The sequence below is a fragment of the Pongo pygmaeus genome, chromosome 5 (genome assembly GCF_028885625.2).
Source record: "Pongo pygmaeus isolate AG05252 chromosome 5, NHGRI_mPonPyg2-v2.0_pri, whole genome shotgun sequence".
Lineage (NCBI taxonomy): Eukaryota > Metazoa > Chordata > Mammalia > Primates > Hominidae > Pongo > Pongo pygmaeus.
The window spans coordinates 151,882,901-152,171,258 of NC_072378.2; the positions used below are offsets into that span (position 1 = coordinate 151,882,901).

Consider the following 288,358-nt stretch of genomic DNA (forward strand, 5'->3'; position numbering starts at 1 on the left):
CTCCTGAGTAGCTGGGACTGCAGGTGCCTGCCACCACACCCGGCTAATTTTTTGTATTTTTAGTAGAGACGGAATTTCACTGTGTAATGTTAGCCAGGATGGTCTCGATCTCCTGACCTTGTGATCCACCCACCTCGGCCTCCCAAAATGGGATTACAGGCGTGAGCCACCGTGCCCGGCCTGTATATATTGATTTAAACAGTTCAGTTCCTGTATGATTCTCTCAGCCAGGGCCATGATGGGATTCCCTGGGGATAGGTTAAGTTGTGGTGTCTAAAACCTAAGTCCTTTGACTTTAAGAAGTATCTGCCAAGATGTGCCAAGATTTCCTAGGTGCTAAGGTTTCCCAAAGTTCTTAACTGAAATATTTTCCTTGTGAATTGTCAGTGATGTAGATATAAACACTAGATTCTTCATAATTTTATTCACACGATATACTGGGAGCTGAAAAAGATAATTTCTTGATTAAAAAAACCTATTAAATGATCACCCAGTAGTGAACATTTATTTACTTTATTGTTTATTTTTGAGACTGAGTCTCACTGTCGCCCTGGCTGGAGTGCAGTGGTGTGATCTTAGCTCACTGCAACCTCCGCCTCCCAAGTTCAAGAGATTCTCCTGCCTCAGCCTCCTGAGTAGCTGAGATGACGGGCGTGTGCCAACACACCTGGCTAATTTTTGTATTTTTAGTAGAGACGGGGTTTCACCATGTTGGCCAGGCTTGTCTTGAGCTCCTGACTTCAAATGAGCCACCCTTCTTGGCCTCCGAAAGTGGTGGGATTACAGGCATGAGGCACCGCGCCTGGCCGAACATTTAATTTTTGATTGTAGAACTTGAATATCTCTTGCAGTGACACTTTGGTTATCACTTGATCAGAAAAATACTCGTCCCAGCTCAAACATTACCTTAGAATAAAAAGTGAGAATTATTTCATGACGGGCAAATTATGGGTACAAACTAAAATGACTTCCAAGATTGTGATTAATGAGAAATGCTCCTGAAGTAAGGTAAATGTTTGCCCTTTCTCACGTGTTTGCAACCTATGAATTGGAGGTACGGGTGCTTGATTTGATGTTGAGCTGTACATTATAAATTTACAGCTAGGACTTTTCCCAAATGCTGTCTTTAAAAGCAGGACCTTGAGGTCTACTCTCAAATTTTAAAAAGTGGAACCTTTTCAAAAATTACTTTTAATGCATTTGCAAATAGTAATTTGAAACTTCCAAATAGAGTTAGTAATGATAACAAAGTCAGCCTCTTTCCTGCTAATAATTTTCTATCTCAAACTATCTTATTAGCATAGCCCCTGTATTTGTGAAAAGATGGTAACTGATTACAGTACACAGCATTTCCATCTTACCTCTATGGTAATGAGGATGACAATCATCCATTCCAAGCGGAGTGCCCTCTTCTCGTTCAGGTGATTCCGCATTAGATCTGTTAGTTCCATGCAGTGCTGAAGTTTTTCATTCATGACCTGTGTAAGAAAAATTGTAGTAACATGTATTTAAACAATTTAATATGGTCATACGCATAAAAATTCTATAGCTATACAGTGAAAAATCCTGCTCCTCAGGCCTCCCCACAGGCAGCCAGCAACATTATCAGTTTCTTGTGAATCCATCCAGAGACATTTTGTACAAATTTAACTGCAAGAAATACTTTGCATACTGAAGCTCTTCTATTTGTAAGATTTTGATGGAAGAACTAAAAATAGGTTTTTGAGTCCTAGTTTTTAGTAGCTGCCCTTTTTAGCAGTTAAAAGAGGCAAACTTGAAACATAGTTTTTTAGCAAGACCTAAAGATAATTTACTTTCTACTAGAAAATCTACGCTTAACATTTGACCTGCTGTACACACACCACTAGATGGCATTGCTTTCAACTGAACTGCAACAGTTCTGCATTCCGATGCCTCCAAACAAGCTGGCTGTGGGGGTTCAAAGAAAATAAAGTCCCTGAATTCAAAATTTGGATGTGACAACTGTTTTTTGTTTTTTTTTTTTTTGAGACAGAGTCTCGCTCTGTCGCCCAGGCTGGAGTGCAATGGTGGATCTCGGCTCACTGCAAGCTCTGCCTCCTGGGTTCACGCCATTCTCCTGCCTCAGCCTCCCGAATAGCTGGGACTACAGGTGCTCGCCACCACGCCCGGCTAATTTTTGTATTTTTAGTAGAGATGGGGTTTCACTGTGTTAGCCAGGATGGTCTTGATCTCCTGACCTTGTGATCCGCCCGCCTTGGCCTCCCAAAGTGCTGGGATTACAGGCGTGAGCCACCGCGCCAGGCCTGGATGTGAAAACTGTTAAATACCTACCTAATATCTTTATATCAATCACTTGCTACTGGAAATCCTGGAAGCAAAATTTTAAAACAGCTTGTCTCATGGGGTATGTTGAAGTTACAGGTTTGGTCAGTGAACATTAAGAGATGAATCACAGGTACGTGTTCAGGGGTTGATTGGAATGTGTTACTGCACCATGTTACGATTTTTTGCACATAGCATTAAACTGCCTTATTACTAGGCTGGGCTCGGTGGCTTATGCCTGTAATCCTAGCATTTTGGGAGGCTGAGGCAGGAGGAGCACTTGAGCTCAAGAGTTGGAGACCAGCCTGGGCAACATAGTGAAACCCTGTCTCTACAAAAAAATTAGCCAGGCATGGTGGTGTGTGCCTGTAGTCCCAGCTACTTGGCGGGGACGAGGTGGGAGGATTGCTTGAGCTCAGGTGGTCAAGGCTGCAGTGAGCCAAGATCATGCCACTGCACTCCAGCCTGGGTGCCAAAGTGAGATCCTGTCTCCAAAAAAAAAGAAACTGTCTTACTCATGGAACCACAGGACTAACTCACCAAACCACACTCATCACCATTTGCCCCTATTTCCAGGCGTTATGGTCACCCTGTAGTTTCTAATCTGTATAGATGGGTAGAGCATGCCTCTTCCCTCTTCCTTTCCCCTCCCTCTTTTCCTTTCCTCTTGCCCATTCTTAATGTCTGTTTCTATTGGCTGCTTGATCTTGGTCTTTAATGTTCATCCTTAAGCTTGCTTCTCTCTTCGGACTACTGATTCAGCCTCTTGCATTTTCTTTCAACTTGGGCCAAAAAACAGGCAACATTTTCTTCCTCCACTACCTCGTCATCATCCAATTTATTCCTTAAGTTTGGTTTGTATTACCACAACTCTCCTAAACGTCCCAAAGTCTCCTATTACTAAGTCTAACAACTTAGCTTCGAACCTCAATTAACCCAAGCATCTGACAACACACTGAAATGTGCAAGCAAGAGTCCCTATGGCCGGGTGCGGTGGCTCTTGCCTGTAATCACAACACTTTGGGAGGCTGAGGTGGGAGTTTCATGAGGTCAGGAGATCAAGACCATCCTGGCTAACAGGGTAAAACCCCATCTCTACTAAAAATACAAAAAAATTATCTGGGCATTGTGGCGGCCCCTGTTGTCCCAGCCAGTTGGGAGGCTGAGGCAGGAGAATAGTGTGAACCCAGCCGGGAGGCGGAGCTTGCAGTGAGCCAAGATCGCACCACTGCACTCCAGCCTGGGTGACAGAGCGAGACTCCGTCACCAAAAAAAAAAAAAAAAAAAGACTCCCTACTACCACAGCATGCTATTTATTTAGGTATAGAGGCATGTATGCGTTGAGCATGCAGATTAAGGGAGCAAAGAAAACCAGGAGAGGCTTCACAGAGGTAGGCAATGTGAATTAGGCTTTAAAAGGCAGTGGACACGAAGAAAAGGGGATGCTGGTGGGGTTATGGGGGAATGAAGGGAGCATGTCAAGCATAGGAAACAGCATACAGACAAGCATAGCTAGATTGTGGACAACCTAGAAGAAAGTGCTTGGAAGTGAGGTTAAGGAGGTAAGTTAGCTGGGGGCAGTGGCTCCCATCTGTAATCTCAGCATTTTGGGAGGCTGAGGCAGGTGGATCACTTGAGGTCAGTTTAAGACCAGCCTGGCCAACATAGCAAAACCCCATCTCTACTAAAAATACAAAAATTAGCTGGTGTGGTGGCAGGCACCTGTAATCCCAGCTATTTGGGAGGCTGAGGCAGGAGAATCACTTGAACCCGGGAGTCGGCGGTTGCAGTGAGCCAAGACCACAGCATTGAACTCCATCTCAGAAAAAAAAAAAGTTAGTACCAGATTGTGAGAGGTACTGTGTACTACATATGGCATAGGCAGAACCATGTCCCCCACCCTAAAGATATTTATGTCCTAATTCTTGGAACCTGTGAATATAATATGGCAAAGGAGAATTAAGATTGTATAAGAAATTAAAGTTATTAATTAGCTGACCTTAAGATGAGATAATCCTAGATTATCTGGGTAAGCCCAATGTAATCACAAGGGTCCTTAAAAGTGGAAATGCGGGGCAGAAGAGTTCAGAATGATACAATATGAGGATTCCACTGGCCTTTGCTAGATGGAGGAAGGGGCCATGAGCAAGGAATATGGGTGGCCTCCAGTCACTGGAAAAGGTGAGGAAATGGATTCCACTCGCAGTCTCCAAAGAGGAATCAACATCTTAACTTTAGGCCATGCCAGACTTCTGACCTACAGAACAGTAAGATGATAAATTTGTTAAGCCACTAGGTTAAGCAGCAATAGGAAAGTAGCATGTCATGCTAGAATATCTGAACTTCATTCTGCAGGTGATGGGGAGGCCTTTGTTCAATCTGGAAGTACTTGTTTTAACATTTACTGTACTATGCTGGGCAGAGGAGACAGAATGGTGAAATAGACACATGTCTCTGTCTTGCAGCCAAAGGGTGCAGAGAGACTGGAAAAAGGTCCAGTCTGGAGACGGAGAGAGTCAAAAAGGAATCAGACAAGTCCAGGTGGTAAAGGAAGATGAGGGGCTGTGTGGATGAACATTAATAGTTGGGGGCTTGAAGACGGGTCAGTATGGTATTCCCCTGTTTCACCAGCCCAGGGCCTATCACATAGGCTTTCAATAAATGTTTGCTAATGAATCCATGATACTTAGAGGGAAATAAAAAGATTGTTTGACTGGATATGGAGGGTGAAGGAGAAAAAGGACACCCAGATGACTTTTAAGTTTCTGGTTGAATGACTAGATAGGTGAGGCTAGGAGGTCCTCCTGTGAGGTGAAATAGAGAACTGAAAAGGTTTACCATTTTCTGGGGTGGGGGGGGAATTTCAAAAGTTTCATTTTGAAATCTTAATCATTGACTAATTCTACAAATATTTTTTGAGGACATACCATATGTGAGGCCTTTGCCAAGAACAGGCAAGAAAATAATCATGGTCTCCGATCTCATGGGGCTTACATTCTAGTGGAAAATGGTACACACAATTTTTAAAAGGATGCGATGAGATATGTAAATGAGGAAGATCTGTGAGATTGAGGGGCAACTGGAAAAGTCTTGAAGGCAAGAGACTGGGATGAGAGAGACATTTGAAAATCACCAGGAGAAGGTGGGATTAGAAGTCATGACAACAAACCAGTGTTCACGGAGTAGGTGGCATGGGGACAGAAGCCTCAATGACAGGACTTCAGGGGATACCGACGTGAGAAAATGGAGCAAGGGATCCACTGCCAACTAGTTTCTGTCCCATGACACCATGTAACTGCTCTCTGCATCTGGACCTCTGTACTCAACTTTTTAGCATGTCTTATGCCTACTCACCCCTATTTTCTCAAGACCCTTTGTTCTACTTTTTGAGGAGGAAAAAAAAACCCCGCCACTCTTTGTTCCATCTGTTTTTTTTTTGAGGCGGAGTCTTGCTCTGTCACCCAGGCTGGACTGCAGTGGCTCGATCTTGGCTCACTGCAAGCTCTGCCTCCCGGGTTCATGCCATTCTTCTGCCTCAGCCTCCCAAGTAGCTGGGACTACAGACGCCCGCCACCACGCCCGGCTAAATTTTGTATTTTTAGTAGAGACGGGGTCTCACCATGTTAGCCAGGATGGTCTGGATCTCCTGACCTCGTGATCCGCCCTCCTTGGCCTCCCAAAGTGCTGGGATTACAGGCATGAGCCACCGTGCCCAGCCTGTTCCATCTGTTTTCTTAGAAGACTGTAAAGCTAGCTGAAGGGCAGGACCAATTCTTATTTTTCTTTTGTATTATGTATAATGCTAGCACTATGCTGAGCCTAAGGCAAGGTGAACTCTCAACCCCTTCTAAATAACCTTTGACATAATCCAATGAGTCTGAACTGCCTTCGGGATGCTGAGAAAAAACTCTGAGAAATGTAGTTTGAGACCTTTTAGGTATGCTTCATAACTCATGCAGAAGACTTAACACCAAAAAAGATGTCCCACAGTGAGACTGGGGAATGAAATAAAGAACAATTACTTGCTCAGATTACTCCAATTGATTAATTAATATTATTCTGGAATAGCTGAATCACTCAATTCAAACCTGAGTAATTCAAGTTTTGGGTGCTACTATAAACAGTATTTTTAAAATTTCATTTTCCAATTGTGTATTTGCAGTATAATGAAAGATAACCGTTTTTATACATTGATCTTGAACCCCTGATAAACTCACTTATTCTGGTAGCTTCTTTGTAGATTCTTTCAGGTCTTCTACATACAAGATCATGCTGCCTGTAAATAAATTCAATTCTAGTTCTTCCTGTAGGAGACTTTATCTTATTTATTAATTATTTTTTTGGAGATGAGTCTCACTCTGTCACCCAGGCTGAAGCGCAGTGGTGCAATCTCAGCTCATTGGAAACTTTGCCTCCTGAGTTCAAGTGATTCTTGTGCCTCAGCCCCTCAAGTACCTGGGATCACAGGCATGCACCACCATGCCCGGCTAATTTTTGTATTTTTAGTAGAGACAGGTTTCACCATGTTGGCCAGGCTGGTCTTGAACTCCTGGCCTCAAGCGATCCTCCCACCTTGGCCTCCCAAAGTGCTGGGATTACAGGTGTGAGCCACCACGCCCGGCCCTATAGGAGATTTTAAATCTTGGGGATATAGATAGAGCCACCCGTGAATGACTGGTGATATGTCTGGGTGACACTGCTTATGGCTTTCAACACAGGTGTAGGGTGCCAGGGACTGGGGTGGCTTTTGATTCTTCCAGCTGCTCATGTGCACAGAGGTATAGATGTGAACCCCTTGAACCCCTTCATGGAGGGACTCAATCTCAAATTGGCCTCGATACCAGAATGAAGAGTACATTCACAGTAGAGGCAGAAGGGGCTTGGGCAGCCTGCTTGTTCTCAACGGGTGTCCTTTCTATACCTGCAGTTGATCTCAGCCATGAAACAGCTGACCACTTAGTTGTCAAGGTACTCTTCACTCAGGTGGGTATCTTCAGTAATTCCATCTTGAATACTGAGGATGGACAGATAAAACATGCCACCCAGGTCAAAGATCAGATCATTAATTTTGGCATTAACGTTCTCGTCCAAGCCGAGAGCAGCGGCATTTGGCTTGCTGACAATTCAGAACACAATGAGATCAGTAATGGTTCCACCATCTTTGATGGCCTGAAGCTGGCAACCATTAAAGTAACTGGTAGTATGAGGATCATGTGGGTCAGGGGTCATAAAGTAGGTTTCTAGAATTTTCTCCATCTTTTTCAAAACCACTGTGGTAGGCAGATTTCTAAGATGCCACCCAAAGACTCCCCACCTCCTGGTGTTCACCTTTGTGTCATCCCCTACCCTCGAGCGTAGGCTCAGTCTAATAACTTGCCTTTTTTTTTTGAGACGAAGTTTTGCTGTTTCATCCAGGCTGATCTTGGCTCACTGCAACCTCTGCCCCCCTAGGTTCAAGCGATTTTCCTGTCTCAGCCTCCCAAGTGGCTGGGATTACAGGCATCCACCACCATGCCCAGCTAATTTTTGTATTTTTAGTAGAGACAGGGTTTCACCATGTTAGCCACGCTGGCCTTCAACTCCTGACCTCAGGTGATCCACCCACCTCAGCCTCCCGAAGTGCTGGGATTACAGGTGTGAGCCACCATGCCTGGCCATAACTTGCTTTTTAATTTTTTTATTTTTTTTAAAGAGATGGGGGGGGGGGTATCACTATGTTGACCAGGCTGGTCTTGAACTCCTGGCCTCAAGTGACCCTCCCATCTCAGCCTCCCAAAGGGCTAGGATTATAAGCATGAGCCACTGCACCTGGCCCTAACTTGTTTTTAACAAAGACAGCACAGCAAAGATCACTTCTGTGATTAGGTTGCAAAAGACTTTGACTTCTGTTTTACTAGCATTCTCTTCCTGACAGTCTCTCTTGCTCTCTGTATTAGTCCAGTCTCTCATTGCTATAAAGAAATACCTGAGACTGCGTAATTTATAAAGAAAAGAGGCCTAATTGGCTCATGGTTCTGCACTGTTCTACAGGAAGCGTGATGCTTGGCATGTGCTTGGTTTCTGGGGAAGCCTCCAGAAACTTACAATCATGGTGGAAGGTGAAGGGAGAGCAGGTACCTTACATGGCAGAAGCGAAGGAGAGCGAGCGAGGGGAGATGCAGGTGCTACACACTTTTAAACAACCTCACGAAAACTCTATCACAAGAACAGCACCAAGGGGATGGTGCTAAACCACTCATGAGAAATCTACCCTGATGATCCAATCACCCCCTACCAGGACCCACCTCCAACACGGGGCATTACAATTCGACACAAGATTTGGGCAGGGATACAGATCTAAACCCCTACTTGTTCATTCTGATGAAGCATGCTACCATGTTGTGAGATGCTCTATGGAGAAGCCTCTGGACAACACCTTATGAGGAACTGAGGCCTCAATCTAATAGCCTGAGAGGAACCAAATCCAGCCAATAACCACGAGTGAACTAGGAAGTGAATCTCTGAGATGACTGCACCCTTGTGAGAAACAGAATCAGAGGACCCAGCTAAGCTGCACTGATTCCTGACGCACAAAAACTGAAATAGTAAGTGGTGTTTTTTATTTTTTTTTGAGACCGAGTCTCACTCTGTCACCCAGGCTGGAGTGCAGTGGTGCAATCTCAGCTCACTGCAACCTCTGCCTCCCTGGTTCAAGTGATTCTCATGCCTCAGCCTCCAGAGTCAGCTACTTGGGACTACAGGCGCACACCACCATGCCCGGCTAATTTACAGAGTTTCATCATGTTGGCTAGGCTGGTCTTGAACTCCTGGCCTCATGTGATCTGCCTGCCTTGGCCTACCAAAGTGTTGGGGTAACAGGCGTGAGCCACCGTGCCCAGCCAGTAAGTGGTGTTTCAGTCCACCAAGTTTTGGGGTAATTTGTTACACAGCAGTAGCTAACACAACCACAGGAAATACCTCACCTGTATAAAGCTTTTAGTATTTCTCCCTTACCTCCTCTGGATCTTCAGCCTGTGTGCATAGTCGACAACCAGGAAAGCCCAGTGCTTTTCATGTTTGACCAGACAGTTGGATTGTCAAATCGGTGTCTAATTACACCTTTGGTATCTAAAACTGTGTTGATGGAGTCCACTGAATTTGGTTCCTAAACCATCACTAATCAATCTGTGTCAGCTAAAAGCAACATAGCTTGGTTTTCTTGCCCTGACCAGTGGTGATGATCTCTACTGTCCTGTGCTGGAAGACACCTACAGAGGAATAGGTGGCACCAAGATCAGTGACAACTGCAGATACCTTTGATGTGGGTACCTTTTGCAAGGGGCGGTGTCTAGCTTAGAGAAAAAAAATGTAGACACTAAAGTGGAACACAGCATTCAATAAGCCATGGTAGGTTTTTGAAATTATAAATCATATATTTTTTATTTTTATTTTTTTGAGACAGGGTCTCACCCTGTCACCTAGACTGGGATGTAATGGCTCACTGCAGCCTCAAACTCCTGGGCTAAAGCAATCCTCCTGCCTCAGCCTCCCAGGGTAGCTGAGACTACAGGCACATGCCATTATACCTGGCTAATTTTTTTAAAAAAAAGGTTAGTAGAAATGAGGTCTCATTGGGTTTCCCAGGCTAATCATTTATTTTTGATGTGATACAAGGTGAATGTGGGGATTGGTAGGAAATATGATTGAAAAAGGGATACAATAGGATGGACCTTGTATATCAAGCCAGAACACTTGAGGCAATGAGGGAAACTGGAGATATTAAAATTAGTTGGAGGGAATCAGAAAAGACAATCAGTAGACACTAACATCAAGAGGTATCTGAGGTTAGGTATTATTAGATGACGTTAGAGCAACCATCACAAAAATGATTCAACAAGCAATTCTGAACACATTTAAAACAAACGAAAAAGCAGGAAGTCTCTGCAAAGAAACAGAAGATACAAATAAAAAAACATGGAAATTTTAGAACTGAAAAATACAATAAATGAAATAAAAAACTCAATGATGGGCAGCAGAACAAATTTAACAGAGGAAGGAATCAGTCAACTAGAAGATGAAACAAACGACATTACCCAATCTTAACAGAGACAAAATATGCTGGAAAAGAAGTGAACAGAGCCTCAAAGACCTTGTGAAATGATAATAAAAGATAAAATGTAGATGTCATAGAATTATGGCAGATTTCCTATCAGAAACCATGGAGGTCAGAAGGAAGTGGCACGGCATTTTTCAGGTGCTGAAAGAAAGAAAACTGTCTACCTAGAATCCTATTTCTAGGAAAATATCCTTCAAGAATGAAAAGAAAATTAATACACTCTCAGATGAAGACAAACTAAGAGAATTTGTCTCACTAGACTTACCTTAAAAGAACGGCTAAATAAAGTTCTTGGAAAAAAAAAAACAGTAAAAGAAATCTTACAAGATCAGAAGGAAAAAAGAACAGAAAGAATAAAAACATGGGCACATACAACAGACTTTACTTAGTTTTCTAAATTATGTTTGATGGTTGAAGCAAAAATTATAACATTATCTGATGAAGTTTTCTATGTCTACAGAAGAATAGTTAAGAAAATTATAAATAGGGAAGGGTAAAGGAATATAAAAGAAATAAGGAGTCTTTTTTTTTTTTCTGTATCCAATCATCCATTAGGGAAATAAAGATTCTATACTTCATTTAATCTGCAAGATGTTGAAATCAGTAGATTGTAATAAGTTATATATATATGATGTAATAACCAGAGCAACTACTAAATATCTATGCAACAAGATATACTAAAAAGTAACATTAAAATGAAATCCCCCCCTCCCCTCTCCCCTCTCCCCTCTCCCCTCTGCCCTCTCCCCTTTCTTCGGTCTCCCTCTCCTTCTTTTTTCAGTCTCCCTCTGTTGCCGAAGCTGGTGTGATCTCAGCTCGCTGCAACCTCCCTGCCTCAGGCTCCTGTGACTCTCCTGCCTCGGCCTGCCGAGTGCCTGGGATTGCAGGCGCGTGCCGCCACGCCTGAATGGTTTTTGTATTTTTGGTGGAGACGGGGTTTCGCCGTGTTGACCGGGCTGGTCTCCAGCTCCTGGCCTCGAGTCATCTGCCTGCCTCGGCCTCCCGAGGTGCTGGGATTGCAGACGGAGTCTTGCTCACTCAATGCTCAATGGTGCTCAGGCTGGAGTGCAGTGGCGTGGTCTCGGCTCGCTACAACCTCCACCTATCAGCCTCCTGCCTTGGCCTCTTAAAGTGCTAAGATTACAGCCTCTGCCCCGCCGCCACCCCGTCTAGGAAGTGAGGAGCGTCTCTGCCTGGCCGCCCATCGTCTGGGATGTGAGGAGCCCCTCTGCCCGGCCGCCCCATCTGGGAAGTGAGGAGCGCCTCTGCCCGGCCGCCATCCCGTATAGGAAGTGAGGAGCGCCTCTGCCCGGCCGCCCCGTCTGGGAAGTGAGGAGCGCCTCTGCCCAGCGGCCATCCCGTATAGGAAGTGAGGAGCGCCTCTGCCCGGCCGCCCCGTCTGGGAAGTGAGGAGCGCCTCTGCCCGGCCACCCCGTCTGGGAAGTGAGGAGCGCCTCTGCCCGGCCGCCCCGTCTGGGAAGTGAGGAGCGCCTCTGCCTGGCCGCCACCCCGTCTGGGAGGAAGTGAGGAGCGCCTCTGCCCGGCCGCCCCATCTGGGAAGTGAGGAGCGCCTCTGCCCGGCCGCCCCGTCTGGGAGGTGAGGAGCGCCTCTGCCCGGCCGCCCCGTCTGGGAGGTGAGGAGCGCCTCTGCCCGGCCGCCCCGTCTGGGAGGTGAGGAGCGCCTCTGCCCGGCCGCCCCGTCTGGGAGGTGAGGAGCGCCTCTGCCCGGCCGCCCCGTCTGGGAGGTGAGGAGCGCCTCTGCCTGGCCGCCACCCCGTCTGGGAAGTGAGGAGCGCCTCTGCCTGGCCGCCACCCCGTCTGGGAGGAAGTGAGGAGCGCCTCTGCCCGGCCACCCCATCTGGGAAGTGAGGAGCGCCTCTGCCCAGCCGCCACACCGTCTGGGAAGTGAGGAGCGCCTCTGCTCGGCCACCCCGTCTGGGAGGTGAGGAGCGCCTCTGCCCGGCCACCCCGTCTGGGAGGTGAGGAGCGCCTCTGCCCGGCCACCCCGTCTGGGAGGTGAGGAGCGCCTCTGCCCGGCCGCCCAGTCTGGGAGGTGAGGAGCGCCTCTGCCTGGCTGCCACCCTGTATGGGAGGAAGTGAGGAGCGCCTCTGCCCGGCCGCCCCGTCTGGGAGGTGAGGAGCGTCTCTGCCCGGCCGCCCCGTCTGGGAAGTGAGGAGCGCCTCTGCCCGGCGGCCCCGTCTGGGAAGTGAGGAGCGCCTCTGCCCGGCCACCCTGTCTGGGAGGTGTACCCAACAGCTCCGAAGAGACAGCGACCATCGGGAGCGGGCCATGAGGACGATGGCAGTTTTGTTGAAAAGAAGGGGGGGAAGTGTGGGGAAAGGAAGGAGAGATCAGATTGTTGCTGTGTCTGTGTAGAAAGAGGTGGGCATAGGAGACTCCATTTTGTTCTGACTAGGAGAAATTCTTCTGCCTTGGGATGCTGTTCATCTATGGCCTTTCCCCCAGCCCCGCGCTCTCTGAAACATGTGCTCTGTCAACTCAGGGTTAAATGGATTAAGGGCGGTGCAAGATGTGCTTTGTTAAACAGATGCTTGAAGGCAGCATGCTCTTTAAGAGTCATCACCACTCCCTAATCTCAAGTACCCAGGGGCACAAACACTGCAGAAGGCCGCAGGGTCCTCTGCCTAGGAAAACCAGAGACCTTTGTTCATGTGTTTATCTCCTGACCTTCTCTCCACTATTATCCTATGACCCTCCCATATCCCCCTCTCCGAGAAACACCCAAGAATGATCAATAAATACTTCATAAAAAAAAAAAAGAAAAAAAAAAAGAAATACCAAAAAAATATTTCAGTAACCACAGGAAGACAGGAACTTTGATACAAGCAACAATTTGGATGGATCCAAGTTGAGGGCATTATGCTCTGTGAAAAAAGCCAGTTAAAAAGTCACATACAGATCGAGACCATCCTGGCTAACACAGTGAAACCCCGTCTCTACTAAAAATACAAAAAAAAATTAGCTAGGCATGGTGGCGGGTGCCTGTAGTCCCAGCTACTCGGGAGGCTGAGGCAGGAGAATGGCGTGAACCCAGGAGGCAGAGATTGCAGTGAGCCAAGATCGAGCCACCGCACTCCAGCCTGGGTGACAGAGCGAGACTCCGTCTCAAAAAAAAAAAAAAAAAAAAAAAGTCACATACTGTGTGACTATCTATAACATCCTCAAAATGACAAAATTATGGAGATGGAGAAGAGATTACTCACTGCCAGGGGTTAGGGACAGTCCGGGTAGGGGGAGGGCGGTGTGACTATACAGGGTAGCATGAGGAAGAACTGTGTGGTGATAAAACAGTTTTGTGTCTTTTTGTTTTGTTTTTTTGAGATGGAGTCTCGCTGCAACGCCCAGGCTGGAGTGCAATGGCACAATCTCAGCTCACTGCAACCTCCACTTCCTGGGTTCAAGTGATTCTGCTGCCTCAGCCTCCCGAGTAGCTGGGACTACAGGCACGCACCACCACACCCAGCTAATTTTTGTATTTTTAGTAGACCATATTGGCCAGGCTGGTCTTGAACTCTTGACCTCAAGTGATCTGCCCACCTCTGGCCTCACAAAGTGCTGGGGTTACAGGCATGAGCCACTGCACCTGGCACAGTTTTGTGTCTTGATCATGTGGTTGCATGGATCTATAGATGTGGCGAAATGTCACAGAACTATGTGCACACATTGTACTAACGTCAATTTTCTGTTTTTTTATGCTCTTTCCCCATGTGGTCTACCTCCATCAAAGCAGCTTTTTTTTTTTTTTGAGACGGAGACTCACTCTGTCATCCAGGCTGGAGTGTAGTGGCTCGACCTCGGCTCACTGCAACCTCCGTCTCCTGGGTTCAAGTGATTCTCCTGCCTCAGCCTCTTGAGTAGCTGGGACTACAGGTGCGTGCCACCATGCCTGGCTAATTTTTGTATTTGTAGTAGAGACAGGGTTTCGCCATGTTGGCCAGGCTGGTCTCAAACTCCCGACCTCAGGTGATCCATCTGCCTCGGCCTCCCAAAGTGCTGGGATTTCTTAATACACGTCTCTGTTCTCGACTTTGCTTCTGCCCTTCTAAATGCCTGCATGACGGAGCTAATTGGATATCTTGTTGTTACTCTCATCTCGGCATATCTTAGATTTAGTCTGTCACCTCCCCTCTCTGACCTCTCATTATTGTTTTTCCACCTTTCTACTTGTCACCTCCAGGCAAACATCAGTCATCCTTTATTCTTCCTTCTCCATGGCCTGCCATTACCCATCACTTGATTTGTCTTATATGATTCTTTCTTAAATTTATTTATATTCTCACTGTCTCCATGACAGATCAGGAGCAGTCATGAACTCTTGCTTGAAACTTGACAAGAACTTCCTGATGGACCGTTAGGCTTCCAAACTCTCATCTTATTCACCAACCTTATCTAGTCTGTAGAGCTAATATCAGAAGATCCTTTGACACAAAAAATTGAAGTGACTGTACAAAGGACAAGAAGGGGAAATATAAAGAGATTTGAATGGAAGTCAAACAAGATATTTCTCTGCAAGCAGTTAAACATATTCAACTTATAGGTGACAACGTGTCTTTTTCTCTCATTAAAAGTGCAAAATACGTACCTTAACTCTTCGGCCAATGCTAAGGAATTGACATGTTTTATCATAAAGTCCTTCCAGGTTTTCTCTGTCCCAGTAGAAATCAGGAGTAATCAAGAAGTCTGAACTCAAGTTTATACGGTGCCTTTAAAAAAGGGAAAATTATAACTTTTTATTTATCTTGAATTAAAAATCATTGTTTCTATTATATTTAATATTTACATAGTGCTTTATGAAAACTCTTTTTTTGGTAAGAGAGAGGGTCTTGCTATGTTACCCGGGATGGAGTGCAGTGGTATGATCACAACTCACTGCAGACTGAACTCCTGGGCTCAAGCTGTCCTCCTGCCTCAGCCTCCCATGTAGCTGGAACTACAGGCATGTGGCATTGCATCTGGCTGAAAACATTTGTTAACGCTGACCTTTGCAAAATACTTCCAACAAACATGTAAATAAAATTTACAAATGAGTTTCAAACTTCTGAACCAAATTAATTCAATCTTTAATACCAACATTATTTATGAAGTAGATAGAAAAAAACTCATTTTGTTTTCAATTTTTATTTTTATTTTTTTTTGAGACAGAGTCACTCTTGTCACCCAGGCTGGAGTACAATGGCATGATCTCAGCTCACTGCAACCTCTGCCTCCCAGATTTAAGCGATTCTCCTGCCTCAGCCTCCCAAGTAGCTGGGATTACAGGCGCCTACCATCACACCTGGCTAATTTTTTGTATTTTTAGTAGATAAAGGGTTTTACCAAGTTGGCCAGGCTGGTCTCGAACTCCTGACCTTACGTAATCTGCCCACCTCAGCCTCCCAAAGTGCTGGGATTACAGGCATGAGCCACCATGCCCAGCCTAAGCTTTTTTTATTAAAAATTTTAGGACCAGGCATAGTGGTTCATGCCTGTAATCCCAGCACTTTGGAAGGCCAAGGCGGGCAGATCGCTCGAGTCTGTGAGTTCGAGACCAACCTGGACAGCATGGCGAAACCCTATCTCTACAAAAAATGCAAGAACTAGCTAGGTGTGGTGGTGTATGCCTGTAGTCCCAGCTACTTGGGAGGCTGAGGTGGGAGGATCATGTGAACCTGGGAGGCAGAGGCTGCAGTGAGCCAAGACTGTGACACTGTACTCCAGCCTAGGCAACACAGTGAGACCCCATCTCAAATAAAAAAAAAATTTAATATGTACATACTTTTTTGTTGTTTTTTATTAAAAAATTTTTTTTAGAGATAATGTCTTCATATGTCACCCAGTTTGGAGTGCAGTGACACAATCATAGCTTACTGCAGCCTCAAACTCCTGGGCTCAAGTGATCTTCCTGCCTCAGCCTCCTGAGCAGATCAAGATATAAACAGGTAAAAATTGATAAATCTTACTCTTATTCTTATCTGTATCTTTCCCTATCAGTAATCCCTTCTAGTTTCCTCTGTATCCTTCCAGTGTTTATGCAAACACTAGACAAGCAAGCATACACATACACACTCTCTCTCTTAATTTCTACATTTTAATATAAGAAGTCTGCGCTTACTTTTTTTTCTGAGACAGAGTTTTGTTCTTGTTGCCCAGGCTGGAGTGCATTGGCGTGATCTTGGCTCACCACAACCTCCACCTCTTGGGTTCAAGCAATTCTCCTGCCTCAGCCTCCCGAGTAGCTGGGATTACAGGCATGTGCCACCATGCCCGGCTAATTTTGTATTTTTAGTAAAGATGGGGTTTCTCCATGTTGGTCAGGCTGGTCTTGAACTCCTGACCTCAGATGATCCAGTGGCCTCGGCCTCCCAAAGTGTTGGGATTGCAGGCGTGAGCCACCCAGCTTTTTTCTTTTTTGAGACAGAATCTTGCTCTGTCGCCCAGGCTGGAGTGCAGTGGCATGATCCTGGCTCACTGCAACCTTCGCCTCCTGGGTTCAAGCAATTCTCGTGCCTCAGCCTCCCAAGAAGCTGGGATTACAGGCGCACACCACCATTCCTGGCTAATTTTTGTATTTTTGGTAGAGATGGGCTTTCATCATGTTAGCCAGGCTGGTCTCGAGCTCCAGGCCTCAAGCAATCCACCTGTCTCAGCCTCCCAAAGTGCTGGCATTACAGGTGTGAGCCACCATGCCTGGCCTTACACTTAGATGTTTAACTAAATAAAAATCTAAGTTATAAAAGTACACATAAACTGATGTGGTGGCTCACACCTGTAATCCCAGCACTTTGGGAGGCCAAGGGAGGAGGATCGCTTGAGCAAGGGTTTGAGACCGTCTCTACAAATTATTTTTAAAATTAGCTGGGTGTGGTGAAGCACTCCTGTGGTCCCAGCTACCCAGGAGGGTGAGGCAGGAGGAATCCCTGAGCCCAGGAGATCAAGGCTTCGGTGAGCTATGATCATGCCACTGCACTCTAGTCTGGGTGACAAGGCAAGACCCTGTCTTTAAAAAAAAAAAAAAAAAGTAACACATACATACTTGTTCGTGATAAAAAAAAAAAAGGAAAATATCCTAGAGGAGGATTCAGAAAAACAGTGGTAGGCCCTCTTATGCTACCACACGACTTAAATCCTTTATTCTCCCCAAGGACAGGCCTGTAGAGACACTTTGCTGTGTACTTCCAGATCTTTCTGTATTCATACATGCATGTGTGTGCAAGCAAACGCATGTACATATGTATGCATATAAAGATAAACATGAATATTTTTATTTGCTTACACAAATGGGATCATACACTATATAAATTTAGATTTAGTTTTTTTAATCTAATATTATTTGCCATGTTTATTTTCACAGATGTATCACATTCCTTGTATTAACAAATAAGCGTTTTTATTGTACAGGTAAGGAAACAGGATAATAAAAGTAAGCCTTTATAGAAACTATTCACAAACCTACGTATATTTAGTCCTAACTATTCAGTTTGGATATTATAATTCACTACATCAATTTCTGCTTGCATGACCAAGAGAAGAGGAGAGAAGAATCTCTCTACCCTACTTCTCAGAGAATTTGAGGCTTCAGATCTGCTGCAGGATGCTCCTGATGGATGGGTTTTTAAGTTTTGTTGGTACCCTGAACTAGAGGTCCTGAGCTATGAGAGATACACAGACAATGAAACACTGTATCACTTCTCTCCAGGCAGAGCATCTAAGGAGAATATGGAAAAACAAGTCTTAGGTGAACATTTGCAATGAGCTCTGGTAACTCATTCCACATGCTAGAAGGGATAAACTGGACAATGCTGCCTGTGAGAAAAACACCAACATCCGGGATGTTTCATTCCATAAATCCTGGGACAACTACAAGAATAAAATAAGCTGAAAACCTTTCCAGACACTTATTTAAAATGATTCATCAGTTTTTAGACATAGTTATTCCCATTTTAACATCTCGAGGCATCTTAAATTAATGGTGTCTGACAGGTGGCAGTTGAGACTTACTTGTCTTTGCCTTAAATAATTTATTTTCTTAAGCTTTCCTTTTCATATATGCCCAAGAGGGAATGTGATATAATTGATATCCAGCTAAGACTAAAAGCTATTTCAGTAAGTGTAAAATTTTAATCCTCTGATAAAAAAAAGTATTGTCATAGTTTAACTGGCAGCAGTTTCTCTCCAGTGGCATCTTGGTGTCTCAGATTCAAAGAAACTTTTCTGTAGCAATTAGGTCTATTTAGCATTATGATGCAGTGATATATTTTTACAGAGAATTCCCGTTAACCAAATTCAGGAATATGTCTTTCTACCTTCAAAGAACACCTACTGTGCTCCTTAATGTGGGTTTAATGTAGATGAATCGTGATCTCTTTCACACATGCGTAATTTCTTTCAGTACAGTCTTAACATAGCCCAACTACTTCTAATGGGTAAGAGTTCTCCCTGCTTATAATCGATGAAATGAAAACAGCTACAGTTCCCATAAAGGTGTAAATGTTTGCTCTTCACCACAGAACTATGGGAATGTTTTCTTGAGATTGTTAAATATATGAAATATTTTATTTAGAGAGAAAACTTTTACCTTAGGGCAAAGAGTTCACCGATTTTCTGCATAACTTCTTCATGAGATAGTTTCACTTTCTTCCCAGCTTTTAAAGCCTAGTTGAGAGGGAATCGGAAAACCAAAAAACCATGTATCTGTCTTTCTAATAAGCATTAGGTCAACAGGGCAAAATCTGAAGCGGCATAATTTGGATCCTATGTAAATATTTTTTAGGATGGCTGTCTCCCAGATTAATGTTTTAACTCACCTTGAAATTTCATAATTTTATTATGTAGAAATTGTATATTCTCTTTTTTCATTTCCCTTCTCATCAGTATTTCGTATGATATATACATTCCTAATCTCTTAGTAGAAAAGCAGGGCCTCCTTTCCGAAGTATAATTAGATTACTCTTTCACAATAAAGACACAGTTAATTACACTAAGATGATTTTTAATGTATACTGAAATTTTAATATAACTTTATATGTATTTTTCATACCACTATTTTTCTCATAATTTAGCAAAACACTTTCTTAAATCAGGAAAAGTGGTCATAATTTCCATTCTTAGAGAGGAAACATTTCACTTTTTTCTTTAATTCAGTTACATTAAAAATACTGCAACTGACGGGCACGGTGGCTCATGGCCTTTAATGCTATTTGGGAGGCTGAGGCGGGGAGGATTGCTTGAGCCTAGGAGTTCGTGACCAGCCTGGGCAACATGGCCAGACCCCATTTCAATTATATTAATATTAAAAAAAAAAAATACTGCACCAACAGAGGAAACAATTTGAAGTTTTAAAAAGTAAAAAGTAATCAATATGAAGTTTCTTAATTTGTCATTTTATATGTAACTGGGAGTTGTAAGTTTAGTGTAGCTTTCTTATTGTTTATAATAATGTTGTCGTACTCCTAAACAATCGGCCCTTATTATAAGTTCTGCCACTGCAGATTCAGCCAACTGTAAATTGACAATATTTAGAGAAAAAAGAATGGTTGCATCTGTACCAAACATGTACAAACTGTTTTTTCTTGTTATTATTTCCTAAACAATACAGTATAACAACTATTTACACAGTATTTACATTATATTAGGTATTTTAAGTAATCTAGAGATGGTTGAAAGTATACATGAGGATATGCATAGGTTATATGCAAATATATACCATTTTATATCAGGGACTTGGACACTGGTAGATTCTGGTATCCAGTGGGGTCTTAGAACAAATCTCCCATGGATACTGATGGACAGCTATATATTGTTATATTGGGAAATTCATATTTTTTCCATATAAAAATCAATCCTTGAATAAGCATAAAATTGATATAATTACCTCAGGAATTGACTGAATAGATTCAATAAATTTATCCAGTGATGCTTCCCAAATTGCCAGTTTTACTGGGAAAAAAATAAATGGAACATTTCTTTATCATCATATTCACATGTATATAAAATACATAATTGCACAGCATCTTCACTACTATTTCAATAATAGTTTTAAGAAAAAGTACTAAAACCTTGAAAATATAATTTAAGAATAGTTAATTATCATAAAGGACAGAATTAAAGTGGATAGAGGAAACTGAATCGCTTTCCATGCCCTATTGGAAGACCAAAGCTACATTTAGTAGAACTCTCGATTTTCTAGTATTACATCTTGGAAACTGAGGAGGGTAGGGTACACCTTGACACCATGGGTAGCTCTGCAGATACCCTGGCCTCCCCTTCACTCCTCAGGACTAGAGTAAACCTCAGAAATCTCCGAAGCCCCTCACAGTGGGATGGACAGGACGCTGCAGCAGCCACCTAAGGTAGACTGCTGGCAAAAGAAATTCTTAAAGAACTTGTATAGTTTTATTTGGGACGTGGATCTTTCAGAACAAACTTACAGCCACTGTGACTCTGGGTCCCATTCCTATGAAACACTAGAGTATGTTTTTCTACACCGGGACCTGTGCCCAGTCACACAAGGCTGGGCTTCTCTGTCTGGATTAGAGACTATCTAAGAATAACAATCGCATAGAGAGAAGAGAAAAAAACAAAGGCTAATATAATCATCATCTAAAAAATACTTTTGGAGAGGTTAAGCTTTATTAATACAATTAATAAGGAATGAGTAACTTCAGCACAGTACTATCTTTTATACTAGATATTTTTTCTGACGGAGGGAAAAAAAGGAAAAGGAATGCTAAGCCTTTGTTGAGTATTCTGAAAATATACCCAAATCGTGACTATTTAAACTTCCCTCAATGAAATGACAACGGTAGTACCCTATCCCATAAGCAGTAGTAACTTACCAGAAAGGCATAGAGCATTGGAGAAAGCAAACTTCTCTAGAATGGCATCATCTAAATCCAGCTCTGAATTTAACTTTATTTCCCCCCTGTGAAGTTTTGACTGTCCCCTGTGAAAAGCAAAAAGATAATACCTTCTAAATCTTAAAAAGCACTTTAACTTTTCCTTTGAAAAAGACACCATATCATCTTTCTGGAGGTCATTTTGACAATTTGTATCAAGAGTGTTACAAATGTTCTCATATCCTTTGGTCCAAGTAATTCCCTTTCTAGGAGTTTATCCTAAGGAAATAATCTAAGACGCAAAGAAAAATTTGTATACAAGAAAACTTTTTTTTTTTTTTTTTTTTTTTGAGACAGTGTCTCACTCTGCTGCCCAGGCTAGAGTGCAGTGGTGCCATCTCAGCTCACTGCAACCTCAGTCTCCTGGGTTCAAGAGATTCTCCTGCCTCAGCCTCCCCAGTAGCTGGGATTACAGGCATGTGCAACCACGCCCAGCTAATTTTTTTGTATTTTTAATAGAGATGGAGTTTCACCATGTTGGCCAGGCTGGTCTTGAATTCCTGACCTCAAATGATCCACCCACCTCGGCCTCCCAAAGTGGTGCCATTACAGGCGTGAGCCACCTTGCCCAGCTAAAAACTTTTAAAAAAATGGTCAGTGTTGGCTGGGCACAGTGGCTCACACCTGTAACCCCAGCACTCTGGGAGGCCGAGGCAGGTGGACCACGAGGTCAGGAGATCGAGACCATCCTGGCTAACATGGTGAAACCCCGTCTCTACTCAAAACACACAAAAAATTAGCTGGGTGTGGTGGCAGGCGCCTGTAGTCCCAGCTACTCGGGAGGCTGAGGCAGGAGAACGGTGTGAACCTGGGAGGCGGAGCTTGCAGTGAGCTGAAATCACGCCACTGCACTCCAGCCTGGGAGACTAAGCAAGACTCTGTCTCAAAAAAAAAAAAAAAAAAAAAAAAAAGTCAGTGTTTAAGAGTAAAAAATTAGGAAAGAAACCAAATGTTCAGTAGGGGTTGGCTCAGTAATAGTCACTCCACACAAGAAAAACTTAAAAGTGTGTTTTGGAAGGATAGTTAATAAAAAGGAGAACGTTCACAGTAAATTTCTATGTGAAAAAATGCTGCATATAAAACTATATATGGAGTGTAATCTAAAATCACACTGACATGATGGGGTTGGGGAGGGAGGCAAGGAAGTTGTGAAAAATGAATATGTGACTGTGGAGAATCCTAGACGGGATGGGGGAAGAGGGGAACGTGTGAATATAAACATCACAAGCAAATGGAAAAAAGACAGGGGTAAACCTTCACAAAAGATGTCAGACAAGAAGTGACGGCCAAAGGGAGGGGGACAAGGAGCCTGATGGAGGGCTGAGAGGCGGCATCTGCTATGACAGCCTCAGATGGAGGAAGGAAAGCAAAGACAGCAGTCACAAGAGGTTTTTTTTTGAGATGGAGTCTTGCTCTGTCACCCAGACTGGAGTGTAGTGGCGTGATCTTGGCTCACTGCAACCTCTGCCTCCTGGGTTCAAGCGATTCTCCTGCCTCAGCCTCCTGAGTAGCTGGGATTACAGGAGTGCACCACCACACCCAGCTAATTTTTATATTTGTAGTACAGACAGGGCTTCACCATGTTGGCCAGGCTGGTCTTGAACTCCTGACCTCAAGTGATCTGTCCACCTTGGCCTCTCAAAGTGTTGGGATTACAGGCATGAGCCACTGGGCTCGGCCACAAGAGGCTTTATGAGTAAACTGGGCCCATGCCACAGAGCTGAGCAGATCCCTGGAATCATGGCAGGACTCACATAATAACCATGTAGGCGGCAGCCAGGACAGTCTTTCTGACGAAACAAAATAACTGACTGTGGGATCCTAAGCACTGAGGATTTTACTCCTCACAGACTGTACAATAACATGTGTGTGTATGGATAAGCGTATACACACACACACACAAGGGTCTAGTAGTAGTTTGATATGGAAGTATTTGGTTGGTGCAAAAGTAATCGCGGTTTTTGCCATTTTAATGTAAACCTAATAGAACACAGAAAGGGGATTCACAGGAGCCGTATCTGCAGGCCAAGGGCTGAATAACTATTAAAGATAATAAAACTACGGGCTGCTCATTTGCTGTCTCTCTCAGGTTTATATCCTTACCTCTGACTGCAGCCACCGCTGGGCTCAGGCTGACTCATAGTCAGGTGCCCTTTGGCAAGACAGGATTCAATAAATCTCATCTGAAAGCCAGTTAGCTGCAATTATAGGGTTTTCCCCAGGATTAAATGAAATAATACATGGAAGGCACTTACTTAGAAAACCGTGACTGGCCCTATTGGTGGTGAGCGCTGATTACTTAGCTCTTATCCCCATCTGGTCTTTCTATAGCTAGTCTCTGTCTCTCTTCCAAGTCTTCCCAAAGCTCTGCTTTTAACGCTTTTTTTTTTTTTTTTTTGAGACAGAGTCTCACTCTGTTGCACAGGCTGGAGTGCAGTGGTGCGATCTCGGGTAATGGCAACTTCCGCCTCCCAGGTTCAAGCAATTCTCCGCCTCCGCCTCCCAAGTAGCTGTGATCACAGACGCTCGCCACCATGCCCGGGTAATTTTTGTATTTTTTAATAGAGATGGGGTTTTGCCATGTTGGCCAGGCTGTCTTGAACTCCTGACTCAGGTGATCCTCCCACCCTGGCCTCCCAAAGTGCTGAGATTACAGGTGTGAGCCACCAAATCTGGCCAACACTACCTTTCTTAAGAACCTGCAAAGACTCATATTCCACTAGACAGGTAACTCCATGAGGAAAAAGACACTACCATCTTGTTCACACTGCCTCTGTCTCGGCCCTAACATCTCTTCATTTTTTCCCTCTGGCTGAGTCAGGAAAATCAGCTAGTCTGTTGCCTACCCATTTATCTTAGTGAAACTGGTGCATCAGGTCCCACTTCTTCACACTTCTACAAGTGGGTCTCTTAGATTGCCCCCTCACTATACTTCCTTTTCATACCCCCCACCCCCCAAAATCAATAGGAAAAAACTGGATTAAGAGAAAAATTTACTGGAATAATTTGATAGGTTCATTTGATAAATGCATACTATTTTATTGGATTAGGCTTAACATTTCCATTTTGGGGCTATACTACTGACTTGTTTTAACTTGTGGATAGCCTGAGAAGTTCAAAAAATTATGTTTATTTTCTAATATTTATTATATGGTTTAGACTTTGTATTTGTACCAGTAATCTTTTTCTTCTTTTTTTTTGAGACGGAGTTTCACTCTTGTCACCCTGGCTGGAGTGCAATGGCGTGATCTCGGCTCACTCCAACCTCCGCTTCCCAGGTTCAAGCAATTCTCCTGTCTCAGCCTCCTGAGTAGCTGGGATTACAAGCACCTGCCACCATAACCAGCTAATTTTTGTATTTTTTAGTAGAGACAGGGTTTCACCACTTTGGCCAGGCTGGTCCTGAACTGCTGACCTCAGGTAATCCACCTGCCTCAGCCTCCCCAAGTGCTGGGATTACAGGTGTGAGCTACCGCACCTGGCCACTTTTTTCTTAAAATGAAGTTTCCAGGCCAGGTCCAGTGGCTCACGCCTGTAATCCCAGCACTTTGAGAGGCTGAGGTGGGCAGATCATGAGGTCAAGATCGAGACCATCCTGGCCAACATGGTGAAACCCTGTCTCTACTAAAAATACAAAAAATTAGCTGGGTGTGGTGGTGCACACCTGTAGTCCCACTTACTCAGGAGGCTGAGGCAGGAGAATTGCTTGAACCCGGGAGGCAGAGGTTGCAGTGAGCCAAGATTGCGCCACTGCACTCCATCCTGGGCGACAGAGCGAGACTCCGTCTCAAAAAAAAAAAAAAAAAGTTTCCATATGCATAATAATTTGTCTCCTCTATTGCTTTACCTAATTTATTCCAAGTGTCCCTTTCATAAATTTGATGAAAAGTTGCTTACTCTATTTTTATGTAGTTAAGTTCTTCATTTTCCCAGTGTACCAGTGCGATTTCATAGGGCTGAATTTCATGTTTTTCTAGAACTTTCATCACATGCTTCATCTAGAAGAAAAGGAAGATTAATCTGAAATCATAACTGACTCCCTCAGTTCAAGTATGTTATGATTTTAATGCTTATAACAGTCTTCATTACACTTACAGGCATTATTTCTGTTGCATGTTTTTAAGGAAAAGGCAAATCAAATCCATTGTGATATTAAAGTAATCAGGATGACATGTTCATTTGTTTTTACATTTGGAAAACACAGATGAGAATGGAGAAGAAAATCAAGGTTATCATTATCCCACAACCCAAGGAAAATCACTAGTAATATTATAATTTGTATTCTTTAAATCTCTTTAATAATCCCAGCACTTTGGGAGGCAGAGGCGGGTGGATCCTTGAGCTCAATAGTTCAAGACCAGCCTGGGCAACATGGCAAAATCCTGTCTCTACAAAAAAATACAAAAATTATCTGGGTGTGGTGGTGTACACCTGTAGTCCCAGCTACCTGAGAGGCTGGCTTGAGCCTGGGAGGTGGAGGTTGCAGTAAGCCAATGTCAGCCTGTGTGACAGAGCAAGACCCTATCTCCAAAAAAAATAAAATAAAATAAAAAGCCCAACATACTAATAAAAAATTAAGCCACACAGGTGTGGGAGGTGATCATCTCTTTCTCTCTTCTGTACTGAAATCCTAATCCCCAGAGGCAACCATGATTAAACTTGGTGCATATCCTTCCAGACTTTTTATGTGTATATAAGTACCTATTTATGCTGCTTTTTATGTAAAATAGGATCATATTATGCACATGACATTTTCAACACTATTTTCCTTTACAGAGGAACTGCAATTTATTTAACCAACCTAGGTGTGTCCTCCATGGGGAATTTTTTCTACTCTCCACTATTACAATGTTGCAATGTGCCACACTTGTGCATAGGTCTTCATGGCCTTGTGGGAATACTTCTTTAGGAATTGCTAGATCAAAAGATATGCGGACTTACACAATATGTATATATGTAAGAGACAGGGTCTCACCTTGTCACCAAGGCTGGAGTGTAGTGATGCAATCATAGCTCATTGCAGCCTCAAACTCCTGGGTTCGAGCGATCCTCCTGCCTCAGCCTCCCAAGTAGCTGGGACTACAGGCACACACTACCACACCTGGCTAATTTCTAAAAACTTTTTGTAGAGATGGGATCTCACTGTGTTGTTCAGGCTGGTCTGGAACTCCTGAGCTTAAGTGATCCTCCTACCCCAGACTCCCAAAGTGATACGATTACAGGTGTGAGTTACCACACCTGGCCCACACTTATAATATTGCCAGCCTGCTCTCCAAAGTAGTTTTTCCAAATGTAGAATCTAAACATTTATGAAACTACTCTTAAGAAATGGGGTTTATCCACCTTTTACATCTTTGCAACTTCAAATAGCCAACTTGTATTTTCTTATATTTATTGGTCATTTATATTTTCTTTTCTCCAAGTTCCCTTCCCAACCACCTACTGTGTGTGTTTCCTTTTCGTAAAATTGGGATTGTATAAAGCATGTTTTTTAACCAGTTCTGAGATTATATTGGTTATATTTTGTAACCCGCTTTTTTTTTTTTTTTTTGAGACAGAGTATCCCTCTGTCTCCCAGGCTGGAGTGCAATGGCCTGATCTTGGCTCACTGCAACCTCTGCCACCAAGGTTCAAGCGATTCTTGTGCCTCAGCTACCCGAGTAGCTGGGGTTACAGGTGTGTACCACCACGCCCAGCTAATTTTTGTATTTTTAGTAGACATGGGGTTCACCATGTTGGCCAGGCTGGTCTCGAACTCCTGGCCTCAAGATATCTGCCGGCCTTGGCCTCCCAAAGTGCTGGGATTACAGGCATGAGCCACCATGCCTGGATGTATAATCTGCTCTCTTAATGTAACTGTATTATATATATAGGTAATCTCCCAGAAATAGATTTTTTTACATGATTTCTAAGGGGATCTATAGTATATCTGTAGTATATGGATGTATTTAACAAACTATTATTGTGTATTTTGGTAATTTCTAATTTTTGCCATTATAAATATTGCTCTGATGAACATTTTTGTACAAAAATCATCATGAATAGTTACGATTATTTCGTTTGGATAAATTTCTAGGTGTAAAATTACTGGGTTAAATATAAAGCTTTAATGTAGATTACCAATTTGCCTCTAAAATGGTTGTATTAAACAAATCTCGATTTGGATCTTGAAAAAATTATTTCCCATGAGTAGTAAGTTCTAGACAACTTGACCTAAAAGAACACTCAATGCAACCAGCTTCCAATTAACTGTGCATACATTTTGTATAGTACAACATGCAAAGTCTACAGTACTTCTTTCTGTCTGCAGTATAGTTAGGATGGTTCTGATTCTCCACAAATTAGTGTGTGTCTAGAGAAAGGAAAAAGCAGGAAATCTTAACCCAAAATACAATATATTTTGGAAGATGAAACTGATAAGTATCATGTAATGCAGAGCAAATAAGTTGTGCATTATCTATTAATTTCCCTTCTAATGTTTCAGTTTGTGCTAATTAACAATTCATTCTCACAAAACTAAATTTTTATACTTTCACATTTTTATTTACACTTACAGTTTTGTCTTTCACATTCCAAAACACAGCAGCTCCTTCCCTGATTTAAAAAAATAAAAGAACCAACTAAGATACAGATAGAATACATTCTTTAAGGTCGTATATAAAACCATGTAACTGCTAGAATGTATACAGGATGTGATTTTTCAAAATATGATGTACTTACTAATTTGATATTATGGCCCTTAGGTGAACTTGCTACAAGAAGAGCTAAAATAAAATTCTTGATAAAACCTGACCTCCTCAAAATGTATGATTTCTCACATGGTTTGCCAAACATAATAGCCATTATTGTAATACTATATAACTTCACATATGTAGACTCTTTCATACCTGGTTCAATTCTGATCCACAGAAATCAGAATAAGGAAATTTTTTGAGACCTTGTCTTAGCTCTCATTAGGCTTAGACCTTGTCTAAGCTCTCATTACTATGTGCAAGGAATAAAGGGCTATGCCTGTAATAGTTGCGGAATAAAGAGTTGGGGGTTAATTTAAGCATCAGATGGTTAAAGGCCTCTACGGAATAATGCTCCTCATGCTCACAGTCCTTGGAACAGAACTACAATGACGCCACAGGAGGCCCTCTGAATCCGATTATGGCTTTTACATTATTTAGGGTCTAAAACTACAAATGCATTTGTTTTGATTTCTGAAGTTTGATGTGTTGAAGCTGTTTCAAGTAGTAAATAAAAACAGGAGCTATGGCTCAGGGTCACTGCACCGGAGGAAGGAAAGGAGGAAATAAAAGAAAGGTAAAAATATTAATGGCCCCACGTTATTCTTGAAACATTTCTTAAGTAAAGTACTTAGTATATGTGTGGGTCCATGCTTAGTATTTGTGATAGAAAGATAAGTATGATTTCATTCCTATCCTCAATCTAGAAAAGACTGGGACTGACACTTAGACCACCAATTACAATAGTGGGTGATCAGTGCTACAAGAGTATGCAGAATATACCATGAGATGTACACCAGAGGGACCCCTTTGCTAAAGGACTAGCAGAGGCAGCCAAATGAGAAAACAAGAGGAGACAACATAGCAGAGGGGACACACAGGCTCAGAGAGGAGGTGGGAGGGAGCAGAGCAGCATCTCAGAATAAACAGCCAGTAGCTGCATGGCTGCAGATGTGGTCAAGCAGTGGGCAAGCAGGTTAAAGAGGCAAGCAGGGGACAGACAATCCAGAAGGGAACTTTATGCAGTGATAGAGAATTTGTTCATAGTCCATGGAAATTTAGGCAGGAGAGTGTAGTGGTCAGAAACGGCCACTGAAGAATGACCCTGCTTACAATAGACAAACAGACTGGTGGTGGGTGAGCAAGCAGGCAGGGAGACAACAAGCTGTTACAATAGGCAGGGATAAGGTTTCAGGATACGGATTTGAGAGGTATTTCAAGCCACGGCCACAGTATCAGTTCAGAGAATCCCTTCCAGGCAGAAGAGAGGTCTGGTGAATTGTGTATTCCTCCATCCAGAGGAATGCACTGCACTGTGGAATGTGGTACTCAGAGGCCACATGTAGCTACTGAGCGCTTGAAACATGCCTGGTGCAAACTGAGATGTGCTGTAAGTGTAAGTGTGCTGTAAGTGTAAGTGTAAAATACACAGCAAAATTCAAAGACTTAGTATGAAGAGTGAAAAAAATCATTATTAATTACGTTGAAATGATAATATTTTAGATATGCTGGGTTGAATAAAATACATTGTTAAATTAATTTCATGTTAATATCATGTTAAGAAACATGATATTGGCCGGGCGCAGTGGCTCATGCCTGTAATCCCGGCACTTTGGGAGGCCGAGGCAGGCAGATCATGAGGTCAGGAGTTTGAGACCAGCCTGGCCAATATGGTGAAACCCCACCTCGACTAAAAATATAAAAAGTTAGCCAGGCATGGTGGTGCAGGCCCGTAGTCCCAGCTACAAGGGAGGTTGAGGCAGGAGAGTCGGTTGAACCCAGGAGGTAGAGGTTGCAGTGAGCTGAGATCGCGCCACTGCACTCCAGCCTGGGCAACAGAGTGAGACTCTGTCTCAAAAAAAAAAAAGAAAGAAACATGATATTTGTGTTGTTCAAAATTAATTTTATCTTTTAAAAAATATTTAAAATGTGGTTATTGGAAAATGTATCATTACATATGAGGCTTGCATTATATTTCTTTCTTTCTTTTTTTTTTTTTTTGAGGCAGAGTCTCACTCTGTCACTAGGTTGGAGTGCAATGGCACGATCTCAGCTAACCACAACCATCACCTCCCGCATTCAAGTGAATCTCCTGCCTCAGCCTCCTGAGTAGCTGGGATTACAGCACCCTCCACCATGTGCCTGGCTAATTTTTTGTATTTTTAGTAGAGACAGGGTTTCACCATGTTGGCCAGGCTGGTCTCAAACTCCTGACCTTGTGATCTGCCTGCCTCAGCCTCCCAAAGTGCTGGGATTACAGGCGTAAGCCACCGTGCCCAGCCGAGGCTTGCATTGTATTTCTGCTGGACAGTGCTGATCTACAGTCCCTCAGAAATCTAAATTCCTCACTCGGAACAACAGGGATGCTATTATTCTACTTGAATTAAATGTTGGAATCTTGATTCTCTCTAAAGATGGGGTCAAAAGGAAGGTAGGCATTGAAAGGAAAAAAGAACTTCCACTTATCATCAACTATAAGGATTATGACCACAAGAACTTTACTCAACTTTGGATTCCTACAGATGGTCCATGTGTTTCTGCTCTGTCATGTATTAGTCTCATGATTATGGGTAATGCACTTAATCCCTATGACCCTCAGTTTCCTCAGCTGCAAAACAGGAGTAACAGACCTTCATCAAGCGTGCTGAGGATAAATGAGATGATTTCACACGGTTCTATCATTATTATCATTCCCAGGCAGCTACTGTGGAGTATTCAGTACTGAGTTGGTCTTTAGATAAAAGGAATAAGTGTGTATGTGAGTCTCCTAGTCTAAAACCTCTGGAGAGGTAAGCTAAAACTTTAAAGAGCTACCAAAGGGGAAGAGAGAAAAAAAAGAAAATGGCAAGAAGAGACAGCAGGGAGGTAGCAGGAGTTTCCCTGGGGCAGGAGTCTGACAAGGGGCACTAAAGATGAATGGGAAATTGGCTGCTTTCCAGAAATTTAGTCCATGAAAATCCGTGTTTACAAAGAAAGACACCCCAGGGAAGATCATTCACTTGTTTGAAAAATTCTTTACTTTACAAGAGGGTTTACCAGAGAATTCCTAAAAGTGACAAACTCTCCTAGATTAAATAAGAATTAAATGATAAATTTAAATCACAAATATATTTTGAACACATTTACTGTTAAGAAAGGTATGCCTGCACCTTTAAAGACCACAATTACTTGACCCAAACTCATCATCACCTAATGGGTTTCTTTCCTGTCTTACCTGAAGAAGAATATTGTTCCAGGATCACCTTCTTTTGCAGAATTCTCCACACCCATCACCAAAATATTTGCTGCATCTGTGATTTAAAATAAACGAACAAAAAAGCTATGGCAAGGTAACACAAGGTGTAAGAGTCACCTATAAACACTCTAATAAAGTACTTAACATCATTTCTTTATATACCATGGAGTGCTCTGCAACACAATCACCATCTTTCTACTAAGGCCTCTGAAAGGATTTAATATATAAAAATGCAAATATGACCACAGAAAAAATGATCAGCAATTACTTTTATAAAACATTCAACAAGCTGTGATATTATTATTAGAGCTCATTCATGCCCATTTTGATTCAATAATCACTAGTCCAGATAATTATTAAAGTCTTAGGTTCGATACAACGAAGTGTCAAGAATTAAACTTCTACAAAATTAAAAATAAAATTTGAAGAAGTATTAATATATTATCTTCCTTTAAATACTATTTCATTAATAATGCAATTTTAACATTCCCAAACTACTCCTTCTGCTGAATTTTAAAGTATAAAGAGTAGGGCAATAGAAAATACACAGAAATAAAGACACTGACCACTTCAAAACATATGTGATTTCAAGGTTAATCACTGCAGGGACTACCACTGCAGCCACCTGCAACTATTTAAAAAAAAAGTTGTTTTTTTTTTTTTTTTTTTTGAGACAGGGTCTTGCTCTGTCTCCCAGGCTGAAGCGCAGTGCCATGATCTCAGCTCAATGCAGCCTCAACCTCCTGGACTCAAGGGACCCCCCCCCCACCTCAGCCTCCCAAGTAGCTTGGACTACAGGCATGCGCCACCGCACCTGGCTAAGTTTTTGTTTATGTTTTGTAGAGATGAAGTCTCACTATGTTGCCCAGGCTGGTCTTGAACTCTTGAGCTCAAGCCATCTGCCTGCCTTGGCCTCCCAAAGTGCATTACAGGCATGAGCCACGGGGCCTGGCCTAAGTATTGTTAAACATATACTAATACACCAATATTCATCATAAGAAGTTGCTTTACATATTAGTATAGTGATATTTATCATAAGCATATATTCCATAATATAAATTACAACCAATATGTTAATATATCAATTAATAAATATAGTACTAATTTGCAAAAGGTTGTATGTCTTAACGGAATTAACATAAAATTAGGATCCTCAAAGCTTCAGAAATTTCTAGTGAAGGTTGGGTGATGGGCAATTCAGACGGAGACCAAAACTATGATTTTTTTTTTTTTTTGGTAAATTGTTAATTACTACATCCTACATAGGACAGAGTTTGCCTGTGCAGCCAAAAGCAAAATAAAATCGACTGAAACAACCCAGGGCAGTGAAGCCCCCAATTCTGTGAAGCACAGACCACACAGCTGGCAGCCTTCAGCGTCAGCCAACAATACCTCCAGGCAAATTTTCATCCCAAGGGACTATAGACATAGCTCTGTCTTTCTAAGTCAACTATGCTTGTTTTTGTCACCTAATCACACAAACAGTCTGTCTGGATTATCACAATGATATTTCAACTATCTTCTATGGGATTGACTCTTAAGAATTTCCTCTGTTATAGGAAGGCTTTCAACCTATTTTTGCTACTCTTAGGTAAATTAATAAATGTTCTGGGTATTGGGCTATCCTGAGTTTCACTGCAAAAGTTTCTTTATCAAAATGTTCTAAGTAACTTATTTATTTTTGAGATGGAGTCTCGCTCTGTCGCCCAGGCTGAAGTGCAGTGGCATGATCTTGGCTCACTGCAACCTCCGCCTCCCAGGTTCAAGTGATTCTCCTGCCTCAGCCTCCTGAGTAGCTGGGATTACAGGCACGTACCATCACACCCAGCTAATTTTTGTATTTTTAGTAAAGGCAGGGTTTCACCATGTTGGCCAGACTGGTCTCAAACTCCTGACCTCAGGTGATCTGCCTGTCTCAGCCTCCCAGAGTGCGGGATTACAGGTATGAGCCATCACACCTGGCCTATTTATTTATTTTTTGAGACGGAGTCTCACTCTGTCGCCCAGGTTGGAGTGCAGTGGCATGATCTCAGCTCACTGCAACCTCCACCTTCCAGTTTCAAGCAATTCTTGTGTCTCAGTCTCCCAAGTAGCTGGGACTACGGGCTCGTGCCACCATACCTGGCTAATTTTTGTATTTTTAGTAGAGATGGGGTTTCGCCATGTTGACCAGGCTGGTCTCGAACTCCTGACCTCAAGTGATCCACCAGCCTCAGCCTCCCAAAGTGCTGGGATTACAGGCCTGAGCCACCATGCCTGGCCTAAATTATTTTTAATTAATGTAAAGCAAGCCATTTCTCAAGAATCCTTCCTGATATCACCACAAAAATCCTCAATTAAGTTCATTTTAATTTCCTTCTTTTTCATTTTTATCTTTTAACTAATCATTTTATTATTATTATTATTTGTATTTTTAGTAGAGACGGGTTTCTCTATGTTGGTCAGGCTGGTCTCGAACTCCTGACCTCAGGTGATCTGCCCACCTCGGCCTCCCAAAGTGCTGCGATTACAGGAGTGAGCCACTGCACCCGGCTAATTGTTTTAAAGTATTAGATTGAGCTGGTAAATTTTTTTTTAAAGGATCTCCCCATGTCTATCAACTTCATGGTTCTTCTGTAAGACTAAAATAACGGGATGGGTGTGGTGGCTCAAACCTATAATCCCAGCACTTTGGGAGGCCGAGGTGGGAGGATCAGATGAGGTCGGGAGCTCGAGGCCAGCCTGACCAACATGGAGAAACCCCATCTCTACTAAAGATACAAAAATTAGTCAGGTGTGGTGGTGCATGCCTGTAATCCTAGCTACTCCGGAGGCTGAGGCAGGAGAATCGCTTGAACCCAGGAGGCGGAAGTTGTAGTGAGCCGAGATCGCGCCATTGCACTCCAGCCTGGGCAACAAGAGCAAAACTCCATCTCAAAAAACAAACAAACAAAAAAACAAAACACACACAGACACACACAAACTAAAATAACTTCTTAATGTGCTAGAAATGAAGTAGTATGACCTCTGACCACCTCAAGTAATAATGATCCTATAAATAATGCTTAATAAATCATACTGATTTTAATGAGTTCTCTGTAAATACATTTTAATTCTTAACTTTGTCATCCGTATGAAGAGATTCAACATCCACTTCTATGATACAATCCTTTCAAAAGAAAATGAATTGCAAACAAATACATACTTAAGATAGTATCACAGGAAAATTATCCAATACATTTTAACATACTTGGCCCCAGGTTCAAGAAGAAGTACCTCTAGGCAAGCTTGTTACTTCAACATATCCGTGGGAGGCCAGATCTTGAGACAGATTTCCCAGATGATACTCATCTGCCGTTGCAAATGCTGTGCAGTGCATTAGGTCCTGTTCCAGGGAGATGAGCACAACATGGGTTACCAAGAGGCTGAAGCATCTGTGACGACTGTTGAGCACCCTATTGGACTCCATTCTGCAAAGCTAGAACTCCAGAATTTTCTTCAAACATCTCCAAGGGTGATACAAGGGATGGGATGAAGATGAAGAGAACGAAGTTACTGGGAGGCAAATTTCAGCTCAATCTTGAAAAGAACTTGCTCCCTCCCACCAGGCAAAAAGATGGAATGGATTATTCTGAAAGGGAAGCCACTCTCAACTGGTAGTGTCTCAAGCACAGATTGAATGCAAAATAGAGATGATTAAGGCATCACATGGGTGACTGGATGGAATGATAGTTAAGTCTCTCCAACCCTGAGTTTCCATGACTCTTTTTCAAAGCAACGTTGGTATTTGAGGTCATTTCCTAATTTGTAACTACTCTTGTACAGGCAGATTCCTTTAAATCCCCAAAGGAATTACAGTATTTTTACACTGGTTAACATTTAACAAAAAGGTCTTTAAATCTGAGCATGTGTCTTGGTTTGGTTAGTACTTTGGTTCATGCCCCATCTTGCCTTTGCACACACGAGGAAAGTCATCTTGTGTCTATATAAAATACAGATGGTAAGCACTATGGCTCAATGCTGTGTTTTTTCAAACTGTAGGTCACAACACATTAGTGAGTTCTGATATCAATTTAGTTGGCCCAAAACAGCTTTTTAAATAAAACTAAATAGAAAATATTACAGTGCATTATTCATAGGAAATGCTATTTTATGAAGTTTTCTGTCACATGTATCTATGTATCTACTCTAGGTTGCTATGTATGTAAAATGTTAAATATATTTCTCACTATGAGATGTGGTCAATAAAGTTTGAAAGCTATTGGCATAAGAGTTAAGATTTTAGGCAAGATTTTAGGCAAAGAAGTTGGTTACAATTTTAAAAGAGTATCAGAATAACAATAATGCCTACTTATGGGGTTGTTGTAAAGTTTAAATAAGCTAATAAACAAACTGCTCAGGACTGTGGCTAACACAACTGTTCAATAGTTGTTAGAGTCTAGTTGGCCAAAAGAAGTTTATGAGTCACTAAATCAACATTTATTCTTAGGATTTACTCCTCTCAGCTCCCCAATTCTTTCCCATTCTGTATATTCCTAGTATGAAATTCTAGAGAAGTATATATTAATTCATTCCTTCCTCCCACCTCCATTCTGTATCTCCTGGCTCTTTCTCATGAAACGGCCTGACCCCATTTGCCCTTCTTCAATCTGTTCCACAGCTCTGATGCGTGGTTTAAAGGTAGAGGACTAACAGAGAACCTGAGGATCCATGCAAACTGAAAAATCCAAAATCAATAAAGTGTCTACTCATAAACAAAATGAGACTAATCCAATTAGAAAAAAGCAGACAAGCTGAAATTACTGGGGAATGTGGGGATAAATGAATGTAGTACCCTAATTATGAGCAGATAACTGCTAATTCCTTCCCAATTAGCTAATTCCCATAGTCACATATGAAAGTAGAAACACGGGGATACACAAATAAGAATGTATCAGGAAGTTACCAGAGTATAGGGAACAGGCACGTGCTTAAGGTTTAGACCTGTGAGCACTAGTTCTTTTTAAGGCTCCATGGAGTTAAAACTAGCTGACGTGCTATGTGTGTAAAGATTTGGCCAGCTGAAAGAAAGGAATCCTAGCAAGGGGCATCAGGTGAGACATCGGGCAGCCTCCACTCTGCAAGACCTGACAAATTCACTCAAGCTTGCTGGGTGAAATCACAGTACATTAGGTTGGATGTCAGAATTACTTCTGTGATGGCCGCAGCTCATGTGCTTAGTTTGGGCTGAAGTGGGAAGAGCAAGAGGCACAAAAAGGAGATAAGGTCACAAGCTAGTCCACTGAAAGATCTTCCTGTAGCTGTACTGAAAATGGCAGAGGCTGTCTCTTTCGCTAGAATCGGAGTTGTAAACTGGCAGCTCGGAGAACCATCCAACTCAAGAGTTGACCTACATCACGTTTCTAAAATTCCAATTGACTTGTCAACAATAAACTGAGAGATTTCACACAAAATCCAGATTTCCATCATCTTCTGACCGAGTGGAAGATCTGGCTATAATAATGGACTAGGATAGACTAAGGGGGCCCAGGGTCTCCAGCCCACACCGTCCCTGCCTCTCCCTGTTGTCTCACGTCTGCTTCACCATCACGTGCTACTGGCCAAGCCCATCTGCACTAAGAATGTGTACTACTTTTTTTTTTTTTCCAAAAATAAAAAAAACCTTGGCAAGTCCCAATGACTCATGTCTGTAATCCCAGAACTTTGGGAGGCTGAAGCGGGTGGATCACTTGAGGTCAGGAGTTCCAGACCAGCCTGGTCAACGTGGTGAAATCCTGGCTCTATTAAAAATACAAAAATTAGCCAGGCGTGGTGGCACACACCTGTAATCCCAGCTACTCGGGAGGCCAAGGCAGGAGAATCCCTTGAATCCAGGAGGCCGAGGTTGCAGTGAGCCAAAAACGACACAGCAAGACTCCGTCTCAAACAAAAACAAAAACAAAACTTTATGTTCCTTTATTGGAGCAAGATTCTAGATTGAAATACAGTGATGTATTAACTAAACAGAGACCTGTGCAGAAATTACATACTATCTATGTAGACAGGTTGTTATACTTTGCCTATTGATGGAATAGTTCCATTTATCAAGTTTTATACATCAAAAAGCTTTGAATTTCACCAGGCTCTCCATTAACTCACCTCTGAAAAAGTGGCATTTAATTTCAGCTACTATATTTTACAGCATAAAAAGCTCACGCATTAGAGTGCTTCTCCACACAATGGCATGTTGCAGACAGAGCCGAGTCCATTATCCCACCTGGATTTACACAGTCACATTTGAGAGCTTTATACCAGAGAGCCGGCACAAAGTTACTCCTAACCAACACAGACTTCTTACTCTCAGAGCCTATCTTCTTGGCTATATTTTATAGTGCCGGTGAAGACATGCTGGCAAGTGTCCCATATACAGCTTGGCATTAGAGTACAAGGTCTGTTTGATGGTGGTGGCAGGCATTATTATTTTATTGTATTTTTTAATTTATTATTATTACATTTTTGAGACAGTTTCACTCTTGTTGCCCAGGCTGGAGTGCAACGGTGCAATCTTGGCTCATCACAACCTCCGCCTCCCGGGTTCAAGCGATTCTCCTGCTTCAGCCTCTCGAGTTGCTGGGATCACAGGCATGCGCCACCATGCCCAGCTAATTTTTGTATTTTTAGTAGAGACGGGGTTTCTCCATGTTGGTCAGGCTGGCCTCGAAGTCCCGACCTCATCTGATCCTCCCGCCTTGGCCTCCCACAGTGCTGGGATTACAGGCATCAGCGACCGCGCCTGGCCTATTTATTATTTTTGAGACGGAGTCTTCCTCTGTCGCCCAGGTGTGAGGGCAGTGGCGCGATCTCAGCTCACTGCAACCTCCACCTCCTGGATTCAAGTGATTATCCTGCCTCAGCCTCCCGAGTAGCTAGGATTACAGGCATGCACCACCACACCTGGCTAATTTTTGGATTTTTATTTTTATTTTTTTTCAAAATCAACTGCATTTTTATATTATAGCAATGAAATTAAGAAAACAACACTTTATAATAGCACCAATAAAATACTTAGAAATAAATTTAAGCAAAGAAATGCAAGATGGGTACACTGAAACCTAGAAAACATTGCCAAGAGAAATTAAAGATCTAAATAAACTGTGAGATGTTCTATGTTCATGGGTTGGAAGAGTCAATATTAAGATGGCAATTCTTCCCAAATTGATCTATAGATTCAATGCAATTTTTTTTTTTGCTCTTTTTTTTTTTTTAATGAAGTATTTATTGATGATTCTTGGGTGTTTCTCGGAGAGGGGGATATGGCAGGGTCATAGGATAATAGTGGAGAGAAGGTCAGCAGATAAACACATGAACAAAGGTCTCTGGTTTTCCTAGGCAGAGGTCCCTGCGGCCTTCTGCAGTGTTTGTGCCCCTGGGTACTTGAGATTAGGGAGTGGTGATGACTCTTAAAGAGCATGCTGCCTTCAAGCATCTGTTTAACAAAGCACATCTTGCACCGCCCTTAATCCATTTAACCCTGAGTTGACAGAGCACATGTTTCAGAGAACACGGGACTGGGGGAAAGGCCATAGACCAACAGCATCCCAAGGCAGAAGAATTTCTCTTAGTCAGAACAAAATGGAGTCTCCTATGCCCACTTCTTTCTACACAGACACAGCAACAATCTGATCTCTCCTTCCTTTCCCCACACTTCCCCCCCTTCTTTTCAACAAAACTGCCATCGTCCTCATGGCCCGCTCCCGATGGTGGCTGTCTCTTTGGAGCTGTTGGGTAGGAAGTGAGGAGCGCCTCTGCCCGGCCGCCCTGTCTGGGAGGTGTACCTAATTTCTGTTTTTAGTAGAGACGGTGTTTCTTCATGTTGGCCAGGCTGGTCTCAAGCTCCTGACCTCTGGTAATCTGCCCACCTCAGCCTCAAAATGCTGGGATTACAGGCGTGAGCCACCGTGCCCAGCCAGGTGCTATTATTTTAAATCAAGGTAAAAGGCCAGTTTTAAAAACTGCCACTTGGAGATAAAAATAAAGGGGTCAATATATTCAGAACTGAGTTTTGGGCAATCTGGTATCCCAAATTATGTGAATATTCAGACACTAACGGCAAATTGAGAATGTGTACTATTTTCAGCTCTCAAGGGCAGGACAAGTGAATCACTATTTTTATGAGAAAATATATTCTAAGCTCCAAATAGATTATGAATAAATCTTTAAACACAATCTGTTTTCACTTAGCCATCCTAAGCATCTTTGTTGTAGGTTTTCCAGACTGTCAACTGTCCCCTTTCCTTCTCTTGGGATCTCTCATTTAGTTTGGCTCAAAGTTCTATCCAATGTCACTCAGCTTATATGGTTTGCCACACTACTTTCTGTATTCTCCTTAAACTTCTTAGCTCTGAGTCTTAGTTGTGGGTTTCTTCTATTAATAGATGAACTTGACGTTTTAGACATTTTGTTTTGGTTTTGTTTTCTTTGCTTTTTTTTATTTTAGCCTATTTGGTAAAAGGAAAGAGAACCATGGAATGTCTTGTCTGCTTTTTCTTCTTTATTAAAGATGCTGTTGTTTTCTGAGCAGCTTTCATTTTTATACATCTTTTTCTGGATGTTTACAGTGAATCCTTATTAAGCATTAGCTACATATATATGTAAAGCATATTTTGGGTTTCAGGATGGGGATCTACAACTTGCTCTTAAATAGATGTGTCAAACCAACCTATAATAGTTATGAGATTTAGGGCTTTTCTACTTCAAAATGTTTTAAAAAACCCCAAAAGCAAAAACCCCAAACCACTGTATTTTAGTATGTTTTGTTTTTCTGGCCACAGAAGACATGTTCCAGCAGATGGGGCTAGAAATCTACATATGATTCTTGTTTTAGGAGCATCGTATGCTCTGATCAGAACATTTTTTTAAAAATTGTACTTTCATTTACACTATATTACTGAAGAAAATTAGTGTATTACAGCAATGATGCTTCTATAGTGATATAATACATTTACATTTGGTCTTTGTCCTTGGTTCCCAATACAGACTCCTAAAACCCCTGTAATTTTCTAAGTGACAGGGGCATTTTTGGTTGTAGTATTTCCTCTTTGCCTTCAGTTACTAACACAGAGCTTCTAAAATCCCTTGGAATTTCACGAGTGATGGGAACATCTTTTGTTTTAATGAGGTGACTCTCAGTGGCTCCTGGACAGCTGCAGGATGGGGGGTGGTTACCAGAAAGACCAAACTTTGATTAGAAGCTTAGAATTTTCAGCCTCACCCTTAACTTCTGGTGGACGGAGAGGTGCTGGAGATTGAGTTAATCATTAATCATGGCTTACACAATGAAACCTCCATAAAAACACCCAAATGATGGCGTCTGGAGAACTCCTGGGTTGATCAATGCATCCATGTGCCGGGAGGGTGGCAAGGCCCAACTCTACAAGGAACAGAAGCTCCTGAGTTCCAGGCCCTTCTTGACTTCACTCTATGCCCCTCTACATCTGGTTGTTCATTTGTATACTTTATATAAAAAACCCACTAAACATAAAGTGATTCCCTGAGTTCTGTGGGCCATTCTAGCAAATCATCAAACCTGAAGAAGGGGTGGTGGTCATAGAGCTGGTTGGTCAGAAGCACAGGTGTCAACTGGGAGGGCAGTCTTGTGGGGCTGAGCTTAACTAACTGGGCACTAATTCTGGCCAGTGCTGGAATTGAACTGAATTGCAGGACACCTTGTTAGTGTATGGAGAATTGGAGAACTGGCTGGTAGGAGGAGGAAGAGGTCCCCATATATGTGTTGTCAGAAGTACTGTGAGTAGATAGGTCATACTAAGGAAAAATGTCTTTTCTCCTGTAATGTACTGATTGGAGATTAAAGCTATAAAAACACAGATACATTTTACGTTACCAATATTATGCTTTATCTTGCAAGTTTTTTTGACTACAACCTATAAATCATTATACATAGTACATATACACATATATGTTCACACACCAGTAATTGCCACAAAAGCTTCACAAACTAGTATCTACGTTTATCATGAGTAATGTATTCTGTTATTTTCTATTCTATTTCATTTTTCAAAAAAATGGTTAACAATCCACCAGTGATTCTGTAACACACTGTGCTATTAGCCTGAAAACATTCTCCCTGGTGTCAGGCTCCACGCCACTCAGACCTGCCGTTCCCATCCTCTGCTGTTCTCTTCAAAGACTGGACATTAACAAGAAGCACTGCTATTATTGTTTTCTCGTTTGTTTAGTGACAGGGTCTCACTCTGTCGCCCAGGCTGGAAGGAGTGAGGTGCAGTCATGACTCACTGCAGCCTGGAACCCTGGGGCTCAAGCGATCCTCCCACCTCAGCCTCTTGAGTACCTAGGACTACAGCTGCACACCAGCAAGCCCGGCTTTTTTTTTTTTTTTTAAGTCTTTTAGACATGGGAGTCTTGCTATGTTGTCAGGCTGGTCTTCAACTCCTGGCCTCAAGTGGTCTTTCTGTGTCAGCCTCCCAAAGCACTGAAGTTATAGGCATAAGCCACTGGATCCACATTGCTTTTAGGAATTGTAAGCCAAAGTGATGTGGGTTGAGTATCTCAGATTATGATCTCTGAAAATGAGACCAGGTAAAGATTTAATTCCAACAGACAGGGTGACTGAAACCTCATTCAGCCAACTCCAGATGCATGCTGTTCTGCAGAGCTGAAAAGATGAGCTGGGTGCAACTATGGGAAAAAAATAAAGTCCACATGCTTTCTGACACAAAGCAGAGTCTTTTCCTTGTCTCAGTCAAGAATGGTATAAAGAGTTTACCACTTTGATGGCCGTATGAAAATGGAGTGGCCCTCAATTTTGGGCAGAGGAAAGTCAGTCTTTGGTCCTGGGGACATATTACCTAGTCATGCCAAGACTGCTTTCTCTATGAAAAGTAAAATCTTCAAAAAATGATGTTCCAAAATTATCTCAGATCACTTTAGAAACATGATTTGCTTCTCTTTTTTTTGACACAGAGTCTCACTCTGTCACCCAGGCTGGAGTGCAGTGGCACAGTCTCAGCTCACTGCAACCTCCGCCTCCCGGGTTCAAGAGATTCTCCTGCCTCAGCCTCCCGAGCAGCTGGGATTACAGGTGTGCACCACCACCACGCCTGGCTAATTTTTGTATTTTTGTAGAGACAGGGTTTCACCATGTTGGCTAGGCTGGTCTCGAACTCCTGATCTCAAGTAATCTGCCTGCCTGGGCCTCCCAAAGTGTTGGGATTCCAGGTGTGAGCCACCGCCTGGCCAGAAACATCTGATTTTCTATTATTTCCCTGTGCTTTCAGAAAGACAGCATACGACTTGTTTTTGCCAAACTCCAACTGAAGTCATTGTCTATCATGTTACATAATGTCTCCTATAACAGAATCCATGAAATAACTAACTCCTTAATTTCAGTGCTGGAAAAAGTTATTTCTCTGAAGATATTTTTATGTTTTTACTCTGCCCTTTCCCACAACAATAAACAACAAACAATAAATCCCAGGAGGAGTTCCTCTTTTAATTACTGGGCTCTTCAAAACAAAATGTTCAACTAGATTATTCATTTCAGGTACTTCATAACATTTCTCTGTTCATGTCAACTATTTGCTCTAATATGTGAAAGTATTTATTATCTCATTTGAAACTATGTTGAATGTTGAAAATCTACTTCAAATTCTTTCCTGGAAGGAAGTAGAAAAAAAAAAACCTAAAGAAAAATAAGATATGGTATTTAGGAAAATTGCTTCCAAGTCTAAGGATGGCCCAAAGAAATAGCTTAGGGACATCTCTGACCGTATCAGCTTCTTCCTAAGAAACCTGACGCACTGTGCTGCTAGATGTTACAAATGAACAAAGTGAGTTGAGCTTTCTCTTTTTTGGATCTGCCATGAATTCAGGTTTTTACACTTAATGTCATCTTGGACACTTAAATACTGAATTTCCCAGGTTACCCCAAAGCTCTAGCGAAAGGAAAGGGGGAACAGTAGCTGCATAACACTTCATCCTTCACATCCTGAGTTCAGAGAAACCACACAAGAATTGAAAGCATTCCAGAATCCAACACAAAAACCATTCATTCATTCCTAGATTCAGAATCAGAGGATGAGTAAAGGTATGTATGTATACCTTTCCAAGGGGTGTCAGCTGCACAGTAATAAAAACACAGCCAAAATTAAACAGGCTCAGGGGCTACTTTTCAGAATCAAGACTTGAAGACAGACATTCTAACCTGTTTTCTGATAGATTCAGAAGTCTTCATCAAGTTTAAAATATCTTTAAAGTTGATGACTATCGGCATTAAAGATCCTCTTGCCTCTTTTCAATCCTTTCCAATTTAATAAACATTTAAGTACAAGGTACAGTTCTAGGTATTACGCAAGATACAAAGGTTACCAAGGGCTTGATCTTGACCCTTAAGTTGTTATTGAAGGAGAAATGCAAATTGTAGCAGAAAAATTCCCAGAAACCCCTTAAGGATGAATAAAAAATACCCCCTTAAACCTTAAGAGGATAAAAAAGCAGGGCTCTCCTCCCCTGCTGCTTTTGGAGTCCACCCTACCGTTGTCATTTCACCGCCCCATGCAACTGCCACAGCCTAATAAAGGCTTATCTGTCTGCAGAGTTACAATTTTTTTTAATTTGATGAAGAATTTCTAGTTTAATTTTTTTTTTTTTTTTACAGCCCCATTCTTAGACTGGACTGAATACTGGTCCTCTTTTTCAGTTTCCTTAGACCAATAACCAAATCTTTTATAAACTCTATTTTCATGTGTTATTGCCTGTATTTTGTTTTTATATGTATCATTAATTGTTAAAAATTAAGATTTTGAATCCCTTTGGATATTTATTAGGCTTCAAAGACCTTGATGAAGAAGTCTGAGTGACTGCTAGTTCTCTTACGTTGGCAGTAAGGCTGGGGTGCAACGCACACTGGTTTAGCGTGAGCAATGATCACTAAGCACAAGAGCCACGGCCACCCCTACTTTACCTCGTTCACAGATACAACTGGAAGGTTGGTCCTGGATGGCTGTCTGGTCCTGGATGCTTTTAGTGGTCTCTTCATCTGTGGGAAGTCTTGTTTTGGAACAAGTGTTTCCGTTGATACAGATGAGAAATGCCTCTTTAATATTTTTATAAACCATTTAGAATCCAATAGATTTGGTTTGTGGGTCACTCTCCTGTGAGTACCAAAGGATTTCATGGTTGGAAGGTGTGCCTTTTCATCTTGATAATGAGCAGCATTTAATGGAGACAGCATGCTTGTATCTGACTTTTTTTGGTTCATTTCCAGGATCTGAGACTTATTCAAACCACCAGCTGTTTTATCAGGAAGGAACAAATCCAAGTTTTGACGTATTGCCAGTGTGCTGCATGTTGTATTTTCAAATTCCTTAAGTGGTTTTAACATTAGATGACCGATTCTTCGGCACTGATGTGCTTTTGATAATACACGATGAGATCCAGCCACGGCTCTGAGGAGTGTGGCTGGCATTACCACATCCCAAGCTAAAAGAAAAGGAATTCAAAGTTCAAGTTTTTAAATTAATGTTTAAAACATATATAATATTTCCCTAGGTAGCAGGCATATTTCTGTAAGAAAAATTTGTAAAACAGATACATTCTAAGTTAATTCTAGTAAAAGAACAAGGTTAAAAAAAATAAGTACAGTGTTTCTGCCACTTTGCCTTTACCAACATTTGGCCTTCATCCTGGAAGATTACAAGATTATAAAGCTACTGACATAACAAGAACCTTAAAAAAATAGTGATGGGACCACTTCATTTACTTCATTAGCATATCAAGTATATAAAAATCTGTGCTGGCCAGGCACTGTAGCTCACACTTGTAATCCCAGCACACTGGTAGGCTGAGGCAGGTGGATCGCTTGAGCCCAAGAGTTCCAGACCAGCTGAGGCAACATGGTGAAACCTCATCTCTACAAAAATGACAAAAATTTAAAAATTAGCTGGGTGTGATAGCAGCTCACGCCTGTAGTCCCAGCTACTCACAGGCTGAGGTGGGAGGATCACTTGAGCCCAGAAGACTGAGGCTGTAATGAGTCATGATTGTACTACTGCATTCCAGCCCTTTTTCTGTCTCAGGAAAAAAAAAAAAAAAAATCAGGAAAGGCTCCCAGAAAGATCTAAGCTGATTCTAGAAGGCGAAGGTGCTTTTCAGCTTGGGGCTGGGCATGGGAGTGCGAGGCATGTCAGATACACACATGAACATTCCAGACAAGGGAAACAGAATTTCCCCCTTATTCACAGTATGAAATGTGTTATTCTAAAGTTAGCCTATAGTAGGCCACACATGGTGGCTCACGCCTATAATCCCAGCACTCTGGGAGGCTAAAGGCGGGGGGGATCACTTGAGGCCAGGAGTTCAAAACCAGCCTGGCCAACATGGCGAAACCCCATCTCTACTAAAAATACAAAAAAAAAAAAATTAGCCAGGCATGGTGGTGCATGCCTTTAATCCCAGCTACTCAGGTGGCTGAGATATAGAATCGCTCAAACCAGGGAGGCAGAGGTTGCAGTGAGCCAGGATCACCCCATTGCACTCCAGCCTGGGCGACAGAATGAGACTGTCTCAAAAAAAAAAAAGTTAGACCGTAGTAATCAATAATTCTTTTTTAAAAATAACATGTTAGGTGCTAGAGATATATGAATCAATGATCTCAGAATTCAAAGTCTAGCAGAGGAAAATGAATGAGATGCACAAATTGCTCTAGTCCAGAGAAAGGAGCATGTGAAGAGTGTGGCATTGTCACAGAGGTGACATTTGAACTGAGTCTTGAAAGCACAGAAGGATCAGCAAGTCAGACACCCCAGGCATGGAGTCCTATTCATCTCCCCATCTCAGGGGAGGCAGGAGTAAGCTGCAAGAGGTAAGGACCAAAAAAGAGCTGATGGCCAGATCACCAAAGGATATATAAAGTCATCCTAAAAAGTTTCTACAGGTGGGGAGAAAGCTGAGCTTTTAACTCAGAGTCCCACGGTCAAATGCATGTTTATGAAACAAATTTTTGGTGATCATGTGCAGGAGGAAACGAGAGAGACTCTGACATCACTCTGAGCGCTTTCTACACGCTAAGTGCTCGGCTTCACCTCATAATGATCCCATTTCACTGATTAGGAAACTGAGGTTTAAAGAGGCTAAGTGCTCACCGTTAAGAAGCTGCAGAGATGTAATTAAAATAAAACCCAGGCTTTCCCAATTCCAAAGTCAACACTCTTACCCACTACCTTGTATTTATTTATTACCTCTCTCCAGGATAAGGACAAAGATGATTCACAGTGATATTTACGAGGTAGGACCTGCTGCTTCCAAAATCCCTTCAAAAGCTGGCATTCTGTGCTTCATTCTAGTCCAATTGGCTACTGTAGCTCAGCTTTAATAAGTACTATTCCATGCCAGTTGAACCACGTAATTTTGAAGAAACTAACTACAAAATATTTTAGAAATTTGTCTACAGTCCTGGATGCCTTTTATTCTCTTTGGGTAAATTCTTTTTTTTTTTTTTTTTGAGATGGGAGTCTTGCTCTGTCACTCAGGCTAGAGTGCAGTGGTGCCACCTCAGCTTACTGCAACCTCCGCCTCCCTGGTTCAAGCGATTCTCCTGCCTCAGCCTCCCGAGTAGCTGGGATTACACGTGTCTGCCACCATGCCTAGTTAATTTTTTGTATTTTTAGTAGAGACGGGGTTTCATCATGTTGGCCAGCCTGGTCTTGAAATGCTGACCTCAGGTGATCCACCTGCCTTGGCCTCCTAAAGTGTTGGGATTACAGGCGTGAGCCACCGGACCCAGCCCATTTTATCACTGCACCTTCTAGAAAGCCTAAGATTACATTTGTGCCTTACATTGTTTTTCTATCAGACAGGGCTCTATTGTCATTATCAATAGATCGGACCTCCTCATCTCAATTTCATCCGTTCTACTCTGTAAGCACCACCTCCTATCTTTGCATCTCACTCCTTCTATTACCCAATTCCAACAATTCTTCAACTCCAACAGGACCCACAAGTCAATGATCCAACCACCTTTTCCCTGTCTCTCACTCCCCATGACTTCACTTCCTCCATATCCAGTTTACACTCCAGGGTCTGCCACTCTAATCTCTCCCTTATACCCCTAGAATCCCTTGCATCCCTTTCTTCCCAGTCTTTCCCATTCATGAGCAGTAATAAATATCTTTATAACTGCTAAGCCAAAAACGTGGAGTCCAGCTTGACTCTTTATTCTCCACATCCAACTTGTCAGTAAATCCCAAGGGCCTTCTAGGGACCACTGCTCATCATCAGTAATAATACTACCTGATCCAAACTGCCATCCTTCCCATGGATTATTATAATAGCTTCTTAACCAGTTTTCCTGATTCTGTTTTGGGCCTCCTGCAGTTTCTTCTCAACACAGCAACCAAAGTGATCCTCTGAAGTCGAATCTCAACGTGAAATCTGGCTGTGGCTTCACGGTTCACTTAATGAAAACCAAAGCCCTCCAACCAGGCATGGCAGCTCACGCCTGTAATCTCAGCACTTTGGGAGGGATCACTTGAGGTCAGGAGTTCCAGACCAGCCTGGCCAACACGGCGAAACCCCGTGTCTACTAAAAATACAAAAATTAGCCGGGCATGGTGGCATGGGCCTATAATTCCAGCTACTTGGGAGGCTGAGGCATGAGAATGGCTTGAACCTGGGAGGCGGAGATTGCGCCACTGCACTCCAGAATGAGCAACAAAGGGAGACTCTGTCTCAAAAGAAAAAAAAAAAAAAGGGCCTGGCGCGGTGGCTCACGCCTGTAACCCCAGTACTTCGGGAGGCCAAGGCGGGTGATTCACAAGGTCAGGCGTTCGAGACCAGCCTGGCCAACATGGTGAAACCTCGTCTCTATTAAAAATATAAAAAAATTAGCTGGGCGTGGTGGTGGGCGCCTGTAATCCCAGTTACTTGGGAGGCTGAGGCAGAAGAATCGCCTGAACCCGGGAGGCAGAGGTTGCAGTGAGCCGAGATCGCGCGCCACTGCACTAAAGTCTGGGCGACAGTGCGAGATTCCGTCACACACACACACACACACACACACACACACACACACACACACACAAAGCCAAAGCCCTCAAAATGGCCTGCATGGCACTACATTCTCTGTCCTTTATCACCACTCTGACAGCACTCTCCTTTGCTTATTTTGCTCCTCATTGTGGTCTCTGGATCTTTGCACTTGCTGTTCCTTACTCGCTTCTCCCAGGGATCTGAAAGGCTCACACCCTCACCTCCTTCAGATGTTTGCTAAAATGTCTTCTACCCAGTGAAGCCTTCCCCAACCACTACATTAAAAACACACAACCAGCATCCATTCTCTATCTTCCTCCACTTTGCATTTCTCCATTGTTTAACATCACTTGCACACCTTTAATTTTTAGTTTATTAATTCGTACTGCAAACGAACTCAGTTCTTACCATGTGCCAGGTATTGTCCTCGTTGCTGACAATACAGCTGAAAATAAAAGACAAAAATCCTATCTTTTGAACCTTGCATTGGGAGTGACAAACAAAAACGAGGTAAATCAGTACAATACGTGAGACACAACGCTAAAGGATAAAAATAAGAGAAAAAGGAAGATTTTTGTGTCTTCCCTCCAGAATGGAAGCTCCCTGAGGATACAGATTTGTGTGTTTTTTCCTACTATATCTCCTGACAATAGCGCCCAGCACATAGTAGGCATTCGATCGAATTTTTAAAATGAAATACAAGGCAGTTACTCAGTTTCCGGGCACATTTCAACTTTTAGAGAACAATAACACTAATTAAGAAAATCGATTACAGCTAGGCTACGATTCAAGAGATAAGTGGCGCTCATCTTTGGGAGTATGCCGTTCAATTCCTCAAACTCAAAACTATTTTATCGATTTCTACAGTTACCGCGGTGCACTGGCTCAAAAAAAGGGTTCATTAATTGACTGGGTGCTTTTTACTCCCAGCTAAGCCGACCAAAGATCACGGTAAGAGGCAAAGGGTCACAGCCGCACTGCCGTAACCCGTGACTGTACACGTTCCGGGCGGCCAGGAGCCAGGGCGCAGACCTCCGAACCGGACCACCCGAGCTGCTAGGGAAAGGCAGTACACTAACCTCGCCGCCGGAAGAGAAGAAGGAAGCGCCAGGGACGCACGCTTCCTCGACAGGACTGCAGGGAAAGGGCCGTACCACTAGCCTCTCACTACTGCAACCAACCCATCTCCTGGAAGCGCGCTCCCTCCACCCCTGCTACTGCGCAGCCGCACTGAACTCTGGTCCCGCTTAGCGGAAGAAACTCGGGCCACGTGACTGTCTGACCACGTGACTCGCGTCGCCGCGACCTCTTCCGCTCCCTAGGCCCTGGGACCTCCCGGTCCTTGCCTGCTTCCGGCTTTCGCTCGCTTCCATATCCGCTCCTCTAGTCGCCCTCCGCTGTCCCCGCCTTCGTCCCCGGAAGATTGGGTCCTCTAGCGAGCCACTGTTTGCCGTTTGATCGGGCACCAAATAAAGTTTCTTTATTCAAAAGCACTTTTTTTTTAAAGCCACACCACCCCCATTCTCAGCTCCTCCTTCGCGGCGGTACTGTTTCTGTTTCTGAAGCGGTTGAACAGCCAAGCTTTGCGGCCGGGATCGCGGAACGTGATGGCTGTCGTCCCGGCGTCTCTCTCAGGACAGGACGTGGGGTTAGTCTACCTTTTCTCCTTCCCACTTTTGCAGAAAGCCGGGCCTCGCCGGGAGCCTGTGGGGACTATGCGGAGGGCTCCCGCTCCCCGGTGGGCTGCGTTCGAGTCCCGCCGCCGGGCGCGGCTTCCCGGGACGCCTTTGCGGGTTTCGCGGACTGGCTCGGAGGCGAGGGGAGGCGGCCCCGGGGAGGAAGCCTGCCAGCGGCGGCTGCTCGTAAGGATCAGGACAGGGGTCAGCTTCGCGGTCTGTTCCTGGCGGTCACTTTTTATTTATTCACTTTAATAAACGCGCTTTGGGGGCGTTAAAATTCTCCGGAAGAGTTGGGGATCTCAGCGCTATTAAGAAACGGGTTTCTTCTTGTTGTTGATCAAATCGTAATCTCACAGTAGGAACTGTCTGTAGTTTTTTGCTTTATAGTCGTCACGTTACTGATTCTTGGGTAAAGTTGTGGGTGACCGTGCAAATAACATCTATTTGCATAAATTGAATGGCCAAATTTATATTTGAAATTTGTCCTTACTTCAAAATATTGCAAAAGACGAGAACACTTTGAAGAAAATAAACCTGGGCAGAAAGTAGGTTGAGGCCAACAAAGTGGCGCCAATGGCCCCAAATTGAAGCAGGCACTGTTTCAGATCATGCAAGTATAGAGAGTGTCTCCTTCAATTTTGCGCCCTAGGGCTTCTGGCCTCACTCCAGTCCTGGCCAGAGACTTTGCTTCAGAGGTTCAGGAAATGTAGTAGTTAGGAAAACAGTAATACTTTCCAATTAAAGTAAAATCTCAAAAAAGGACTTACTGTACCTACTGGCTGGGAAAATTCAAGGGACAGTTGATTTAATGTTCCTGCTCACCCTCTGAGGTATTAGTGATTTCTTTTATTAATGATTTTTAAAAATTAAATTCCGATCAACGCAGTTATTATGCGCATTAAAACGTAATCACTGTTTTGGGTGGTACTGAAAGCACCACAGAGTCAGAAAGTGTTTGCAGTTTTTTTCTTAAAATTCTATAGCTATCATTTGAGGAAACCTTTTGAAGAAATACCCGAGTTACAATCTAGTAATTTAACAATTGTCTCCTGTGATCCGGAGATAAAAACACTAGTCAGCTAAGCTCTGTGCTTTGTATTTAAAACTGCACAGAATTTCTCCACCAAATAAAGCTTTTTTTCTACCTGAATCATGTATTTCCTTGAAATGATATAAAATGATAATCTGTAAATCTTGATTTTCGTATGAATAAAATCAAGAATATCTTTAATTTTTAAATTTCTTCATCTCCAGCTTACTTCATTCTTGAACACTTCTATAAAATCTCTAATTTTTTGACTGGGAAGAGACACTAGCATGCCTTCATTTGCTTAGGGGCAGAATAGGATGGAAGGAGTCCATTGTGCAGATAGAGAAGGCAGAGGAGGGGAAAACTTTTGAAAATAATTAAAATTGACTTAGAATATAGACAGAATCGAGAGAAACAGGCTTATAAGTACCTTTAATTTTTTATGTTGTTCAAGCACATTAGACACTTTAGGTGGTTTTAGATGCATTGCTTCATTCACCTTTCTAAGCAGGTGACTTAGCAGATAGTAGACCTGGGACAAGAGCCTGTTTGATTTCTAAGCTAATCCATTCCCTATCCTATCACGTTGCTAAGCGAGTTTCTGATTTAGGAAAATAAAAGCAATAGAATAGGAAAGATAAGAATGATTAAACAGACTCCATGGGAGAATCTGGGATTAGAGGCACCAAGACGGTTTGGCTTCCATGACATGCCAGAGAATTTTTCAGGTTTTTTTTTTTTTTAAGTATTTATTGATCATTCTTGGGTGTTTCTCGGAGAGGGGGATATATGGCAGGGTCATAGGATAATAGTGGAGAGAAGGTCAGCAGATAAACACATGAACAAAGGTCTCTGGTTTTCCTAGGCAGAGGTCCCTGTGGCCTTCCGCAGTGTTTGTGTCCCTGGGTACTTGAGATTAGGGAGTGGTGATAACTCTTAAGGAGCATGCTGCCTTCAAGCATCTGTTTAACAAAGCACATCTTGCACCGCCCTTAATCCATTTAACCCTGAGTTGACACAGCACGTTTCAGAGAGTGCGGGGCTGGGGGAAAGGCCATAGATGAACAGCATCCCAAGGCAGAAGAATTTCTCCTCCCAGACGGGGCGGCCAGGCAGAGGCGCTCATCACTTCCCAGACGGGGCAGCCGGGCAGAGGCACTCTTTATTTCCCAGACAGGGCGGCCAGGAAGAGGCGCTCCTCACTTCCCAGATGGGGCGGCCGGGCAGAGACGCTCCTCACCTCCCAGACAGGGCCGCCAGGCAGAGGTGCTCCTCACCTCCCAGACGGGGCGGTCGGGCAGAGGCGCTCCTCACTTCCCAGACGGGGCGGCCAGGTAGAGGCGCTCCTCACTTCCCAGATGGGGCGGCCGGGCAGAGGCGCTCCTCACCTCCCAGACAGGGTGGCCGGGCAGAGGCGCTCCTCACTTCCTCCCAGACGGGGTGGCGGCCGGGCAGAGGCGCTCCTCACCTCCCAGACAGGGTGGCCGGGCAGAGGCGCTCCTCACTTCCTCCCAGACGGGGTGGCGGCCGGGCAGAGGCGCTCCTCACCTCCCAGACAGGGTGGCCGGGCAGAGGCGCTCCTCACTTCCTCCCAGACGGGGTGGCGGCCGGGCAGAGGTGCTCCTCACTTCCCAGACGGGGCGGCCGGGCAGAGGCGCTCCTCACTTCCTCCCAGACGGGGTGGCGGCCGGGCAGAGTTGCTCCTCACCTCCCAGACGGGGTGGCGGCCGGGCAGAGGCGCTCCTCACTTCCCGGACAGGGCAGCCGGGCAGAGGCGCTCCTCACCTCCCAGACGGGGCGGCCGGGTAGAGGCGCTCCTCACTTCCCAGATGGGGCGGCCGGGCAGAGGCGCTCCTCACTTCCTCCCAGACGGGGCGGCCAGGCAGAGGCGCTCCTCGCTTCCCAGACAGGGCGGCCAGGTAGAGGCGCTCCTCACTTCTCAGAAGGGGTGGCGGGGCAGAGGCACTCCTCACTTCCTCCCAGACGGGGTGGCGGCCGGGCAGAGGCGCTCCTCACCTCCCAGACGGGGCAGCCAGGCAGAGGCGCTCCTCACCTCCCAGACGGGGTGGCGGCCGGGCAGAGGCGCCCCTCCCTTCCCAGACGGGGCGGCCAGGCAGAGGCGCTCCTCACTTCCTCCCAGACGGGGCGGCCGGGCAGAGGCGCTCCTCACTTCCCAGACGTTGGGCGGCGGGGCAGAGGCGCTCCTCACTTCCCAGACGGGGTGGCTGGGCAGAGGCGCTCCTCACCTCCCAGACGGGGTGGCCGGGCAGAGGCGCTCCTCACCTCCCAGACGGGGCGGCCGGGCAGAGGCGCTCCTCACTTCCTATACGGGATGGCGGCCGGGCAGAGACTCTCCTCACTTACCAGACAGGGCGGCCGGGCAGAGGGGCTCCTCACATCCCAGACGATGGGCGGCCAGGCAGAGACGCTCCTCACTTCCTAGACGAGGTGGAGGCGGGGCAGAGGCTGTAATCTTAGCACTTTGGGAGGCCAAGGCAGGCGGCTGGGAGGTGGAGGTTGTAGCGAGCCGAGACCACGCCACTGCACTCCAGCCTGGGCAACGTTGAGCATTTGAGTGAGCGAGACTCCGTCCGCAATCCCAGCACCCCGGGAGGCCGAGGCGGGCAGATCACTCGAGGCCAGGAGCTGGAGACCAGCCCGGTCAACACGGCGAAACCCCTTCTCCACCAAAAACACAAAAACCAGTCAGGCGTGGCGGCGCGCGCCTGCAGTCCCAGGCACTCGGCAGGCTGAGGCAGGAGAACCACAGGAGCCCGAGGCAGGGAGGTTGCAGCGAGCTGAGATCATGGCAGTACAGTCCAGCCTCGGCAACAGAGGGAGACCAAAGAAAGAAGGAGAGGGAGACCGAAGGGAGGGGGAGGGCTCAGGTTTTCTTATGTCTTAATATAGTAATCATACAATACTTGTCTACCTTTTAATAGTTGTATGAGGAGTTTAATATACATGAAGTGCTCCAGAAACTAAAAGATAGCCAGTCTTCTAGTATTGATGCTGCTAAGTAATATATTGCATGTGACTCTTTTTTCTAGATCATTTGCATATCTTACAATTAAAGACAGAATACCACAGATCTTAACTAAGGTTATTGATACATTGCATCGACATAAAAGTGAATTTTTTGAGAAACATGGGGAGGTAAGAATTGTTTTAACTTTTAATTTTTTGTTAATTTCTCAACAGAAAATAAATAGTTCTTCAAGGTATCAATTTTCCTTTAAATGTAAAAATCCATAGATGGGCCAAGTATTTATTTGTTTTTAAGGTAATACATTGAAATGAAGATAGAACAGCCAATCTTCAATTTAGAAAATAATTGTGTTCCAATAATTAATTCTGTCAGTTATTTAGACCTCAGAATGTATTTTCTAATATATGCAATGTAATTGGTGACTGGGCAACAGACTTGCAATTGACTTAGTCAAGTGACTAAGCAATTGAGTTGCTTAGAAGAGCTTTTTAAATTTCAAGTTTAATTTGAGTTGCAGTATTTATATTACTAATTTGAGATCTTGAGTCCTGGAAGTTCAAGCTGCTATGCAAAGCTCAGTGATATGAATTATAATTGATTGACACATTGTACTGATTCAAGTTGGGACTCATTAGCATTCAGTGCAGAATAGGGCTTTAGAAATCACTTTGTCCATTCAATTAATGGATGAGGAAAAATCCAAATAACTATGTTATGTTACACATGGGTCTTTAAACTTGTAGGTTCAGTAATCTTTCTATTACACAATAGACTGTAAAAGAGCATACATACACCAGTACATTTTTTTTAAGAGTTGGAAACAGATTTAGAGAAATGGTTGGTGATCTTTTCGCCTCGGCCAAATTGAAATGGAGCAAGATAACAAATACGCAGTTTGAGTGTAATGTTCTACTTCTTTCAACTTCTTTTATATTGTCTTGTTTGAAACTAATCCTGGCATAACACAGGGATTACCTGTTGTTCCTTATTGCTAAAATCCAGCTTAATTTAGACACTGACAATTCTATTGATGAATGGTTTTAATGTTTATCACATAAACATAATTTTGGTAGCTAACATATCTTTATCACACAAGTATAATTTAGCCAAATTTGGATAGTTCACTTTAGTATTTGGTCATATACGTAAGCAAATTACCATAATACTTTTGTTTTTCTTGTTGTTGTTTTGTTTTTTGAGACAGGGTCTTGTTTTGTCTACTAGGCTAGAGTGCAGTGGTGCAGTCATAGCTCACTGCAGCCTCAAACTCCTAGATTCCAGCAATTCTCCCAGTTCAGCATCCTAAAGTGCTGGTATTACAGGCATGAGCCACTGTTCCTGGCCCCATAATGCTTTTGTAATTTCAGTTTTTTCGACCAGAGTGATCTAAAATGTAGTAATTAATGAAGTCCTAGTATATTGCTGCTTCGCCTATATGCCCGTAATCACCAGGTGACTGAAGGCAGAGTTTATTGTCTCCCCAGCCCTACCCCATTTCACACTCTACTGGGCACAGAACAAGATGTAAATTGACACAGATAAAGTCTGCTTTTGGTAGCCTTTCTGTCCCTTTTTCATGCCTCTGTTATACCTATGGCCACTGTCCTTGGGCCTCATGTGTTCTCCTAGTTCCCTAAGCCCCCACCTATAGCAGGGCCAGGCTTATCTCCAAAGGAGCCATGCCACACAGTTTTCTGTGTCCCCCACCTCAGTGGTCAAACGTCCGTCCCCATAGACTACCTGGTTTGGCAGATATGTGTCTCTTGGAGACAGGGCCAGGCTTTATTCATCTTTCTCTGGCCCTGAGGTTAGTGTCAGGCACATACAGGGTTCAGTAAATGTTTGAATTCAATTCAAGTAAGTGAACAAACTGGCAGTGACATCACTATTAATCCATTAGCCTTTTTAGGTATATGCTTCTGTAAAAGGGTGCCTGACACCCTGTAAAACCTCAGTTGTTGGAATTTATAGTTAAAGAGTTGAAGTTTAAGACTTTAGGGAAGAGATTTGGAGGAGGGTGAGTTCCTGTCAGAACAGTCAGCCACGACTTCTTTTCTTCTATTTCTGAACCTGAAGAGTCTCTAAAGCTTCAATCTTTTGTTCTAGCAGCAAAATAAATTCTACTTGGAACAAAAGAAAGATTGGAGAGATGTTTATATTGAGAAAATTACAGATCTGAAAGTAGGGACTAAATATCAACATGATAAAAATGATCTTATAAAAATATTCAGGCTTGATGTTTATTCTCTACATTTTATTATATACGTGTCTTATTAGGCTTACATTCTTTTTTTAAATGGGGCAGGAATCTTGCTGATGTAAAACCAGAGGTGCCAAGTCATTTTCACTTCATTCTGATCCCATTACATTTGTCCCCACTCCAATTGGCCTGTTATGTGAGATAATATTGTAGCGCCTTGTTTGTCAGCATATCTCATCTCTCACCTAGCTAGAACTTGGTGGAAAACAAGTTAAAAAAAATTTGAGCTACCAAAAGAAACCTCAGAAAGGCCACAGTTTCTTTTCTAGTGGTGTCAATGGTGAAAGAAGAGTATGTATGGAAGCATGAAAGACATGGAAAATCTGGCAGGGGTTCCTTTCCCTCTGTAGTAATGGTCATCCCACCGAAGATACAGAAAGGCCAGAACTTAGGTAGATAAGGCATGATTATGTTCATATGAGATCTGTGTGTGTTTTTTGATTTTCAGTTTAAAAGTTCTAAATGTAATGTTTAAAGAAATAAAATGTAATTTTGAACATTTTTCTTTTCTTCTTAAGTCTGTAAAAATATGTTACCCTAGAGGAATTGCACAGACACAGACACACACACACACACAATTTATTTTTCTTGTATTTTTGCAGGAAGGCGTGGAAGCTGAAAAGAAAGCTATCTCTCTCCTTTCTAAATTACGGAATGAATTGCAAACAGATAAACCATTTATCCCCTTGGTCGAGAAATTTGTTGATACGGATATATGGAATCAGTACCTAGAATATCAACAGAGTCTTTTAAATGAAAGTGATGGAAAATCAAGATGGTTCTACTCACCGTGGTTGTTGGTAGAATGTTACATGTATCGAAGAATTCATGAAGCAATTATCCAGAGGTACGTGTGTAATCATCAACTAGCAAATGTTTAGATAATTTATACTTCTTCTGAAATTGTAAAAATATAAGTTTAAAAATAAGCACCAGTGGAAGCTTGAATTTGGTTGAGTTTAGCAAATCTTAATAGCATTGTTGGACATTTCTACAAATGTTACTGATGGACATTTCTATAGCTGTTACCAATTTAGCAGATTCTTGGCAATTATAATCTACTTGCCTAGAATAGACATAAGAGTAAATATCTAAAGTACGAATTGGCCAGGCCCTGAGGTTCATGCTTGTAATCCCAGCACTTTGGGAGGCTGAGGTGGGCAGATTGCTTGAGGTCAGGAGTTTGAGACCAGCTTGGCCAGCATAACGAAACTCATCTCTACTAAAAATAAAAAAATTAGCGAGGCATGGTGGCATGGGCCTGTAATCCCAGCTACCTGGGAGGCTGAGGAATGGGAATTGCTTGAACCTGGGAGGCAGAGGTTGCAGTGTGCCAAAATTGCGCCACTGCACTGCAGCCTGAGCAACGGAGTGAAACTCTGTCTCAATAAAATTGATAAATAAAGCGTGAATTAATTAAAGATTCTAATAAAGACTTCTAGAATAAAAGAAGTTTTGTTTATTGAGTAAAAAATGTTAATTTGAAACAGTTACATACAGGATGGGACAACGTAAGCATATGTTTTGTTTATTAAAATAGATAATAAACATGTTACAACTTATTTGGTTTAAGGAGTCATGAGAACAGTGAATCATACTATTGTATTACAGTCTTAATCTTTAATCATTTTTTAAAAAAGGCTAGTTTAGAAAAAGATTTTAGAAGTACACATGTTTCAAAGTAACTTTTTATAGGCTTGTTTATATTATTTAATTTTTACTAGGAAAACATCTGATAGAGAACTAGTTTTTAGACCAGGCGTGGTGGCTCATGCCTGGAATCCCAACACTTTGGGAGGCTAAGGCAGGTGGATCACTCGAGGTCAGGAATTTGAGACCAGCCTGGTGAATGTGGCGAAACCCCGTCTCTACAAAAAATATAAAATTACCCAGGTGTGGTGGCACATGCCTGTAGTCCCAGCTACTTGGGAGGCTGAGGCAGGAGAATCACTTGAACCTGGGAGGCGGAGGTTGCAGTAGCCGAGATTACACCACCGCACTCTAGCCTGGGCGACAGAGCGAGACTGTTTAAAAAAACCAAAAAACAAAAAACTGTTATTTATAGTGCCAAAGAAAAGTTAATGGGGATTATTGGATTATCCTTAATAAGCACAGGTTCCAAAAATACAGGTTTGTTAAGAGGAATCCTTTGGTATCTGTTCCTAAACATAGCATAGGACAATGTAAAGTGATCTATCAAGTCAGCACTAATTGTAAAATAAAATTATTTTGGGAAACATATGAAACTTTAAAATCTGTTCATTAGCTTTTTTGTCTTAATCTTACACACACACATATATATATATTTTTGTTGTTGTTGTTCTTGTTGTTTGTTTGTTTAAGATGGAGTCTCGCTCTGTCGCCCAGGCTGGAGTACAGTGGCGCAATCTTGGCTTACTACAACCTCTGCCTTCCGGGTTCAAGCAGTTCTCCTGCCTCAGCCTCCTGAGTAGCTGGGATTACAGGCACCCCCCACCATGCCTGGCTAACTTTTTTTTGTTTTTGTATTTTTAGTAGAGATGGGGTTTCATTATGTTGGCCAGGCTGGCCTTGAACTCCTGACCTCGAACTCCTGACCTCAGGTGATCTGCCCGCCTTGTCCTCCCAAAGTGCTGGGATTACAGGCATGAGCCACCACGCCCAGCCTATATATTTTTTTTCATATCACAATTTGTTGTTTTTTCTGATAGGTTTTAGAACTTCTGATCTAAAAGCAAAATACACTATTAAAACTCTGGTGCAGGCCGGATGCGGTGGCTCACACCTGTAATCCCAGCACTTTGGGAGGCCGAGGCGGGTGGATCAGGAGGTCAAGAGCCCAAGACCATCCTGGCCAACATGCTGAAACCCCGTCTCTACTAAAAATACAAAAATTAGCTGGGCGTGGTGGTGCGCGCCTGTAGTCCCAGCTACTTAGGAGGCTGAGGCAGGAGAATCACTTGAACCCAGGAGGCAGAGGTTGCAGTGAGCCAAGATCACACCACTGCACTCCAGCCTGGGCAAAAAGAGCAAGACTGTCTCAAAAAACAAAAAACTCTGGTGCACTGCTTGGCACGGAGAAGGCAACCCAGCAGAAGATGTAAGGAGCTGTCAGTAACTAGCAATGTTCTAGTGACTGCGCAACCCAGTGAAATGTAGGCGTTGTTACGGTGTCCATTTTACAGTTGAGGTGACTGAGGTTCAGAGAGATTTCTAACATGCCCAAGGTGACGTGGCTAGTAGGTGGTGGAACCAGGATTTCAGCCTGGTCTCTGTGAATCAGATTAGTGTCCTTATTCAACCATTCTTCCCAAATAGTAGATTTAGATGCCTGTCAAGGACTGAGAGTAGTCTGAAATTCAGGGTGATGGTTTCATAGTTTTGAAAAATATCTGTGGTATGAGCCAAAGCTGCCAAAGTGTTGAAAGACTGGGTGGCATCTTGTGCGGGGTTGGTGGAGTTTGTGTGTTTAAGGCAAGAGGAATGCTGTTTCTGAGTTTGATTTTAGAGGTTGATGAGGTTCAGAGACTAAAAATACCTAGAGCAGATTTTCACAAACCTGGCTGCACATTTATGACCCAGTTGGGGAAAAGGAAGATGGCTTCAAAAATGCATATTTTTAGGCCAGGCACAGTGGCTCACACCTGTGATCTCAGCACTTTGGGAGGCCAAGGCAGGTGGATCTCCTGAGGTCAGGAGTTTGAGACCAGCCTGGCCAACATGGTGAAACCCTGTCTCTGCTAAAAATACAAAAATTAGTCGGGCATGGTGATGGGCACCTGTAATCCTAGCTACTCGGGAGGCTGAGGCAGGAGAATCACTTGAACCCAGGAGGTGGAGGTTGCAGTGAGCTGAGATCGTGCCATTGTACTCCAGCCTGGGCGACGAGCGAAACTCCGTCTCAAAAAAACCCCACATAGTTTTAGATTATTATGTTGGAATAAATACAAATTGCTTAATTTATCTGGGGTGGGGCCTGGGTATCAGTTTTTCTTTCGGAAGCTCAGGGAGTGATGATATCCACTGGTTCAGCGAACAGATTGTTAAATGGGATAGAGGGAACATGAAACTTTAAGTTCAAGAAACTAGAATGTTGCACAGTCACGGATGTAGAATTCTTCCCAAAGCGGTTTCTGTGGCAGATAAAGAGCCATCTTACAATGGAGCTAGCACTGAAGTAATTCTTAAATGTCAATTTTTAGGTTCTTCTATGGGGGATCCCTATCCTAGGTCAATGGCAACTCCAAACTGACCAGCTTTTATAAAAGACATGTTTATATTGATTTTACTATTTTACACTGAAACATGCTTCGATAGTCTGCCAGTCTAAATTAAGATTCAAAGTTTTAGCCATATGTGAAATTTAAACATATTAGGTAAATACACTTCAGATATTGAAAGATGAAAGTACAGAGAAAATATTAGATTTTTAAAAAACTTTTTAATAAAGTGTAATATACATATAGAAAAATGCGCATGCCTTATGTGTTCGAGAACATGCTTGTGTACCCAGTGCCCAGATCAAGAGACAGAACCTTACAGACGCCAGAAGTCCACTTTGAGTCCCCTTCCAGTCACTGCCATCATTACCCCTCAAGGATAACCATCGTTGTGACCTGTGTTAGTTTTGCCTGTTTTTTGACTTTACTGAAATGAAATGATACAGTGTATAGTTTTGTGTCTGGCTTCTTTCACTCATTTTTATGTTTGTGAGACTCATCCATATGTTACAATATAATTATAGATCATTCATTCTCATTGTTTTATAATATTGCGTTATATGAGCATATTACAATCTGTTTACTTCGTTGTGATGGATATTTGAGTACTTTTCAGTTTGGAGTTGTTAGGAACGAATGCTGCTATAAACATTCTGACACTTTTTTGCTGAACATATGTATGAATACATCTGTTGGGTATATCCCTAGAAGTGAATCACTGGGTCATAGTGTGTGTACATACACAGCTTTAGTAGATTCTAAAATAGAAAACATTCTAAAATGAGAATTTATATATAGTTATGTGAGTTTACTCTCTTAAATACAAGAAATAAGGCTCATTCTTAATATGAGATGTGACTTTAATGAATGGTTTGTTAATAAAACATTAGAACATGTTTTATTAGAACTTTTTGTAAAGGGCCAGGTAGTAAATCTTTTAGGCATAGGGGCCATGTGGTCTCTGTTGCAGCTGCTGAACCTGCCATTGTAGTGTGAAAGCAGCCTTAAATAATATGTAAGAATGAGCATGGCTGTGTTCTAAAGAAACTTTATTCAGTGGACACTGAAATTTGAATTTCATGTGTTACAAAATACTACTTTTCTTTCACTTTGTTTTCAGCCATTCAAAAATATAAAAACCACTCTTAGCATGTGAGTCAGACAAAACAGGTGGTGGGCCGGATTGAGTCTGTGCATCCGAATGATTTTTATCCTTTTAAGTCACTTTGAGAGACTGATTGATTTCAGTGGTGCTGCCATTGCTAAAACCATCTTTGAATTATTTGGAACTTCTTTCAGAGCCAGTTTACATGCCTCAAAATGAAAATTAGTCTTCCTGTATTTTCAGTTACTCATTTTTGATTAAAAAAAAAGTTTTTATCCAATTTGATCACACACCTCATTCTACTGAAATCACTCCGAGTGACTTTTGGCTGTTTCCAAAAATAAATTGACTCCAAAGGATGAAGATATGTGATCACCGACAGGAGGTTTAATGATGTGCCGTAGGTTCTGAAGAAAATTCCAAAAGAGGAATTCGAAAAGTGCTCTGAGCAGTGGCAGCGCCCTTGGAATAAGGGTGTAGCTTCCTGAGGTGACTGACTGGCTGGAAGGAGGCAGCCATCATTCGGATGTTTAAATACTGGTATGTTATTTAAAAAAACAAAACAAATCAAGCCGATTACATCAGTGTTAGATTGTTTTTACCCTAACATGAATGACCCATGGAAAAAGTAGCTAATTTGGAAGACCCAATAATCTGAATGTCTTTTATATTCAATTCAGTAAAGATTATTATATTAGTATTTATATCTTCTTAGTTATGATTTTCTTAGGCCAATATAATATGATTTAACCTCTAATTGGAAAACATGAAGGTGTAGCCATGCCACATACATCACCTTTGGTTAAAGTTGCCCAAAAATACCTAAATATTAGTGATAAAAAATTATCATTCTTCTAAAACTTACAATAGTATTGTCTGATTTATCTTAAGTACTCCTTGTGTTTCCATCATACTCTGTGTTTCATTCTGTTAATGATTGCTGCATTGTATTCAAATATTCTGTTTATATTCTATACATTTGTTACTAGAACTCTGCCACATCGGGTGCTTAAAAACTGTTTGTTGAACTAAAGCAGTTGTCTTGAAATTGATCTTTCTCCTTCTTGTGCCCTGGAATCCCTGCTAGGTAGATAATTATGAGCATAGTCACTATCACTATTTAATATTTCCAGAAAAATACTTGATTTGGGAACTTTTGACAATTAAAATGAGTTTGAGAGATTTTTGTGTAATTTGATTATTTAGTGTTAAGTTTTTCTAGTTAGTCAATTAGATAAATGTTATATCTAGTTTCTGTTAGCACTAATTATTGAGACTGTATGGTGCTATTTTCTTTCAAGAACTGCAGTTATCCAAATGTACAGACTTAAATGTTTCACTTTGTTTTTCTCCTGCTTTAGTCCACCAATCGATTACTTTGATGTATTTAAAGAATCAAAAGAGCAAAATTTCTATGAGTCACAGGAATCTATCATTGCTTTATGTACTCACCTGCAACAATTGATAAGAACTATTGAAGATCTAGATGAAAATCAGCTGAAAGATGAGTTTTTTGAACTTCTGCAGGTAAATGTGATCATTAATCTTCTGAGTATGTTTTATTTAAACAGCAAATAAACTGCTATACAGTTAACAAAGCATGTAAATATTTTTCTTTGCTATAATTGATGATTTTTTATCTAATGGTGTTAAGAGATGAAAATCCATTTAATTTCTAGAAATGGGTTTGAAATCTTTTTCTGCTCTCACTGGCTATGATTTTAGTAGCAAAGAAGTTATCTGACTTCCTAGATTCTGTCATACTTGAGAGAATACTTCATAGTAATTTGCTTAGCTTTTGTCATGCTTGAAAGAATACTTAATAGTAATTTCGTCTCCCAGCTGACTTGGGTGTATGTTGGCTCTGTGGCTAATTTGTGTTTGGACCTGAGGCCTGTCACTTAATTTCTCTGGGCCTCAGTTTCCTCCTCTGTTCAATGAGGATAATGTATACTGTGTAATTTGATGTGAGAATTCAACTAGATTCTTGCATGTGAAGTGCTGAGCACAGAGCCTGGGATACAGCCTGCTGTTAGCATCAGTAGGTGATAATACTCGGGTATTCAGTTGGCCCATTAATACAGTTTCATTACATTTCTTTGTTTATCTTGTATTCAGTTTAGTTTTTAATTCATGCAAACATCCTGAAATTTACAACACATTATTAGAATCAGAACTATTAGGAAACGTGTGGTACATAGCAGTAACCCCAGTCCTCACATTTTCCAGAAAACGTGAGGAAGACTTTCAAAAACAAATGTTAGAAAGTGCTATGAAGAGAAATAAAGCAGGAAAAGGGCATTGGGAATGTTGGGGAAGGGATCAGGGCTGCCAGGGAAGGGTCCGTGGAGGCTGAGGCCACACACCTGAAGGCAGGGAAGGAGTTAAGTCAGGTGCATGTGTGCGGAGTACATGGAGAGGTGAGAAAAACTGCAAGGAAACCCTGTAGTTAACGAGAGGTAGCGGGGTGGAAGGGACACAGAACGGCTTGTATTAAATAAATTTTTACTAAAAGTGAAACAGAAGCCATCAGAGGGTTTTGAACAGGGAGGTAATGCTATTTGACTATTTCAAGGAATGTTTCTGAGAATAGACTTCAGGAGCCGAAGGTGGAAATGGGGAGAGCTGGTCTGAAAATAACTTGGGGAGGGAGGTTGGGGCCAAGTTGGTAGTATAAGAGTTAGTGACATCACCAGAGCCTGGGTGTTCTTTGAACATAGAAGCTACAGAACTTGCTGACAGATTATACGTGGCGACAAAGCCCTGGTGAGACTTCGAGGGCAAGCAAAATCACAAATAAAGGCGTATTTTGAGTTCAAAACAAAAATTGTCAGGACATTGTTTTGTTTTGTTTTTTGAAACAGAGTCTCGCTCTGTCGCCCAGGTTGGAGTGCAGTGGCGTGATCTCAGCTCACTGCAACCTCCGTCTCCCGGATTTAAGCGATTCTCCTGCCTCAGCCTCCTGAGTAGCTGGGATTACAGGCGTATGCCACCACACCTGGCTAATTTTTGTATTTTTAGTAGAGACCAGGTTTCGCCATGTTGGCCAGGCTAGTCTTGAACTCCTGACCTCAGCTGATCCGCCTGCCTTGGCCTCCCAAAGTGCTGGGATTATAGGCATGAGCCACCTTGCCTGGCCCAGGACGTTGTTAACTAATAAACCTTGTTTTTTGTTTTTTCCTCTTAACTCTGCCTTATGTTTAGCCTTGAAATTAAAAAAAAAAAAAAAAAAAGAGTGGCATGCTAGTTCTTGACTCCTAGCTAGCCCATTCTTTCAGGGAATCATCTTTGAGTGTGTTCTTTGTCCCATAAGTATAATAAACTGTGAAGAAGAATGAGCATGCATCTATTTTCTGTCATCTGATTTGGCTAACAACTTCTTCACACTGTCACTGTGCTCCCAAGTGAAGGGGGCCAGAGTTGCCTCCACTTGGTGTCTGCAGTGAGCAACAGGTTAACGTCTCAAGCGAAGCTTGAAAACATTCTAGTTTTCAGAGAATGTTGATCTCTTTCAAAAGTCATAGCACTGTCCCACTGTCCACACACACATTTCTGGGGCTACTATGTCAAGTGCCATTCTAGGTGCTGGGCATGTAGTGGTAAAACAAAAACAGGCTGATCTTCCCTATCAAAACTTGTAATCTTGAGGGAATATAGACAATCAAGTAAGCGCACAAAGAGCTATGTCATTACAAACTGGAAGACGGTGTGAAGGGAAAGTGCAGGAGGCTAGCACAGAACCTGCTCTCAGTCGCTGAAGGCCATTGTGGACGCCATTGTATGGATTTCTTCAGGAAACTCTAGAAAAAAGTGACCTTGGACCTTATTTTTTAAAAAAATTTATTCATTTATCTCTTTTTAAAATAATACTGTTCGGCCTGGCATGGTGGCTCACACCTGTAATCCCAGCACTTTGGGAGGCCGACGTAGGCAGATCACCTGAGGCCAGGAGTTTGAGACCAGCCTGGCTAACATGGTGAAACCCCGTCTCTACTAAAAATACAAAAAATTAGCTGGGCGTGGTGGTGGGCGCCTGTAATCCCAGCTACTTGGGAGGCTGAGGCAGGAGAACAGCTTGAATCCGGGAGGCGGAGGTTGCAGTGAGCCGAGATCATGCCACTGCACTCCAGCCTGAGTGACAGAGCGAGACTCCATCTCAAAAAATAAATAAAAATAAAAATAAATAATACTATTCGCCTGTAATCCCAGCACTTTGGGAGGGTAAGGCGATCACATCACTTGAGGTCAGGAGTTTGAGATCAGCCTGTCCACCATGGCAAAACACCATATCTACTAAAAATATAAAAATTAGCTGAGTGTGGTGGTATACGCTTGTAATCCCAGCTACTTGGGAGGCTGAGGCAGGAGAACTGCTTGAACCTGGATGGCAGAGGTTGCAGCAAGCCAAGATCGCACTACCGCACTCCAGCCTGGGTGACAGAGGGAGACTCTATCTCAAAAAAAAACGAAAACCCTATTGGTTGGAACATGCATTCTCCTTATTTTAAATCACAAATGAGGGCCTGACAAGGTGGCTCATGCTTATAATCTCAGCATTTTGGGAGGCCACGGCAGGAGGATTGCTTGAGGTCAGGAGATGGAAATTAGCCTGGTCAACATAGTGAGACCCCATCTTTATTAAAAAAAAAATCACAAATGAGAGTAGAGTCTGTTTTGGCTGGTGTTTATTGAGTACTTCTATATGCCAGGTATTGGGTACATTATTTACATACATTATATCAATTCTCACAATAATTCTGTGAGGTAAGTAGTGGTATCTCATTTTTCAGTTGCAGGACTCGAGCCTTAGAGAGCTTAAGTAATTTGTTGATGATCATAAACTGAAGATGCTGAGTTTGAACCGAGGTCGAGCTGGAAGTCCTAAACATGTAATTTTATGGCTTAAAAAAAAATAGGCCTACATACTGTTTTCTACAAAATGTAATTGAGTATTGATTCAATTTAAAGCTTAATAAGATAATTGATTACAGTGGGTCTTTAGTTAACATGACCTTGTTTAAAAATTAGCGTCTTTAGATATCACCTTGTTCAATTTTTTAAATTTTACAAATGAGAGAACCAAATCCCAGAGAGGTGTCATGTCCTAAGGTTATGCAATTAGTCAAAGAAACTGGACAGTTCTGCAGGGGCAAGGAGGAAAAAATAAACTTTTATTTTTTCTCTTGACTCTGGATTATATGGGCAACTTTGAGCCTCTCTTCACGCATCCGATGATGTTCTAATATCTGCAAGCTGCAAAAGCTTTTATTCTGAATAAACAATGTGAGTGCTAAAATAATTGAAACCAGTTTTTTTAGTCCATTACATGCTGATGAATTAAAAATTTCAGTTTTATCTTGTTAATACAGCATCATGTGAAATAATGTTTGTGCGTTGTTAGAGAAAGTATAGATTCGATGGGCATGTAAAGAGTTTTGTAGATATTTAATAGTTTTTTAGCAATGTCTCCCCACCCCGCTACATAATGGAGTTTTGTTGGCTATTCAGAAGAAGGGTGAATATTTTGTACTTTTTCTTTTTCAGATTTCACTGTGGGGAAATAAGTGTGATCTGTCTCTCTCAGGTGGAGAAAGTAGTTCTCAGAATACCGATGTACTAAATTCATTGGAAGACCTAAAACCTTTTATTTTATTGAATGATATGGAACATCTTTGGTCATTGCTTAGCAATTGCAAGAAAACAAGAGAAAAAGCTTCTGTTACTAGAGTGTATATTGTTCTCGATAATTCTGGATTTGAGCTTGTTACAGATTTAGTATTAGCCAACTTCTTGTTGTCCTCTGAACTGGCTACTGAAGTTCATTTTTATGGAAAAACAATTCCATGGTTTGTTTCTGATACTACTATACATGATTTTAATTGGTTAATTGAACAAGTAAAAAGTAGTAATCATAAGTGGATGTCCAAGTGTGGGGCCGACTGGGAAGAGTATATTAAAATGGGTAAATGGGTTTACCACAATCATATATTTTGGACTCTGCCTCATGAGTACTGTGCAATGCCTCAGGTTGCACCCGACTTATATGCTGAACTACAGAAGGCACATTTAATTTTATTCAAGGGTGATTTGAATTACAGGAAGTTGACAGGTGACAGAAAATGGGAGTTTTCTGTTCCATTTCATCAGGCTCTGAATGGCTTCCATCCTGCACCCCTCTGTACCATAAGAACAATAAAAGCTGAAATTCAGGTTGGTCTGCAGCCTGGGCAAGGGGAACAGCTCCTGGCCTCTGAGCCCAGCTGGTGGACCACTGGAAAATATGGAATATTTCAGTACGATGGTCCCCTTTGACTTGATTTAGGAGCTCTCAGTTGCATAGAAAGATCTAATGAGCACCTTTTCATCCCCAGAAAAAGCGTGTGAATTGAGTCGCCTGGTGGCTCTGTATGCGCTCTGGGAAGCTTAGCTTCTTGGTGCCCATCTACGTGCACTGGATGATTTTTCTTTTGAACATTTTGCCCCACTATACTGTTTTGGGGATAGCTGGGTTAAACAAGTTAGAGATATTTACATTTATATTGGAATTTTAGCAACTTTTTTTCAGGTTAAATACATAATTTCAAGTGCTTTTAATGAACTTATTTTTAATTGGCTAGGAAGCAAAAAATAAGTGAGTTCTGCTTTTAGTTAGTTAACCCTGTTCTTTTCTTAAATCGTACACTGCATGGTATTTAATATTCCAGGAAGCATGGGATTTTATTTTGCTTGATTTTGGGCTCTTGAAATAATAGCTCTATGAAAATGCACATCTTAATGACTCTTTGTAAAGAGAGGCATTTCTTAAAACTGTGATGTTTGCTTACATAAAAGTTACCTCATAAGTTAATTCTAACTTTTATTCTCCTTGAATTTTATTTCATTTCAATAGCTTGTTTCATTTGCACGCCTTTGTATTTTGATTGTTAGGAAACTCAAAATTGAACACAGTGAAACAAATGGTATTTGAAGAAATGTAATATCTTTTATATTCTATTTATGATATCCATAGTCAAATGAGATTATTTTACCACATAAATGTTTTAAATAAACAGATTTTTAGTTTGCAGTTTTAGGAAAATGCTTTAGATAGAAAAGGTTCTTACACATTGAATTTGGAGTACTACCAACAATGAATGAATTTATTTTTTATATTCTTACACATTTTATTGGTCATTGTCACAGATACTAAATACTAAAAATTTCAGGTCAGTTTGTTTTGAAACTGAAATTGGAAATAAATCTGGAAATGTTTTGTTGCACTAAAATAATAAAATGAATTGTACTGAAAATCTCATTGGTTTTATTTTCCAGTGGGGAAAAGTCAAGAAAGGAAGAATAAAAATGAGATTTATATAAAAAGAAACATAATATGTATTCTAGATGTTGCCAAAAGCAGTTATTAAATATCATTTATAAAGGTTATTAGTCTATGCTCTTGCTAAGTATTAAAAAAGATTTTTGCAAAATGTTTATATAAATGGCTGTACATTTTGAATCTACTGTGTTTCTTTATCCACATGTGTGCCTGTTTTAAAGAGTGTTTGTAAAATGCTTCCATATTAGAATTATTTGTAGGCATTTGACATCATTTAGAAACACAGTTGTATATTTAGGTTGACTTCATGAAGCCACCGTGTGGGCTCCAGCACTGGAAGTAGTTCAGCACCCCCACTCCCCCATGAAAAAGAGCAAGGAAGCAAACTAGTGCGAGAAGGGTGGCACTGAGGAAGAGGAAGTCAGGTCAAGGTGGAATTTTTTTTTAATGCTTAGCAGGAGGAAGGGCCTACCTATGTTTTCACCAGTTGATTTTTAAGTTTTAATGTTAATTTAGTGTTGTTTTGTTTTTAAGACAGGGTCTCGCCCTGTTTCCCTGGCTGGAGTGCAGTGGCATGATCACAGCTCACTGCAGTCTTGACCTCCCAGACTTAGGCGATCCTCTCACCCCAGCCTCTTCAGTAGCTGGAAATATGGGTGTGTGCCACCATGCCCAGCTAATTTTTTTTATTTTGTAGCGATGAGGTCTCACTGTGTTGCCCAGAGCTGGTCTCAAACTATTGGCTTCAGCCTCCCAAAGTGCTAAGATTATATGCAACGCCGCCGTGCCCAGCCTCACCAATTGATTTTTTTTTTTTTTTTGGAGACGGAGTCTCACTCTGTTGCCAGGCTGGAGTCCAGTGGCACAATCTCAGCTCACTGCAATCTCCGCCTCCCAGGTTCAAGTGGTTCTCCTGCCTCAGCCTCCCGAGTAGCTGGGATTACAGGTGCAGGCCACCACCCCAGCTAATTTTTGTAGTTTTGGTAGAGATGGGGTTTCACCATGTTGGCCAGGATGGTCTCGATCTCCTGACCTCGTGATCTGCCCGCCTTGACCTCCCAAAGTGCTGGGATTACAGGCGTGAGCCACCGCACCTGGCTCAGTTGATTTTTTAAAACAGCTTTACTGAAATATAAATACAATTCATCCATTTAAAGGGTACAGTATTTTAGTATATTCGCAGGGTTGTTTTTGTCACAGCTAAAACAAACTAGTACCCGTTGATAGTCATTCCCCTTTGCCCCCTCCTTAGCACTTGGCAGCCACAAATCTTTCTGTCTATATGAATTTAAATGTTCTGGACATTACATATAAATAGAATCAAAATAGGCGGTCTTTTGTGACTAGCTTATTTTGAAGGTTCATCAGTGGTATGTGTCGGTCAGTCCCAACTCTTCTCTAATTAGGACTCTACAAGTACTTCATCTTTTTTGATGGCTGAATGCTTTTTTTTTTTTTTTTTTTTTTAAGAGATGGGGTTTCGCCATGTTGCCCTGCCTCGCCTCCAACTCCTGGGCTCAAGCAGTCCACCGGTCTTGGCCTCCCAAAGTGCTGGGATTACAGTTGTGAGCCACTGCGCCCGGCTCAAATACTATTCCATTGTATGGACATACCACGTTTTATTCATTTGTCAGGTGATGGGCATTTGGGTTGTTTCCACTTTTTGACTATTATGAATAATGCTGCTGTGACATTCACGTACAAGACTTGTGTATGTTTCCACTTCTTTTGGGTATATACGTAGGGGTGAAAGTGTTCCATCATATGGTAACTGTAATGTTTTGTGTGTCTGTCAAATACTTTCCCCAAAGTGTTTGCACCATTTCACATTCCTTCGAACAATGCAGGACGGCTCCAACTTCACATTTTTGTCAGCACTTGTTACTCTTTTTTTTTTTTTTTTTGAGACAGAGTCTTGCTCTGTCACCCAGGCTGGAATTCAGTGGCATGATCTCGGCTCACTGCAACCTTGCCTCCTGGGTTCAAGTGATCCTCTTGCCTCAGTTTCCCAAGTAACTGGGATTACAGGCACGCACCACCATGCCCAGTTAATTTTTGTATTTTTTTTAATAGAGACTGGGTTTCACCATGTTGGCCAGGCTGGTCTTGAACTCCTGACCTCAAGTAATCCACCTGCCTCAGTCTCCCAAAGTGCTGGGATTACAGGCGTGAGCCACTGTACCTGGCCTGTTATTAATAATATCCGTGTTTTTGATTATAGCTGAACTGTTGGGTGCAAAGTGGGAATCTCATGCTTTTGAATGGCATTTCCCTAATGAATAATGTTGTTGAGCATATTTTCATGTGCTTATCGGCCATTTGTGTATCTTTGGGAAGATGTCTTCCTTTCCCCATTTAAACATTGTCTTCTTATTGAGTTATAAGATTTAAAAAATATATTCTGGGCTGGGCGCAGTGGCTCATGCCTGTAATCCTAGCACTTTGGGAGGCCGAGGCGGGCAGATCACGAGGTCAAGAGATTGAGACCATCCTGGCCAACATGCTGAAACCCTGTCTCTACTAAAAATACAAAAATTAGCTGGGCATGGTGGTGTAATAGCTATTACACCACATGGTGTGTAATATTACACTACATGGTGGTGTAATCCCAGCTATTTGGGAGGCAGAGGCAGGAGAATCACTTGAACCAGGGCAGTGGAGGTCGCAGTGAGCCGAAGTCATGCCACTGCATGCCAGCCTGGTGACAGAGTGAGACTCTGTCTCAAAAAAAAAGAAAAAAAAAAAAAATAATATATTCTGGCCGGGCGTGGTGGCTCACGCCTGTAATCCCTGCACTTTAGGAGTCCGAGGTGGGCAGATCATGAGGTCAGGAGTTCGAGACCAGCCTGGCCTATATGGAGAAACCCCTTCTCTACTAAAAAATACAAAAATTAGCTTGGTGCGGTGGCACATGCCTATAGTCCTAGCTACTCAGGAGGCTGAGGCAAGAGAATCGCTGGAACCTGAGAGGCCGAAGCTGCAGTGAGCCAAGATCACGCCACTGCACTCCAGCCTGGGCGATAAGAGCGAGGCTCCATCTCAACAACAACAACAACAACAACAACTATATATATATCTTTTCTGGATACAGGTCTCTTATTGGACATATGACTTATAAATATTTTCTCTAATTCTGTGTGTGGTCATCAATTTCTTGATGGTGTCAGTTTGCAGCACAAATGTTTTAAATTTGGATAAATACTTTTATTGCAAAACATTGGTGTTGGAGCTGCCTAAAATCCTCTTAAGGGTCCTAAAGTGAGGGACTGCCAACCTTCTCTCAACCCCCCTCAACACTCCCCTCATCCTGCTTCCAACACTCTTTGTTTCCACCTGAGCAAATGTGGCCTACACATGTTTAGTATGGGTGCAGAAGAGCACAGTGGGAAAGCTGAGGCTCTGCAATGGGGTGTGAATGGGTTTTCCACTGAAGAGCTGAGTAGCCTTCCCAAAATAGCATCTTTAATTGTTTCTCAACTGCTACCACACCTACATATGAAGTAAGTGTAGCTTATAAATTTCATGCAATACATTTTTATCAAGACGTAGATCCAGTATTGTAGGTATATTAGGTTGAAAATGTAGATGAAGGGCAGGTAAATAATTATGCAGAAAATGGTGTTTTTATTTAACAGCAAGTGGACAAGATTTGTTGGCATGATCCAGCTTTTCTTTTCTTTTTTTTTTTTTTTTTTGAGAAGGAGTCTTGCTCTGTCACCCAGGCTGGAGTGCAGTGGTGTAATCTCGGCTCACTGCAACCTCTGCCTCCGGGTTCAAGAGATTCTCCTGCTTCAGCCTCCCCAAATAGCTGGGACTACAGGTGCACGCCACCATGCTCAGCTAATTTTTTTTTGTATTTTTAATAGAAACAGGGTTTCACCATGTTGGCCAGGCTGGTCTAGAACTCCTGATCTCAGGTGATCTGCCCACCTTGGCCTCCCAAAGTGCTGGGATTACAGCCGTGAGCCACCGCACCTAGCCATGGTCCAACTTTTCTTACTAATTTGAGGCAGTGTTTGTGTTTGATAAAATGCAGTAATGTTTTTGAACCTTTATAAAGCCAAAATCCGAGTTGCTTATTTTCAAGGTCATGTTTCTATAAAAGAAAACGCACCAGCCACAAAAAGCAACACAGTTTAAACCTTTATTTGCATTTTAAGAAAACCCCAGAGTGGATTGAAAACATAGTTCAAAGTTGTTATTAAAATTTCCTCTCCCAATCATTTTTCTAACAGCCCTCTGCCCAAACTCCCACTAAGCCTTATTCCAGAACATCTGCCACAAAAATCTTTTTTCCTCTTTTTTTCTCTACCCTCCTTTTTTTTGCTAGATTGAGAGTGGAGAAGACTTTGAACACTTCTATGCATTCATGTCATTACCTAGATAAAGTGCTCATGCCATGTCTGACACTCCTGGTAAGCATTAAGTGATACCTTGAAATTGCAGCAAATGAATACAGCAGACGAAAAGAAAACTCAGAAAAACAACAACAGTGGTAACACCATCTCCAAATACCCCTGTTAAGATTTGATGTATATATTGCTAAGTTCTTCTTTATGTATAGACATACTTTTTTTTTTTTTTACATTTCTAAGATAAAAAAGCAGAATCATTAAAACTTTTTTTTTTTTTTTTTTTTTTTTTTTGAGACAAGGTCTCGCTCTGTCGCTCAGGCACTCACAGCAGCCTCGAACTCCTAGGGTCAAGTGATCTTCCCACCTCGGCCTTCCAAGTAGCTGAGACTACAGGCATGCACCACCATGCCTGGCTAATTTAAAAATTTTTTTGTAGAGATGAAGTCTCACTATGTTGCCCAGGCTGGTCTCAAACTACTAGGCTCAAACAAGACTACTGCCTCAACCTCCCAAGTGCTGGGATTACAGGCATGTGCCTGTACCCAGCCTTTTTTTTTTTTTTTTTAATTCTTAAGTATTTTTCCAACTTCTAACTTTGTTTGTTTGTTTGGTTTTGTTTTTGTTGTCATTTTACTTTTTGTGGGGTTTTTGTTTGTTTAGTTTACTAATTAGTTCCTGTTAGACGGATAGAAGGTTTTTTTGTTTTGTTTTGAGATGGAGTTTCGCTCTTGTCCCCCAGGCTAGAGTGCAATGGCACAATCTCGGTTCATTGCAACCTCTGCCTCCCAGGTTCAAGCGATTCTCCTGCCTCAGCCTCCCGAGTAGCTGGGATTACAGGCGCCTGCCACCATGCCCGGCTAATTTTTGTATTTTAGTAGAGACAGGGTTTCGCCATGTTGGCCAGGCTGGTCTCGAACTCCTGACCTCAGGTAATCTACCCGCCTCGGCTTCCCAAAGTGCTGGGATTACGGGCGTGAGCCACTGTGCCCCGCCAGGAGATTTTTTTTTTTTTTTTTTTTTTTCTGGATAGCAATATGACCCTGGTACTAAATAATGGCCTGAGACTCATAAATACTTGATTTCTAATTCTTGATTGTCTTAGTCCATTGGTGCCACTATAACAAAATACCTGAGACTGGGTAGTTTAAAAACGACAGAAATTTATTTCTCATAGTTCTGAAGTTTGGGAGTCCAAGATCAAGGTGCCAGCAGGTTTGTTGACTGGTGAGGTCCTGGTCTCAACTTCCAAGATGGTGCCTTGTTGCTGCGTCTTCTGGAGGAGGGGAGGAATACTGTGTCCTCACGTGGAGAAGGCGGAGGGGCAAGGGAGCTGAATGCCGCGTGACGCCTCTGAAACCCATCTGTGAAGGAGGATCCCTCCTGACCTAATCACCTCTTAAAGGCTCGCCTATTAACATCACCCTATTGGCCACCAGTTTCAGCACATGAATTTTGGAGGGGATAGATTCAAATCATAGCACCAGTCTACTATGAACTATGTGACCTGACTCACATTCTTACCATTTTGCTGGAAAAAGAAACGTTAATTCCGGTCAATTTAAACTACATTGAATCCCGAACTCAAATTACCCGAGGGAAACTGGAAACTTGCTGAAAGGTATTAACATTCTGGCACCCCCTAGTGGCCACCTGAATATTCTGTAAAACCTGATTTTTTTCCATTTTGCTTTTCTTTGGTGTGGCACATTTTTCGTTTTCAGTTTATTTACTATTACTTCACCCCATTTTTAAACCTTTTAGAAAATAAAAGAGAACATCAGTTCATACAGAAGACACTTCTAACTTGTCGATTCCCACTAATCTTACATTTCTTGGGGCAGCCACCACCTGTATCTTCTGTGTATTTGTCCTACACACAATTGAACACAGTAGTTGCTCAATGAATGACTGATTGATAGGTAATGCATTCCAGTGTTTGAAATATTTCTTGTTTTGTTTTGCTTTGTTTTTTGAGATGGAGTCTAGCTTTGTCACCCAGGCTGGAGTGCAATGGTGTGATTTCTGCTCATTGCAACCTCCGCCTCCCGGATTCAAGCGATTCTCCTGCCTCAGCCCCCTGAGTAGCTGGGATTACAGGCGTGCGCCACCACACTTGGCTAATTTTTTTTTTTTTTTTTTTGTATTTTTAGTAGAGAAGGGGTTTCACCATGTTGGTGAGGCTGCTCTCGAACCCCTGAACTCAAGTGATCTGCCCACCTCGGCCTCCCAAAGTGCTGGGATTACAGGTGTGAGCCATCATGCTCAGCCTTGAAATATTTCTTTAAAACTCTGTGCTGATGCTATTTAAATTGAACTCTGAAGGATAAAGTGGATCTGTTGGAAAGTCTAACATATATAAGGAGATCAATAGTACTTGTTGAATGAACAAAGGAATATATATTTTATATAATTGAGGGTTTTCTTTTTTCTTTTTCTTTTTTTTTTTTTTGAGATGGAGTTTCACTCTTGTTGCCCAGGCTGGAGTGCAGCAGTGGTGCAATCTTGGCACACTGCAACCTCCACCTCCTGGGTTCAAGCGATTCTCCTGCCTCAGCCTCCTGAGTAGCTGGGATTACAGGCGTGCACCGCTGTGCCCAGCTAATTTTGTATTTTTAGTAGAGACGGGGTTTCACCATGTTGGTCAGGCTGTTCTTGAACGCCTAACCTCAGGTGATCCACCCATCTCGGCCTCCCAAAGTGCTGGAATTACAGGCGTGAGCCACCGCACCTGGCCTGAGAGTTTTTGATAAGTGTAGGCTTCTTTAAATACTGCTTTGTTCCTTCAATATTATAATCAATTTTCCATTTGTTAAAAATTCTTCCATTTGTTAAAAATTTTTTTTTTGAGACAGGTCCTGGCTCTGTTGCCCAGGCTGGAGTGCAGTGGCACGATCATGGCTCTCTGCAACTTCCACCTCCCAGGCTCAAGAGATCCTCCCACCTCAGCCTCCCGAGTAGCTGGGACTACAGACACCTGCCACTACACCTGGCTAATTTTTGTATTTTTGGCAAATACGCCGTCTTCCTATGTTGCCCAGACTTGTCTCTAACTCCTGGGCTCAAGCGATCCTCCTGCCTTAGCCTCCCAAAGTGCCAGGATTACAGGTACTTTGGCCACCGTGCCCAGGCCAAAAATGTGATTTTTAAATGGCTACATTCATCATATGACTAGATGATAGTTTATTTTGCTATATAGATTGTTCAAAAATTTTGCTATTAGAAAAAAACTGAAACGAACATCTTCGGACAACTAAAAGTCTTCAGATACTGCTGATTATTAAGAGCCACCCAGTTACTCTAGTCCACCTACAAGTGTTTGCATTAGATTCATAGCCCCAAGTTGTCAATATCAAGTAACTGCTTATCATGGGGAGGGAAACTGCTTTTTCCTCTACTTTTTTATTATTTATTTATTTATTTATTTATTTATTTATTTAGAGACAAAGTCTCATTCTGTTTCTCCGGCTGGAGTGCAGTGGCGCGATCTTGGCTCACTGCAACTTCTGCCTCCTGGTTCAAGCAATTCTCCTGCCTGAGCCTGTCGAGTAGCTGGGATTACAGGTGCTGGCCACCATGCCTGGCTAATTTTGTATTTTCAGTTGAGACAGGGTTTTACCGTGCTGGCTAGGCTGGTCTCAAGCTCCTGGCCTCAGGTGGATCCACCTGCCTCGGCCTACCAAAGTGCTGGATTACAGGTGTGAGCCACCACGCCTGGCCACAGATTTTTGTTTTTAATGTTTTGTTAACTATTTATATGTAATTTTTCTCTTTGCATTGTTTATTTAAGGCATTTACACACTTTATTTGGAGGAGTCCATGGCACAAAAACAGTTATGAACATGTGCTGTTGTTTTTTTTTTTTTCCTTTTCCCCCAATTCTCTTTCCTTTTCACAAAGTTGATGAAAGGCATGACTGATTTTATGTATTTATTTATTTATTTATTTATTTATTTATTTATTTGTTTGTTTATGAGACGGAGTCTTGCTTTGTCACCCAGGCTGGAGTGCAGTGGCGTGATCTTGGCTCACTGCAACCTCCGCCTCCTGGGTTCAAGCGATTATTCTGCCTCAGCCCTCTGAGTAGCTGGGGCTACAGGCAAGCGCCACCACGCCTGGCTAATTTTTGTATTTTTAGTAGAGACGGGGTTTCACCATGTTGGTCAGGCTTGTCTTGAACTTCTGACTTCGTGATCCACCTGCCTCGGCCTCCCAAAGTGTTGGGATTACAGGCGTGAGCCACTGCGCCTGTCCCATTTATTTAATTTTTTGAATCAAAGAGGAGATGCATTATAGTGTACTTTTTTCTTCCCATCTCAAATCTCACTTAATGCTAAGCCTTTCTTGTTCAGCTCCATGCCGTCAAAAGATCTTTAAAAGAAACAGAAGATTTCACATGTGTACAAGGATTGAGTCATCCTTAACCTATTATTAAGAGGATTTTTACAATTGAAAAGGATGTTTCAGGCCACCAAGCAGCTGGAAGCCAGTGGGTAAGATTTTGGAGGGAAATGGTTTTTGTGAACAGATGGAAATGATTTGACCAGGACACACTGGCTCACTCTTCTAACCAAATGGGTGATATGAAAGTTGTGTTTTGCTCTCAACTTGAAATCCAAAATTGTACTTGTATAAATCAATCTAATTCCTGCCTCATCTTTGATAACATTACTGATAAACTGTTTAAAACTAAATGAGGTCCAACTTTACATTAATCTGTAAAAGTATGCATTAATTTTCCATTTTTATTTTTTATTTTTTTCTCATCATTTCTCAAATGGAATGTGATTTGAACCACTGAAATCCAAATAATTGTGGTCTTGGAGAAGACTCATCAGTCACTTCCATCACTGAGAAGAATTCAAAGAGTCAATAACTTGGGCAAGCGTCCTTCCATTCCCAGCTCTGTTACTAAGTAAGTATGTCATTTGAAGATAGGTCACAGAATCTAGCTAGCTTTTCATTCATTTTGCTACTTAATGTCCTTATATATAAGCAAAAAACTCACTTTTAGCTCTGTATGTGATTTTAGGATCTAATTGCTTATGCTTTTTGCCACGCACCAAGCAATCCTATTTGATCTTGCACAAAAGTTGGCACTTTATCTTTGTAGAAAATTCTATTTCCTTCTTCCTACTTAGCTTATGTCATTTTTTTTCTTCATGGAAAACTCTACTTTTTCTCTCTGCTAATCTGTTTAACTCATTGAAGTATCGGCTAAGTCCCATCTTGACTTCCATCCATAAAGTGATGACCCCCACCTCCACACTGGGCAGGTTGGTGGTATCTCTCTCTCTTTTTTTTCCCCAAGATGGAGTCTCGCTCTGTCGCCCAGGCTGGAGTGCAGTGGTGTGATCTCCGCTCACTGCAACCTCTGCCTCCCAGGTCCAAGAGATTCTCCTGCCTCAGCCTCCTGAGTAGCTGGGATTACAGGCATGCGCCACCACGCCCAGCTAATTTTTGTATTTTTAGTAGAGACAGGGTTTCACCATGTTGGTCAGGCTGGTCTTGAACTCCTGATCTTGTGATCTGCCTGTCTCGGCCTCCCAAAGTGCTGGGATTACAGGCGTGAGCCACTGCGCCCGGCCAGTTGTTGGTATCTCTTATACAACAACACACTTTTGCAAGTTTAGTGCTTTTATGGGAAGTTTAAAATGGTTTCTATAAGACAAATCGTGAAGATATAATTAAATGTATTAGTAAGGAAGAACCAGAGGCTAGAACTTATTTTCAGGTAAAAGAATCCATTGGCCGGGCATGGTGGCTCACGCCTGTAATCCCAGCACTTTGGGAGGCTGAGGCAAACGGATCACGAGGTCAGGAGTTTGAGACCAGACTGGCCAACATGATGAAAGCCCGTCTCTACTAAAAATACAAAAATTAGCCAGGTGTTGTGGTGTGCGCCTGGAATCCCAGCTACTGGGGAGGCTGAGGCAGGAGAATCACTTGAACCTGGGAGGCAGAGGTTGCAGTGAGCCGAGATTGCGCCATTGCACTCCAGCCTGGGCAATAGAGTGAGACTCTGTCTCAAAAAAAATAAAATAATAATCCATTAAAAAAATTTCACATTGTAGACTGTTGACACTATATATAGAAATTCTTCATGGAATGGAGGAGTATTTTGTAGCATTGAGGGGTCTGGCCTAGCAGCAGGACTCCAAGGGTAGAAATTGAAGCCAACATTGTTGAATGACTATACAAAAGTCTTTTTCTTTGTCTTTTGCTGGCACAGACACCATCTTTTCTGGCGATCCTTCCCCATGTTGGTACCATCCCCACTTCCCAATGATTGCTTTACGGGTGGGATGCAGTTCTAGCCAAGGTGAGGCAAGGTCACTGGGCGCTTCTGGGAAACATCATCTTGCTCTTACAAAACAGCTTATGAAGAGACATCTCCCTTCTTCCTCTGGAGGTTTTCATGTCTGGATGCAATGCTCTATTTACTGCATTTTACACATGAAATAACACGACTCAGCATAAGACACTTGCCAGTGGTAACAAATGGCAGAACCTGTATTTGAACAAGGTCAAGGGGTCCCAGCCTATTGTTTTTGCCACCACCTACATCACCTCCCATAAAAATAGCACTCTATCATATGTTTTGCAAAGTATTTCATACTTTATCAAAAAATTCATATGTATACCATAAGAACACTATGACATAGGTATTATTACACTTACTTGATCTGTGAGGCAATAGAGCTTCAATCAGGTCCACACAGCTAGTAAGTGGCTGGGTTGGCACTTGAACCCAATGACTTCCAAGTCTTCTGCCCTTTCTGTGGTCCCAGAGATTACTATTTAAGGACAAATAGTAAGATCTCCCAGAGATCAGAAATGCAACTCTGAAAACATAGACTTTGTCCTATTGGTTGTTGGTTTTCAACCTGTGCTTTTCTGAGCACTAAGGGTTCTGTGGAGGTACTTTGGGGACTTTGGGTGGCATGGACAATGGAGATCATGGAGAGGGATGTTAGTGGGACTCTAGAGCCTCGCCCCTTGTTTACAAGGTCAACAGAGGGATCTCCAAATTGATCTGTTCTAAATACTGGGCTCCTGAAAAAGACTCCAATTGAACAAAGATTCATTGGCTTTAAAAGGAGTAAGGGCTAGGCTGGGCACAGTGGCTAATGCCAGCACTTTGGGAGACCAAGGTGAGAAGATTGCTTGGAGCCAGAAGTTTGAGACCAGCCTGGGCAACATAGTGAGATCCTGTCTCTACAAAAAATTAAGAAGTCAGCTGGGCGAGGTGGCTCATGCCTGTAATCCCAGCACTTTGGGAGGCCAAGGTGAGAGGATTTTGTTGTTTCTCTTTTATGAATCTCATCATTCATCGTTAATCTGAACATCTTTGAAGACAGAGTTGAGTACCTTTTACTCTCTCTTTAACTCACTGTACACTCTGATCAGTGGTCTGTATTCAGCAGGCTGATTTATCAGATGAAATAGAAGCAGTGGATGGTCTTAAATCAGTGTTTTGTATCTAGTGATAACACTTTTAGGAGCTATCTCAAGGGACATCTGTCTCTGGGAAGGCTGAGGTGTTCATTTTTTTAAAAAAATCATTAGCTGATTGCTCAGCTTCCTGTGTCTTGCTTCCTTCTGTCTTTTATAAGAGGAAGTTTTACAGACCAAATACATTTATGGCCAGTAATGCAAGTTTATAAATAGGGTATTTTAATTGAGGTTAAATCTGTGAAATCAGCAGAAGATAAAACGTCTTTCCAAAAATTAGACTAATTTATGATGATGATGTTTCTGAGAGGGGCAGATGAGAATCACTTTATATATATACATATATATATGCATATATATATGTATGTATAGGATTGGCTAAACTTCAACTGGTAATAAAAATCTAGCCTGGTCTGAATCAGAAAACTTACTGAAATGTTTTTGAATGCTTTTGTGAAACCTCAGTAGGAAGTTAGAATCAACACAGAGAATCCAGGGCAGTAAGTACATATGAGAAACAGTCGTTGCTCTCAGCTTTTAAAAACAAGAAGTATTTGTTGCTTTTTGAAAGAAAGTTGGCACAATTTTGAAAGAAATCTAACACATGTCTAAAATGGGGTCAGGAAAATCCCACACTAACCTCCCCACCCCCCAAAGCCATAAGATTTTCCAAAATAATAAGGGCATTTTAAAGATCCAGAAGAAGCTGTCTTTTTTCTTTTGTTTAGAAACCATGTTTACTTTTGAGGTTGATTTTAATGGAATGTTAGGCAAGTTATCTTTTTGGAGGGATTTTTAACATTGGTCTTTCCAGAACTTCAATGTGTGGGAGGAATATCATTTTCTTATTGCTACCTTAGAATAATCCTGACTAACCTCACTTTGGTGGTTGTATTAGTCAGGGTTCCCTAGAGGGACAGAACTAATAGGATGTATACATATATATATGGAGTTTATTAAGGAGTATTAACTCACACGATCACAAGGTCTCACAATAGGCCATCTGCAAGCTGAGGAGCAAGGAAGCCAGTCCAAGTCTCAAGGCTGAAGAACTTGGGAGTCCGATGTTTGAGTGCAGGAAGCATCCAGCACAGGAGAAAGATGTAGGCTGTGAGGCTAAGCCAGTCTAGCCTTTTCATGTTTTTCTGCCTGCTTTATATTTGCTGGCAGCTGATTAGATGGTGCCCACCCAGGTTAAGGGTAGGTCTGCCTTCCCTAGCCCACTGACTCAAATGTTAATCTCCTTTGGTAACACTCTCACAGACACATCGGGATCAATACTTTGCGTCCTTCAATCCCATCAAGTTGACACTCAGTACTAACCATCACAATGGTCACAATGGCGACCTTAATGTCCTGTTCTATTGCCTGCTCACGGGCACATCCTGTGAATGGACAGGGATCCTGAGGGAAGAGGAGTCCTGGGGAGGGCTTTGTAGCCACAGGCTTGCAGGCTTTGAGGGTGAAATCTTGATTTTTATTAATTTAGATGAGAAACAGAGCTACTAAATGGACAAGACATTGGTATTTGAGGTCCACTGTCTTCTCAGCCTCCCCCGCCCCCCCAACCAGTTTCCATTGTGAAATAATCTGTCTTGTGATTATCATATGCTTTTCTTATACGTATTAATGTATTTAGTTAAATTTCTGTCTTGGCTGGGGAGATAGCATGTCTTTATAAGATGTTTGGCATATCTCTGCTTTGCTTTAACCATATGAGGCCAATTGCTTGATTTTATTTAATTAATTAATTTATTTATTTATTTGAGACAGGGTCTCACTCTGTCACTAAGGCTGGAGTGCACTGGCCTATCGTAGTTCACTGCAGCCTCAAACTCCTGGACTCAAGTGATCCTCCCACTTCGGCCTCTCAAAGTGCTGGCATTTCAGGCGTGAGCCATCACGCCTGGCCCATAGGCCAATTGATAGTTCTAAGTTCCTGGAAGCAAGGCACCTCTTTGTTGCTCTAACCCCTTTCTAAAATTCCTGTTTTCCAAAAGTAAAGAAAATGCTTCAAAAATGTATTCTTACATACTGAGTAGTTAAAAAAAAATGAAGCCAATGATCTTCCAAAGTTCAGAATAATTTAGAGTAAGAGTAAACACTTTGCTTTGCTAGCCCTTCTTTGTAGTGTCTTATGGGAGAATTCTCTACTCTGTGTTTTAGAAGAGTAATGCTAATAGCTCATACTTATTTTGTATTTTGTCCTAGGTTCTGCAGACTAAGCATTTTACATACATTACATAACTTAATCTTCAAAGCAACCACATGGATTATGCACTGCTATTACTTCTATGTTACAGATGAGGGATAGGCCCTAGGAGGTTGAGAAGCTTATCCAAGATCAGGGAATTCAGAAATGGCAAAGACAGGATTTGAACCCAGACACCCTTACTCCAGGGTGTGTCTACTTAACCACTGTTAGAGGGCCTTCAAGTCCAGGGGTAAATCCAAGCCCTTTCAGTTTTTTAATTTTTATTTTTAGAGATAGAGTCTCTGTGTGTCGCCTAAGCTGGAGTGCAGTGGCACGATCTTGGCTCACTGTAACCTTGAACTACTGGGCTCAAGCCACCCTCCCACCTCAGCCTCTTAAAGCACTGGGATTACTGGTGTGAGCAACCACACCTCGCCAGCTTTCAGTATTTTTTAAAAAGGACATTGTAGTTCTTGAGCAAAAAAAAGAAAAAAGATCTCTCGTATATTTTATGTATTTTTGGTTTTCGTTTTCATATATATGAAACCAGATCTCATTTATAATACATTTTAAATTAAGGGTTAATCTACTGTTTGGCAACTTGGTTAAAGCAGGGAAAATATTTTACACCACAACAATTTCACTGGGCAATCTGTTATTTCCAGCTACTGAAAAGTAGGGCTAGTTTTTGTGCAGGAAAAAGCTGCCAACTCCGTGGATCAGCTCTAATTTTTTTTTTTTTTGAGGCGGAGTTTCACTCTTGTTACCCAGGCTGGAGTTCAGTGGCACAATCTTAGCTCGCTGCAACCTCTGCCTCTTGGGCTCAAGCGATTCTCCTGCCTCAGCCTCCCGCGTAGCTGGGAATACAGGTGCCTGCCACCATGCCTGGCTAATTTTTTTGTATTTTTAGTAGAGATGGGGTTTCACCATTTTGGCCAGACTGGTTTTGAACTCCTGACCTCAGGTGATCTGCCTGCCTTGGCCTCCCAAAGTGCTGGGATTACAGGCATGAGCCACCGTGCCCAGCCTCTAATTTTTAAGTACTACATCTATTGAAGACTTTTGCTCTTAGCTGTCTTCCTCTGTCAACATCCTTGGTGACATCAACGTCCAACTATGCGACCCATCCAAAATCTTGGCCATTCAGTTCGTTGATGACATGCCTCAGAACCAATGATTTTTGTTTGCAATATTTCAACTGAGCCACCTGTTCCCATGGTTACAGCCTAGGCCAGGAACTGCACTATCTCTGGTTTTAAGCATCCTGCTCTGACCACCACCGACTCTCCTTTCAATTCCCTTAACTGGAATAGCCCCATTGCAACAATGCTCTGACCTCATCAGGACCTCTGAGTCATTGATCCTATTCTATTTTTTCAAACTCCTATATTCCTTTATTTTCTTCCTATCTTCATTTTCTTTACTATCCAGCTTAAATTCTATGATCCATCAGTATAATGACTCCTTTGTAAATACAATCAATTACCTTGTTCCTCTCTCTATCTTACTTTCCTGGCATAACCCTGACCGTGGTTGAAGGTAACTATGTTCCATTTTCTCAAACAATGGAAACATATAGGAGAAAAATCATACAATTGAGCTGACTGGTTTCATTTTAAAATCATGACCATAAACCTCAAGGGCTCACTCAGCACTGCTGGGTAATTCCATTGTGTTTCCCTGTATGGTGTTCTCCAAATGTTAGTCATTCCTCTATCATCTGTATGACTTTTGCTGTATCTGAATACTAACTATGCAATCATTTACTAAATAATTTAGCTTAAGTTGATTCCAATTGAAAAATGTACCCATATCCTAAACTTTGACCTAGAGCAGGGGTTGGCAAACTATGGTCCATAGTTACCTGTTTTTATATGGCCCATAAGCTAAGAGTCAGTTTCAAATTTGTGGTTGGTTTTAAAAAAAAAGAATAATAATATCTTGTAACACATGAAGATAAGTGACATAAAATTCAAATTTGGGCGTCTATAGGTAGTTTTATAGGAACATAGCCACATTTGTTTATGTTTTGTCTCTGGTTAATTTCACACTCAAACAGCAGGATTGAGGGGCTGCAAAAGAGACTACATGTGGTGCTCTTATCATTTTGTCCTGCTCATCCACAAATCACAAATAATAGAGGTACAGTTATAACTCTACCGTGTTTGGTAAAGTACCATATGTATTGTACTATGGTGACATTTACTTTACTTTTAAAATTACCAGAGCTTACTCATCATGTTAATATAAGAAACATGGATTTTGGATGTCATGCTTTAAGACAGTGGATTGTAGATTATTTTTGTAGAATTAAATGCCAAAGCATTATGTTTACTATAAACATGACACTATAGATGTGCTAAAAGAATACCTAGACATTGACATAATTAGACTCAGCACTTGTTATAATATCCTTAACTCACAGAAAAGTAAGTTAGAAAAATTAGAAAATTTAAAATGGAATATCTGACCACAGCAGAACTGTCTCACAAAAATAAAAGATAAAATGAGGCTGCAACCAAAGTCAGTTTCTGAGTGGTTAATTTATTAGCCAGGCAAAGAGAGCCATTTACCAATGTTGAGTTCATTAAATCATGTTTAATTGCTGCAGCTAAAGAAACGTGCTCTTAGAGAAGATAAACTTGCCTTTCAGTGAGACTGGTTGTTCAGAGTTGAGGATGTTGGGAGCAACATGAACATATTTTTGCCTTAAAAACAAGGCAAATGATTTTCTTTGGCTCTTGACAAGTTCACAAATGTTAACAATACTGAGCAGTTGTTATATGAAATATCAGTGCCAAGACTGAAGTAATCAAAATAAGCCTGTGTGGAGAGAATACAGGTGAGAATATTTTAAGAGAAACAGAAAACGCGAATTCAGTACAATCTGAAGTAGAATCTGATAAGATGTGTTAAAACTGGTGATGGTAAAAATACATGTTCACCAGAAAAGGGTTTAATTGGGTACATTTACAAAGCTTTTGAAAATGAAAAGCCTGTGGTTATTCATTATATTATTCATCAGCAAACACATCACAGAAAATATTTGTATTTATCAGGCATTATTAAACCAGTAGTGTAAATGTTGAACTTCATCGCTCTTGTGGACTTAACCGTTGTCACTTCTAGAAGTTTTTGCCAGAAATAGAAACCATATATCCTGACTTGCTCTGATGCACAGAAATTTGATGATCAGTGGTGACAATGTTTCATTTCAATTTTTTGAACTCAGGGCTGAGATTGAAAGTTTTTCCAAATAAGAAACACAGCCTTCAATCAGTATTATTGAATACTGAATGGCTTTGGAAATTAGCTTTTGCTGTAGAGTTGGTAATATTTATTAATCAATTCAAGGTATAATTATAAGGTAAGACAGTACTATATGCAATAACTGCTAATGTTGTTCTAAGTACAAGCTGTCAAGCTGTCCTATATGCTTTCTATGCTGATGAAATTTATTATTTTTTTAAACTTTAAAATTTGTTTACTGAAAATCTGTTTATTAAGGAGTTAACATTTTAGAGTTGGTTCAATACTTTCTGGAACTTAAAATCCTGAGTTGCCCCTCAATAATACAGACATCTACAATACAGGCATTTGTACAAAATACTATAATTGCTGGTGCTTAACATTATTAGACTTCTTTTCTATAACTTCCATTTGTCAGGTAAATAAAACACTAACCTTTCAAAGTTGCTACAATTTTAGGAGTTGATAAATTCCTATTTCTCCAGTTTTTATTAGTACATTTTAAACATTCTTTGGGGACTGGAAGACAAACCCCCCAAAGAAAAGCCTCAATCTGAACCAACACTGAGAGAGAGTAATGTCAGAAACTCTTTTGTTTTTCATGGAGAGCAAAAATACAGAATATATTTACTAATTTATTTTCCAATAAAGAGAATATACTTTGGAGAAAAAAAATGCTTAATTGTCAGGAGTTGCTTTTGGAAAATGATCAATAAGTTCCTTGTCAATTGTCTCATACTAATACCAGGGTCCATCTCCTCTCACATGCATCAATCTTCGTACTTCCAGCTCCTTTAACCGTAATTCAGCCTTTTCAGCTTCAATCTGAAGGATGGCCATTGTTCTTTCATACATCTTTTCAGGACTATCATAGAAATTATGGGCAATCCCATAATTTCTCAATATGAGATGCTTATAATATTCCCAGTGTTCTGGGATATAGCCTTCTGGAATTTCTGCTAGTTCAGCTTGACCAATGAATACATTCACCAGAGTTATGAAAATTGCTACTGGAATCCCAGTTAATGCAATGTAGAATCTCAATAACTTCAAAAAATGCCTGTCATAGAATTTGATGACAAATAGCCTTTTCCCATGGTCTCCACTGTGTGGAACAGGAGCAGCAGCCTTCGGAAAGCCACGAGTGAGGAAGCCCCCAAATCCGAGGCGAGTGCCAAGGGGGCAGCCAGACAGAGCTGCCACCGCGGTAACCAAAACCCGTTGCAACAAACTCATGGCCGCCATGGCTACTATGGGCAAGAGGAAGAAGCTGACGAAATTTAAAACAAGATGTGAAATCTTCATTCTCACACAAATATTCAGCCCTCAATGCACATGCAAAGGAAATTCCCGTATTTCAAAAATATATTAATATTCAACTGCAATTGAGGAGCTTCCATCTAACCTTCAACTGGAAGCTTTTAATCTGCAGCATAATGACATGCTAAAAGATAAATATCAACATAAAAATCTAAGGTAATTTTATAGATGCCTTCTGAGTGATTAATATGCTCAATTTAAATCACATGCTTATGAAATGAAAACAGTACTTAGCAGTACCCATCTGTGTGAATGACATTTTTAAAGATGAAACATGTAAATTTTCATTCCAGATAAGCATTAAGAAGTGGAAATTTGGCCGGGTGTGGTGGCTCACGCCTGTAATCCAAGCACTTTGGGAGGCCGAGGCAGGTGGATCACCTGAGGTTGGAAGTTCGAGACCAGCCTGACCAACATGGAGAAACCCCGTCTCTACTAAAAATACAAAATTAGCTGGGTGTGGTGGCGCATGCCTGTAATCCCAGCTACTCGGGAGGCTGAGGCAGGAGAATCGCTTGAACCTGGGAGGCGGTGGTTGCAGTGAGCCGAGATTGCGCCACTGCAATCCAGCCTGGGCAACAACAACAGAAAAAGTGGAAATTAGGAATAAATTTTGATGATAGGAAACACTAACTTTGAGCCTTAGTGAAGAAAAATGTTATTCATCCCCCAAAATAATTCTGTTCTTATTAGTAGTAGACTTCAGCTCTTCTAGGGAAACCCCCAAAGGGAAAAAAACTTTAGGAATAATTGGCTGCCAGGTGATTCAGAGCACAGAGGATTCAAAGAAGGCTTGTGGAGCTCTTGCTTCACCCCAGACTTTCCATAATCCTCCCGATTGGTTGACACTTTTCCTATAAAAAGACGTGATATAGTCCTTCTGGCAGTCCTTTGCTAGAAAGTGCTTTCTCCTCCTAGAACAGAAAAATGTTAACATTGATTACCCAGTTTATCCCTCTAAATTTTTCCAAGAATATTAAACTATTTTAAACTTGCAATTTCACAACTGAAAGATCACTTCAGTAAGGCCATGAATGGTGGTATTATATACAACAAATCTTTTTGACTAGTTAAGAAAATACCAATTAAAACAGAATTCAAATGTATTGAATTTACAGTCAAATAAACATCATATAGGACCAGAAAATATATATTTATTGTAGGTGTTTTTTAGAACCTTATATTTACCCAACAAAAATGTCTTGAAATGTACTTTACATTTTTGATAAGATATTTTTTAAAAGAACAATTCTGATTTACCTTAATAGTGAAACCGAAGTTCTTTCAGTTGCTTATTTTTCATAAAGTGAGCTCTCAGTGGTTCTCTAAGCTTAGCCTATAATAAAGTTATAAGATGGATCACATTTATTTTAGGTGTAAAAATATATTGGAAACAGTCATATGTATGGGGAAAAGATAGAAAATGGACGTTAAAATAAATGAAATGAAATGTATGAAAGTCTTTGGAAATGACACTGACAAATTGTTTGACAACCAGCTTTATGTCACAATAGAACAAATAAGGGACAGGGGATCTGTTTTAGGATGAATTAAAGTCATTGCTGAAGAGTGTTCATTTATTAGATAAATCAAATAAGGATCAGCAAACAAGTGAAACAAGTCTAGGAAAGGACTGAGAAAGGCTTTAAAGACCTTTAAGAGCTGCCACTCGCTTGGAATAGCAGGTTTCAGTGGTCTGTACTTCACCAAGTAATCTTCTGGTAGATGACTGAAGGAGCTGCTTGCAGGCTTTGAGAACATTTCGTTCAGCTAGGACTTAGTCCATTCAGGCTGCTATAACAAAAATACCTTAGACTGGGTAATTTATAAACAACAGACATTTATTTCTCACAGTTCTGGAGGCCAGAAAGCCTAAGATCAAGGAGCCAACAGATTTGGTGCCTGGTGAGCTCCTCCTGTTCCTTATGGATGGATGGCACCTTCTTGCTGTGTCCTCTTTTTTTTTTTGAGACAGAGTCTAGCTTTGTCACTCAGCTAGAGTGCAGTGGCGCAATCTTGGCTCACCGCAGCCTCTGCCTCCCGGGTTCAAGTGATTCTCATGTCTCATCCCTCCTGAGTAGCTGGGATTATAGGCAGCTGCCACCATGCCTGGCTAATTTTTTGTAGAGATGGGGTTTCACCACGTTGGCCAGGCTGGTCTTGAACTCCCGACCTCAGGTGATCTGGACACCTTGGCCTCCCAAAGTGCTGAGATTACAGGCCTGAGCCACCATGACCGGCCTGTCTTGCTATATCCTCACATGGAGGAAGAAGCAAGGGAGCTCACTCAAGCCACATTTTTTAAGTTTCAAAAATGTTACTTTATATATAGATAGAGATAGATATGTCCTTTTAAGAAAGAATTTTGCTTTTGAAAATTTTTTCTTCATTTAAAAATTTTAATTTTTTTTTTTTTTTTTTTGAGACAGCATCTCACTCTGTCACCCAGGCTGCAGTGCAGTGGTGCAATCTCGGCTCACTGCAAGCTCCACCTCCCAGGTTCACACCATTCTCCTGCCTCAGCCTCCCAAGCAGCTGGGACTATAGGCGCCTGCCACCACACCCGGCTAATTTTTTGTATTTTTAGTAGAGACGGTGTTTCACTGTGTTAGCCAGGATGGTCTCGATCTCCTGACCTCGTGGTCTACCTGCCTCGGCCTCCCAAAGTGCTGGGATTACAGGCGTGAGCCACCACGCCGGGCTAAAAATTTTAATGTGTTTTTTAAATTGACAAATGATTGTATATATTTATGGGATTCATAGTGAAGTTTTGATACAAATAATATATAGTGACCAGGATAATTAGCAGATCCATCATCTCAAACATTTATTATTTATTTGTATTAGGAACATTCAATATCCTCCTTCTAGCTATGTGAAACTATATAATGTACTATAGTGAACAGCAGTCATCAAACAGAGGTATGGAACACTAGAACTGATTCCCCTTGTCTAGCTGTCACTTTGTATCCTTTAACAAATCCGGGCCACTTTTAGAAGGGCTAATGTCAATCATGAGGTTGGTGCCCCCATGACTTCATCATTTCCCAAAGGCCCCACTTCTTAGCACTATCACAATGGGTATTAGGTTCCAACAAATGAATTTGGGGTGGCGAGCACCAACATTTAGATCATAGCAAGTGTTTAGGAAAATACTAAAATCAAGCCTACTCTTTTAAACAACCTTTAGACAATTAAAATGTCATAGTGATTTCAGTGACAAGTTTTCAAACGGAAGTCAAAAGCTCCAAAATTTATCATATTACAAATGTTCCTGTGAGAAACATGTACATCTGTAAAACAAACAAGCAAACAAGCAAAAGGAAGAAACCAGAGTTCTAAACTTACGACACCACAAGAAAACTCCAAAACAGAGGTCTGTACTGAGGTATTGCGGGCCACATGGTGCTGCCCACACACGGGGTTTTGTGAGAGGTCTGGACTGGAACTTGTTTGTACATTTTTTCTTCCCTCCTTTGCTTAAACTGTTATCAGACCTAGAGACCGCCCCCCTCCAACTCCCAGCCTGAAATGTTCTACCACCATAGTCCCGGCTAGCCCAAATCGTCATCTCCTCCAAGGTCCAGACCTCGGGGTCCCCCCAGCTCAACTTCTTTGACGTCATCACATCATCAGATGCTGCTTGAAGAGTCACTTGGCTCATGTCTTGATATCCCAGAAATCTCAAAGGCATCTGGGGAGGGCTGAGCCAAGTACTTTTTCTGCCTCCAGTTACCACAAAATCACATCGTTTTATACAGAGAAAGATCTGTTTCATGCTGATTTTTAAAGACTGTGCAAATTTATATCTTCTATTCTCATGAATAAGAGCTACAAGGTTGACCAAAGTGAGCAGAATTAGGCTGTATGACATGGGATTCTTAAACAATTGGATTAGAGTTAATGGAGAAGGATTTCCATCTGGTTCTCTTCCAGGTGTCTTAAGTTTTCATCAATTTTGTGTTTCCTCTGGCAGTGTTGGTTCGTTGAAAATTTAACAAGCTTGGCCGGGCGCAGTGGCTCACGCCTGTAATCCCAGCACTTTGAGAGTTGGAGGCAGGCGGATCACCTGAGGTCAGGACTTCGAGACCAGCTTGGCCAACATGGTGAAACCCCGTCTCTACTAAAAATACAAAATTAGCAGGGCGTGGTGGCGCATGCCTGTAATCCCAGCTACTCGGGAGGCTGAGGCAGGAGAATCGCTTGAATCCGGGAGGCGGAGGTTGCAGTGAGCCGACATCCTGCCATTGAACTCCAGCCTGGGCAACAAGAGCAAAACTCTGTCTGGAAAAAAAAAAAAGAAAGAAAAGAAAATTTGACAAGTTTGTAGTGGTTCTACTGCAAGGAAAAACTACAACCTAAAAATGTGTTTACTCCAAATTGTACTACTAATAGGAGATTTCTGAAAGCCTAAGTTTTCATTAAGAACTTTTTCTTTAATGGTACATCAAGTGAAAGCCTTGAGATGATTCTGGATTAGATATATGGCAAAGTTACTGTGAGATCAAAAGCCATTGTCCAGATGAAGAAATCCTCAGGGCTGATATGAATGCACGTAGGATGACTGATGGAATCCAAGAAAAGCTGCCATAGCTCTGATTTTGCCTTTTTGTGTTGTCTTTAGAGACATGCTCTTGCTCTGTCGCCCAGGCTGGAGTGCAGTGGTGATCATAGCTCACTGCAACCTTGACCTCCTGGGCTCAAAGCTATCCTCCTGCCTTAGCCTTCTTTTTTTTTTTTTTTTTTTTTGAGACGGCGTCTTGCTCTGTTGCCCAGGCTAGAGTGCAGTGGTGCTATCTCAGCTCATTGCAACCTCTGCCTCCCAGGTTCAAGCGATTCTGCTGCCTCAGCCTCCCAAGTAGCTGGGATTACAGGCATGTGCCACCACACCTAGTTAATTTTTGTATTTTTAGTAGAGACAGGGTTTCACTATGTTGGCCAGGCTGGTCTCGAACTCCTGACCTCAGGTGATCTACCTGCCTCGGCCTCCCAAAGTACTGGGATTATAGGCATGAGCCACCTCACCTGGCCCCGCCTTAGCCTTCTGAGTAGCTAGGACTACAGGTGTGCACCACCATGCCTGACTAATTAAAAAAAAACAAACAAACTTGTAGAGATAGAGTCTTGCTGTATTGCCCAGGCTGGTCTCAAACTCCTGGCCTCAAGCAATCCTCCCACCTGTTTGATTTCATGTGTCTCAAACAGCATGGGAGTCTACTAAAGGCTTTTTTTCTCTTTTTTTGAGACAGAATCTCGCTGTGTCACCCAGGCTGGAGTGCAGTGGTGCAATCTTGGCTCACTGCAACCCCTGCCTCCCAGGTTCAAACGATTCTCCCTGCCTTAGCCTCCCGAATAGCTGAATTACAGGTGCCTGCCACCACACCCGGCTAATTTTTGTATTTTTAGTAGAGACAGGGTTTCACCATCTTGGCCAGGCTGATCTCAAACTCCTGACCTCAAGTGATCCACCCATCTCAGCCTCCCAAAAGTGTTGTGATTACAGGAGTGAGCCACCGCGCCTGGCCCACCAAAGACTTTAAAGTGAGGTGAATGCGGATTCCATTTTCAGATTCTGCTACAAATTGTGGGACCTTAAACAAGTTACTCATCTTCTCTGTGCTTTAGTGTTATGGTTTGGAGCCTGATCTTCACTCTACCACTTACTCTATACATCTTGGAAATTTTATTTCCCTGTGACTGTTTCCTTGTCTTGAAGATGGATTATTCTAATATCCACTTCATAATCTTGTTTAATTTAAGGAGCTCGATCATACGTGGGAGGCACTTAGAACAGTGCATGGACTAGCATGAGTATTTCATAATGAGCAGCTGTGGATGTTACTAACACTGGTATTACTAGTACCCGTATTTCCAGGCAGGGTTGTTGAGAAGGTGAAATGAAAGAACGCACACCAGGGCAGGCTACATAATTTGTGGACCCCGGTACAGAATGAAAATGCAGGACACCTTGTTCAAAACTTCCTAAAAACGTCAAGACTGAGACAGCTGAATATTAAACCAAGCGCAGGACCCGGACCTGCCCAGGCTGCATGCTCGCAGACACATTTGCACACAGTGGGTGCTAAATAAATGCTCCGTTCACCCTTGTGAAGTCTCCTATGCCTCACTCGCGCCAGCACCGTTCACAGTGACCACTGGCTGTATTTATCGCTGACATAAGGATGAGGCCTGGAATTGCATTCACTGCAGAGTCCCACCGGGAGGACCGACCCTTATCCCCACCGACTCCCCCAGGTCGCCCTGGCAGCGTCGGCCGCTGGGTTGCAGGCCCTCGCCACGGAGGCCACGCTCGGGGGTTCGGGGTCCACCGCGGCCTCCTGCGGCCGGGCCACCCTACTCGCGCGCAGCCGGGAGCCGCCGCGTCCCCGCGGTGTTTACCCGTTGCCCGAGGAGACACCCGCGCCACCCGCCGGCTCCCGGCGCCGGCCGCTTCCTCAGGGCCGGTTCCGGGTCCGAGCGCGCCCCCGGGCTCGGGTCGCCATGAGCCGCGGCCGCTCCTCTGGCTCCGGGAGCCTGGACTGCACCAGCCATATCGCGCTGGGTGCCGCTTCGCCCGCGCCCGAGGTACGGTCCCAGCCGCCGGCCGCGCGTGGGGGTGGCCCTGGGGATAGACGACCCCGGAGGGGCCGAGGCGCCCCTGATTTGCACCCTTTTCCTCCCGGAGGCGTGGGCAGAATCAGAGCAGCTCTGTTCCCGCGAGGGCGGTGGCCTGGGACTGCCAGGGCGCTGATTTCAGGAGGGGATGGGCAGGACCGGAGTTTGCGGAGTGCGTCTGAATTTTAGGTTGTGCCACGCTGCTTCTCTGACCATTTAAACCGGTGAAATTCGAAAGACAGTGCGGCCGGGCAGTTCCTCCCCGCCACCCCTGGGAGCAAAGAATTCCTTCATTTAACTTTCCCTGCTTAGCTACTGAAGTGTGCTTCGGAGCAATTTCTAGAAAATCTGATGTAGTAGGAGGAGGGCCAGCCCGGAATAGAGTCGCTGGCCCTTTCGTTGCGAACGAATCCAGAAACGTTGGCAATTCAGTTGTTCCTGAATGCATCTACTCATTTACTCCCAGGAGTTACTTAGGCACTGGGGACTTTCAGGTATTAGATGTGCCAACGCGCGCGCGCACACACACGCGAACATGAGCGCACACACAGACGCTCGTGCACACACGCGAACACGCACATACGCGAACAAACACGGGCGCGCACACACACGAACACGGGCACATACATACTTGGGCGCACAGGAAGATGTGGCTGGCTCAGCCTGGGTTAAGAATCCCCCTTTGGCCCTGGCATCGGGGCCCACCAGGTATCGTGTGTATCGGGAGTAGTTGCCAGAGATGGGGGAATTGTGTTCAGCTCAACTGCTAACCGCAAGTAACTCACCCAATTAGCAAATAATGGAGGATCTTTCTTTCCAAAGTTTTGGACTTTTCCTACCACGCTGTGTACTGACCATAGATATCCCTGGGGGATGTAGTGGATTCAAAACATGAGTTGGATTCTCCAACGTGCTGTCGGAATTCTTCTAATATTCAGCAGCTTTGATTGTTGTCTTACATCTGACCTGTATTTAGATTTCTCTGATTCCTGGAATATTTGTGGAAAATAAGTGTGGAAATAAAACTATTTTTTCTTTCTTTCTAACTCAGAGGCCAGTTACTAGATGTTTTTTCTTTTATCTGACATTTTCATATTTGACTTTATTAATTTTTATCCCAATGTGGTGTCTTAACCATACATAAGTATGTGGTATTTTTATATTAATAATATTTTTTTTTGGTGAGCCCATTGAGAGTAAATTACAGCCATCATGATTCTTTCTTTCTCTCATTCTCTCCCTCCCTCCTTTTCTTTCTTTCTTCTTTTTTTCAGACAGGGTCTCACTCTGTTACCTAGGCTCGAGTGCAGTGGCACGATCTCGGCTCGCTGCCGCCTTGACCCCCCTGGGGTCAAACGATCCTCTTACCTTAGCCTCCAGAGTAGCTGGGACTACAGGCATGTCACGATGCCTGGATAATTTTTGTATTCTTTGCAGAGGCAGAGTTTTACCGTGTTGATCAGGCTGCTCTCAAACGCCTGAGCTCAAGCGATCCACCTGCCTCAGACTCCCAAAGTGCTGGGATTACAGAGATGCACTACCATGCCTGGTCCCCTGTGACCTTTCATCTGTACATACTCTGGTGTGTTATCTCCTATGAGTAAGGGCATTCTCTAACGAACATACAATGATCAAAATCGAGATGTTTAGCATTGTGACAATAATATTATCTAATATACACGACCTACTAAAAATTTGCTAGTTGTCCCAATTATGCCATTTATTGCCAATTTTTTTTCTATTTCAGGATCACACACTGTATTTAGTTATATCTCCAGTCTCTTCAAACCTGGAACAGTTCTTCACATTTTTTTTGTTTTTTGTTTGTTTTTGTCTCTGATGATACTGACATTTTTGCAGAGTCCAGGTCATTTGTTTTATACAGTAAGTTTCTCTGATTGTCCTTCGTGATTAGATTTTTGGGTAGGAATAACACAAGAGATGTTATGTCTCAGAGTATCACATCAGGAGGGGCATATATCAGCTTATCCCATTATTGGTGATGTCCCCAACTGGTGGCCTCTCCCAGATTTTTCCCCTTTAGCAATAAATAAGTAATCATATTAGTTGAGTAATAATATTGATTCAGATAGAAATTTTTAGCATAAGTCACTACCTACAAAAGGAAAATGTCCATTAAGCATGAGATTTTAATTGGCTTAAAATAACTAAATTTTATTGAGAACAAAAGTAGCTGCAGAAAAGGCAGCATTTATTACAATTAAATGTTCAGTTTGCAAAATACTTCATCTGAGATCATCTCATAATTTAGATAGGCAGGGCAGAAATTTCTCACTGTATAAGATGAGGAAATAGCTTACTCGATTAGAAATGATGGAGCAGGGACTTGTATCTTTCTTTCAAAAGCTTTGTACTTTTCCTACCATGCTGGACTGAAAAACATTACATTACAAAGCAGTGATAGTCTGCAACTTTCTGGAAAAGTAAAATATTGTAGAGACTGAGATACTAGCTTTAGACTCAAAACTGGATTCAAACACTCCTGATTATACCACTCATTTGTGACACCTTGGTCAAAACAATTAATGTATCAGCATTTTGGTTTTTTCATCTAAAGCGTGGAATCATAAAACTTATCACATAATGTAGTTTGAGGATTTCACAGTTAATAAATGTAAGGCACCCAAGAGAGTGTCTGACAGAATAAGTGCATATCAATATTAGCCATCGTTATTCTTTGTAACTTTTGGAATTTGCTTTGGTGTCAGCACCACTGCACCTACTCCTAACCATCATCACCAATGCTTCCATCAATACTTCAGCCACCATCTCAAGAGTCAGTGTTTTGAGAATCTGTAGAAGGGACAGAGGATACAAAAATGAATTGGAGACTGACCCTGCTCATAATGAAGAATCGACAGTTTACAATCCACTTTGGGAGGCAGAGGTGAGTGGATCGCTTGAGCCCAAGAGTTTAAGACCAGCCTGGGCAACATGGCAAAACCCCATCTCTACAAAAAACACAAAAAGTACCCAGGCATGGCCTGAAGTCCTAGCTACTTGGGAGGCTGAGGTAGGAGGATCACTTGAGCCCAGGAAGTTGAGGCTGTTGTGAGCCTTGATCGCACTACTGCACCCCAGCCTGGGCAACAGAACAGGACACTGTCTCGAAAATAAAATAAAAATAAAAAAACAAGTTTACAATCAAGAGAAACAGACACATAAAAAGATTACTCTTTCATCAACACTAAAAGTTAATGCTGCACTCTTCTCAGGTTGGATTTACCTATAATGCGATCACCAGCAGAGCCTTACTGGGATGGAAAATGTGACAAATACTAACAGCAATATTATGAGAATTGAAGTGGAGCAGCTCAAACATGAAGGAAAGAGATATGCTTTGGGAGAAGTTTACAAACATAGCTTTCAGTAAGACTGCATAACTTTGTCGTGCATCTGAAATAACGCTACCCAGTGAAAATGTGCTGGGCACAGTGGCTCATCCCTGTAATCCCAGCACTTTGGGAGGCTGAGGTGGGAGGATCACTTGAGGTCAGGAGTTCGAGACCAGCCTGGCCAACATGGTGAAACCCCATCTTTACTAAAAATACAAAAATTAGCCAGGCGTGGTGGCGGGTGCCTATAATCCCAGTTACTGGGGAGGCTGAGGCAGAAAAATTGCCTGAACCTGGGAGGCGGATGTTGCAGTGAGCTGAGATGGTGCCACTGAACTCCAGCCTGGGTGACAGAGCGAGACACCATCTCAAAAAAAAAAAAAAGTGACCTAATTATAAAATAGGATCACCAGTCGGCAAAAAGCTGTAGCAATAGTTTTGTGGAAGGTGCTTGGATTCCAAATCCTCTGACACCAGTGAGAAGCCACAGACATATGGTGGCTTGTAGGCTCTCTTGCTGTGGCAGTGTTTTCACATACCTGGAAAACCTAGATCAAAGTTACAGCTCCAGTAGGTACCATTGTTGGGAATTTGAGCATCTCTTTCCTTTCTGTAAAACAAGGGTTAATTAGAATAACTATCAACAGAATTGTTATGAGAAGCAAATGTAAATAGCAACACACTATATCAGCAGTTATAGTTCCTCAAAACAAAGGACTTAGAGCTGGTCATAGCTAACTATAAAGGAGTTAAAGTCTGTTTTCCTTTTTCTTCCCATCATTTCTACTTTTAAAAACCTCATATAAAATACATATAACATAAAATTTGCCATCTTAACTTATAAATGTACAGTTTAGTGGCATTAAGTACATTCACATTGTTGTGCAACCGTTGCCAGAAGCCATCTTCAAACCTTTGTTCATCTTGCAATACTGAAACTCTGTACTCATTAAGCGATAACTTCCCATTTCCTCCTCCCCACAGCTCCTAACAACCACCATTCTACTTTCTTTCTCTATGAATTTGACTATTCTAGGCATGCTGTATAAGTGGAATCAGACTGTATTTGACTATTCTAGGCACTCTGTATAAGTGGAATCAGACTGTATTTAAGTATTCTAGGCACGCTGTATAAGTGGAATCAGACTGTATTTGACTCTTCTAGGAATGCTGTATAAGTGGAATCAGACTGTATTTGACTCTTCTAAGCACTCTGTCTATATAAGTGAAATCAGACTGTATTTGTCCTTCAATGACTGGCTTATTTCACTTAGCATAATGTCCTCAATGTTTCTTCATGTTGTAACATGTATCAGAATTTCCTTCCTTTTTAAGCCTGAAATATATCCCATTGTATGCATATGCCACGTTCTGTTTATCCATTCATCTGTCTCTGCACACTTGTGTTGTTTCTATCTTTTGGCTGTTGTAAATAATGCTGCTATGAAAATGAGTGAACCAATATCTCTGGGAGACCCTGCTTTCAATTTTGAGGGATATATACCCAGAAGTGAAACTGCTGGATCCTATGGTGATTCTATTATTAATTTTTTGAGGAACTGTCATACTGTTTCCGTAGTAGCTGCACACATCTTACATTCTCACCAGCAATGCACAAAGGTTTTCATTTCCCCACATCCTCACCCACGCTTGCTATTTTCTGTGTGTTTTTTTCTTTTATTGTAGCCTTTCTAATGGGTATGAGGTAGTATCTATTTCCACTTTTTAAAGAACCATTTCCTCCCTCTTCTGGTTTGCTCTGTTTTTTTTTTTTTTTTTTTTTTTTGTTCTCCTCCTTTTTCTCAAAATCAAGTTTAAGAAGAGATCTGACTCTAATCGCATGTCTTCATAGGAACTTAAGTCAGAAGCCTTCTCTAGATATAAAGAAAACCAATCTCCACCCCACCACCCCCAAAAAGAGAATATAGAGAAAAAGAAACGAAGGAACAGGGAAAAAAGAAAAGATAAATGATAGTTGAAAGAAATACAAACATATCAGTAATTATGATAAGTATATATGGACAAAATGCTTAGTTAACTAAGAAAAGCCATATTGCATTTAAAAAAATCTAAATATATACTATTTATGAAAGACACATTTAAACAAAAACATATGGGAAGGTTGAAAGCAAAAGTGTCTAAAAATGTGTATCAGGCACATAACAACCAAAATAAAATTGATTGGCTGTATTAATATTGTGCAAAATACTTTAAAACAAGAAAAGCATTAGTAGTGGTAAAGAGACTCACTAAATAATGATAAAAATTTCATTCATCAGGTAGTTGTAATAATTCTAAATGTATATGTTCCTAAGAACACAGCATCAAAATAGAAAAACAAAAATTGACAGAAGCAAAAATCTGTAAGGACAAATAGACAAATCCACAACTAAAGAGAATATTTTAAACATATCTCTTAGTATTTGGTAGATCAATCAGACAAAAATTTGGCAAGAGAGCTGCTAAAAGTGCTAAAATGCAAATTTGGTTAAGTCACTGTGAAGAATAGAAATATGTAAAATATTTGGGATATGGCTATAAAAATTAACAGGATTATTTTTCCTCAATTACCCAAGGGAATAAATGCCTTTCGTCTATGAAATAATAAACCAGACAAAAGCTTAGAAATTGTACTCTATTGGTAGGAAGTGAATTAGATGAGTAATTAAATGTTTCCCCTTGTTTTAAATTAAAAGGCTTTATGCTATTAAAAATAATGACTATCTAATTATGAGCAAACGTTAGACAAACCTACCTTGAAGGACATCCTACAATATGTTGACTAGGACTCTTCAAAAGTGTCAAGGTCAGGATTTGGGGAGACTAAGGAAAAATGAAAACTAAATGGCTTCTGGACTAGAAAAAGGACATTAGAGGAAAAAAAAAAACTGATTATATTGGAATAAGGCCTATTACGTAGTTAATAGTATTGTAACAATGTCAATTTCTTGGTTTTAATAGATTTACCTTAGTTGTATAAGTCGTTATTATTAGGGGAAGCTGGCTAGAGGGCATATAGAAACTCTGTTTGTTTTGTAACTTTTTTGGAATTCTAAAATTATTTCAGAACAAAAAAGTCTCAAAAAATAAATGATAACCAGTTAATCTGTTTACACATCCAACTTCATTTTAGCTTTAACATTTAGTTTCTCTTGGTATCTGTCTGCTCTTTGACCACCTGGCTTTAGAGATGAGATAAAATCTTCAAAGAACAGGTAGGAGAGAGCTTTTTGAATGCCAAAGAGAGTCACTTTTTCTTTGCATATTTTAAAGAGACTGCTTGTGTATTTACTTACTGCTACCAAATATAATGTATAGTGTATTTCAAACAATGGTGAATACTCCTTGGTTTGTACTTGAATTAAGTTGACTAATAATTATAAAGACTTACTTTTCTCCATGTTCAAGGACAACTTTATTTTTTTTAATTGAAAAAGGGAGTAACATTTGCTGAGCCAGGAATTATTTATGCTATGCTCTTTTACCCAAGGTTTCCTTATTTCTTTGTTTTGCTTCCAACTTTCTTTCCTTTGAAATTGGTGCTTTGGTGGCTTTGATCTAAGGCAGAGAAGTTCAAAGGCATTGCTGAGGCAGACTAGTAGCACCTCATTCTTTCTCTTACTGATACCAGCACAGCTATTGCTGATAGTTTATATATCTACATGTTCAGATATTGCTTATAAAAATAACTGTCTAAACCAGGCATGGTGGACCATACCTGTAATCCCAGAAACTCAGGATACTGAGGATGGAGGATCGCTTGAGCCCGAGAGTTTAGAGACTGCAGTGAAACATGATCGCACCACTGCACTCCAGGCTGTATGCAGAGCAAGACTTTGACTCTAAAAATAATAGTGACAATAATAATTAGTAAATAATAAATCAATAAATATCTGAGTTCCCTCATTAGTGCCATAGGGAGTGGGTCAGTCTCATAAATACCTGAATTATATTTCTGAGTAACTGAAATGACTTCCTTTTCATTGACTGAATTTCCCTTATGCTTTTCTTCTTGAATCTTCCTTATTAGCTTCATATAAAAATGCATTTTTCAGCATATTAAGGCCATCATAGTCTAACCTCAATGTCTGTGCAAGAAGGAACAATTTTAAGACTTGACTATAATTGTCACATTTTCCTAAGTCTTTTCTACTTCAGACTAAAAGAAATGGATAGTTGAACACTGAAAAGGAACTCTTTTTGTTGAAATCTTATGAATGTTTGGAGTAAGCAAAAATGAAAACTTAGGAGGAAATGGGAACCATAAATATTCTGCTTAGTGAATCATACATTGTATTAGTCACCCATTTGACAAACATTTATTGAGTCTTAGGCACTCTGTTAGGCACTGAAGATAAAGAACTTTTTTCCTTGACCAACTCTAAAATGAGTGCCCATTTTCAAGCAGGTGCTCTTTTAGATACGGTCCCCCTTTCACAAAAGTTATATCCGCGGCCAGGTGCGGTGGCTCACGCCTGTAATCCCAGCACTTTGGGAGGCTGAGGTGGGAGGATCACGAGGTCAAGAGATGGAGACCATCCCGGCCAACATGGTGAAACCCCGTCTCTACCAAAAATACAAAAAATCAAAAAATTAGCTGGACATGGTGATGCGCGCACCTGTAGTCCCAGCTACTCGAGAAGCTGAGGCAGGAGAATTGCTTGAAACCAGGAGGCAGAGGTTGCAGTGAGCCAAGATGGCGCCGCTGCCCTCTGGCCTGGCGACAGGGCGAGACTACATTAAAAAAAAAAAAAGTTATATCCTAGTGTGAGAAATAGATTTTTAAAAAGTAAACAAATAGATAAACAAGGTAATTTTAGAGAGTGTTAAGTCCTTTGAAAAGAAAATAAAGCAGAATAACAGGATGGAGATGGAATGGGGTGAAGGGTGAGGTCTAGTCTAGGTAGGGTGGGTAGGGTTGGCTCCCCAAGGAGATAACGTGCTGAATTGGAATATTCTTAGAAACAGCAAGAGTGGTGCCAGGCCCTTGGGTGGGAATGAGCTTGATGTGTTTATTTTATTTTTATTTTTTTGAGATAGAATCTTGCTCTTGTCACCTAGGCTGGAGTGCAATGGTGCGATCACAGCTCACTGCAACATCCGCCTCCCAGGCTCAAGTGATTCTCCTGCCTCAGCCTCCCGAGTAGCTGAGGTTACAGGTGTGCACCACCACGCCCAGCAAATTTTTGTATTTTTAGTAGAGATGGGGTTTCACCATGTCGTCCAGGCTGGTCTTGAACTCCTGACCTCAGGTGATCCACCTGCCCCAGCCTCCCAAAGTGCTAGGATTATAAGGGTGAGCCACCACGCCCAGCAATGTATTTAGAAAGAGTGCAGTTTGTGGAATGTTCCTCGATTTGGGTATATCTAATGTTTTCTCATGATTAGATTCAAGTTAATCATTTGGGGGCACTTTTGGCAATTGGATAAGAGGTGTTGTGTTTTTCTCAGTGCATTGCAGATGGAACCTCGTGCCAGAAGACAAAAATATGCTGCAAAACTGTTCCAGATTCAACAGACTAAAGATACTTGGCAACTACACGCAATGCATTTATTGTTTCTCTAAGGAACATTATTGAGATAATTGGTGAATAATATAGTGTCATTGTTAAATTTCTTGAATTTGACAATTGTATGAAGAGGAATGTCCTTATTCTTAGAAAATACAAGCTGAAGTGTTTAGGGGTAAAGGGCCATAGTGTCTGCAAATTGCTCACAAATGATTCAGCAATCATATTGTAATATACGCATAGAGAAAGGAATACATCAAATGTAGCACAATGTTCTCACAATTGGTTAATAATGAAAGTGAAACATACTTGAGTTCCTCGGATTATTCTTGCAACTTTTCCGTAGGATTGAAATAAAAATTAAAAAAAAATTATGTGCCAGGCAACAAATGGAGTTACAAAGTAGAAGGCATTGTTTCACTCCAACTATGGAGCTTACAGTTGAGTTAGGTAAATAATAATTGGTAATAAATAAAAATTTTAAAAAGGAAGAAGGCAAGCATGGCTAGAGTAAATATATGGTCTCGGAGAAGGACCTAGAGGGACAGACACAATGAACAAACATAATTACACAGTGTACTCTAGTAGACCAGGGAGGGACGAGGGATGGGAGGTTTTGCTGAGGTTACTGGGGCAATGGTGGTGGTGGTCCGGGGGTGATGCTGACCTTGATGTGCCATCAGGACATGCAAATGATGGTCATTAGATGGCTGGAAATGTCAGTCTCTAGTTAGAGATGCAGATTTGGGAGTCATTAGATACTGGAAGTGGCTGAGATCACAGAAGGGCATGAAGTAAACCCGTGAGAATGTCCCAGTGATGAGGAGAGAGCATTGAGGACAGAACCCAGCAAATATCAAGTTGTGAGTGGATGAAGGAAGTGAGCTGCAGTAGGAACTGAGTGGCGGGCCAGAGAAGTGGGAAAAAGGAGAGACGGCTCAGAAGAGAGTGGGGGCGTGAGAGTAAGGAGGATTCCTCAGCAGTAAGTGATTTGTATGCCAAGGCTCAAAAAGGAGGTCAAGTCAGGTAGAGAGTAAAGAGTGTCACCTGGACTTGGTGGCCTGCGGAGCTGCCCTCTGGTCCCCTGGGCACTTCTCTTAGTCTTTGTCATTCATTCTACTCCTAGGAGCTGTGCTGCCCGCAGACCTTCTCTGACAGGCTCCCTTCTCAGTGGCCTGCATACTAGGAAGCCAGGAACCAGCTGGAGTGTTTATGCCCACCATGCATCCAGGTCCCAAGAGGGCAGGCAGCATCTCAGCACTGGCCCTGCCTCCCCTTTCCCCTGTGTTGGTGGCACACATTCTCTTTCAGGTGGGAAAATGGGTCTCCATATGGATTGTTCTCCACTCTAGGATTAAAAGCAACGATTTTTGCCGGGCGTGGTGGCTCATGCCCGTAATCCCAGCACTTTGACAGGCCGAGGCGGGCAGATCACGAGGTCAGGAGATCGAGACCATCCTGGCTAACACGGTGAAACCCCGTCTCTACTAAAAATACAAAACAATTAGCTGGGCGTGGTGGCGGGTGCCTGTAGTCCCAGCTACCCGGGAGGCTGAGGCAGGAGAATGGTGTGAACCTGGGAGGCGGAGCTTGCAGTGAGCCGAGATCGTGTCACTGCACTCTAGCCTGGGCGACAAAGCGAGACTCCATCTCAAAAAAAAAAAAAAGCAAGGATTCTTGTGCTGTGACTCCTCAAGCCTTTGCTATTGGTATGCAAAACCATGCTTTTGACATTTTAAATCATTCTTCTGTTCCAGAAAGTCCACTTCTTAAAAATCAAGAACTCTAGGCTGGCCACAGTGGCTCATGCTTATAATCCTAGCAGTTTGGGAGGCCAAGGCAGGAGGATCTCTTGAAGCCAGGAGTTTGAGACCAGCTTGAGCAACATAGTGAGACCCCATCTCTACAAAAAAATTAAACAAACAAACAAACAGCGGGCATGGTGGTGTGTGCCTGTAGTTCCAGCTACTCAGGAGGTTGGGGCAGGAGGATACCTTGAGCACAGGAGTTCAAGGCTGCAGTGAGCTATGATTTGTACCACTTCACTCCAGCCTGGGTGATGGAGTGAGACCCTGTCTCTAAAAAATAAATAGAGAAATAAAAGAATTCTATAGCTCTGGAAATCTTCCAGTGTTGGCCTGAGCTATATCCTCATGGACCCAGCAGCAATATCTACCCACAAAATATACCTCCAAGTAATGGAAGGAGTTGACTTATTACGTGGATTTGGTTAGAATTGACAATTAGAATTTTAGAGAATAATTGCCAAGAAATGATTGTGGTTTTGACCATATTGGCTGTTAAGTGTTTCTTTCTGATAGTAATTAACCAACTATTTAAAGTCATATCTGGTTCACGATTTTAAACCATGCCATTTGAGTAGAGATCAATGCCTGTGCTTCTATTCATGAAGGCAAATGGGCAGACTGACATTTACCTAACAGTGAAATTAAAATATTCAGATTTATTCAAGCTTACAAAGATAGATTTATTCAAGATGCAGGCGATACAGTTTCATTTCACATCATTTTGACCTGGAGACAGTTTATTCCTTCTCCAATCCTGGCAGGGATATTTGCATGAAGATTTTTGTAACCTTGTGTAATGGTCTGGTATTAACCTTAAGACCACACTCTTTTGGAAACACAGGATGTGATGGTTCATTTTATGTATTGCTGGGAAGTTTTTTTGGTTTTGTTTGTTTGTTTGTTCTTAGATGAGATTAGCATTTAAATCAATACACTGAAAGTAAAGTAGATGGCCCTCTGTAATGTGGGTGGGCCTCATCCAAGCCATTGAAGGCCGGAAGAGAAAAGACTAAGATTTCCCAAGGAACAGGGAATTCTGCCTCCACAATCCCTTTAGACTTGAGCTGCAATATCAGTTCTTCCCTGGGTCTCGGGGCTGCTGGCCCGTCCTGCAGATTTCCGACTTGCCAGTCCCCACAATCTTGTAAACCAGTTCCTTAAAATGAATCTCTCCCTATGTACATACACATCCTATTGGTTCTGTTTCTCTGGAGAATCCTGACTAATACATAGGGGAACTTCACTGTGAGTCCTTCTATGCTTGAGGGGTTTGTTGAAATGAGGGGATCTGGAGCCCACACAGAGGGCAGGGTATAGCTAGGCCCACAGGTACTTCACACACAGACCCAAAGGTGTATAATGGACAGCAGGATGCTGGGAAGAGCCTGTTGTAGCCCCTGCCCAATTTTGTAGAGAGACAGGGCTGACCAATCCATCGGTGGTCACGGTAGCCTACCATACTTTTGAAGATCCATGAGAATGTCCTATTTTTTTTTTAATCATTAGAGAAAAAAATGAGCTTTGAAGTTGAAAAAATTGCAGATGGCCCCCAACTTATGATGGTTCAACTTAGGATTTTTCAACTTTACCATGGGTTTATGAGGATGCAACCCCATTGTAAGTTCAGGAGCATCTGTGTTTTGATACATAATATTTTGATATATTCATCTTTACACTAATGCAGTCACAAAAAATTATTTTTAATATCTTCTATGAAAGAAGGGACCCATGAAGGCAAAAGTGTATAGGGCCCACAAAAGTTATAAGGCAGCCCTGTAGGGAGATGAAACTGTGTGTAGAAACATTGTGTAGAAAACATTGATAAATATTGGCCGGGCGCAGTGGCTCATGCCTGTAATCCCAGCACTTTGGGAGGCCGAGCTGGGCAGATCACGAGGTCAAGAGATCGAGACCATCCTGGCCAACATGGTGAAACTCTGTCTCTACTAAAAATACAAACATTAGCTGGGTGTGGTGGCGTGTGCCTGTAATCCCAGCTACTCGGGAGGCTGAGGCAGGAGAATCGCTTGAACCAGGGAGTCGGAGGTTGCAGTGAGCTGAGATCGTGCCACTGTACTCCAGCCTGATGACAGAGCGAGCTCCATCTCAAAAAAAAAGAAAGAAAGAAAAGAAAACATTGATAAATATTAATAATAGAAGAGTTACTGCTAGGTGATAGATAATGGAAAATTCAGTCTTAAAGTTGTTTGCTCCTTCTCCTATAGGTTGATATGAAACTGATGAGTATTGAAATGACATCCAACAGTCTTCAGTCTCCCTAGTTCCACAATTTTGTGGCACTAGAGCATTGCTCTTTTGGAAGATGGCATTAACTATATTTCAAGTCTATTTAAGGGAAATATTTCTGAGGAGCTAATTTAAATCAATAGCTTATTAAGGTTTGAAGCACACCACTCAACATATGAGCTAAAATATTACATCTGCTGGGCCCAGTGCCTCATGCCTATAATGCCAGCACTTTGGGAGGCCGAGGCAGATGGATCACCTGAGGTCAGGAGTTCGAGTCTAGCCTGGCCAACATGGTGAAACCCTGCCTCTCCTAAAAATACAAAATTAGCCAGGCATAGTGGGGGGCGCCTGTAGTCCCAGCTACTGGGGAGGCTGAGGCAGGAGGATTGCTTGAACCCAGGAGGCAGAGGTTGCAGTGAGCAAAGATCATGCCATTGCACTCCAGCCTGGATGACAAGAACGAAACTCCGTCTCAAAAAAACCAAAAAAAACCCAAAAATTAGCCGGGAGTGGTAGCGTGTGTCTGTAATCCCAGCTACTCAGGAGGCTGAGGCACGAGAATTGCTTGAACCCGGGAAGTGGAGGTTGCAGTGAGCTGAGATCACACCACTGCACTCCAGCCTGGGTGACAGAGTGAGACTCTGTCTCAAATGAATAAATAAATAAATAAATAAATAAATAAATAAATAGGCTGGGCGTGGTGGCTCATGCCTGTAATCCCAGCACTTTGGGAGGCTGAGGTGGGTGGATCACCTGAGGTCAGGAGTTTGAGACCAGCCTGACCAACATGGAGCAATCCCGTCTCTACTAAAAATACAAAATTAGCTGGGCGTGGTGGCGAATGCCTGTAATCCCAGCTACTTGGAGGGCTGAGGCAAGAGAATCACTTGAACCCAGGAGGCGGATGTTGTGGTGGGCCGAGATCATGCCATTGCACTCCAGCCTGGGCAACAAGAGCAAAACTCCCTCTCAAAAAAAAAAAAAAAATTCATAAATAAATATTACATCTTAGAAAAATTTTCACTTTAAAATAAAATTTATCAAGTGTCTTATAATAAATGAAGTGAAAAATATCCCATTTGGGAAGAGTTACAAAATCTTTAACATGTGGAAAGATCTCTCTCTCTCTCCCTCCCTCTTTCTCTCTCTCTGTGTTATCTATGTATCTATGTATCTATGTATCTATGTATCTATCTATCTATCTATCTATCTATCTATCTATCTATCTATGAATGATAATGATGAATAAAGTGTCTCATCTGGTTGTCAACAGGGACTTCTGGTTCCACCATTCCTTTCTTAGTGGCTATTCCATATGTGACATTGTTCCCAAATTTGCATTCATTATTCTTGACAGCTATACCCAATACCTCCCATGGAGGTAGATCCCATACAAATGCTAAAAAACTGCTAGTTGCTTAAAATAGGACCGGAAGTTAATTAATTTTTTGAGTCCAGCCTAAGAAATTATCTTACTAACTTGAACAGATATTTTTAAGCTTCATAGAACTTTATATTAAACTAAATTATAAGCTCCAAAATCAACAAGATCCAATCTGCACATTTATGAATGTGTACAGTTATGAACGTGGAAGAATGCATCTTCCAAAAAGTGGTTAGAAAGAGATTTATGAATTAATTAAAATTAAATCAATTCTTTGAGCTTAACATTACTTATGGAAATGCAAGTCATTGTTACAATAGTCTTGGAGACAGCAATATCAAGCGTCAGAAAATCATTCAATTTAGGGAAAGGTGATCATTTCAACTTTTAGCTAGGCATATATGGGACAATAACATTGTGAGTAAGAGGCCGGGCGTGGTGGCTCACACCTGTAATCCCAGCACTTTGGGAGGCCAAGACAGCCGGATCACGAGGTCAGGAGTTCGAGACCAGCCTGGCCAACATAGTGAAACCCCGTCTCCACTAAAAATACGAAAATTAGCCAGGCATGGTGGTGCGCGCCTGTAATCCCAGCTACTCAGGAGGCTGAGGTATGAGAATCACTTGAACCTGGGAGGTGGAGGTTGTGGTGAGCCGAGATCGCACCACTGCATTCCAGCCTGGGCAACAGAACGAGACTCCGTCTCAAAAACAAACAAACAAACAAACCCATAAAACAAACAAACAAACCCATAAAACAAACAAACAAACAACAACAACAACAAAAAAACATTCTGAGTAAGAGCATGGGCTTTGGCGTCAGAAAGTCTTGGTTTGAATTCTCACTGTGTCATTTCGTTCATTCATTCCTCAACTATTTACCGATACTCAGTCACTGGGGCTACAGTGACGAACCAGAAGCCGTTCTTCTATCTCTGTGGTACAAAAAGAGCTTCCGAGAAAAATTTCACATTTATGCTAATTCTAGAAATGAATTATTTATTACAGTAAAAACTGAAGAAAAAGGCAAAACAAAGCATTTTAATGTTTTCTGATTAACAAGTGAATTTAAATGTCATATATCAGTGAGCTTACAGAATAAAGATACTGAAGTCAGAGAGGGTGTGTTAATATAATTTCCCATAATGTACATCTGGCATGCAAAAAAAACCCTTGAGATTAAGATTAGATATTGCAAAGGAGGTGATAAGGAGCTTTTAAAGATAGAATGAGTTAAAGAAATAATTGCAAATAATTGCAAACTTATTAGTCAGGACACTCATAACAAGATACAGAAAAATTGTAAATTAGATAGAAAGGGACTTTCACCCTAACAAATATTAAGGTTTATAATTTTATAAGTAAGTTTTTTTCTTTTTCTTTTTCTTTTTTTTTTTCTTTTTTTTATGGAGTCTCTCTTCGTCACCCAGGCTGGAGTGCAGTGGCACAATCTCAGCTCACTGCAAACTCCACCTCCTGGGTTTAAGCAATTCTCCTGCCTCAGCCTCCTGAGTAGCTGGGATTACAGATGCCTGCCACCATGCCTGGTTAATTTTTGTATTTTTAGTAGAGATGGGGTCTCACTATGTTGGCCAGGCTGGTCTTGAACTCAGACCTCAGGTGATCCACCTGCTTCGGCCTCCCAAAGTGCTGGGATTTCAGGCGTGAGCCACTGCACCCAGCCTCAAGGTAAGTATTTTATAGATGTTTTATAGTTTTGTCCTTACCTAATAAGATGTGGATGAATAATTCATGGCTTTGCCTCTCCAGTGTATCTTGGTCGACTGTCTGCTACACTTTCCAGTTCTTCTAAAACTCACTATCTTTGCTTCTAAGTTTTTGTCTAGTGAGGGCTAATTTTTAAAATAAGGGGTTTATTATTTCCTAGTTTTACAAGACATAGTGAAATTCCATCTATACTTGTTCTAGGGGGCTATTGTTTGCAATAGTAAAGTGTTGTAATTAAGTTCAGCCAGGTACATGCTAACCCTGTAAAGTGACCAGAGGGAAGAAGACTTTCTGTTTGTCTATTTATCTTCCCATCCATGTGCTCATTCATTTATCCATCCGTTAATTTATTCAACAAACATCAAATGTATAGTTATCCGTTAAATGTATATTATCCGTTAATTTATTCAACAAACATTAAATGTATATTCAACAAACATTAAATGTTATTCAACAAACATTAAATGTATATTCATTCACCAGATATTTATGGGGTGTTCATTATGTGCTAGGAAATGTGCTTGGTGCTAAGGATAAAAATATAATTGATTTCTAGGTTCTGCCTTCAAACACACAACCTTGTAGCTGAACCATTCGTTCATTTATTAATGCCCAACATATATTTCATGAGTGCATACTATCTTCCAGGCACTGTTGCAGACACAGTACTGGAAAACAGAGAGCCTGCTCTCATGGAGCTTACATTCTAGTAGGTAGACATAAAACACAAGATGATTTATGAGAGGTCCAAGAAGATAAGATTTGAATTCTTGTTTATCTTAATCTTAATTTACATTTTTGTATATGTTTGGTAATGTGCATAATATGTACAGTAGTATATGTACATCTTTTTTATTTTTGAGACAGGGTCTCAGTCTCTGTCACCCAGACTGGACTGTGGTGGCACGATCAGAGCTCTTTGCAGCCTCGATTTCCTGGGCTTGAGCCGTCTCCCACCTCAGCCTCCTGAGTAGCTGGGACCATAGGCACACTACCATGCCTGGCTAATTTTTTAATTTTTGTAGAGACAGGGTCTTATCATGTTGCCCAAGCTAGTCTCAGACTCCTGAGCATAAGCAGTCCTCTTATCTCAACCTTCCAATGTGCTAGGACTACAGGGATAAGCCACTGCGCCCAGCAGGATACGGGTTTTTTTTTTTTTTTAAGATGGAATCTTGCTCTGTTGCCCAGGCTGGAGTGCAGTGGCATAATCTAGGCTCACTGCAGCCTCTGCCTCCTGGGTTCAAGCCATTCTCCTACCTCAGCCCCCGAGTATCTGGGACTATAGATGTGTGCCACCACACCTGGCTAATTTTGGTATTATTAGTAGAGATGAGGTTTCACCATGTTGGCCAGCCTGGTCTCGAACTCCTGACCTCTAGTGATCCACGGGCCTTGGCCTTCCAAACTGCTGGGATTACAGGCATGACCCACTGCACCCGGACCCAGTAGTATATCATTTTAAAATAAACAAATATTTAAATTTGTTTCATAAACTCATACCGATAGCTTGCAGACAAAAACATTTACAAACCCCAGGGTAAAAGCATGGGTGTTAGGATCAGAGACTTGTGGGTTTGAATCCAGGTTCTGCTTTACTCATTGCCTGTGAGTGCTTGGGTAAGCCCGAGTTCCTCATCCTTTCTAAGAACTGTTGTAAGGGTTGAGTGCAATAATGTTAGTAAAGTGCTTATGTTGCTTCTGTATATACCAAGTCCTGAAAAAAAGGATGACTAATGTTACTACTATGATTATTCTTCGTGTGATAAATATTATAATACAGGCACCTCTTAAAGGGGATATAGAAATACTGAGAAGGAACTGATTAAGCAGTGACCCTTAAAGTCATGAACCTTATGGTACATAATTGGTGGGAGTGTAAGTTGGTGCTATTTTCTATGCAATATGTATCAAAACAATTTTTATTCCCTTTGACTCAATTGTTTCTTTTCCAGAGAAACAACTTTCCTCATCCTAGGGAAACAGTCAGAATTCTAACAGATTTATAATCGTGATCAATTAGAAAGAGAATGAAATGTCCAATTGCAGGAGGGTAGTCAACTTAAAATACAGCTTTATGATGGAATATTGTGCAGCTGTTAACATTTTAAAAGAACACTTGGGGAAATATTAATAGTAAATGTAGAAAACAGGTTGTAAAATTGTAGTTACAGTATAACCCCAATTATATTTTTAAAAAGCACATGATATATTTGTATTAGAAAAACACTATAAAGAAATGCATCAGATAGGGACGGTGGCTCACACCTGTAATCCCAGCAATTTGGGATGCCAAGGCGGGCAGATCACTTGAGGTCAGGAGTTCAAGACGAAACTGGCCAACATGGTGAAACCCTGTCTTTACTGAAAATACAAAAATTAGCTGGGCATGGTGGTGCACACCTGTGGTTATAGCTACTGGGGAGGGTGAGGCAAGATAATTGCTTGAGCCTGGGAGGCAGAGGTTGCAGTGAGCCGAGATTCCGCCACTGCACTCCAGCCTGGATGATAGAGTGAGAGAGGCTCCGTCTCAAAAAAAAAAAAAAAAAGCCAGGCACCATGGCTCATGCCTGTAATCCCAGCACTTTGGGAGGCTGAGGCGGGTGAATCGTTTGAGGTTGGGGGTTCTAGACCAGCCTGGCCAAGATGATGAAAACCCCGTCTCTACTAAAAATACAAAAATTAGCTGGGCCGTAGTGGCGTGTGCCTGTAATACCACCTACTCCAGAGGCTGAGGCAAGAGAATTGCTTGAGCCTGGGAGGTGGAGGTTGTGGTGAGCCAAGATCATGCCACAGCACTCCAGTCTGGATGACAGAATGAGACCCTGTCTCAAAAAAAAAAAGAAATGCATCAAAATACAATAGAGTTATCTCTGATAAGACTGTGGGTGGCATTCATTTTTTCATCGATTAGACAATCACAGAAATATTAACCAAGATAAATAAAGCAAGATGAGCATGTGGGCAGGAGTGGTAACTGGGATAAAAAGAAATTTTGACCAGCCTGGACAACATGGTGAAACTCCGTCTCTAAAAAATTACAAAAATTAGCTGGGCGTGCTGGCATGTGCTTGTAGTCCCAGCTACCTGGGAAGTTGAGATAAGACGATAGTTTGAGACTGGGAGGTCAAGGCTGTAGTGAGCCGTGATCATGCCACTGCACTCCAGCCTGGATGACAGAGTAAAATCCTGGAAAGGAAGGAAGGAAGGAAGGAGGGAGGAGGGAGGGAGGGAGAGAGGGAGGGAAGGAAGGAAGGAAGGAAGGGAGGAAGGGAAATTTTGCCTGGGGATCCTAGAAAGCCTTCACAAAAACACCAGTTTCAACTCTTGAATGGGGCTCAGACTTTTGCCCAGTGGAGAAGCAGCTTGTGATGGAAGAGGAAGAACCCAGAAGGTGAAACAGCTATGAAAGCTCCGTGGCATGCCGAGACACATTTAATTTTTTCCATGTGACTGGGAGGTCAGGCTAGATATTGGGCATTGGGGCAGAAACCCTGGGAATGTGGGTTTTGGCTGATAGAGAAGAGACTCACCTATCTTAAGGAGTTTATTCCTTACCTTGTCTGTCGTGGGCAGCTTTGTAGTTGGAGAGAGACGGATCAGGTCTGCATTTCAGAGTGGCTACTTTGTGACAGCACAAAGGTTAGGTCAGCACAAAGTGAGTCGGAAGGGAGAGCAGTGAGGAGCCTCTTGCTTCAGTCTCCATTCTTTTTGGATGAAGCCTTGGCAGAACCATTCATTTCCATCCTAATATTGAAATGCCTTCACATTATTACATCAGCTTAGGCTATGTGACTTTTGAAAGCTTGGTAGGTTGGTGTCAGATAAATGAGGCCTTCGCACTCACTCACCTGGTCTCTGCAAGAAACTGGATCAAGGTGATGAGGAATGCACTCTTAATACCCGAACAAGAGGTCTTGGAAATTTTGTTTCTTATATTAACTAAACAAATGTAGTCAAATACTATTATAAAGGATTGGCTGAAGAATATGCATTTCATTCATTCTATGCTCTACTTCAAAATTATCCTTGAAATGCAAGAGCCTGGGAGAGATGTCTACTCGGACTACATTGTTTGGACCCTGTTTTAGGGATTGGCATTATGCCATTGGATTTGCAAATAAAAAAGTATCTGAGACAAGTCTCCATCAATTTATTTACTTATTTATTGAGACGGAGTCTCACTCTGTCACCCAGACTGGAGTGCAGTGGTGCGATCTTGGCTCACTGCAACCTCTGCCTCCCAGGTTCAAGTGATTCTCCTGCCTCAGCCTCCCAAGTAACTGGGACTACAGGTGCACACCACCACACCTGGCTAATTTTTGTATTTTTAGTAGAGACGGGGTCTCACCATATTGGCCAGTCTGGTCTGGAACTCCTGACCTCAGGTGATCTGCCTGCCTTGGCCTCCCAAAGTGCTGGGATTGTAGGCGTGAGCCACTGTGCAGGTGGGAAGCCCAGGTTCTTGTTTTGTAGATGATGCCTCCAGGTAGCAGTCTTCATAGACAATAGATGGTAAATGTCTTCTTATCAGACCATAAAAGGTGGTAGACTCTCCTGAAAAGACCTAATAAAAGAGAGAGATTCTTTACAGAATGTACATTTCCTCCACAAGAGACAGCTTTGCAGGACCACTTAAAAATATGACAAAGAAGGTGTGGTGCAGTGGCTCATACCTGTAATCTCAACTCTTTGGGAGTCCGAGGTGGGCGGATCACGAGGTCAAGAGATCAAGACCATCCTGGCCAACGTGGTGAAACCCTGTCTCTACTAAAAATACAAAAATTAGCTGGGTGTGGTGGCACGTGCCTATAGTCCCAGCTACTCGGGAGGCTGAGGCAGGAGAATCACTTGAACCCTGGAGGCAGAGGTTGCAGTGAGCCGAGATCGTGCCTCTGCACTCCAGCCTGGTGACAAAGCAAGACTCTCTCAAAAAAAAGACAAATATATTTTGAGGTAAAATACTTCGATTTCTTTCAGGGCTGTTATCTGTCATGTAATGCTATACTAGAGTCAGGTTGGAATTTGGTATCTTATTGCTACAGGAGTCTGTTCTCTCAGTCTTAAGATCTCTGTTTTAATGTTAATGCTGGTCAGTTGTGTCTGAATTCCAAAGTGAAAAGGGTATAATGAAGTATGTTGGGCCTCCATTTTCCATCAAGTCTTGAACTAGTTTCAGGTTTACTTTGGAATGCCCTTGGCCAAGAGGAGGTCTCCATTCAGTCGGTTGGAAGGCTTAGAATGTTGTTTTTAGTTGATAGATTGTTTTGTGGGTTTTGAAATTTGTCATGATTTCTTGTCATGAATAGGTGTGTTGTAACTGAGCAGGTTCTTTGCTTTACCATGAGGTCCTAGTAAATCATGTTGAAGTGGTGTTGTTGTCTGGGGTAAATACCCAGGGTTTGTCATCTCGCACCAAGAAGATTAAGGACACGGACACACAGGAGGAGTGAGTTTAGGAGCAGAGGTTTAATAGGCAAAAGAAAGAGAAAGAAGAACAGCTCTCTCCCTTGCAAGAGAGAGGAGCTCCTGAAAGGAGAAAACTGGTCAGCTGCCGACTGTACCAGATTTTATAGACAGGCTTGAGGAGGCAGTGTCTGATTTACGTAGGGCCCAGAGATTGGTTTGACCAGGTGCGATGTTCACCTAGTGCGTGGGGAAGCCTGGTGGTCCCACCTTAATCTTATTATGCAAATGGGGTCTTTGCCTGGCTGGTGCCATATTGTCTTCTCCTTACTGTGCACATGGTTTGGCAAAAAGAGAGAAGATGAACATGCCTAGTCCCAGGAAGCCTTTTCCTTTTGGCACAACTGCCAACATCCACCCGTGCAAGCTTCCAGCTTACTTGTCTATGCCTGCAGCTTGATTTTTCAGGCTGCTCTTTGTTAGAAAAGAAAATGATTTTGGGGCCGGGCATGGTGGCTCATGCCTATAATCCCAGCACTTTGGGAGGCCTAGGTGGACGGATACCTGAGGTCGGGAGTTGGAGACCAGCCTGACCAACATGGAGAAACTGTCTCTACTAAAAATACAAAATTAGCCAAGTGTGGTGGTGCACGCCTGTAATCCCATCTACTCGGGAGGCTGAGGCAGGAGAATCACTTGAATCTGGGAGGTGGATGTTGCGGTGAGCCGAGATCACGCTATTGCACTCCAGCCCAGGCAACAAGAGTGAAACTGTGTCTCAAAAAACAAAAAACAAAAGAAAATTATTTTGGGGCTGCTTTTCATTAAAAAGAAAACCTTACTGAGGACTCCCATACCCTTACTAATAATTTCTTCTTCTTCTTCTTTTTTTTTTGAGACAGAGTCTTGCACTGTCGCTTAGGCTGCGTGCAGCGGCGTGATCTCGGTTCACTGCAACCTCCACCTCCCAGGTTCAAGCAATTCTCCTGCCTCAGTCTCCTGAGTAGCTGAGATTACTGGTGCCGACCACCATACCCAGCTTTTTTTTTTTTTTTTGTATTTTTAGTAGAGATGGGGTTTCACCATGTTGGTCAGGCTGGTCTCGAACTCCTGACCTCGTGTTCCACCTGCCTCGGCCTCCCAAAGTGCTGGGGTTACAGGCTTGAGCCACTGTGCTTGGCCACTGATAATTTCTTCTTAACTCCTGTATCAGTGTGACTCATGTCTATCAACTTGGAAGGGCCAAGTCAAGCTGTGGTCCACCTCTAGGAAGTGTACAATACTCACAGCACATATATAATACTCCTGTGCTTCCTCTTATTTTTTCCCTGCTTTGATTTTTCTTTACTGCCATTTACTTCTTTTTTTTTTTTTCATTCTTTCTTGTTTTCACCCTAAATAAGAAATAGCCCTTAAGCTTTGGATGGAAATTAAAGGAATTCTCTAAAATCCAGGCCTTTTACAAACAGTAAAGATTATATGAAACACTAGCAAGGTGGGGCCTTGCCTTCAGTTTATGGTCCTGCCATGGTACAGGAGAAGCATGTCCCAGAACAACCACAGAGTCCAGAAGAAGGCAACCTTTCTCCTTTTGACTTGTGGTTATGGAATACATCCATGTTTTTTAGTTTGCTAATGCTTCTGGGTGGACCAGGCTGAGATGGAGTGTTGCAGGCTATCTTTCTTAGTGTGGGAAAATCTGTGCACTTTCTAAGCCAGCCCATCTCCAGGGGGTGGGATCTTGGAGAAATCAGCCAGCTCCAGGGGCTAAGGGGATTTGGTTTAGCAGATGAGAATGGGACGAGACTGTCAAGTCAATCAAATGTGAGGACTGGGATGTTAGTGAAAAAAGCATACATTTGTTACCAGGAAGGAGTCTCAATCCAGACCCCCAAGAGAGGGTTCTTGGATCTTGTGCAAGAAAGAATTTGGGTGAGTTCACAGAGTAAAGTAAAAGCAAGTTTATTAATAAAGTAAAGGAATAAAAGGGTGCCTACTCCATAGGCAGAGCAGCCTCGAGGGCTGCTGGCTGGCTATTTTTATAGTTATTTCTTGATTATATGCTAAACAAGGGGTGTATTTATCAGGGAAACCAGCCCCAATATTTCAACGTAAGTTCTTTCTATTTTCCGTAAGTGTTGGCTGGCTGAGAAATAAAGAGAAAGAGTACAAAGAGAGGAATTTTACAGCTGGGCCTCCAGGGGTGACATCACATATCGGTAGGACCGTGATGCCCACCTGAGCTGCAAAACCAGCAGGTTTTTATTAAGGACTTTAAAAGGGGAGGGGGTGTATGAACAGGGAGTAGGTCACAAACATCACATGCTTCAAAGGGCAAAAAGGAGAACAAAGATCACATGCTTCTGAGGTCAATAAAGATCACAAGGCAAAGGCAAAGCAAAGATCATAAGGCAAAGGGCAAAATCAAAAACTCCTGGTAAGGCCTATGTGCAGCTGTGCACGTATTGTCTTGATAAACATCTTAAATAACAGAAAACAGGGTTTGAGAGCAAAGGACTGGTCTGACCTCAAATTCACCAGGGTGGGGTTTTTTCCCCACCCTAATAAGCCTGAGAGTACTGCAGGAGACCAGGGTGTATTTCAGTCCTTATCTCAACCGCATAAGACAGACACTCCCAGAGCGGCCGTTTATAGACCTCCCCCCAGGAATGCATTCCTTCCCCAGGGTATTAATTATTAATATTTCTTGCTGGGAAAAGAATTTAGCGATATCTTCCCTACTCGCATGTCCATTTATAGGCTCTCTGCAAGAAGAAAAATATGGCTGTATTCTGCCCAACCCCGCAGGCAGTCAGACCCTATGGTTGTCTTCCCTTGTTCCCTGAAAATTGCTGTTATCTGTTCTTTTTCAAGGTGCACTGATTTCATATTTTTCAAACACACGTTTTCCAATCAATTTGTACAGATAACACAATAGTGGTCCTGAGGTGACGTACATTCTCAGCTTGCGAGGATAAGAGGATTAAGAGATTAAAGTAAAGATAGGCATAAGAAATTATAAAAGTATTAAGTTTGGGAACTGATAAATGTCCATATTAAAATTAAATCTTCACAATTTATGTTTAGAGATTGCAATAAAGACAGGTGTAAGAAATTATAAAAGTATTAATTTTGGGAACTGATATACGTCCATATTAAAATGAAATCTTCACAATTCATGTTCCTCTGCCACAGCTCCAGCTGGTCCCTCCGTTCGGGGTCCCTGACTTCCCGCAACATGTATTATTCATGAGTTTTCTAGGAAGGGGATGAAGAATTCCCAGACCGGAGGGTTTCTCTTCTTTTTAGACCATACAGGGTAATAACCTGATGTTGCCATGACATTTGCAAATCGTTATGCTGCTGGTGGGAGTGTCTTTTAGCATACCAATGCATTATAATTAGCATATAACGAGCAGTGAGGATGACCAGAGGTTACTTTCATTGCCGTCTTGCTTTCGATGGGTTTTGGCCAGCTTCTTTATTGCATCCTGTTTTATCAGCAGGGTCTTTGTGACTATACTTTATGATCTCCTATCTCATCCTGTGATAAAGAATGCCTAACCTCTGGGAGATGCAGGTCTCAGCCTCATTTTACCCAGCCCCTATTCAAGATGGAGCCACTCTGGTTCCAATGCCTCTGACACATTTATTTACTTAATTCTACAAATAAGTATTGCATGTTTACATTGTGAGGTCCTGAGTAGGGGAGGGAGGAAGACATTGATTACTTATTAAAAATTAAACACACAGCTTATTCCTTCCCCTTGTGCTAAGTGCCAGGAGGGAGAAACAGGGGTTGCTGTGAGAGGAGAGCTGAAAGACAGAAATATGGTCAGAGAAATATGGTCAGTGGGAGCTGTGATTGGCAAAGATGTACAGACACAGGACCCTGGGCAGACAAATAATGAAACCGCCTTTGTAAAATTATGACTGAGACAGTGAAAGAGATCTAATATAACCGACTCCATCTTGGTTGTAACCTTTAAGCTGTCCTTGTTTCTTCCTGGGCATAGGCTGAGCTAACTTTGGGAGGAATTTGGTTTAGAGTTTAAAGATAACAGCTCTTTCCCAAAACAAACCTCCTTCTTGCCTGGGGACTAGACTGCCTTTGTAGTACTAAGACATTAGCCACAAGATTAGAAATTATGGTTAAGGAGTCATTGCAGCTGGAGGCTACAAGACTCTGACCCTCCCTAAACTGCTCCTAAGATCCATGCTTGAGACATTTTGCAGACCCTGTGCTTGATGGATCAGCTGGCATGACCCAGATTGATAAACTGGCTCATCTGATCTTGTGGCCCCCAGCTAGGAACTGACTCAGCACAAGAGGACAATTTCAACTTCCCATGATTTCATCTCTTACTTAACCAGTCAGCACTCCTGGCTCACTGGCTTCCCCCCACCCACCAAGTTATCCTTAAAAACTCTGATTCCTGAAGCTCAGGGAGACTGATTTGAGTAATAATAAAACTCTGGTCTCCTGCACAGTCAGCTCTGCATAAATTAACTCTTTCTCTATTGCAATTCCCCTGTCTTGATAAATCAGCTCTGTCTAGGCAGCAGGCAAGGTGAACCCATTGGGTGGTTACAAAAATGGTTTGGGAAGAGTTTTAAATTGTAAATATTATAAGAATGAGAGGATTACTATGAAGGTGTGTACACTGTTCATTTGCTGATTTTGTTCATTGGCCTCTGATTCCTTCTTACCTGCCCCAGCTGCCTCCTGCTACTCTCTTTATTAAATTGAGGGTGAGCTCTGGTTATAAAGGGACAGTGGGTTCCATCTTTTGAAAGGATGGGATCCTAAACTAGAGTCTACCTGTGCCTGTCCTAAAAAGAGTGTTGAGGACACTGTTGTCATCCTCGTGATAAGTAATGAGAGTTGCTAAGCACTACAGTATAAGATTTGTAATCTGCCTTTAGTACTGTTTGTTCTGAAAACAAAACTTGAAAAAAAATTATAAAAATCTAATTGTGGATCTTTGTCTCATTGCAAGTATCAGAGGTGTTCAAATCAGGGTAACTCCATCTTGGATAGGGATTGGGTAAAATGAGGCTGAGACCTACTGGGCCACATTCCTAGGAGGTTAGGCATTCTTAGTTAACAGGATATTTACAGTTAAGGGAACAAGTTAATAATGTTTATTGAACAGACCCAGGACTTAACTGACCCAGGAAATAGACCAAGGAAATGTTTTGATGTCCCACTGTCTTAAGAACAAAAGCATTCTTAGTTTAAGAGTAAGTTTTGGGCCAGGCGTGGTGGCTCACGCCTGTAATCCCAGCACTTTGGGAGGCCGAGGAGGGCGGATCATGAGGTCAGGAGATCGCGACCATCCTGGCCAACATCATGAAACCCCATCTCTACTAAAAAAATACAAAAAAATTAGCTGGGCATGGTGGCGGGCGCCTGTAGTCCCAGCTACTCGGGAGGCTGAGACAGGAGAATGGAGTGAACCCAGGAGGCGGAGCTTGCAGTGAGCGGAGATCGAGCCACTGCACTCCAGCCTGGGCGACTGAGCGAGAATCTGCCTCAAAAAACAAAAACAAACAAACAAACAAACAAAAAATTTGTTGGGCATGTTGGCATGCGCCTGTCATCTCAGCTACTCGGAAGGCTGAGGCAGGAGAATCGCCTGAACCTGGGAGGTGGAGGTTGCAGCGAGCTCAGATTGCACCATTGCACTCCAGCCTGGGTGACAAGAGTGAAACTCCGTGTCAAAAAAAAAAAAAGTTTCACTTTAAAGATAGTACTATAGATTCTTGCAGAAGACAGTAGTTGCACAAAGATTAACAATCCTTTGTTGCAAGGCCTTGTAGAGAACATCTTCCTCATGTTTTTTGCTTTGTTATCTTACATATAAACAAGTATTTTATCTTGTTAGATATGAGTTCTAAATTTCTTTTCAAAGAATTAATATGTCAGTATGTTCAATTCTTTGCCTTCTACTTTTAAACTTAACTTCCTTGTAAAGCAACCTTTTTCAATTACCTACTCCACCCTGACTCATTCCGATCACCTGCTCAACCCTAACTCATTCTGATCACCCACTCTACCCTAACTCATTCCAATTACCTGCTACCTGCTCTGCCCTGACTCCCACCAAAGTACTCACCCCGTCATTCTCTTTAAATTAGCCAGTGGGAATTAGTTTAGCCTGTGCAGTCTAACCCTAGCCAGTAGGGGAATAACACAGCAGCAGGGGCCACGTGCGTCGGGGAAAAGAACCCCTTCCCCTCCCCTGTCCAAGTGTGCGCTCACCATTGCTCCATCTTTAAGGGCGCACCCTTCTGTAGAAGTAACTTGCCTTGCTGATAATTAAAAAGAAAATGTTATATTCGAGTGCTATTCCTTTTGCAGCACTGAAACTTTGTATATAACAACCTTACATATAAACAAGCATCGTGTCTTACATATAAACAAGCATGGTACCTAAGGTGTGTGCATTCCTCCTCTTGCTTTCGAGAATGCCCTGCTCTATCTGCTTTTTCTAGAGAGTAGCCATTCTTTTATTCCTTTACTTTCTTAATAAGCTTGCTTTTACCTTATTCTGTGGACTTGCCCTGAATTCTTTCTTGCACAAGATCCAAGAACCGTCTCTTGGGGTCTGAAATGGGACCCCTTTCCAGTTACAGTAGAATTGTTATAGGAAGGTTGATTTCTGCTAAAGTGAGACATGGGGAGATTACATACTGCTACAATTTCCCACTTTCTTCTCATGTGTTTACAAAATGGGCCACTGTGGAGGCTCTGTTGCTCTCAGGAGTTTGTGCAGCTGGATGCTATGGATTCTGTCTAACAGAAGAAATGGGTCCTAGAAATGATGAAGCAGCATTATTTTTATTGAGCCTTCTTCAGGCAGAGCTAAGGACACCTTGGAAAATAAAGCAAGGATTTATTGCAACACAGAAGCTATTTAATTTTCTCTCTGGCATGTCCTTGGCTAATTGGAGATGTTTTTCCAGTTAATAAAACTATTAAAAATCATTGAATTCTTGGCAGCCAGGCATGGTGGCTCACGCCTGTAATCCCAGCATTTGGGAGGCTGAGGCAGGTGGATCACTTGAGGCCAGGAGTTCGAGACCAGCCTGGCCAATATGGTGAAACCCCGTCTCTACTAAAAATACAAAAATTAGCCAGGCGTGTTGGTGCACGCCTGTAATCCCAGCTACTTGGGACACTGAGGCAGGAAAATCTCTTGAACCCAGGAGGTGGAGGTTGCAGTGAGCTGAGATTGTGCTGTTGTACTACAGCCTGGGTGACAGAGTGAGACTCTGTCTCAAAAAAAAGAAAAAAATCATTGAATTCTTGTTTTAATCCTTGAAGACGCTTAATATTTTGGCCAGAACACTATTTATATTCCGTTTATTTTAACAATGAATTTCCTGTCCCAAATGTAGTCAAAATGTGTACTTGCACAACAAATGCATGGCAAACACTGCTGTGTTACAGTCTGGCCAATGCACCACAATGTATTGGTCTCTTTGTGTGAGTTATCACCTGGAGTACTTTGTCTCAGGACCAAGAGAATTAAAGGGTGAGGTTGGAGCGAAAGTTTAATAAGCGAAAGGAGAAAGCTCACTGCCGGGGAGAGGGGACCCAGAAGAGGGTTGCTGGTTTTTGCAGTTGAATGCAAAGGCTTTTATAAGAAACCAATGAGGGCTAGGCATCTCATTTGCATAAGGTGCAAATTTCTGGTAGCTCCACCCTGACCTCCTAGTGCACATGTGGGCCTTTAGCTTAAGTTACTCCATATTTCTTTGTTCTCCTTACTGTGCATGTGTTAGGGGATGGAATTTTCCATTGTGGGCATGTCTGGGCAAGCCCCCCTGTGCAAGTTCCCTTATCTGTGCCTGCAGGCTGTTCTTCAGTTTGAAAGAATTCATCGGAGGACCCACCCTAACTGTCTGCCTGACTCGTTTCTTCCTTTCTCCTCTCTCAGCTGGAACTCAGTGATTCTCCTTTTGACTTCTACTTTGACCATGCTGGGGTCCAAGTTCAGGATTTCCTGTGGCCTCTGCAGCCAATAAAGAATTCACAAACATGGAATTAACAAACAGTTTTCAGATTCTTGAAGCCTGCAGTATATGAATATTAGGATGTAAAACTGAAAACCTAATAAATTGGACTTTTAAAACATGCTTCCAGTTGTCTTTTACTTAATTAAGAAATTGATTTTAATACTAAAATTATAGTCACTTTTTCTTTAAAAATTAGAACATTACAAATGAAGCTACAGTTTCCATTGACAACCACCTCTAATCTTGATCATCTTCTCCCATTGTTCAGAGGTTATTATGATATAAGTTTGGTGAGTGTCCTTCAGACCATTAAAAATACTTTTCTCATTTCATTTCATTGTGCCTATACACATATTTTGTTTGGTATGTACCTTTAAGACATAAATGGTGTCATACTGTTAGTTTTGTTCTCTAATTTACTTTATTTAAAAAACAGTGTTTTTGAGATCTATTTATCTCCAAATAGATCCAAATGGATTTAGTCTGATTCTGTTTTTTTTTTTTTCAGATGGAGTCTCACTCTATCACCCAGGCTGGAGTGCAGTGGCGCAATCTCAGCTCACTGCAATCTCCGCCTCCCGGGTTCACGCCATTCTCCTGCCTCAGCCTCCCTAGTAGCTGGGACTACAGACACCTGCCACTGCACCCAGCTAATTTTTTGTATTTTTAGTAGAGACAGGGTTTCACTGTGTTAGCCAGGATGGTCTTGATCTCCTGACCTCATGACCTGCCTGCCTTGGCCTCCCAAAGTGCTGGAATTACAGGCGTGAGCCACCACGCCCAGCCTAGTCTGATTCTTTTAACTGCTTTGGAGATTACCATTTATGAATGTATTATATGTCAGGCCTCTGAGCCCAAGCTAAGCCATCATATCCCCTGTGACCTGCACGTATACATCCAGATGGCCTGAAGCAACTGAAGAACCACAAAAGAAGTGAAAATAGCCAGGTCCTGCCTGCCTTAACTGATGACATTCCACCATTGCAATTTGTTCCTGCCCTACCCTAACTGATCAATTGACCTTATGACAATACACCCTCCCCACCCTTGGGATAATGTACTTTGTGATATTCCCCCACCCTTAAGAAGGTACTTTGTAATATTCTCCCCACCCTTGAGAATGTACTTTGTAAGATCCACCCCCTGCCCACAAAAACTGCTCCTAACTCCACCGCCTATCCCAAACCTATAAAAACTAATGATAATCCCACCACCCTTTGCTGACTCTTTTTGGACTCAGCCCACCTGCACCCAGGTGATTAAAAAGCTTTATTGCTCACACAAAGCCTGTTTGGTGGTCTCTTCATACAGACACACGTGACACTATAGTTAACTAATTTCTGTATTGATGGACACTTATAGAACATGCACATGCCTATAAAATTAGAAGTAGAACTGTGGGTCACAGGGTATATGCCAAAGTGTACCCTGCAGTGGCTGGGACATTTTATATATTCCTTCATTAAGAATACTTCAAATTTGTTTTTATTTATTATACAGCAAAGAAAAGTGTCTCCTGCAATAGCTGGGACATTTTACATATCCCTCCATTAAGCATACTTTAAATTTGTTTTTATTTATTATACAGCAAAGAAAAGCAATCATTGCTTCCAGATCTGGTACTAGTCCTTCCTTCCTTCCTTCCTTCCTTCCTTCCTTCCTTCCTTCCTTCCTTCCTTCCTTCTTTCCTTCCTTCCTTCCCTCCCTCCTTCCTTCTCTCTCTCTCTCCCCCCCTCTCTCTTTCTCTTTCTTTCATCTGTCTTCTACTTGTTTTCTTTTTCTTTTTCTTTTTTTTGAGACAGAGTCTCTCTCTGTTGCCCAGGCTGGAGTGCAGTGGCATGATCTCAGCTCACTGCACCTCCACCTCCCAGGTTCAAGTGATTCTCCTGCCTCAGCTTCCCTAGTGGCTGGGACTACAGGCACGGCACTACCATGCCCAGCTAATTTTTGTATTTTTTGTAGAGATGGGGTTGGCCAGGATGGTCTCAATCTCTTGATCTAGTGATCCTCTTGCCTCGGCCTCCCATAGTACTGGGATTACAGGTGTGAGCCACCCCACCCGGCCATTTTTTTTTTTTTTGACATGGAGTCTCACTCTGTCACCATGCTGGAGTGCAGTGGCGCGATCTTGGCTCACTGCAACCTCCGCCTCCTGGGTCCAAGCGATTCTCCTGCCTCAGCCTCCTGAGTAGCTGGGATTACAGGTGTGAGCCACCACCCCCGGCCTTCTACTTGTTTTCTATCCAGCAATATAATTCCCATTTTACGCCTTAATTGCCTGATTTTTAGGTGAGGGAATAACGGGATTGTTTTGTGAAGAGTGAAAGTTTTTCTAAGGGCAGCCTCTGCCCACCCAATGAAAAGAAGACTCAGGGGAGCAAGAGTGTTAATATTTTAGAGGGCTGCCTTCACTTCAACAGGGATGTTGAATTAGATGAATTTTTTTTTTTTTTGAGACAGGGTCTCACTCTGTCGCCCATGCTGGATTGCAGTGGCACCATCATTGTCACTACAACCTCCGCCTCCCAGGCTCAAGCAATTCTTGTGCCTCAGCCTCCCGAGTAGCTGGGACTAGAGGTGTGCACCACCATGCTTAGCTATTTTCTTTTTTGCATTTTCAATAGGGTTTTGCCATGTTGGTCAGGCTGGCTATGAACTCCTGGCCTCAAGTGATCCACCTGCCTCATCCTCCCAAAGTCCTGGGATTACAGGTGTGAGCCATCGAGCTTAGCCATATTAGAAGGATTTTTAACTGAATAAGAGTAACACCCAAGAGAAAAGAGATGGAAAATAATGTAAAAACCATATGATCAGCTTTTTCACCGTACTTGATTTTACGCAGAAATGTTTTCTTCCAAAACTTTTCCCACAACTGCTAAGGTATAGATGCTCAGATATATTTTCTGGATCCCACAGCTGCCACACTCCCCCCTGCAGGCTCTAGTGGGCCCCAGAAACCAACAGCAGATAGAAGAAGGAAGAAAACCAGGAGGGCCAGGAAAGTCCTCCCAAGTGGGGAGAATTGCAAATAGTCAAAAATTGACAGGATGAATGATTACACTGGAGAAATGCAACTTTCAAGACTCAATGTATACACTGTAAATTAGGGAAGAAACTTTATGTAGTAAGAAGAACATGGACGGTAGGGGAGAGCTTCTTAGAAGGAGTTGCTTACTGGGCACTACTGGAAGCTTGGTGGGGGCGTGGGGAGAAAGAGAGGGAGAGAGAAATAGAAAGAGAGAGAGGGAGAGGGAGAGGGAGAGAGGAGACAGGCACAAGGAGGCATTCCATAATGGAAGAGCCTGCGGTAATGTGATTGTGCACTGCAGCATGGGATAATGCTGGGACAAAGAGTAGATTGGTTATGGGATAGAATGATAAGAATGGAATGGATTTAGGAGCTTTTGTGTGTTAGGGGCAGGCAGTGATTTTCTTCTTATTTTTTCGTCCGTGGGATAATAAGACAACTAAATACCATAGTAGCAAGACTGGCCCAAGACATTGTCCCCAGGTCAGATAATTGGGCACATTGTGTACTAAATTATGAATAAGCTTATCTTTGCTTTATGCCATTGAGCTTTGAAACCACTCTTTATTCTGAAAAGACTATGAGCCACCCTGTGAGACAATTTCAATCATTATCATAATAATATCAGTAGCAGAATCAAATCATATGTAGTTGGCTCTCTAAAACTAATCTAAAATTGCTTCATAGGTTAGCTGAGAGGTACCTAATAACTTAGATTGTCCTCAGGTGAGGACAAATGGATGAGTTTTTATTTAATCTTGCCATTTTAAATAGGGGAAAAATTTTTTTAAGGGAAGATTGTTTGATACAGGAAAAGTTGAAGAATTTTCAGAAAATTTTATGAACTCCAGGAAGGCTGAATTAAGAGAGAAAACCCCCAAAATGTCGGCTTTCATATCTGTTCAAGTCTATGTTACCTATGGTTGTTTCTTTGTCTTCACCTTCTTCATAAAGACACAGCATAGCAGGGTTGGTGATTTTTGTCTGTTCTTGTCTCTTTTTTTAAATTTAAGAGGAAATGTTCTAATTGTGAAAGCAATACAGTTATTGTAAAGGATTTGTAACTATAGAAGCATAGGTGGGGTGTGGTGGCTCATGCTTGTAATCCCAGCACTTTGGGAGGCTGAGGCGAGTGGATCAGTTGAGTTCAAGACCAGCCTGGACAACATGGTGAAACCCCATCTCTACTAAAAATACAAAAATTAGCCAAATGTGGTGGCGCATGCCTGTAGTCCCAGCTACTTGGGAGGCTGAGGCAAGAGAATTGCTTGAATACAGGAGGTGGAGGTTGCAGTGAGCCGAGATCGCGCCACTGCACTCCAGCCTGGACAACAGAGCGAGACTCTGTCTCAAATATATATATATATGTATATATAAGCATATAATAAAGAAAAAAAAAGTCTATCCTACAACCAAAAGATAACCATAGTTAACACTTCTTCCCAGTGTTTTTCTTTTCTTTAAATTATATTTAGTTGTACAAATAATGAGTAAATACATCCTTATTGAAAAAATCAAACCACTGCCCCTCTCACCACAACTCCAATTGTCGTGTCACCCTCAGGGGTAAGTACTGTTATCAGGTGATGGGGATTCTGTAAAATTCTTTTTTTTCTTGTCTCTAAATATATTTATAGACAAAACACAATACTTTTCCTCCTGCATGTGTTTTATGAAAAACAGTAACAAACAATGAATTTATACTTTCTTATTTTTGTTCAGTGATATCTTAAGGATATTACCATGCCCAAGCATACGGATCTATCTCATATTACCTGTTGCATAGGATTCAATAGTATAGATATACTTTTATTTGATAATTGCTTTGTCAACAGGAATTTACGGTTTCAACATCCTCATCCTTCCTGCTGCTATTACTAATAATGGTATTCCTGGGCATAGTGACTCACACCTGTAATCGCAGCACTTTGGGAGGCTAAGGTGGGAGGATCACGAGGTCAAGAAATTGAGATCAGCCTAGCCAACATGGTGAAACCCCATCTCTACTAAAAATACAAAAATTAGCTGGGTATGGTGGTGCACGCCTGTAGTCTCAGCTACTCAGGAGGCTGAGGCAGGAGAAACACTTGAACCCGGGAGGCGGAGGTTGCAGTGAGCTGACATCGAGCCACTGCACTCCACCCTGGTGACAGAGCTAGACTCTGTCTCAAAAACAAAAAACAAAAAACAAAATAATGGTATAATGAATATCTTTATACATATCTCTATGCACATGTATGAGTATTTTCATAAGGGAGATAATTGGAGAGTGGAGCAGCAGTGTCTTAGTCCAGTTTCTGTTGCTATAACAGAATACCACAGACTGAGTAATTTATGAGGAAAATAAGTTTATTCCATTCATAGTTCTGGAGACTGGGAAGTCCAAAAGCATGGTGTGGTGTCTGGTGAGGGTCATTCCATGGTAGAAGGGTAGAAGGGCCCGAAAGCATGAGTGAGAGAGAACCTGATTTTATAACAAAGCCACTCTGGTGATACCTAACCTACTCCCAGGATAACAGCATCAACCCATTTATGAGGATTAATGTATCAGGACCTAATGACCTCTTTCTCCAAAAATATAATTTTTAATTACTGAATATAATTTCATTGTGTGACTGTATCAGTATTTTTTTTATGTTATCATCTTTTATTTTTGAACTCTAGTTGTTTTAAATATTTGCTATTGCAGATTTTTTGAAAATGTTGCTAAAGAGTACCTTTCTGAATATTTTTGTGTTTAATTTTTGGGTTTATTTCCATTTCTTTTGATAAGATCATGAGCAAGAAATTCACAAGGACAAATAGTATTAACTTTTAAACTTTTTAAATGATACATATTGCCAAATACTTTTCTGGAAATTTTGTACCAATTTATCTTTATTTGAGCAGTGCATTAGCATGTCTTTCTTATAGAGCTATCTTTTCATATGCCTAATAATAATAATAATAATTATTATTATTTTGAGACAGAGTCTCGCTCTGTCAGCCAGGCTGGAGTTCAGTGGTGCAATCTTGGCTCACTGCAACCTCTGCCTCCTGAGTTCAAGTGATTCTCCTGCCTCAGCCTCCTGAGTAGCTGGGATTACAGGCATGTGCCACCATGCCCAGCTAATTTTTGTATTTTTAGTAGAGACTGGGTTTCACCAGTCTCTAACTGGTCTTGAACTCCTGACCTCATGATTGGCCTAGCCTCCCAAAGTGCTAGGATTACAGGTGTGAGCCACTGCACCTGGCCAATATGCTTAATTATTAAATATATTTAAAATGTTGCTAGTTTTAAAGATCAGAAATAATAATTAAATTTATATTTAATTGATGATGAGTGAGGTGGGACAGTTCTCATTTTATTAGCCATTTATGGCCCTTCTGATAATTGTTAGTTCTTCTATAGAAGTTTTCTCTTAGGTCATTGGTTTTCTTATTGGTGTGAGTAGGCTGTTTGCATATTAAAGTTTTGACTTTTTGTATTATTTCTGGAAATATTTTTCCAGTTTGCTCTTTCACTTTAAATTCTGCTTACACATTTAAAAAATTTGTTGTCATCTGTGCACTTTTTCTTGAACATTCTTGCATTGCTTTTATGCTTAGAAAGTCGGCTATGGCTTTCATGTTTGTGTTGTTCCCCCAATTGATATGCTGAAATCCTTACCTCCAAGAAGATAGTATTAGGAGATGGGACCTCTGGGAGAAGATGATTAGGTTATGATGGTGGAGGCTTCATGAATGGGATTAAAAAAAGAAAGCTTAGAGTTGTACTTACACATTATAAACCAAATAAATTTAAGATAGACTTAAAGCACTGAATATAAAAAATAAAATCAGGCCAGGCATGGTGGCTCACACCTGTAATTCCAGCACTTTGAGAGGCCAAGGCAAGCAAATCACTTGATGCAACGAGTTCAAGACCAGCCTGGCCAACATGGTGAAACCCTGTCTCTACCAAAAATACAAAAAATTAGCCAGGTGTGGTGGCACATGCTTGTAGTCCTAGCTACTCGACGGACTGAGGCAGGAGGATCAGCTGAACCCAGGATGTCAAGGCTTAAGTTTATCATAATGTTTAGGGGGAAAACCCAAATACATTCCTATGAAAGTTAGGAACAAGACAAAACGTCCATTACTGCTATTAATGTTTAACAATGTGGTATTAGTTCTTATGCTGCTAATAAAAACATACCCAAGACTGGGTAGTTTATAAAGGAAAGAGGTTTATTTGACTCACAGTTCAGCATGGCTGGGGAGGCCCCAGGAAACTTACAATCATGGCAGAAGGGGAAGAAAATACATCCTTCACATGGCAGCAGCAAGGAGAAGTGCAGAGCAAAAGGATGAAAAGTTCCTTATAAAACCATCAGATCTCATGGGAACTCACTACTACGAGAACAGGGGTAACTGATCCCCATGATTCAATTACCTCCTGCTGAATCCCTCCCAAGACTTGTATGATTATGGGAGCTACAATTCAAGATGGTATTTGAGTGGGGACATTAGATTTGAGTGGGGACACATCCAAACCATATCAAATGTTCTGGGGTTATTAACCAATGCAATTAGTCAAGAAAAGGAATAGAAGTATAAAAATTGGAAAGAAGGAGGTGAAATTTTCATTATTTACAAATGATTTGCATGTTTACAGTGCAAAACCCAGGAGAATCTATTGAAAACAATTCCAAACAATAAGAAACATAAAAAAGATATTTAGGTACATATTTAATATATAGGAATAAGTAGACCCCATTTACAATATGACAAAAAGATAATATTTTTAGAGATAAACTACAAAATATAGTAAATCTAAATTGCTAATAAGAATAAGACTTCTTGGCTGGGCACAGTGGCTCATGCCTGTAATCGCAGCACTTTGGGAGGCCAAGGTGGGTGGATCACTTGAGGTCCAGAGTTCGAGACCAGCCTGGCTAACATGGTGAAACCCTGTCTCTACTAAAAATGCAAAAATTAGCCAGGTGTCATGGCACATGCCTGTAATCCCAGCTACTCGGGAGGCTGAGGCAGGAGAATTGCTGGAATCTGGGAGGCGAAAGTTGCAGTGAGCCAAGATTACATCACTGTACTCCAGCCTGGGTGAGAGGTAGACTCTGTCTCAAAAGAAAAAAAAAAGAGGAAAAAAAAAGAATAAGACTTCTTGAACAAATGAGAAAAATGATTTTAGTTGGAAGACTCAACATTTAAAACATGTAAATTCTCCATAGTTTATTTATAAAATTAACATGACCCCAATAACAATACCAACAAAATTTTTTGGAATTTTCCAAGAAGATTTTGAATTTCACATGGGAAAATGAATATGTAAGAATAGCCAGGCTTATTCAGAAAAATAAGCCCTACCAGATACAAAATATATTAATGACCTCAGAGCTGCCTTTTAAGCCCTGCTGCCACTATTTTTTGTCTGTGTTTTTCTGTAGGCATCGCTGCTTTCTCTCAGATCCTTGCCTGCATGGGCCAGATCCCTGCCACAGGGCCCTTGCATGGCCTTTTTGCTATTTGAATGATGTGGGCAGCTCCTGCTTCAATACCTCTTGACTATTTCTTTTTTTTTTTTTTTGAGATGGAGTCTCGCTCTGTCACCCAGTTTGGAATGCAGTGGCGCGGTCTCAGCTCACTACAAGCTCCACCTCCCAGGTTCACGCCATTCTCCTGCCTCAGCCTCCTGAGTAGCTGGGACTACAGGCACCTGCCACCACACCCGGCTAATTTTTTTGTATTTTTAGTAGAGACGGGGTTTCACCATGTTAGGCAGGCTGGTCTTGATCTCCTGACCTTGTGATCCGCGTGCCTCGGCCTCCCAAAGTGCTGGGATTACAGGTGTGAGCTGCCGCACCTGGCCGACTATTTCATTCTTATTTAATCATCACTTTTGGTTGGGCGTGGTGGCTCATGCCAGTAATCCCAGCACTTTGGGAGGCTGAGGCAGGCAGATCACCTGAGGTTGGGAGTTCAAGACCAGCCTGACCAACATAGAGAAACCCCATCTCTACTAAAAATACAAAATTAGCAGGGCGTGGTGGCACATGCCTGTAATCCCAGCTATTCGGGAGGCTTAGGCAGGAGAATCGCTTGAACCTGGGACGTGGAGGTTGCAGTGAGCCGAGATCGTGCCATTGCACTCTAACCTGGGCAACAGGAGCGAAACTCCATCTCAAAAAAAAAAAAAAAAATTCATCACTTCTTTAGGGAACTCTTTCCTTCTACCTCCTTCATCTGAAGTCATTTTCCTTTGTTAGCTGCCTTTTTGCCTTCCTTGCATTTATTTCATTTTGTAATTATACAATTCTAAGTGTGGTTGTTTGATAAATTCTCTTTCCCTTTTTACACTGTCACCTCATTGCCTGATCCAGAGTAGGCTATCAGTAAATACTACTTGGTCGATAATCTCCAGTCTGCTGAACTCTGAGGGTAATTTAGATTCAGTACCTACCTTCTAAACTCAGTCATCAAAAGAGCTCTCCAAATGTAGTCCCTACTCCAGTGTCAAGGGAATAATATCTTAATATATAGCTTCTTTTCTTTCTTTTTTCATTCATTCATTCATTCATTCATTCATTCATTTCTTTTTTTTTTTTTTTTTTGAGACAGGGTTTTGCTCTGCTGCTGAGGTTGGAGTGCAGTGGTACAATCACAGCTCACTGCACCTTGACCTCCTGGGGCTCAAGCCTTCCTCCCACCTCAGCCTCCCAAGTAGCTGGGACAACAGGAACATGCCACCATGCCCAGCTAATTTTTTGTAGAGATGGGGTCTCACTGTTGCACAGGCTGGTCTGGAACTCCTGGGCTCAAGTGATCCTCCTGCCTCATTCTCCCCAAACACTGGGATTACAGGCATGAGCCACTGCACCTGGCCTAGCTTCTTTTCTTAAAAAAAAAAAAAGATGTTAGTCATTGAAAGAAATAATCAAATAATCATAGCCATTGGGAAACTTATTTTCCTAATAAATTTTATAAAATGGTATGCCATACATACTATAGGTGAAATCTCTTATAAGTGACGTATGTCCTCACATAGTCTAGTTTAGAAAATATGGTGTGGTGGTCAGGGTGGAGAAGACCCTCTGACTATTGAATGAGTCTGAACAGGATGTGGTTCTCTAATAAGAGATTCAGTTAAACTTTTTATGCTTTTTCCCCAGAGTACATATCTACCATTTTCTTGGTTGTGCTATGATTGGCAAACAGTAGCTATTACTAAGAGCTCTGAAGGTTTTGTTTGGCATTTTGTGGATTGAATCACACTGGTCATGACGCTTGTTGAAAAGTTATGAGCTTTAAGAAGACTTTTGCATTCATGACTATATCAAACAGTAGTTGCTGGTAGTGGAGTAGTCTCTGGCAGTCTTAAATAGATTTTATCGCTGAGCCTCCTGAGGCCATTTAGATACTCCAGGAAATCCTCCTTTATGTGACCTCTTTTGTATTACTTCAAACATGAATGGCTTTCTTCTGTGTCTTCACAAAGACCACAGGCCTTGGAAACTCCATAGAGGTGGTGTAGATATCCAACCTCAGTAATAATTCTTGAAGGAAGCAGGCATATGGCATGAGTTGGATGGAAACAGGACCAGAGGGTTCAGTCTGCAGCCCACAGGCCAAACCCACCAAATCTGCTCTGCAGGTGTGTTTATTTGATTCATATGTGTTTCTTTTTTAAACATTTAAATCAGTTTCCAACCTGCAAAAACCAGGAATTTACACTTCAAAAAGTCTGGATATATGGCTTGTCTTGAAAAACTGGAATGATTTGGAATTGGAAATTCCAAAATTGGAGTGGTTTGGCCAGGCAGGAAATCCTTATTTCTGTATCTGCAACCATCAGTGGAGCTGAGACCTGTTCCCTTCCAGATGGGCACGGGCTGTCCATGTGTGACCCTGCCATCTCTCATCTCACATGTTCATTTCAGTTGCCTTCATGATTCATGGTTATGAGGTTATGAGACTGAGTATAAAAGGCATAGTGAATAGTTACAAAGGAGACAGCCTTTTACATTTAGATCACATGATCTCTTTGATAAATAAATGAGACACTTTAATCAACAGACAAGAAATGAGTTGATCATCTTTGTGATCTGGACAAAGACAAACAACGAAAACTGTCCCTCGTTACACAGGATGTAGCATTGTTCTCCTCTGATAATTCTTTGTTGGGTCTATTGATTCTGGGCAGAGGTCAAATACCATTTGAGTTGGGTGGAAGGAAAATCTTTTTTTGTTTTTTTGTTTTTAGAGGCAGTCTCTCTTTCTCTATTGGCTGGGCTGGGGTGCAGTGGTGCAATTATAGCTCACTGAAACCTCAAATTCCTGGGCTCAGGTGATCCTCCTGCCTCAGCCTCTCAAGTAAATAGGACTACAGGTCATGACACCATGCCTGACAAATTAAAAAAAAATTTTTTTCTTTTTGTAGAGTTAGGGTCTTGCTGTGTTGCCCAGGCTGGTCTGGAACTTCTGGCCTCAGGCAATCCTCCTGCCTTGGCCTCCAAAAGTGCTAGGAGTATAGATGTGAGCCAACACACTCTGCCATAGGCCAATTCTTAAATGACAAACCTCATCACCATCCTGGAGGAGCACATCATTTGTTCCCGAACTTTCTCCTGCCTCCCTTTGAACTTTGAGAATGAGAACCAAATGGTCTGAATATAACACTTCTCTGCGTAGCATGTTTGACACATTTGGAATACAAAGAATGCTTCTGCCTTTAATCTTGCTTTGTGCAGCTGCACAGAAAAGATCGTTTAACACTCTTCTTTATATTTTGTATTTTGGGGGAATTCTACCAGGAAACTTACGATCATCTTTCGGAAGTCCCGGTCACGCGGGAGCAGTTAAACCACTATCGGGATGTGGCTCAAAATGCTCGAAGTGAACTTGCAGCAACTTTGGTGAAATTTGAATGTGCTCAGTCTGAGGTAAGATAATGCATCTCCATCAATCAGAAATGGGCCTTCTTAGCTTCTTATAAAATGACACAGATCACGCCTGTAATCCCAGCACTTTGGGAGGCTGAGGCAGGCAGATCGCGAGGTCAAGAGATCTAGACCATCCTGGCCAACATAGTGAAACTCTGTCTCTACTAAAAATATAAAAATTAGCTGGATGTGGTAGTGAGCGCCTGTAGTCCCAGCTACTCGGGAGGCTGAGGCAGGAGAATTGCTTGAATCCGGGAGGTGGAGTTTGCAGTGAGGCAAGATCACGCCACTGCACTCCAGCCTTGCGACAGAGCGAGACTCCGTCTCACAAAAACAAAACAAAAGAAAACAAAAAAGAAACAGAATGTAGGAGTGATTAGAAATAGGACAGTGGGATATAGATTTAAAGCTTTTGGCAAAGTTGAAACTTGTTCTCTTGTGCCTATCCCCTAGAATTCCTGAAAAGTTATGCATTTGCCAGATTGTAAAGCCAGGTGGCTTGGGCTGAATTCTGGATCTCAGAGGAGCTATACAGCCTTGAGAGATCTGGGGGCACCTGAAGATGTTAAGTAAAGCTCCATGGGCCTCAGAGAACTTTCAGCATCTCTCAGAATATCTTCCTTTAATGTGGATTGCTTGCAATCTGGAGTTCTTAGGAGGGAATTCTGAATCCCTTTCCTGTGGTAGTTCCAACTGGCTGGGGAAATTCTAGGAAGAAGAGTGGGATCCATTTACCCTGTAGGCTAGCTCAGGTTTAGAGTGGAGTTTCTGAGAGTCTTCCTAAACTCATTCTGCTTATAGCCTGGTGGCCCCAAGGAGTTCTAGACTGGCCTGTGATTTCTCACTAAGGCTGCCAGGACCCCATAGAAAGACGAGTTGATAATGTGTGTGTGAATAAATGTATGTATGCACACTCACAGTTCCAAAGAATTACATGCTTTCATAACTTTTTCTCATAGGGTAGATCTGACATTTTAACTCAATAGGGCACATATATTGTTCAGCATTTTGATATCACAGAACTCATAAAAGTTAAAATGTTCTCTTTAAATAAATCCTATAGGGATTTTTCTTTTCTCCCATGTTTTTTTTTTCCAGAAATTGAAATGTTATTTTTATTTATCACTCACAGTTAGAGTCCAGAAGATAAGTGTGAGAAATATAGTGATATACTGAGTAGTCTGTGTTTAAGTGGGGAACAGTTACGGCTGTGAAATCACAGATCATGTGATTTGTAGATTCTTTGTCTAACTGTTTATCAGCAGCAATAATAGCAATACAGATTTAGAAAATGTGGACCATTGCAAAATATTTTATTGCTTATGCAATCAACATCATAAACGTCTCCTGAATGAGACTAAACAACATAAGACATTGCTCAATTGGTTTTGTAAAAGATAGAATATGAAGTCCATTATTTAGGCATAATTTCTCATTTGATAATACAGATACAAATATTAGAAAAGAAAATAAAGTTAGATTAAGTCATGAATAAAAGAGTGAACATTTAAATGATGGCTTTGGGTTTCTTAAAGATACTTCAAACTTATGTTGTTAAGGTTTTTTTTTTTTTAACTTCTTTTCCATGTTAGCTTCGAGACCTCCGTTCCAAGATGCTTTCTAAAGAAGTCTCCTGTCAAGAATTGAAAGCTGAAATGGAGAGCTACAAGGAAAACAATGCCAGAAAATCATCTCTGCTTACCTCTTTGAGAGACAGAGTTCAGGAGCTAGAAGAAGAATCAGCAGCACTTTCCACTTCTAAAATCAGAACAGAAATCACAGCTCACACTGCAATCAAGGAGAACCAGGAATTAAAGAAGAAAGTTGTAGAATTAAATGAAAAATTACAGTAAGGATACTGCAATATATTTTTTGCTTTAGCTAGCATTAAAATACTAGCTTCTGATAGCAAGATAGGTCTTTGAATGTACTGGCATTTTGCATTACTTGGCCCTGAAACTCAATTCGAAAAAAAGTTATTGACCTCAAATATCTTTGGAGTCTTGACAAATTTTTCCAAGGCTCATTTCTAAATGTCATCAAGAGTCTTAACAAATACAGCCTTGTCTTAAGCATGTTTATAGCCTATCAATTAGGGCTGCAAATGCTTATTTACACAATTTTGAAGATTTCTCTAAGTAGAGTTTAACCCTGAGCTTGTGGGGTAGTGCACAGAGGTAGATGTTTATTTAGAAGTCAGTTATAAAAATATCCCAGAAGCTAGACCACTCCAGATCACACTGAACATTCCTCATTAGATTTTATTGCTAGTTTATGCAGAGAACTCATGAAACCTAGGTTTTCCACACTTCATTCTGACAAGAGGTGATTATTGAGACAAAATTGGGAACAAGTTGTTCCTAAAATATATTTTAAAATTCTACGAATGAGTTAAATATCTTTAGTAAGAAAATACATGATATTTATTTTACTTATTTCATCTTAAAAAAATAACCCAATACTTCCAGCCCCTGTCCTCTTTCTCTACTTCCACTTACAGCAAAAACTCCTTAAACATTGTATGTATGGCTGGGCGCGGTGGCTCACACCTGTAATCCCAGCACTTTTGGAGGCTGAGGTGGGCAGATCACTTGAGGTCAGGAGTTTGAGACCAGCCTGGCCAACATGGTGAAACCCCGTCTCTGCTAAATACAAAAATTAGCCGGGCGTGGTGCCGGGTGCCTTTATTTTTTATTTATTTTCTATATTTTTTTTGAGACGGAGTCTCTCTCTGTCGCCCAGGCTGGAGTGCAGTGGCAGGATCTCGGCTCACTGCAAGTTCCGCCTCCTGGGTTTGCGCCATTCTCCTGGCTCAGCCTCCCGAGTAGCTGGGACCACAGGCGCCCGCTACCGCGCCCGGCTAATTTTTTTTTTAATATTTTCAGTAGAGACGGGGTTTCACCGTGTTAGCCAGGATGGTTTCGATCTCCTGACCTCGTGATCCGCCCGCCTTGGCCTCCCAAAGTGCTGAGATTACAGGCGTGAGCTACCGCGCCCGGCGGCCGGGTGCCTTTAATCCCAGCTACTCGAGAGGCTGAGATTTGAGAATTGCTTGAACCTGGACAGGTGGAGGCTGCAGTGAGCTGAGATCACACCACTGCACTCCAGCCTGGGCAACAAAGACAGACTCTGTCTCAAAAAAAAAAGTTGTATGTATTCATGGTCTCCAATTTCTCTTCTCTCTCTGGAATCTGCTCCTCTGAAACCGCTCATGAAGGTCATCAGTGAGTGCACAGTGCAAGTTAAATGGTCAGTCGTATCTTACTTGACCAATCAGTAGCATCAGTTACAGTTGATCTTTTTCTTTGAACTGCTTTCTTCTTCTCTTGGCTTCCAGGACATTACACATGCCTAGGTTTTTTCTTTTTTTAATCTTACCTTTCTAGCTAGTGTCTTTCACTGTTTCTCCTCATCTCTTTGGCTTTCAAATACTGGAGTACCTCAGGGATCAGCCCTTGAATCCCTTCTCATTTGTATCTAAATTTACTCTCTTGGTGATATCATTTAGTTTAATGGCTTTAAGTATCTAAATGCTGGTGACTCCAACATTTCTGTGTCTAGCCTGGATCTCTTCCCAGAGCTCAAGAACCACATATCTTACTAGCTACTGTACATCTCCATGTGGATCTCTGACAGGCATCTCAAACTTAATGTGTCCAAAACGGAGCTCCCAGTGTTCCCACAAAATCCTTCTGCACTTTTCCTCATCTCATGTGATCATAATTCCATTCTTCTAGTTGATCATTTCAAAATTCTTGCTATCAAACTTGGTTCTCTTTCTCTTTCACTCTCCATATCTGATTCTTCAGCAAATCCCATCATATCTATCTTCAAAACAAATCTAAATTTTGTCAGCTTTCCATTATCATCTTTATTGTCACTAACTTGGTCCAAGCCACCATTAACTCTCACCTGGAGTATTGTAATATGTATCTGTTACAGCAGCATCCCACTCCTGGTACTAATTTCTGTCTTAGTTGGTTTGGGCTGCTATAAGAAAAATACCATATACTGGGTGGCTTAAATGACAGAAATTTATTCCTTGTAGTTGTGGAGGCTGGGAAGGCCAAGATCAAGATGTTGGCCTATTCAGTTCCTGGTGAGGGTCCTCTTTCTGGTTTGTAGATGAATGCCTTCTTGCTGTATCCTCACATGGCAGAGAGAGAGAGATCACCTCTCCATGTTTCTCCTCCTCCTCCTCCTCTTCCTTCCTCTTCCTTCTTCTCCTTCTTCTTCTGCTGCTTTTTTTTTTTTTTTTTTTTTGTGACAGAGTGTTACTCTGTTGCCCAGGCTGGAATGCAGTGGGTGTGATCTTGGCTCACTGCAACCTCTGCCTCCTGGGTTCAAGCAATTCTTGTGACTCAGCCTCCCAAGTAGCTGAGATTATAGGTGTGCATCACCATGCCCAGTTAATATTTTGTATTTTTAGTAGAGATGGGGTTTCATCATGTTGGCCAGGGTGGTCTCAGACTCCTGGCTTCAAGTGATCTGTCTGCCTCAGCCTCCCAAAGGGCTGGGATTATAGGGATAAGCCACCATGCCCAGCCAGTGTCCCTTCTTATAAGAGCACTAATCTCATTCATGAGGGTTCTTCTCTTATGACCTAATTACCTCCCAAAGGCCCAACCTCCAAATATTATACCATCATATTGGGAATTAGGACTTCAACATATGAATTCTCAGAGGACATAAACATTTGGTTCATAGCAGTGGTTTTCCTGCCTCTGACTGTGCCCCCTGCAGCCAGAGTGATCCTGTTAAAACACAAATTAGATCGTGTCAATTCTTAGCACAGAGTCCTCCAGTGACTTCTGTTCTCATTCAGGGTAAAGTGTTTTCTATGAGACAAAAGGCTCATCCTGACCTGATTTTGCTACCATTCTCCCCCTTATTCTTTCTATTCCAGATCTCTGGCTTCTTTGCTGTCCCTTGAACCTGACAGACCTGATTGTACCTCAGGCCCTTTGCAATTGTTAATTTCTTTTCCTGGAAGGCTCTTCCCCCAGATATCACATGGCTGCCTCCATTTCCTTTAAGTCTTCACTCAGATGGCACTTTCCAAGTGAGATGTTCCATGAATAACATATCTAAAAATTTACTCCTCTAATATCTCTTGCCCCTCTTTCCTTCCTGCTTAATTTTTTCTCTCTAGTCCTATTATAATGTACTATACATTTTATATATATTAGTATTTTGATTATTGTCCATCTTTCCAAATAGAACATAAGCTCCATGAGGTCAATAATTTGTTTTTCAGAAATGGGGATCTCACTATCTTGCCCAGGCTGGCCTAAAATTCCTGGGTTCAAGTGATCCTCTCACTTCAGCCTCCCTAGTAGCTGGGACTACAGGTGCATACCACTATGCCTGGCTGGATTTGTATCTCTTTTGTTTACTATTGTATCTTTAGCACCTTTAATGGGGCTTGGTGTATGGTGGGTACTTAAGTATTTATTAAATAAATGAGTAATAAAACACTATATGCATATTGTAAAAAATATTTTTTATACAGAAAAGTGCCAAGAAATTAATAATTACTTAGAACGTTATGATTATAGAAAAGCTATAATTAATATTAATATTTTATTGAACAGATTTTTCAGAAAATCATATACAAATGACTTTAGGTAGTGTACTATTTTTACTGAATCATATGTTCTAAATATATATATGTATATATATATACATATATATATTTATTTATTTTTAAGACAGAGTCTTAGTCTTGCTTTGTCACCCAGGCTGGAGTGCAGTGATGTGACCTCGGCTCACTGCAGCCTCCACCTCTTAGGTTCAAGCAGTTCTCATGCCTCAGCCTCTTGAGTAGCTGGGATTACAGGCATGTGCCACCACACCCAGCTAATTTTTGTATTTTTAGTAGAGGCGGGGTTTTGCCATGTTGGCCAGACTGGTCTCGAGCTCCTGACCTCAAGTGATCTGCCTGCCTTCGTCTCCCAAAGTGTTAGGATTATAGAAGTGAGCCACTGTGCCTGGCCATATGTTATAAATATTTTAAAAACGCATTTAGTTTATAATTTTATTTATTTACTTATTTAAGACAGGTTTTCACTCTGCCACCCAGGCTGGAGTGCAGTGGCGCAATTATGGCTCACTGCAGCCTTGACGTCCTAGGCTCAAGCGATCCTCCCACCTTAGCCTCTTTTGTAGCTGAGACCACAGGTGCATGCCACTACACCCAGCTGATTTTTAAATTTTTTTGTAGAGATGGCGTCTTGCCATGTTGCCCAGGTTGGTCTTGAATCCCTGGCCTCAAGCAATACTCCCACCTTGGTCTCCCAAAGTGCTGGGATTACAGGCATGAGCCACTGTGCCAAGCCTAGTACATAATTTTAAATGGCCCATTGTATTCCATTGCTTGAAATACCATAATTTACTCAATCAATTACTTTGGCTATTTCTACAGGCTCTTAGGTTAGTTCCACTAAAAAAATTACTATAAACCAAGTTGCAATGAATATCTATGTGATTCATATTTTTAAATTTCTGTGATTATTTTCTTAGGGTAGATTCCTGAAACTTTGTTGGGTCAAGTGAATTGCAAATAGAAATGGAAGTAGTTTAGAGACCTTTGGAATGGAGAAGAAAGACTGAAATCTTGGGGTTAATGTATGGAATCATATATGTATATCAATCAGCACCATACAATTAATTATACCTTTCCTGGGTCCAAAAGACTGAAGAGTTTTACCTTTCATGTGCTAAAATAAGAACTCAGAAATATAGTGATGCTAGTCTTTTATCGTTACACATTTTTCTAAATAGAAATCTGATATGCTTTGAGTATCTGCAATTACATGCTTTGTTAATCTTTGAATAGCGTGAAGGAATTTGCAGTAAACACTCAACATGGTAAAAAGGAAAAGCAATAATCATGTTTATTATCTTGGATATTTAAAAAATGACACTAAATTACCGAAATGATTCTAATTTGCCTTTAAAGTATGCCTATTTTTGACAATCTCTTAGTTGCTAACATTTAAAGCATTAGAAATAGACCATACTATTTCAACAAACCTATCTGAGATTTGAAATAATATATTCATAATGGACCATAAATTTCCTTTTTCCTTGACTGGCCAATTCTAGTACTCTTCTAATGCTCTTTTTTTCCTTTTATTTTTAGTTGACTTGTAATAATTGTACATATTTATGGGATATGGAGTGATATTTTGATACATGTATACAATGTATAATGATCAAATCAGGGAAATTAGTAAATCCATCATCTTGAACATTTATCATTTTTTTGTGTTGTGAACATTCAAAATTCTCTCTTCTAGCTATTTGGAAACTAAATTCTTGTTAACCATATTCACCCTACTATGCTACAGAACACTAGAACTTACCCCTGCCATCTAGCTTTATAACTTTATAACTATCTTTATAAGTTTATAGCCATTGACTAACCTCACTGTATCCTCCTTCATCCACTACCCTTTCCAGCCTCTAATAATCAAAATTCTACTCTGCTTCTACGAGTTCAATTTTTTTTATATGAGTGAAAACATGAGGTAATTATCTTTCTGTACTTGACTTCTTTTGCTTAACATAATATCTTCCAGGTTCATCCATATTGCCACTCCTGACAGGATTTCACTCTTTTAAAAGGCTGAGTAGTATTCCGATGTGTATATGTCATATATTTTTTTTCCCATTCATTCACTGATGGGCACTTATGTTGATTCCCTATCTTTGCTATTATGAATAGAACTGCAGTAAACATGAGAGTTCAGACATCTTTTCGATATACTGATTTTCTTTCCTTTCTTCCAATACGCTTTAAAGACTGAGGGTGTGTGAAAACTAATAATGAACTTTGCTGGTGATTGAACACATCTCCTTTCCAGAGGCGAGAACCTTCTGTGCTTTTGATGTATTTGTTATTATAGTTATGCCTGGCCACGAACCAGGACCCTTATAAATCACTGTATTGTAAAGTTTGAAAATAAAATGAAGCTTGGTCCTCTAGAACCAATGTGGTAGCACTCTCCTTCCCCATGAGGCCCCAATGAAGACTCATGGCTATGTGGATTGTGAGCATGTGTGCTCTAGACACGTGCCTCCATTTTTAGAGATCCTAAAGGGTTGAGGCTAGGGGAATTCATTTCCCCTCCTGTTACTAAGTCCACAATGCCTTGAAGATTTCCTTATATTTCTGCAAAGCACAGGTGTCCCGAAATTGCTGCCACTTTTCTCCTTCCTTTATAGGGCTTTATAGGGCTTCTGTGACAATAATTTGCTCTGTGTCTGGGAAACTGTGTTGTGTTGAAAATGACAATTATTTCCCCCATAGAGCTTATATTCTGACTTGGTTTGATGAATGTTATCTTCCGTGGTGTTAAATTCTGATTTATTTGTTATTTGCCTAACAGAAAGTGTTCAAAAGAAAATGAGGAGAATAAGAAACAAGTTTCAAAGAATTGCAGGGAACATGAGGAATTTCTGACTCAACTGCGTGACTGCTTGGATCCAGATGAGAGGAATGACAAGGCATCAGATGAAGATTTAATTTTAAAGGTGTCTGCATGCAGATTAAAAAGTCTATAAATGTAGTGGTGATTCTGACATGTGGCATGAAAGGAAGTGCTGTCGTTGAGTTTGGGGGTGGCAGAAGAATGACACAGTAGACCAAATGTAGCATTAATTAACTGTGTGACTTGGGACAAGTCACATCACCTGCCTGAGCCTCAATTCCAAGATCTTTTCTAGCATTATTGGAATTAATTATTCTCCAAAAGAGATTAATGGCTTTGTCTAAAATACATTTAGGTTGTCATATACAATTAATTACTCATTTTAACCATTCGCTTTAGGGAGTTTTTTTCCTTTTAGTTACAGCCACACGTACACTCACACAACCAGCTGCATGTCATTTTTAGGATACTGATTGAGTGTGAGTTCTAAAGTACTTTAAAAATTTACGTTAAAACCAAATAGTGGCTGGGCGCGGTGACTCGCGCCTGTAATCCCAGCACTTTGGGAGGCCCAGGCGGGCAGATCACCTGAGGTCAGGGGTTTGAGACCAGCCTGGCCAACATGGAAAAACTCTGTCTTTACTAAAATACAAAAATTAGCCAGGCGTGGTGGCGGGTGCCTGTAATCCCAGCTAATTGGAAGGCTGAGACAGGAGAATCACTTGAACCAGGAGGCGGAGGTTGCAGTGAGATCAAGCCACTGCACTCCAGCCTGGGCCACAGAGTGAGACTCTGTCTCGAAAAATAAACAAAACAAAAAAACAAATAGCAAAAATTCTACTTTAATGGTAGATTACCATTAAGTCAGAAATAAATAATATTAACTGAATAATTCACTTGGCCCATAGTGCTTCATTAGGGTACCTGAAAGTATTTGGTTCTCTTTGGCTATTTACAAACCTTTCATATCCTTGCTTCCTGACAGATTTCCATACAGCCGTTTTTTGTTGTTGTTGTTGTTTTGTTTTTTTGTTTGTTTGTTTTAAATTTAGAGACAAGATCTTGCTCTGTCATCCAGGCTGGAGTGGTATGATCCTAGTTTACTGTGGCCTTGACTTCTTGGGCTCAAATGATCCTCCTGCCTCAGCCTCCTAAGTAATTGAGACTACAGGCATGCACCACCATGTCTGGCTAATTATTTTATTTATGTAGAGATGAGGTCTTCCTATGTTGTCCAGGCTGGTCTTGAACTCCTTGCCTCAAGCAATTACCCCACCTCTGCCTCCTGAAGTGCTGTGATTACAGTTGCGGGCCACCATACCCAGCACCCATGCATCATTTTTTTTTTTAAATGGAGATGAAGTCTCACTATATTGCCCAGGCTGGTCTCTAGCTCCTGGGCTCAAGCTGTTCTCCCACCTTGGCCTCCCGAAGTGTTGGGATTACAGGCGTGAGCCATCACGTCTGGCGTACCATGCAGCCATTTTTAAAAACCACCTCTCAGGTGTCTACTAGTGAGCTTCCCAAATGTCCTCTCTGAAAGCCGCAAGATGACTTCATTCGACTTTGGGAAGTATTCCACTTCACGGATGGGTTTTGATAGCTGGGACCATGGGTCCACCTGATGCTCTCGTGGGTGCTGGATGCCTCTCCTCCTGCTGCCTATGGCTAACTTGTGACCAGGAACTCGGCTGTAAAAGTCCACTTGTAGTTTGAGAATTATCTTTCAAACCAAATGATGGGGACAAGAAAAGGGAATTCAGAAGCTCTTTCTTCCGTGACACTCTTTTCTCTATCAGACCCAATCTCCAGGTGCTAATCTGGGTGTTTCTACTACATTCTTCATGCCCTTGTCTTTTCTGTATTTCTAATGCTTTGACTTCCGGGGTCTTGCTGAGCCGGGAGAGCCTGCCCTTCCCAGCAGAGCTTTCACATGTGAACTGACCAATCCAGAGCCCACTCCCCAGCCACCTCCTACAACTGGCTCTTACCTGCAGGTTACTGCCCGTTGCCCTAAGCCCCCCAGATAGCTTGGGTCACCCCTACACCCCAAGAGCCACTGAAATCATTCAATAGCCAACCCTAAGTCTGCTTACTCTGCTTTGCTTATTCCTTCCTGTGGAGGTGACAATAAAGCCTCTCGCCTGCTTTTCTCCCCCCTTCTTCTGCCTCCCGACTGGCCCTGGTGCTTCCCCATGGCCCTGTGTAGTGTGGTGGGTTCCTTCCACTTGGGAACAATGAATAAGAAACCATCTTTTTGATGGCAATTTCCTCCTGGAATTTGTTGGCCTCAGCTTACCTGAACAGCAATGGAATCTATATTTCATGACAGAGGGTAGGAATCTGGAGCTTTGGCATCTCGGCCACGTGAGCAGGTGCCTGTCTTAAAAAGAAAAAAAAAAAAAATTGGCCCAGATCAGGAAGTCTGCTGTCTTGACCAAGACTGCAGCCTCATTAGGTGTTCCTCCAAGAACAAAATGGCTCTGGTTTCAAAACTGTTCCTTCGCTTTCACACGCCCTCATAAACACGTGTGCACACGCATTCCCAAGGAACCATGCATTCCTAATAATTAGACATTCATTCCTTCATTTCACAAATATTTAGTGAGTGCTTACTATATGCTAGACACTGTTCTGAGTGCTGGAGAGATAGCAGTGAATGAGACAAGACTATGTCTATGCTCGCCTAGAGATTTCGTTTTCAAAGGGTAAGGATAGCGAAGAAATAACCAAATAAATACCTACGACTGCTCCACATGGTGAAAGGTGCCATACAGAAAAACAAATCAGGATGCAGGGATAGAGAGGGAAGCAAGTCACAGGTGTTGGACACTGCCTGAAGAGCGCCCCCGTGAGGTCGGGAGTTTTGAGGGCCATTGAGGAGAGATCATGCAAATGTGAGGAAGAGTGTTGGAGAGAGAGGGAACAGCATGAGTTGGGAGTGGGGCACCATGTTTTCAGAGCATTGAGGCTCAAAGGTACATCACTTCCACGGAGAGTCTCAACAAAAATGCTGGCCCTGTCCTGAGGGGTCTCAAGTCACCCTACAGGCCTCCCCCTGGCCCTACAGAGTGAGATTTTCTGTATGGCTCGTTCCCTGAGGTCAAGGAGCCTGCTGGCTTTTATTTTCCCCTTGTAAATCTTATAAATGCTCCCAGTTAACCATTCCAATGCACAACATAGTGAGCAAAAGCCCTGCTAATCTCAATTCCCTATGATAAACACCAAGCTGTTATTCACAATTTTCCTATGCTTATATTAAATAGAAGAATATATTTTTTTAAAAAGCATGGCCCTGTGTTCTCTGTATTTCCTCCAGTGCCACATGGTGTCTTGACTGCAGAAGGTCTGAGTGGACATGGGCTGAAGGCAAGTCCCTTGCTTCATCACCTCTGTAGAGCTTCACCTTACCTGGTGTATTTAGCAGCCAGAGGTTTGCTGATGTGTGTTCCGTCGGGACCCTTTTGGCTTCATTATCCTTGCCTTGTGGCCACCCTTTAGATAATTTGAATTTGACCCCCAGGTCTAAAACAGAGTTTACAGGCTGCCTCTGAAAATGTGACCTTTGCAGTCCATGTAGGGATAGTGCTCTTACATTTTTCATATGATAATGCAGTCTATAGATTGTGACTTGCTTAGAGAAAATATATGAAATTGTTAATTTTTATAGGACAGCTGTAATTGCTTTCTCTTCAGCTTAGAGAGCTGCGCAAAGAAAATGAATTCGTGAAAGGACAAATTGTTATTCTTGAAGAGACTATAAATGTCCATGAGATGGAAGCAAAAGCTAGCAGAGAAACGATCATGAGGCTGGCTTCAGAAGTCAACAGAGAGCAGAAAAAAGCTGCCTCCTGTACTGAAGAGAAAGATAAGCTGAACCAGGTACGATATGTGAAGTATACGTGTGCTGGGACCATGTTGAAGAAGCAGAAATGGAAGAGATGGATGTCAGATAAGTGCCCTAGAACTATTGATTACCATTTTTTTTTTATTGATCACAATTTTAAGAGCCTGCACTCAGCAGGAGGGTTGGGGGTGACATGGGACAAAGTGACTTGAACAGGCCATTGGCTATATATGTACATTTAAAAATTTTTAAATTTAGATTTTAATTAATTAATTAATTAATTAATTTTTGAGAAGGAGTCTCACTCTGTCACCCAGACTGGAGTGCAGTGGCACGATCTTGACTCACTGCAACTTCCGCCTCCCTGGTTCAAGCAATTCTCCTGCCTCAGCCACCCAAGTAGCTGGGACTACATGCACCACCACCATGCCCAGCTAGTTTTTTTTTGTTTGTTTGTTTGTTTTGTTTTGGACGGAGTCTCACTCTGTTGCCCAGGCTGGAGTGCAGTGGTGCTATCTTGGCTCACTGAAGCTCCGCCTCCCTGGTTCATGCCATTCTCCCACCTCACCCTCCCAAGTAGCTGGGACTACAGGTGCTCGCCACCACGCCTGGCTAATTTTGTTTTTTTGTATTTTTAGTAGAGACGGGGTTTCACTGTGTTAGCCAGGATGGTCTCGATCTCCTGACCTTGTGATCCGCCCGCCTCAGCCTCCCAGAGTTGTAGAATTACAGGCGTGAGCCACCGTGGCTGGCCTAATTTTTGTTTAATAGAGACAGGGTTTCACCATGTTAGCCAGGCTGGTCTCGACTCCTGGCCTCAAGTGATCTACCTGCCTTGGCCTCTCAAAGTGCTGGAATTACAGGTGTGAGCCACTGTGCCCGGCCACATTTTTTTTTAATAATTGGAAAAAAGGAATACAAAACATTTAAAAGTAAAGAATTTGTAGAGAAGATGTCTTACTTTAGTTAAATTATAGGATCTTAAAAAGTTTAAATTTAATATATTTGAACAAATAGGTAATATATTTACAAGAAACAAAATTCTAAATGTACAAGAGTATATGGTGAAACATGTTCCCCATACCCCACTCCACAGCCACCCAGTTCTCTTCAGAGGCAACCTCTCTGTTAACGATTTCTTTCTTTTAAAAAATTTTTTGTAGAGATGGGGTCTCGCTATGTTGCCCAGGCTGGTCCTAAACTCCTGGCCTCAAGTGATCCTCCCACTTGGGCCTTCCAAAGTGCTGGGATTACAGGCATGAGCCATTGAGCCCTGCCCCAGTGATTTCTTATATACTCTTCTGGAAATATTTTACACACATATATACATATTCTTTTAATTTCTTTTTAACACAAATGTTGACACACTCTGCACACTATATGTTTCTCTTTTTATTTATTTTTTTAACACAAGTGGCAATATACTATACATTATTATCAATACAGCTATTATGAGTAATCTTATATCATTCTTCATGTGGGAGGATGTATCAGTAAGACAAAATCCAAGAAGTAGACTCACTGGGCCAAAGGACATGGACCTTGTAATTCTGACAGATATTGCCAAAGGGAAGTGACTGAATTGTGAACTTTTATTTACACAATGAATTGACTGATCTTTTCAAATGATCTGCAACCTATTTGAGCTGTTTAATACCATATATATTTTTTAACACTGCATAATCCCTTAATTATAATTTTGTGATAAAGAAATTTATTATGGGATTAATAATAATGATCCATTTCCAAAAGCAAAAACGAGCTTATACAATCAGTCAATAAAAGTACCTAGGAAAAAAGTGAATGGCAGTGGCCCAGCAGATGGAATTTAAGATCAGCTAAGGACTGATGCTGATAAAGGGAGCCTCCTTGGGGGTGAAGGGCTAGTGGTGGCCCACAGGCTGAGGAGGGGCCTGGAGAATTGGTGGGTGTAGGAGAAGGAGTTGCCTTTTCAGGAATTTCTTTTGGGCCTTCTCTGTCTAGTGACAGCCACACTGAGGTGAGATGGGAAGTTGGAAAGCACAGTCATGATGATAGTTTCTATTTTCAATTAATTCCCTGCGTCAAAAGGCCCTTCGCACCACTAGCTTTATTCTCCTGACACATTAACTCTGTGGAAAGTGCAAAGTTTATTATTGTTGTCAATGCCCTCATTGTCAGCTTGGGCTGTCATAATGCAGTACCATAGACTGGGTGGCTTAAACAACACAAATGTATTTCTCACAAATCTTGAGGCTGGGAAATCCAGGATCAGGGTGCCAGCATGGTCAGGTTCTGGTGAGGGCCCTCATCCTGCATGTAGATGGCTGCCTTCTCCCTGTGTCCTCACATGTCACAGAGAGAGCAAGCAAGCTAAAGTGCTATGATGTCTCTCCTTCTACGGGCACTAATCCCATAGTGAGGTCCCCACCCTCAAAACTTCATCTGAACCTAATCACCTCCCAAAGGCCCCACCCACAAATATCATCACATTGGGGGTTAGGACTTCAAAATATGAATTTTGGGGAAGACACAAATCAGTCCATAATATTAGGTTGGTGCAAAAGTAATTGCGGTTTTTGCAATGACTTTTAATGGCATCACCCTAATAACTTTCCATTATTTTTCACCAACATTGTCTTTTAAAAAATTTCAAATATATAGAAAGAGTGAAGGAATATGACAACGATCACCCACCCACCATCCACCCAGATGCAACAATGACTAGCATTTTGTTTTATTTGCTTTATTATTTTACATAAACAATATATATTTGTTATTGTTTATTTATTGTTACATAAACATAGATATATTTGCAGAACCACTTGAAAATAAGTTGCAGACTTCATATGTATTGCCTCTAACTATGTCAGCATATTTATCCTAAGAATAAGGACATTGCCATATGTAACCACAATACCACTGCTGCATGTGAAAGTTAACTATAATGCCGGATACCATCGGTGGTGTTTTCAAGCACACACATTTTTTTATATGCTTCCTCTTGAGCATGGTCTGGACTTAGTGATTCCCTTCTAGTGAATAGAATATGTCAGAAATGATGGATATCACTTTTAATATTAGGTTATAAAAAGGCTGTGGCTTCTGTCTTAAATACACTCTATTGATCTCTCTGGAGTCACTTGCTCTTGAGGGAAGCCAGGGGCCATGTTGTGAGGTAGGTCTAGGGAGAGGGAAGTCAGCTACCATGTGGTGAAGACACTCAGCCACCTCTCGGGAGGCCCATGTGGTAACGACCTGAGGCCTGTCAGCTACCATGTGAGTGAGCCCAGTAGGGAATCCTCCTCTGGTCAGTCCTGGGGAGGACTGCAACCCTGCTCAACAGCTTGGCCCTAACCTTAGGAGAGCCCCTGAGCCAGAACCACCACCAGCAAAGTCGTGCCGAGATTCCTGATGCATAGAAACTGTGAGATAATCAGTGTTTGTTGTTTTAAGCCACCAAGTTTGGCTTAGCTAATAATAATCTAGTATCATTCTACATTCAAATTTCACCACTTGCTACAAGAATGTCTTTTACAGCAGTTTTCTTCCCCAAATTGGGATCTTACCTAGGTTAATTCACTGCATTTGTTGATTAGTGTCAGTTTTTGTTGTTGTTGTTGTTGTTGTTGTTTTAAATAGCATTGACATGTTGGAGAGTCCAGAGCAGTGGCCTGATTGTTTCTTCACTGTGTGGTTTAACTTGTTTCTCTATATCCTGTAAACTTAAAAGTTGGATCTAGAGGCTGGATTGGATTCAGGTTAAGGCTTTTGGCAAGAATATTATATATTATATTTCATATTGCATTCTATTAGAAGGCAAATAATGTTAGAGTGTTCCATTGCTGATGACACTAAGTTTAACTACCAATCTCTTTGGTGTAAGGGTACATTTTTTCTCTTCTGCAGTTAAGTTTCTATGGGGTGATCATTATCAGGTTATTCCTGTTCCCTCTGACTTTACCTAGTGATGTTAGCATCCACCGATTCTTGTCTGGATTAACTATTACATCATGGGTGGCAAAGTGATAATATTCTAATTTTGTCATTCCTCCCATCTATTAGGCAGTAGTCTTCTGTAAAGAAAAGCTTTCTTTATTTTCTTTCCTTCTGTTTTCAATTCTATGGGCACAGGGGTTTTTATTTATTTACTGTGTTGTAATCAATTATTCTCTTTCAGTGCTCCAAATTCTCCAAATTTGTCCAGCAGAAGCTCCTTCAGGATGTACCCTGTGACCTTGTAGCATGAGTCCTTTCGTCTCTCAAGTCTTCCTTGATCTCTGGCTGAAGAAGTCATCACAGGCTCTCTTGCGATATTCAGGCCACTGAACTAAAACCAGCCAAACTAGCCAATTCTTTTTTTTTTTTGAGACAGAGTCTCATTCTGTCTCCCAGGCTGGAGTGCAGTGGCGCGATCTCAGCTCACTGCAACCTCTGCCTCCCAGGTTCAACTGATTCTCCTGCCTCAGCCTCCCTAGTAGCTGGGATTCCAGGCACGTGCCACTACGCTCAGCTAATTTTTTGTATTTTTAGTAGAGAGAGGTTTCACCATGTTGGCCAGGCTGGTCTCGAACTCCTGACTTCAAGTGATCCACCCACCTTGGCCTCCCAAAGTGCTGGGATTACAGGCATGAGCCACTGTGCCCGGCCTACCAGCCAATTCTTTAAAGAGCTTTGGTTCCTAATACTGGGGAGTGGTGCTTAGAAACCAAAACCGATGATTTATCAATGCTCATTTATTGAATACTTACCATTGGCACAGTCATTGTGCTAACGATCAGAGAGGTTATTCACTTTGCTCAAGTTCACACAGCTGTTAAATGGCAAAGCTAGGATTTGAACCCAGATCATTACGTTATTGTACCTTCAGCAATAATCCTCTTTCCATATATATTCACAGCTACATCCTACATTCAAGTCTGATGCCAGAAACTATTTATTAGTCAGTGGAACAACAACAATAAATAGCCATGCAAATATCCTCAGTGAGTAATTTTAATTCAATTATAACTAGTAGTTATTAAATTATCAAGATTTGAATATTGGGGGGAGAAGAGGGGTTAAAAAAGACTTGACTATTAGGAAGAATTTAATATTTATTTATAAAAATGCATCTCTAGAGATCAGTAGTAGGAAATGATTAAGAAAATGTGTTGTAACAGCACATTCAAAAACCAGAACTTATTCCTCTTCTTATATAAGTGTCTTCACTTGTAAATGACTGATGCAATGTTATTCAGACTTTGGAAACACATTCACTTTGGGATGAAGTTCCTGCCAAAATCATAAAAATTGTAAAAAAAAATTATATGGGCAATAAAAAAACTTGAGGTCTTTAATAAAGTACTTTTTTCATAGGATTGTGACTCCCAAAGATTTACTACTTAAAAATACCATCAAGTGGTTTTACTGACACATTAACAGCCTCAGGAAGAGTCTTCATAATGCTTTCTAAAGCTCTGTTTTTGAGGTAGGAAACTTACTTTATTAGCGAAGTCCAGAAGGACTGCAGAAGTAGAAGTAGCCACAGGGCTAGGGTGTGGTTTCTACAGAACTCAGCTTTTCTGATTTGCTCGAAGACTCTACTTCAGTTCCTTCAAGAAAATTTCGCAAATAAAAATCCAAGTGATTTGTCATATATATGATAAATATATTACTTGAAAAGATTTTAGTAGTTCATACTGAAGTATGTCTTAAAAACTACCAAAGGTTGGTACTTTTTCCCTTGGTTTTCTTGAAATAACCTACTGTTGAGGGAAGTAGTCATTTTGCCTGGGCAAGCCACACACGCATTTCCTATGAAGTATAGAAGTTAAAATCACTGAGATCAGAAACTAAACTTCCACGTTGCATTTAATTCTACTCGCAAGAATTAAAGCTAGGAAATAAAGTGGTATTAGAGTCAGGCAGGCCTGGATTTGCAATGATGTCAGTTCTGCCTTTTTTGTTAGCTTACAGTGGAGTATGTAAGAGAGACACTGCACAGGCCAGGTGCAGTGGCTCATGCTTGTAATCCCAGCACTTTGGGAGGCCAAGGTGAGCGGATAACTTGAGGTCAGGAGTTTGAGACCAGCCTGACCAACACGGCAAAACCCCGTCTCTACTAAAAATACAAAAATTAGCCAAGCATGTGGTGGGCGCCCGTAATCCCAGTTACTTGGGAGGCTGAGGCAGAAGAATCGCTTGAACCTGGGAGGCAGAGGTTGCAGTGAGCTGAGATGGCACCACTGCACTCCAGCCTGGGCGACAAAGCTAGACTCTGTCTCAAAAAAAGAGAGAGAGAGAGAGAGACACTGCACAGAGCGGTTAAGAAGCTAGGCTCTTTAATTAGGCTGCTTGTGTTTTTATCCTGGCTCCAGAATCATTCGGCTATGTGATTGCAGGCACGTATCTTGATCTCTTTGGACCTCAGTTTGTTTGTTTTTTTTTTTTCTGTGAGACAGAGTCTCGCTCTGTTGCCCAGGCTGTAGTGCAGTGGCGTGACCTCGGCTCACTGCAACCTCTGCCTCCTGGGTTCAAACGATTCTCCTGCCTCAGCCTCCCGAGTAGCTGGGACTACAGGCACATACCATCATGCCCAGCTAATTTTTGTATTTTTAGTAGAGATGGGGTTTCACTATGTTGGCCAGGCTGGTCTCGAACTCCTGACCTCGTGATCTGCCTGCCTCGGCCTCCCAAAGTGCTGGGATTACAGGCGTGAGCCACCATGCTCAGCCTGGACCTTAGTTTTTAAAATCTGTAAAATGGGAAAATAAGGCTCTCTTACTATTATGTTAGAATTAAATGATAAAATATACATAAAATACTTAGTATGTGTCTGGCACACAATTGGTGTTCAGTGTTTTCATTTCCCTTTCCTAGTTATTTACTTTTACCTAGGGATACAATAAACATGAGATTAATTTATAGTCATGTGGAAATAGTTCCTGGAAGTAAGAAATGACTAGATGAGATAGACTACTAAAGAAATTACAGATCTCTTTACAATTCTAGAATCATAAAGTTGGAAGTGACCTTCAGGCCATTTAGAATCTAGATCATCTAACTCTCTATGTGAAATAAGAATCATGTTTTAAAACAATTTCCCTGACTAGCTAATGTTCAACCTTTCCTTTAACTCTTCTAGAAACGGGGAACTCACTAGTGTATAAGGAGGTCCGTCTCATCTTTGTGAAGTTCTAATTGTTTGGCAGTTCCGTATTGTAGCAAGTCAGGATTAGAGTCTCTATAATTCAACTCCTCATCCTGGTACTCACTTGTGAAACTTCGCTGAATAAATGAAAATCCCTTTTTTTATGGCCACCTTTCCAGTGGTTAAGGACATTTATTATGGATTTCTAAGTCCTTCTTCTGGCTAAACAGCCTTAGATCTTTCAAACTTTTCTTACTTGAACCCTCCTTCTTATTGCCTGTGAGGTTGGGGGAGTTCTAGTCCGTGGGTGAGGAATTAAAATGAAAATAAACACCAAATAATATCTGCCCATATTATAAAAAATTAAAGTTGGGTTGGGGATGGTGGCATATGCCTGTAATCTCAACACTTTGGGAGGCTGAGGCTGGAGGATCACTTGAGGCCAGGAGTTCAAGGCCACCCTGGGCAACATAGTGAGATCCCCATCTCTATAATAAAAAGAAAAGCTATTTATAAGACTCCTACAAAATGACTTGTTTTAACTGTTTCTCTTTTTTAGTTCTTTTGAAAATTACCATTAAGACTTTAAAGTGGCCAGCCATGGTGGCTCATGCCTGTAATCCCAGCATTTTGGGAGGCTGAGGCAGGCAGATCACTTGAGGCCAGAAGTTCAAGACCAGCCTGGTCAACATGGTGAAACCCCATCTCTACCAAAAGCACAAAAATTAGCTGGGCATGGTAGTGCATGCCTGTAATCCCAGCTATTGGGAGGCTGAGGCATGAGAGTCACTTGAACCTGGGAGGTGGAGGTTGTAGTGAGCTGAGATTGAGCCGCTGCACTCCAGCCTGGGTGACAAAGTGAGACCCTGTCTGAAAACAAAATCAAACAAACAAAAAACTAAAACTTTAAAGTAATACAATTTTATTCCTGATTCATCAATTTGAGGCAGTATTTGGCAAAGACTTTCTGCTATGAAATATGAAGAATTTCATGCCTCCTACTTTTTTTATTTTTTATTGCTACACGATACTTGGATGTATTTAACGGGTACATGTACTATTTTGTTACACTCATAGAATGTGTAAGGATCAAGTCAAGGTATTTAAGGTCTTCATCACCTCAACTATTTATCATTTCTATGTGTTGGGAACATTTCAAGTCCTCTCTTCTAGCTATTTCAAAATATACAATACATTGTTAACTATAGTCACCCTACTCTGCTGATGAACATTAAAGCTTATTTCTTCTGTCTAACTGTGTGCTTGTATCCATTAACCAATCTCTCTTCATCCCTCTTCCCACCCACTTACCCTTCCCAGTCTCTGGAATCTATTTTTCTATTCTCTAACTCTATGAGTCAACTCTTTTAGTTCCTGCATATGAGTGAGAACATGTGATATTTGTCTTTCTGGGCCTGGCTTATTTCACTCAACATAATGACCTCTCATTCCATCCATGTTCCTGCAAATTACATGATTTCATTTTTTAGTGGTTTAATAGTATTCCATTATGTATATATACCACATTAAAAAAATCTATTCAGGCCTGGTGTGGTGGCTCACACCTGTAATCCCAGCACTTTGGGAGGCCAAGGCGGGTGGATCACAATGTCAGGAGATCGAGACCATTCTGGCTAACACGGTGGAACCCCGTCTCTACTAAAAAATACAAAAAATTAGCCAAGTGTGGTGGCGGGCGCCTGTAGTCCCAGCTACTCAGGAGGCTGAGGCAGGAGAATGGCGTGAACCCAGGAGGCAGAGGTTGCAGTGAACCGAGATCACGCCACTGCACTGCAGCTTGGGTGACAGAGCGAGATTCTGTCTCAAAAAAAAAAAAAAAATCCATTCATCCGTTGGTGGACACTTGGGTTGATTCCATATATTTGCTATTGTGACTAGTGCTGCAGTAAACATGAGTGTGCAGGAATCTCTTTGTTATGCTCATGTCCTTTCCTTTGGATAAATACTCAGTAGTGGGATTGCTGGGTGTGTGGTATTTACATTTTTAGTTTTTTGAGAAATCTCCATACTGTGTTCCATAGTGGCCATACTAATTTACATTCCCACCACAGTGTTACAAAAGTTACCTCTTCTCTGTGTCCTTGCCAGCATCTGTTATTTTTGTTTATTTGTTTTTGTCTTTTTAATAATAGCCATTCTAACTGGGGTTAGATGATACCTCATTGTGGTTTTGATTTGCATTTCCCTGATGATTAGTGATGTTGAGCATTTTAAAAACATACCTTTTGGGACAAATCCCAGCACTTTGGGAGGCCGAGGTGGGTGGATCACCTGAGTCAGGAGTTTGAGACCAGCCTGGCCAACATGGCCAAACTCCATCTCTGCTAAAAACACAAAAAATCAGCTGCATGTGGTGATATACACTTGTAATCCCAGCTACTCGGGAGGCTGAAGCAGGAGAATCGCTTGAGCTTGGGAGGTGGAGGTTGCACTGAGCCGAGATTGCACCACTGCACTCCAGCCTGGTGACAGAGGGAGACTCTATCTTAAATAAATAAATAAATAAACCTTTTGCCATTTGTATGTCTTTCGTGAACTTCTATTCATGTCCTATTCATGTCTATTCATGTTCTATTCATGTCTATTCAAGTCCTTGCCCACTTTTTATTGAGATTAGTTTTTTGTTTTTTTTTTTTTACTGTTGAGTTGCTTGAGTTCCTGTATGTATTCTGGATATTAGTCCCTTGTTGGATAAATAGTTTGCAAATATTTTCTCCCATTCAGCAGGTTGTTTCTTCACTCTGTTGATTGTTCCTTGTGCTGTATAGCGGCTTTTTAGTTTAATATAGTCCCATTTGCCTACTTTTGTTTTTGTTGCCTGTGCTGTTGAGATCTTAGCCATAAAATATTTTCCTAGCCAATGTCTTGAAGTGTTTCTTCTACATTTTATTCTAGTAGTTTTATAGTTTTAGGTTTAACTCATTAATCCATCTTGAATTGATTTTTGTGTATGATGAGAAAGATAGTGACCTAGTTTCATTCTTCTGCATATGGATGTCTAGTTTTCCTGACACCATTTATTAAAGAGGCTCTCTTTTACCCCAATGTATATGCTTGGCACCATTGTTGAAAATCAGATGGCTATAATTATATGGATTTATTTCTAGTTTCTTTATTCTGTTCCATTTAGTCTATGTGTCTATTTCATACCAATACCCTGCTGTTTTGTTTATTATAGCCTTGAAATACATTTTGAAGTCAGTTAGTATGATGCCTCCAGCTTTGTTCTTTTTGCTCAGGATTGCCTTGGCTACTTAAGGTCTTTTGTGGATCAATAGAAATTTTATGATTTTTTTCTATTTCTATGAAAAATAACATTAATGTTTCGATAGGGATTACAGTTAATCTGTAGACTGCTTTGGGTAATGTGGTCATTTAACATTAATTTATCTTTTTTTTTTTTTTTTTTTTCCGAGACAGAATCTTGCTCTGTCTCCCAGGCCGGAGTGCAGTGGTGTGATCTTGGCTCACTGCAACTTCCACCTCCCAGGTTCAAGCGATTCTCGTGCCCAGCTTCCTGAGTAGCTGGGACAACAGGCACATGCCACCATGCCAGGCTAATTTTTGTATTTTTAGTAGAGACAGGATTTTGCCATGTTGGCCAGGCTGGTCTTGAACTTCTGGCCTCAAGTGATCCACCTGCCCTGACCTCCCAAAGTGCTGGGATTACAGGCATAAGCCACTGTGCCCAGCCAACAACATTAATTATTCTGATCCATGAGCATGAGATGTCTTTTCATTTGTTTGTGTCCTCTTTAATTTCTTTCATCAGTGTTTTGTAGTTTTCCTTGTAGAAGTCTTTCCTTTCCTTGGTTAAATTTATAAATTATTTTATGTTTTTGTTGGTATTGCAAATGGGATTACCTTCTTGATTTCTTTTTCAGGTAGTTCATTGTTAGTGTATAGAAACACTACTGATTTTTGTATGTTTATTTTGTATTCTGCTACTTTACTGAATTTATTTATAAGTTTCAAGAGTTTTTTTTGGAGTCTTTGACTTTCCTAAATATAAGATCATGTTGTCTGCAAAGAAGGACAATTTAACTTTCTCTTTTCCAATTTGGATGTCATTTATTTCTTTCTCTTGTCTGATTTCTCTGGCTAGGATTTTCGGATACATAGAAATGTTCATAGTCATCTCTGAGGATCTTTTGTATTTCTGTGTTATCAGTTGTAATGCCACCTTTGTCATTTCTGATTGTGCTTCTCTGGTTCTTCTTTTTTTCTTGGTTAACTTGGCTAGTGGTCTGTCAATTTGGTTTATCCTTTCAAAAAAGAAACTTTTTATGTTGTTCATCCTTTTATATTTTTTTGGCTCTGAATTTTATTTAGTTCTGTTCTGATCTTAGTTATTTCTTCTATTAGCTTTGGGTTAAGTTTGTTCTTGTTTTTGTAGTTCCCTTAGGTGTGATATTAGGTTGTTAATTTGAGATCTTTCTGTTTTTGATGTATGCATTTAGCACTATATACTTTCCTCTTAACACTACTTTTGCTGTATCCCAGAGGTTTTGATATGTTGTATCTTTATTTTAATTCAATTCAATGAATTTTTAAATCCTGCTTTAATCTCATTGTTTACTCAAAAGTCATTAAGAAGTAGGTTGTTTAGTTTCCATGTGCTTGTGTGGTTTTGGGAGTTTTTCTTGGTGTTGATTTCTAATTTTATTCCGCTGTGGTCAGAGAAGATGCTTGATATGATTTAGTTTCTTTTTAAATTTATTGAGACTTGCTTTATGACTGAGGCATGTGTTCAATTTTAGAGAATGTTCTATTTGCAGATGAGAAAAATATACATTCTGTGGTTGTGGGGTGCAGTATTCTATAGATGTCTGTGAGGTCCATTTTGTTGAAAGTCCGGTTTAAGTCCAGACCTTCTTTGTTAGTTTTCTGACTTAATGATCTGACTTTTGCTGTCAATGTGGTGTTGAAGTTTCCCATGATTATTGTATGGCTATCTCTTTTCTTAGATCTATTAATAGTAGTATTTTATAAATCTGGGTGCTCTGAATCTGTGTGCATATATATTTAGGATAGTTAAATCTTGTTGAATTGAGTCCTTTACCATCATGTAGTTCTTTTCTTTTTCTTCTTACTGTTGTAGGTTTAAATTCTGTTTTATCTGATACAAGAATAGCAACTTTTGCTCTTTTCTGTTTTCCATTTGTGTGATGGGTATTTCTCCATCCCTTTACTTTAAGCCTGTGTGTGTTATTACATGCAAGATGGGTCTCTAGAGGAAAGAGAATGTAGGGTCTTGCTTTTTAATCCAATTTACCACTCTACTTCTTTTAAGTGGAGCATTTAGGCCATTTATGGTCAAAGTTATTGTTGATATGTGAGGTTTTGTTTCTGTCATAGTGTTGTTAACTAGTTACTTTGTAGTCTTTTTTTAAAGTAAAAATTAATTTTTATTTATTAAATTTTTTTTTAAAAAGTGTGTGGGTACATAGTGGGTGTGTACATTTATGGGGTACATGAGATATTTTGATACAGCCATGCAATGTGTAATAATCATATCATGAAGAATGGGGATATCCATCCCCTCAAGTATTTTTCCTTTGTGTTACAAACAATCCAATTATACTCTTTTAGTTATTTTAAAATGTACAGTTAAATTATTATTGACTATAATGCTTTGTAGTCTTAATTGTGTAATTGCTTCATAGGGTCTGTGAACTTTGTACTTATGTGTGCTTTTATAGTCTCAAGTATTATTCTTTCATTTCCATGTTTAGAACTCCTTTGAGCATTTCTTGTAGGTCTGGTCTGGTGGTGATAAATTCTCTTAATGTTTGCTTGTCTGGGAAAGACTATATTTCTCCATTCATGAGGCTTAGTTTGGTATGAAATTTTTGGCTGGCAATTTTTTTCTTTTAAGGAGACTAAAAATAGGACCTCAATCTCTTCTGGCTTGTAAAGTTTCTACTGAGAAGCCTACTATTAATTTAATGGGTTTTCTTCTCTAGGTAATTTGGCCCTTTTTTCTAGGGGCCTTTAAGATTTTTTCTTTCTAATTGACCTTGGATAGTCTGATGACTATATGCCTTGGGAATGGTCTTCTTGTATACTATCTCATAGGAGTTCTCTAAATTTCTCGAATCTGGATGTCAACCTCTCTAGTAAGATTAGGGAAAAGTTTCTGAATTTTCCCCTCAAATCTGTTTTCCAAGTTGTATACTACTTTTTCATCTTCTCTTTCAGGAATGCCAATAAGTTGAAGATTTGTGAAGATTTGGTCAAAGCCATATTTCTCAAAAACTGTGTTCATTTTTAAAATTCTTTTTGAAATTTTATTTTTGTCTGACTCGGTTAATTAGAAAGATTGGTTGTCAAGATCTAAAATTCTTTCTTCTGCTTAGTGTAATCTATTATTAAAGCTCTAACATTATTTTGAAATTACTTTAGTGATTTTTTTCAATTTGAGCAATTCTATTTTTTTTTCTTAATATGGGCATCTAATCTTTCATATCCTGAATCATTTTTCTGTTTTTTTTTTATAATGGATTTCAAATTTCTCTTAGATGTTATTGAGTTTCCTTGCAATTCATATTTTGAATTCTTTATCTGTCATTTCAGATATTTTGTTCCAATTAAGATCCATTGTGAGAGAGCTAGCGCAGTGCTTTGGAGGTGTCAAAACACTCTGGCTTTTTGTACTGCTGGAGTTCTTGCACTGAGTCCTTCTCAGGGAGATGTTGCTTCTTATTTTTGAATTTGCTATTGTTCGAATGGGACTTCTTTTTTAAATTCGGTTTTTCTCTTAGGGGTATGGCTGTGATATATATTATGTGTGATTGTTTGGCTTCATTTCTGGGTGATTTCAGGGGCCCAAACTGCTGTATATGTTCCTTGGTTGTGGATAGCTTCTGTGTGGTGGCTTTCTTAGATCATGCTTGTTGAAGCTGTATTTTGGCTGTAAGAACTAATTAGAAAGGCTGGTTGTCAAGATCTAAAATTCTTTCTCCTGTTTAGATATTCTGTCTTCTGTAGGGCTGGGGGTGCAGAGGTCCTGGGAGGCTAATTTTGTGGACTAGCACTAAGCCCTTCTGGTAGCAGATTTTGTATTTGGTAGTGCAGTTGAAACTGCAGTCCAGTAAATGGTGCTTAAGAGTAAGAGCTGGCAGGTAGGCTGATGTCCAGTGAAAGCAGGTGCCTTGATGCGTTTTGGGGGAGGAGTGGGTGGGAAGAGATGGTGTTGGGGTGTAGGTGTGCTGAGGCCTTAGGGGAGGGGCTGGGGAGTGTCCTTGCTTTTCGCCCTGAGCCAGCAGAAATGTGATTTGCTTCCCTATCAAACCCCTGTTGCAGGGCTCATGACTTCCCTTTCATAAAGACTTGGTCCTTTGGTTTTTGGCCACAGTGTGGCTGCAGGCTACCAGTATGCCCTTCTGATGACTACCACCAAAATGGGCTCAGGGGAGACTCTCTTCCCCAAGGCCAGAGCAAGTACCTCCATGGTTTGTCTGTCCTCCTTTTCCAGGATGGTGCCATTCTGTGTAGGGTAGGGGAGGGGGTCCCTTCCCTTTGTAAAAGCCTGAGCAGCATGGGGCTCACTTTCAGCATGGTAGAGCCGCTGTGAATAGCACAAAAAAATGCTATATCCAAGTATGTGCTCACTGTCCCCTGGTGGGAAGAACCACTCTTGTGTCCATAACTGCATAAGTGGGGTGGAGATGACCCCTCTCTACATATCTTCCCTGGCTATGGGACTGCCTCCTTTAGTACTTGGCACCTTACCTGTGTTTCCTTTGTCCCAACAGGGACTTGGTGGGCTGTGCTCCCCTCTCCCTTAGAGGTGCCCCATGTTGAGAGTTAAATCTCCAGGGATCCAGCAGCTCCCTGGGGCCTACCAGACCCCTGCACCTGCCAAAGTCAGAATGGGTTGTGGGGTATGTTTGCAAGAGACCTAGTGGTACAGTGACTCAAGGTTGGAGAGTCCCTGGGCAGGGCTGTTTCCCACTATGGGTGCATGACCAGTATGGTACCCACAGTCTCAGCTCAGGTGTGAGGGGAGTGTGGGCATGTCTGTGTGAGCTGGCCACCCAGTTCTCTGTCCCTGAGAAGTTCTCAGATGCCCCCAATAGTGTTGCCCTGGATCACAAGGGCAGAGGGGCTCACCAACAGATTAACAGTCAGGGGATAGTCAGAGAGGTGAGTGGAGCAGAGAAGCTCTCCCACCTACCCTTTCTGTGGGGCTCTGAGCTTCTCAGGGGTCAACCTCTGCGAGCCTCTTGTTGCTTTCCTTTTCTGCAGCTCAGCTTCTTTTTGTGGGCACTCTGACAGGTCCTGGCTCACTTCTTTCAGTTTTCCATTCACAATTTGTCCATTCACTAGTAACTTTGATCTTCTTTCTGAGGAGAACTGCTTTCAATGTCCCTAGTCTGCCATCTTGGAGAGTCCTATTGTGCTTCTTTGGAGGCATCATATTTCCTTGCTTTTTCACGTTTCTTGTGTCTTTATGTTGGCATCTGTGCATCTGGTGTGACAGTCACTTCTTCCATATTTTGGATTTGCTTTTGTAGGGGAGGATGTTTTCCTGGAGATGCATCTATGATGTTGGTTGGGTAGGGCACTTTGGCTCTGATTGTGGGTGTGTGCAGCAGTGTAGTTTCCTAATTTGTTCAGCTGTAAATAGTGTCATTGGTGTCCATTATTTCCTCAAGAGCTTAGGGTGTGGTTGTTGGTGGAGTTGTGGGAAGTTTTGCTGGGGATAGGGATACCAGGTGGGCCAGTCCTCAGGCCCCGATGGGAACAGCAGTGGGCCAAGAGTGCCTGTTATTAGGCCGCAGGGTGGCATTTGCTGGCACTGGTCTTAGCAGGTCTAGGTGGGTCTATACTGGCAGTGGCAGCAGCAGGTGGGTCTTTCAGTCCCTGGGGAGCAGTGTGGCATGGGCTATCCCAGTAGCAGTTGTGGGACAATGCTTTGGCTTTCAAGCTGTCTGTGCTGGTGTTGGCAGTGGCTGTGATGGCTGGGCAGGCCAGGCCCTGTGCCTGCAGGTTGTGTGTGCAGGTGGGTGCCATATGTGGTGGTAGCAACAGGGTAAGTGAGTCCATCTTCAGGTCCCTGGTGGAAGTGCTCAGGTGCTAATGATGGTGGATGTGGCAGAGTAATCCCCAAGTCCCCGGATGGTGTTTTCATGCACTGGGGTGGGGATAGGGGCAGAGCAAAACCAGATGAGCCTGTCCTCAGACCCCCTGGTGGTGCCTATCAGCACTGGCTGTGATGTGCAAGGGTGGGGTGATCCCTGGACTCCTGGAGGAGTGCGTTGATAGGGGAGGCGGTAGCTGCAGTGGGGCCCTGCTGCTGGAGAAGGTGGGGTTGGTTTTAGTGGCTGCAGCTGTAGGCAGGCAGCTGGGGAACACGTGCTTCGGCCCCAGTTGGCACCTATGCATTGGGGAGCCTGTCCTTGGGAGACTTGTATATGTGCGATGGTGGCCTGCTGTTAGTGGGGTGGGGTTGCTGCAGTGGCTTGGCTTTGGCCCTGGCAGCAGCAGCCAGCTGAAGCAGCAGCTGCAGGTGGGGTATGGCAGTGGGGCTCCTGGATGTGGAGATGCAGGGGCTGTTGGGCCCCAAGGCAGGGTGATGTCTGGTGGAGGCTGGCTCTCAAAATGGCATCTTGCTGTAGCTGCCTAGGACTCAGGGGGGTGTTTGGGATTCAGCCTGAGCTCCCTCTCTGGAGCAATGCCATTGTGCAGTCTGCAGACAGCTCCCTATGTTGATCTCTGGGCCTGTGAGGGGCTCTCTGGTGGCTGGGACTGGAGGAATCCATGATGGGAGTATGGACACTGCAGGTCTGTCACTCCCCTTTCCCTGCACTGGGGAGCTTCTCTGTGCTCCCAGCTTGTCCTGGCCAACCAAGCAGGCTGCTTCTCTTTCCTTCCCTTCCTTGCCCTAGGTGTTTCCTGTCGGTTCTCTGTTGAATTCCAATGTTCTGTCTTTGATGATCTATTCAAACTGTGATTATCTACTTGCTGTTTTATTCTTCTTTGTGGAAGGGCAGCTGATAGATGCCTCTAGTCCATCATCTTGAAGCCCTGCTCCTTGAGAACTTCTAATGCCTCCTATTTTTTAGCCTCTTCTTTCTATATACTTCCCAGTTTTTATCATATTATTGTATTTACCTTGTCCAAGTTTACATTCTGTTCTGTAGCTGTAACTAAGTCTTTAGTAGTTTGTCTTTAGGTTCATTCTAAAAATTTAAAATCAGTTAAATCCATATGTTAAATAACTTGATTATATAAATATTTTTTATTATGGGTCTAATCTTAGCATGTGATGCTGAGCACATTCCATTTTGCCGTATCCCTTTTACAATTTCCAGATGGGAACTGTTGATGGTCCTCCAAGCACAGTCTGATCAGTTCAGGGCAGAGTGTCTGCAGGGCTGTAGTGAAACCCAGGAACACACTGGCCTCTTGGGCAGCTAAATCTGTTGTCAACTGTACTGATTTTGTCAATGTTGAGAATTTCAAACTTAAGCTGAACTCTAATTTTCCAGAGTTGATGATGTCATTGGGAAAGCTCAGATTTGGGGAGGGTCTTCCTCATTTTGAAGTAAAATGTTTCTCTGAAGGTTCCATTCTATTGGCTCATGGGCCTGAGCAGGAGAAACCTAATCCTCCTTCTACACGAGTCTTCCTATCATTTGAATACATCTACAGGATAAATGTTCCCGTTCTTTTAACATTTCCTCTTAGAACATGATTTCAAGACTTTTGCCATTCTCCTTCCTAAACTCTGAATGTGAATTTTTTTTCAAACTATCTTTGGGGGAGAATACTTTTTTCTTTATTTCCAGTCCATTGCTGACAAATACTTCTATAAAATACAATAAAATGAATTAATAGAAAAAAATTATTTAAATTCTATAAAATGAATGAACAGAAAAAAATATTTAATAAGATACACCAAGCACAGTCCAAATTTTTAAGTATTAGAAGCCACAGACATAAAATTAAATTTCAATAATGAAAATCAGAATAAACATCGGAGAAAGAATAGAATTACCCAAATTGTACACATTCTTCTTTGTGTGTAGGAGATTAGTATAATGAATCACTAGTATCACTGTTATACTCATAGCCTTCCTTTTGTTGTTCTTTAGTCATAAGTTTTATTATGACTAAAATTCCCTGTATTAAAGTTCTACATACACACTTTGAATGAATACTGCTTACGTTAGTATTTAAAATTTGTGACAATGAGCTGCTTCTTGCTAGTTCACTTAGTTAATCTTGGTTGGATTGATGACAATGTTGCTTTCAGTGCCTGTTGTATAGGAAATTTTTTTTTTTTTTTTTTGAGACTGAGTTTTGCTCTTGTTGCCCAGGCTGGAGTGCAATGATATGATCTCAGCTCACTGCAACTTCTGTCTCCTAGGTTCGAGTGATTCTCCTGCCTCAGCTTCCCCAGTAGCTAGGATTACAGACATGCGCCACCACACCCAGCTAATTTATATTTTCAGTAGAGACAGGGTTTCTCCATGTTGGTCAGGCTGATCTTGAACTCCGGACCTCAGGTGATCAGCCTGCCTCGGCCTCCCAAAGTGCTGGGATTACAGGTGTGAGTCACCACGCCCAGCTGCTAGGAAACTGTTTTTATGTTTTGCTTTTCAGGTACTTACAGTAGAAAACAAATCTAACAGAGGTTTGTTGAGAATAGATTTTAAAGCAATTTCAACAAGCTCAGTATATTTGCAGGTACCTTGTATTCAAATTAAACAATTGTAATTTCAGCTTTCCTTTTTTTTCTGTTTATTTTTTCTTAAAAATATTTGATAGAGACAGGGTTTCACCATGTTGCCCAGGTTGGTCTCAAACTCCTGAGCTCAAGTGATCCACCTGCCTTGGCCTCCCAAAGTGCTGGAATTACAGGTGTGAGCCACCATGCCCGTCTGAAACAAATGTGTTTTCAAAATCCATCTTCAATCCTTCATCTGTCGACAGTTCTATTAGTTTATTTTGTAAAGGTATAGTTATGTTTAAATGTGATGAAATTCTTTTGAGGAAAGAAGTGGGTTCTGGATTTTATATACTTATTTAGATTATAGTTGGCAAACCAGCTTTAAAATATCACATTTGTAGCCTGTTCCTTCAGTGTGCAACAGATATGCAACTCTCACCACTAGCCACTTACCACATGAGTCTAACAAAGCGTGAATAGGTCCATACTTCATTCAAAAATGGAGTATAGGCTGGGTGTGGTGGCTGACACCTGTAATCCCAGCACTTTGGGAGGCCGAGGTAGGTGGGTCACAAGGTCAGGAGTTCAAGACCACCCTGACCAACACAGTGAAACCCCATCTCTACTAAAAATACAAAAATTAGCTGGGCATGGTGGCACACGCCTGTAGCTCCAGCTACTCGGTAGGCTGAGGCGGGAGAATCACTTGAACCCGGAAGGCGGAGGTTGCAGTGAGCTGAAATCATGCCACTGCACTCCAGCCTGGGTGACAGAGTGAGACTCTGTCTCAAAAAAAAAAAAAAAAAAAGGGAGTCTATGGTATTTGGATGTTGCATCAGTGTCAACTTGCTATAGAAATTGCTAATCTCTTACCCTCAATTCCTGAAATGATCTTGTTGGGACTGGGAACAGCAGGTGCAGGAGTGGTACCAGAATGTAAATTTGAATAGCACTGTCCAAGGAGGGTTTTATCTGTATTAAAGTTTGAATCACAGAACTGAATGCCAAACTTCAGGCTTGGTGTAATTCAAAGGAAATAGAGCAGGTCATCACCTCTCTCATTCTAAATACTTTACTTTTGTGAATGCAGCCCAAGTTTGGGAGGGGGGGAATGTGTGTGTGCATGTGCATGTGTATATTTATGCTCATATCACTGTTGACTCAAACACTTTAAATGGACTAAAATTCCCTGGTGTTTTCATAGTTGCCACTATTCTATCACATCTTCCTTTCATTTCTGACCCCTGGCTACAGTTCCCTTCTCTAGAGGTGATGAGAATTGGCAGTTGCTTGTGCATGTTTCTAGAGATATTCTTTTCATAAAAGTACAAATGGTACTATACTATGTACCATTGTTATTTGTATAGATGCACTATTAGACACCTTACTTTCTTCACTAACTGTATCTTGGAGAGTCATTCATATTGGTATATAAAAAACTTCCCCATTTCTTTTCAAGACTACATCATATTCTATAGTATGGATGTCTCATATTTGTTTAAGAAGTTACATATCAATGAATATTCATGTAGTACATTGTCTTTTGCTATATTATAATTGGATAACTGCATATTCCTCATTTTCTATATTTAGTAACCTATCTGATAGATATATTCTCAGGACTGGAATTTCAGGGCCAAAAGATGTGTGCATATTAAGTTTTGTTATGTATTTATACCAATAATTTATACCTGTTCACACTTCCACCAGCAATGTATGAGACTGCCTGTTTGGGGGAATTTCTGAGCTTTTTTGTTAATCATAACTGCAGTAGGTAGAATTAACCAACTGATTTTTTAATTTTATAAAATTGATCTAGGATTGAAGGAATTAAGCTCAAGCCACAGGTTCTCTGTCCTCATGATAATCAGTCATTGTACTTTTGAGTGGCAATTTGATCTCATGTGTATCTAAATCCATAAAATAGTTAGCAACAGAACAGGAATCAACTGTGTTTTTAAAACGCAAAACTTTGGATAGTTTCATTACTTAATGCAGACTCGTGCATTTAAATGGGAAGCTAAATTGAATGCCATAATCATATTATTTATAAAAGTTTTTGTTAAAAGTAATTTTGAAACAATCATTTTACATTTGTTGCTTCAGTCAGACTGAACCTAAAGATTTATTAATTATAAAATTTTTTTTTAAGTGATCCCCATCACAGTCTATAGGGCCTGCCCTCTGTGATTTCCTCTGTGGAGGTCAGTCTTGGTTTTGCTCTCAGGAAGCTTCTTGTTTCTTGTCCTGTATGTCAGTATGGTCTGACAGCAATCCCCAGGTCCTGGCCAGTGGTAGTGATGTCACATTATTTTATGCCGCTTACTTCGGTGTATCCTTGAGGTAGCCATGGAACCAGACTCCACTCTGGTGGCTTTCTCCTGAGAGCTGCATAAGTAATTGCATTTGCAGTCTGAGGACATTTATATCCAGAAGATCAGCCCTGTGGCCCTGAATCCTGCAGCACTTAATCAGAGCACTAAGGGAGCGGCCATCCCCTTGTCACTCTGGCTCTCGAGTCCTGCATTTTATACAAGAAACAGCTTAGGGTACACTGAGCTGAATGTGCCTGAAAAAGAGAAACCCAACCTGCTCACAGACACCATTGTATTCTATGAACACAAACTGATTTTGTGATTTTCACTAGACATAAATGTTGATGCCTAGGTTTAAAAAGAAAATGTTCTTTGGATTTGTTAGAGAGGATTGTTTTGGCCCTTTTCTCGAAGTCGGTGAAACAATAGTATGATATTGGGGTAGAAAAATTCCTCATAGTTGAAATATTTTAATTGTGTTTATTGGTCTTGAGGTGTTAGCTGCCAGTTGAGTTGTCTACTCCAAATTGACAGTAACTCCATAGGTCACAAGCATCTGAGATTTTTTTTGTGTATTTTGAGGATCTTTAGTGAATATATAATATTCCATATGGTTTTAGAATTCTAAAGTGATTAGGATTAATTTCCATCCCAGCATCATTGAATTTAGGACCTCAGTTTTCTAACCACACATCAGACTGTGCAGTCGGCCCTCTGCATCCACAAGTTCTACATTTGTGGATTCAACCAACTATGGATAAAAAAAATGGGAAAAAACCAATACAAATAACAAAACAACAATAAAAATAATACAAATTAAAACAACACACGATAACAGTTATTTACCTAGCATTTACAGTGTATTTGGTATTATAAGTAATCTAGAGATGATTTAAAGTATACAGAAGAATATGTGTAGCTTATATGAGAATATGATTCCATTTTATATGGGAGACTTGAGCATCCTCAGGTTTTCATATCCTCTGGGGTCCTAGAACCAATTCCCCAAGGATACCAAGGAACGACTGTAGTTTCCAAGTAAAATATGCACCCAATTTATTATTACCTTTACTGATACTAGTTACTCTAATTGAGCAAGTGAGAAGCTATTGTATTATGATCTGAAGAGAAATCTGTAAACTGTTAAAATATTGAATTTGTGATAAAGTGTCCTTGACTCTACTTTTAAGGACCGTCATTTAATTAGCAGCAACAGTGGGGCTTCTCTACAGAGATGACTAGTTTAGCAAAGGAAAGGGGAAACCAAGACCTTGAAAAGCAAAAGGCATTTTACAAAATAGATTCCATAATTAGTTGAGTTATTACATCTCTGAAAAGGGCAGGCTTCTCTAACTACATATCTACTCTGTGACTTTTCTTTCAAATTGATGCCTGAGACTTCCTTGATTTTAAAAAAGTCACCATAATGAAAAAAAATAAGATGTTATGTTTCCTATAAAAAATAGGAACTAGTGTTTCAGGCTATCCTTTTTCCTGTTTCCAAGCTGTTAATGGAGAGAAATTTCTTTTAAAGCTCAGTTCTAATGCAGAAGAGATGATTGCATTTTAACTGGCAGCCTGAAATGTTATCAGCTCATTTAGATGTAGAGTCTGTTATTTAAAGATATTGTGTTTCTTTTTAGTGCTTTTTACCTCTAACATGCTATTTTTAATAATTTTTTTTTTTTAACCAGTTAACTAGGCAGCAATACTATAGCAATGCTAGTTAACACGCCGCTTAATATTTCTTAATGTGAATTCATGTATTTTGGAACTTGATGTTAAAAAATAATTTAAAAAAATCAATTTTAAAGATGCTCATGCGTGTAATCCCAGCACTTTGGGAGGCCGAGGTGGGTAGATCACCTGAGGTTGGGAGTTCAAGACCAGCCTGACCAACATGGAGAAACCCTGTCTCTACTAAAAATACAAAATTAGCTGGGCGTGGTGGCACGTGCCTGTAATCCCAGCTACTCGGGAGGCTGAGGCAGGAGAATCACTTGAACCCACTAGGCGGAGGTCGTGGTGAGCCGAGATTGTGCCATTGTACTCCAGCCTGGGCAACAAGAGTGAAACTCCGTCCCGGGGGAAGAAAAATCCTCGTTTGGTGCCTCTGTGGGCCATTCTAGATTATGGTAAATAGAATTAAGTGCACAGGTAACCTTCTTTATGTCCTTCATTATTTTTCTGAACCTAATTTCACATGTTATGTTCTTTTGTTGTTGTTATTTTGAGACAAGGTCATGCTGTGTCACCAAGGCTGGAGTGCACTGATGCAATTACTGCTCATTGTAGCCTTGAATTCCTAGGCTCAAGTAATCCTCCTATCTCACCCTCCCAAGTAGCTGGGACCATAGCACATGCTACCATGCATGGCTAATTATTTTACTTTATATAAGATGGGGGTTTACCAAGTTGCCCAGGTTGGTCTCCAACTCCTGGGCTCAAGCGATCTTTTGTGTCGACCTCCCAAAGAGCTGGGATTACAGGTGTGAGCCACTGTGCCCAGCCCATATTATATTCTTTAGGATTATTCTTCTAAGTATGATACTTTCCCTCTACTTTTAATCCTCCCACCTACCAAATGGCTAGTTGTTTCTGTTTCCTTTCTTCAGGTTCTTTCTGCATTAATTGCCTTTATGAGACAAGGGGATATGCAATGAATATTGGATATTGGAAGTCAATGAATATTTTTATGCAATGATGTTTTTATGAGAATATTCCTGTATTATTTAAAATAGCATTGAGGGGGCATCTTTATTCAAATAATTGTTAGTGCCTAGCTAGGACTCTGAGAGCTTATTTATTAAAAATAAATTTCCATATACACCAAGCTTGAGAAAGATAGTTCTATAAACATATTCTACATATGGACTGAATCTACTAATATGTTATCCAATGATTTGTTTTTATTAACTCTTTCTAGTGTTCCACACAGAAAAGCCTTATGTGTCAAAGTTTCCTTCTTTTTTCTAACCCAGATTTTATATTTTATATCCCTTCTCTGTTTTTTTTGTTTGTTTGTTGTTTTTTTTTTTTTGATGGAGTCTTGTTCTGTTGCCCAGGCTGGAGTACAGTGGAGTGATCTCAGTTCACTGCAAACTCCACCTCCCAGGTTCAAGCGATTCTCCTGCCTCAGGCTCCCGAGTAGCTGGAATTACAGTTGTGTGCCACCATGCCAGGCTAATTTTTGTATTTTTGTTTAGTAGAGGTGGGGTTTCACCATGTTGGCCAGGCTGGTCTCGAACTCCTGACCTTAGTGATCCGCCCATCTCAGCCTCCAAAATGCTGGGATTACAGGTGTGAGCCACCACGCCTGGCCCCCTTTTCTGTTTTTAAGACACCTAAATTTTCCTGACATACCATTAGGATTTAATAACTATGAGGAGACTATAGGGAACTTGGAGTTAAAAATGGAAGGAGTAATTAACCCAACCTCTTGTAGTCATTAGCAGGCAAAGTCAATGAATTTGCTATAGCAAATGCAGGTGTACCCTGTTGACTTCTAATGTTATTGTCTTCACTTTCTGTAATCATTTTAGGACCTGCTCAGTGCTGTAGGAGCAAAAGAAGCTCTTGAAAGGGAAGTTAAGATCTTCCAAGAAAGGCTGCTTGCTGGCCAGCAGGTCTGGGATGCCTCAAAGCAGGAAGTGAGCCTCCTGAAGAAAAGCTCTTCTGAGTTGGAGAAGAGTTTGAAGGCCAGTCAGGATGCAGTCACAGCCTCACAAAGCCAGTACTTCTCATTTAGGGAGAAAATCGCAGCCCTCCTTAGGGGCAGATTGAGCATGACTGGGTCCACTGAGGACACCATTTTGGAGAAGATTCGAGAAATGGACAGCCGGGAAGAAAGCAGGGACCGGGTGAGTGGGTCATGGCTGTTTACAGACATCTTAAGAACAGTGAGCTCATTCATTTAGCATGCTCAGTGACTGTATTAGTCTGTTCTCACAGACCCGAGACTGGGTAATTTATAAAGAAAAAGAGGTTTAATGGATTCACAGTTCCACGTGGCTGGGGAGGCCTCACAATCATGGCAGAAAGCAAAGGAGGAGCAAAGGCATGTCTTACATGGTGGCAGGCAAGAGAGAGAGTGTGCAGGGGAACTGCCCTTTATAAAACCATCAGATCTCCTGAGAGTTATTCTCTATCACAAGAACAGCATGGGAAAAAGCTACCCCCATAATTCAATTACCTCCTACCAGGTCCCTCCCACGACACGTGGGGATTATGGGAGCTACAATTCAAGATGAGATTTGGGTGGAGACACAGCCAAACCATATCAGTGACTTATCTCAATTAGCTAAAAGCATCACTTAAGGCCAGGCATAGTGGCCTAGGCCTGTAACCCCAGTCCATTTGGAGGTCAACGTAGTCACTTGAGGCCAGGAGTTCACGACCAGCCTGAGCAATATAGTGAGACCCCTCTCTCTACTGAAAATAAAAATTAAGTCCCAGCTACTTGGGAGGCTGAAGTGGGAGAATTTCTTGAGCCCACGAGTTTGAAGCTGCAGTGAGCTATGATTGTGTCTCTGCACTCCAGCCTGGGCTACAGAGCAAATCCTGTCTCTAAAAAAAAGTATAATTTAAATGTGGTTGTATTAATTTCCATTTTAATGGAAAGGCATGGCAGTCCCACAAGCCACATCTAACTATGATGCAGGTTCTGGAGTTGGACCTGCCTGGTGCTGAATCCCGTCTCTGCTGTACGTTCACTCACTGGCCATGTGAGCTTGGGCAGGTTATTGACTTTACAGCCTCGGAGATTTTGTTTTCTTATCTACAGAAAGGGGTTAGCACAGGTTCCATGACCCCTTACCTGAAACTCTTGGGGCCTACTTTGTTTTTGAGTTCAGAATTTTTCAGAGCTTAGAAAGGTAATGCAGAGTGCAGCCTTACACAGCCCTCCACGGGGGTGTCTGGGACAGTTTCCTGCTGTCAATCACATTCACAGGTCTGCAGCTAAGCCTGCGAGCAACAGTAAGTGGGATAAATGAAGACGGCAAATAGCCTCTTGTCACTTTGGGTCAGGATTTGCTGCCCAGCTGGGTCAGGTCAGGCCAAGCTTTGTCAGTAAATGAGTTATGAAAAAACCTGGATTTTGGAATTACAGATAAAAGTTCCCAGACCTGTAATGGTATCTGGCTGATCAGGTTATTGTTCCATGTATGTATTGAATGAAAAAAATTGTTATAAACATCTTAACTCATTGCCTGGCGAGTCACAACAATAAATATTAACTATTGCTGCTGTTGCCTCTCCTTCTTCCTCCTTCTCTCCTCTTTTTCATAATGTGTTGGTGCCCAGAACAGTCTTTTAGGGGTCCTATCTAACAAATGGAGAAAAATGGTTTAATTCACGTATATGATTGAGGCTTGTTTAACTCTGTCATCTTGTTTCTGCTATCAAGAACTCTCTTTCTCTATAAAGCTTTACCTAGCAGAGTCCACTTCAGCGCAGGCTTTGTTTAAATTATCATCAAACCTAAATTATAGAAGTCCTAGTTAATGAGGCTTTAAAGTAAATGATCTCCAAAGTCCTTGTATAATTCCATTATGAACTATTTCTTCTATCGCTGTCATGCTTGCTTGAAAGGAGAAAATGCATTTTACCATCTTTTAATGTTACTAAAAAACTCAGAAGAATCACTAACTCAAAGTTCAGGGCTGCATTTGTCAATTTCCTTTAGTGATAGTAAATTCTCTTTAAAAATTCTCCAAAATTCGAGCTTGCAGTGAGCCGAGATCATGCCACTGCACTCCAGCCTGGGCGACAGAGCGAGACTCTGTCTCAAAAAAAAAAAAAAATTCTCCGAAATTCACGCATACTCTAGGAGCAACCTTAGTGGCCCCCTTAGCCAAGCGCATTTTCTTTTCTTTTCTTTCTTTCTTTTTTTTTTTTGAGATGGAGTCTCGCTCTGTCACCCAGGCCAGAGTGCAGTGGTGCAAACTCGGCTCACTGCAACCTCCGCCTCCCAGGTTCAAGCGATACTCCTGCCTCAGCCTACCGAGTAGCTGGGACTACAGGCGTGCACCACCACACCCAGCTAATTTTGGTATTTTTAGTAGAGACGGGGTTTCACTATGTTGGCCAGGATGGTCTCGATCTCTTGACCTTGTGATCCGCTGGCCTCGGCCTCCCAAAGTGCTGGGATTACAGGTGTGAGCAACTGTGCCCGGCTGCCAAGTGCATTTTCTATCTCTTTGTGGAGATAAAATGTGGAGTGCTCATTGGCTGTCCTCCACTCTAATGTGTAGAGGTCTCCGCGAGTAACTTAGTTTTTCTTGTGACTCAGTTTACATGGAGGTACTTGATTGAGAAAGAAAATGATTTATAGGTTTGGAAATGAGCTTCATTAAGTCATTTCCTTAAATGGTAACAGATATGCAGATGATTTCCAGCTCATGAAAATTTAATTTAAAAAATTTTCAACTTGATGATGGTGTGAAAGTGATACACATTCAGTGGAAACCATACTTTGAGTGTGCATGCAGCCATCCTGTTTTTCACTTTCAGTATTCAACAAATTACATGAGACTTTCAATACTTTATTATAGAATAGGCTTTGTGTTAGATGATTTTGCCCAAATATAGGCCAATGTAAGTGTTCTGAGCACTTTTAAGGTAGGGTAGGTGAAGCCATGATGTTCGGTAGGTTAGGTATATTAAATGCATTTCTGACTTAAGAAACTTTCAACTAACACGTCTTTGTCGGGACACAACCTCACCATTAGTCGAGGAGCATCTGTACTTCAATAGCTAATTTTTTTTTTTTTGCCATTTCATTTTATTGCTTTCCACTTCTATATTTTCAAGTATTTTCTTAAAACGACTTTAATCCCTGAATGTGAAACAAGACACATAATTACCAGCATGATGTATATGTTTATTTTCTAAAGCCAAATGATGTAAATTGGTTAAGCTGGGTATGCTTTCTCCCACTCCCCATAAAAATTAGAATGATTCAGAGTCTTTTTAGTGCCTTTGTCTGCCATTCCTACCCTGTAATTTTTTTCAATAGCTGCTCTCCCTATTTAAAAGCCTGAAATCAAGCATATAGCTGGTGTCTCGTGTGACTCATCTTCAAGTAAAATCAGGAGAAAATGGATTTCATATATTGTCTTAGAAATGTTTCTAAAGAATGGGAGCTTTACAAATTGATGAATCTGTTTGTTGAGGAGGCTGCATGTCCCTGCCAGCTGCCATGGCTACGCACACAGTCAGTGGCTGAGTAATTTTGATGTGAAGGCTCAACGGCGGGTTCAGGCTCAGCTTGGCAGATTCTCCGCTTCAGGCCGGCTCCTGCTTCCCGAACATTGCTTGTCTTGTTTACCCCGTGCTATCCATTTTTCCCCTCCTGCGTTTGTAATTCTCAGTAGAATTCAGGACACCACCCACACTTTTACAGCACGTCATTTCTACTTGTTCCTTGCATATCTGCTTCTGGCAGATTTAATCTTCTTTTTAGAAGCTTTACTATATCTTAGAGCAAGGTTTTTCATCCTCAGAACTACTGGCATTTTGGACTGGATAATTTTTTGCTGTGGGGGCCTGTCCTTGCATTGCAGGATTTTGAGCGGCATCCTTGGCCTCTACCCGCTAGTAACACTCCCCTTCCCAGTTTGTGACAACCACAGATGTCTTTAGAGACTGCCTAATGTCCACTGGGGGTCAAAATTGCCCCCAGTTGAAAACCACTGTCTTAGAGGAATGTTCTACTGCCAGGTTCCCACGAATTCTAAATGAGTATTTAGATGTTACTTAGCCTTGGAATTTCAGGACACCATAGCAGTTGTTTATGAAATAATGACTTCTTGCACAATGACAGAAAGTTACGACATTTTCAGATTTTACTTTAGAATTTTGAGGCAATTTTGTTTTCTTTCTTCTTCACCTCTGTCTGGACATTTTTCCTGTTCTGCTTTAGGTACACCTAAGGATTTATTTCCTTCCTTGAGGTGTTTGCTGGTCCAGGGGCTCTGTGGGAGCTGTGGGGACCCCGCCTGATGCTGTAAAGCAGGGGTCTCCAACCCTCGGGCTGCGCACCCGCACCAGTGCATGGCCTAGTAGGAAATGGGCTGCACAGGAGGAGGCGAGTGGTGGGCGAGCAAGCAATGCTGCCTGAGTTCACTTCCTGTCAGATCAGCAGTGGCATTAGATTCTCATAGGAACGTGAACTCTATTGTGAACTGTGCCTGTGAGGGATCTAGGTTGGGTGCATCTTATGAGAATCTAATGCCTGATGATCTGAGGTGGAACAGTTTCATTCTGACACAAAAATTGTCATCCACGAAACCAGTCTCTGGTGACAAAAAGGCTGGCGATCTCTGCTGTAAAGGACTGGAGATGTGCTCCACAGCCCCCTCCTCCCCATTCTGATCTTAGAGCCCGATTATCATTCTCCTGCTCTGTTCTTAACCCTGCCACCTACTAAAGTGAGCATCTTCCCAGAAGCACCAGCACACTTCCATTTGGGACATTTCATTGTCCAAAATTATGTTGCATGGTCGCTCTGGGCTACAGAGGTATCTGAGAGAGTGAACAGATGGAAGTTTCAGCTTTTCCAGCCTCTCCAGTTATATGAGTTTCCTGGGGCTGCCATGACAAAGTACCGCAACTGGGCGGCTTAAACAACAGAAAGTTCTTGCCTCACAGTTCTGGAGATTAGAAGTCTGGGATCAAGGTGTCAGTAGCGTTGGTTCCTTCTGAGGGCTGTGAGGGAGAATCTGTCCCATGCCTCACTCAGCTTCTGCTGGCCTCAGGCATTGCATTCTTTGTAGTAGGGATAGTGTTCTTCCTGTGACTTCACATTGCCTTCCTCTGTGCATGTCGGTCTTTGTGTCCAAATTTCCCCTCTTATAAGGACCCCAGTCATCCTGGATTAGGGTCCACCTTAGGGACTTCATTTTAACTTCATCACCACTCGAAAGACCCGACTTCCAAAGAAAGTCACATTCTGAGGTACTGGGGGGCTTCAACATGTCTTTTTTTGGGCAGACCTAATTTAACTCAAAACAAAACTTGAGATGAACAGAGGAGGTGGGGTAGGGTTAGCCAGTCAACAGTGCTGGCCACACAAGCCAACAGGAGGGAAGGAGGATTTGGTCGACACTTTCTAGTACCTGATAACTTACATATTCCCCAAGTGAAAAATTATAGCTTGAATAATTGGAAAAGAGTTTATGTCTAAAAGGAACTGGACTTTAAGTGACCCAAATGGCTCTTTCTTCATTGTAGAACTTTTTGGCTTCTATTTGGTTTAATTTTAGGACAAAAATGTCTCTCTGGTGAAATCAACACATAGTTGTCCCTGGGGAGTGAATTAAATCTTTAAGGGCATTATGACTTTACTTCTAAAAACCATGCAGCTTATTCTTTAACTATATTGTGCTTCTTGTTTAAAAAAAAAAGCACAAACAAAAAAATGTCTTTTTTGTTTAAAGGTATGTATTCTTCACCCCTCACCCCCCACTGCCCACCTCTAGTGTTGAAATATCTGGTGCATTTTGTCCCACAGAATATCAGGTATACATTAAGAAATGATCCTAAGAAAAAGAAAAGAAAGAAAGGCTTATTTATTGTTTAGACTTTTTGGTGTGAAAAACAACACAAGTTTATGGTTTTGGTGGAGCACATATGTTCACTCAGGCACTGGCATTTGATGTTCCCAAGAATGAGTCAGATTGGAAAGTTAATTTATTTGAATTAATTTATCTAAATTTAGTTAGAAAAAAACTTGGTAGTGTCGTATGCACTGACACCTCAATAAGTTTCCGAAGCTACGTTCTGTGATCTGATAGAGTGCAGGAGGGCTCTCAGCTGTTTTCTTCTCTCTGGACACAAGAATCTTGGCATGGCAGGTATCCCCTGCAAATTTCAGCGATCTACGTATTAGTGGTTTTAAAGTTTCACTTCGCTGAGTCTCAAGGCTCTGTAGAGCACCCTCAGGTCCAGATGGGGTGAAGATGCAAGAGAGACCTTCTTGCCTTTGATTCAAACACATTTGTCCCTTATTTGTTCTTCCTAGAAAGACTTCTAGTTGAGAGAAATACTATGCTGAAAATAGTTTGAGAAACATGACATAGGACAGTTCCTGGAGGGTTCTTTAGCTCCTCATGGTGACAGCAAGGATTGACGGAACCCATACACTGGAGCAGTAACCCCGATGATGGAAATGGACACGATGTGTTGAACTTCAATATGGTGTGAAATACTGTGGGGGTCAAATGATCTAAATCAGCTCATTGAGTCATCATAGCAAAGTCTACGAATTTCAGAGAGATTAGTCACTTGCTTCAGTTAACCTGCTGGTAAGTGGTACAGGGGAAATTGAAACCAGGGCTATCTGACTCCAAAGCCCCCGTCCTGCACTCTGGTCGACGTCAGATGCTTACATCTTCCTTCAGGGTCAGTATCACTCCCTTAGTCTAACTTACTGCAGTTACTCTGGGCGTCAGCTTCAGAATGGAAACCATACTGATTGATGTCTACAGAAGGCTTGCTTTTTTCCAGTAAAGTTGGTGGTGTGCTGACTATGGCTAAGTGATTACGCAGTTCTCCCTCTCTCCGCTTGAGGTTTATTGAATCAATTTTCTCTTTGGTTTCATTCTCTCCGCTATGTCATTTGTGGTATAGGAGATGTTGAAGGGTCTTCAGGTAGAAATACTCACTTCCTGTTTGCAGTCCAATGTGAAACCACATCTCCTGATGTGCTATACTTCTAATAATGCAAATCAGTCCCTTGGGAGGCAGCATCTTGTGGACATTTTTCTGTAGATTACCATACCAAGATAAACACTGTTTCTCTTGCATTAAGATCAGATTTATCTGCTATATTAGTAAGGTATACTTACTAATATAACTATGAAAGTATCAGTAGATTTTTTACTATTGGTAAGCAGGAAAGGTAGGAAATAAGAAATGAGGTTTCTCAGAGCTTCATGTTCTGGGATGACACTAAAAATTTCCTTGGTAAATGTAATTCCTTGGATGTGGCTCTGAATAGCTTACCAGCAAATATTTAATTTCAAGCACACACACAGAAGTGTTAAATTAATTGAATTATAGGTCTGGAAGCTTGAGAGCCATGGAAGCACAGGATTGAAGAGTTTAGAGCTCAAGTGGTCTAACCTTCCTCATGTAGCACTTCAATCTGCATTGCAACATTCTTAATTGGTATAAGCATACCTCAGAGACCACTGCAACAAAGCAAATGTCACAATAAAGTGAGTCACACAATTTTTTTTTGGTTTCTCAGTGCATATAAAAGTTATGTTTATTCTAGACTATGTAGTCTATTAAGTGTGCAATAACCCTATATCTAAAAAACAATATAGATACCTTAATTAAAAATACTTTATTGCTAAGAAGTGCTAACAATCATCTTAGCCTTCAGCAAGTCATAATCTTTTTGCTGGTGGAGGGTTTTGCTGTAATGTTGATGGTTACTGCTGATCAGAGTGGTGGTTCCTGAAGGTTGGGTGGCTGTGGCAATTTCTTAAAATAAGACAACAATGTAGTTGAAAACAACAATTGACTCTTTTTTTTCTCAAAAGATTTCTCTGTAGAATGTGAGCTATTTGATAGCGTTTTACCAACAGCAGAACTTCTTTCTAAATTGAGGTCAATCCTCTCAAACCTTGCTGCTTTTTTGTCAGCTAAATTTATGTAATATTCTAAACGCTTATTGTCATTTCAACAATGTTCAAGCATCTTCACTAGGAGTAAATTTCATCTCAATAATTTTCTTTGCTCATCCATGAGAAGCAACTCTTCATCCATTCAAGTTTGATCATGAGGTTACAGCAATTCAGTCACGTCTTTAGGCTCCACTTCTAATTCTAGTTCTCTTGCTATTTCCACCACATCTGCAGTTACTTCCTCCACTGAAGTCCTGAACCCCTCAGAATCATCTCATAGATGACACCTATGATGTTGATATTTTGACCTCCTCTTATGATTTATGAATGTCCTTAATGGTATCAAGAGTAGTGAATCCTTTCCAGAAGGTTTTCAATTTACTTTGCCCAGATCCATCAGAGGAATCACTCTCTATGGCAGCTGTAGCCTTATGAAGTATATTTCTTAGATAATAAGACTTTAAAGTCAGAATTACTCCTTGATCCATGGGCTGCAGAATGAATGCTGTGTTACTAGGTGTGAAGACAACATTCATCTCTTTGTACATCTCCATCAGAGTTCGTGGGTGACCAGGTATGTTGTCAATGAGCAGTAATATTTTGAAAGGAATCTTTTATTGAGCCATAGGTCTCAACTGTTGGCTTGAAATATTCAGTAAAACATGCTGTGAACAGATGTGCTATCATCCAGCTTTGCTGTTCCATTTCTAGAGCACAATCAGAATAGATTTAGCATATTTCTTAAGGGGCCTAGGGTCTTCAGAATGGTAAATGAACACTGGCCTCAACTTCAAGTCACCAGCTGCATTAACCTCTAACAACAGAGTCAGCCTGTTCTTTGAAGCTTTGAAGGCAGGCATTGACTTATCCTCTTTAGCTATGAAAGTCCTAAATGGCAACTTCTTCCCATAGAAGGCTGTTTTGCCTACATTGAAAGTCTGTTTTTTGGTGTCGCCACCTTCATCAATGATCTTAGCTAGATCTTGTGGATAACTTGCCTCAGCTTCTACATCAGCACTTACTGCTTTATCTTGTACTTTTATGTTATGGAGATGGCTACTTTCCTTAAATCTCATGAATCAATCTCTACTAGTTTCAAACTTTTCTTCTGCAGCTTCTTCACCTCTCTTAGGCTTCATAGATTTAAGGAGAGTTAGGGCCTTGTTTTGGATTAGGCTTTGGCTAAAGGGAATGTTATGGCTGGTTTGATGTCTATTCAGACCACTCAAACTTTCTCCATATCAGCAATAAGGCTGTTTTTTTTTCTTATCATTTGTGTGCATCTTAGTCCGTTTGTGTTGCCATAAAAGAATACCTGAGGCTGAGTAATTTATAAAGAAAAGAGGTTTATTTGGCTCATGGTTCTGCAGGCTATACAAGAAGCACAGTGCCATCTACTTCTGGCAATGAACCTCAAGAAACTTTCACTCATGGCAGAAGATGAAGGGGAGCAGGCATCACATGGCCAGAGAGAAAGAAAGGGAGAGAGAGGAGGAGGTGCTGGGCTCTTTTCAACAACCAGATCTCACGGGAACTAAGAGTGAGCAGTCACTCAATTCTGCGAGAATGACATCAAGTCATTCATGATGGTTCTGCTCCCGTGAACCAAACATCTCCCACTAGGCCCACCTCCAACCGTGAGGATCAAATTTTAACATGCGATTTAGAGAGGACAAATATCCACACTGTATCAGTGTGCTTACTGCAGTAGCACTTTTTTTTTTTTTTTTTTTTTGAGACGGAGTCTTGCTCTGTCACCTAGGCTGGAGTGCAATGGCACAATCTCAGCTCACTGCAACCTCTGCCTCCCGGGTTAAAGTGATTCTCCTGTCTCAGCCTCCTGAGTAGCTGGGACTACAGGTGCCTGCCACCACGACTGGCTAATTTTTGTATTTTTAGTAGAGATGGGGTTTCACCATACTGGTCAGCCTAGTCTTGAACTCCTAACCTCAGGTGATCCACCCACCTTGGCCTCCCAAAGTGCTGAGATTACAGGTGTAAGCCACCGTGCCTGGCCTGGAGTAGCACTTTTAATTTCCTTCAAGAACGCTTCCTTTCTATTCCCAACTTGGCTAATTGGAGTAAGAGGCCCAATTTTTGGCCAATCTCAGATTTCAACATGCCTTTCTTACTAAGCTTAGTCATTTCTAGCTTTTGAGTTAAAATGAGAGAAGTGCGACTCTTCCTTTGTTTTCTTTTTTTGAGACGGAGTCTCATTCTGTCACCTAGGCTGGAGTGCAGTGGCGTGATGTTGGCTCACTACAACCTCTGCCTCCCAGGTTCAAGTGATTCTCCTGCCTCAGCCTTCCAAGTAGCTGGGGCTACAGGCGTGAGCCATCACGTCCAGCTAATTTTTGTATTTTCAGTAGAGATGGGGTTTCACCATGTTGGCCAGGCTGGTCTTGAACTCCTGACTTCAGGTGATCCACCCACTTTGGCCTCCTAGAGTGCTGGGATTACAGGCGTGAGCCACTATGCCCAGCCTGACTCTTCCTTTCATTTGAAAATTTAGAGGCCATTGTAAGGTTATTAACTGGCTTAATGTGAATATTGTTGTGTCTCAGGAAATAGGGAGGCCCAAGGAGAGGAAGAGAGATGTGGGGTCAGCCAGTTAGCGGGAAAGTCAGAACGTACACATTTATCATTTAAGTTCACTGACTTATATGGGACTGGTTTGTGGCACCCCAAACACTGCAATAGTAACATCAAAGATCCCTGATGACAGATCACCATAACAGATATCATAGTAATGAAAATGCTTGAAATATTGCTAGTATTGCTGAAATGTGACACAGGGACACAAAGTGAGCATGTGCTGTCAAAAAATGATGCTGATAGACTTGCTCAATGCAGGGTTGCCACAAACCTTCAATTTGTAAAAAGCTAAAATATCTGCGAAGAGCAATAAAGTAAGTGCAATAAAGTCAGATGTGCCTGTAGTTAGTCAATTTCCAGCCATCTTTGGTGACTGGGAATCCACTCCCTACTGGACAGTGTCTTTACACAGCTGTAATCATTGTAAAGTTTTCCCTTTCTTCTTTATTTTGATTATTTATTATTTTTAATTTTTTTCTCAGACCTCACAGGGAAGAGTTTTTCCTTTCTTATAAAGGAATGCTTAAGTGAATGATGACAGATTCTCGTGATGAATTCTTAATGCAGCCATTAAAATGTTAATTAAGAATTTCAAATGACATGAGAATAATTAGGTAAAAACAAAGACACGAAATTGCATGTATAATATTTCAACTATATTTTAACAATACACAAAAACAAATTATTTAAAAATATTAATGGCTTTTGCCTCTGGGTGTTGGGATCACAGGGGATTATTTTTTGCTTGTTTATACTTTTTGTGGTTAAAAGAAATTTTATGGGGATATCTTACTTTATAATTATAGGAACTGGGGAAAACATTTTCCTTTCATAAATATGGAATTTCTTCTCTGATTTATACCTATTGGTTCTCAATATAGGCTCCGAGGGTAACTCAGAACAAATCCTTTTGTTCTCCCATATAATAGCCTTTCAAAAAGTTTAAAGGCAGATTACATGTTTAAGCATGGCTGTTTATAGATGGGGAAACAGAAATTGTTTTCTTTTTAAAAATTTAGACAGTAAAAATCTGAAACAGTCAGGATGTTTCCATTTCTGTGAGAATGGTACTGTACTGTTATGTAAATACTATGTTTTCCCTCTTCTCTTCCAAAATAAACCATCGAAAGAAAACAAATTTATCACCCTAGACTTGGTGGTTTTATTGAATTCAACATTTTATGAAACTGGATTTAGTAAAATCAGTTTGAGTTTTCTGAGAGTGTCCCTGAGGTCCTTGGTAAACTTGCACACTTGGTTTAAGGGAATGATCAGGACAAAAAGAGGAACTCCCGGGAAGGATGGGAGCACTGGGCAAATCAGGTGGGTTGTGGAGCGCCTGGAGGGACTTTAACATGGGACAGTACTCAGATTCCCCTGCTCTCTTGTACATTGACACTGACCCTATTTAGAGTCACCATATTAAAGAGATGTTGACCTCTCCAATGCAAAAATGGTATTACTCTGTAACTATGTAGTATAGAGTCAGCATCCCTGGAGTTTAGGGCATAGGTAACCAATCTTCAATAGAAAGCTGAAAAAAGTTTGAAAAAGCATATATCTGTACATGAATTCCCTGTAATACCTCAATGTTACCTACCAAGATTAACTCACTGTCTAATCTTAAGTCAACTCAAAATGGTGAAAGAATTTTTCTGGGGAATGACTCTTTGTAGATTTTTACAGGACTTTTTGTCTTAATTCTTTTTCCTACTAAACTTTGAAACTCTTAGCAATAGTTTTGGGGTAAGTAAATGTTATCCATAAATTTTTGTCGATTAACCTGTTAAACGAATTATATAGAAATTAAAAATACCAATAGAAAAATTTAATTCAATAATGAAAGTAGATTATTTCAAACAGAGGCAAATACAGCTATCAATTACATATTTTAAATGGGATTTTTACAAATAATCTGGAAGTTGGTATCATAAACAGTTATGCTGCTTAGGCAGAGCAGTAGATGTGAACACTTCCTTGCATCTAAAACAAGGCTTATTCTTGATCTGTTTCTTTGTTTCCAGATGGTCTCCCAGCTTGAAGCCCAAATATCTGAGCTTGTTGAACAGTTGGGAAAGGAGTCTGGGTTTCACCAGAAAGCTCTCCAGAGAGCCCAGAAAGCAGAGAATATGTTGGAGACTCTTCAGGGTCAGCTGACACACCTGGAGGCAGAGCTGGTTTCTGGAGGTGTTTTGCAAGACAACTTGAATTTTGAGAAACAAAAAGTAATGACCTGAAGGCATGTCCATGAGTGGAAGCATCTGTTGTAGTATAAAATGTTACCTGAAAATATTCTGAATTTTACAGTATTTAGTTTGGTTAAGTCCTGGACTTAATTGGTTAAGTCAATTTCAAGGAACAATGGGTTTGGAGCTTCCTTGATTCAAATTAATTTAATTAAACGCAACAAGTATTTATTGAATGCCTATCATATATGAGGTCCTAAAGGTTTGGCAAGCTGAAATATGAATAATACACAGTTCCTGATCTTAAAGGGCTCATAATTCAATAGGGGAGACAGATACTCAGATAATTTGCTGTCCTATAAGTTTATATGTGTTGTATGTATTGAATTAATAAAGTGCTGTAGGAACTTCTAGACAAAGGGAAGATTTTATAGGAGAGGAAATAATTAAGTTCATTTTTGAAAGATAAGTCAGATTATAGTGGAGAGAGGAGACAGATACTATAGGGGAAACAGTTTGAACAAAGGCATGAAATCTGGCAAGTGCACAGTATATTCAGAGAACGCAAAATGGTGAATCCTCTATGGCTGGAACATGTTATTCTTGGTGGATCTGTGGCAAGAGAAAAGACTGGAATGGCTTAGACTATAAAGATGGAGTGTTCTTTACTCTGTAGAATATGAAGTGTGGTAAGTGTAAGCATTGTAGTATTTTATTTTATTTTATGTTTATGTTTATTATTTTTATTTTTTTGAGACAAAGTCTCGCTCTGTCACCCAGGCTGGAGTGCAGTGGCGTGATCTCGGCTCACTGCAACCTCCGCCTCCCGGGTTCATGCCATTTTCCTGCCTCAGCCTCCCGAGTAGCTGGGATTACAGGCGCCCACCACCACGCCCGGCTAATTTTTTGTGTTTTTAGTAGAGATGGGGTTTCACCATGTTAGCTGGGATGGTCTCGATCTCCTGACCTCATGATCTGCCCGCCTCAGCCTCCCAAAGTGCTGGGATTACAGGTGTGAGCCACCGCGCCTGGCCACATTGCAGTATTTTAGAAAGATAGTGTGATGTCCCCGTGGAGCTGAGATTGTGGCATGGAGGGTCTCAGAAACAATGGCACTGATAACCCAGTGGGAGAGGAGAGTTAAACGGGAAGAGAAGGGGCCCGCACTGAGGATTCAAATTGGGGGAGATTGTCAGTGATCTTTGAGAGGCAGTTTTGGTGGAGTGGTGGAGAGCAGAAGCCAGTTTGCTTTGAGCTGAGGGGAGACTTGAGAGGAAGGGGAGTGACCTCTTAGTAGACCAGTGTGAAGTCTGGTGACTAAAGAGAAGAGAGGCATGAGGCAGTGGCTGTGAAAAACAAGATCAAAGAAAGGTTTTGCTGGATAGGATGGGGAGGAAAGTGTGGACTGAAAGAGTCCGTAGGAGGGAGCGTGGGAAGGCACACAGGCTCAAGAGCCTCGATGCAGAATTTGGCATGAAAAATACTCTAAAGTTGAAACATCCACACTCAAGTAACATATTCCTTTTCATTCTTCTGTACTTAAAACATTGAAGAATCATCATGCCTGCATTGAGGTTGGATATGCAAAGATGTGCCAAAGGTGTCTGTGAAAAATCAAGTCTAGCAGATGAGACAGGGAGATCGGGGCGTAATAGTACAATAGTGCAATTAGTGCACTTAGTGCAATAGTACAATAGTGCAATAGTACAATAGTGCAATAGTGCAATTAGTGCAAATAGTACAATTAGTGCCATGATGGAGACAGGTATAGAATTTGACAGAAACCTGGAAAAAAGAGCAATGACGTTTTTTCTGTGCAGTAAGTGACCCATCTTCACGGAAGAGGGGAGCATTAAAGAGTGAGTAGGAATTTGTTAGGCGGAAGAGGTGGGAAGGAATTTGAGGCAGAAAGAATAGCAGGAACAAAGAAGAAATGGAAGTGTAAAAAGATGGCTCAGGAAATGAATGAGGTGCAGGGAGCCTGGGACATGATACTTGGTGAAACCAAAGGCGTGAGATGGCACTGGAGGCAGGTGTAGGAATCTTCGAGATAGTTCAGTCTAATGACTCAGGCTTCACTGCATAGGTCATGGGAAGCCAGAGAAGGTTTTTGAGAAAAAGAAAGATTTCCCTCAAGTCAGACTGGCTTAGAGGGTAGCAGGGGTGTCCAACCTTTTGGCTTCCCTGGGCCACATTGGAAGAAGAAGAATTGTCTTGGGCCACAAGTAAAATACACTAACAGTAGTGATAGCTGATAAGCTAAAAACAAACAAACAACAACAACAAAAACACACATACACACAACAAACAAAAAACAACCATGCATAATTTTTGAGATATCTGCCACCACAGATAAACAAAAATGTCCTTGCATTCCAAGGGTTGGACACAACTGAGGGAAGGTAGGGAGCCCAGTCGGTGGCTCCCTGACTGGTCCAGTTAGATAGTCCAGTTCAGACTAGTTCAATTCAGAAGATAATAAAGATCTGAACCATGTAGTGGTTTTGTGAATGGAAATAGGGGATAGATTTGAGAAGTCTGGGAGAGTGAAGGGAGCTTTTTCTATCAGATATCTGTAAAGGTGTGATGGTGGAAAATTTGATTTTGTAAAGAAATATTGGCTGGGTTTGGTGGCTCACACCTACAATCCCAGCACTTTGGGATGTTGAGGCAGGTGGATCGCTTGAGCTCTGGAGTTCAAGACCAGCCTGGGCAACATGGTGAAACCCCATCTCTACAAAAAACACAAAAATTAGCTGGGCATGGTGGCACGCACTTGTGGTCCCAGCTACCTGGGAGGCTGAGATGAGAGGATAGCTTGAGCCTGGGAGGTGGAGGTTGCAGTGAGCTGAGATCATACCACTTCAGCCTAGGTGACAGAGTGAGACCCTGTCTCAAAACAAACAAACAAACAAAAAACCAAAAACAGGCCAGACGTGGTGGCTCATGCCTATAATCTCAGCACTTTAGGAGGCTGAGGCAGGTGGATCACTTGAGGTCAGAAGTTTAAGAACAGCCTGGCCAACATGGTGAAACTCCATCTCTACTAAAAATACAAAAAATTAGCCAGGTGTGGTGGTGTGTGCCTGTAATCCCAGCTACAAAGGAAGCTGAGGCAGGAGAATTGCTTGAATTTGAGAGGCAGAGGTTGCAGTGAGCCAAGATTGTGCCATTGTACTCCAGCCTGGGTGACAGAGACTCCCTCTCAAAACAAACAAACACAATAAAACAACCACAACCAAACAAAATGAAATATTGCACCTGAGTATGGTAATGTACATTGGAAGCCATCTAGCTGCTTGCTGGAAAGCTTCACCTGCATGGTCCGTGAACACCAAAATACATTCAAAACTGAAATGACATCTGCTCAAATTTGTCCCTCTCCTGCTTCAGTCATGGTGGTAATCTGCCTCCATTTGCCCAAGCCATCTTCAACACTTCCCTCTTTTTAATCAGTTCCTAAGCACTGTAAATCCTGTCTCCTTACTAGATCTCCAATGCCTCCCCCATCTCTATATCCAGCAGCTGTGCTTTGGCTCTGAGAATTGTGCTCATTAACACGGACTAGGGAAACAACCTACTAACTGAGCTCCCAGCATTGTTCTTTGTGCCTCAGATTTACTCTCTTCATTGCTGCCAGGGAGGTCTTAAGGAAACGTATGCCTAATCTTATCTTTCTTTATCTTAAAACTGGTCAGTGGTTCTCTGGGGCCCCCAGGATCAGGTACAGATTCCTTCTTTTTCCATGGCCCCACATTCTGTGAGCTGGCCACGTGGCCTCTCCATCTTCCCTCTCCCCTGCAATTTCACCTGCCAGCAGGGGCAAACTCAGAAGCCTTCTGGGAGCGGCAGGACCCTGGTGGGGTCTGCGGTGATTACAGAGCCTAAAGACATCCATGCGGACTTGTAGCAGCACTCCTCTGGCGTCCTCCGGCTGCCTCCCACACTGCCCACAGCTATTTTCACCGAGAGAATGTTCTCCTCACCTCCTTCACCTGGCAACAGCGATCTCTTCGAGTTTCAGCTCAAATACCACTTCCTCTGAGAGTCTTCCCTAAGAGACTTACCTGTCTTTCCTTTTGCTCTCCAAGCAACATGCATCTGCCTCCCTCATGGTACTTTTTACTGTTATTGGATTGTTTTTAAATTTTTTCTTCTCCAAATATACCAAGCTTCTTGAGGCCAGAAAAAATCATTTTTTCCTGTGTTTTTCCAGGGCCTAGAGAAAGAGTCAATAAATATTATTTGAATTATAGAAGAAATATATTAAAGGCAAGAATTTCAGGTGGACTGGTATTTCTTCCCTTCCCTTACTATAAATGAATCATTAATTTTAATTGGGATTATGTTCAAATAACTCTGAGTTATGAAAGCAAATTATGTAAGCTAACTCTGTCCATCGTGAATTTCCCGTCGCTAACTGCATATGAAATGCACATTCTGGTAAGGATGGATAGTATTATGTAAATTGAAAAGCAAAGTTGCACAGATTTTAAATGCTAAATGCAGGTAATCTAGGCAGACTCAAAGACAGTAGAATGCACAGTTTCTTATTTATGCTGAACTGTGATTCAAATGAACAACATATACAGTAATCCTTCATTTCTATGAAGTTAACAGTTTCTATTAACCTTAATCTTTTGAAATATAGACAAAATCCTTGAAACAGAAACTTTCTCTATGGGGTCTCGGCTTGGTCTTGTCTTAATCCCTTTTTGCCTGTTGTAGTCCTGGCCTACTAAATGGATGGGTCATATGTAGAAATAGAAAGAAAGAGGGTTTCATACCGTCATGTAAAAGGTACTTATCTATTTTATGTAAAATACAAGCAATAGCAGTTAGGTCACTTTCATAGACAGGTTAAAAATTAAAAATTCCAGATGGCTGATACAGCATTAAAAAGTGATAACCTGAGGTTGTAGAGACAAAAGCAGTTTATGGTATTGTAGCACAATGCAATAAGTGATATTTGCAATGACTGTGACTTATAAAGAAGAGATAAAATTGTATTCATATGTATGCTATTTGCCAAAATTGGAAAATATACACTTATAAATAATTTCATCCTGATAATTAAAACATAGCTAGTTCTGGGCTTTAAGCTGGTGTGCTTCAGTTGGCAGGAAATTGTACCTATTCAAACATTTAATTGCCTGAAAATGCCAGTTGGATAAGTTATCGCAATCAGAAGAAAATATCAAAGATAAAACCCAAATCATGAAATGATGATATAGAAAGCTCATTGATTGATTTATTCATCCAGCAAGCACTTAGTAAGCATTATCCTATGTGTGGACTTGCCAGATAAGCCACAGAAATCAAGTAGAGGAAAATCTTTAAATAGCTTTCTAACTGTAGACTGCTGAAATATGAACCTTGACTTCCTTCATACAGCTCTGTTTCAGGGAGGAGGTGTTCATTTAACTTGGATGCATTAAACAATTTTTTTTTTTTGAGATGGAGTCTTGCTCTGTTGCCCAGGCTGGAGTGCAGTGGTGCGATCTCGGCTCACTGCAAGCTCCGCCTCCCGGGTTCACACCATTCTCCTGCCTCAGCCTCCCGAGTAGCTGGGACTACAGGTGCCCGCCACCACACCTGGCTAATTTTTTGTATTTTTAGTAGAGACGGGGTTTCACTGTGTTAGCCAGGATGGTCTCGATCTACTGATCCCGTGATCCACCGTCCTCGGCCTCCCAAAGTGCTGGGATTACAGGCGTGAGCCACTGTGCCCGGCCCTGCATTAAACAATTTTAAAGACATTTTCTAAAACATCTTAATTAATAAAAAAGACCCCAAAATGTTATTCGAAATTTTGTTTGTATGGTGAGCTTTGAGTTTGGAGTGCCCTGTAGAGCCTAAGAAGAGTAAAATGGCAACTGGCTAAGTTGCCAGTGGCCACCTTTGAGGCCAGGGCCCAGTTAGGTGGGAAAAATTCCCAAGGAAGGTGCATGGGTGGGTGTGTTAGTCCATTTTCACACTGCTGACAAAGACATAGGCTGGGCACAGTGGCTCATGCCTGTAATCCTAGCACTTTGGGAGGCCAAGACGGGTGGATCACCTGAGGTCAGGAGTTTGAGACCAGCCTGGCCAACATGGTGAAACCCTGTCTCTACTAAAAATACAAAAAAATTAGCCAGGCATGGTGGCATGTGCCTGTAATCCCAGCTACCTGGGAGGCTGAGGCAGGAGAATTGCTGGAACCTGGGAGGCAGAGGCTGCAGTGAGCCTAGATCAAGCCACTGTACTCCAGCCTGGGTGACAGAGGACGTGTCTGTCTCAAAATAAATAAATAAATAAATAAATAAGACATACCTGAGGCTGGGTAATTTATAAAGAAAAAGAGGTTTAATGGACTCACAGTTCCACGTGGCTTGGGAGGCCTCACAATCATGGTGGAAGAGTAAGGGATGTCTTACATGGTGGCAGGCAAAGAGAGAGAACGAGAGCCAAGCAAAAGGGGTTTTCCCCTTATAAAACCATCAGGTGTCATGAGACTTACTCACTACCATGAGAACAGTATGTGGGAAACTGCCCCCATGATTCAATTATCTTCCACTAGGTCCCTCCCACAACATGTGGGAATTATGGGAGCTACAATTCAGGATGAGATATGAGTGGTGACACAGCCAAACCATATCAATGGGTGGATCCCAGGGGCTAGATTAGCCTGAGAGGGGCGTGGTTGCAGCAGCAAGTTGTCGAAGCAGAGAGATGAAGATGTCATCAAACTTAGCCAAATGTGTTGTTTGGCAGAGTTAAGAAAACTATATAATATTCTATTGAACATCAACATCAAGGGCTAGGAGAGTCAAGAGCATTCAGACAAGGGGTAGGCAGGGAACTGGCAGGGTGGTTCAGGAATTTATTACCACATATGGGTCAGAGTCTGTGCTCCGCTCCATGCTCTCTGCAAAGGAGAATTACCTGTAAGCTTGGGAGAAAGAGGAAGAGATTCTGTGAGATCACCTGTTAACTTTGACTTTCATGTCCCATTTTCGTTTCTGTTCTTGGGTTTAGTATCTTAAATTTCTGGATCAGCTTTCTCAGAAAATGAAGTTGGACCAGATGGCTGCCGAACTTGGCTTTGACATGAGGCTGGACATGTTTTTAGCTCGAACAGAGCAGCTGGTTCGTCTTGAGAGCAATGCAGTCATTGAGAACAAGACCATTGCCCAGAATTTGCAGAGAAAGGTAAGGGATATTGAAACTTGCCAGTATTGAGAGAAGAAATTTTTGAAAAACCCAAACATTGAAAAATAATGTACTGCCACCATATTTACCAGTGTAGCCAGGAAGCATCTTATAAAAATATGTATTTAGAATTGGAGGCTCAATTTCAAGTCTGAAGAGTTGGTAAGTGTATCTGTCACCTAAGGTCGTGTTTCAGTGTGTGTAATGGATACCCACAATGACAGTGACTTAAGCAAGTAGAAGTTTTTTTTTGTTGTTGTTTGTTTGTTTTTTCTCACACAAATTCCTGGAGACAGGAAGTTTGGGGCTGGTGTGGCAACTCTCCTCTGTAAAGTCTTCAAGGAACCAGGCTCATTTCAGCTGATTCACTTCCCATCCCTAGGGTGATCCTTATTCTCGTGGTTCCAAATGGTGCCCAGAACCATTATATCTGTGTTCAAGATAGAAGAGAAGAAAGGAGTGAGGAATAGGGCTGCAAAAGAACAAGCAGAGGCATCTTTTGAAAAAGGCACTCAGAATTTGCTACATGAACTTTTGTTTATATCCCATGGCCGGAATATGTTTTGGTGGTCAAACCTAGCTGCAAGGGAGGCTTGCAAATGTAGCCTTTACTCTGGGTAGCCATTTACCTAGCTAGAAAAAAATTCACAGTTTCTATTACTTTGGGAGAAGAGGAGAACTGGGGGGACATTTATCAGCCTCTGCATTTATAAGCTCAGCTGCACTAGAAATTCTAGCAGAGAGAGAAGGGCTTACTTTTCTTCACTCAAAGAAAGAGTTAGAAACAGTTTAGACTAAATCAATGAATGAATGGATGAAAGGGATAAAATATAATTATTAGTTACATAATTATTGGTATTGGGGAAAGAAATAGGAAAACACAGATGTATTCTTATAATAGTTCTTAGGAGAGAAATGCTATGATACAATTCCAGTGTAGATGCTGTATAATGAGTCACATCTGGGCTCCCAATTTGGTTCCATCAAGCTGTGTGACCTTGAACAAATTATATACCTCTCTGTCTCTGTTTCCTCATATTTAAGATGGGGATGCTATATACCCCAAGGAGTTGTTAGTTTTTAATAAATAACATTTTCAAACCCTTGGCTCACAGAAGATGCTGTGTTCATGTATGGCTTCTTCTCCACTACCATATCTTGAGACATATTTTATAAAAGATAGCATACAAACCCTATTACCATTAGAGACATTAAATTCAGCTACCATTCTTTCCAAAGTTCTGCTCAGATAATTGATTCTTTTTCTCGATATCCAACACCATTACTTCTTAATAATTATATAATTATTAAACTTACCAGTTTATAGAATTTACCAGTGTAAAATTGCAATGGAGTGGAATTCTTTTTTCTTTTCTTTTTCTTTTTGAGACAGAGTTTCGCTCTTGTCGCCCAGGCTGGAGTGCAATGGTGTGATCTTGGCTCATTGCAACCTCTGCCTCCCGGGTTCAGGTGATTCTCCTGCCTCAGCCTCCCGAGTATCTGGGATTACAGGCACCTGCAACCATGCCTGGCTAATTTTGTATTTTTAGTAGAGACAGGGTTTCTTCATATTGGTCAGGCTGGTCTCGAACTCCTGACCTCAGGTGATCCACCCGCCTTGGCCTCCCAAAGTGCTGGAATTACAGGCATGAGCCACCATGCCCAGCCTGGAGTGGAATTTGACATGAAGAAGCTTAAGGAAGGGAATTTGATTAGAGAAATATTAAAAATGCCTTGTTCAAAAATGATCTGGGTATGGACACAGCTGTCAGTGTTAGGCAGGATACTCAAAGAAGCATTTCAGTAAGTCTTTCCACCTGTTACCACTTTACAAGTGCAGAGTAGATAATTAGGGGAACTTTGATGGTCTTCAGCTTGAACACTTGATAATATATGATTCTGATTCTGATGTTTATAGCAGATGACAGAGGTTTCTGTACTTAATATTCCATCTACTAATTGTGACATGTGGAGCCCAGGAAGATTCTTCCCCCTCTAGAATCCATAGTCATTTTCTTAAATATCACTCTAATTTCCTTTTTTAAAGTTTGGTTGCCAATGATAAATGATGTTTGAGGACCTATCCTCTGCTTAGTTTGTGGACCTTACAGGCCAGGCATGTAACAAAGACCAAGAAACCTTCTTACAGTCCCTTTTATTTCTAAGATTTTATATGTATAAGCAAAGCTTACTTAAAAATCTCCTTGGTATATCTTACTTTAAAAATATACCAACTCTCAGCCAGGTGTGGTGGCTTACACCTGTAATCCCAGCACTTTTGGAGGCTGAGGCAGGTGGACCTCTTGAACCCAGGAGTTCAAGGCCAGGCTAGGCAACACGGTGAAACCCTGTCTTTACAAAAAGATACAAAAATCAGCTGGGTGTGGTGGCATGCACCTGTAGTCCCAGCTACTTGGGAGGCTGAGAGGTAGAAGGATTGCTTGAGCCTGAGAGGGAGAGGCTGCGGTGAGCTGTGATCATGCCACTACACCCCAGCCTGCGCAATAGAATGAGACCCTGTCTCAAAAAAAAAAAGTTGATATATATCCACTCTCATGTTGGGGGCCACCTATTCCAGTTCTAAGGGATTGAAAGGAGCCAGTCTAGGTTTACAGTACTCACTTGCATTGTATCTTATTTCAGAAAATGCCAGTGCAGATATTGTGGCTGTTAGATGTTGGACAGGATTTTGTCTCTCTGTCTTATTATATTCTGCTCTTGATAAACTCATCTGAGGAGTTTTTTAAAAGTAATTTTACATTTTTATGATGATGCACATAATGTTAGAGAGCATCAGATGTGGAAAGCTGACTCCTCCGCACATTTTCTGGGGCTCTTTTGTCTCAGATTTTAGGTACGCAATTAATTCTTGGAAAGGGTATGAATAAAAATGCAATCAGGAAAAGGAATCCAATGACTTTTTTGGTGCTTTACAAATTACTCTTATTGAGGTGTAGATAGAGATCAGCATTATCTAGGTAACTCATTTATATTTACTATTGTTCAATTATTAAAAAAAAAAAATCCCTGTTTGCATCAAACCAGCTAAAGACACAGAAAGAGAGACTGGAGAGCAAAGAATTACACATGAGCCTCCTCCGGCAGAAAATAGCCCAGCTGGAGGAGGAGAAGCAGGCACGCACGGCCGTGGTGGTTGAGAGGGACAACGCACATCTTACCATCAGGAACTTGCAGAAGAAGGTGGAGAGGCTGCAGAAAGAGCTGAACACGTGTCGAGACTTGCACACCGAGCTCAAAGCCAAACTGGCTGACACCAATGAACTGAAGGCAAGTGCTTGGCTCCATTTTGTTGTTGCTTTTTGCTGGTTACTGTCAATGTTTTATGCAAAAGAATGATAGCTTTATCGGGACATGCCAGAAGAAGAAAGATGAAAGCTTCCTCTGATTTTCTAGAGTTATGGGAAAAACGCAAAAATGACACAAAAATGCAAAAATGACACAAATCAAAATGACTACATATCCATTTAGTGTCTCTTCAATATCTGAAGTGAAGCCATCATTGCTAGGTGAAAAGTCAGTCAAAAGTGGTGATGTTTTCTTTTTAAAAATTTTTTTGAGGAGGAGTTTCGCTCTTGTTGCCCAGGCTAGAGTGCAATGGTGTGATTTTGGCTCACTACAACTTCCCCTTCCTGTGTTCAAGCGATTCTCCTGCCTCAGCCTCCTGAGTAGCCAGGATTAAGGCATGCGCCACCACGCCCAGCTAATTTTGTATTTTTAGTAGAGATCGGGTTTCTCCATGTTGGTCAGGTTGGTCTCGAACTCCTGATCTCAGGTGATCTGCTCGCCTTGGCCTCCCAAAGTGCTGGGATTACAGGCATGAGCCACTGCGCCTGGCCTTATAAAAAATGTTTTCGAGACTGAGTCTCGCTCTGTTGTCCAGGCTAGAGTGCAGTGGCATGATCTCGACTCACTCACTGCAAACTCTGCCTGGGTTCAAGTGATTCTCCTGCTTCAGCCTCCCAAGTAGTTGGGATTACAGGTGTGTGCCACCACACCATGCTAATTTTTTTGTATTTTTAGTAGAGACGGGGTTTCACCATGTTGGCCAGACTGGTCCCCAACTTCTGACCTCAAGTGATCTGCCTGCCTCAGCCTCCTGAAATGCTGGAATTGCAAGTGTGAGCCACTGCACCTGGACAAAAAGTGGTGATGTTTTAAGTCCAGAAAAGAAATACATTTCTCCAAAGTGTTGGTGACTGCTATTAGTGATGATGCAGGGATTAATCACATTGGAATTTGCTTAGGAAGAAATGAGAAAATGGGCACAACTGTTTGCTGAAAAGAGTCAGGCAGGCAAGGGTATTTGTGTTGTGCTCTGTAGGATACATCATTACCAAGTCCAGTGTTGGTCACCAGAACTGGGGAGACAGTTCCTATATTCAAGGTGTTCAACTTCTAATGAAGGCAGAGCAAAAAGAAATGGAAACTTATAAGAATTTAATCAAAAGATTTACGTGTCATGCACGTGTGCCACTGGCAATAATATGTAACTTAATATGCACACATCATCCCCAGCAGGTGTGTAAATCGCAAGTACAGTGGACAATAACATCCTGGCTCTTTGCAGACAATGTTCTGAAACTGCTTTTTGGAAGGTTTCCGAATCTGGAACCAGACAAGCAGGGAAAAAGAATCTGGAATTAAGCCAGCCCTTGAACATGTGTAGTGGGGACCATGTTTTAGAAAATATTTTCCACTGTAGTTTCACTTCTGAGTAGTTTTCTTTTCCCTGCTGAAGCCCTTCTGCCATTGGGGCTAGACTGCCAAGTTGAAGTGTACTTCCTTGGAGAAGGGGAGAACGGGCACCCCCCAGAGAAGGGCACATATCTGAATACAAGGAAGGGGGGAAGCAAGGGAAAGCATCTGAGGTGGTGCCATGAGTGGGGAGGAAATATCAGAGGTAAATTCCCTCAACAGTCCCTTTACAACTTGAGACTGACCTTTAGTGGGGATTTGGGGTAGGGTGGAATAGCATCAGCTGCTCTAACCCTGGCTGGAAGGGGCTGCAAAGGGTGATGAATCTTGGGGTCCTAGATTGCACCCCAGTTCCCTGGAGCCTGGAGTTCCATTTTCACTAGTGAGGGATATGGATGACAGCTGAAACGCAAGCTGGAGAGCTTATTACAGGAGCAGATGGGGGTGTTCCTTTCAACTGAGGGACAAAGTGACCCTCTATCAGAGGCCCTGGGGTCATCACCTAGGCTGTGGCCCAATAGCAGCTACAGCCAAGCCTTGAATTAGCTGAGACCAATGATGTGGCCTTGACTCCGGTGAGAGACCCTCACAAATTTCACGAGTCAAATAGTAGACATAGGAGAGATTCAGGGGCAGCATGAGGGCCAGAATCACTTTTTCTAAAATCACAAGGACTTTCCTCCACCCAGTTATCATCTCAGAAAGAAGGAGGGGAGAGAAGACTCCCCTAAAGATGGCATTGCATGAACAAAAACAAATTTTAAACCCAAAGAAATGCAGTTAGCTGCAAATACCATCTGCTCTAACCATTTGGGGTGATGGTAGTGGGGAGTTTGTTTCCTGTATCCAAAGGACCATGCAGATTATCCTAAAGTTAATGTGGCTGGGACATTGCACCAGCTGCTCCTGATTGTAGGATGTGCGGGTGTTCATCCCTAGGCCAGAGGCACTCATTCCCTCTGAAATCCTTGCTTATAAGGATACAGGAGTACTACTTTGTTAGAGAGAATAAAGGGCCTTTGGACACTTCCAAAGAAGCTAGAAAAGAAAAGTTAAAGAAATGGAAACCAGTGGTAAGACAGCTAATAGTGGGAGAATGTCATTGAACAAAATAGGAAAAGGAACCTCACCATTATAGCCAATGTGTGATGCACGCCATTGAAAAGGAAACAGAATTTGGGGCTTTAGAGAACAATAAGGAGAATTTGCAGACCTGATCTAACACTTTTGAAGAATTTCTCTTACCCATAGGCAGGCGGTTGCATGTGGACAAGGTTATGGCAAAATCAGAGCTGTACAGTGTTTCTTGAACTCAGACTGAAAAATCAAACAGTCTCCTGTCTTTGCCAAGACTTTATAAACATAGATTACCTCCTAGTGCTGTCATGGTATTTGATACAACATTGCTTTTGATCAAACAACAGTTGGTTGGAGTAGAGGATGAGGATGAGTGACAGTCAATGCAATAATAGGTGAATAGGAGGTCTGGTTGGCTGCTGATGACACCTTGACAATGTCTGGGAGTTAGGGAGTGGAAGAAGCTGAGCAGTGGACAGGGGCTGGATCACATGGAGCCTCATGTGTCACACTAAGATATTTGGACTTATCCTCTGGGTCCTGGGGAGCCATTGGAGGATAAAATTGTCAGGAAAGAGACTGAGAAGAAACAGAGAGAGAGATAGGGAGAGAGCACGAATGAAGCTGTGGTCAACTGTACCAAGTACAGCAGTGAGATAATGACTGAAGGAGTACCCACTGTACGTGGCTTTGGAAAATCTGTGAGTCAAGCATGTACAGATCATGGTGGTAGTGGGTGAGGGTTTTGAGAATAAGCCAAATTTCAGGGATGAAAGAGAAATGAAAACAAAGACAGTGCAATACCCTTCTGGGATACTTGAATGAAAAGAAGAGAGTTAGGAAAGTAAGTAAAGTTGGCTTGAGTATTTACTTGGTTGCTTTATTTTGCATAGACATGTCCACATACTTTTACAGATAAGATATGAGAAAGGTATAGGAGAGACTTGGTTTGACTGACTCAAGAATTACTCAGGCCCCTACACATTTCAAAGGAATGTTAACTCTTCCTTCCAGTGGAGAACAGAGATCTCTCTAACTTGTTAACACAGTAAATGTCAACTTCTTGCGTTTGTGAGATATCAAATACAGAATAGATTTTTTTAACTCCTTTGTAATTTCTTTTTTTTTCCATTTTAAAAAATTTTTTAAATTTATTTTATTTTATTATTATTATACTTTAGGTTTTATGGTACATGTGCACAATGTGCAGGTTAGTTACATATGTATACATGTGCCATGCTGGTGCGCTGCACCCACTAACTCGTCATCTAGCATTAGGTATATCTCCCAATGCTATCCCTCCCCCCTCCCCCCACCCCACAACAGTCCCCGAAGTGTGATGTTCCCCTTCCTGTGTCCATGTGTTCTCATTGTTCAATTCCCACCTATGAGTGAGAATATGCGGTGTTTGGTTTTTTGTTCTTGCGATAGTTTACTGAGAATGATGATTTCCAATTTCATCCATGTCCCTACAAAGGACATGAACTCATCATTTTTTATGGCTGCATAGTATTCCATGGTGTATATGTGCCACATTTTCTTAATCCAGTCTATCATTGTTGGACATTTGGGTTGGTTCCAAGTCTTTGCTATTGTGAATAATGCCGCAATAAACATACGTGTGCATGTGTCTTTATAGCAGCATGATTTATAGTCCTTTGGGTATATACCCAGTAATGGGATGGCTGGGTCAAATGGAATTTCTAGTTCTAGATCCCTGAGGAATCACCACACTGACTTCCACAAGGGTTGAACTAGTTTACAGTCCCACCAACAGTGTAAAAGTGTTCCTATTTCTCCACATCCTCTCCAGCACCTGTTGTTTCCTGACTTTTTAATGATTGCCATTCTAACTGGTGTGAGACGGTATCTCATTGTGGTTTTGATTTGCATTTCTCTGATGGCCAGTGATGGTGAGCATTTTTTCATGTGTTTTTTGGCTGCATAAATGTCTTCTTTTGAGAAGTGTCTGTTCATGTCCTTTGCCCACTTTTTGATGGAGTTGTTTGTTTTTTTCTTGTAAATTTGTTGGAGTTCAGTGTAGATTCTGGATATTAGCCCTTTGTCAGATGAGTAGGTTGCGAAAATTTTCTCCCATTTTATAGGTTGCCTGTTCACTCTGATGGTAGTTTCTTTTGCTGTGCAGAAGCTCTTGAGTTTAATTAGATCCCATTTGTCAATTTTGGCTTTTGTTGCCATTGCTTTTGGTGTTTTAGACATGAAATCCTTGCCCATGCCTATGTCCTGAATGGTAATGCCTAGGTTTTCTTCTAGGGTTTTTATGGTTTTAGGTCTAACATTTAAGTCTTTAATCCATCTTGAATTGATTTTTGTATAAGGTGTAAGGAAGGGATCCAGTTTCAGCTTTCTACATATGGCTAGCCTGTTTTCCCAGCACCATTTATTAAATAGGGAATCCTTTCCCCATTTCTTGTTTTTCTCAGGTTTGTCAGAGATCAGATAGTTGTAGATATGTGGCATTATTTCTGACGGCTCTGTTCTGTTCCATTGATCTATATCTCTGTTTTGGTACCAGTACCATGCTGTTTTTGTTACTGTAGCCTTGTAGTATAGTCTGAAGTCAGGTAGTGTGATGCCTCCAGCTTTGTTCTTTTGGCTTAGGATTGACTTGGCGATGTGGGCTCTTTTTTGGTTCCATATGAACTTTAAAGTAGTTTTTTCCAATTCTGTGAAGAAAGTCATTGGTAGCTTGATGGGGATGGCATTGAATCTGTAAATTACCTTGGGCAGTATGGCCATTTTCACGATATTGATCTTCCTACCCATGAGCATGGAATGTTCTTCCATTTGTTTGTATCCTCTTTTATTTCCTTGAGCAGTGGTTTGTAGTTCTCCTTGAAGAGATCCTTCACATCCCTTGTAAGTTGGATTCCCAGGTATTTTATTCTCTTTGAAGCAATTGTGAATGGGAGTTCACTCATGATTTGGCTCTCTGTTTGTCTGTTATTGGTGTATAAGAATGCTTGTGATTTTTGTACATTGATTTTGTATCCTGAGACTTTGCTGAAGTTGCTTATCAGCTTAAGGAGATTTTGGGCTGAGACAATGGGGTTTTCTAGATATACAATCATGTCGTCTGCAAACAGTGACAATTTGACTTCCTCTTTTCCTAATTGAATACCCTTTATTTCCTTCTCCTGCCTAATTGCCCTGGCCAGAACTTCCAACACTATGTTGAATAGAAGTGGTGAGAGAGGGCATCCCTGTCTTGTGCCAGTTTTCAAAGGGAATGCTTCCAGTTTTTGCCCATTCAGTATGATATTGGCTGTGGGTTTGTCATAGATAGCTCTTATTATTTTGAGATACGTCCCATCAATACCTAATTTATTGAGAGTTTTTAGCATGAAGCGTTGTTGAATTTTGTCAAAAGCCTTTTCTGCATCTATTGAGATAATCATGTGGTTTTTGTCTTTGGTTCTGTTTATATGCTGGATTACATTTATTGATTTGCGTATATTGAACCAGCCTTGCATCCCAGGGACGAAGCCCACTTGATCATGGTGGATAAGCTTTTTGATGTGCTGCAGTTTGCCAGTATTTTATTGAGGATTTTTGCATCAATGTTCATCAAGGATATCGGTCTAAAATTCTCTTTTTTTGTTGTGTCTCTGCCCGGCTTTGGTATCAGGATGATGCTGGCCTCATAAAATGAGTTAGGGAGGATTCCCTCTTTTTCTATTGATTGGAATAGTTTCAGAAGGAATGGTACCAGTTCTTCCTTGTACCTCTGGTAGAATTTGGCTGTGAACCCATCTGGTCCTGGACTTTTTTTGGTTGGTAAGCTATTGATTATTGCCACAATTTCAGCTCCTGTTATTGGTCTATTCAGAGATTCAACTTCTTCCTGGTTTAGTCTTGGGATGGTGTATGTGTTGAGGAATTTATCCACTTCTTCTATATTTTCTAGTTTATTTGCGTAGAGGTGTTTGTAGTATTCTCTGATGGTAGTTTGTATTTCTATGGGATCGGTGGCGATATCCCCTTCATCATTTTTTATTGCATCTATTTGATTCTTCTCTCTTTTTTTCTTTATTAATCTTGCTAGCGGTTTATCAATTTTGTTGATCCTTTCAAAAACCCAGCTCCTGGATTCATTAATTTTTTGAAGGATTTTTTGTGTCTCTATTTCCTTCAGTTCTGCTCTGATTTTAGTTATTTCTTGCCTTCTGCTAGCTTTTGAATGTGTTTGCTCTTGCTTTTCTAGTTCTTTTAATTGTGATGTTAGGGTGTCAATTTTGGATCTTTCCTGCTTTCTCTTATGGGCATTTAGTGCTATAAATTTCCCTCTACACACTGCTTTGAATGCATCCCAGAGATTCTGGTATGTTGTGTCTTGGTTCTCATTGGTTTCAAAGAACATCTTTATTTCTGCCTTCATTTTGTTATGTACCCAGTAGTCATTCAGGAGCAGGTTGTTCAGTTTCCATGTAGTTGAGCGGTTTCAAGTGAGATTCTTAATCCTGAGTTCTAGCTTGATTGCACTGTGATCTGAGAGATAGTTTGTTATAATTTCTGTTCTTTTACATTTATTGAGGAGAGCTTTACTTCCAACTATGTGGTCAATTTTGGAATAGGTGTGGTGTGGTGCTGAAAAAAATGTATATTCTGTTGATTTGGGGTGGAGAGTTCTGTAGATGTCTATTAGGTCCGCTTGGTGCAGAGCTGAGTTCAATTCCTGGGTATCCTTGTTGACTTTCTGTCTCGTTGATCTGTCTAATGTTGACAGTGGGGTGCTAAAGTCTCCCATTATTAATGTGTGGGAGTCCAAGTCTCTTTGTAGGTCACTCAAGACTTGCTTTATGAATCTGGGTGCTCCTGTATTGGGTGCATATATATTTAGGATAGTTAGCTCTTCTTGTTGAATTGATCCCTTTACCATTATGTAATGGCCTTCTTTGTCTTTTTTGATCTTTGTTGGTTTAAAGTCTGTTTTATCAGAGACTAGGATTGCAACGCCTGCCTTTTTTTGTTTTCCATTTGCTTGGTAGATCTTCCTCCATCCTTTTATTTTGAGCCTATGTGTGTCTCTGCAAGTGAGATGGGTTTCCTGAATACAGCACACTGATGGGTCTTGAGTCTTTATCCAATTTGCCAGTCTGTGTCTTTTAATTGGAGCATTTAGTGCATTTACATTTAAAGTTAATATTGTTATGTGTGAATTTGATCCTGTCATTATGATATTAGCTGGTTATTTTGCTCGTTAGTTGATGCAGTCTCTTCCTAGTCTCGATGGTCTTTACATTTTGGCATGATTTTGCAGCAGCTGGTACCGTTTGTGCCTTTCCATGTTTAGCACTTCCTTCAGGAGCTCTTTTAGGGCAGGCCTGGTGGTGACAAAATCTCTCAGCATTTGCTTGTCTGTAAAGTATTTTATTTCTCCTTCACTTATGAAGCTTAGTTTGGCTGGATATGAAATTCTGGGTTGAAAATTCTTTTCTTTAAGAATGTTGAATATTGGCCCCCACTCTCTTCTGGCTTGTAGGGTTTCTGCCGAGAGATCCGCTGTTAGTCTGATGGGCTTCCCTTTGAGGGTAACCCGACCTTTCTCTCTGGCTGCTCTTAACATTTTTTCCTTCATTTCAACTTTGGCAAATCTGACAATTATGTGTCTTGGAGTTGCTCTTCTTGAGGAGTATCTTTGTGGCATTCTCTGTATTTCCTGAATCTGAATGTTGGCCTGCCTTGCTAGATTGGGGAAGTTCTCCTGGATAATATCCTGCAGAGTGTTTTCCAACTTGGTTCCATTCTCCCCGTCACTTTCAGGTACACCAATCAGACGTAGATTTGGTCTTTTCACATAGTCCCACATTTCTTGGAGGCTTTGCTCGTTTCTTTTTATTCTTTTTTCTCTAAACTTCCCTTCTCGCTTCATTTCATTCATTTCATCTTCCAGGGCTGACACCCTTTCTTCCATTTGATCGCATCGGCTCCTGAGGCTTCTGCATTCTTCACGTAGTTCTCGAGCCTTGGTTTTCAGCTCCATCAGCTCCTTTAAGCACTTCTCTGTATTGGTTATTCTAGTTATACATTCTTCTAAATTTTTTTCAAAGTTTTCAACTTCTTTGCCTTTGGTTTGAATATCCTCCCGTAGCTCGGAGTAATTTGATCGTCTGAAGCCTTCTTCTCTCAGCTCGTCAAAGTCATTCTCTGTCTAGCTTTGTTCCATTGCTGGTGAGGAACTGCATTCCTTTGGAGGAGGAGAGGCACTCTGCTTTTTAGAGTTTCCAGTTTTTCTGCTCTGTTTTTTCCCCATCTTTGTGGTTTTATCTACTTTTGGTCTTTGATGATGGTGATGTACAGATGGGTTTTTGGTGTGGATGTCCTTTCTGTTAGTTTTCCTTCTAACAGACAGGACCCTCAGCTTCAGGTCTGTTGGAGTACCTGGCCGGCCGTGTGAGGTGTCAGTCTGCCCCTGCTGGGGGGTGCCTCCCAGTTAGGCTGCTCGGGGGTCAGGGGTCAGGGACCCACTTGAGGAGGCAGTCTGCCCGTTCTCAGATCTCCAGCTGTGTGCTGGGAGAACCACTGCTCTCCTCAAAGCTGTCAGACAGGGACATTTAAGTCTGCAGAGGTTACTGCTATCTTTTTGTTTGTCTGTGCCCTGCCCTGAGAGGTGGAGCCTATAGAGGCAGGCAGGCCTCCTTGAGCTGTGGTGGGCTCCACCCAGTTCAAGCTTCCCGGCTGCTTTGTTTACCTAAGTGAGCCTGGGCAATGGCGGGCACCCCTCCCCCAGCCTGGCTGCCGCCTTGCTGTTTGATCTCAGACTGCTGTGCTAGCAATCAGCGAGACTCCATGGGCGTAGGACCCTCTGAGCCAGGTGCAGGCTATAATCTCCTGGTGCACCGTTTCCTAAGCCTGTCGGAAATGCACAGTATTCGGGTGGGAGTGGCCTGATTTTCCAGGTGCCGTCTGTCACCCCTGGAAAGGGAACTCCCTGACCCCTTGTGCTTCCCGAGTGAGGCAATGCCTCACCCTTCTTCGGCTCGCGCACGGTGTGCTCACCCACTGACCTGCGCCCACTGTCCGGCACTCCCTAGTGAGATGAACACGGTACCTCAGATGGAAATGCAGAAATCACCCGTCTTCTGCGTCGCTCACGCTGGGAGCTGTAGACCAGAGCTGTTCCTATTCGGCCATCTTGGCTCCTCCCTCTCCAGAATAGATTTTTATTTTGTATTTGATACAAATCCAAAATATCAGACTTCTGAAATCAGTTTCCAAGACAGATTACTGATATCCACTATCCACCATTGTACATTGCCTAAGCTTGTCCCTGTATTAATTTCACTATTCATAAAGTAATATTTCTGGACATTAGCAAAAATAGCTTTACTGTATTAATTTCTTAGGGCTACACAATTACCACAAACTGGGTGACTTAATACTCAATCCTGCTAACAGTCCTTGGTTTGTAGCTGCATAATTCCAATCTCTGCCTTCCCTTCACGTGACCTCCCCCTGTGTGTCTCTTCTGTCTCTTATAGGGACATCCATTGTGGCATTAGGGCCCATTCTAATTCAAAATGATCTCATCATGAGACTCTTACCTTAATCATTACCTGCAAAGGCCCTTATCTAAATAAGGTCACATTCCGAGGTTCTGGGTGGACACAGCTTTTGGGAAGGCACTACTCAAACCATTACACTTATTAAATTAACAATTTTACCACTCTTAGAGGGACAATATAAAATAATAATTTGAATTACATTTCTATGGTCTTTTTAAAAATGAGAAATATTTACATGCCATAAAGTTTATTTTTTAAAGTGTATAATTGAATGGTTTTTAGTATATTGACAAGGTTGTACAAACATCACCACTATCTAATACCAGGACTTTGCATCACTCCTCCCACATCCTCCCCCAAAATCCCACACCCATCCACAGTCATTCTTCATTTACCCTTTCTTCAACTTCTGGTAACCAGTAATCTTTCTGTCTTTATAAATTTGTCCATTCTGTAAATTGTATGTAAATGGAACCATATAATATGTGGCCTTTGTCTCTGGCTTTTTGTATTAGTCTGTTTTCCTGCTGCTGATAAAGACATACCTGAGACTGGGCAATTTCCAAAAGAAAGAGGTTTAGTGGACTTACAGTTCCACATGACTGGGAAGGCCTTATAATCATGGCAGAAGATTAAAGGCACTTCTTACATGGCAGCGGCAAGAGAGAATGAGAGCCAAGTGACAGGGATTTTCCCTTATAAAACCATCAGATCTTGTAAGACTTATTGACTATCATGAGAAAAGTTGGGGGAACCACCCCCATGATTCAGTTATCTCCAACTGGGTCCTTCCCACAGCATATGGGAATTACGGGAGCTACAATTCAAGATGGCATTTGGGTGGTGACACAGCCAAACCATATCACTTCTTTTACTTAGTATGAGTATACTTAGTATTTTCAAGGTTCATCCCATGTTGTACCATGGATCAGTACTTCATTCCTGTATTGGTCAGTGTTCTCCAGAAAAACAGAAGCAATAAGGAGGTAGGTGCGTGAGTGTGTGTGTGTATGTGTGTTTGTGTGTGTATACAGACAGATATATGTAGATATAAATATCTAATATAAATATCTACATCAATCTATCTATCTATATAGAGAGATTTATTTTAAAGAATTGGCTCACACAATTATGGAGACTAGCAGGATGGGCTGACAGATTGGAGACCCAGGTAGAGCTGATGTTGTAGTAAAAATAGAAGGCTGGCAGATTTTCCTTGTATTCAGGGAAGCTCATTGTCTTGTGCTGCTTATGCCTTCAACTGATTGGATGAAGCTTACCCACATTATGGAGGGCACTCTGCTTTATGCAAAGTCTACCCATTTAAATATTTGACCAAATATCTGGGCATGATTGCCCGGCCAAGTTGATACATAAAATTAACTATCATAATTCCTTTTTATGGATGAGGAATATTTCATTGTATGAATATACCACATTTTGGTTGTCCATTCAGCATTTGATGAGCATTTAGATTGTTTCCACTTTTGGCTATTCTGAACAAGGCTGCTATGAACATTTGGGTGAAAGCTTTTGTACTCGTTTCTATATCTGTTTCAAAACCATGATTGAAGACCTCGATGCCTAGGTTATACAAATCTTCTGTTTGAAGATCCATGCTGTAAATTTACTCCTGAATTCTAGACCAAGAAAAAGTAGACCTTTCCAGATACTATTACATTTTAATTTGGCAGGCAAACATAAGTGTAATAGAAATCCTTTTTGCAAGAAAAATGTTTTTTCACGAATTCCCCTACCTGTATTGAGTTAAAATAATTTTATTATAATATTTACAATGTACAAACTTAAAACTACATAGAAATTTCTTAATCTTATTATATTTCTTAATATTATGAAATCCATATCAGTTTAGAAATCAAAACAAAGGATAAAATAGAGTTTTAAAAATTAGGGATATTAATTCAATGTGATAGATTATTTTACTAAAATCACCATTGATATGGTTTGGCTCTGTGTCCCTACCCAAATGTCATCTTGAATTGTAATTCCCATGTGTTGAGGGAGGGAGGTGACTGGATCATAGGAGCGGTTTTCCCCATGCTGTTCTCATGATAGTGAGTTCTCATGAGATCTGATTGTTTTATAAGTGTTTGACAGTTCCTTCTTCACATGTTCTCACTCTTGCCTGCCACCATGTAAGATGTGCCTGCTTCCCCTTCTGCCATGATTGTAAGTTTCCTGAGGTCTCCCAAGCGATGCAGAACTGTGAGTCAATTAAATTTATTTCCTTTATAAATTACCCAGTCTCGGGTATTTCTTTCTTTCTTTTTTTTTTTTGAGACAGAGTTCTGCTCTTGTTGCCCAGGCTGGAGTGCAATGGCACAATCTTGGCTCACTGCAACCTCCACCTCCCGGGTTCAAGTGATTCTCCTGCTTCAGCCTCCTGAGTAGCTGGGATTACGGGCATGCGCCACCATGCCCGGCTCATTTTTTTGTATTTTTAGTAGAGATGGGGTTTCACCATGTTGGCCAGGCTGGTTGTGAACTCCTGACCTCAGGTGATCCACCCTCCTCGGCCTCCTAAAGTGCTGGGGTTACAGGCGTGAGACAATGTGCCCAGCTGGGTATTTCTTTATAGCATGGACTATATACTATCCATTAATGGACTAATACATCCATTAATAAGAATGTGTGGTAGCAACTGCTCATGATGCAAGTTCTTTTGAGTTTAGCATGTTTAAAGTTTATTATCTTTTGAGTTTGGCATGTTTAAAGTTTATTTTCCCTAAGGGTATAGGAGTTATTGTACCATGTGTTTTATTTTAAATACTGCAGATACTTTATCTGTACCTATGCCATGGCATAGTTTGGCTTTTGCTTTGCATGAACACATTATTTATGTATTAACTCTGCCTTTACCATTTTCTTATTAGCCCAGGATAACTACTAATTGGCACAAACATAGACTTATACACAAATGCAAATGCCAAGTACTGAAATCATGTGGCAGAATGGCAGAGGATGAAGAAAGTGCTTTGTGTAATTCATATCATGCTAGGTGCTTTATGGCCTGCATCAGTTATCATTAGTTTCAGCTCAAGGTATTGAAACACCCCATAATATCAGTGGCTTAGAGAGGAGAGGCATTTATTTCCTTCTCACTGGAAAGAAGCACCTGGCAACCTCAGTTTTCAACCTTCTGCTTCAGTATCCTAGCAATAGCTTTAGTCCTTAATGCCATCTTCTAGGCCAAGCTAGCTGCTGGGGCTCCAGCTTCACTCTAGTTGTCAGGAAGGAGGGATGGTGGAAGGACACCCTGTGTGCTGCTTTCCAGGAATGATACAACACTTATGTCTCCATTGGCCAGAACTTAGTAACTTAGTCCCTGGACCTCATTTAAGTGAAGTCGGTCTGAGAAATGGGTCTTTATTCTGTACAGTAAGAAATAAAGTAAGAATAGCTATTTGGTGGACAGCCATCAGCTATCAGCCTATGTCATGTGGCCCAACCTTAGTAGGGAGCTATGGCCAAAGATCAGCAGTCAGACAACCAAAAACTAGTGGAAAGCTCATTATCTTCATTGCACTCTTTCAAGGAAACACCAAAAGGGATTAACATTCTTCAGCCACCTGTGAAGTTCTCGCCCACTTTCTAACTCTCTTTATATCTCCCACACAAGACAGCCTCTCCCCACATTCCTTCCCCAGTCCAGAGCTTTCTCCAACCCAATAAGTATAGCCTTTCTTAATTTTTTTCCTCTGAGCTCCCATCTCATACTCAGCTCCAATGATGTAGATCCATTGGATTTCTGGGACTGCTTTGAGCTTTTCCCACTTCTGAATGTATACAGCAAGCAGATCTCCAGCAAGAGGCATGCTCCTGGGGGTCAGATGGTGAAGGAGTGGAGGGGTGTGTCCTTATTAGGAGCTGAGAAAGGTGTGTTGGTTAATGGCTGCAACATTTCAGCCGGATAGGAGGAATAGGTTTGAGTGTTCTATAACACTGTAGGATGACTGTAGTTAACAATACTTTATTGTATATCTTCGAATAGCTAGAAAAGAGGATTTTGAATGTTTCCAACACAAAGAAATGGTAATGTTTGAGGCAATGGATAATGCTAATTACCCTGATTTCGACACATGCTCCTATGGTAGGGAAGGAAGGGAAGTGAGCCCAGACTGCAAAGCTGAACATCCATCTTTGATTTCTGCTACATTCCTGCTTAGTTACACCTTTTTCTTTCATTTTTAGTTGGCTCATAACAACTGTACATATTTTTGGGATACAGAATGATATTTTGATGCATGTATACAATGGATAATGAACAAATCAAGGTAATTAGTGTATCCATCACCGCAAATATTTTATCATTTATTTTTGTTGGAAACATTCAAAATCTTCTCTTCTAGCTATTTGAAAATGTACAATAAATTGTTGTTAACTAGAATCACCCTATAGTGCTTTAGAACGCTAAAACTTATTCCTTCTATCCAGCTGTAATTCTGTATCCATTAACCAACTTTTCCTATGCCCTGCCCCCACCCTTCCCAGCCTCTAATAACCACAATTCTACTCTCTGCATCTATGCACTCAACTTTTTTAGCTTTTACATATGAGTGAGAATATGTGGTATTTATCTTTCTGTACCTGGCTTATTTCACTTTACATAACGTCCTCTAGACTCAACCATGTTGCTGTGAATGACAGGATTTCATGCTTTATTATGGTAGAATAGTACTGATACATAGATTGAGGATGCCTCAAGCCTGTGTTTGCTTCAGCTCTAGTCAATGATTGGAGCATTGCCTATCCCAAATGGGAAATGTCGCAAAGGGGATATTCTGGCAGTGTGGGAGGCTAGCTAGGGTTCATGCCCAGGAGATGTATGGAACATACCTCCTACAGTGTGGTCCTGCTGAACAGATGCCATTCTGATTTGGCATTTCCTTCGGTCAAGTTAAAGAGCTGTCTCCCCTGTTTGTCTCTGGCTGTCCTCTGATATATTTTTCCCTTCAGACACTCAAAGTAGATGCTTTCTGTGGGTTGAGGCATGAACTGGCCTCTTATCAGGGAACTTAAGACGTTGGAAAAGTTGGTTGTTCACCTTGATCTTACTTTTTCCATTGTAGAAACCATGAGTCTGGGGAGGTTTTCTGCACTTGTGGTGCTGGGAAGGTTGTGGGGAGGGGCATTGTGGCTATGGAAGTCTGATTTTCTTGCTCTCTGCTTAGAGTTTTTTCACTTCTCTCTGGCTCCAGGAACTGTCTCATCTTTATATTTGAGTTCTGGGCTATTGCTGGTGATAATCTTGGTGCTGTATATTTGTTTTTGTTTTTGTATATCTTGGGGTTCTGGGGGAACAGTGCCACCAGCTTGCTTCTATGCCACCATTTTTTTTTTTTTTTTTTCTGAGACAGAGTCTCACTCTGTTGCCCAGGTTGGAGTGTAATGGCGTGATCTCGGCTCACTGCAAACTCTGCCTCCTGGGTTCAAGCAATTCTCCTGCCTCAGCCTCCCAAGTAGCTAGGATTACAGGTACATGCAATCACGCCTGGCCAACTTTTGTATTTTTAGTAGAGACGGGGTTTCAGCATTTTGGCCAGCATAGTCGCGAACTCCTGACCTCAGGTGATTCACCCACCTGTGCTGCCCAAGGTGTTGGGATTACAGGCATGAGCCACTGCACCTGGCCTATGCCACCATTTTGAAACCAAAAATCTTTTTGTCTTTTTGATGTAGGCATTATTGCTATAAACTTTTCTCTTAGTACTGCTTTTGCTGTATTTCACGGGTTTTAATATGTTGTGCTTCTATTTTCATTTGTTTCAAGAATTTTTTGGATTTTCTTCTTAATTTCTTCCTTGACTCCATTTGTCATTCAGGTGCATGTTGTTTAATTTCCAGGTATTTGTAGAATTTCCAAAGTTTCTCTTGTGATTGATTTCTAATTTTAGTCCATTGTGGTCTAAAAAGATACTTGGTATGATTTCTATTTTTAAAAATTTGTTGAGACTTGTTTTGTGGTCTAATGTATGGTTTATTGTGGATAATATTCCATGTGCTGATGAGAAGAGCATGTATTCTGTAGTAGTTGAATGAAATATTCTGTAAATGTTTATTAGGTCAAATTGTTCCATAGTATAGTTTATGTCCAAGACTTCTTTGTTGATTTTCTGTGTACAGGATCTGTGCAATACTGAGTGTGAGGTGTTGAAGTCCTCAACTGTTATTAAATTGGAATTTATCTCTTGTTATCTCTAACAATATTTGCTTTATGTATCTGGGTGTGTTGGATACATATATATTTACAATTGTTATATCCTCTTATTGAATTGTTCTTTCTATCATTATATAATCACCTTTTTCATCTTTTTCTTACTTAAAATCTAGCTTGTTTTCTATAAGTATAGCTAGTTCTGCTTGATTTTGGCTTTTGTTTGCTTAAATTACCTTTTTCCATCTCTTCACATTCAGTCTATGTGTCTTCACAGGTGAAGTTAATTTCTTATAGGCAGCATATAGTTGAGTTTTTAAAAAAAAATCCATTTAGCCACTAATTGGAGCGCTTAGACCATTTACATTCAATGTTATTACTGATAAGTAAGAACTTGTTATTGCCATTTTGCTGTTTGTTTGAGGTGGCATCAGTAGAGCAGGCACTTGAGACAGAAAAATGCTCCCTACTAAGTGTGGGTTTACAGGGGTTGACCTTGGAGAGAAATGTATTTTCAGTCTATATTTTTTAATTGAGGAATTTAAACTATTTACATTCAAGGTTGTTATTCAAAAGTGAGGACTTACTCTTTCATTTTGGTAATTGTTTTCTGGTTTTTAATATATCATTTGTTCCTTTTTTCCTCTCTTATTGTTTATCTTCACAGTTTGCAGTTTGGTGATTTTTGTAGTGATAACATTTGATTCCTTTCTCTTTCCCATTTGTGTATCTGCTTTAATAGTGAGTTTTAACTTTCATGTGTTTTCATTCTGGTAAATATCTTTTTGCTTCTAGATGTAGGACTCTTAAACATTTCTTCTAGTACTTGTCTAAGGGTGATGAGTTCCCTCAGTTTTTGCTTGTCTGGGAAAAAGAATAACTTTGTTGGCTGTGTATTATTGATAGGCATTTTTTTTTCCTTTTAGCACTTTGAATCCCATTCGCTCCTAACCTGTAAGGTTTCTCTTGAGAAATCCACTGTTAATCTGATAGAAGTTCACTTATATGTGACTTTATGCTTTTCTTTTGCTGTTTTTAGAATTCTCTTTTTGTCTTTGACTTTTGACTTTTAGACTACAATGTGCCTGAGAGAGGTTTTTTGGGTTGAAACTATTTAGGGCTCTTTGAGCTTCCTGTCTCTGTCTGTCCATATCTCTCACAAGATTTGGGACATTTTCAACTAGTATTTCATTAAATAGGATTTTAATGCGTTTTCCATACCTTTTCCTTCCATAACTTCCAATAATGCAAATATTTATTCACTTAATGGTGTCCCATAGACTTTCTTCATTATTTTTTCTTTTTTGGACTGGGTTATTTCAAGAGACCTGTTTTCAGGTTTAGAAATTATTTCTTCTGCATGATCTAGTCTATTGTTGAAGCTCTCAATAATGTTTTTAATTTTATTAATTGAATTCTTCAGTTCCAAGACTTAACCTTGGTTCTTTTTTAATATTTATTTATTTGTTGACTTTCTTATTCAGATCATGATTTTTTCTTATTTCATTGAATTATCTGTGTTCTCTTTTATTTCATTGAGTTTCCATGATTTGAATTCTTTGTCAAGCATTTCATAGAGGTCCTTTTCTTTGGGATTTGTTACTGAAGTTTTATTGTGTTCCTGTGGAGGTGTACTTGCTTTTTTCATGTATCTTGTGTCCCTATGTTTTTATCTGTACATCTGTTGAAACAAGCACTTCTTCCAATTTTATGAAGCCGCTTTTGTAGAGAAAGACTTTTTCCTGTAGATATGGCCTATATTGTTGATTGGGTAGGGTGTTGTGGCTTTGGTTCTGGGAGGGTACAGTTGTGTAGTCTCTGTATGATTTCTTTAGCTGTAATCAGTGTTAACGGTATCTGTGAGTACTTCAGTGGCCTAGGGTGTTGTGTTTTGTGGAAGCTGTAGTGTGGCTTTTCTGGGGATGGAGATGCATGGCAGGCTGGTCCTCGGGCCTCTGGTGACACATGCAGAGATGAGGTGGTCCCACCACTGGAAGTGGGGTCAGACTGCCAGTGGTCATGGCAGAAGGCCATGAGTAGGTGGCTGTCAGGCTCTGGGGAGCATGCACTTTTGGTCTCAGGAAGTGAGTTTGCCTCAGCATATATTTCCTCTCTGGAATAATGAGGTCACATGGACTCCAGGCAGCTCACTATACTGGGCTTGTGTCCTGTAAGGGCTGTGGTCTCCTGTAGCTAAGTTTACAGGTGTCCACTGCATGACTGTGGACTGCTAGGGATCTCCCACTTACCTTTTTCCTTCAATGGGAACTCTCTCTTTGCTCCAAGTTGATCCTGGCTGTCTGCTTTGCTTTCCTTTCTATGCTGCCCTCCTGAGTTTTTGCATCTCAGAAGGTCTTTGTCACTTCCTTGCTGAATTCCTGTGTTCCTCCCTAGACACTTTTTGATGTGTGGTTATTTGTTGTTTTGGTCCTTCTTTGTGGAAGAGATGAGTGTTGGTTGCCTTTAGTTAGCCATCTTGATGATGTTTTCTACTTAGCTAAGTTTTTGTGTCCTTTTCAAAGAGGGACACAGCATCTATTTGGGTGATCAAAAGAATCTCCCACTTTGCTGTCCTATCCCATTCAGAGAGCCTGAGCTCACTTCCTGGCTCCTACTGGGTGGTGTTTTCAATGCAGCTTCCTGAAACCTTCCAGCTGGAGAATTTAGATCCTCTCAGGGAGCCAACACACCAAAATTTAAATTTGATCATCTTCCCTTTCTGGGCCTTTGGCCCTTATAACATGAGAGAATTGTTCACCAGATTTAAAATTCTTTTCTTTAAGGAAGCAGACAGTAGATACAGTGTTTATAACAGCAAAGCACACTTGGAACCTTCTCTGCCCTTGCTAGAGTCTGAGCGGCACATCAATCTTGTTTATGACCAGTTCTGTCCCACTGGAAGAAAATTAGGGGCACAGTCTCTCCCTGAATTCTGAGCTGGGTCTGAGGAGTTCCCTTAGGAAGTTTAAGAAACCGACTTAGTCCCACTCCACTCTCAGGAATCTGTTGCTGGGTTTGAGGCTTTCTTCACCACTGTTGGCTCCCTGTTCTGCCCTGGTGGCTTGGCTCAGAGCTCCATTACTTGTTCTTGCTTCCTGGGAACAAAGATTCAGGCAGCCCTGAGGATTCTGATAAAGTCTTATATTTTTTAGAGATTCTTGGCAACAAAATCTTCTCATTAGGACTTGATTCATGAGTTTCTAGACCTCCAAGCTGTGTTCCATCGCCTTTGGTAGATAGCCCACTGTAAATGTTTTCCCAATCTGAACAGACAGGCTGAATGTATCTGTTCTTTTATAAATACAAGGTTTAAAACTCAACATACCAATCCCAGCAATTTACCATTCGCCACATATTTTCTTTGTAGCAGTGAGATAGTTTGTATGTGAAAGGAATCTCTGTTTTAAAGGGAGATCACTTTGTTTTAAAAATTGATATTTACTTAATCCATGGAATGTCCCCATTTTGTAAAATGTTTAATGGTCTACAGAATATATTATTTTGAGCAATATGCTTATGTAACTTATAAATATGTATACATATATATAGAAAAAATTCTACTAGTAGGATCCATGATAAATACTTTCCCTTTCTCAACTTCTTGTTTTGAAAATATTCAATTGTTCTGAAAAATTTCTAAGCTGTAGAAAATGGCAGGAATAGTATAATGGATACTCTTTTACCCTTCACATAGATTGTTAATATTTTACTGATTACTATATTTTGCCTGGAGAGAGAGAGATGTTTTATTTTTGCCAAAGCATGTGAGAGTAAGTAGCAAACATCATGACGCTTCACCCCCCAAATATTTTCCCACGTATCACTTAAGAACAAGAGCATTCTTTTACATGACCACAATACAATCAGCACACATAGGTATTAACATTGAGACAATGCTCTGATGTATTGGTATCTACTATGCAGTTCATAATCAAATAAGGGTTTTGGTAACTTGGGATCCATAAATGGTCTGCAAGGTCGGCCCCTGTAGACCTGCACTTAGTGGGTGCCATTTCCCTGTCTCAGGTGCCTGCTCTACTGGTGGTATTTTTCACTGGCTCTGTTGCTCACTTAGAATTTTTTCTCCCAGCTGTTGACATTTTATTTTCTGCAGAGTTCTGAAGCTGCAGCAGTTGTTCTTATGCCTTCTTGACTGCAAGTTTCATAGAAGCTGTCAATTTCCAAGGGATTTCATCTCCTTTGGATGGAGCCAGGTCAATAGCTACAAACCTGTCTGAGAATGTCTGCCATCGGCCTCCTCTCTGTCTAGAAAGGTGTCTTAGTCTCTCAGCACTTTGGGAGGTTGAGGCGGGTGGATCACAAGGTCAGAAGATCGAGAACATCTTGGCCAACATGGTGAAACCCGTCTCTACTAAAAATACAAAAATTAGCCAGGAGTGGTGGCGCGCTCCTGTAGTCCAGCTACTCTGGAGGCTGAGGCAGGGGAATCGCTTGAACCCAGGAGGCGGAGGTTGCAGTGAGTCCAGATTGTGCCACTGCACTCCAGTCTGGCTGACAAGAGCAAAACCCTGTCTGAAAAAAAAAAAAAGAAGGAAAGTTATCTTAGTCTATTAAGGCTGCTATTACAAAATACCATAAACGGGATGGCTTATAAACAACAGAAATGTCTTACAGTTCTAGAGGCTGGGAAGTTAAAAATCAAGGTGCCAGCAGATTTGATGTCTGGTGAGAGCATGCTTCCTTGTTCATAGATGATGCCTTCTTGCTGTGTCTTTACATGGTGGAAGGGGTGAGGCAGCTCTCTGGGGCCTCTTCTATAAGAACGCTAATCCCATTCATAATGGCTCTGCCTTCATAACCTAAGCACCTTCCAGCGGTCCCACTTCTTAATATCATCACTGTGGAGGTTAGAATTTCAACATATGAATTTAGGAGGACACAAACGTTCAGACTGTAGCAAAAGAAGTTTTGTGCCTTAAGAAGTTCTATGGGTTATAGTAGGTAAAAACTGTTTTTGTTTTTGTTTTTTTGAGATGGAGTCTCACTCTGTCACCCAGGCTGGAGTGAATGGTATGGTCTCTGCTCACTGCAACTTCCGCCTCCTGGGTTCAAGCGATTCTCCTGCCTCAGCCTCCTGAGTAGCCGGGAGTACAGGCCCCCGCCACCACGCCCAGCTAATTTTTGCATTTTTAATAGAGACGGGGTTTCACTATCTTGGCCAGGCTGGTCTCAAACTCCTGACCTCGTGATCCACCCACCTTGGTCTCCCAAAGTGCTGGGATTACAGGTGTGAGCCACCGCGCCTGGCCAAAACGGGTTTCTAGTTTATGAGTTCAGCAGGTATTTGACTCTGGATTCCTCAATTTAGTGATGTCACACAAAATGGTATAAATAAATCTGATTTTTTCCATCTGGACATCTATATCCCAAGCAGTCACATCTCCTCTAGATCATGTCCTAAGCTTAGAACAGTTGCTCCCATTCCTCAGACTTTCTAGTGGGACAGTGAGAGCCTTCAGAGTGTAGAACAGGCTCACTTGTGCCGTGATTCAGATGCTCAGCCACAGTGAAGATGCACTGTATGCCCAATCCTAGGGAGAGATTTCAGTCTCTGACAGTAGTCTCCACATGTCGTCAACGTAAGTCAAAGTCATCTCAAAGCCCTTCAGCAATACATAATCAGGAGTTGAGCAACTAAATGACAGTTGTTAGTTTTATTATCATCAGTAAAAAAATACAGAGAGATTCATTCATCGGGGCAGCAACATTCTCATTCCCCTTTCTCTCTCATTACATTGCTGCACAACACCAATGCCTTCCCACAGTTCCCTCTTGCATGATTCTAGGTTTCTTCAGGAAGGCTTTCCTGCAGCCTAGTTAGCATAGACTTCATTTTTCTCCCTACTTCTCTCTCAGCTCTTTACCATGTAGGTCAATTGAGCCTCCCTGGCTTGCTTCCTTCCTGACAATCTCCCCCTTTACCCAAATTCTACCCTAGTAGAAATTAGATAAAAATAGATGCATCAAGAAAACATCTTTTCTTCTTAGGAAAGAAGGGATGGGAGGGAAGGAAGAAAACGGCAAATACTTATTATTTGGTATCTTTTATTCTGTTATTTTCTTACTTATTTTTTTTAATGATTTAACCACAAAACGAAAAGACAAAATAATGCTTTTTCTTTGAGAATATACCTGAACAGTTTACCTCAATTGTCAGGAAGCGCAGAAGTAAATTCAGAGCTGTACTGGTCTTTGTTTGCTCTTCGTCTATTCATTCCTTACTGATATGTTTATTTATTTATTTCCGGTTAATTTATTTTGCTCCTTTTAAAGAGCTTCCTTGTAAATGCACTTTCAAATAAGAGTTTTATCAAGATATGGTTGATATACCATAAAATTCACTTTTTAAAAGTGTACAATTTAGGCCGGGTGCACTGTATTCCCAACAGTTTGGGAGGCTGAGACGAGAGGATCACTTGCGGCCAGGGGTCTAAGACCAGCCTGGCCAGCATGGAAAAACCATATCTCTACTAAAAATACAAAAATTAGCTGGGCGTGGTGGCGCACACCTGTAATCCTAGCTACTGGGGAAGCTGAGGCACAAGAATTGCTCGAAACCGGAAAGCAGAGGTTGCAGTGAGCTGAGATTGTGCCACTGCACTCCAGCCTGGGTGACAGAGCAAGACCCTGTCTCAAAAAAAGTGTACAATTTAGTGATTTTTAGTATATGCACATATATAGCAAATGGCACCACTATCATATTTCAAAACATTTTCATCCCCTCCAAGAGAAACCCTGTACCCATAAGTGGTTGCTCCCCATTTTGCCCTCCTACTAGCCCCTGGCCTTTTCTGGATATTTCATATAAATGGGATAATAGAATATGTGTTTTTTTGCAATTGGCTTCTTTCCCTTAGCATGATGTTTTCAAGGTTTACCCATGTGGTAGCATGTCACAGTACTCTATTCTTTTTTACTGCTGAATGATATTCCATTGTATGGCTATACCACATTTTGTTTTTCCATTTGCCAGCTGATGGCATTTGGGTTGTTTCTACTTTTTGGTGATTACGAATAATGCTTCTATGAACATTTGTGTACAGTTTCTGTGTGGGCATAAGTTTTCAGTTCTCTTGCGCATACACCTAGGAATGGAATTGCTGGGTCATGTGGTAATTCCATGTTTAATATTTTAAAAACTGGCAAACTATTTTCCACAGTAGCCACACCATTTTACATTCCTACCAGTAGTGTATGAGAGTTCTAGCTTCCTCATATCCTTGCTAACACTTGTGATTGTCTGTCTTTTTTATTTTAGCCATCCTAGTGGATACTACATGGTAGCTCATTTATATTATTTTTAATGATCAGTCAAAACAATTTGTGTCTGTGTGAAGTTGCTTCAAATTCTTTTTTTATTGTGGTAAAATAAAAATAACATAATATATATCATTTTAACCATTATTAAGTGTATAATTCAGTGGTGTTAAGTACATTCACAGTGTTGTGCAACCATTATCACTATCCACTTCTAGAATTTTTCTATCATCTCAAACTGAAACTTTGTGCCAATCAGACAATAGCTCTCATTTCTCCTCTTCCCCAGTCCCTGGTGACTTCTATCTTACATACAATTTCTATGAATTAGCCTATTCTATGTACTTCATATAAGTGGAATTATACAATATTAGTCCTTTTGTATCTGGCTTATTTCACTTAGCATGTTTTCAAGGCTCATCCATATTGTAGTTGTAGTATGTGTCAGAATTTCATTCATTTTTTTTTTTCTTGAGACTGAGTCTCGCTCTGTTGCCCAAGTTGGAGTGCAATGGTGCAATCTTGACTCACTGCAACTTCTGCCTCCTGCATTCAAGCGATTCTCCTGCCTCAGCCTCTCAAGTAGCTGGGCTTACAGGTGCCTACCGCCATGGCTGGCTAATTTTTTTTTTTTTTTAGTAGAGATGGGGTTTCACCATGTTGGCCAGGCTGATCTTGAACTCCTGACCTCAAGTGATCCGGCTGGCTAGGATAATAGGCATGAGCCACCACATCTGGCCTTAAATTCTTTTTGTAAGTAACTCTGGCCTAATCTTAAGTAATAAGCTAATACAGAGAATGTGCCTCACCCTCCAGCATACTGTGTGTTTTGGCTTTAAGATCTTGGGACAACTTCTCAGAGGAAGACACCACTCCTCCCCACAGTTGCAGCTGTTCACCTCCCAGACTCACTGGTAAAGTTAGAAGATGCTTCTGAAAAACTGCCCATCTATATTTTCCTCACAGCAGTTGTGAAGACTTGCTGAGGTGGATTTGAGGTGGGGCTCTCATGGGATACAGCATTAGAAGAGGGGACATTTTGCTCTTCCTAATGTTTATATACCAGCAATGTCCCATTGGTTAGGGCAGAAAGTTGAAGCTGCTTTTGCTTATGGAGCTCATAGAGTGTGTGTGCACATACCAGCAGGCTTAATTTTAAAATCTGACCCCAGAATTATGCTGTCTACAGTTTTATCTCATTGATTTTTCAAATAAGGGTACTCTAATGTGTTGTTTTTAGCTGTAACTGTCTGAAGACATGTTTGTCCAGCACATATGCTTAGCAAAATCTCTAACTGTTTGGGATAAACTCCATTCTTTATTCATAAAAAAGGTATGAAGTGAATTCCATTGACTTCTGATTTGTCATGTTTATACAGTTTTCCTAAATAAATACCAAAGGAGTTATCGGCATTCTCTTGACTTCCTAGATTAAAACTTTGGAACAGACTAAAGCCATTGAAGATCTAAACAAATCCAGAGACCAGCTGGAGAAGATGAAGGAGAAAGCTGAGAAAAAGCTCATGTCTGTCAAATCAGAACTGGATACCACAGAACATGAGGCTAAGGAGAATAAAGAAAGGGCCAGAAACATGATAGAAGTGGTAACCAGTGAAATGAAGACACTAAAAAAATCTCTGGAAGAAGCAGAAAAGAGAGAAAAGCAGGTGGGTCTAAATCTGGTGATGAAACCATGTTTAGGAAATGACAGGACAATTCAAGAACTTGATATTAATAATTATTCATGCATTTCTTTTTAAAAAAGTTTGGACTCTTTCATGAATTTGTATGTCATCATTTCACGAGGGCCGTGCTAATCTGCTCTGTATCATTCCAATGTTAACACATGCGCTCCCGAAGCGAGAACTAGTCACATATTTATTCAAAAGCAATTTACAAAGCTTTCTGTATCTTTTCAACATGTCCACCTGCCCCTCCAGCATCTTTTTGGCATTCAAGTAACCACTATGATTTACCCCTCTAAGAAAAATAATTCACATTTCCATGGTACAAATTGTGGGAAAGGAAAAGACATTCTTATTCAAGCAGCGGAAGGGTTTTGGTGAAAAAACAGGTTCTGGTTCTGGGGAGGTTTTTGTTATGTTAGGTGATCGCCTCTGAAGTTTGCATCATCATAGAGCTCTTAACGTTAACCAGGGCTTTGGCCTCAGGAGGGAAGCCTTATCTGTAGCAGAGATCAGTTGCAGGAAACAGCCCCAAATCTCAAACAGTGGCACCCAGACTTGATGGCCGACCAGGCACAGATGTAAGCCATAAAAAAGTACTCATTTGCTTGCTGGCTACAAGAAGGAGCATTTTATCTAGTGAGTCCATCAGGAGGTCAGGCATAAAGAAACATGTACCGGGCAGCTTGACCTCCATTGCTTTTGGCTTTTGTCTCTTTCTCCTTTTGAAACTCAAAAGGGCATAGAGTGGACTCTGATCCTAGGATTTTTTTTCCCCGCTTTGGCTGCCTCTGTTTTGGTTCATGTGTCAAGCAGAGATGGGGAAAGCCAAACGACACAATGAGTGTTCTCAGAAAGGAAACTTCTTCGGAATGAAAAGCTTTGGCCACATTGGAAAGGATAGAAGTCTGAGAAAAACTTTTTCATCCGGGAGACTAGGTTGGTGTCTTAGTCCTTCCAGGCTGCTATAACAAAGTACCATCTACTGGGTGGCTTATAAATAACAGAAATCTCTTTCTCACAGTTCTGGAGGCTGAGAAGTCCAAGATCAAGGTGTCTGGTGAGCACAGCTTCCTGGTTCAGAGTCAGCCCCTTCTTGCTGTGTCCTCACATGGTGGAAGGAGCAAGGCAGCTCTCCGGGGCCTCTTTTATAAAGGCACTAATCTTATTCATGAGGGCTCCACCCTCATGATCTAATCACCCACCAAAGGCCCCACCTCCTAATATCTTCACATTGGTCATTAGATTTCAACATAAGAATTTTGAGGGGTCATAAAATTCAAACTGTAATAGCTAAAAACCATTCCCAAATTGGACTCTGCAAGGGAAGGAGGTTGCAGAGCAAATGAGCCTGGGGTGGGACTGTTTGGGTGGCATTCTCTTGGATGTAACTGTATTCAGTTTGGATGATCCCTTTTCTAAAATGGAGGGTGCCTTTAATGAGGTGTTGGCCAGATGCCCTGATTTATCTGCTTTTGCATTAACCTAGAACCAGAGAAACAAGCCTATGAGAATTTGAAGGGGTATGAGGCATATTTCAACTATTGTCCCCAGCCCCTACTTTTCTTTCTTCAATGGACAAATAGAAGTCCCAGAGCAGTCCCATGGAATATGGCTTGTGAAATGGCAATCTGTGTGACATGACTTGATAGTAATTTAGAAGTCCTCCTGTTTTCATTAGCTTATACTTTCTTGCTAGTTGTTCTTTTTTTTTTTTTAGTGTAAGAGGTTATCAGCCAGCTAAAATCCCAAAGCATGTTTACCATCCATGGACACAACCCCACCAACATTTGTTTAGTTCTTCCTAGTATGCAGAGCACACACACAGTTACCATTTCATGTGATCTGAATTTCAGAGCAGCCCTCCGAGGTAGGTGTATGGTTAATCCCAACCTGGAGATGAGAAAATGAAGGCTTAGTGAGGTCTGGGTCTCATTCATGGTTACTTAACTTGGATTCTTGACTTAGTAGCCAATACCACATCAGTTGGCTCATCAGAAAAGTGATTGTGAAATCTCTGAAGGTTGGCAGTTGATGTGACTTATCTGGAATCTAGTATTTTATAAGTGAGAGAACTAGGAAGAGGGTAGATAATTTCCCTACCTCATGCAAACCTGGGTTTTCTACAGGTTTTTTGTTTGTTGCATTTGGCTCAGCAGTAGTTGATACATTTTATTCTCCCAGTTAATGAGTTTCTGTTTGATATTGCAGCTGGCAGACTTCAGGGAGGTGGTGTCGCAGATGCTAGGCTTGAATGTGACCAGCCTTGCTCTTCCTGATTATGAAATCATCAAGTGTCTTGAAAGATTGATCCATTCACATCAGCATCACTTTGTTACCTGTGCCTGCCTCAAAGATGTGACTACTGGGCAAGAGAGGCACCCACAAGGCCATTTACAGCTTCTTCACTGAACACTGTATCTCTTGAGAGAGGTGGCCATAAGACATGGAACACAATTCCCAATTTCACAAGTTCCTCATGTCTTTGAGATTTGGTCAGTTTGTGAATATTTTATGCTTTGATGATATAGTGAGAATGCATCACTTGCAAAAACGATCTCAAAAGTGTCAGCCTTAGATAAACGTTCAGCATTAAAAACGCCTATTATTTCATTTACTAGCATTTTAGGATCCAGAAGAATTCCACCAGATTGCATAAGTTAGATTGGGAAATGGGAGTGGGAGATAACATTGGGGGGTATCTGTTTCAAGTCAGGGGCTTTACTAGCCACTTTAGTTCTCACAATAACCATGTGGAGAAGCTGTGACATTTTTAATTTACAACCTTTCTGGGGCTCAGACATGGAGTTACCTATCCAAGTTTGCAGTTGGGTAGTGGTGGGACCAGGACGGACAACTCATTGGCCCTGCCTCAAAGGCCATGCCTCTTCTCCTGCTACGCAGAATCTGTTTCTCCTGAATCTCTGTGATGCTGGTGGGAATTGTTTGCATAGAGGAAGGACAATACCCCTGCCATCAAGAGTTAATGTCTGGGCTGGTCATAGTGGTTCATGCCTGTAATCCCAGCACTTTGGGAGGCCAAGGCGGGCATATCATTTGAGGTCAGGAGTTTGAGACCAGCCTGGCTAACATGGTGAGACCCTGTTTCTACTAAAAATACAAAAATAAGCCAGGTGTGGTGGTGCATGCCTGTAATCTCAACTACTCAGCTGGAGAAGCGCTTGAACCCAGGAGACGGAGGCTGCAGTGAGCCAAGATTGTGCCACTGCACTCCAGCCTGGGCGACAGAGTGAAACTACGTCTCAGAAAAAAAAAAAAAAAAAAAAGGGTTAATGTCCAAAAATGACAGATTTACAAGTGTAAGCTTATGATGTCTTCAAAAAGCAAAAACAATATACCTAATTCATTTGGATCAAACTTACATAGGTCTCAGGTCCTGTAAGAAACTTGCCTGTTCTACATGCTGCTACCAGATTGCATCTGGTGGTAATTGCTAATGTTTCAGCAGGGCTGGTCTCAGTCGTTTAAAATGGAAAGCTTTATTTGGAGCCCAACCCTATAAGATGAAGAAATCCTATACAGTCTTATTCACGAATATATCCAATACATGCACAGCAGTGGTATCTTTTTAAGATCAGAATTTTATTATGAATTCCTGTCACTTTCTGTTTTCCATTTAAATTTCTATTTTACAAATTTTTCAGGGTATCATATTCTTAACTTCACTGAGAAAAATGTATTACTCTTTTGGACAATTTATCTTATTTCTATCATATAAGATGTATTTTTTTATTGTCCTTAAAAGAAGCTCTAGCATGAAATTAAAGGAAAGGGAAAGAAATAGATCTGGTGCACCCGAACATTAGGAGAAAATGAAAAATATACAACCAACCGTTCGTGAGTCATCAAAAAGTCAAAGTCAGCCTGGCCAACATGGCAAAACCCCGTCTCTACAAAAAAATACAAAAATAAGCCCAGTATGTTGGCATGTGCCTGTAATCCCAGCTACTCGAGAGGCTGAGACATGAGAATTGCTTGAACCCGGGAGGCGGAGATTGCAATGAGCTGAGATCGCGCTACTGCACTCCGGCCTGGGCAACAGAGAGAGACCTTGTCTCAGAAAACAACAACAACAAAAAGTCAAAGTCATAATAAGCAAATTATTGGCTTCTTTCTTCTAGACTAAAAGAAATTAAAGAGATGAAACAAATGCAAGGGTCGAAACTAGATTGGATCTTGGTTTGAATGAAAAAAAGCATAAAATATTCTTGCAATAATTGTAAAAATTTGAATGTGGACTAAGTCCTAGATTATATTAAAATATTTTTAATTTTTTAAGCTTGACAAATGCACTGATTGTTATACTTTAAATAACTAAAAAATCTGAGAATCCACAGTGCTACAGACAATAAGTGATAAAATGGGAAAAAATAGTGAAGATCTTCTTTTGGGAAAACTACCAATAAATGTAGAATGGATGATTCCAAAAAAAAAAAAAAAAAAAAAGAAAGAAAGAAAGAAAAGGAAAAACCTAAAGGAAAGCAAATGAATTTGACACCCATTGGTTGGATGACAGACCACACAGAGGGAGAGTGACCAGGCTTTGCTTGTGGAGCGGGCATCCCTGCCTGGCTTTCTCCTTCATTTGCAAGGACAGTATAAGTAGCATTTTGCATGTGAGTAAACACACTTGCACAGCCGTGGCTGAGGTCACTAGGCTGGCCAGAGGCAGGACAGGCAGTCTTGAATTTCCTCCAGGGGAGGCCTGCAGTTTTCCCCACCAACCCCTTTTCACATGCTCCAAAGAGGTAGTAGTGTCTGCTGTTTTGGATCCAAAATCACCTTGAGTGGAGGAAGTGACTTCACTGGGTCTCTGGAGGCTCTCGGAGCTTGAGTGGCTCTGCCCCACCCTGAATCATGCACCCGTAAATGCAGTTATGGGTGGATGTGGGTGTATGAGAGTGGAGATTATTTTTGTACATTCTCTTTGTTTTCATTTTCCAAATATAATCTTTAATAAACTTGATTTAGTTTCTTGGGAAATTTATTTTCTACACTATTCAAAGATACTTTAAATAATATTTTAAAAACATGAAATATATTTTTTTCATTTTTGATTTAGTATCATTAATTTTATATCAGGATTCATGTAAGAGACTAAAAATGATCCATAGTGGTTAGTACTGTAATTTCTGTTTATTATGTGAAATTACATTCCATTTATCCAAATATATGTTTATATAATATTTCCACTGTGTGACTCTAGTGATCTTTAACATACATAGAATGATCTACAGTGATCTTTAACATATACAGAAATATGAAAAATGTTTGAATATGATCTTTAGGGACTTCTAATGAAAAGGGTATATGAAATGGGAACAATAAATTCTGTACATGTATACAGTCCATATACACATTAAGTGTTTGTCATTTGGACAATTGAAAACTTTTAATAAAGCCATTTTCTTCTTTGTTAAAATGCCAATTGGTTGTTGGATTTCCCTTTGTGGCAATCATTCCAGAGTTGGCAGGCCAGCTTTGAATTTTTAGGTTAGATTTTGTTCTTCTATAATATCCATGTATATTTTATGCTGTCCAATAAAATGCACTAGGTTGATATGATTTTTACATAAGGCTTTAAAATATTTAATACTAACTCTTCTGTCAAATACACTTGAGTGATAGTGATTTTGCACTGAGGTTATTATTCTGGTCACTGTCTGAGACATCTAAATGGATGCATAAAAATATCTCATTTAGGGAAAACAATTTAAGCTTGACCTATCTAAAATTTCCAGTTTTATCTTACGGTCTGTTTTACAGATGAACAACAAGTGATTCAGTGTCCAGGGGTGGCAGGCTGAAGCTGTTAAAGAAATCTACATTATTGATATTGTCATAATACTTACGACTCAGAATTGGAGTCTCATTTTCACTGGGGAAGCATTTCATGGTTATGTAGCCTTTGGCTTGGAAATTCTCACCCAGTTGATGCAGTAGTGATTTTATCCACATTATTGGACACTTCACTTAGTTTCTCATTAGCAAGTGGGGTCTGTATGCTTCTCTTTCCGCTATATGCTTCCATACCGTATTCCTCTGCCTTTGTATAAAAACATGGTTCATTTGAGGCTCCTGCTAGCTGATAGATGGATAACTTTCTTTTAGACCTCATTGGGTTTACCTACTACAAGCCTATCTGTTAACCCTGCTTAAGACTTTTGCAAGTGGTTCATAGGTGTCTTCGCTACCCCCACTGGGTGCTGTCTTCATCTTGGGTAGCTTTAATGCCCATAAAGCCAACTCATGCGGCATCGTACCTTTTTGTTTTTGTTTTTGTGTTTTTTTTTGAGATGGAGTCTTGCTCTGTTGCCGGGCTGGAGTGCAGTGGTGTGATCTCGGCTCACTGCAACCTCTGCCTCCTGGGTTCAAGCGATTCTCCTGCCTCAGTCTCCCAAGCAACTGGAACTACAGGCATGTGCCACCATGCCCAGCTAATTTTTGTATTTTTAGTGGAGATGGAGTTTCACCGTGTTGGCCAGGATGGTGTCGATCTCTTGACCTCGTGATCTGCCTGCCTCAGCCTCCCAAAGTGCTGGGATTACAGACATGAGCCACCGCACCCGGCCTATATCTTTTTAGCTCCTTGGCCTTCTCAGTGCCCATACTTTTACCTCCTTTTGTTTCAGCCACTCACATCCTAGATTGCAGCTTATAATAATCCAATTTAGACTACCTTAAGCTGAAAGGAGAATTTTGGGGGCTTGCTTGAAAGATTCAGGGGTAGACTAGCTTCAGCTTTGTTAGACCCAGGGGTTCTGAATTGGTGTCTGGATTCTTTCTGCTTCTATCCGTCTCTCATGTCTACTTGATTTTGCTTGTCTTTGCATGTTGGCCTGGCCTGACTGTTTCCTTCCGCCCATGGGTTCCTCCATGCTACCAGAAGAGATGATCACAAGCAGTTGCATGATTTTTACAACTCATGTGGTCAGGCAAGTGTCTCATGCCTGTAATCTCAGCACTTTGGAAGGCTGGGAAGGGCGGATTGCTTGAGCTCGAGTTCAAGACCATTCTGGGCAAAAAACAAAACGAAACAAAAAAACAAACAAAACCAAAAAAACCCCTCATGAGTCGAGAAAAAGAGATACCCCCTGTCTCCAAGTGTCCATGCCAAAAATATTAGCAGAGAGCCTGATCATCTCCTCCAGGTCATATACCTATCCTTGAACCAATCACTGTAGTCAGGTGGATGAACTCACTCACCAGCCTGCATCCCATGCCAACCACTGTTAGTGAGGTTGGGGTCGGGTGACGCTCTAGGATTACCTGTTCAACCAGGACCACGCGTAATGACAGAGGGAAAGTTCCCCAAAGGAAGGGCAGCTGGTGAGACACAAACACACACACACACACACACTTCTGTGACATGTGGCCTGTCAGGACTGTCTAACACCTAGAACTTATGCATCTCTGAAATCTTAACTAAAAAGCTCTACAACCTCTTATCATCCCAAACATTTATCTCTTACTCCCAAATAGCTGTGATTTGAGCCTTTGAGCCTTTGCATTTCCCTGGTCCTCCTATTTTCTGCCTCCCAGTCTTGCTCATCCTCATTCCATCTGGAGCCAGCCTAGATATGAAGGTTCATTTCTTCAATCATTCTCTTCCTAACACCTTTAACTCCTTGTACCCTTGCCCTTCTGTCCTCGACTTTGAATTACTCCCAACTATCAATGTTTCTGCTGCTTTTCCTGCCCCACTGAATGAAGCTGGAGAAAATCACATGAAACCACTGCTAAGTGGCATCCCAAATTCATGGTTTTTGATCTCATCTGAGCCTCCTGTCCTAACTGGTAAAGCTGCACTGTTTTCCCTGTTACATCTCACTGTCATTTTCCAAAATGGTTTTTGCAAATATTCTTTTTTCCTTTGAGGTTCTCATCCTGTGTCTTCCCTCTTCGCCCTCAGCAGACAATCTCATCTCCTATTTCACCCAGTAAATAGAAGCCATTATAGGAAACACCTTCAATATCACATCCTAACACAGCCTTATACGTGTCCACACCCCCCCTTACCTCCTTGCCTCTCCCTGTCTCAGCTATTTTCTCTACCTGGGCACTTGCATCCTCAGCAACTTAGCCCGATCAATTGTTTTCCTCTCTTTCCAGTGTTGTCAACCTCACCTTCATAAATGATTTATTTCCATCAGCATTTAAAAATGTTCAAATCTCTCTCATCTTAAAGACATCCCTGTCTCTATTCCACAGCAACTTCTCCTCAGAGCCCTACCTCCGTCTTCTTCTCCCCAGTTGAGCCCCTTGGAAGTGTCCTGTATATGCTGTCTTTCTGGTCTCACCTTTTATTCATGCCATCATCCGTTCAACCTGGCTTTTGTCTTCATTCTTCCAGTGTTCTCATTTTTGTGAGCAAATCTGTGTTACTTTTAAGGTGCTTATCTTCAAAGACATGGTATCAACCCAAATACCCATCAGTGAAAAACTGGATAAAGAAAATGTGGTACATATACACCATGGAATACTATGCAGCCATAAAAAGGAGTGAGATCATGTCTTTTGCAGGGACCTGGGTGGAGCTGGAAGCCATCATCCTCAGCAAACTAACACAGAAACAGAAAACTAAACACTGCCTGTTCTCACTTATAAATGGGAGCTGAATGATGAGAACACAAGGGACTCAGTTTGAAGGCACAAGAGGGTTTTCTCTGATATCCTAAGGCTGGGGTAGGTAACCCAACTGGGGGTTTCCATGGCATCTTATGTGTAGCTAGACCAACGCTTATTTACAACAACTTCTCATAGTAGCATCTCCTTTTGTGGACAAAGAAACCCTGAGACTCGGAGAAATGAAGGTTACAGCCACCTAAGCTAAAAGAGAAATCTATTCTGTGTTACTTCAAAGTCCACATGATTCACATCGAACCACGCTGCCTCCCGTAGGCTTGTTCATCACATGTCTAGTGCTTGGCCCATAGTTGGTGAGCATTTGTTGAATGTCTGACTGAATTAGCTGATAGAATGGAGTTTGAATATTCAGGTGGATTGGATCCTCCTCTCTTTATGGACCAGGACTTTTAACCATTATCTGTATAGAGATTTGAATGGATTCTCAATGCATAATTTATGTAATTATAAAGTGGGCAGGTGACTAATAATGATAATAGCTTACAGATGTATTATAACTCTTCCTACAATGTTTTCACATACATTACTTTTTTTGATCTCCACAGTAATTCTGATAGGGCAGGCATGGTTATTCCTAGGAAATGAAGAAAAAAAGAGAGAGAGAGAAAGAGAAAGAGAAAGAGAGAGACAGCGCAAGACAGAATGAATGAATTAGCCGAACTGAGAACAGGCTCCAGGTTTCCTAACTCCTGGTCCCATGAACTTTCCATTTCACAAAGCTACTTTCCCTGCAATCCCTTGGGTAATCTTGTGGTTAATTCTTGACTTAGCAGAAAGTAGGGAAGAGGTAGTATAAAAAAATGCCACTACTCAAGTGGTAATGACCAATAAATATAAAAGGAGAGATTGCACCCACTGTTGATCTGGAAATTGAAAATAGGGACAAAACCTGGACTCATGCTCTCTGGCTCCAGACTCACTACGTTCTATCAGAAAATCACGCGTAGCTGGAGTATTGCTAAGTGGAAGAGGGGTTTTGTTGTTGCTCTCATGCTGAAAGTCATTTACATACTCAGAACACACCTTTCCAGTTTTTCTATAGGACTGTGAATGTCTTCCCAAGGCATTTAGGAAGCTATAAAGACATGATAAAGAGGAATGCTTGTCTGGGCTCAGCAGCAGATGTCGTGGTGTACCCCAGTCCTGCTGTAGGACTGAAGCACTTGTTCTCTAGCTGCCCAGAGCAAATGGCTTCTGACAAGCCATTTGGGACACATCTGGGTCCCTTCCAAGGTCTTGCCCTTGGATGAAGGGAGCTATCTCATCCTGGGTCGCAGACCCTTTCCAAGGGCAACTCTCATCCAGTGGCTAGCCAGTGAAGGGGTACACAGCCATGGCCCTTTTCCCTCCATGCAGGACCACTCTGAAGGGTCATCTCAGTTTCCAAACCCCTCCTTTCTTGTAAGATTGGGGCAGGCCTTTGTTGCAACTGCATGTCAGGGCAGCCACTCCCTCTCCATCCTGCTCTTTTACTTTCTTGCAGGTTTAGCTCCTGAGTGTGCAATTCGACTAGACTTCTGCATCCAAATCTCCATCTCAGAGTCTTCCAGAAAACCTACAACAGATTCATTCCTTCTCTCTGCAACTGGTTATGAAGGAACTCAGCCATTTTTGTGACTTCCATCGTATGGTTTTATCAATCTGTCAGTCATAAGTACTTTTTGATCACTTGGTGCTAGAGGAGTCACAAAACCCAAAAACAACAAAACAAACCCCAAAATATCTGTGTTCAGTTTTCAGCTTCTTTTCAGAATTGTCCAATAGAAATTTATAACTGAGTTCCAGTATAATGTTGAGTACCAGAAAAATATTTAGTTTTTTCTTTCCTGTTAATTGCAACAGGATACAGTACCAGAATAGGTGCTACTCCTAGTGGCTTAAGCAATAAGGGATTTATTTATTTTTATTTTTATCTTTTTTTGAGATGGAGTTTCGCTCTTATTGCCCAGGCTGGAGTGCAATGGCATGATCTTGGTTCACTGCAGCCTCCACCTCCTGGGTTCAAGTGATTCTCCTGCCTCAGCCTCCCAAGTAGCTGGGATTACAGTCATGCACCACTATGCCCGGGTAATTTTGTACTTTTAGTAGAGAGAGGGTTTCACCATATTGGTCAGGTCAGGCTGGTCTCAATCTGCTGACCTCAGATGACCCACCTGCCTCAGCCTCCCAAAATGCTGGCATAAGCCACCTCACCTGGCCTAAGAAGGGATTTATTATAGGGTACTAGGTGGCTTACAGAATCATGTGAGGGCTGAAGAAATGAACTTGAGGTTGAGTTTGCCATAGAAATTTCCCAAAGGCCCACCACAGAACTAAACCACCAAGAGAGCTGCTGCTGCTACACCTAGGTAGATGCAGAATTGCATTGATACCACCCTAATCCTGAAGCCACCGCTTTCAGGGTGCCTTCACTCCTACTGCTAATTCTAGAACCCTACTGCACCTGCTGCTATCTGGACCATAAAATGTGTGCCTTTTACCCTGCCCCTCAGGAACCATAAACCTAGTGACCATATTCTGCATCCTTTGCTAATGATGCCACAGAAGACCAAGAGCATCCATCAGAAATAGCTGTGGCAGTAGAGGTGTAACCACTGCCATCATCCACATCTCACACTTGGGCATCTGAATGGCTAAATCCAAATCACATCTGAAATCCTTTCTCAAGGGATTCCTGGAATCATAGCATTCAGCTTCCCAGTGATGGAGGTACAGAAAGGCATGCTGGAAGAGTGTTTTCCAAAAGTTCTGACATATTCTACTCTAGAATCATTTTCCTCACACATACATACAGTCACATACACATCTACCTGAAATAAAAGATTCACAAGACAGTTGAGGCACCCTGATGGTTGCAATTCTAGTCTATGCTGAGCAATGCTATGCTATTCTATGCTATTTCTTTCCATTAAGAAATGCTGGTCTTGACCCACTAAGTCGGTTTCTTGATGGACTAATGGATGATAACTGGCAGTTTGGAAAAACCCTTCACAACAAGAAGGGAGAAATGGATGTTGAGTGCCAATCCACAATATCTACGATACTATTTTATACTATTCCTTCCCCTGTCCTGAATTGACAGAAAGAATTCAAGGCTGCTCACAGAAGGGACTCAGTGATATGATAAACTGCATAGTGAACGGAGGATCAGAAGTAGCTTCTAGTCCATGGACCAGCAGTTTATTTGTTTGTAAATGAGAGCGTTGTGATATTTCTGTGTTGTAATGACCGGATTGACACCTACCTAGTAGGAAAACTGAGGGAAAGGGTGATCAGTCTGTACCTTATACCTTTTACTAGAGGATGGATTAAGCCCACGAGGGAGTTTTGATGGCAAATGCACTATGGTGTGTCTTTAGAAGCAACTGTTGTACTCCTGAAAAATATTAGTTGGCCTTAGTCCAGTTCCTGGTTTTGCATGTAGGTGTAAAACTAATGATTCATTCTGAGAGCATGGGGGTATATATTGAATGTGAGAAGCATGACTCGTTCACCTGCCCCATGTTTGAAAAGCAATTGTTAATTACACTGTTAACATTTGTTAAGACTTTAATTTCTTCATGTAGAGCTTTTAGGTAAAAGCTTATATTTACCAATGATTGGGGCTTTCAATGAGAATTTTTTCCTAATGCAGTGCTGGTTGGAAGGTAATTGGTTTTAAAAAAGAAAAGCCCATTGAGAAGGCAGAACAAAGAAACGTTTAACACATGTCTCATCTGTGCCAAATGGTACACCAAGCATTTCCATACACAATCACTCGTGTAATCTTTACAATAGTGCTTAATGAAGAAATTATGATTTTCCTTTTTGTAGATGAGGGAGAAAGGCTTAAAGAGATTCAAAGGGATTCACCCAAGGTCATTAAACTAGAAAGTGAAAGCATGGAATTCACATTCAATTTTGGATGACTCACAGCTCCTACTTTTCCTACTGTTCCAGGATGTCTCTGTTGCTTTCATTATTTGTTCAAGGTGAATATAACTCAAAACAAAACCCCTCAACACAAACTTTGTTAGCAAGACGGTAATTTTTATCTTTTGGAAAAAAGAGACCTTCTAATGGGTCCTTCAGCTGCCCATTTCATCTCTTCCTTAGCCATATTTTCCTCTTTTTAGGACCCTGATATCTAAAAGCAATAGAGAATTGAACAGATGATTTGTGGGCATTATTTTGGTTTCATATCTTTTATGGTTTTCTTTTGGTTGTGATTGCATTTAAGGAAACTGGAAGAATTTGTGTTAAGGACAGAATATGTTTCCCCAAAGTTCATATTTTGAAGTCCTAACCTAGATGTGATGGTATTTGAAGGTGGGGCCTTTTGAAGGTAATTAGGTTTAGAGGAAGTCGTTAGGAAGAGCCCACACGATGAAATTAGTGCCCTTATAGGAAGAGGAAGAGACTGGAGAGCTTGCGCTTTCTCTACCGTAAGGAGACAGCAAGAAGACGTCTATGTCTCTGCATGCCGGGAAGAGAGAGCACCTGAACCCAACCATGCTGGCACCTTGATTTCAGACTTCCAGTCTCCATAACTGTAAGAAGAAAATTTCTGTTGTTTAAACCACCCATTCTATAGTATTTTGTTATGGCAGCCTGAGCTAAGACAGTAAGTAACCTAAAACACTTCCCTAAACACCTCTATAAACTTAACACAATGGCCTGTCATGTTTGTGGCACTTTGATTGTGTATGGTTGTAGCAATGTGAAAAATGCCAAACTTGTAAAATAGGTGAAAAAGATCTGCGAAACATTCATGCCTCTTTAAACACTTGACTCTTAATATTTGTTTTCAAATTTTTTATCTTTTAGTAAAAATACACAAAATTAAGTAAAATATTAGGACTAAAAGGAACCCAATTCAATGTGATTCTTCACCCATGCAATCTGGTTACCCTCAGTGCAGAGGTTGAGCTGACATTTGTACCTACTGACAGGATATAATTTGTGACTTTGGGGAACATGGTTGCATACTTTTTTAAGGCTAAGCTAAGTAGCTTATTTAAAATCTTTTTAAAATGATTTCTTATATGTAAGCCAATATATAGTCTGCACGGTTGTGCTGATAGTCCTTAGAAGCTGGCAATGATGTCCTTTGCAGAGCTGGTAGAATCCTCTATGGGATTCTTTCAGAGTGTGTGATGAGTTACAAGAAAACGGCAGTTTACAAAACAGTTCTGCAAACCACTTCATCGTAATCTTCATAATAGTTACCATTTATTTATGCACCAGGGACTGTGTTGAAAATGTTGTAAGCTTTATGTAATTTAATCTTTCTCTAACCATAATCTTAATGATAATAGTTACCATTTATTTATGCACCAGAGGGTGTGTTTGAGCACACTGTAAGCTCTATGTAATTGAATCTTCCCCTAACCCACCACTGGCTGGTCTGACCCTGCTGTGCTCTCTCTCTCCCGTGCTATTCTGCCTCTTCTTTGGAGGGGCCCATTGTCAGGCCTGAAGCTGGGTATCTGACCAGGTTGTGCCCTGTCCTACATGGGAGTGGGAACTGCTCTGTACCTAGGCGTCCGCCACTGACTCAGAAGTCCAGGTGAGTTGGCTGAGGAGGAAAGACGTCTGCCAAACAGAGAGCTTTGTGTTTGTGGGAGCTCACTCCGACTTCCTGGTTTGGGGATCAGGCTGATTGGCTTCAATTGAATGTTACAGCTGAATTTTTAAAGCCATGCCTCTTTCACTACAGTGGGGACCTCTATGCCATTCTGCTTAGGAGTCTGATAACATGGGTGTTAAGGGCATGGAATTTCTAGGTGTACTCACTGGCCTCTAATCTGAACTCCACTTTGTTTATTATTATTTTTTTTTCCTTTATTATTATTATTATTATACTTTAGGCTCTATGGTATATGTGCGCAACGTGCAGGTAAGTTACATATGTATACATGTGCCATGCTGGTGCGCTGCACCCACCAACTCGTCATCTAGCATTAGGTATATCTCCCAATGCTATCCCTCCCCCCTCCCCCTACCCCACAACAGTCCCCGAAGTGTGATGTTCCCCTTCCTGTGTCCATGTGTTCTCATTGCTGAACTCCACTTTGGCTGTTTGCTTCTACCTCTGGGCATTGGTTCTCTCATCTAGAAAATGAAGGTTAACAATGGTCCTAATCTCCTATAGTTGGTCAGAGGGGTAAGTAAAATCATAGATATGAAAAGTTTAGTCCTGTGCCCAGCATATTATCAAATCAATATGTATAAGTTATTATTAATATTAATATGAGGCCCTTAATAGGTCCAATCATCATGTATTCATATTTAATGGCTTTATCTCTAGACTAAATCGCTGTAATCAATACTTATCTTTTCCTTCCTCTGGGATAGACTGTTGGATGGTCTTCAGTGAGTCATACCTTCCAGTACTGATGCCCTTTTCCAATCCTTCCCCAACCCACACTGACTCTGGGCTTGGCCAACTGACTGGCTTTGGGCAATGTGACACTGGCAAGTGTGCTGCAGGCAGAGGCTTGGTAAGCCTTTGCACACTGGGGCCTGCCCTGTGGAACGCAGATGCCGTGAAAGAAGAGAAGACTGGGCTAGTCTTGGAGAGAGATCCTAAGACTACATGCAGAAAGACGCTGGTCATCCCAGCATCCCACTGGAGCCCACCCCTGAGCCAATTTTTCAGCTGAATGCAACCGCATAAGGGACTCCAGTTATGAACAGAACTGCCCAGTCAACCCACAGGATCATGACAAACAATGCATTATTGTTGTTTTAAGCCACTGACTTTTTGGGGTGGTTTGCTATGTAGCAGTAGATGGCTGAAACACCCTCCATAAAATAGTGTGAGACATAACCTTATACCAAAATAAAAATTAAGCACGGACGCTATCATCCCAATGGCAAATGAACAGTTGTGGGAAAATAGTAGAGCTTTCAATGAGCTCAAAGTAGCATATCTGCATCAGGGGCCCATGCCTTGTTGCCAGGAAGTCCATCAGAAGAAACCTAGGGAGTTTTCAGGAGTCCTGGCTGGTGAGAAAGCCAGCACTGTGGCTGTTGGCCTGTGGAAACGTGAAAGAAAGAAAGAAAGGAAGGAAAAAAAAAAAACCCACAGGCACTCCAACTGCTTCACCACAATAATTGCAACTCTTATTTCTATTTGCCAGCAAAACTAGTGTTTACAAGAGAAAAACAAGACAAATTATATTTTTAGCAATAAATGTTTTATTTGGAAAATGTCAGTGCCAGTTGCACCCTAATGGTGTTTTTTTCCAAAACATGTGGTTAGTAAGAAGAGTGGAGTAGGGATTCAGGTTATTTTAAGAGAGCTCTGAGAGCTTGACTAGACAGTATTGAACCGGATTGTATTAGAAGGGATATGGGCCTGTTTGCACTGTAGCTGCAGAATATATCTGACATGAAGCATCTCCTTGCTTTGTGGGATGGCTTTGGTACATGCACCAGCACTGCTGTGTCCCACTGACTCAACTTCCCTTTCCTGAATTGCTTTTTGTTCATTGCATTAGATGAAATGAATTGAGTGGTTTGGACATTGGAGAGGATTATAAATCTTCAAGGAAAAATACATTCAATACATGATTAGAGGCTAGAATAGATAAAAAATCAATTTGGAATGAACAGTTTTTAAAAAATAAACTTTATATTTTGGAGCGGTTTTTGGTTCAGAGCAAAACCAAGTGAAATGTACAGAGATCTCCCTCATACTCCCTCCACATAAGCACAGCCTTTCCTTTCAAAATCCTGCACCAGAGTGGCACATTTGTGACAACTGATGGACCTACAGTGACACACCAAAGTGCATAGTTTACATTAGGGTTCACTTTTTAATGTTGGACATTCTGTGAGTTTTGGCAAATGTATCATAACATGTATCCACCATTATAATATCATACAGAGTAGTGTCACTGCCCTAAAAATTCTTTGTGCTCTGCCTCATCATCCCTCTCCCCCTCCTACCCCTGGCAACCAGTGATCCTTTTACTTTCCACAGTTTTGCCTTTTAAAGAATGTCATGTAGTTGGAATCACACAGTATGTGGCTTTTTCAGATTGGCTTCTTTCCCTTAGCAATACGCATTTAAGGTTCCTCCATATCTTTTCATGGTTTGGCTGCTCATTTCTTTTTAAGGCTGAATCATATTCGATTGTCTGGATGCACCACGATTTATCCTTTTACCCATGGTAGGACATTTTAGGTGCTTCCAAAATGAGGCAATTACGAATAAAACTGCTTTAAACATTTTCGTGCTTTTTGTGTGGACATAGTTTTCAACTCGTGGGTAAATTCAGAAGCATGACTACTGGATCGTATGGTAAGAGTATATTTAGTTTTGTAAGAAACTGCCAAACTGTCTCCTAAAGGGACATTTCCACCAGCAGTGAATGAGAGTTCTTTTTGCTCCACATCCTTGCCAGCATTTGGTGTTGCTTTGGGCTTTGATCATTCTAATAGGTATGTATTTGTATCTCATTATTGCTTTAATTTTCAATTTCCTAATGACATATGATGTTAAGCATCTTTCTATATGCTTAACTGTCATCTGTATATCTTCTCTGGCAAAGTGTCTGTTCAGATCTTTTGCTCATTTTAAAATTAGATTGTTCATTTTCTTATTGTTGACTTTTAAGAGTTCTTTGTATATTTTGGATAATGGTCCATTATCAGATATGTCTTCTGCAAATATTTCCTCCCAGAACAGTTTTTAAGGTAATAATGTTTGAGAGATTTAAATTAATCTGAGCATTGTGTAAATAAAAAATAAGTTTAAAAAATAAACAGAAATATATTAGCTATCATGATCAAATGTTTGAGAAAGAATTATTAAATTATTGATGCTTTAACAAATCTGTTTTTTTATGTGTGGGAGAGAATATAACAAAATTTCTTTGTGAGTTGCAAAATTGTAGTTAGGAAAATTACCAAAGAATACATAATCTAAATAAAGGCTGAGAAATAGGGAAAGTCTGTAAAGAAGGGAACCTGTTGATGTATTCTCATTGTTGTCCTTGTATCTTATTGTATTATGGTTATTCGTGTTTCTGTTCCCTTACTAGCCTGTGAGTTCCTAAGATATGGTATCTTCCTAATATTTGAAACTTGGCTGCATCTGGGATGAGACATAGTAGACCCTCAACAAATGTTTCTTGAATGAATAAATATATGGATGGCTGCATACCAATTTAAAAATATTCTCAAATTTCTATGAAATTGGATTTGTCAGAAACAATCTTAAGTGTTGTTAGATGACCAGCTCGTGGCACTAATACATTTGGGGCCCTATTATGTGGTAGTCAGTAGCTTGGGCTTTGGAATCAGAGAGATTTAGCCCTAAGTCCTGGTTCACCATTGTCAAGCTGTGTGATCTTGGGCAAAGTAGCTTTCTAAATCTCCTGTTTATCAGCAGTAAAATGGGAGCAAAAGTAATGCCTGTCTCATGGGGTACAGTAGTTGTAAGGGTTAAATAAGAATGCAAGTGAAAACTGCTTGGCTATTGTAGGGGTTCAACAAATGTTTGCCATCATTACATCAAACAAATGCACAAACGATAAAGTCGTGTTTGCATAAACCAAGGGAGGAATGCCAGTTCTCCCTGGTAGAGACAGACTAACCCTTGGAATCTAGAGGCACGATTAGAGTAAGACTATGGTGCTAAGAGACAGGAGTGAGCTATGCCTTTGTCCAGGTACACTGGGCTAGTGTATCTTTCTGCTGATATTCCTTCTCTGTACTGTGGCTGGCCTTTGGCCAAGGACACTTGCTTTTAAGGGTTCCTGGTGGGACAGGCATATTTTGAGTATACCCAGGGTAGGGTGGGTAAAGGACCAAGACTATGGGTTGGCTTCAATCCCAGATGGCCACCTGTTATAGACCCTACACCAGGCTTCAATGGAGCCTGAATCACCAACTCCTGGGATTTGAATTGATTCAAATCAGTGATCCATCTCTTAGTTTGCTAGCTACAGCCATAAAACCCACACACTAAGAAAACATTGTTGCTTACATGATTCAATCCTGCTCCAAGTTTGCTCTATGATCTAATATGGAAGAGAGTGCTAAGGCTGACAAGATGTTAACTATGAGTTATTAAAGTTTTTCAGGGGAAGTCAAAACATGGACTCTTGCTGCCATTAGGAATTGATGTGCACCTCATAATATTAAAAGACTTCACTAAAGAGATATCAGGAGCAGATGGATTGTGAGGGCAGATAAATAAACTACCTCATCTTCAATAAATTCGACCCATGAAAGTGAGGCTGCTTGAGTGGAAAATAATTGTCATACGGCCTAGATGAGGTTTTGTTCTAGGCATGGTCTTCTCAGAATGTTTTATCTAATTATGAGTCTCAAGGACAGAGACATCTACCACATTCAAAGAATGACAGCTCGGTTCTCACAACTCCTCATGACCAGTCATTTCCTTTTGTAAAACTTGCTTGGAGAACACAGCAAGTTCTTCTATCCAATGCTTAGTCTGCGTGACACTGACAGCAAATTACAAACCTAGTGTAATGTGTACTTTGATACATCTAGACAATTACTGAATATATATATATGTAAAATTCTTGTCTATATATATATATATAGGGTTTCTTGTCGATCTATCTATATCTGTTATCTATCTATCTATCTATCTATCTATCTATCTATCTATCTATCTATCCTCACTGAGCCCTCTCTTATTATTGAAAGTTTATTGGAAGCAGGTGCCCTATGTATTCTTTTTAAAAAAAAAATTTTTTTTGAGATGGAGTTTCGCTCTTGTTGCCCAGGCTGGAGTGCAATGGTGCGATCTCAGCTCACTGCAACCTCCACCTCCTGGGTTCAAGCGATTCTTCTGCCTCAGCCTCCTGAGTAGCTGGGACTACAGGTGCCCACCACCACGCCCAGCTAGTTTTTGTATTTTTAGTAGAGACGGGGTTTCACCATGTTGTCTAGGCTGGTCTCGAACTCCTGACCTCGGGTGATCCACTCGCCTCGGCCTCCCAAAGTGCTGGGATTACAAGCGTGAGCCACTGCGCCTGGCCTATGTATTCTTTTCTGATAACTGAGCAGTTATTTTCTGTTGAGTTAGTAGAACAAGAACCCCCAGATAATGCAATTTCTTTGCAATCTTCATCTTCGAAGGAGTTTATAGATTGTGCATACATAAGATGTGCACTATTTGTGAACCCTCAAATATTTATTACCCAATAGACCATAGGGAGAAAGAAGAGAATTGCTACTACTTCAATTTAAAACACACAGGCACACACACACACACACACACACACACACATACACACATACACTTTATGAAAATAATATATGAATAGGTTCTTCTTCTGAATATTAACAAAAAATGAGGTAAAGTGAAATCACTATCCCTATTCAATTTGCCATACATGTGAGAAAATCAGTTTCTCTACTAACAATTGATATCAAACATCAACAGTTAAATGTTTCACTCAGGCCGCTGTGGAGCCCTGGAGCTGAAGTCTCCTCTCAGAGGAGTCCTATGTCTTGCAGGAATGGATCCATATAAATAGCCTTGCTGTGTTTAGTCACTGGCTTGAAGCAGCCCCTGGGCAGCATGGCCTTGGGGTGAATGCAGGAGTGCTTTCCATTGTCAGGGTGTCTATTATACTCCTACAGCAAAATATCTGAGTGGTGCATTCTCCCCTCCCCTCCCCTCCTGTCCCCTCCTGTCCCCTCCCCTCCCTCCCTCCCTTTTTCCTTCCTTCCTTCCTTCCTTCTTTCTTTCTTTCTTTTTTCTTTTTTTTTTTGAGTCAGAGTCTTGCTCTGTTGCCTAGGCTGGAGTGCAGTGGTACAATCTTGGCTCACTGCACTCTCTACCTCCCAGGTTCAAGCAATTCTCCTGCCTCAGGGTCCTGAGTAGCTGGGATTACAGGCACCTGCCACCACACCTGGCTAATTTTTGTATTTTTAGTAGAGACGCGGTTTCACCATGTTAGCCAGGCTGGTCTTGAACTCCTGACCTTGTGATTTGCCCGCCTCAGCCTCCGAAAGTGCTGGGATTACAGGCATAAGCCACTGTGTCCGGCTTGAGTGGTGCATTTTTATGGCCACCACTCGTGTTCATTGATCATTGTATTTCTTCTGCAGGACAGGAGTTGGCAAACTTCTGTAAAGTAACAGTAAGTATTTGAGGCTTTACAGGTCTGTCACAACTACTCAACTCTGCCCTTGTAGCAGTAAAGCAGCCATAGGCTGTATGCAGATGACCGAGAATGTGTTCCAATCTTCACAAAAGCAGGCAATAGCCAACTATGCTGTTGTTTTCTGACCCCAGGACTAGAAGATGCCTGTTTATAGCACCTGTCTCTTGAAAATTTTGTAGAATTTACCTATAAAACTATTTGGACCCTGTGCCTTTTTTTAAGGAGCTAGACTTTGACTAATTTTCTAACTTATTCTATGGTTAACTGGTATATTTAAGTTTATTTATTCTTGTGCTAATATTGAAATTCATATTGTTTTTACAAATTCAACCATATTACGTAGATTTTATGTTTCTTGCTACCAATTTTTACCTGGTCTACCCTTATTTTCAAAATGTCTGTATTTTTCATATTTTTAAATGATACATTTTAAAAGTTGATGTTTTATTCTGGATGATGTATGTAATTTTTAAAAAAGCCTCTATTATGAATAAATATACATCAAAATAAATACATAGAACTCAAGGTTATATCAATTCATATGTTTAAATCTTGATGTTCTGTGAATGAGGAAAAGCAATACCAGCTATGATGACGTGATCAATTTACAACAGTTGTATTTGTGAATATTTTTCTTTTTAAAAGCCATACATAAATAAATCATTTATTGAGTCAAAATATCCTTCTGCCATCTGGGTTCATGTTTGTTGTTGTTTAGATTACTGGGGTTACTTATAGTGGCTAAGCATAGAGATTCTGGAGCTAGAGGGCTTGTATGTCAATCTTCACTCCCACACATACTAGCGTTGTAAACTAGAGTAAATTAACTAACTGCTCTGCTCTGCCCCGTGTCCTTATTTGGAAAATGGAGCCAATAATAGTATCTACTGTGCAATATTATGACAATTAAATGAGTTAATATAAGTGAAGAACTTACAATGGTGTCTGGTGCATGTAAGTGCTACCCATTGTTAATGTAAGTATTCTTAGTGTCATGTGCTTATGTGCTTGATTTGTTCTGCAGCTCTGGTTGTAAAGGTTTTACTCTTTATGCTTTGGTTTTCTTGAGTCTGTCTTTGATGAATTTTTTATAATCACTTTACTTTTTGTAAGATTCTTTTGTGAAGTTCAGAAAATGATGGTCCATGACTGTGTCAGCACCAGAGATTACTGTGATATCTGTTCCTTCACCCCAGAATCTTGGGAGAAGCAGGGTCAACAATGAGGGAATCATCCATGACACCCACTGTCCCAATGACCATCTTTGCCTCCACCTCTTTGTGCCCTTTCACAATCATCAAGATATTGTGACCTTCATTTCAATTCTTTTGGATACATGTCCTGAAGTGGGAGGGCTGGATTACATGGTAGTAAGAGATATCAGCACTTCTGTGTTTATAGTAGCACTATTCACAGTGGACAAGATATGAAATACAGTATATACATACAATGGAGTATTATGCAGCCCTGAAAAAGAAGGATATTCTGCTTCTTCTATCATATGGCATGACATTGATGGACCTTGAGGACATTATCCTAAATGAAATAAGCTGTTCAAAGAAAGACAAATACTGCATGATTCCACTTATATAAGATATCTGAAATAGTCACATTCATAGAATCAAAGAGAGAAATGATGGTTTTCAGGGGCTGGAGGCAAAGGGAAACAGGGGAGTTACTAAGAAATGGGCATAATGTTCCAGTTAAACAAGATGAATAAGCTCAAAAATTTGATATACAACATTCTACCTAGAGGTGACAATGTACGGTGCACTTAAAAATTTGTTAAGTGGGTAGATCTCATGTTAAATGTTCTTACCACATTAAGAGAAAACAAACAAACAAAAGATACTGTAGTGTTGGAGAATTCTCACAATGGCTGAATTGGTCTCCACTGAGCCTGGTGGCAAAAGCAGATGGGGGAGGCTCCTCTCTGAGATCAGTTTTGTAGAGTTGAGGGAGGGGCACCTTGAACGAACATAATACTTGGGGAGAGTGTTGCAGTTAGAGGACAGAAAACAAAAGCACATCATTGAGAGTGCCTCCTGCTATGTTTATGCCTATTTTACTGTCCTTTTCAAAGAAAAGCTTTAAGTTTAATTGATCAACAATTCTTGAATTTTTCTTTTAGTTGTGTTTTCAAATTTATTGATTTCTGCATTTCTATTTATTCGTTCCTTTATTATGCTTTTTTGGGGGGAGGCTTATTTTGTTGTTTTTTAATTTCTTGAGTTGAAAGTTTATCTCATTTATTTTTAGTCTTTTTGGTTTTTAATGAATATATTTAAGGCTCTGATTTTTTTCTCTGAATACTGCTTTAGTGGTATTACACTAGTTTTTTTTTAACCCCTTATTCTTGGTTTATTAACAGCCTTTTCAATATAATTCAATGCTTATAACACTGTCTACATATTGTTTTTAAAATGGTTTTGAAGATTAGTTTTTTTAAAACTAATTTCTTTCTTTTATTTATTTATTTTTGAGACAGGGTCTTGCTGTGTTGCCTAGGCTGGAGTGCAGTGGCGTGATCATGGCTCACTGCAGCCTTGACTCCCTGGCCTCAGGTGAATCTCCCATCTCAGCCTCCAGAGTAGCTGGGACTACAGAAATGTGCCACTACACCTGGCTAATTTTTATATTTTTGTATTTTTGTTGTTGTTGTTGTTGTGGAGATGAGGTTTCACCATGTTGCCCAGGCTGATCTTGAACTCCTGTGCTTAAGCCATTCATGTACCTTGGCCCCCCAAAGTGCTGGTATTATAGGTGTCAGCTACCATACCTGGCTAAAAACTAATTTAAAACAACATCATTATGGAAATACAATTTATACTGCTTACAACTCACTAATTAAAAGTGTGCATTTTCATGTTCTTAAAAGTATATTCAAAAAGTTTGTGACCATCAACACAATTTCATTTTAGAATGCTTTTGTCTTTTCTAAAAGAAACCCATCCTTTTCCTCCCACAACTTTCCCTACCTTTAAGCCACCAGTAATCTACTTTTTGTCTTTATGTATTTGCCTATTCTAGAAATTTCATATAAATGGAATCATATAATAGGTCACCTTTCGCCTTTTGTGACTGGCTGCTTTCACTTAGCATAATTTTTTTGAAGTTCATCCATATTGTAGTGCTTCAGTCCTTGTTATGGGGGAATAATATTCCGTTGTATGGATATACTGCATTTAAAAAATCTATTTGTTATTGGTAAACATTAGAGCTGTTTCTACTTTTTGGTTATTATGAGTATTGCTGACAAAAACATTGTATACAAGTTCTTGTGTGAATGTATGCTTTTATTTGTCTTGTTTATATACCTAGGGGTGGAATTGTTAGGTCACATAGTAATGCTATGTTTACCTTTTGAGACATTGCAAAACTTTTTTCCAAAGCAGCTGCACTATTATAAATTCCCACCAGCAATGCATGAGGATTCAATTTTTCCACATTGTTGTCAACACTTGTTACTGTCTGGAGCCAGCCTAGTGGGTGTGAAGTGATATTTCATTGTGGTTCTGATTTGCATGTCTCTAATAACTAATAATGTTGAGCGTATTTTCATGTGCTCACTGGCCATTTGTACATCTTCTTTGGAAATATATCTATTCACCCCTTTTGCCCATTTTAAATGTTGTATTATTTTTCTTTTTATTATTGCATTGTAAGAGCTCTTTAGATCTTCTAGATGCAAATCTTTTATCAGATATATGATTTGCAAATATTTCCTACTGTTCTGTGTGTTGTCTTTCATTTTTAAATAATATTCTGTGAAGCCAAAAGTTTTAATTTTGATGAAGTCTAAATTATCATTATTCTTTGTTTTGTTGTTCGTACTTTTGGTGTCATAGCTAAGAAATAATTGCCTAATCCAATGTCATGAAGATTTATGTCTTTCTTTTCTCTCTTTCTTTCTTTCTCTTTCTTTCTTTTTCTATCTCTTTATTTCTTTCTTTCTTTCCTTCTTTCTCTCTTTCTTTCTTTCTTTCTCTTTCTTTCTGTTTCCCCTTCCTTCCTTCCTTCCTTCCTTCCTTCCTCTCTCTCTCTCTGTCTCTCTCTCTTTTTTAGGCAAGGTCTTATTATGTTGCCCAGGTGGGTCATAAACTCCTGGGTTCAAGTGATCCTTTCATCTCAGCCTCCTGAGTAGCTGGGACTACAGGCATATGACACTGTGCCTGGGTTAAGAGTTTTATAATTTTAGCTTTTGCCCTTAGGTCTTTGATCTGTTTTGAGTTAACATTTGTATAGTGTGAGGTAGGTGTCCAACTTCTTTCTTTTGCATGTGGCTATCTAGTTGCTCCAGCACCATTTGTTGAAAAGGCTCTCTTTTTCTCCACTGAATTTTCTTGTTGCCCTTGTCAATATCAGATGACTATAAATTCCCAAGTTTATTTCTGAATTATCAATTCCATTCCGTTGATCTAAGTTTATTCTTATTCTAGTAGTCACCATTGTTTTGATCTTCTTTCTGTGTCTCAGATTTTTTTCCCCCTGTAGAACATCTCCAGTAATGTTTTACATAAGTTTGTGATTAGTGATGTTATAGTGTGATAATGTGTTTATTTGCTCTTACACTTTGGCTGAGCTTAGAAATATTTGTATTTTGACCTTTGATATGGTTTGGATATTTGTCTCCTCCAAATCTCATGTTGAAATGTAATCACTAATGTTGGAGGTTGGGCCTAATGCAAGGTATTTGGGTCATGGGGGCGGATCCCTCATGGCTTGGTGCTGTCCTTGCGATAGTGAATGAGTTCTCATGAGATCTGGTTGTTTAAAAGTGAGTGGTACCTCCTTCCTCTCTCTCTTGCTCCTGCTCTGCCAAGTGATGTGCCTGCTTCCGCTTTACCTTCCACCGTGAGTAAAAGCTCCCTGAGGCCTCACCAGAAGCTTAGCAGATGCAGGTGCCATGATTCCTGTATAGCCTGCAGAACTGTAAGCCAATTAAACTTTTTTTCTTGATAAATTACACAGCCTCAGATATGTTTTATAACAATGGAAGAATGGCCTAATACAACCTTTGAGATGTCTGTTTCACTGTCATCTTTGCTTCAGAGTTACTGAAGAAAAGTCTGATGATCTCATTCTGTTTTCTTAGTTGATAATCCGTTTTTATTTTCTTTCTTTGCAAGACTTTCAGATTTTCTCTTATATTTTGCGTTCTGAAATTTTTACAGTATTGTTTTGTGTGATTCATTTTTTATTCATCTTTTGTCTTTTCAATCTGAGGATTTTTGTTTGTTTTGGAGTATTTCTTTATTATTGCTTTGAGTACTGCCTTTCTTCCATTCTATTCTTTCCTTCAGGCACTCATATTTTCAAATATTAGAATTTTTGGATCTGGTCTAAAAAGGAAATAAAAAAATCAATAATCAGACTAGAATAGAAGGGGTACCCTTGACAGTCCAAGAAATAAGAGAAAGCCCTGACATGCCAAACAGATGTTACGAGATAAACTTGTAAGAGAGAAATACTGCAGCTGGGCGCAGTGGCTCACGCCTGTAATCCTAGCACTTTGGGAGGCCAAGGTAGGTGGATCACTTGAGGTCAGGAGTTCGAGACCATCCTGGCCAACATGATGAAACCCTGTCTCTACTAAAAATACAAAAATTTGCTGGTCCTGGTGGCGGGCGCCTGTAATCCCAGCTACTCGGGAGGCTGAGGCAGGAGAATCGTTTGAACCTGGGAGGCATAGGTTGCCGTGAGCTGAGATTGTGCCACTGCACTCCAGCCTGGGTGACAGTGAGAGACTCCATTTCAAAAAAATAAAAAATGACACAAGAAAGATGACAGAAATGACAGGTTGTAGAGACACAACTCAAATTCTAGGTTCCAGATCTTGACATCTTCCCGCTGTCTTACTGCTCTGCATCATGTTAGCTTAGAAAGTTACTGAACCTCTTTGATCTTTGGATTCATGATCTAAAAATGGAGTGTTGGGGAGCGTGGTTAAAATGATAATTTTGAATGTGTCTTCAAACCCAACATGTCATGAGCCTTCCTTGAATTGCATCTTTATTTATAGATTAAACGTTTTGATAAATTCACTATGGGCTCTTAATTGTATTATTAAAATTGTGGTGACAACCAGCTGTTATTTTACGGTAGAACATAAGTTCTCTTTTCATTGCCATTCTTTACTAAAAGGATACCTTTTCCCCCTTTTTCTTTTTCCATAGGTTATTGGGGTACAGGTGGTGTTTGGCTATATGAATACGTTCTTCCGTGGTGATTTGTGAGATTTTGGTGCACCCATCACTTGAGCAGTATACACTGCACCCTATTTGTAGTATTTTATTCCTTGCCCCCTCCCACCCTTCCCTCCAAATCCCCAAAATCCTTTGTATCATTCTTATGCCTTTGCATCCTTATAGCTTAGCTCCCATATAACAGTAGGAACATATGATGTTTGTTTTTCCATTCCTGAGTTACTTCACTTAGTCTCCAATCTCATCCAGGTCACTGCGAATGCCGTTAATTCTTTTCTTTTTATAGCTGAGTAGTAATCCCTCGTATATATATACTACAGAATCTTTATCCACTAATTGATTGATGGGTATTTGGGTTGGTTCCACGATTTTGCAATTGCGAATTGTGCCACTATAAACATGAGTGTGCAAGTGTCTTTTTTGTATAATGACTTATTTTCCTCTGAGTAGATACCCAGTAGTGGGATTGCTGGATCAAATGGTAGTTCTACTTTTAGTTCTTTAAGGAATCTCCACACTGTTTTCCATAGTGGTTGTGCTAGTTTACATTCCTACCAGCAATGTAGAAGTGTTCCCTGATCACCACATCCACGTCAACATCTACTGTTTTTTTGATTTTTTGATTATGGCCATTTTTGCAGGAGTAAGGTGGTATGGCATTGTGGTTTTGATTTGCATTACCCTGATCATTAGTGCTGTTGAGCATTTTTTTTTTGTATGTTTCTTGGCCATTTGTATTTCTTCTTTTGAGAATTGTCTATTCATGTCCTTAGCCCACTTTCTGATGGGATTTTTTAAATTGCTGATTTGTTTGAGTTAATTGTAGATTTTGGATATTAGTCTTTTGTCAGATGTATAGATTGTGAGGATTTTCTCCCACTCTGTGGGTTGTCTGTTTACTCTGCTGACGGTTCTTTTTGCAGTGCAAAAGCTCTTTAGTTTAATTAGGTCCCAGTTATTTACCTTTGTTTTTATTGAATTTGCTTTTGGGTTCTTGGTCGTGAAATCCTTGCCTAAGCCAATGTCTAGAAGGGTTTTTCCAGTGTTATCCTCTAGAATTTTTAGAGTTTCAGGTCTGAAAGTCCTTAATCCATCTTGAGTTGATTTTTGTAAGGTGAGAAATGAGGATCCAGTTTCATTCTCCTACATGGGCTAGCCAATTATCCCAGCACCATTTGTTGAAAAGGTTGTCCTTTCCCCACTTTATGTTTTCATTTGCTTTCTTGAAGATCAGTTGACTGTAAGTATTTGGGTTTATTTCCGGGTTCGCTATTCTGTTCCATTGGTCTACGTGCCTGTTTTTATACCAGTACCATGCTGTTTTGGTGACTATGGCCTTATAATACAGTTTGAAATCTGGTAGCGTGATGCCTCCAGATGTGTTCTTTTTGTTTAGTCTTGCTTTGGCTATGCAGCCTTTTTTTGGGTTCCATATGAATTTTAGAATTGTTTCTTCAAGTTCTGTGAAGAATAACGGTGGTACTTTAATGGGGATTGCATTGAATTTGTAGATTGCTTTTGGCAGTACGGTCATTTTCACAATATTGAATCTACCCATGCATGAGCATGAGATGTGTTTCCATTTGTGTCATCTATGATTTCTTTCAGCAGTGTTTTGTAGTTTTCCTTGTAGATACTCTTTCACCTCCTTGGCTAGGTATATTCCTAAGTATTTTATTTTATCTTTTGCGGCTATCGTAAAAGAGGTTGAGTTCTTGATTTGATTCTCAGCTTGGTCACTGTTAGTGTATAGAAGAGCTACTGATTTGTGTACATTAATCTTGTATCTGAAACTGCCGAATTCTTTTATCAGTTCTAGGAGCTTTCTGGAGGAGTCTTTAGGGTTTTTGAGGTAAACAATCATATTGTCAACAAATAGTGACAATTTCACTTCCTCTTTATCAATTTGGATGCCCTTTATTTCTTTCGCTTGTCTGTTTGCTCTGGCTAGGATTTCCACTACTATGTTGAAGAGGAGTGGTGAGAATGGCCACCTTTGTCTTGTTTCAGTTCTCAGAGGGAATCCTTTCAAATTTTCCCCATTCAGTATTATGTTGGCTGTGGGTTTGTCATAGATGGCTTTTATTTTATTGAGGTATATTCCTTGTATGATGATTTTGCCGACAGTTTTAATCAAAAAGGGATACTGGATTTTGTCAAATGCTTTTTCTGCATCTGTTGAGATGATCATATGATTTTTGTTTTTAATTCTGTTTATGTGGTGTATCACATTTATTGACTCGTGTATGTTAAACCATCCCTGAATCCCTGGTATGAAACCCACTTGATCATGGTGAATTATCTTTTTGATATGTTGTTGGATTCAGTTACCTAGTATTTTGTTAAGGATTTTAGCATCTATGTTCATCAGGGATATTGGTCTGTAGTTTCTTTTCTGGTTATGTCCTTTCCTGGTTTTGGTATTAAAGTGATGCTGGCTTCATAGAATGAATTAGGGATAGTTCTTTCTTTCTCTATTTTGTGGAATAGTGTCAATAGGATTGCTACCAATTCTTATTTGAATGTCTGGTAGAATTCTGCTGTGAATCTGTCTGGTCCTGGACTTGTTTTTGTTGGTAATTTTTAAATTACCATTTCAATCTCACTGCTTGTTATTGGTCTGTTTGGGGTATCTAATTCTTCCTGATTTAAGCTAGGAGGTTTGTATCTTTCCAGGAATTTATCCATCTCTTCTAAGTTTTCTACTTTATGTGCATAAAGGTGTTCATAGTAGCCTTGAATGATCTTTTGTATTTCTGCGGTGTCAGTTGTAATATCTCCCATTTCATTTCTTATTGAGGTTATTTGGATTTTCTCTCTTCTTTTCTTAGTTAATCTTGCTAATCGTCTATCAGTTTTATTTATCTTTTCAAGGAGCCAGCTTTCTGTTTCACTTATCTTTTGTATTTTTTTGTTGTTGTTTCAATTTCATTTAGTTCTGCTCTGATCTTGGTTATTTCCTTTCTTCTGCTGGGGTTGGGTTGGGTTTGTTCTTGTTTCTCTAGTTCCTTGAGATGTGACCTTAGAATGTCAGTTTGTGTTTTCTTTCAGTCTTTTTGATGTGGTTGTTTAGGGATATGAACTTTCCTCTTAGCACCGCCTTTGCTGTATCCCAGAGGTTTTGATAGGTTGTGTCACTATTGTCGTTCAGTTCAAATAATTTTTTAATTTCCATCTGGATTTTGTTTTTGACCCAATGATCATTCAGGAGCAGGTTATTTAATATCCATGTCTTTGCATGGTTTCGAATGTTCCTTTTGGAGTCTATTTCCAGTTTTATTTCACTCTGGTCTAACAGAGTGCTTGATATAATTTCAGTTTTCTTAAATTTATTGAGGCTTGTTTGTGACATATCATATGGTCTATCTTGGAGAAAGTTCCATGCACTGTTGAATAGAATATATATTCTGTGGTTGTTGGATGGAATGTTCTGTATATATCTATTAAGTTCATTTGTTCCAAGGTATAGTTTAAATCCATTGCTTCTTTGTTGACTTTCCATCTTGATGACCTGTCTGGTGCTGTCAGTGGAGTATCGAAGTTCCCCACTATTATTGTGTTGCTATCTATCTCATTTCTGAGGTCTATTAGTAATTGTTTTATAAATTTGTTAGATGCATATATATTTTCCTGATGGAAGAGGTCTTTTACCATTATATAATGTCCCTCTTTGTCTTTTTTAACTGCTGTTGCTTTAAAGTTTGTTTTGTCTGATATAAAAATAGCTACCCCTGCTCACTTTTGGTGTCCATTTGCATGAAATGTCTTTTTCCACCCCTTTACTTTAAGTTTATGTGAGTCCTTATGTGTTAGGTGAGTCTCTTGAAGGCAACAGATAGTTGGTTGGTGAATTCTTATCCATTCTGCAGTTCTGTATCTTTTAAGTGGAGCATTGAGGCCATTTACATTCAATGTTAGTATTGAAATATGAGGTACCATTGCATTCATCATGCCCTTTGTTGACTGTGTACCTTGGTTTTTTGTTTTTAAATTGTATTTTTATTTTATAGGTCCTGTGTTATGCTTTAAAGAGGTTTCTGTTTTGATGTGTTTCCAGGAATTGTTTCAAGATTTAGGGATCCTTTTAGCAGTTCTTGTAGTGGTGGCTTGGTAGTGGCAAGTTCTCTCATCATTTGTTTGTCTGAGAAAGACTGTATCTTTCCTTCATATATGATGCTTAGTTTCACTGGATGCAAAATTCTTGGCTGATAATTGTTTTGTTTGAGGAAGCTAAAGATAGGGCCCCAATTCATTCTAGTTTGTAGGGTTTCTGCTAAGAGAGATATCTGCTGTTAATCTGATAGATTTTCCTGTATAGATTACCTGGTGCTTTTGTCTCACAGCTCTTAAGATTATTTCCTTTGTCTTAACTTTAGATAACCTGACGACAATGTGCCTAGGTGATGATCTTTTTGCAATGAATTTCCCAGTTTTTCTTTGTGCTTCTTGTATTTGCATGTCTAGGTCTGTAGCAAGGCTGGGGAAGTATTCCTCTATTATTCCCCCAAATATGTTTTCCAAACTTTTAGAATTCTCTTCTTCCTCAGGAACATCAATTATTCTTAGGTTTGGTCATTCAACATAATCTCAGACTTCTTGGAGGCTTTGTTAATATTTTCTTATTCTGTTTCCTTTGTCTTTGTTGGATCGGGTTAATTTGAAGACCTTGCCTTTGAACTCTGAATTTCTTTCTTCTACTTGTTCAATTCTATTTCTGAGACTTTCCAGAGCATTTTACATTTCTATAAGTGTGTCCAGTGTTTCCTGCAGTTTTGATTGTTTTTTCTTTATGCTATCTATTTCCTTGACTATTTCTTCCTTCGCTTCTTCTATTGTTTTTTGGATTTCCTTGCACTGGGGTTTGCCTTTCTCTGGTGCCTCTGATTAGCTTAATAACTAGCCTTCTGAATTCTTTTTCCAGGTAAATCAGGGATTTCTTCTCAGTTTAGATCCATTGCTGGTGAGCTAGTATGATTTTTTGGGGGGTGTTAAAGAGCCTTGTTTTGTCATATTATCAGATTTGGTTTTCTGGTTCCTTCTCATTTGGGTAGGCTCTGTCAGAGGGAAGGTCTATGACTGAAGGCTGTTGTTCATATTCTTTTATCCCACGAGGTGTTCCCTTGATGTAGTACTCTCTCCCTTTTCCTGTGGATGTGGCTTCCTGAGAGCCGAACTGTAGTAATGGTTATCTCTCTTCCAGGTCTAGCCACTCAGCAAGTCTACCAGGCTGTGAGCTGGTATTGCGGGTTGTTGGCACAGAGTTCTGTGGTATGAACTGTCTGTGTGTCTCTCAGCCGTGGATACCTTCACCTGTTATGGGGGAGGTGGTAGGGGGGTGAAATGGATCCCTGGTTCTTAGCATTGGTGGTTTAATTCTCTATTTTTGTGCCGGTTGGCCTTCTGCCGGGAGGCGGCGCTTTGCAGACAGCATCAGCTATGGTAGTGTGGAGAGGGACTGGCAGTGGGCGGGGTCCTAGAGCTCCCAAGAATATATGCCCTTTGTCTTCAGCTACTAGGGCGGGTAGGGAAGGACCATCAGGTGGGGGCAGGGCTAGGCCTGATCTGAGCTCAGACCCTCCTTGGGTAGGTCTTGCTGTGGCTGCTGTGAGGGGATGGGAGTGAGGTTCCCAGGTCAATGGAGTTGTGTGCCTAGGAGGATTACGGCTGCCTCTGCGGAGTCATGCAGGTTGTCAGGGAAGTGGGAGAAAGCCAACAGTCACCAGCCTCACCCAGCTCCTACGCAATCCAAACGGCTGGTCTCACTCCCACTGTGTCCCCACTAACAACCCTGAGCCTGTTTCCAGGCAGGGGGTAAGCAGGGCTGAGAACTTGCCCCAGTCTATCCACCTCCAGTGGCAAAAGAAAGGGCTTTAGTTCTTTCCCAGCCTGTGGAGTCTGCACGCAGGATTCGCACCCTCCCCCGTGTTATGGCCAGGAGGCTTCTCGACTGGTTCAAATTGTTACAAAGTTCAGCTGGAGACTTCCTTCTTCCTGTGGTGTTTCCCCCGTGCCTCTGGCTACCCTCCTGAAGGATCCTTGTGATGCCAGGCAGGAGTGGCCTGCTTGGGGACCCAGCGAGCTCCCCAGGCCTTTCCAGCTGCTTCCTCTATCCCTGTATTTTGCTTGTCTCTCTAAATTGACTCAGCTCCAGATAAGGTCAGAATCTTCTCCTGCAAACTAGAACTTCTGTTTCCCCATAGAGGGTGTATGTTCAAGGGCGGAGGATCTCCCTTTCCCACTTCCGCAGTTGGGGCACTCACATAATTTGGGGTGTCTCCTGGGTCCTGCAGGAGCAGTCCGCTTCCTTCAGAGGGTCTGTGGGTCCTCCTGGGATTCCTGGTTTATTCCTGCAGTTGTTCTGGAGCTGAAATTCACAATGTGAGCCTCTGCACGCTGTTCTGTCTGTCCAAGTCGAAGCTGCAATCTAGTTTTGCCTCCCATCCGTGGTAATGATCTATGATCTCTACAAGGATACATTTGCTAGAAATATTTGTTCTCTCTGGCCGGGCGCGGTGGCTCACGCCTGTAATCCCAGCATTTTGGGAGGCTGAGGCGGGTGGATCACGAGGTCAGGATATCGAGACCATCTGGGCTAACACGGTTGAAACCCCATCTCTATTAAAAAATATGAAAAATTAGCTGGGCGTGGTGACGGGCACCTGCAGTCCCAGCTACTCGGGAGGCTGAGGCGGGAGAATGGCGTGAACCCGGGAGGTGGAGCTTGCAGTGAGCCGAGATCGCGCCACAGCACTCCAGCCTGGGCAACAGAGCGAGACTCCGTCTAAAAAAAAAAAAAAAAAAAAAGAAATATTTGTTCTCCCTACCCTAAAAGGGATATAAATGAAATACAAAAAAACAGAATATGGAGCGGTAATTTCTTTCTTTCTTTTTCTTTTTTGAGATAGGGTCTTGTTCTGTTGCCCAGGCTGAGTGCAGTAGGACAATCACAGCTTACTGCAGCCTTGACCTCCTGGGCTCAAATGATCCTCCCACCTTAGCTTCCTGAGTAGCTGGGACTACAGATACATACCACCACACCAGCTAATGTTTAAACCTGTTTTTAATAGTGAGAGGGTTTCACAATTTTGCTGGGCTGGTCTCGAACTCCTGGGCTCAAGCAATCTGCCCACCTTGGCCTCCCAAAGTGCTGGGATTATAGGCATGAACCACTGTACCGGAACCTTGGAGAGGTAATTTTTAACAAAGCCATCTTTTCTCTAACAGAGGAGCACTAAGAAGTCAGATTTCATCCTGGCACGTTACTGTCACACAAGCAAATGACTGTGCTGATTAGAAAGCTTGTGTAGCTCAGAAATATCATATAATGTGCAGTCTCCGTTGAGCAACATTGCAGCTTTTGTTCATTAGGTAAAACCATAGTAATCTGAAAATATTTTATGTATAGCTGCCTTTATTTTATGACTAAACAAGGAGATGATTTTAGTATTGATTACTTTCATGCACATATTTTAAAAACTCCTAATTTTTTATATTGGAAACATTCCAATTCTTTTCTTATCTAGCTATTTTGAACTACACATTTTATTGTATTCCAAAAATATGTACAACTATTATGTATCAATAAAATGTCCTAACTTTTTTGCATAGTGAGAAGTTTGTTCAGGTTATAGTATGAGTTGCAGTCATCCTGCTTTTTTGGCATGGGAGGGAGATGTTTCTAAACTAGCCAGTTATAGGTGTCACCTACCAATGTTCTAAAAAATGTGGACCAGGCAGAGAGAATTACAGATGCTGGGTGGAAACTTTAGTTCTGGGCCTGACTCTGCCCCTAACTTGGTGTGATGCCTCAGTTTCTTCTTACTACAGCAGGAAAAATAATACTTGCTTTATCTGTTCCATGTGTCTGCTGTGATGATAACAAATATAATGTATATGAGACAATTTAAAAACTTAAAGCATTTTAAGTTCCTTGGTCTTTATGGGAGAGGGAGGACCATCATTTCTTTCTCTTTTTTCTTTTTCTTTTTCTCCTCCCCTTTCCTCCTCTTTTTTTCATTCCTTCTTTTTCTCCTTATCTTTCTCCTCCTCCCTCTCCTCCTTCTTCTTCCTCTTCCAACCTCCTCCTTCTCCTCCCTTCTTTCCTTCTCCTTTTTCTTCCTTCTTTTCTCCTTCTCCTCCTCCTTCATTCACTCCTTCTTCTTCTTCCTTTTGAGATAGAATCTTGCTCTGTCACCCAGGCTGGAGTGCAGTGGCATGATCTTGGCTCACTGCAGCCTCCACCTCCCACATTCAAGTGATTCTCGTGCCTCAGCCTCCCTAGTAGCTGGGATTACAGGTGTGTGCCACCACACCCAGCTAATTTTTGTATTTTTTTTTTTGAGACACTGTTTCACTCTTGTCACCCAGACTGGAGTGCAGTGGTGTGATCTTGGCTCACTGCAACCTCCACCTCCCAGATTCAAGCAATTCCCCTGCCTCAGCCTCCCAAGTAGCTGGGATTACAGGTGTGCACCACTATGTCTGGCTAATTTTGTATTTTTGGTAGAGATGGGTTTTCACCATGTTGGCCAGGCTGGTCTTGAACTCCTGACCTCAAGTGATCCACCTGCCTCGGCCTCCCAAAGTACCGGGATTACAGGTGTGAGCCACTGCACCCGGTCCTTTTCTTCTTCTTCTTCTTCTTCTTCTTCTTCTTCATCTTCATCATCTTCTTCTTCTTCTTCTTCTTCTTCTTCTTCTTCTTCTTCTTCTTCTTCTTCTTCTCCTTCTCCTTCTTCTTCTTCTTCTTCTTCTTCTTCTTCTTCTTCTTCTTCTTCTTCTTTTCTTCTTCTTCTTCTTCTTCTTCTTCTTCCTTCTTCTTTTCTTTCTTCTTCTTCTTCTTCTTCTTCTTCTTCTTCTTCTTCTTCTTCTTCTTCTTCTTCTTCTTCTTCCTTTTCTTCTTCTTCTTCTTCCTTCTTCTTCTTCTTCTTCTTCCTTCTTTTCTCTGTCTCCTTCTCCTTTTTTTCCTCCTTATCCTTCTTCTGTCTGATGCATAGTCAAGGGTTTGATAAGTGTCTGCTCTGTGCTGACAGTTTCAGGAGCAGTACAGAAACTCCTATTTTGTACTCCAAATAATCTGCAAGAATTAATTGGATCACCTTGAAGGAAGAAAGAGAAGCTCAAAGTGATCAGGTAAGTTGCACAAGCTCTGAATCCCAGCACACCGTGAAGACGGGCTTCAAATCTGGTCTCTCTGATTCCAAAGTCTATAGTCTCACCTGTGATTAACTTTCCTGATTTGTTAAAAAAAAAAAAGATGCTTCATTTGCTTAAGTAAAATTCCAGGAGATTTTCAGCAGAAGTTTTTAAGTATTGATAGAGAATTTTCTTGAGGCAAAAATGATAATCATAAAGCTTGTCTGGCTACCAAAATTGATCTGGTAGTCAAAACTTCTTGGAAAGTCATCAGTATAGAGACCCAAGAGAAACAAATAAGAAGAATCTGCTACTAAATTTTGGCGGAGTTGAGAAATTTTTTAATTTGAGCTTTCACTCTAAGAGATAAGAGTCTGTGGCCAATTGTATTGTGTGTTTTGCATTGCTATGAAGGAATGCCTGAAGCTCGGTAGTTTATAAAGAAAAGAGGTGTATTTGGCTCAGAGTTCTGCAGCCTGTGCAACCAGGGCAGCAGCTTCTGCTTGGCTTCTGGGGAGGCTTCAGGAAGCTTTTGCTCATGGCGGAAGGCGAAGAGTGAGCAGGCATGTCACATGAGAGGGAGCAAGAGAGGGAGGAGGAGGTGCAGGCTCCTTTAAGCAACCAGCTCTTGCATGAACTAATAGAGTGAGAACTGAATCATTACCATGAGGAGGACACCAACTTATGCATGAGAGATCCACCCCCATGACCCAAACACCTCCCACCAGGCCTCACCTCCAACACTGGGGATGACATGTCAACACGAGATTTGGACGGGACAAATATTCCAACTATTCACCCATTTTCCCTAACTTGAAGGGAGTTCACATTAGGACAATTTCACTGAAATCTTTGTTTTGGAATGGGGATGGATAAGACATTATTTATTAAGTTATGATTTTTAGTTTCTGGCTTTGGCTAACTCAAACAAAAAGGGAATATTTCAGACTGGTGCTTCGTAAATCATAGAATGACAAACAATTAGAAGACCAGGTTAAAATGAACTTGGAGGACATTAAGTGAAATAAGCCAGGCACAGAAAGACAAATACTGCAAATTCTCACTTATATGTGGAATCTAAAAAAGTTGAGCTTATAGAAACAGAGAGTAGAATGGTGGTCACCAGAGGCTGCGGAAGGAGGAGTTGAGGAGATACCGGCCAAAGCATAGAAAATTTCTGTTAGGCAGGAGGAATAAGTTCAAGAGATCTATTGTACAACATGGTGACTGTAGTTAATAACATTGTGACCGTATTGAATTCTTGAAAATCGTGAAGAGAGTAGATTTTAAGTGTTCTCACTTAAAAAAATAAGTATGTGAGATACTGCGTATGTTTTTTAGCTCTATTTAGCCATTCCACAATGTATATGTAGTCCAAAATCATGTTGTACATGATTCATAAATACATTTTTATTTGTCAATTAAAAATACCCTGGAATTTGGGCAACAAAAGCTATCTGCCCAGGTGGGAACAAATTGCCTCTGAGCATCTTTCCTTCATTGCATCCTAATCAAGATAGAAGGTCCCTAGAGAGAGGGTCTGATTGGACCTGCTTGAGTCCGATCCCTTTACTTTGGCTATGAGAGGAATATTCTTGCTGAAGTCGTCTGCGGTAGACCCTGTGGATGCATTTGGCTTGGAAATACGAAAGCGCCTTGATTTAGAATCCCCTCAAATCTGTCTGTTCACAGTGGGATAATTTTTGTTCTCTTCCTCTCCAGAAGGAATCAAGTGGCGTCATAAAGGAGATATGTCTGCTAAGCAGAACTCCCTCCCCTCCCCACAGAAAGTCTGTTACCATGTATACTTTTAAACATTTTATTTTAAAATAAAATTAGACTCACAAGAAGTTACAAAAACAGTACAGAATTGCCATGTAACTTTTACCCAGCTCCCCACAATGATACCATCTTATATAACTCTAGTACATTATTAAAATAAGGACATTGGCATTGGTAAAATACTATTAACACAACCACATACTTTATTCTGGTTTTGGCTTTTTATTTTATTTTATTATTTTATTATTCTTTGAGACAGAATCTCACTCTGTCACCCAAGCTAGATTGCAGTGGTGCCATTGCAACCTCTACCTCCTGGGTTCAAACAATTCTCCTGTCTCAACCTCCCATGTAGCTGGGATTATAGGTGCCCACCACCATGTCTGGCTGATTTCTGTATTTTTAGTAGAGATGGGCTTTCACCATGTAGGCCAGGCTGGTCTCGAACGCCTGACCTCAAGTGATCTGCCCGCCTCTGCCTCCCAAAGTGCTAGGATTACAGGTGTGAGCCACCACGCCCAGCCTGGTTTTGGCATTTTTAAATACATGCTCTATAATATTGATTTTTGTGTGAACATGTGTTTGCATATATCTATAATGAGAACTCAAGTCATATTGTAATCCTATTTTGTAAACTGACTTTTTTCCTTTATCAGTATATCAAGATTATTTTCCCACATCATTTGACATTTTTTCTACAATGTAATTTAATGGCTACATTGTTTTCTATCCTATGAATATATCAAACCTATTTCTTAAAAACCCTACTCAGGAATTTTAAAAAATAAAAATGATGTTTTAATATTATAAAGATTCAGTGAGATATACTCTTATACATACACATTTCTAAGGTTTGAGTTCTTACCAGGTGCTGAACTAGCTGCGACTACTGGTTCTCATCTGTCACGTATGGAAAAATTATAGAAGGAAAACATCAAGATTTGGAAAAATCTGTGAGAATTGTTTTCCATTAGTGTGTAGGTGTGTGTGTTGGGGTGGTGGCTGCAGCTTGGGGCAGAGGCCTCAGGTGTGGCTGTGGAGTGATCAAATAGAGTTTTTGGAGTTTGGCTTTTGCCCCAGGACACTTGGTGCCTGTCCCCAGAGCTGCGGCCCAGAAGGCTGTCCTCAGAGGTGAAATCCAGGCAGTGAGGAGCTGTCTGCCAGTAGGCAGTTGAAGAAAAAAAAAATGAGATGGGGAAAATAAACAAAAAACCAAAATCTCCTTCTAATGTTGCCAGGCTGCCGGGAGCTGGAAATGAAGCACTGACAGGAGGGGGTATTTTCATGGTGAAGGGAATAATCAACTGTGGTTTTTTTGGTACCCAAGACTTTCCACCTTCACACATACACATGAGATGCTTTGAAATAAAGACAGTCACATGACTTAGTAAAGTTTGTTGACATAAAAATATGAGAAATACCAAAGAATACAAAAAGGAAAACTTCGTTAATATTATTCGGACTTAAAATTCTAGATTGTATCAACATTAAGGGGGTTGATGAAAACATGGGAGAAAGCCAAGGGATGTGAGATCAGGCTCGATTCTTGACTTGCTGGGGGAAGGTATCAACACAGAACTTTTAAGAATTAGAAGGCATTAAAAAGAAATAGAAATCCTGAATCAAATTGAAACAGTAAAACAAAATAGTAGAAAGATGTGTAAATATATCACTATCACAATAACTATAAATAGGTTAAATTTGCCAGTTGAAAGAAAGGAATTATTAAATGAGATTTAAAAAATTTGGATATATGCTTTTTGTGTGAACATACCTAAAGCATATACAGAAAACCAGAAAATAAAAATATGGAAAAGTCCACAGAGAGTGACAAAGGAAAGCTGGTGCATTTGTATTAGTATCAGATAAAGCTCACATTTAGATAAAAAACATTATAGTAATAGAGAAAGTCACAAGGTTAAAGTTTCAATTCTCCAAGAAATATCCATTCTAAACATGTATACATACCCAATTAAGCTGCCTCAAAATATATATGACAAAAATTCAGAGAACTATCGAGTCAGATATAAGGATTGAAAAGGAAGAAATGAAACTAATTATTTTCAGATGATATACACGTTTACGTGAAAAAACTCCAAAGAATCTTCAGGCAAATTATTAGAAATTGTAGGAGAGCTCCGCAAGAGGGCTGGATATAAAATTAATATGCAAAAGTCAATGTCATTTCACTATACCAGAAAAAAGACAGTAACATTAGAAAATAAATCTAACATAAGAAGTAGAAAAACTTCTTAGGGAAAATTTTCTTGGGAAATATTAAAGAAGATCTAAATAAGTAGAATTACATAATATTCATGCATAAGAAGGCAACATTTTAAAGATGTCTTGTTATACATAGGCCTAGGAATAATATAGTTTTAAGCTATATTATTTTGAACTGTAGATGAAGAAAAGCTCTTTTATCCTTGAGTATTTTAAGATTTTGGATAAAGTCATATTGCTCTAGGAAGGTTGTAATATTTTATACTTCCACCAGCAGTGTTTGAGAATGCCTACTTCCTACATTATCACCACCATAAATATTTAAAACCTGATAGCACACAGTTTTAAAAATTTGTAATTCTCCAATTAACAGTGACCTTTAAAAATTATGTTTACTGATCTCTATTATTTTGTCCTTTGTAAATCTTTTATTAGTTTTTATGTTCACATGTTCCATTTTAAAATAGACTTTTAAGAGCTCTTTGTATTAAGAATATTAAGGCTTTGTCCATATAATTAGTATTTTTCAGAATATCCTTTCTAGGTACAGTTTTTCAGTTCTAGTGCACAGAATGGAAACTTGTTACCTGCTACACCACATTTTCACTAGTATGTGATGTATTCATCACAAACAACAGTATTGGTCAACATTTTCCCTCACTGTGAAGTGCACATTTGACATCCTTTAGATAAATTACTGACGGTTTTGAGACGATTGTTCTGTGCTTTCTTTCAGTCAGCATAATTTTCCCAAAAGCAGAGATGACTCTTCCAGACTTGCTACCAATGCCTGAACAAACTGTGTAAGCTTAGTCCAAAAAAAATATTTGATTAATAGATTTTATTTTGGTAGATTCTAAGGTTCTAAGCAGTCAGAGAAATAATCGCAGAGCCTCAAATATCTCCAAAATCTGATACCAATCCTTTTGATTGTGAATTATATTCTGTAGCTACCAAAGAAGGTAAGTTTTAATTTTTTCTACTCTATTAACTTTCCCTTGGACAACTGAATATTAAGATGACTATGTAAGGAGGTTATCAGACCAAGGCCTCACACATCAGGATAAAAGCACATGCCCTAGAAAGAACATTTGTGTCTCAAAAGGTGATACCAAGACAAGGCTGTGGGATATATATGGGCACAATGGTTGATACCTTCAAAGACTTGATACATGGTGTGGAGGTTTTCTGAGATTTTAATTTATAATGACAATCTTTCAAATTAGGAGAATTTTTGGACTGTAAAGTTAGCCAAACAACTCTTCAATGATAATAAATGTCTATATCTTACACAGGGGATACATTTTTTGTTTGTTTTAGTTTTTTCTCTGTCTATTCATATAGGGGCATCATATGTCTTTATCATTAAAAACTCTGATTTAGATAGGCAGTTGTAGAGAAATTTAATGTGTGGGAATTTAAAGTTTTAAAAAGATGTAGCAAAATATAGATAAATTTAAGACCCACTGCACCAATGTAAAAGGGAAATTAATTAAACTAGACAACTTTTATGGGTACTAACCATTAAAATTAAAATTTTAGTCATTGTAAATTACATTACATTATAATAGTTTTCAATCTATTGTCTAGTTAAATATTTTGGGTGACAATTGTATTTCACAGTTGTTCACACTTTGCATAATTTTCTAAGGAAAATGAGTCCTTTAGGGAGAAAATTGTTCTTAAATTTTATTGTTGGATAATGTTGCTGCACTAACATGGTTTACTGAAGTGGATCTACCATGTGTGTTTAGGTTTTTTTTCTTTACAAAATGTGTTGTGTGAAATTTTCCATATCACTGGTGAATTTTCATGCTAATTTTCCAGTCCCTCAGTTTAAATATTATGCATTTTTTCCTGCAAATCTATCTTGAATCTGAAAAGGCTCCAGAAGGAATTAGCGTGAGTCCAGAGTAGATGGACTGCAAATGTTACACATATTTCAATATGTATCCAGCTTTCAAAAATAGCTTACTGAAATCAAGGTTGAACCACATGAAATTTTGGGTTTTTTTTGGACGTAAAAAATGGTTAAATATTGTCATTTTCATATCATCCAATCTAATATCTTCCTCTAGTGAGGTTCTGGCAAAAAAAAAGTGTGATGACCAGAGTTGTTCACTCTTTTAAGCTTTATGTTTCAAAATATTTTTAAAATTTAAAGCCATCTAAGTGTATCCCAAAAAACATTGGAAAATTTTGTAAGCTAGTTTTGTTTAATGATTTTTCTTCTATAGATTTATTTTTATGCTATGCCTTACTCTCCAATTAGATTTTAGTCATCCAAGAAAGGTACCTTGTACTTCTAAGCAGTTCTCCCATCACCTGGACATTAACTGCAGCCCACACTGCAGTGTCTTGACTGCAGTAGGCACTCAGTAAATATTTATTGATGGTCCTGATTATGGGATGATGAAATATGCTAAAGGTAACTTAAACTTTTGTCAATAAAACTGAGTTTCAGGTCAGTTTGACCTTTTCCGTATCTCTAAATATTTTCTTTCATGTCATTTTTGTGAAATAGCTCACGAAAGTACTTATTGATTCTGAAATCATTTTCCCCTCTGGTATTCCTGAGCTATCCTCACTCACACACAGCACACCAGTGCTATTGTTTACTGTTTTTGTTAAAATCTTTCTCTTAATATTCCTCATTCGATAAAAATAGTTGATTCCCACTTATGCACCAAACTCTATTCTAAAGACTGCTGTTTATTTTACGGAGTCAATATCATCATTTTGTTTTCCATTCCACATAACAGTTGGATGCCAATATGAAGTGTATATTTATAAATAATGTGTGCTCTTATTTATTTATTTTTATTTTACTTTAAGTTCTGGGATTAATATGTGCTTTTAACATTATTGTTTAAAAATAACAGTAGATATCATATCTTAAGCACCTTCTATATTCTGGGCACTGTTCTCTATGTATCAAAGTTATCATCTCATTTAATCCCCCCACACACCTGAGGGAAGAGGGAGTATTATTCCTTATTTACAGATAAGGAAGCTGAAGCTTGGAAGATTCATATATCTAACTAAGATCACAAAACTAGTAAAGCAGCCAAGTTTGAGTCTAAATCCAGGTTTTAAATATCATATTACATGTGGGCATAGATAAGCAAGAACAGGTTTTCCTGAAGATGGCCAGTCTAAGGCTTAGAAGAAGGAAGCTCAGGGAGCCTAAACCAAGATATGCTAAGGCAAGTTTTATTGTTTGTTTGTTTTTGAGATGGAGTTTCGATCTTGTTGCCCAGGCTGGAGTGCAGTAGTGTGATCTTGGCTCACCGCAACCTCTGCCTCCTGGGTTCAAGTGATTCTCCTGCCTCAGCCTCCTGAGTAGCTGGGATTACAGGCATGTGCCACCATGCCCAGCTAATTTTGTATTTTTAGTAGAGACGGTGTTTCACTATGTTGGCCAGGCTGGTGTCAAACTCCTGACCTCAGGTGATCCACCCACCTCAGCCTCCCAAAGTGCTGGGATTACAGGAATGAGCCACTGTGCCTGGCCTGCTAAGGCAAGTATTGACCATTAGAGGAGATGACTAGTCCCAGTGGCAGGTCTTTCCTACTGGGAGTCAGCCAAGAGCTCCCCACTTTTCTGGTTCCATTGTTCTTCCTGCAAATTTCCATTCATAAAGTGGTTTCCCGTTTGATTGTCCAATGATGAAAATCTCCAGTCCTTTTTAGCATTGAGTTTCTCATGGCCTTTTACCGTTGAGTTTCTCATGGCTAATGAATGCTAATGAATTGGCATTCTGATTTATCTATAGGATTCCATGAGTCAGTCTCTGAAAGAAGGTTCCACTCCCTCACTGTGGGTACCATCTGGGAATTAGACCCTTAATAGGAGTAATTCACCAGGCAATGTCTTCTCTAATAACACTCCAGTCTCACCGAGAGCTTTCTATACAAAGCAACAATCTAAAGGTCTACAGTGTGACTTTCAACTAAATTGAAAAAAGAATAGAAAATGAATGTGTGTGATGTATACATTCATTCAAATGTTTATCCCTAAAATTCATAGCAGATTATGACTGATCATTAAAGCCAAATTAAGGAGGCAAAAGGTATAAAAACAAAAGGAACTATTAGGCGTAATAGTCTTTAAAGTAAAACATTACTACAGACAGTTGCTTGTATGAAAGATATCTTTATTTAATATGGCAAAAAGAACACAGGAATTGCTAGCACTTACCATATGTCCATTTTATATCCATCTTAAAATAGATATGTCTGTATAGTCATCAGATTAGCACTTTAGAATTCAATAGTTTCAAAGAAATCAGAATGGACATTCATTACATTGTGCTCATCTGGCAGGAGAATTGAACAAATCCTTTCTACAGGAAAATGTAAAATTCCTAATAACTCCACAGGACTGTACGACTTGGGCTGGTAACTTCAGTGAATACAGCAGAGTTTGGGCAATGGGAAAAGGTACAACTGTGTTTCTAAACTCTTAACTTTGCAAGGCAGTGACTTTATTTCTTCTCCATGATTTTTGCAGTAAGTTCAGTACAGTGGTTAGTTTCAGTATAGTTCAGTGGCTAAGCTTTTGAGAGGGACAGTTCTATGTTCTAACTCAACTTCTGCCACTTATTAGACAGTGACTCTTGTCAAACTATTGGCCCTTTCAAGCCTCAGTTTCCCCATCTGCAAAACTTTATTCATGGGGTTGTTGTGAAGGTTAAATAAAAAATATGTAAAACTCATCAAAAATTTAAGCACAGAATACCAAGTCTCAGCAGAACACATACAGTAGGAGTCCAGCCATTAAAATTTGAAACAGGCAGAGGCAAAAATATTTCGTTTAGAAGTACTTGCATTTTCTAGCTCTTTTGTTGGGTGGACAACATTTTGGTGTTCTTTTTTTTCTTATTGTTATTTTTTAAAGCATACATCTATGTTATGTAGACTCTTTTGTATGTATATTTAACTCACAATAAATATTTATAAATACAAAGAAAGATATCACATATATGTGCACACACACTGGTAAGCCCCAATACACTGCCTCATTTCTAAATGACTCTAGCATTTGTAGGACAGTGCTTTTAAACCTTTGGCACTCATGAGATACTCTGGGGAGCTTTAAAATATATGCTGATGCTTGGGCTCCACTTCCACATATTCTGATTTAATTGATTAGGGGTTCGGCTAAGGCGTCAGTATTTTTAAATAAAAGCTTCCCAGGTGATTCTAATGTGAAGTTAAAATTGACCGATACCGATACCGATAAAAGAGTGAGTGCAATAGACACTAAACAAAATAGGAGGAGACGTGTCTCAAAAATGGTAAAATTGTTTTAAAAATTATAGTACAATTAAAAAATAATGTAATGCAATTATTTAGAAAATTCTTACAATTTTGTATTTTGAAAGCACCATGTGGGTATCATGGGGAAAACCAGAACTTTGTTGGATTTCCTTAACAAAGATTTTGCAGCTTGGTATCATTTCCATTTTGCAGTATTTTATTCAGGAGATGAAGGTGGGAAGCGGACAATTGCCTATAAGGCCATGCTTTGCACCAGGGTGTCCAGATGAGAGGCAAGTGGAGGGTAAAGTTTAGCCTGCATTCTGTTCCCCAAGGTACATCTCCCGGTGAGGGGTGGCTTCTAATCAGAGGAAGAAGTCCTATGTCTTGTTTCCTAATGCACGCACAGGTTCCACAAGCCCTCACTTTGTTCTCAAGAGCATAGCATTTATTTTGGTGCTTAAGACTGCTGAATGTCACAAAATAATTTTTCCCAGCACAAACAAATATTCAAAATAGTTATGTGCACAGCCTGTTTGAGTACCAATAAGTTTTGGCTCTGTGGCCTGTTTGGGCACTGATACGGTTAGGCTCTGTGTCCCTACCCAAATCTTATCTCGAATTGTGATCCCCATGTGTCCAGGGAGCGACCTGATGGGAAGTGATTGGATCATGGGCGCAGTTTCCCCCATGCTGTTCTCGTGATAGTGAGTGAGTTCTCACGAGAGCTGATGGTTTAAAAGTCTTTGGCAGTTTCCCTTTCCCTCTCTCTCCTGCTGCTAGGTAAGACGGGCCTTGTTTCCCCTTTGCCTTCTGCCATGATTGTTTTAAGTTTCCTGAGGCCTTCCCAGCCATGTGGAACTATGAGTCAATTAAACCTCTTTTCTTTATAAATTACCAAGTCTCAGGCACCAAAACCAATTAGAAGGGATGCTGGCCATTGGCACACAGCAGGGTCCTGTTGTCTCCCCCACCATCCAGCCACCACTCCGCCAGGTGTGAATGTGTTAACTATTGCTGGAGTGAGGTGAAAGGAGGCAGTCCTGCAGAGGGGCCACTGCCACTGGGATGGCACAGGAGGGCGCTTGAGAGATTCAACTTAGTGACTCTATCAACTGGTGAAAATATTTAGATATTTTCACAATCAATATGGCCTCGCTTGTATATACAGGGTGATTATAAACTCTCTTGCCACTTATCACAGAAGTCGAAGTTTCATCATTTCTTTTCCTGTATTTGGTTTATGTGCAACAATATAGGTTTATTTTCCAGTTCTGGAAAATAATCATGGTTAATACTGACCGAGAACTGATCATTTCCTTTCCACTTTATACCAACCAATGGGGCAGTTACCATTATTAAAGGGGGAGGAAACAGAGGTTAAATAACATGCCCCCAATCAGTAGTGGGGAAATGAAAGAATCAGGATCCAAAGCCAGGTCTGTCTGGGTCTTGGGACCAGCTCAGCGTCTGTGCTCTACTGCCTGGGACTCCTGCTGCCAATTCTTTCTACCTCATCATCCCTCAACCCTGCACCAGCAAATCCACAGGGCGTAAGATGAAGAGAAGAGAGGACCACAGGTGAGAAAGTGGCAGCAGCAACAGAAGATGTACCATGAGGAAGTTCTGGGAGGTTCTGCCCCTCTTTCTGAGAACAGGGGAGAGACAGAGCTGAGTTACAACTGCACTGCTTCTTAGCTTCTTAGTTTCTCTTCAGAATTAGTGACAAAGAAGAGTTTTCGAAGTCTTTAGCATGTATTAAACAAAGAATTTTGTTTATAAGAAAAAATTGTGGATCGTTCCCATGCTTGTCTGGAAAACTCTTGTTAAACTTTTGTGCAGCTAGTAAATTAAGTCACTGTTTATTCTGTGTAGTGGAAAGCATGCTTAAACTCTAACTCAGGAGACCTGATTCCAGGAATAGTTATGCCTGAGTTCATTATAAGCCACTTAAGTTATCTGTGTCATTATTCTAGTCTATTAAATGGAAGGCTTCAGCTGGTTTCTTGGTAAGGTGGGATTTGGCTAAATGCTCTTGGATACAATTGCTCACCTCTTTGAGACTTAGCTTTCTTTTTGGTGATTATTTAATCGCATGTGATAACAAATACAGGGTGTTTTGTGTAATGCCTGGAATGGCACTGAGATTATCTCCACTACAGTAAGGAGGTGGTTTAGAAATTAGCTAATTTATTAATTAATGGCCTATAGAGCTTCATGTAGGTTGGTACTTCAAAATCCCATTCATATGGATCATGTTCATATTTATCTATTCATCACTTTTATTTCAAAATCTCTTTTTCTGCTGAGATCAACTGAGATTTCTAGAAAGTAGTCCTATTGTCAGCACTTTGCCCAGTACATTTAGTAAGAACTTGACTAGCATTGACTCAAACAGTTCTCTTAGAAGGGCTGGCACCTTTTGTTTCAATTTTTTTAAACATTAACTGCCCATAATAATTGAAGCATGAATGCACTTTCTTTGGATTATGAAACAAATCAATCACAGACATGGGAATTAGGTGTGTTCTCTTGCTTCATTCAATTCCATGCATTTTTTTGTTTGAGCTTTCACTGTGTCCCCAGAACTGTGCTTGGTGCTAACAGTGGCCCCACAAAGTACAGCTTTATATTCAAGGAGATGACAATCTTGTTGGAGGAAAAACCTTACACATAGAACAATTAGGGAACAATGCAAGGGAAACACACATTGCAAGTTTTGGTTGTACCTATTTTATGGCTATGGTATAAAACAAAGCACCTGTTTTTCCTGAGAGTGAAGGGATAAGATAATAACTACAAAAAGGTGAAACGAGTTAATTCAAAAGGGAACATTGAGCATGTCATTTTTCTACTGAAGTGGTATTATTTGGTATCGGCTTCCTTTGATGGTGGTGGTTTTTGATTCCCCCTGCCCCGGAGCCTGTTGTTTAAAGATGTTCTTTCTATGAGGGAGCTTCGATGCATTTTAGCAGTGTTTCCACTGCCCTTTGTTTTATATTCTTTGATGCCATTGATGCCATTCACATTCTTGCTAGGTGAGTAAAGGTAAGCATACTTAGAAGTCAAAAAGAAAAGACTGAAGTGATGACTTAGACTTGAGAAATTAGAGATTCCATGGAGAAAACTGTATTTAAATCATAGGACAGGCTGAAAACTCACATTACCACCTGATGGAAGTGAACTCTACTTTTATAGGTTACTAGGAGAAGATCAGCCTTCTGTAAAAGCAAATAAACAAGGATACCATTACCATAGTTTCAAGTAATTTAAATTAAGAACTGAACATTGATACTGACATGATTTCTAGTTTATCTGTGACAGAACCCAGTAGCTTATTGAAAAACTATCACGAAAGAAATAACTAAGAAATAACCATTTAAAATATATCAGGATATAATGAGGATGAAGCTTTAGATAACACAAAAAGGCAATTTCTCTTTAGGCTGAAAAATACCAGACACAGATATATCTTTGACAGAGTGACCTGCCAGAATCCCTACTTTCCAGCCCATCTGATAAAGGTCAACGATTGAACACCCAAACACATTGATACACACAGCACCTGCCTAATGAAAACAGTTAACAGTGTTTTTCTCAACCCAGAGTGCACTGTTTTCTTAAAGTTTTGAAAACAATAATCTAAATTTCCCTATTCCATGAGTAAAGTTCTACTTTTTTCTTTTTCACACTAAACAGCGATCGATGTTTTAGCTGAAAGTCAATTAAGAAAAATGTATTGTGTCTGTGTTTTTCTTGCTTTCTTTTAAGCACCTCTAAAAGAACTTTTTCTGCTTCCTGAATTGAGAACGAGGCAGGAATGAAAGACTGAAATGGTAACTCTCATCATCATTTTATTATTATGACAAGTTGGGTTTATGAAGTAGTTTTCCAATTACTGCCTCCAATTGTTAAATAGGTAGATAACATGCCAGCTTTAACTGCCAAAAACTTGTAGTCCTTAAAATAGTTTTTGTAGTATTACTATTAGTGTCATGAACAGAAATAGCAGTGATAAAAATCAAATCAAGTTTTGTGAACACCAAAATTCCATTTGCCTGTGTGTGGAGGGTGGTTTAGGATTAGTAGAATTAATATTCTTTGCAAACGGCTGCACCTAGTAGCATGGTCGCCTTGAAGCCCTGGGAGTGCTCTAATTTTCCTGGCTCGAGAGACTTCCATTAAACAAGAAAATGAGGTGGGAAAGTTCAGAGAATTCACAGGGTAACAGGGAACTGGACCTGAACCTGAGCCTCATGCAGTCCGCAGATTTTTTAAGTGGTTTGTTTTTTAGAAGTGTTTGTCACGACCTCTAAATCATTGTTAATTTCATCGTTAAACTGGCCTCAGAGAGATTTTGTTTTAAAGAGACAATGCAGTTAGAGGATCGTGATCTCTGAACTCAGAGGCCCAGAACTCCAGAGCTGGAAGCCACCAGATCCTAGCAAGTGAAGCTCTGTCAATCTGGAGCCGCAGATTTTGACCGCGTGTGCACAGCCTCCCGTCCGGACAAGCCCTTTTCTCTCCACCACTCCACTCCACAGCTTCTGTTTCTTTTTTTTTTTTTTTTTTTTTCGCTGAATTCATCATCCCTCCCTTTCCCATGCCAAGACTTAAAAGGTTTCAAATACTTCAAAAATCAATGATTTCTAAATCACCTCAAGATGACTTACATATGTTTTATTACATTTTCCCAGAGCTGAATGGCATATTAAGAAATGATTTTATTTTCATCTATATTTTCTCTTAGGAATATAGAGACATTATCTTAAATTATTACCTCAAAGAGACAGAGACAAGAATTTTGCACCTTTCTAGTTCTCAAATCATTTTAGGTATTTTATTTCATTTTGCCTAAATCTCTTAGACGGTTATTTCCTTGTATCACTTAAAAATTACATTTTACTTGGGCAGGGCCTAAAGAATTACATTGAAAAACTAAGAAATTATTGGGAAAAATTCCATTAGCACAACTATCATGATCAGAAGAAATTGGCTAATTTCAGTGTCTTTTCTTTGGGCTCTTCATAGAAAATTGTTGAAATGTGTCTTCCAAAAGTAACTGGCATTCTGAAATTGATTTAAAGCTGTAGAGGGGAAGAAAAGCTACACTGAAAAAATTAAATCTTAGGTTTGGAGATATTTTAAAAAACTCAACAAGTTCCATGCCCAGAGGAGTCCAGACACTGACTCTCTTTTTCAGCTATTAGAGATGAGGAAAAAAAGTTGTATGGTTGGTGTGGAGAGAGAGACACACACGCACTTCCTTTAGCCATCATCCTACTAAAGCCTTCACAGTACATTTTCTTGTTAATAATCCCAACTATTTCTACAGGGAAAAGTGCATGTTCCTGTTCTCTGGTAGAAGGGCCACCCAAGGAAATCAGGTTCCTGGTGAGTAAGAATGACAGAAGTACCCACAGCTCCTGGGCCACTGGTCTCCTCCATCCAGCCTCCACTGACCTTGCTGGGTCCCCTGCAGTTTTCTTCTTGATTTAACTCTATGAGCTCTCTGTTCCTTCAAAGTACTGGAGCTTCTGGCCTTAGCACATCTGTTTCTGCAGCCAGAGCACCTTCACTCAGAAGCAGACCTCTACTTGGCTGGGTTCTTACTCACCCTATTGGTGCCTCTTCCCCATCCCCCTCCTCCTCCTCCTCCTCCTCCAGGGAACATATAGTTGGCAGCAAGTGTTGCAGAATGAATGAAGGCATGCATGAATGCACATGTTGGAGGACGAAGGTTCTGTTTTTACTCTCAGTGCACCAAAACCCAGCAGAGTTAAATAATGGAAGGTTCTTAAGTGCTCAAGTGAGTAGATGGAGGTCATAAGGCAAGCAGAGTGGGAAGAGCTAGAAGGAGAAGAAAGGAAAAAGGGAAGGCAGGAGAGGAGAGAGGTGGGGAAAATGGAAGGGTAGTTGGAATGTCATAGAAATTCATAGATTTGCTGTCTGGCCCAGATCTCATTGGATAACTAGAGCCTTCCTTCTTTCTTTGGGTTGAATGGTCTTTACTCATTCTTTATGTAGACCATTGTTTACTTCCACGTGGAGTTTGTATGTTCCCATAGACACCAATACTTTACATATCAGAACACTTGTCATTTTATTAAAAATTATTTTTTATTAGTTTCTTTTCTCACTAGACAGTCAATGTCATGGATGCAGGACTATACGGTCTTATCTTTTTCATCACAGTAGCCCTCGAACCTAGCACAGTGAAAGTTGCCCATAATACATTACTAAATATTTGTTGAAAGCCTAAAGCACTGGGCAAATCATTTTGACTTTCCGGACTTCAGGATTCCTATTTGTGAGGGAGCTGGTCTATTTGATACCTAAGACTCCCCTCCAGCACTGGTCTTCTATAATTTTGTATCTACATGGCTTCCTGCCTGATGCCAGGAACTGAAGATTTAACTCAAGAAGACAGGGATGTTGCTTGTACAGACCCTGAAGATCTTGTCATCCAAACTGTGACTGCCTGGAGACTGTTTATACAGGATCTTGAACTGGGCTAGGAGAGTGCAATAAATGGTAGTCCCAGTCCTCATTTGCAGGGAGAGGAAGACAGCAACAAATCATTTCTATGGAAAGAAGGAGTTGCCCATAAATCTACAGTGGATATCAAAATATGCTGATGAGCCACAGCAAGTTCATTACAAAGGGATTTCAGATACAAGCCTCCTCCTTCAGAGTGAGGAGGAAGACTCATCCAGGAAAGAGAGAAATTATGTGTATTTCATATATTGCTGTATGTACATATTAATCAGTCAGCAAATATTAAGGGCATTCTTGGGCAAAATGCCAAAGAGATGAAGAGAAAAATCAGACTCCAAGGATCACATAATCTGATTGTGGAAGAAAGACATATTCATCATGAAAATGTAGCAAGGATGTTAAGTGAGTGTCTTAGTCTATTCTGTGCTGCTATAAAAAATACCTGAGACTGGATAATTTACAAAACAATTTATTTCTCATGGTTCTGGTGACTAGGAAGCCCAAGATCAAGGCACCAGCTGTTTGGTTGTCAGATGAAAGTTCAATTTCTGCTTCATACATGGTGCCTCCAGAGGACAGGAACACTGTGTCCTCATACGGCAGAAGGTAGAAGGGCAAAAGAGGAAAAACTCTTCTTTTTTTTTTTTTTTTTTTTTGAGACAGAGTCTTGCTCTGTCACCCAGGCTGGAGTGCAGTGGCTCGATCTTGGCTCACTGCAAGCTCTGCCTCCTGGGTTCATGCCCTTCTCCTGCCTCAGCCTCCTCAGTAGCTGGGACTACAGGTGCCCACCACCACGCCCGGCTAATTTTTTGTATTTTTTAGTAGAGACGGGGTTTCACCGTGTTAGCCAGGACGGTCTCGATCTCCTGACCTCGTGATCTGCCCGCCTTGGCCTCCCGAAGTGCTGGAATTACAGGCGTGAGCCACCGCACCCGGCCAGAAAAACTCTATCAATTCCCTTTATAAGGGCACCTAATTTCATGCATGAGTGAGGGGCCCTCATGCCTAATCACCTCTTAAAGCCCTGCCTCTTAATACTATCGCACTGGCAACTCCTGAGTTTTGGAGGGTGCACATTCAAACCATAGCAGTGGGATAAGCCAGACACTTGGGTTTCCTATGGGTCCTCTCCATTTGGTTTTCCTGTTAAAGATTTAAAAGAGCAGAAACACTACTTCATGAGAGAAAGGGCATTTGAACTTGGCCTTTGAACATGGCAGGATTTGGCCACTTAGAGATTGGGGGTGCCATTCCAGGTAGAGAGAAGAGCAAGGAGAATGGAGAGCACTTGGCATTTATGAGAATAGTGAGGGTTCATGTCAGGTTACATGAAGCTGACTCATGACAAATTAATTTGGAAAGGCAGGTTGTGACCAGGCTAAAGGCATCTGGACTTTGCTCTAGAGGAAATGTGAAACCATTGCAGATTTCTGAGCAGGCTGTTGGCCAGAGCTGCGCTTCAGGGCAACTCACAACAGTGGTAGGAAGCTCTTTGGGAGCTGGGAATCCAGGGGAGAACAGAACGAGTGAGAAAGCAGCTGCATTGAGGCCCAGGCTGGGGTTGCTGGTTTCTGGAAAGTGGGTAGTGTTGGGGGAGTGGGGAGAGGGGTTAAATGTGAGCTTCTGAGGAAGTACCGGAGGGGTGAATTCCACCATGGAGAAGGTGTTCAATAACAAGTCTACAGAGAAGTTGAGGAAGGTGGAGGAGTAAAGGACAATGATGTCCTCGAGAAACCTGCTCAAGAAACCTGAGGAGGCAAAAGCCTGATTCCAAAGTGTGAGAGAGCAACAGCATGTCCCGGGGAGGTGGGGTATCAAGTCCAAACCAAGGGTGAAGGGCAGGGACTCAGGTGCTGGAGTGTTTCAGTGTGGATCTTGGGGTTGGCCCTTGCTTGCTGAGTGACCTTGGGTAAGTTACTATGTGGCCTTAGTTTCTGTAAAACGGAGATCATGATGTAACCACTTGGTAGGGCTGTTGGAAGGATGGAAGGAGTTCAGAAACAGAAAGCTCCCAGCACAGAGCCTGGCCTGTAATAAACAGTCTATGTGTTTGCTATCACGAGGGTACTTTTAAAGAAATTTGGTGCAGATGAGTATAAATGAGAGGTGGAGTGAGTAGCAGAATCAACGCAAGGTTTTTCTTATAATGGATGAGAGACTGTAAAACACATTTGCAACTGGGGAGAAGGACACATGGGAGAGGCAAGAAATGAAAGACACAGAAGATTTGTTGGAGGCAAATTCAGATCCAGGACAAAAGTATGGGAGTAAGTGCATGGGGAAAACTTAGTATTGGAGGAAAAATGGCCTCACTTTGCACTTGGACTAGCATCTACTTTCTTTACCCGGTCCTCTAAAGCCCTCCAGGGCCAGCCTCTGGCCTGTTTCTTTAGCCGTTAACTCCTCCATTCTCCCCGACTGCCATTTGTACATCTTGCATTTTCTCAGAGCTGCCAAGATGGTCGTGGCCGGGCCTTCCTCTAGCTAGCCTGTCTTCCTGCAGAGCCCTTCCCATAGCTTCTTACTTGGCTGAATCTGTTGTCTTATCCAGCTCTCACTTTAAATTCCGAAGCCCTTCCTTGACCATCGGTCCAAAGCAGCCATTCAACATTCATCACAATACCCGTTTTTCCATCTTTACACTGCATTGATCTTCACTTGGTGATTCCTTGTTTATTTATTTATTGGTGTACTGCCTGCCTCTCTTCACCAATGTATAAGCTTCATTACAGCAGAGACCTCTTGCCTGGTCGTCACAGTATCCTTGGCTCCTGGCACATGGTAGGAGCCCAGTTAAATGTTTGTTGAATAAATAAATGAATACATCTTTCTGTAATATGTGAGAAAAGTGGGAGGCAAGTCTAGGTGAAGAAGGCACTTAAAAAAATTTTTTTTTGAGACAGAGTCTTGCTCTGTCACCCAGACTGGAGTGCAGTGGCACAATCTTGGCTCACTGCAGCCACCACCTCCCAGATTCAAGTGATTCTCATGGCTCAGTCTCCTGAGTAGCTGGGATTACAGGCGTGTGCCATCACACTTGGCTAATTTTTGTTTTTGTTTTTGTTTTTTCTTTTGAGACGGAGTTTCACTCTTGTCGCCCAGGCTGGAGTGCAGTGGCGCGATCTTGGCTCACTCCAATATCCGCCTCCCGGGTTTGAGCAATTCTCCTGCCTCAGCCTCCTGAGTAGCTAGGATTACAGGCATGCAACACCATACCTGGCTAATTTTGTATTTTTAGTAGAGATGGGGTTTCACCATGTTGACCAGGCTGGTCTTGAACTCCTGGCCCCAAGTGATCTGCCTGCCTCGGTCTCCAAAAGTGCTGTGATTATAGGCATGAGCCGCTGCACCTGGCCAGAAGACAGATTTTGAAGTGGAGAGGAGTTAGAGGAAACTGAGTCATACTTAATTTTATCTGAAAATCGTGAAGTAAAATAATAGGTAGAAAGTCAGGGGGTGAACTTCTGGGGGTATATATTCAATGGAAATAAAATCAGTGTCAAAGAGCTCTCTGCACTCCCATGTTCACTGTAGCATTATGCACAATAGTCAAGATACGGAATCGACCTGAGTGTCCATCAACAGATGAATGGATAAAGCAAATGTGGTATGTATACACTGTGGAATACTATTCAGCCTTAAACAAGAAGAAAATTCTATCACTTGTGACGATGTAGATGAACCTGGAGGACACTGTGCTAAGTGAAATGAGCCAGGCACAGAAAGACAAATCGTGCATGATCTCACCTACATGTGGAATCCAAAAAAGTTGAACTCATAGACACAGAGAGGAGAATGGTGGGTTGCCGGGGAGGCAATGGAATGGGGTAAAAAGGGGAGATATTGGTCAAAGGGTACAAAGTTTTAGATAGGAGGAGTAAGTTCTGGAGACCTATTTTGCAGCATGGTAACTGCAGTTAATAATGATGTACTGTATACCTAAAAATTGCTGAGAGAGTAGAACTTAAAAGTTCTTTTTAACATTTTTATTTTAGGCCGGGTGTGGTGGCTCATGCCTGTAATCCCAGCACTTTGGGAGGCTGAGGTGGGTGGATCAACTGAGGTCAGGAGTTCAAGATCAGCCTGGCCAACATAGTGAAACCTCGTTTCTACTAAAAATACAAAAATTAGCCAGGCATGGTAGTGGGCACCTGTAATTCCAGCTACATGAGAGGCTGAGACAGGGGAATTGCTTGAACCCAGGAGGTGGAGGTTGCAGTGAACCTAGATCGTGGCACTGTACTCCAGCCTGGGTGACAGAGTGACACTCTCAAAAAAAAATTTTAATTTTTATAAATAAAGTCAGGTTCTCCCTATGTTGCCCAGGCTGGTCTCAGACTCCTGGGCTCAAGCGATCCTCCCACCTCGGCCTCCCAAAGTGCTGGGATTGCAGGCATGAGCCACTGCACCTGGACAACTTCGAAGTTCTTACCACAAAAAAATGATAAGTGTGTGAGGTGGTAGATATGTTAATTAGCTTGATTTAATCATTTCACATTATGTGTGTGTATCAAAATGCCACATTGTACCCAAAAATATATGCAGTTTTTATTTGTCAATTGAAAAAAAGAGAGGGGACTATAGGCACACACCCACCACCACACCAGGCTAATTTTTTTGTATTTGTATTTTTTTTTTTTTTGAGACAGAGTCTTGCTCTGTTGCCCAGGCTGGAGTGCAGTGGCACCATCTTGGCTTACTGTAGCCTCTGCCTTCCAGGTTCCAGCGATTCTCCTACCTCAGCCTCCTGGGTAGCTGGGATTACAGGCACATGCCACCATGCCCAGCTAATTTTTGTATTGTTAGCAGAGTTGGGGTTTTGCCATGTTGGCCAGGCTGGTCTCAAACTCCTGACCTCAGGTGATCCACCTGCCTTGGCCTCCCAAAGTGCTGGGATAACAGGCATGAGTCACCGCGCCCGGCCATTTTTTTGTATTTTTAATAGAGACGAGGTTTCACCATGCTGGCCAGCCTGGTCTTGAACTCCTGACCTCAGGTGATCCACCCGCCTCGGCCTCCCAAAGTGCTGGGATTACAGCCATGAGCCACCATGCCCAGCCCTTAACCTTTCTTAAAAATATGTTTTAACATTCTTTGTGCTCAAATTCATGATCAATTTTTTTTTTTTTTTTTTGAGACGGAGTCTCGCTCTGTCACCCAGGCTGCAGTCCAGTGGCACGATCTCGGCTCACTGCAAGCTCTGCCTCCCGGGTTCACGCCATTCTCCTGCCTCAGCCTCCCAAGTAGCTGGGACTACAAGCCCCTGCCACCACGCCCGGGTAATTTTTTTTGTATTTTTAGTAGAGACAGGGTTTCACCGTATTAGCTAGAATGGTCTCAATCTCCTGACCTCGTGATCCGCCCGGCTCGGCCTCCCGAAGTGCTAGGATTACAGGCATGGGCCACCGCGCCTGGCTTCATGATCAAATTTTGTAAATGGTTGAGGGATAGATGAAAAAAATTCTCTAATTGAAAGACATAAGGATCACTGTATGATCAGCAAATGTAGATAAATGAATATAATATTGATTCACTTCTAAAAGAAATATATTGATGTCTCCCACTATAATTAAATTTTAATCAAGTTCTTGGACTTCTAAATAGTTTTTGCCTTATATATTTGGCTGTTTTCACATTTGGACCCTTCACTTAATTAATTATTGTATCTCCTTTATAAGAGTGTAGCATTCATATTACATAATCTCTCTATCTTGTTTGGTCAGTTTTTCCACAACTAATCAGAATGCCTTGGTATTAATGTGACTCTTTTTCAAAGTAGCGCGGACAATTTTGCTCTCATCATGTAGTCCTGGGTCTTTGGGTTTTATCTTTCTAAGACTGTAGATCTCAATCTTGAGTTTATCAATATAACCTATAAAAAATTCCAAATTAAGCCAGGCATGGTGGCTCATGCCTGTAATCCCAGCACTTTGGGAGGCCGAGGTGGGAGAATCACTTGAGGCCAGAAGTTTGAGATCAGCTTGGGCAACATAGTGAGACCCTATCTCAACAACAAATTAAAAAACTGCTGGATGTGGTAGCGTGCAAATGTATTGCCAGATACTCGGGAGGCTGAGGTGGGAGGATCACTTGAGCCCAGGAAATTGAGGTTGCAGTGAGCCATGATTATGGCATTGTACTCCAGGTTGGGTGATAGAGAGAGAGCTTGTCGCTGAAAAAAAGGACACTCCATATCGCTTTTTGCCATTTTGTGTGTGTTTACACATCTATCTATCCACATTGTGCTTAATTTGGACTTTACAACCAAGTGAGTTTTCTCCATTATAAAAGAAATTGCATCATTTTCTTTTTTTTAAAATTTTACTTTAAGTTCTTGGATACATGTGCAGAATGTGCCGGTTTGTTACATAGGTATACATGTGCCATGGTGGTTTGCTGCACCCAACAACCTGTCATCTAGGTTTTAAGCCTTGCATGCATTAGGTATTTGTCCTAATGCTCTCCCTCCCCTTGTCCCCCACCACCCAACAGGCCCTGGTGTGTGATGTTCCCCTCCCTGTGTCCATGTGTTCTCATTGTTCAACTCCCATTTATGAGTGAGAACATGCAGTGGTTGGTTTTCTGTTCCTGTGTTAGTTTGCTGAGAATGACGGTTTCCAGCTTCATTCATGTCCCTGCAAAGGACAGGAACTCATTCTTTTTTATGGTTGCATAGTATTCCATGGTGTGTATGTGCCACATTTTCTTTATCCAGTCTGTCATTGATGGGCATTTGGGTTGGTTCCAAGTCTTTGCCATTGTAAATAGTGCTGCAATAAACATACGTGTGCATGTGTCTTTATAGAATAATTTATAATCCTTTGAGTATATACCCAGTAATGGCATTGCTGGGTCAAATGGTGTTTCTGGTTCTAGATCCTTGAGGAATTGCCACAGAGTCTTCCACAATGGTTGAACTAATTTACACTCTCACCAACAGTATAAAAATGTTCTATTTCTCCAAATCATCTCCAGCATCTGTTGTTTCCTTGCTTTTTAATGATCGCCATTCTAACTGGCGTGAGACGGTATTTCATTGTGGTTTTGATTTGCAAGGAAATTACATCATTTTCCACTGAACCTAAGTTGCAGTTCCATTCTGCCTAAGACCACCAAACTCACCTGCCCCACTATTATACCTTCTGGATGTCAGTGCAAGTTCATGGACAAGAGAATATTTGTAAAACTGCATTGGATTTCTGTTGAGAAATGCTGTGTTTTCAAAAGGTGAAAAAATGTAGACATGTATTTTCAGAACTTTTATTTTTCAATCATAGCACTGGAATTCCTTGACGGTTTATGAAAATAAATGTTTTTCTCACTCCTAGGCCATTTAAAAATATATAATATGGAGTTGAAGTTATTAATAGAAATGACAAAGGGGGAGAGAGAACGGCACTTGTACTACTGAGTATCTGCATATTAGAAGCAAGTGCTGTTATATTGCCAGACTATATAAAATAACAAGTGTTTCTAGTGCACTGAATGAATGTATGGTTTAGAAAACATTACTAATTACATGCATATTCATTGATTTATTCACTAAGTACTCACTGAGGGTCTACTGTGTACCTGAGTCTAGCCAGAGGCTTGTGGTGGAGAGCTGAGCAGGTCAGGTCCATACTTATGTTCTTGCTATTTCTTTGGGTGTGGGTGGTTGGATGGTTAGCTCAGTGGTCTCGGATGCTGGAATTTATTCTAATAAGTTTCTGAGCTGCTTCACAAACCAAGACGGTTAGGGGAACTACAGCGGAGTCATCTCCTTTTCCTCCTCTTCCTCTTCCTCCTTCTTCCCCTCCTCCCCACCGTCTATTACTACTATTATAGGAAATTTGAACTGGAATGAAAAAAAAAATCAGTGTTACAAAAGTGGTCACTTTTTGGAATAACTCTACACTTACATAGTGTGTTCTAGTGATTAGAAAAAAAAAAGCCATCATTTTAGGCTAGATTTTTCAGAATGATCACAATGCTACCACTGTTTTGCACTTACCTTACAAAATAAAGTGCTTCCCCTAAGTTTGATCATTTACTTGTTAGCATAATTTAGCCATTAAACATTAAGCATTGTCTGAGACCCGTAAGTCAAGCCAGGCTATGGTGAAACAAAATTAGCAAAATTCGAATTGATGCCGGAAACTGGTGAAGCCGCGATAGTTTTAAGGACCAATTTGCCAGGTTACCGTCTGCAGGTTCGCTATGGACCAGGTGGGGGCAGCAGAGAGCTGGCTGTGGTCTCCAGAAGGGAAGGCCGGCACCTGCCTGTAGATTCCAAGGCACAGGTGGAGGTGGTAATGAGTTACAAGGTAGAGTCAAGGTTTGGACCGCATCTGAGAAGGGAGGAAAGCAAGAGAGTTAGAAACACCATAAAGATCAGACTTCAGAGCAAGCCAGAATGGAAGTAGGACAAAGAACTGGTGTAAGTCAAAGATCAAAGATGCAGGGGACACAGGGAGGAGAGGTTGGGTGGGCAGAGAGGAGGTGCCCGAAGGAGGCCAGCCTGCTTCACTAATGCCCCTTCCAGTACCTTCCCAACTCGGTGAGCCAGGTCCATACTTGGTCCTGTTTGGTCTTCCAAGAGCAAGTGGCTATGAAGGGACAGGGATGTGAGAGACACCAGCCATCTCTCCCTCCTCAGCTGAGATATTAATAATGAAAGTTCCTGTTTTATGAACAAATACTGAAATGAATGGAGAACACTCAACAGTTTGGTAGCAATCAGGGTGTGGTAGCGAAGCGTTGCCTGGGCTTTTCCTTCTGGTTCCTGAAAAGGACTAAGGTCCTCAGCAGCCTCTGTCCATCTTTTGGGAGATTTTTCACAATCACCAAGGAAATATAGTTCAGTGCTCCTGTTTACTTAATGGCCGGCTACACTTGAAACATCATGCTCTCCCTGTGTGGTCTTGTCATAATTATTTTCAAATGGTGCTAATTAGCAGACCCAACACATGGGCAGCTTTCCTTCCCCAGACTTGGCACCCTCACTCGCTGCATTTAGCACCCCTTGTGGGAAGGCATCCTGGAGATCCCTTATCTGCACCCTCTCTCCATCTACCCCTTCCCACTCGTGGAAGCTGCCTCACCAGAGAAACTGCTATCTGATAAAGAACATCAACAAGTTCTAGCAGATGGCTATTTATCTCAAGACACATATATTCACCAAAATCCTAGCAGAAGAAAAAGCTGTGTTTGGATGGTCCCTTAGAGCTAATTATAACATGTTCAAACTGTGCAAGGCAATTGGGAGATGGAGACAGAGTATGGAGAAAGAAAGACAAAGGGAGAATACCCAAAAGAGTTTTTGGAAAAGAAGAAAAATTTGTTCTTTATACATATATATCCATGAAGATGAGGGTCTCACTCTGTTGTCCAGGCTGATCTCGAACTCCTGAACTGAAGGGATCCTCCTGCCTCAGCCTCTCCAGTAGCTGCAACTACAGGTACCAAGCTGAGCAAGAAGAAAAATTTGAGTTAGGCTTTAGAATGTCAAACTAAGACTCTGATTTTCTTGAGAAAGTGGATAGAAAATTTGTGGTTAGAGATGACACCAGTAACAATAGGTTTCTACTCTTAGCTATGCCTGGGGCAGCTTGACCGCCACTTTGTTGATCACATTAATTTACCTCTTCCTGCCTTTATTTCCCTTTCTGTAAAATGGGAATTAATGTGCTTGATGACAATATCTCCAAATGATTTTTAAGGCAAGAAGAGAGAATGTTACTGACAGGCCCATGGTTCTCTGGGTGAGAGGGTCACTGTGAATGAATGTACACACAGAGCCTTTTATTAATGAGGCTCAGGGTGTCTGGTTTTTCTTGGCGGCGCAAACATCCACCCAGTAGTATTCACTCAGTTTGCATTGTTCTGTCGCATTGTTTGTAAATCTTTTGAGTGATTACACAGCATTTGTTCCCTATTGTTCATAATACTCTTTAAAAAGCTGACTATAGGACTCCAGTGCCCACTGGTTTATTCTTTGCCACTTGGCAAAGGTTGATTGATTTTATTTTTCCTTTGGCCTGTGCTTCTTAGTGGCTTGAAATGAACACGGCTTTTTTTTTTTTTTTCTGTTTACCCCTTTGCCCACATTGTCAACAATAGAGTCGCCCTGGGAAGCAGAGTTTGCAAAGGGAGGAGGGTTTGGTATAAATTTGGAAGATTGTATTGTTTCAGATTTATTTTCTCAAATGCTGAAACTGCTTCTCAGGGGTGATTCTTCTTTACTCATGAAAACTCACACATTCTCTTAGGTGGTACTGTTAAATATGTTAAATCTATAAAAAAATTAATAAAAAATGTTAAACAAGTATAATGAAAGAAGCAGGAAGCAAGTGTATACACATGGTGGCCTGAGCAATTGCCTGTCATGGTTTGGTTTGATTATAGGTGCGTGAGGCACATGTATGGTGTTGCGTGGAACAGATGGATAGAAATGGTAAAAAAGATGAATCCAACCTAGTGCTTTTCAATTCTCCTTGCACATGAGAATCACCTGGAGAATTACAAAAAATACATTGATGTCTGCTGGGCACAGTGGCTCATGCGTATAATCCCAGCACTTTGGGAAGCTGAGGCGGGCGGATCACTTGAGGTCAGGAGTACGAGACCAGCCGGGCCAACGTGGTGAAACCCTGTCTCTACTAAAAATACAAAAATTAGCCAGGTGTGGTGGCACACGCCTATAATCCCAGCTACTTGGGAGGCTGAGGCAGGAGAATCTCTTGAACCTGGGAGGCAGAGGTTGCACTCAACCGAGATTGCGCCACTGCACTCCAGCCTGGGCAACAAAGCGAGACTCCGTATTAAAAGAAAAAAAAGTTGATGCCTGATTCTCTCCCCAGAAATCGGAACATCTGTGGGTGTGGGTTCGGCATGGATATTTGTAAAGTCTCCTTAGCTGCATAGCCAAGTTGGGAACCACTGATAACCAACAGAAAAATGCTTCTGGAAGTGTCTCCAGGGAAGGAGTCCTGGCCTAGGATCAGACACCTGTCTGGGCTCAATACACACCACTGTTTTTTTTTTTTTTTTTTTTTTTTTTTTTTGAGATGGAGTCTTACTCTGTCACCCAGGCTGGAGTGCAGTGGTGCAATCTCAGCTCACTGCAACCTCCACCTCCCGGGTTCAAGCGATTCCCCTGCCTCAGCCTCCAGAGCAGCTGGGACCACAGGCGCATGCCACCACTCCCAGCTAATTTTTGCATTTCTAGTAGAGACAGGGTTTCACGCTGTCGGCCAGGATGATCTCGATCTCCTGACCTTGTGATCTATCCGCCTCGGCCTCCCAAAGTGCTGGAATTACAGCCACCGCACCCAGCCACCCAGCCTACTGGGTTTTATAAACTCTCAGTAGGCCTCTTCTTCTGGCCTGGTCCCATGCTATCTGACCCTTCTTGACATTCAAAAAAAGTATTTTTCTTTAGTTGAACTCCAGGAATGTGTAGGATACTAAGAAAATGTTGAATGAAGTAGCATTAAACAGAAGTATGAATTGCCTTTATTAAAATTGCAGTGGTCTTTTTCTTACCAAAGGTACTGACCCAGTTGTGGAAAAATTGTTTCTTGAATGTGGGTGACACATCTGTTTCATATCTCCAAAGCAATGCCTCAGAGCCAGCTCCTCCCCCGTGTGATTCAAGGATGCCACGTGTCCCACATGTGGCCTGTTTCCTTCTCTTAACGTGGCCTAAACGTCCCTTATTGACCTCCCGTTAGCTATGTTTATTTATTTATTTTTGAGATGAAGTCTTGCTCTGTCACCCAGGCTGGTGTGCAGTGGTGCAATCTCTGCTCACTGCAACCTCCGTCTCCCAGTTTCGAGCAAATCTCCTGCCTCAGCCTCCCAAGTAGCTGGGACTACAGGCGCCTTCCACCGCACCCAGCTAATTTTTGTGTTTTTAGTAGAGACAGGGTTTCACCATGTTGGCCAGGCCAGGCTACTCTCAAACTCCTGACCTCAGGCGATCTGCCTGCCTCAGCCTCCGAAGAACTCTCCTTAGCTTTGAAGGTAAAAGCCAATCCCCTTTGGCTGGCCCACGAGGCCCCACACAACTTAGCACTCCCGTTACCTCTTCCACCTCCTTTCCTAACTCTGCCCTTTGCTGGTGCCAATTTGGCTGCATTAGTGGCCTTTTTGTGAGTGCAGCTGTGCCTGGGACACTCCGGTCTTTGCACTTGCTACTGTTCTGAGCTGTTAATGTCCAGATTGCTCTTCTAGCAGCTACGTGTCTCCTCTGAGTCTTCAGGTAGCTGCTCAATATCACCTTCTCAGTCACCCTGTCTGATCACCTGGCTTATAAGTCCAGTCCTTACCCTTGTACTCCCCATCTCTAATCCCTGCTTAATCATCGCCTTAGCACTGTCACCATTTGACTTTCTTTCTATATGTATTTTATTTATTGGTTCGCTCGGCTGCTTCAATAGATACCATAAACTGGGTGGCTTAAAATCAGACATTTATTTCCCACAGTTCTGGAGGGTGGAAATCTGAGATCAGGGTGCCAGCACGGTCTGGTTCTGGTGAGGGCCTCTTCCAGGTGCAGACAGCCACCTTGCTTTTTTTTCTTTTTTCTTTTTTTTTTTGAGACGGAGTCTCACTCTGTCACCCAGGCTGGAGTGCAGTGGTGCCATCTCGACTCACTGCAACCTCTACCTTCCAGGTTCAAGTGAGTCTCCTGCCTCAGCCTCCCGAGTAGCTGGGACTACAGGTGCATGCCACCACGCCCAGCTAATTTTTGTATTTTTAGTAGAGACAGGGTTTTGCCATGTTGGCCAGGCTGGTCTTGAATTCCTGACCTCAAGTGATCCACCTGCCTTGACCTCCCAAAGTGCTGGGAGGTCGTGAGCCACCACGCCCGGCCAGATGGCCACCTTCTCGCTGTGTCCTCATGTAGCAGAAAGAGATCAAAGAGCTCTTTGTTTCTTTTATAAGAGCACTAATCCCATCACAAGACCCTGACCTCACAACCTAATCACCTTCCAAAGGCCCCACTTCCTATTGCCATCATATTGGGGGTTTGGATTTCAGCATATGGATTTTGGGGGGACACAAATCTTTCAGTCCGTAACAGTTATAGTTGACCTCCTCCCTTGTTCCACTAGCATATAAGCTTCATGAGGTCAGGGATCTTTGTCTATTTTATTTACAGCTATGTTCCTAACACCTAGAACAATGCCTGGCACATTGTAGGTGCTCAGGAGATAATTATTGGATGAAAAAAAATGAACAGGTCTCCTTAACACCTGAAATCCTGTTTGAGTCGCTGGGTTTGCCTTGCTCCACTGGGATCAAGTCCTGGCTTGGTGTCCTTTTCTCCCAGGGGTAGACGCCCCATCTCTGGGAGGACTCGAGGCTCTCCTGGCCTGCTGCTTGGCCTCCTCACCTGTCCTGCCCACTCAGAGCCCTGCCAGCTGCCTGGGATGGCTGCCGGGCACGCCCTTGTTCCTGCTCAGTCAGCCAGTTGGGGCCTTGGTTTGGACCCTTCACTCATTCTTCTGTGAATCCACCTCTCACTTTCCCCTTCAAGAAGCGCTCCCTGGTCCTAGCTCGTCTTCTGAAATTTTGATGTGTTGGTCAAGCCCAGTCTTGTTTGCACATCCCTGTGAATGATTCTTAATTATATTTCTGGCTGGCTCTGCGCAGTAGACCATAGAAATAACGATTGTTTCTGGGGTTGCGCTGGAGTGTGAGAAGGTGGGGAAAATGCCTCAGGACGATTAGACCGAGGAGACTCTGAGATGACTGATGAAACCTACGACAAGAGCCTTCCACGCTCCTGATGGCGGGAGGGGACGGCGGTGCTGAGGAGTGGGGGAGGCGCAGGGGGAGCTGTTGAGGGTCCCGTGCTCGTCAATTCTCTAGCTTCTCAGGCGCCTTGATCTTGTCATTTAGAAGCCTCTGGAAGCACAGGGACTGTGGAAACTGGAAGCTGTTCTTGGACTATTTCGCAACACTTTTCTCCAGGAAAAAGAAAAAATAAAAAGAAGGCTCATTCTCTTCGTCCCCAATGTTACATAATCGAACATTTCCCGTGCTGGTTGAAATGAATATCCTCTTTGCCTGAATAAATAATGCACAGATTCTTCGGGACAGGCTGCTTCCTCCAGGCCGCCGCTTCCAAGGGATCCGGTCGCTTTGTGGGTTTAGTGGTGGCCCACAGCTGGACGCGGGGCCAGGACTTCCTTCTTGGGGTGGGGGAGGCGGTGCTTTCTGCCAAAATGTCTTTTAAACGTCTCAACAAGTAGCAAACAAGGCCCCACCTGCGTCAGTTGTAGTGATTCCGGAAGACCTGCTCACCACGAGATGCTGGGGTCGTTTGCAGCTGGCAATCTGCGGTGGCTGCAGTTTAAATAAATCTCCTAAGTGCAGAATCACCACACAGGGCTCGGAGAAACTGAAAAGTTAAAACATCTGGTGTTACAAACACTCACAGGCGTATCAGCTGTCTGCGTCCCCATAGAGAAACTGTTTATCGGATGCTTTAGTATTCAACCCTTTATTTCCTAGCACAGGTTTTTGATTTTCACATGGAGTGTTTGATTATTTTCCCATGCCCAAGTCACTGTTTTCATAGCCTGTTGTTTAATCTGTGTGCACCTTTGTCTTCACTCTATTTCCTTTGCTTTCCTATATGAGAAAAATAAATGGCACCATTGAATTGCACGGTAGAGGCTGATGCTATTCCAGGTGCTCAGGTTGGCTTTCCCATCTTTCGTTTTCTCCTGTAGGAAGTTTTTTTGATATAAAGGGAAGGACAGAATTGGATCTCCCTGAAGGGAGTTTCATGTGTTTCTTATTCTGAGCTGCCGGGAGCTGGTTCACAGCACAACTTGATAATTGCTGAGTAGACCTAAAGTTTTGAAAATCAAGATCTCTTTGGAGTTTTACAAGTAAAATTTCAAAAATGAGAAATGACTATCCCAATTTATTTTAGAAGAAAGGTGCAGCTTGTAAACTTTCGTGAATTTGGTAAAAGGGGACTAATTTGAAAAGGAAAACTAAAAGGCAATATTTACAAATTGTGAAAAATACTGGAATAGTATACATGGAAGAGTTATTAGACATTCCATTTGCAGTGGTAAACCCATTCCTTGGATTCTGAATCTTGTTTAGGTTTCCTTAAGAATTTGATGAAGTTTCCAGACTCTTCCTTCAGAAAAATGCACATGTTCTTATGTACCTAAATGTTTGGATACGATTTCAGGGGATTCCAAATCCCCTGGGGACCCCCCATGTGGATGTTTGTGATGCAGAATGGGGTAAGAAAACCAGGAGAGGCTACGAAAATTTTATGAAATAGAAATATGAACATACAGTACTGAGCCAAAATTTAGTTGTGAGGAAAATGACGTTAAATGCATTCATTTTCTAAATGATGACAGAAAATTAGACTCATATTACTATCCGGGTGAAGCATATTTTATGCTTATGGTGACCTAGTGATCCAAATGCCTACTCTTTGTTCTTATCCTCTTATCTTCCTTATGTCAATACTCGGCTGCTTAAATATGTACTGTCTCC

At 41.3% G+C, this 288,358-nt stretch overlaps 4 protein-coding genes and 1 non-coding gene across 10 annotated transcripts; 2 read left to right on the plus strand and 3 right to left on the minus strand.

Annotated features, from left to right (window-relative positions):
- Nucleotides 1-497: 497 nt before the first annotated feature.
- RMND1 (required for meiotic nuclear division 1 homolog) lies at nt 498-49,653 on the minus strand. 6 transcript variants are annotated; one of them, XM_054490738.2, is made up of 13 exons: nt 49,360-49,519; nt 48,689-48,725; nt 44,220-44,737; nt 34,517-34,625; nt 31,241-31,316; nt 27,850-27,889; nt 25,193-25,293; nt 21,236-21,342; nt 20,272-20,336; nt 18,976-19,052; nt 15,004-15,124; nt 1,362-1,478; nt 498-906 (listed from the first exon to the last, which is right to left on the minus strand). In XM_054490738.2, the coding sequence occupies exons 3-13, from the start codon at nt 44,721-44,723 to the stop codon at nt 874-876; spliced, it is 1,350 nt and encodes a 449-aa protein (XP_054346713.1). In that variant the 5' UTR covers nt 44,724-44,737; nt 48,689-48,725; nt 49,360-49,519; the 3' UTR covers nt 498-873. The 6 variants fall into 6 exon arrangements, with proteins under 6 accessions (XP_054346713.1, XP_054346712.1, XP_054346716.1 ...); XM_054490737.2 differs by lacking the exon at nt 48,689-48,725 and having other exon boundaries at nt 49,360-49,653; XM_063667117.1 differs by lacking the exons at nt 498-906; nt 48,689-48,725 and adding an exon at nt 4,422-4,561 and having other exon boundaries at nt 1,358-1,478; nt 49,360-49,505.
- ARMT1 (acidic residue methyltransferase 1) lies at nt 49,592-68,831 on the plus strand. Its single transcript, XM_054490742.2, has 5 exons — nt 49,592-49,928; nt 54,040-54,145; nt 56,841-57,085; nt 62,904-63,069; nt 67,087-68,831. The coding sequence occupies exons 1-5, from the start codon at nt 49,888-49,890 to the stop codon at nt 67,852-67,854; spliced, it is 1,326 nt and encodes a 441-aa protein (XP_054346717.2). The 5' UTR covers nt 49,592-49,887; the 3' UTR covers nt 67,855-68,831.
- Nucleotides 68,832-86,773: 17,942 nt separating this feature from the next.
- LOC129038134 (NADH dehydrogenase [ubiquinone] 1 beta subcomplex subunit 5, mitochondrial-like) lies at nt 86,774-87,377 on the minus strand. Its single transcript, XM_054490745.2, has one exon. It carries the CDS (start codon nt 87,350-87,352, stop codon nt 86,846-86,848), a length of 507 nt encoding a protein of 168 aa, XP_054346720.1. The 5' UTR covers nt 87,353-87,377; the 3' UTR covers nt 86,774-86,845.
- A 6,457-nt stretch (nt 87,378-93,834) lies between these two features.
- On the plus strand, nt 93,835-226,027 carry CCDC170 (coiled-coil domain containing 170). Its single transcript, XM_054490746.2, has 11 exons — nt 93,835-94,012; nt 135,327-135,455; nt 137,048-137,304; nt 143,849-143,993; nt 147,587-147,772; nt 172,407-172,724; nt 185,120-185,320; nt 192,299-192,472; nt 195,518-195,760; nt 220,675-220,911; nt 223,141-226,027. Exons 1-11 carry the CDS (start codon nt 93,929-93,931, stop codon nt 223,339-223,341), a joined length of 2,175 nt encoding a protein of 724 aa, XP_054346721.2. The 5' UTR covers nt 93,835-93,928; the 3' UTR covers nt 223,342-226,027.
- Nucleotides 221,005-221,107, minus strand: LOC129039706 (U6 spliceosomal RNA). Its single transcript, XR_008503424.2, has one exon. It is a non-coding gene; the product is annotated as a U6 spliceosomal RNA (small nuclear RNA).
- Nucleotides 226,028-288,358: the final 62,331 nt, after the last annotated feature.

Coding starts and splice junctions, on each gene's coding strand:
- LOC129038134 (XM_054490745.2), bottom strand. CDS start 87,352: ATGGCGGCCATGAGTTTGTTGCAACGGGTTTTGGTTACCGCGGTGGCA.
- RMND1 (XM_054490737.2), bottom strand. CDS start 44,723: ATGCCAGCCACACTCCTCAGAGCCGTGGCTGGATCTCATCGTGTATTA. Junction 19,053..20,271: donor CTATTCAGTCAATTCCTGAG/GTAATTATATCA, acceptor CCTCTCAACTAG/GCTTTAAAAGCTGGGAAGAA. Junction 15,125..18,975: donor GGTGAACTCTTTGCCCTAAG/GTAAAAGTTTTC, acceptor CCTTTTTTAAAG/GCACCGTATAAACTTGAGTT.
- CCDC170 (XM_054490746.2), top strand. CDS start 93,929: ATGAGCCGCGGCCGCTCCTCTGGCTCCGGGAGCCTGGACTGCACCAGC. Junction 137,305..143,848: donor GAATTAAATGAAAAATTACA/GTAAGGATACTG, acceptor TTTGCCTAACAG/AAAGTGTTCAAAAGAAAATG. Junction 143,994..147,586: donor ATGAAGATTTAATTTTAAAG/GTGTCTGCATGC, acceptor CTTTCTCTTCAG/CTTAGAGAGCTGCGCAAAGA.
- ARMT1 (XM_054490742.2), top strand. CDS start 49,888: ATGGCTGTCGTCCCGGCGTCTCTCTCAGGACAGGACGTGGG. Junction 49,929..54,039: donor CTCTCAGGACAGGACGTGGG/GTTAGTCTACCT, acceptor TCTTTTTTCTAG/ATCATTTGCATATCTTACAA. Junction 54,146..56,840: donor TTTTTGAGAAACATGGGGAG/GTAAGAATTGTT, acceptor GTATTTTTGCAG/GAAGGCGTGGAAGCTGAAAA.